At 35.8% G+C, this 288,358-nt stretch overlaps 3 protein-coding genes and 2 long non-coding RNA genes across 15 annotated transcripts; 2 read left to right on the forward strand and 3 right to left on the reverse strand.

Annotated features, from left to right (window-relative positions):
• The first annotated feature begins 48,106 nt into the window (after positions 1–48,106).
• Positions 48,107–50,154, forward strand: LOC147400351 (uncharacterized). Its single transcript, XR_015179019.1, has 2 exons — positions 48,107–48,350; positions 49,869–50,154. It is a non-coding gene; the product is annotated as an uncharacterized LOC147400351 (long non-coding RNA).
• A 53,549-nt stretch (positions 50,155–103,703) lies between these two features.
• Positions 103,704–104,048, forward strand: LOC147400352 (uncharacterized). Its single transcript, XM_086444570.1, has one exon. It carries the CDS (start codon positions 103,704–103,706, stop codon positions 104,046–104,048), a length of 345 nt encoding a protein of 114 aa, XP_086300696.1.
• A 13,419-nt stretch (positions 104,049–117,467) lies between these two features.
• LOC147400353 (uncharacterized) lies at positions 117,468–173,542 on the reverse strand. Of its 3 annotated transcripts, XR_015179313.1 has the most exons (6): positions 168,781–173,542; positions 167,593–167,693; positions 126,026–126,095; positions 119,302–119,389; positions 119,109–119,189; positions 117,468–117,930 (listed from the first exon to the last, which is right to left on the reverse strand). It is a non-coding gene; the product is annotated as an uncharacterized LOC147400353 (long non-coding RNA). The 3 variants fall into 3 exon arrangements; XR_015179312.1 differs by having other exon boundaries at positions 117,469–117,930; positions 167,593–173,542; XR_015179314.1 differs by lacking the exon at positions 126,026–126,095 and having other exon boundaries at positions 117,470–117,930; positions 167,593–173,542.
• A 12,268-nt stretch (positions 173,543–185,810) lies between these two features.
• On the reverse strand, positions 185,811–194,198 carry LOC147400354 (glucan endo-1,3-beta-glucosidase 4-like). 5 transcript variants are annotated; one of them, XM_086446004.1, is made up of 7 exons: positions 193,959–194,198; positions 193,726–193,769; positions 192,961–193,044; positions 190,250–190,358; positions 188,421–189,674; positions 186,279–186,306; positions 185,811–186,180 (listed from the first exon to the last, which is right to left on the reverse strand). In XM_086446004.1, the coding sequence occupies exons 4-7, from the start codon at positions 190,314–190,316 to the stop codon at positions 186,009–186,011; spliced, it is 1,521 nt and encodes a 506-aa protein (XP_086302130.1). In that variant the 5' UTR covers positions 190,317–190,358; positions 192,961–193,044; positions 193,726–193,769; positions 193,959–194,198; the 3' UTR covers positions 185,811–186,008. The 5 variants fall into 5 exon arrangements, with proteins under 5 accessions (XP_086302130.1, XP_086302132.1, XP_086302131.1 ...); XM_086446006.1 differs by lacking the exon at positions 192,961–193,044; XM_086446005.1 differs by lacking the exon at positions 193,959–194,198 and having other exon boundaries at positions 193,726–193,939.
• A 3,852-nt stretch (positions 194,199–198,050) lies between these two features.
• Positions 198,051–212,541, reverse strand: SCL33 (SC35-like splicing factor 33). Of its 5 annotated transcripts, none has more exons than XM_086446014.1 (7): positions 212,426–212,541; positions 211,635–211,661; positions 208,613–208,781; positions 200,070–200,147; positions 199,192–199,356; positions 198,706–198,834; positions 198,051–198,606 (listed from the first exon to the last, which is right to left on the reverse strand). In XM_086446014.1, exons 3-7 carry the CDS (start codon positions 208,759–208,761, stop codon positions 198,462–198,464), a joined length of 666 nt encoding a protein of 221 aa, XP_086302140.1. In that variant the 5' UTR covers positions 208,762–208,781; positions 211,635–211,661; positions 212,426–212,541; the 3' UTR covers positions 198,051–198,461. The 5 variants fall into 5 exon arrangements, with proteins under 5 accessions (XP_086302140.1, XP_086302139.1, XP_086302138.1 ...); XM_086446013.1 differs by having other exon boundaries at positions 211,635–211,673; positions 212,424–212,441; XM_086446012.1 differs by lacking the exon at positions 212,426–212,541 and having other exon boundaries at positions 211,635–211,806.
• Between the last annotated feature and the right edge of the window lie 75,817 nt (positions 212,542–288,358).

A 288,358-nucleotide genomic window follows, 5' to 3' on the forward strand; every position in this document is an offset into this window, starting at 1 on the left:
TATTGAAGCCATGCTTGTCGGTCTAAGGTTTGTAGGAACTTAAAAAATCCTCAGGTTAAGGTTGACAAGAACTTAAAAAATCCTACCAAAGTTGGAGTCTCGTTTCTCGGAGTCGAACTTACTGGAGCCAAGTTTCTCAGTCTAAGATTAGTCAAAAACTCGGTATTATCGAGCTCAAAAATTGGTAAATTGGGTCATTATTGGCTTATCATGCATCTGGATCCATATTTATCATTGGACTTCGTCGGACTTTTAGACTTTTAGTAAGATTTTCCTTTTTGATCATGTGATTAAGAATGAAAACCTTGGAATCACAAAAAATGCCCCTAGTTTGAAGGTTGGCTTTTAACTGGAACTTGACTATGAAACTGATGGAATAGATTGCACTTGAAAAATATAAACGAGCAATTATGGACTTTAATAGAAGAATCGACATTCTTTAAAATTTTCAAAACTCTTAAGAGTATCATATGTGCAATAAGGAACTGATCACTTTCTTTTGAATTTCCTTTGAAAAATGCTTGAGCTGGACTTAAAATCTTGATAATTATTGGAATAGAAGATCTCTCTCTTCAAAGTAGTCGATGGTTCTATATTTTCCTTTAGTAAATACTTGGACAAGTAAACACACTTAAAGATTTGATATGCTCAAGATGACTTCTGAGCTTTGTCGAAGTCAGCACTGTCTTTGTCGGATGTGATCTCTCGAATGTTATGACTTGAATAATCTTTTATATTTTTTAGTAAACTTCCTTCTGAATTTTTCTTCTCAATGGGATTTTTCCTTTTCTTTTTTTGATGTCCTAATTTTTGCCTATATCACCTTTTCAAGTTTTCAACCTAGCGGATTTTTTTTTTCTAAAAATGCATTGATTTTTGCCTAGGTCACCGTTTCAACCTAGCGGGTTTTGCTTTATTTTTATTTTTATTTTATTTTATTTTATTTTTTTCTAAAGATGCATTGATTTTTGCCTAGGTCACCTTTTCAGGTTTTCAACCTAGTAGACATTTTTTTTATGGTTATGTCCTAACTTTTGCCTAAGCTACCTTTTCAGATTTTTAACTTAACGGGCCACTCTTTTTCTCGATGATCTTGAATTACCAACACGACAACTTTCTTTTGAATTTTTCTTCTCAATGGGATTTTTTTTTGTACCCTAATTTTTGCCTTGGTTGCTTTTTCAGTTTTTTAACCTAGCGGGTTTTTATTTTCTTTTTCTGAGGATGCCTTGATTTTTGCCTAAGTTGCATTTTAAAATTTTCAATCTAGCAGGCCTTTTTTTTGCGGTTATATCATAACTTTTGCCTAAGTCATCCTTTCAGGTTTTCAACTTAGCAGGTTTCTCTTTTTTTCTTAATGATCTTGAATATTCAAATTGAGAACTTTTTTGTTCCTTCCACCTTAATCGAGTCAATTAGCATTCAAAAGGACTTTAGGTGGGCTTAGGACATGGTTTAGAAAGAAAAGGTATATAAGGCTTGATTTTTCAAAATGCCCCTAGTTTGATATTCTCTCTTTTTTGTTGATTCTTTTAATTCTATTTTTTTTCTAATGCCCCTAGTTTGGCATTCTTTTCTTTTCTGTAAATTCTTTTGATTTTTTTGTCTAATGCCCCTAGTTTGACATTATTTTCCTTTCTATCAATTCTATTGATTCTCTTTTCCTAATGCCCCTAGTTTGGCATTCTCTTTTTTCGAACCTTTCAATAGGGGATTTTTCTTTTGGATGACACTTTTATTAAGAGAATACATTTTTTTATGTGACCAGGCCTGAAGTAACTTCTCAGGTTGCCTATGTACCCCAAATCGTTATTTTCTATTTTGAGATCAGATCAAAACGTAGTTCATACAAAAATTTCTCTCCCAAGATTAGTTGGTGTGGTTTAGAAAGAAGAGGCTATTGATTTTTTAAAGACTGCAAGGGACTAAACAAGGTTATCTTTTCCTTGGTAAGATAAGAAAATGATTCGACCAAAGAAGACCTCATTTGGTGAAATATTACTTGATTTGGTCGAGGTTCTAGGAACTCGATGTTTTGATTGCTTTATCGAGTAAGGTCTTCTTTTGAGAATGAGTAATCTTTAGTCTTTTTTTACGAAATTGAGTGTGATGGCGTTCTTTTTATTTGACATTGACTCGTTCAACCTTTCTAAACTTCAAAAAAATTCTTATATTCTTTTACGAATGAAAACTCTTCTCTCGCGAGTGAAAAACATGATGGATCCTTTCTTACGAATCTTAACACCTTTGTCAATAATTTCAACTACATCATTCTTGACCGATAATCTTTGATTTTGAATTTTACCCTCGACTTTAAGCATTGATCTATTTTGGTAGAATCTATCAATATATCCTCATGAGGTCATGCAGGAACGTTATTGAATTTCTCAAGTAAGTTTATTATTCTCTCATATTCTCCTAAGGATAATGTAGTACCAATTTGCACTTCTTGAGCGTACTCTTTAATTTCAATATTTATCAAGTTCGATTAATGAGTTCTTAGACATTATTCATGTTTGATATTATTCTCAAATCGTTATTACATGCATGATAATCAGAAGCTTCTTTATTTTATTGGAATTAAAAAAATATAGACTAACAAAACTCGACCAAAACTCAAAAATTAAAGAAAGACTAGCGTAACTAAAATGACCAATTGAATTTCAAAATTAACGAAAACTGAACTGACACTAAAGAAAACTCAGGGACACTTATCTACAAAGCGGGAAGGTACTTTTAGGTAGATGGGCATAATACTATGGTGCTAGGCTAGATTACGTGGACTTGACATTGGTATTATGGCTTGACAACTCTTTTGACAGACCCAAAGTGCATAGTCGAGGGTTTAGAATGTCTAAGAGCAATCATTACCTGAGTGGAAGTACACCAAGATTAACCATTAATTTTGAAGGTTTGACTCTTAACCACATGATTAAAATTTTGTAATTAGCCTAAGTCCGATGGAAACATGGAATCCAAATGCACTATAAGTCTATAGTGACCAAGAAGGTGAGAAAGATTTGTCACGGGTCTACCCCTGATTAAGATAGAACCTTTGATCAAACAAATCAATTTGACCCTAAGATCAAATCTTCTTGGTGCGAATTAGGTCAAATCTTTGAACCTAAAATCAATTGGTCCAACCGGTTAGGTGTTGATCAGTTTGATCCATTTGTCGATTGGGCTAATTGGTTTAATTGGATCGGACCAATATTGTGGGTTTAGTTTGAATGGTCTGGACCGGTCCGCCTACTTACATGTTGATCAAATTAAATAAAACAACCTGGGAACACTCTAGTCGGTCGGGGTCATGACCTATAGAAAGGCTCCTAAACTCTAGGTTTACTACATGCAATACAATATATCTGGCTACCCTTGCCTAAGTGCACCTATATACCTTTTGAATGTACTCAATTAGACGGTACGTAGTGACTTGGTCTGATATACCGTATATGTATTCAAAGTGATAATCTGAGCCTCCACCCAAATCTCTAAATTTCGAAAGTAGCCAGTTTAATCCCTAGTTGAGAGGTGGCTCACAATACTAAGCAAAGGTACTTTTAAGTTACCTTTCGTCTAAAATAGACGTCGTCTATCTCCTTAGTACAATAGGTACAGTAGGGCAGGATCTCGCTTTGATACTGATTTCGACCAAGAAGTGCAATTGGTGCAACTTAGATTAGCTTTAATATACCGTATAGGTATAAGTCTAGGGTTGTAGCTTTCATAAATGGCTTAACATCTCACAAAGGGACCGACCACGTACTAGTACTATGTTGGCAATCGAGACATGTGACTTTGCAGCCTCCAATAGGACAAAGACTCAGGTTGCTCCAGCATGGGTATATCAATATACCTTTCAAGGTCACCTGATCGAACGGTACTGATGCCCCAATTTTATATACCATAAATGTACGTGATTGGAGTTGTGATTTTCATGAATGACATCGTGTTTCACGAGGATATTGAACCACGCACTAGTTCCACGTTGGCTATAAGGGACATGCAAGCATGCAATGCAAAGTAATTTAAACGTTCTATGGTGTATGCAAAATAGGGGGCTGTGTCTGGGGCGTGTGTTAGATGAATGGGCCAGATCAAATCATTAAAACATGGATATCACATAAATATTAATCAAAACAATACAAAACCCATCACATCAAAATTAAGATCAAAGCAACCACATCAAAAATATATCTGTAAAGATCATGGCAAATTAGGATGGGCAATCAATAATTATAACACAAAGAATAATCAATCTTATCCAACATTGAAACAGGCACAAAAACTTTTTTTTTTTAACAAAAACAAAAGGATTATTTTTTTTAATCTATGGTCCAACCAAAAATCACTTTGGATGACCCTAAACAAATCGAGATTTCAATGAATTTTGAATTGAAGATAGAATGAGAGTTGTAGAGATAAGGAGATTTCAACGATTTTTATTTTTATTTTTTAAACAAATTGATTTTTCAAAGAAAAGAAATTCTTATATATATATATATATATATATATATATATATATATATATATATATATATATACTAATTATTAAAGAAACCTAAAAAAAAGTTTATTAAAAAACTCTACTGCCACACCAACTCATACATTTGCAATCAAAACATAATTAGCAAACATCCAAATGTGGTGTGCCATAAGTAAAAGTTGGTGTGGTAACTATGAAAAATTATTCTTTCTTTTAACACCATTGGGGTTGCCAACAAGTTTTTTATTTATTTTTTATTTTTTATAAATCATATGTTGCTGCCAGAACAATACCCACAATACAAAAAAAAAAAAAAACCTTTTTTTTTATATATGTTGCTGCCAGCAACATACAACTCATCAGGAACACAATTTATTTTTATTTTTGAATTTTTTTTATGTTGTTGCCAGCAACACACTCTCTTTAAAGTAGGAAATAAATTCTTCATTGTGACTCTTTATTGGTTTGTATAGGATCCACATTTACTAATGCATGAGTTGTTACACTTTGTCACTGTACCGAATTACCAACGTAGAGGCATTGGAGAATAATCTTGAAATATCAAGCTGATGACGAACGTCATTAGAGAATTTTGAAATATCAAACTCATCTTCAAATTCTAGGTTGTCCTGAAATATTTGAAATATTCAATCGAAATAGTTTTCCAATTTTAGAACCACATTTGCAAAGTTGGTTCTGGGTATTGGGGAAATTTAGGGAGGTGAGGAAATTATAGATGATTGTGCATTGAGAAGGCTTAAAATTACCATACCAAATGAGATTAATGGTGATTTCGCCAGAGAGAAAAGGATCGTTGTGGTACTTTAAGAGTAGTGGTTGATCTTGCACCAACTCATCGAGTCTCCTTGATGCCAAGGAGAGATGGAAGAGAGAAAAGTCTTATAGAGAGTATAGATACAGAGGAAGCCATATCAAATAGACAGAGAGAGACTAAAGTTTTATGTGAAACTAATTTTTTTTCTTTTAGATTTTTCACTATGTTTCTCTTTTTTTTCTTTTAACGTGTGTGGCCGCTGTTCCAAGAAGAATTTTTTTTTTGAAAGTTTCCCTTTTCTTTTGAGAGCTTCACAGATTAACTATTCTCTTTTATTTTTTTAATTTTTTTTTTTGAGAGAGAGAAAGAAAGAGAAAGACAATCATTTTTTATTTTTTGATAACAAGCATAGCAAAAAAAATTTTAAATTTTTAAAAGTTTTTTCTTTAAATTTCATGACTCATTATCTCAACAACCATCATTCCATCCTCAATTCATTAACTTCTTGAAATCTTGAATTATTTAGGATAGTGACCCTCAATTGGATCATAAAACAAGAAAAATATATTAAAAAAATAAAAAATAAAAAATAAAATACTCAAAAATCAAACAAATGATCCACAATCAAATCAAAAGAATAAAATAAATAAACAAAATAAATAAAAATTAGGTTTATTTGGCAATGCACCAGTAGTTGGGAATTTTCAAGTTTGATCCTCAAACATTCCCTAATGGAGTCACCACTGAAGCATCCTCGATCTACAGGTGCGGATCCATTTTTTGATATTTTGGAAGTCACTACTTAGTTTTATGGTCTAGGAATCGAAACATTGACTCTAAATAGATAAAAATACTGATCTACGAAAAGAACGGGTCTAGGGATCACATTACGGGATTGGAAGGTGTTAGGCACCAATCCCGCCCAACAAACGCAAATCTTTACTCTTCCCAAAAGTTTTACATTGCAAAAATGACCTACAAATTAAAATAAAATAAAATAAAACCTTCTTTTTTACCTAGGTAATTGGTAGGGTTGATTCCCTCAGAATTGGTGGAGAGCGTTTCTCGTGTGAGTCTTTTTGCTTTTGTCTTCGTCACTAGATCCACTTTTGATCTTCGAGATGAGGTGTTCTCCATTTAGATCTGAATATTTTTTGGATTTTTCTTGGTATTTTGAGGGTTTCTAGGTTTTTTTGAGGATTTTTAGGTATTTTTTGAGCAAAAAATGAGGTTTTGGTGTTAGATAGGGACTTGGGATTTTAGATTTAGGGTTTTGGGAAGGTTATGGAGAGTTTTTGACCTCTCTTTCTTACGATTTTCATTGACTTACGAGTTTAGGTTGTGGATGCTCCTTTTTAAAAATAGTTTAGGAGTTTTTCAGTTTGACTAGGCTTCTACAAGATAAAGTTAAGTTGTTTAATTAAGGTTTTGAATTAGAATTTTAATTCTCACATACAATGAAGATTTTTAAGTTTTTTTGGAGAACCCCGTTAATTATATTTTTAATTCTTTGGGACCTCAGATGGAAGGGTCTTTAATAAATATTATGTGGGCCCCACTTAAATAGATGGGATACCACTTAAAATTTGATCCGTGAGCTTAATTAGGTGGTTTTATTTGTTTAAATTTTTAGTTCAATTTATTAAGATTTCACTGTTTTGGTTGAGTATACAACGAAAAAGTTGGAAAAGTTGTCAAAATTTGGCTAACTGTTCAAAAAAGTGATTTTTAAAAGTTGTTGTAGTTTAAAATGGATTTTTACACGTGAAAGCCCTTGACAATATGAGAAAAACAATAAAAAATTTATTACTTGATTCGAAGTAAAATTTAAGATATCGCATTTTCAAAATCGGATGAAAACGTCGAAATTTACGTTTTGTTCTTGAAATCAAAAATCGGATTTGATCCTTTGAGTTTTCGATCTTGAAACCATTCCCATTGTTCCGAAATGGGGGGTAAAATCGTAATTACATTAAAGAACTTAAAGTAAATGGAAATATTTATTTAAATGTTTTTAATGAAATGAAGGGTGAGAAATCATGTATAGGCAATGAGAAGGGCAACCTAAAAGATAGGAGCCAATTCTGATGGATTGTTTCTATCGGTGGGACCGACAGAATGGTTGTCGCTAGATGCTGGTGGGACCGACCGCATTGAACCACTCACGAATTCTCGACTTTTCGAATCTTTTGAGTTCCTCTTCCACTCTTCGAATACTTCGATCCACTCATGAAACTATGGTTAAAAATAGGTAAAAACATGATAAATCTCTATTCCTAACATGAATTTATCAACATTATATTCTATTGAGGATAACATACAACTTGAGGGTAGAAAGGAAGGCATCCTACCTGTATAGCTTTCCACGATTGATTTGGAGGCAAAGAGTGGTACGAAGGTCAAGGTTGGTGAGCTTGAATGCGAGATGCTTGGGTGATTGCACTATTCTTAGAGACAATACTCCTCTCCCAAAGTGAATGGACCCGAGTGGGATGAGTCGAAATCCACTTGTTGATTCTTGGTGAGAGACGAAGAGAACGAAAAAGAAGTTAGGTTCAAAGACCGTGAGCTTATAGAGCTCGACGTCGCCTTCAACTCTTTCTTTGTTGTCGAGGTCCAACGATCACTCAATGTCGAAGAATTTAGAAGGGAAAAGGGGTGAAAACCCTTGGTTCTTTAAGAGCTAGGGCTTGGGATTATTAAAGAGAAAGAAAAGTGAATAATGAAAAATCTGATTTTCTTTTATTTTAGACATGAGGGCAAAGTTGATAATTTCACATTGTTTCTATCTTCAATGATAACTTGACTTCCCGAACTCGGAATTTGGCGAATGAATACTTCATTATCTTTAATTTTTTACCACGGATTTAATGGTGTATTCAGATTCCTCAAATTCTCGTTCCATCACGAATCCACTATTTTTAGGTCCCCCTTAATACGAAATTCAATGATTTTCATGACTTTTTCGTCCGAACTCGAATTCGAGCAAACTCACAGGCTAATATATATTTTTCGACCCTTTTTAAGTTCAATGGCAAATTCAGATTTCATTAAAAATGAACTAAATAGAATATGGGTACTTTATCTTAATCTTCTATCAAAAGAATTTCTCGAGGTATGAATTAGGAACTCGCGGTATTACAAAAAAATACCTAGAAATCCTCAAAAACATCTAGAAATCCTCAAAACACCTAGAAACATCTAAAAAATATTTAGATTTTGGAGGAAAACACCTCATCTCGGAGATCGAAAGTAGATTTTGCGATGAAGATAAAAGTAAGAAGACTCACACGAGAAATGCTCTCCGCTAATTTTGAGGGAATCAACTATTGTAATCACCTAGGTAAAAAAGAAGATATTATTTTATCTTATTTTAATTTTTAGGTCATTTTTGCAATGTAAAACTTTCGGGAAGAGTAAAAACTGAAGTTTTGTAACGCCGCGCCAAACACTAACACTAATCCCAAGGCCAAATCCCAAGGTACTAGGTGACACCTCGAAATTTAGGCATGGCTCTCTCTGTTTATGTTAGTGTTCCACGGAACTCGAAAACATCGTAATCTAATATACTACAAATTCTGACATACAAGATTAAAGTGCAAAAGTTTAACAATATACAAGATTTCCAAAATACTCTTACTCTAATACAAACCTAACACTCACTCCAAAATTTACATACATCTTGGACGAAACTGACATCACTAAGGGGTGTAGCCCTAGTGCTCACCAAGCAATAGACTCTGATTGTCGTTCTGACTGACCAGATACTCCTCACTTAACGACTCTGCACCTGTCTCGGTAACTACAAGTGCTAAAACTAAAAAAAAATAGAAATGAAAGGGTGAATAACGATGGTTATCCAGTAAGTCCACAACCAATTCCTACTAATAACCTCCCCTAAACATGATCGAGTAAACATGCTGAACGATTTAACAAATGCAAAGTTTTAGAAGAGAAAATACGATTAACTAGTACATATAGCTAAGGATGAGCAACTAAACAGTTTTAAAGATTCACATGGCATCAATCATCAGTACTCATTATACATTTTTCATCTTATGCAAATATAGTTGACAACATTGAAATAGTAGACATGCTTATCAGTTTATACTTCGAAATATAACAACAGATACATAGTACAATTGGTGGAGTATTGGAATTAAAGAGTTGGGATTCACGACTGGATCGCTCCCAGTCGAGACATGATTTCCTCAATAACATCGTAGTTCCTGATTTTGTGACTGGTCGCTATTTACCACGCTTGCGGGACCATTTATCCGGCTCAGGCTGGCCATTTGACGTGACCGTAAGCAATAGGTCTCTTTCGATGTGTCAGAATGTTCGACTACTAGTAGATTGTTAATGATCACTGACCAATCATCTTCGTCTATGCCTATCAGGTGTGGTGCATGTGATTCCTAAAATAACACTCCACTCGTATACGACCACCTTTACAATATAAGTTCACTGGTAAAGATAAGAATGGAATGGACCCGGATTCCAGTTGTGACTCCACTCTCATACGCGTCCCATACCACGTATGAGCTTGGTAGTCCCTACCGTACATCCCAGGATAGTACATCCCTCCGGATGATGTGATGTACTATCCCTTCAGGCATTCACAGACGCTTTAACAGCTCACAAAATAGCTACATATATATATTGATTTTCATTTAAAACAAAAGAGAAATTAACAGAATAAGGTTGAGAATGGATATCCAGTTCCTACCATACAACTGTGGCCACCCGGCCTAAAATAAACAACAGTACTCGGAGCCTCTGTGCTAACATAAATTTAAATAAACATACAATCCTTTCATTAATAACCTGGATATCCTTTCACCAACCTACATACAACATACAACATAAAATGCAGACATCATTCTTCGGTATGATTCTGACATTTTACCGATTCATCCCTTTCCCATTCTACCGTGTTTTTACTTCTCGACTTTTCGCACAAAGTATTTCTTTTTTCAAACTTGCAAAATCACTTTTATCATTCAATCGAAAACTATCCAATTTTCGTTAAAACAGGGTCCCAATAAGTATACAAAGGCAAATTGCCAAAATTGAGAAAATCGATGAAATTTTGGCTAAGTGTCGGAAACTCGATTTTTTAAAGTTGTCGAAATTGAAAACGGATTTTTTTTTTGTAAATGAAGGCCCTCGATAATATAAGAAGAGCCATGTAATTTTTTTTATCATAATTCAAAGAAATGCAAAAGATATCACGTGAATATTTAAAACATTCCCATCGTGATGAAAATTTATTTATTTTTTTCCCGCTTCGTTTGAAGGAGTTACAGGGGCCATAAGTAGTCGATTTGGCATGTTAAAGCATGAGGAATCCAAAAAAAATATCAGAAATTTTTTTTGAGCACTTTTTAATTTTCACGGTGGCTCACGGTAGCACCGTGCCTGGAGCACGGCGGCTCACGGTGGCACCATGACTATTCACAGTGGAACCGACAGAAACTTCATTTTTGTGAATTTTCTGATTTTTCTTCTTCGTTTCTTTGAGTTTTTCACTCCTTTTCAATTCAACTAACCCACCCACGAATTAAACATTTAAATTATGATAAAACACATCAAACATAACTATTTCTAACATGAATTTGAAGTAAATTAAGCGACATTCTATAAATTTAAAACATACAAACGTTTCGAAAGATCCTTAAATGCAATTTTCCAAAATCTACGGTTATTAATAAGAATCGAGAGTCCCTTACTTGGTTGTGGTTGTTGGACATGATAAGCTAGCTTGGAAATGAAGGAGTAGCGGTCCGAAACATCAAATTTGGTGGAATTTGAATGCCAAACGAATCGGTTTGGTTGCAAAACCCTCGATGGAAGCGTTCTTCCCCTTTCTAACGACAAATAAGGACTCTCCTACGATTTGGATGCGGTTCCAAGTGGTTATAAACAAACCCACTTGCTGATTTTTGTGGGAGACCAAAAGAAGGAAAAGAAAGTGGAGGTTACAATGGATGAGCACGTGGAGCTCGACAACGCCGACGACTTTGCCTTCTTCGTCGAGGTTCAACTCGGACTCGCTTGCGATAGACCTTGATGGAAAGGGTTGAAACCCTAGGTTTGGAGAACGGGCTGATCTTTTGTGAGTTGGAGAGGAGTAAATGAATAAAAGAATAAGTTGGTTCTTTTTATAATAAAAGCTGAGGGCATTTTTGTATTTTTCCTTCGTTTACATTTTCGACAAAATCTTAACCATTCGAACTCAGAAATTAACATATGAGTACTCCATTTCGAATAACTTTTCATTGTGGACCTCATGATATGGTTAAATTTTTTTGATTCTTTCTCTATCAAAAATTCACTGTTTTGGATTCCACTTAACGTGAAATTCGAGGATTTTATAACTTTTTCATCCGAACTCGAATTCGAACTTGTTTACAGGCTAAAGTATATATGTAGACCTCTTTGAATCCAATGACGGAGTTGATTTTTATTAAAAATAATCGAAATAATATCTGAGTATTTTACTCTAATTCCCTCATTCGTTATTTTTCTCAAAATATCACCCTTTGACTTCTTCGAGATAAGAGTTGAAAATCCGGGGTGTTACAAGTTTACCGAGTGGGATTGGTGTCTAACACCTTCCAGTCCCATAATGTTGTAAACACCCCATTTTTGCATCCGCCTGATTAATCAACTTGTCAACCCGATCGCAATGATTCCCAATGATGGATGTTTATTCTATTGCTTTATTTTGTTATCAGATATATTTCAGAAATCCGATGAGGTATCTCGAACTGACAAAACCTTAGAAACCACGCTACACTAGGAAAATACGACCCCAAAAATATAGAAATCATCATCTTGCAAACAAACAGAAGTTTCACGATAAAAATCACTGAAAATTGACCAAAATACCAAAATACCCCTAACATCAAAACAACCCTAGAGCCAACGTTACGATTAGGAAAACTCTTTTGAACACATAAAACAACAAATCGAAACCAAATAAATCATTTCACTAATTTTAATAGAATTCGACAAAATTATGAAAATGCCCCTCATAAAGTTCAAGACCATTTCACACAAAAATTTTTATAAATAACACCAACTAATATTTCCATTGAATTCCTTACGAAAAATCGATTCTAAAACATCCTAGAACATTAAAAACCGACTTAAAACGTGAAAAGTCCTCTCTGGGGGCAAAATGGTAATTTCACAATTTTCATAATTAAAAATTTCGAAATTAATAAATAAAATATTAAATAATTAAAGTGAAATATTAATGAAATTAATTTAAAATTTTGAACTAAAATAATCGATCAATCGGGCTCTCATGGAAAATTGTTGAGGTTTCGTGAGATATTTCTTTAAAGACCCCTCCATTTGGGGGTCCAAAGAATTAAAGATATAATAGAGGAGGGTTCTCCAAAAAATTAAAGTCAATCAAGCAAGACTAAGGTCAAGGAATTAAAGTCAATCAAGTGAGACTAAAGTCAAAATTAAAATCAATTAAGCAAGACTGAAGTCAAGATATTAAAAGTCAATCAATTAAGACTAAAGTCAAAATATTTAAAGTCAAACAAATAAGATCAAAAGTCAAAATCATAATAGAGTTCTAATTAAATAATAACTCCATCTAATAGAGTTCTAATTAAAACACAACTCTACCTAAAACAATTCTAATTAAAACACAACTCTACCTAAAACAATTCTAACTAAAACACAACTCTAATTAAACACTAACTCTATCTAAATCAACCCCTAAAAAAATCTATAAATAGAGGTCCCCATACCCTATTTTCGTATCAAGTCATAAACCCTAAGAGAAATAGGTCTAAAAGTCCCCCTAGCCTCCCATAAACCCTAGTTTTGAAGTCCCAACTCCTTACCTAACATCCCTCCTTCGATTTTAGCCTAAAAAACACCTAAAAGCCCTCCAAAAACATTCTAAAATCCATAAAAAAACTCGAAGAGTCCAGATAAAAAAAAAGGAGATACCTTGCCTCGGAGATCAAAAATCAAATCCGGAGACAGAACGAAGCAAGGAGTACGGTACAAGGAGTAATTTTTGTCGGATCTGAGGGAACAAGGTCTTTGCTATCAGAAACGTATAATCTCTTACTTTTTTTATTATCTAAGTTTTTTTAGCAATGTAATTTATTTGGGAAGTTAGTAGAGACCGTCTTTGGCCGGCCGGGGTTGGTGCCTAAAACCTTCCAACCTCGTAACATGATCCCCAAATTCAGATTTTTTTTCGGTTCTAGATTAGTTCTTTATCCGTTTAGAGTCATTGATCGGTTCCTAGACCGTAATAACTAGGTGGCGACTCCCAAACCTCAAGGGTCAAAAGCGGATCCGCGCATCCCGCGGATCGAGGGCGCTTTCAGTGGCGACTCCATTGGGGACCATTGAGGATCAAACTTGAAAAACCCCAAGTATGGGAGCATTGCTAAAGCAACCTAGAATGTTTATTTTATTTATTTATTTTATTTATTTATTTATTATTATTTTTGGTTCGATTATTGATTATGTGTTTGGACTTTGAATATTTGCTTTGGCATACATGTTTTTATGGTTCAATCGAGAGTCACGTAGGGTGACTATAAATAATGCTAAATTTCAAAGGGATAATTTTATTGAGGATGGGATAGTAATAGTTGAACAATGAAATTTTTTTTTATTTTCTATTTTTTATGTTTTATTTCTTTACTTCAGATACGTGTGTAGATTTTTTTTTTATGTGTGTGCAATTTGTCTTTAGACAATATTCTTTTTCAAAAAAAAAAAAAAAAAGAGGAAATTTTTTAGGTATGTGTGCTTGAGCTATCGGTCAATAATGTTTTTCTAAAATTTTTTTTATTTAAACAAGTCATGTTGACATCAAGCAAAGAGCAAGCAAATATAAAAATAGAAATAAATTTTTTTTTATCAATGCTGTTAGCAAACAGCATATAAAATTAGGTTTAGGGGTGGTGTGCTCCTATTAAAAGTGTTTTTTCAGTTGTCGAACCCTTATTGAAAGGGTGGTGTGCCGCTAGTAAGAAGAGAAAATTTCTCTTCGTATCTTCTTCTCCAATGGAAACACCAAAACAGAGAGAGACATCTCTCTCTCCTTTGTCCCTCTCTCTCTCCCTAAAATCAACAATGGAAGCTCTGATATGTAAAAAAACTGGAGATCCAACGGTCCCAATCTCAGAAACCTTGCTAATATCCTTATTTACTTCTCATCTGATTCCCAAATTTAGCTCTCTTACCTCCATTACCGAAGCAGCAAGCCACCATTGATGAATCAAAACACCTATGAATCTCTCTTTTATTCCTATCTCTTCCAATCAAATCATAAGTCTTCCCATGTACAACTATGACACCAAATATCTTCAACGAAACCTGTTCAAACACCAAAAGCTCCATGAAAAGGCTTCATTGAAGCCCAAATGAACCAGCAAGAAAATCTGATCGCACTTCACTCTTTTAATCGATATGTGTTTGATTCACTTGGAAGGTGAAGGATTAATCGCAATCTATTCAGTTTTTTCTTGATTTCTAGCTTGAGTAAACGAATTTTTGGGAACGTTTGTGCTTATTTCGGTTTACTGGGTGTATTTATTTTCTACTGGGTTTCCTTGATAATTATTGTTTACACTTGAGGAAAGATGAAAACGTCAAGGATTTGGTATCAAAGTGGCTACCAATAAGAAAAAAAGAGGTTTTAGTTGAATTTTGCTGAAAATAATGGCGCTTAAAAGCTCCACCATTGAAGTTGCAGGGACTGCAACTAATCCGTGGATTCATCTAATCCATGTTCGATTGAGCCTGATGAAAGTCAAAGTTGAGATATTGTCCTTTCTGAAGGGATTTCAATCCCAAAAGTTTCAAAATTGATCAAATGTGATAAAGGGAATGTTTGAGGCTTGGATCATGAACATGTTGGTGGCTATGTATGGTGAAGAATAATAATAAAAAATTCTCTCTCTCTCACAGTTTCAATATCTTCTTTGCTGATTTTCTATTAATGGTGCCAAATTAATCTTTGAAGCTACATTTTTGGAACAAATTATAACTGCCAGACATTCCTCATCTTTACTTCCTCTCGTCTTCGATTCCTCAAACTCCCCAAAAATAGAACCAAATTATCATCCATCAAGGTTGCTACCCTGAGTGATAGTTATAGGTGTGTGGTCCATCCTTTGGCGGCAAAGTAAAAAAGATGCAGAAAGAAAACGATTATAAGTGGGTGGTTTTGCAAAAAAAAAAAAAAAAGTGTTCTTTTTAAGTTTTTGAAGAAAAAATTGTAAAAATAAAAAAATAAAAAATAAAAAAAATCCAATCTTTTATTGCTTGCTAAAGGTTGATTTGTTTTCTAAATTTTTTTTTTTCTCTTTCTCTTCTTCTTTCATTCAATTTGTTTAGAGATTATCATAATCTCTTATCCCAATGATTGTCATTCCATTCTTAATCTAATATCCTTTGAATATCAACATGTTTGTGGTCAACCCAAAATGACTTTGATTGAACCATATAAGAAAGGTATATTTTTGGTTTGGACTAAAAATTATGGGCTTATTTCAATGATTCGGACCATATTATTAGTTTCTGTTAATTGCCTATCTAACATGCCATAATCTTGTATGAGATACATATTTGATGTTGATCATAATGTTGATGTGATGGAATGTGATCGGATTGGTGTTTAATATTCATGTGATATCAAGGTTGTAATGGTTTGATTGGACCCATGGGCCCATTTGTTTGAAAAAGGCCCCGGGCACACCCCACCCTGTTTTGCACACACCACATGCACGTTTATTGTTTTACTCACTTACACGTCCCATATAGCCAACGTGGCACTAGTGCGTGGCCCGGTCTCCTCGGAGATGGGACGTCATTCATGAAAATCACAACTCCAGTCACGTGCCTTAGGGTATATCAAACTGGGGCATCAATACCGTCTGATCAGGTGATTCTGAGAGATATATTGATGCACCCAGGCTGGAGCGACCTGAGCCTTTGACCTATTGTAAGCCACACAGTCACATGTCCCGATTGCCAACGTAGTAGTAGTTTGTGGTCGGTCCCCTCGTGGGATGCCAAACCATTTACGAAAGCTACAACTCTTGACTTGTACACATAGGTATGTAAAAAATAATCTAAGTATATGAATTGCACTTTTTGGCCAAAAACGGTGCCTAAGCAAGATCTTGCCCCGCTGTACCCTACTATACGAGGGGGATAGAATACGTCTATTCTAGACGAGAGGTATTTAAGTGGGCCCTTGCTCAACATTGTGCGCCACCTCTCAACTGGAGATTAAACTGGTTGTTTTTGACTTCAGAGAAGTGAATTGAGGTTTTAGATTATCACCTATACGGTATATCAACCAAGTCACCACGTATCAAAAGGTATATAGGTGTGCTTGGGCAAGGGTGGCCAGATAAAAATGCATTGCACGTCGTAAGCCTAGAGTCTAGAAACCTTCCCAATAGGTCACGACTCGAACTTATCGTGGGTGTTTCCAGGTTGTTTATTGAATGGAACCTTTTGAAGAAATATTTTCCAAGAAAAAATATTTTTCGAAAAATGTTTTCTACAAGAACAGGATTTTCTGAAAGAAAAATATTAATATTTTACATGGACCTTGGAAGAGTACTAAAATACCCTTCTGTGTCAAACCAGGATGCTAGTCGCAAGCGATAACCCAATCGATCAGTTAGTCAAAACAACAATCGTAGGGATGCACCCTGTAGATTTTGGGAGATTCATGTTGAGGAGTGCTCTCTACTTCCATGAGTTTGAGATAGACTGGAACCTCTTATATGTTATGGCTAAGCGGTGGAACCCCTATCTTCACATATTCTATATGGGGTATATGCACTTGTGCCCCACTCACGAGGATTATTGTGGCATCATGAGGATATCCACTTCAGGACCTCTAGTCAGGCCCTCATTGAAGATCGGATATTCTGGCGAACTCGCCACAGGACTAAACATTTCCAAAGAAGAAGCCAAGGCTTTAGTTCATAACGGCAGATTAGACTTAGTACCTTTACTGGGCCCGTATCGCTCCCGCAGTCATCCTATCAATGTAAAACCCGAAGCCTGACAAGCCACTAGAGATTACCGACTATGCTTAGGAATCCTAGCCCAATACATACTGGCCTCTAATAGTGATGGCCAAACTATCCCTGAGTCCTTCATAGATATAGCCTCTCAACTCTCAAGGAAAGTCAACCCAGTACCCCTCATCCTAGCTGAAACTTTCTCAGGTCTAGATACCATAAAAAAGGGTGAACGGGAAAACTTCAAAGGAAGCCCCTACTTACTCTCTATGTGGCTTTGTGATCGTCTCAAAATCGTAGATGTTCCCTCAAACCTCGAGTATAGGCCAAAACACTTTTTCAAGATAAACCTGTTAGTGTGTCACAACTCAGTCAAAGCTTGGAGCAAATGGTTAGACTCTCACCTTGCCTGTCATATCAGTTTTAGGTGCCCTTGGTGGATGACTGATCCCTCTGTTCTAGGAACCAAAGGATCTTACTATGTCCGTCTGATGGTTTAGAAGAAACATCATTTTACCATCCTAATCTGATCTCAGAACAGTATGACGTACCTATAGAGTTATCTTTACCTCAGCACAAAGCTTCTTCCCCTCCGAGCCTTTGCCTGAAAAGTTAGTACACCTCATTGAGAAAGTTTGGAACAAACGCACCTTAGGATATCTAGACGGACCGGCAAAATTCAAAGAGCCAGTTACTAGAGCCAAGAGGGTCAAGCCTGACAACAATCCTGATGACCATCAAGACAAAGCCAAGCATCCATGTAAAAATAGTTCAAGTCAAATTTATTAAAAGATGTTTTTAATAAGAACATATTCTTTGTTAATCATTTTTAATAAAACTATCTTTTTTTTTGAATAAATATCTATTTTCTTTTCGAATATTCATTGTGCGAATGGATTAATTAATGGATTGGTGCACAAACCTCAATAAAATGATTTCTTAAAATGTTATCAAGGGGGTAATGCTGAAATTGACTAAATCTACCTTTGATGGGGTCAGAAAAGATTATCATTGCGCCCAAACTCAAGCGTCCACCTCCTAGTTGGAGTTGTAAGTCCAGTCGGTTAGAAAGAACCACAGTACCAAGTCAACAAGCAGAGATGGCTTCAGAATCTGAGCTCACAGAGATCCGTAAGATCTTGGCAGCCTTTGCCAATGATATCAACAATATAAAAGGCAAAGTGAAAATGTTAGAACATACCTCAGAATCGACGGGAATTCATCTAGATGACCTAAAGGGGAAAAAGGTTGAAGAGAAACGTCCACGTGAAGTCTTCGAGCTCGACGGAGATGAAGAATATGTTGATGAAAATCCGGCATTATCTAACAGAATGTCTCAATTGGAGTCAACTATGAAGAGTATAAAGGGTATTGATGAAATTGCAGCAGGCATTGAAGCTCTGAACCGCATCCCTAGAATCCACTTGCCAGAGACGTTTGTGATGCCTAAAATGGACAAGTTCAATGGGACAGGGTGTGCGAAAACACATCTTAAGGTGTATGTTACCAACATGCGCACTATGGGGCTCAGCGACAAATAGATAACATTATTGTTCCAAAGAACTTTATCAGGATCAGCACTACGTTGGCTAATGTCTCAAGATCCAGTTACTGTGGGTACATGGGAGAACATATCAAAGGCCTTCTAACATCAGTATAAGTACAGTACCGAGATTGAGACTTCAAGAAGGGATTTGGAAACAACTAAACAGAAGAATGGGGAGACATTCACTAATTTTATTGATCGCTGGAGGGCCAAGGCTACTCAAATGTGGGATAGACCTTCGGAGAAGGAACAAGTAGCGATTAACCTAAAGAACCTCTCTCAAGGATATGCTCAGCACCTAGTAGCCCAATACCTCCCTACTTTTGAATTCTTGCTACAAGCCGGAAGCCAACTCGAGGATGCATTTGCCTCTGGGATTCTTTCCAACCCCTCAGATAACAAGCCTAAGAAATCATATGTTCCCAAACCCAATATCAACAATACTTACATCGCCAATACCTCAGTTACCCCAGCTCAACCCCCGGCCCGGACTAATAACCAGGTTCACCCAAGTCAACCTCGAACTCTACGTCAATTTACCAATTTAGGGATGACCCTTACCGTAGCTTTGCAAAAACTATTGAAAAAAGGGTTGTTTACCCTGATTCAACCCCGACCTTTACCAAATCCCTTGCCAGCCGGACTCAACCCCAACTTATTCTATGAATTTCATCAAAATCTTGGCTATCACACGGATCGGTATATCACATTGCGCCATGCCATTCAAAACCTTATTGATAACAAAAAGATCACAATCCCTAGCCCACCAAATGTCACCACTAATCCACTACCTACCTATCAACCTCCACTAATCCTAAATATGGTTTCTCACACCTCATTGCCATTTGACCCACCTCTCTTATCCATCCAATCCAGGTCAAACCGCCAAGTTACCCCCTTGCCGGGATAGCTTTCACTGATGAGGTTTTCACTACGAACTATGAACCATTTGATCTAACCTCAGATGATACATATTGTTTATCCCCGCCTCGCTACAGTAGTCCCACATTCACTAGTTATCTGTTGGCCCAAATGAATCTAAAAAGCCCAGTACCTTTGATAGACGAAGATCCATACTTGTTGACTGAAGAAGATGAGCCTTTCTCCCTTTCTTGTGATGAAGTTAGACATATGACTCGAAGGGGAAGAGTTTTTAAGTCACAAGAACTCTGTGTTGATAATCTTGCAACCCTGACAAGAAAAGAAGGAGAAGATCCCACCAAGGAAAGCATCGAAGAAGATAACTCCATGATCAAACAGTTAAAAAAATCAGGGGCCAATATCTTAGCATGGGGTTTACTCATGGCTTCCACTGCTCATAGGGAGGCTGTTCTCAAAACACTAAACACAGCCCAAGTCTCCCTTGATACTTCTCCAGATCAGCTGACCAGTATAGTACGGGCAACTTACTTGGAGAATATCTTATCCTTCTAGGACTCAGATCTCCCAAAAGAAGGGGCAAGCCACCCTAAGCCGTTGCACATTACAGTCGACTGTAACGGGATGAGGGTACCTCTTATTTTGATCGATAACGGGAGTGCAATGAACGTTTGTCCGCTGAAAACAACTACTTGTCTTGGGTTTAAGGTTGAAGATCTCAAGCCACTAATCAAGGTGTTAGAGCCTATGATAACACTAAGAGGGATGTACTGGGAATTTTGCACCTTCGATTGTTCACAGGCATAGCTGAATTTCCTGTGGAATTTTAGGTTATTGACATCCAGTCTTCTTTCAATTTACTGTTAGGGAGACCATGGTTACACCAGAATAAAGCCATCCCTTCTACGCTACACCAGAAGGTCAAGTTTATCAAGGATGGACTAGTAATTACTCTCTATGGAGATGCTGAAATTGTAGGGATTATAAACAGTACTGAAGCTAAGGATGAGCCATTGCTTGAGATTCAGCCAGAACAACAGGGAGTAGAGCTCAGTGGGTTCGACTTTGAAAAGATATGCTCAGTCCAATGGGATCAAGCCATGAAAGAATATTTTCCAATGGAAAATAGCTCTAATTGTTACATGGCCAATATATTCAAGAAAATGAGATTGTTCCCTGGTAATGCTTAGGTCGCAAGCAGCAAGCTATTAAAGAGGCACCAGTGATTAAAGAGGTCATCGGCATATTCGGACTAGAATATAAGCCTACTAAGGAAGATTGGGCCCAATACTGGAAGATAAAACGAGACAAGGCCATTGCTAAAAGGCAAAGGCGCACCACGAATCTCATTAAAATGAAGCCCTATCGAAAGACCCTCAATGGTTATTTTGTTAAAGAAGGAGAAGACTTCCGTTACTGTGGGTTCCCAGAGCCGTTCATTGATCACATCACAAGTACTTGTCTATCGGGGTTTGAAATCTTCTTTGGCATGGAATGGCCTGAAAAGGAAGCAAGCACAGAAGTTAAAGAGAAGAAAGTTGAAGACTGGTAGCTCGATCTGGACTCCCTCAACATCGATCAACTATTCCTTGAAGATCATAGTGTCTTAGTGTTGTCAGTTGAGAAAGGGATCCCAAATCCTCAGTCTGTAATCAAACCCGCTGTTGGGTGTCTTTCAAATTATCATGTAATTAGTCCTATGTTGCATGTCAAGGCTGGGTCCATCGGTCCCATTAATCCTGTTCAGTCTGACATGCCAGTTGAATCCTTTACTTCTGTTGAGTCGAGTAAGTTAGTTGTTTCTGCTGAGTCTATTATTTCTAGTGAGTCTGTTTTTCCTGCTGAGTCAAGTGAGTCTGTCAAGTCTGCAATGAGTCCTGTTACCTCATCTCTTTTTAATGAAATGAAAGAAATTTTTGATTACCCCAAGCGCAATAATAATTTGACTAATAATCTAACTTCGGAGGGAGAATCTTCTGACGAAGAACCTCCCCCTGAAATAATCAAATTACTTGACCAAGAAGAGGAACGTCGGACTCAACCTCTAATAGAGGAAGTAGAGGTTATCAACCTCGGAACAAAACAAAGTCCTCAAGAAATTCGGATAGGGGCCACTTTATCTCCCGATGAATACAAAGGAATAGTAGACTTGCTCAGAAAGTTCAAAGACGTGTTCGCGTGGTCTTACGAGGATATGCCGGGGGTAAGCACAAATATTGTTCAACATCGGATTTCGTTATATCCTGATGCTCGATCAATCAAATAGAAACTTCGACGTATGAAGCTAGAATGGACTCTGAAAATTAAAGAAGAAGTTTCAAAGCAGATTAACGCTGGATTTTTAGAAGTAGTAGAATACCCTGAGTGGATTGCTAACGTCGTCCCAGTGCCGAAAAAGTATGGAAAAGTTAGAATGTGTGTGGATTTCAGAGACCTAAACAAAGCAAGCCCAAAGAATAGTTTCCTTTTACCACACATAGATGTCTTAGTAGACAGTACAACAGGACACACTTTATTGTCCTTCATGGATGGATTTTCAGGGTACAATCAGATAAAGATGGATCCTCGAGATATGCAAAAAACGTTGTTCATCACACAATAGGGGACCTTCTGCTACAAGGTCATGCCTTTCGGTTTGAAGAATTACTACATGACATGATACACAAGGAGGTCGAAGTCTATGTAGATGATATGATAGTCAAATCCAAAGAACGACTAGGGCATGTTACGGCATTAGAAAAGTTTCTCACAAGGATTCAAAAGTACCAACTCCGCCTCAACCCACAGAAATGTGTATTTGGAGTAACTTCTGGGAAACTATTGGGATTTGTCGTCAGTCAGAAAGGGATCGAAGTAGACCCTGTGAAGATTAAAGCTATCCAAGAGATGCCACTACTTGAGACTGAAAAACAGATTCGAGGTTTTCTAGGCAGAATCCAGTATGGTAGCAGGTTCATCGCTCAACTCACCAACGTTTGTGAACCTATTTTCAAGCTTCTCAAGAAGAATGAACCAACAGTTTGGAATGAGCAATGTCAAAACGTTTTCGACCAAGTCAAGGAGTATCTCTTAAACCCACCTATTTTGGTCCCACCTACACCGGGTGAACTACTTCTTCTTTATCTGTCAGTTACAGAAGAAGCTATGGGATGGATGCTTACACAATATGACAAAGATACTCGCAAAGAAAGGGTCATCTACTACATCAGTAAGAAGATGTTAGAGTATGAACGAAAATATTCATCCTTGGAGAAAACCTGCTTAGCACTGGTATGGGCTACTCAGAGACTCGGGCACTATATGCTATCTCATTCAATTATCCTGTTATCTCAGATGGATCCTCTTAAGTATCTTTTCGAAAAGTCGGTGTTGACAGGGAGAACCGCGCGATGGTTATTGTTGCTATCAGAGTTTGACATCACGCATGTTACACAGAAATCTATCAAGGGGAGAGCTGTAGCAGAATACTTGGCAGATCACCCTGTAGTAGAAGGAATAAAGCCTGTTGATCAATTTCCTGATGAGAACATCTTGCATGTTAAAGAAGAACCGCAAAACCAAACATTGCAGTTGTACTTTGATGGAGCTGCCAATCAAAATGGGTATGGAATAGGGGCAGTCCTTTTTTCTCCGGAAGGATTCCACATTCCTATTGCTATTAAATTAGCCTGTCGAACACTAATAACACGGCTGAGTATGAGGCATGCATTGCGGGGCACGAAGCTGCTTTGAACCTGGGCATTATAGAAATTGAAGTTTTTGGGGATTCAACCTTGGTCATACATCAGTCATTGGAAGAATGGAAGACTAGGGATGAAAAGTTGAAACCTTACCATGCGTATTTGTTAAATTTAGTCAGTAAATTTAAAGCTATCCTATTCCAACACTTGTTAAGGGAGGATAACAGATTTGCTGACTCCTTAGCAACTTTATCTTCAATGATCCATTTACCCCCTGGCATGAAATTGAGACCGATCACTGTTAAAGTTAAAGAAAAACCCGCATACTGCCATCAAATCAACATTGCTACTCGACTACCTGATGGAAAGCCATGGTACACAGATATAAAGAGAGTGTTGGAAAAACAAGAATTCCCAGAAGAAGCATCGAGGAAGGAACGACAAATCCTACTAAGATTAGCATCTCAATTCATCTTGTGCGCAGGAAGTTTATACAAAAGGTCTTATGATGGGATTCATCTGTCGTGTGTTGATGAAGATCAAGCTGAACAGATAATGGTTGAACTACATTCAGGAGAATGTGGCCCACACATGAGTGAGAAAATGTTAGCTAAGAAAATTGAGACAAGGTTAGTACTGGCCCACGATGAAAACAGATTGTCATCACATGGTCAAAACCTGTCATAAGTGCCAAATACATGCGAACCTTATACATGTGCCACCATCTCAATTAGTGGGTCTGACTTCACCATAGCCATTCTCAATCTGGGAAATTAACATTATTGGTAAAATATCGCCTAAGGCATCAAACGGGCACGAATACATTCTAGTTGCAATTGATTATTTTACCAAATGAGTTGAAGCTGCCTCTTATGCTGTCCTCATTGCATCTCGAGTTGTAAAATTCATTCAAACAAACATCATTAGTCGATACGGGGTACCTTCGGAGTTGATCTCTGATAACAGGTCACACTTCAAAGTTGAGGTTATCAAATTGTGTTCAAAGTTCAAAATCTCACACCATAAATCATCTCCTTACCGTCCTCAGACTAATGGAGCAGTCGAAGCAGCTAATAAGAATATCAAGACTATCATAAGGAAAATGTGTCAATCACATCGAGATTGGTTAGAAAAACTACCATTTGCATTATGGGCATATCGAACCTCAATTCGATCCTCCACTGGAGCTACTCCCTACTCCTTAGTGTATGGCATGGAAGCAATCTTGCCAGTTGAAATGGAGATTCCGTCTCTTAGGGTTTTGTTAGAAAGTCAGTTGTCAGAAGTAGATTGGGTTCGCCAACAGTATGAAGAATTGAATTTGATCGAAGAAAAATGACTAAGAGCATTGTACCACGTGCAAGCTTATCAAAGGAGAGTCGCCCGCTCATTTGACAAAAAGATTAAGGCCCGTTACTTACAAGTCGGGGACTTAGTACTCAAAGAGAATCGGGCACCTATTTTTGACCCTAGAGGAAAGTTCAAACCAAATTGGGGAGGTCTGTTCATCATCAAGGAAATATTACCAGAAAAAACTGTCAGACTTCAAGATCATGATGGAATCGAATTACCAGAACCAACCAACCTTGACCAAATCAAACGGTACTACATTTAAGGAGGCTATCTTTGGCCGAATCAATCCTCATATTACCCAGTTACCCAGTTCAACATATCCTTTCTCAACCCCTTTGCAGCCTTTTCAAAAAGAAAAATTATGCCTTTTTTCTTTTTCAGCCCGATCACCTAACCTAGGGAAGCGAAGCTTCGAACTACGTTTTGGTCTGATCCCAAAATTCTGGGGTACGTAGGCAACCTGAGAAGTTACTTCAAGCTCGACCCCATACAATAAAAAAAATCAAGAAAAAAATTCAAAAGAAAAGAAAAATATCTTCAAAATGGGGAAGAAAATTTAAGGCAAAATAAAAGAAATGCCACACAAGGGGCATTCGGGTTTTGAGCCTCAAAATCCCTTTCTTTTTATACCCAGTCCTAAGCTTACCTATAAAAATCCTCCTAAGTACCGTGCAAAAAGTCAAGGAAGATAGCAAAGCATGATCAGACAGCAACTCCAGAAGTTCAGACAGGAAGAAAAGAATAAGAAGAAAAAATACCTGCTAGGTTGAAAATCCCAAAAGGGCGACTTAGGCAAAAATTAAGGCACGCTCGTAAGCTTGAAAATCTGAAAGGACAACTTTGGCAACAATCAGAGCCAAGAAAAAAAAAAAAGCTCGCTAGATCGAAAACCTGAAAAGGTGATCTAGGCAAAAGCTAGAGCAAGCTCGATAGATTGAAAACCTGAAAAGGCGATCTAGGCAAAACTTAGAGCAAAAAAGAAAAACAGAAGAAAATCCCAAGCTGAGAGCGATCCGAGCTGAAACATCAGAAGTCCAAATAATCAAGTTCAATACTTCGCTTAAACCAGGCATAGACTCAGAAGCCACATGTGACGCCCCGCCAAACGCTAACACAAATCCCAAGGTGGCACCTCGAAATTTCGGTATGGTCTCCTCTGTTTATTTTAGCGTTTCACGGAACTCAAACCTGATAAACCAATTTATAACAAAACCTGTATATAAAAATATAGATACAGGAAAATAACAGCGGAAGACTAATTACATCTAACATGTAAGTAGATCAGAGTGCGGAAGATTTATCAATATACAGGCTTACCAAAACACTCTCACTCTAACATAGGCCTAAACTCTCAATCCAAAAATTACATACATCCTGGGTGAAACTGACAATACTAAGGGATGTGACCCTAGTGCTCACTAGGTAATAAACTTTGATCGTCGATCTGATCGACCAAATACTCCTCAATTACTGACTCTACGCCTGCCTCGGTAGCTGCAAATGCTGAAACTAAAAACAAAAAAAAAATAGGAAGGAAAGGGTGAGTAACGATGGTTACCCAGTAAATCCACAGTCATTTCCTACTAATAACCCTTCCTAAGCATGATCGAATAAAGCATATTGAATATTTTAATACATGCAAGGTTTTACAAGATAAAATACGATCAACTGGTACATATAGCCAGGGATGAGCAACTAAACAGTTTAAAAATTACACATAACATCAATCATCCATACTCATTATACATTTTCCATTTTATCCAAATAATGTTGACAACATTAAAATAATAGACATGCTTCTCAGTTTGTAATTCGAAATATAACAACAGATACATAATACAAGTGGTGGAGTATTGGAATTAAAGAGTTGGGATTCACGACTTGATCGCTCCCAGTCAGGACATGATATTCCCCAATAACATCGTAGTTCCTGATTTTGTAGCTGGTCGTGTCTACCACGCTTGCGGGACCATTTATCCAGCTCAGGCTGGCCGTTTGACGTGACCATAAGCAATGGGTCTCTTTTTGATGTGTCAGAACGTTCAACTACTACTAGATTGTTAGTGATCACTGACCAATCATCTTCGTCTATGCCTATCAGGCGTGCATATGATTCCCGAATGACACTCCACTCGTATACGACCACCTTTACAATACACGTTCACTGGTAAAGATAAGTAAGGAATGAACCCGGATTCCAGTTGTGACTCCACTCTCATACGCGTCCCATACCACGTATGAGTTTGGTAGTCCCTACCGTACATCCCAGGATAGTGCACCCCTCCGGATGATGTGACACACTATCCCTTCAGGCATTCACAAACCCTTTAACAGCTCACAAAATAGTTACGCATATATATAGTTTTTCATTTAAAACAAAAGAGAAATTAACAGAACAGGGTTGACAATGGATATCCAGTTCCTACCATGCAACTGTGGCCACCCGGCCTAAAATAAACAATAGTACTCAGCGCACGCGCTAACATAATCGGAAATAAACATGCAACCCTTTCATTAATAACCTGGATATCCTTTCACCAACCTACACACAACATACATTGTAAAATGTAGACATCACCCCTCGGGTGTGATTCTGACATTTTACCGTTCATTCCCTTTTCCCATTCTCTCGACATTCTCACTTTTCATCTTTTCACATCGACCATCTATTTTCAATATTTCAAAGTCATTCTTTTGGTCTTTCCATTAAAAACCATCAAAGGTTATAAAAATAAAGTCCCAGCGATGCTCGGGACCAAGGCTGTTAAAAAATAGAGAAAGCTGGTGAAATTTTGGCTAAGTGTCAGAAACTCAATTTTCCAAACTTTTCGAAATTGAAAACGGGTTTTTTGAAATGAAAGTCTCGATCATGAGATTCGACACCATATAGTTTTTGTAATCTAATTCAAAGAAACGCGAAAGTTATTTCATTTTGAAAACTTGCCGAAAACGTCGAAAATTACGTTTTGTTCTTTAAACCAAAATTTGGATTTTGATCATTTGAGATTTGGATCTTAAAACCATTCCCATTGTTCCGAAATGGGGGGTAAAACCTTAATTTCATTAAAGAACTTAAAGTAAATGGAAAGTAAAAATTAAAGAGGACATTTACTTACATGTTTTTAATGAAATAAAGGGTGACAAATAGTGTATAAGGTGTGAGGAGGTCAAGCCAAGAGTCAGAACACTGTTCTGAAGAAAAACTGTGTCTGTCGGTGGCTGTCGGTGGCAGAATCAATATGTTGTCGGTGGAACCGACAGAATACACATCGGCAGGTGTCGGTGGGACCGACGGTCCTGCCGACAGAACAAAGTTTTCGGTGGCTTCTTGATTTCGTCGGTGGCAGAAGCAACTTTCTGTCGGTGGGACTGACAGAATGCCTTCGGTAGGTGCCGGTGGCACCGACCTTTCCCACCTACAGCCTGAACCTTGCTCGAACCTTCGAGTTTTCGATCCATGTTTCGGATTCTTCTTCTATTCTTCGAATCATTCAACCCACCCACGATTTTGTTATCAAAATTCGATAAAACATAAACAAAACACCTACTTCTATCATGAATTTGAAATCAAACAACAACCGTCTATGATTCAAAAGCAAACAATAAGTTTTGTTAAAATAACCTAAATGCACATTTTGAGAAATCAAAAGTTACCAATAGGAATTGAAAGTCCCCTACTTGTTTGTGGACGTCAATGGTGATGAATCAACACTAAGGATCAATGTTAGGCGGCTCGAAGTTCCGAAAGTGGTTGAACTCGGGTGCCAACGGAGTGGTTGGTTGTGAAACCCTCTTTGAAGGTGTTATCCCCGCTTCCTAATGACCAACAACGACTCTCCTATGATTTGGATGAGGTTCCAAGTGATTATACAAAAACCCACTTGCTGATTCTTGTGGGAGACCAAGAGAAAAGAAGAGGAAATGGAGGTTGGATGGGGTGAGGACGTAGAGCTCGACAATGCCGACGACTTTGCCTTCTTCGTCGAGGTTCAACTCGGACTTGATTGGGATAGATCTTGATAGGAATGGGTTCAAACCCTAGGTCTAGAAAATGGTTGAGTTGAGTTCTTTGGAGAAGAGTGAAGAAGTGAAAGGAAATAAAAGAAAGTGAGTTTTCTTTTATAAGAGGGCTGAGGGTATACTTGTACTTTCCCCATCATTTCTAGTTTCGATCATAACTTAACTATTCGGGCTCGAAAAGCGACAAACGAATATACCATTTCAAATAATTTTTCGTTGTGGTTCTAGTGGTGTAGTCGAATTTTCTTGATTCTCCCTCTAACAAAAATTTTCTATTTTGGGTCCCACTTAACGCAAAATTCGAGGATTTTACAACTTTTTCCTCCGAACTCGAATTCAAACTTGCTTACAGGCTAATGTATATATTTCGATCCTTTTGAATATAATGGCGAAGTCGGTTTTCCTCAAAATTAATCATAGCAATATTCGAGTATTTTACTCTAAATCTTTCATTCGACATTTTCCTCCAAATCTCACCATTTAATTTCCTCGAGATATGAGTTGAAAATCCGGGGTGTTACACCACAAGTATCTTGTCTACGATCGATCTTAAAATTTTTACTTCCCCAAGTAAATCAATGGAGAGAAGGGTGAATTCTATGATGAGTCTCAAAAGGAAATATTTTGTTCTCTTGAGCCTGACTCAAAATCTTTATTAAAATTAATCAAAATTAAAAGTTGGATCTTTATTGCGCTTGTGGTAATCAAATATTTCAAACCTTCATACAAGGGGTATTTTCTTTCTTCTTTATTGTAACTTTTCCCCCTTATACTAGGGGCATTGTTTTTAATTTTTGCATGATGTTTTCAATTATCTTCAATGCCACGTACGTTGTCAAACTAGGGGCATTTTGTTTTGAGCAATGTTAATCCTAAAAGATAATGAGAACCTCAAATTTAAGGTTACCCTCTTGATAACAGTTTTTCGAAAAACCCTTGAAGTTCAAAAGAAATAAAAACTCAGGTTTTTAAATCATGAAACTTTTTGGATAAGACCTTGAGGTTCAAACAAAAGCACTTCGGATCTCACATTTGACTGTGTCCAGAGATCAACTAATAACTCATTAGGAAATATGGCATTCTTTCACTCCCAGTTTCTTTTTCAGATCCAATCATTATTGGATTCGATCATTTCTCTTCCAGATTCATTATCTTCCAGATTTATTCGTTCTCAGATTCATTCTAATCAGTTTTCTCTAAATTCATTCATTCTTTCAAAAAATTCCTTCATTCCTCTACCAGTTTTGCTCAGTTACCGTCAAGGGTTATCTTGGATTTTGCTCAGATGCCGCCAAGGGTTATCTTGGATTTTGCTCAGTTGCCGCCAAGGGTTATCTTGGATTATGCTTAGATGCCACCAAGGGTTATCTTGGATTTTGCTCAGTAGCCGTCAAGGATTATCTTGGATTTTGCTCAGCTGCCGCTAAGGGTTATATTGGATTTTGCTCAGTTGCCGCCAAGGGTTATCTTGGATTTTGCTCAGATGCTGCCGAGGGCTTTCTTGGAATTATGCTCAGTTACCATCGAGGGTTTTCTCAGAACTATGCTCAGATGCCGCCGAGGGTTTTCTCGGAATTATGCTCAGTTTATGTTCAAATTATGCTCAGTTCATGCTTAGTCTATGCTTAGTCTATTCTCAGTTCACTCTTAGTCTATACTCAAATTTATCTCAGATTTTAAGTCACACACTTGCACAGTTATTACATCAGTCAGGGAGAATTTTTTTTTTTAAATTCAAGGATCTAACATTGCCAGTGAGAGCTCGCGCTCAAGGATCTGACAATCTTTTAGTTCGGGGAGAGCTTTACCTTCAAGGATCCGAACACCCTAACGAATTGCTAAATCAGGCTGTAAAATGAACTGTCACTAGCTTTGGCATTCAGATATCGCACTATTTACCAAAATAGATTTGCTATCTAGTTTGCTTCAACCCTCAGCCAAAGAGGGGCATTTGTAGACATCCCATTTTTCCATCCGCCTGATTAATCAACTCGTCAACCTGATCGCAATGATTCCCAATTATGGATGTTTATTCTATTGCTTTATTTTGTTACCAGATATGTTTCAGAAATCTGGATGAGGTATCTCGAACTAACAAAACCTTAAAAACCACGCTACGCTAGGAAAATACGACTCAAAAAACATAGAAATCATCATCTTGCAAACAAAAAGAAGTTTCACGATAAAAATCACTGAAAATTGATCAAATTACCAAAATACCCCTAACATCAAAACAACCCTAGAGCCTACGTTACGAGTAGGAAAATCCTTTCGAACACATAAAACAACAAATCGGAACCAAATAAATCATTTCACCAATTTTAACAGAATTCAACAAAATTACGAAAATGCCCCTCATAAAGTTCACGACTATTTCACACAAAAAATTTCATAAATAACATCAACTAATATTTCCATTGAATTCCTTACGAAAAATCGATTCTAAAACATCCTAAAACATTAAAAATCGACTTAAAACATGAAAAGTCCTCTCCGGGGGTAACATGGTAATTTCACAATTTTCATAATTAAAATTTTCAAAATTAATAAATAAAACATTAAATAATTAAAGTGAAATATTAATGAAATTAATTTAAAATTTTGAACTAAAAAAATCGATCAATCGGACTCTCATGGAAAATTGTTGAGGGTTTGTGAGATATTTCTTTAAGGACCACTCCATTTGGGGGTCCAAAGAATTAAAGATATAATAGATGAGGGTTCTCCAAAAAATTAAAGTCAACCAAGCAAGACTAAGGTCAAGGTATTAAAATCAATCAAGTGAGACTAAAGTCAAAATTAAAGTCAATTAAGCAAGACTGAAATCAAGATATTAAAAGTCAATCAATTAAGACTAAAGTCAAAATATTAAAAGTAAAACAAATAAGACCAAAAGTCAAAATCATAATAGAGTTCTAATTAAATAATAACTCTATCTAATAGAGTTCTAATTAAAACACAACTCCACTTAAAACAATTCTAATTAAAACACAACTCTACCTAAAACAATTCTAACTAAAACACAACTCTAATTAAAAGAACTCTAATGAAACACTAACTCTATCTAAATCAACCCCTAAAAAAATCTATAAATAGAGGTCCCCACACCCTATTTTCATATCAAGTCATAAATCCTAAGAGAAGTAGGTCTAAAAGTCCCCCTAACCTCCCATAAACCCTAGTTTTGGAGTCCCAACTCCTTACCTAACATCCCTCCTTCGATTTTAGCCTAAAAAACACCTAAAAGCCCTCCAAAAACACTCCAAAATCCATAACAAATTCAAAGAGTATAAATAAAAAAAAGGAGATACCTTGCATCGGAGATCAGAAATTAAATCCGGAGACAGAACGAAGCAAGGAGTACGGTACAAGGAGCAATTTTTGTCGGATCTGAGGGAACAAGGTCTTTGCTATCAGAAAGGTATAATCTTACTTTTTTTATTATCTAGGTTTTTTTAGCAATGTAATTTATTTGGGAAGTTAGTAGAGACCGACTTTGGTCGGGCGGGGTTGTTGCCTAACATCTTCCAACCCCGTAACATTATCCTCGAATTCAGATTTTTTTTCGATTCTAGATTAGTTCTTTATCCGTTTAGAGTCATTGATCGGTTCCTAGACCGTAATAACTAGGTGGCGACTCCCAAACCTCAAGGGTCAAAAGCTGATCCTCGCATCCCGTGGATCGAGGGCGCTTTCAAATGTGATCCCCATTCTTTTTGTAGATCAGTATTTTTATCTATTTAGAGTCAATGTTTCAATTTCTAGACCATAAAACTAGGTTACGATTCCCAAAATACAAAAAAGTGGATCTGCACAAACGGATTGAGGGCGCTTTCAATGCCCAAGGTTGAAATTATCCTTTGTGTGGATGGTTTGCAATATAATCTCCTCAGCATATCTCAAATGTGTGATAGAGAACAATCGATGAGTTTCAATCACAAGGGGTGTGAGATCACAATATTAATAAGAAATTAATTGTTTGAGGTCTTCGCACATCCGATGACTGTTATGTTATCGAAAACACCAAAAAAACCACCATTATGTTTGTGAATAATATGACTCAAGTTAATGAAGTCCAGTTGTGATGTCAACAAATTAACCATAATCATTACAAGAACCTATCTCGATATACTTAAAAATGAATTAGTCAGAGAGTTGTCCAAGCAGGACAATAAAACTAGAAATGTCCATGAGGAAGTGCCATATTGGTAAACAAGTTCATAGTACCCACAAAAAGACAAATTCTCTAGCTACCTTAAATCCTCTAGCATTACTTCACATCACAAAAGTCAAAACTCTAAAAGGTAAGAAACATTTTCTAGTAGTAGTTGATGATCACTCCAGCTTTTTTGGGTTGTATTCTAGAAGGAAAAATTGGATACATTTGAGGAAATTAAGAAAGTTGTTAAGCAATTTCAAATAGAAATAGAGTATGTTATTGAACGAATCTAAAATAATCATGGTGGAGTGTTTGAAAATAGTCAATTCACTAAATTATGTGAAAATCACAAGATCCAACATAAATTCTCAACTCTAAAGATCTCTTATCATCATGGAGTTGCTGAGAAGATCAACTCTGTTTTACAGTAAATGGATAATTATGTCTCATAGTCAAATTTAAGTTATGATTGTAAACACTGCCTGATATCTTATTCATGTGTATATCTTAAAACAGGTCTCATCAACAATCTATAAACTATAAAATAATTTTCTCCCAGTGCTAAGTATTTCAAGGTCTTCAATAATAAATGTTATACTCTTCAAAGATCATAAAAAATTGGGATAGGTTGACTTGAGAAATGGTGGGGCTACATGTTGGTGTATTCATAGTTACCCTTATCGAGTCATCAATCAAAGAATTTACTCTATTCAAAGGACTATAAATGTTGTGGTTGACAATCAACCAATAAAGGACATAGGTTCAACTGATTTGACGATATTGAGGAGGAAGTATTTTCTACCCTTCCTCGTCGTCATCTCCGTCTATTGTGCCAGAAAATCGACCTGTAGTTAATCATCATACCCCAATCAAATCTTTGGAGATCCTCACATTGGTGTGTAAATGCACGGCAACTGGAGACGTTCACTCTAGAGTCCAAAAACTCACAAATTGATCTTAATTGGTAAATTTGAGTTTTCGACTCATTACCTTGTGCTTTTTAGTAAAATTTGAGGTTAAGACCTCATTTTTCATGAATTTTTCTTTTCGAAAATTTTCACATAGTTGGAGTCAGTGTGGTCATGTCATCCAGAAATTCGTCTTATTTCAAGAACATATTATTTATCGATAAATTTGAATACTTGTATTCTCACACTATTCTTAAAATGAGTCCACTTATGAATAATGGAACCTCACTACTTTTTGTCAACAATTGCCCAAGTAAACATACACACGTTGGAAAATTTTTGAATTTTAGATTTTGCATCAAATTTGTATATCTTGCGTGAAAACCGTCGTTATTATTTTTATTGAAATATTTGAGGAATTTAAAGCCTCTTTATTCCCAGTCACAAATCAACGAGATGCTCATGTACACCACGAAACTCTGTTGGTCCATCAAAGTTGAGCCAAAATTGGCAAATATTTGAGTTCTTAGACTCATTCTATATTTTTATAGTCAGACTTGAGGTTATAACCTCTTTTGATGAAAATTTCCTATAAGGAATTTTCACCGAAATTTGAACAACCATGGACTTGGATTTTATTGGTATATTTGGGTTCATAGACCCCATCTAAGTTCCATGGTAAGGTTCACTCAAATTTTCAGCTCATTTTTTACACATGTTTTCTCTCTTGAATTCTCAAATTTTTTGCAAATTGACATAATCTTTAAAATTCAGAAATTCTTGAGAAAGAGTTGGGGAAGAAAATATCATTTTGTGGATGTAAAAACCATGATAAACACAAAAAACATTTTCCCAAAAAATTGGCTCCAACTAGCGGCGCTGACAGTAACATATCCATGAACCAAAAAAATTTCATTTGTTCCCTGACGTGTTTTGTTCGTCCCTTGAGCTCCCAAACTTATTTTGTTTTATTACATTTATTTCTCCTATTTAAATCATTTGATGAGCATAATGATCAAACGTGGTCACGTGACACAATTCATGTGTTGTTAAGCTATCTTGCATGAGTATTCATATTGGTATATTTTATGACATCTCACACATCTATCATGCTAGAATTCCTATGATCGTATTTGTATATCTTTATTATTTTGTTAGCATGTTATGCCAATGTTTCAATAGTTAAATCATTTTGGCATTTATTTTTCATACAGTTGGTTCTTAATAATAAAATAGTTTACAACTATTTTATGAGCTTATATTCAATTATTTGCATATTTTTCATATTGTTTTGCACACGTTAGCATGTTTAATGTTGCTTCATTTAGTTATATTTGTTATGTGTCATGTATCATGTCATGCCTCTGCTTTATAGTTAAATTATTTGTGGCATGTCTCTGTTTGCTTTCGTTATGCATCATGTTCTGATAGTTATATTTATTGCTTGCATGCTTATTTTTTTCTCCAATGCTTATTAGTATATATCTTGTATTGACATTGGGTTGATTACACCTTTTCTCAAATACTGACAAGAAGGGGGATAATGTAGTTTTCACTCGTGTGTACTATCCCAATTGAATTCTACATGTAAGTCATTCATGGGGGGTAGTACTTAAGAAGGAGCGAAGTAGTTAGAATATTAGATTTTTATTTTTAAATATTTTTGTAAAATTCTAATCTAGTGTAAGTTGTGTTGGTCATTCTAAGAACGTTTTTCAGTCTATTTGGTCTAGTTTAGGTTTTGTCTCATAATTGACAATGGAGGAGATTGTAAGTTTCATATTTTGTCAATCCTTAGACTAATGTTGAGTGTCAGATCAATTTACTATTGAAGACATATGAAGAATCCGGAAAGAAGCTCAATTGAATACACATCGACAAAAAACTCCAACGTGTGAGCACAAAGCCTAAAAGATAATGAGACCACCTAGACCATTCCCGAACACTTAGATGATTGATAAATCTACTATATTGATTTGAAAAACTCTTTCCTCGATTTGCTCTTTTATCAGACTTTTCAGGAGTCATATCTGGTCAAAAAGATAATATTAAAAATTTTACCACCCTAATACCATCATCTTTCTTTGGTGATTTTTTGGGGAACTTATATAGGTAAAATCTACTACACCTCCAAACCATTTCATTACCGGACTTCATGAAAGCTTGTTTTGACCATAAATGGCAAAAAGGGTATTTTGGTCATTTTACCTACTTATTCCGTGAACCACCCCTTGGTGGAAGTTTGGGGATGTTCTACATAGTAATATCTATCATATCTTTAGACGACGTGTAAAACAGAGCTATAGTTTGAAAGTTATAGTCAAAATATGATAAGATTTACGGCGCCTATAGACACCCAATTTTGGTACTCGCTTGATTAATCAACTCGTCAACCTGATTGTAACGGTTCCCAATGATGAATGAATATTACAATATTTTTGTTTGTTACTAGATGTGTTTCCAAAGTTTGAATGAGATATTTTAAGTAAGCAAAACTTTAGAAACCACACTAAGCTTGGAAAATTTGACCCGAAACATAGAAATCATCATTTTCAGATAAAAATATGTTTTATGAGAAAAATCATAAAAAAAAATGATCAAATTAGCAAAATAACCCTAACATCAAAACATCTTTAGAACCTACATGACACTTAAGAAAACTCTTTCGAACACATAAAACAACAAATTAAAACCAAATAAATCATTTCGTCAATTTTCACAAAATCGACAAAATTACGAAAATGCCTTCATAGGGTCCACAATCATTTCACGTCAAAAATCCAGAAGTGAAACAAACCGATACTCTCATTGAATTTCTTATGAAAAACTATTCAAAACATCCCAAAACATCTTTGAAGGTGAAACGGTAATTTTTCAAATCCTAAAATTCAAATTTTGAAACTAATAATTAAAACATTAATTAACTTAAACTGAAATCTTAATAAATTAAATTAAAACTTTTGAACAAATAAAATCAATTAATCAAGTCCACAGGTCAAATTTTAAGTGGCGGCCAATTTATTTAAATGGAGCTCACATAATATTTAATAAAGAACCTTCCATTTGAGGGGGTTCTCCAAAATCTTAAAAAATCTTCATTCTTTATAAATCAAAATTCAAAACTCAAATAAAATCTAATTAAAACCTAATTGAAACAACTTAATCTTATCTCTAAGTGACTTAATCCCAAACCTAATCTCAAATCCTAATCTTCCAAAAGATCTTTAAAAATGGGCCTCCACCACCTAAATTTGTAGGTCAAGAAAATCCTAGGAAAGAGAGATCAAAACTCTCCAAAGTCCAAAGTCCCAAGTCTAACCTAAACTTTATTTTTTACCTAAAAAACACCCTAGAAATTCTTAGAACACCTAGAAAAGTTAGGAAATTTTCAAATATAAGAGAAGAAAACCTCATCTCAGATATCGAAAGTAGATCTAGCAATGGAGACAAAAGCAAGAAGATTCACACAAGAAACGCTTTACGCCAGTTTTTGAGGGAATCGAGCGATGCAATCATTCAGGTAAAGTAGAAACCAGTGTTCGTCGGATGGGATTGGTGCCTAACACCTTCTAATCTTGAAACGTGATCCCTGGACCCATTTTTTTGTAATTCAGTACCTTTTATCTGTTTAGAGTCATGTTTCGATTCCTAGACTATAAAACTAGGTGGCGACTCTTAAAAAATAAAAAGCGGATCTATACCCACGAATCAAGGGTGCTTTCAGTGGTGACTCCATTAGAAATAGTTTGAGGATCAAACATGAAAATTCTCAAATCTTGGTGCATTGCAAAATTTCTTAATATTTTTTGTTTATTTAATTTATTTAAATTTTTTTGGCATAGTTGTAAATTGTTTGGTTGCTTTTTTGTAGACATTTTCTTTTTTAGTAATTTTTTTAAGGTCTTAATCAAAGGTCATGTGGGTCACGTTTGGTGACCCATAATAATTTTAAATGTTCAAAAATAATAATGAATTGAGGATGGAATGATGGGGGTTGAAATGATAAGCCATGGATTTTTTTTTTTAAATTTCTTTTTCAAATTTTGGTGTGGCAGTAGAATTTATCTTTTTTTATTGAGCAATGTTTTTAGGTTTCTTTAAATAATTAGTCGTAGTTTTTAAACAAAAATATATGTATGTATACATATATATAAAGTAAAAAAAGTAAAAACTAAATTTCTTTTTTTAATTTTGGTGTGGCAAAATAATTTTTATTTTTTATTGGGCAATGTTTTTAGGTTTCTTTAAATAATTAGTAGTAGTTTTTAAATAAAAATATATGTGTATATATATATAAATAAAATTATTTGTTTAATTTTGGTGTGGTAGCATAATTTTTCCTTTTTTTATTGGGCAATGTTTTAAGGTTTCTTTAAATAATTAGTAGTAGTTTTTAAACAAAAATATATGTATACATACATATATATATATATATATATAAAAATAAAAAACAAGTTTTCTTCTTAATTTTGGTGTGGTAGTAGAATTTTTTTTTATTGGGCAGTGTTTTTAGGTTTCTTAAAATAATTAGTAGTAGTTTTAAATAAATAAATATATATATATATATATATATATATATATATATATATATATACAAATTCCGTGTACACACATATCTACTCATATCTCTACAAAATGTTGTAGCCATTGGATTAAAAGATGATCCAACAGTCATTATTTAAAACGTGAGAAAACAGAGCACGTGATTCTAATAAAAACACTTATAACTTTGATTATTTGTAACTACCTCCATACACTCATTTCATCCTCTTCACTGTGAGTAGTTCCATTGATGTCTTTCTTCACTGAACTCGTCCTTGCCATCTTCTTGAAATAGAACTCGTGCACAAATCGACGAAGATGTAGGCGAAGACGAAGAAAACTTCTTCCTCATCTTTTTCTCTCTCTAACCCACATTCCTGGATTCTCTCAGTGCCTCCTTTACCATCTCTTTACTCCGCAACAACTCCCTCGATTAAACCCAACACGCAGATTTCAACTTCCTTGCAAAAATTTGCCCAATATTTAGTTTTTTCGGTCAAAATTTTAAGGCAAAACAGTTCTTTTTCTCGGTTGATGCAAATATTTATGGGGATTTGATGAAGACTGGAGAGTATCTAGGCTAAGAACAACAGTGAGGGAAATCAGATTCCTAGTTGATACTGATTTTTCTTTCTAAATCTTTTAATTTCCCAATTGACCCGGTTTGAATCAAGTGGAGCAGAAACCATGGCAACAACAAAAACCCCAGACAAGACTAAGAGAGATGAGTGAAGCGAAGGTGGAGTCCTAAGTTTGCTAGATATTTATGAATCGAAATGGGTACTTAGGATTTGTGCCAAACTGAAAAGAATTGATTGGGAAGAAATTGCCCAAATGGTTTCTATTCGAAGCCCCTAAAATAAATTCGTTAAAACCCCTAGTCAATGCAAGAACAAGGTAGAATCCATGAAGAAACGATATCGGGTAGAATCGGCAAGTAGTACTCGCATCGCCCAAATTTGAAGAGAAACGAATAACGAAGAAGATGAAGTTGAAAGGAGCATAATTTTTTTTGCGGGGAGGTAAAAAAAATTTAGGAAATTTCATTTCTTTAGCATCTGTTGTAAACTTACATCAGATCTAAACCGCATATCTAAGTTTAATCCGACGGCCTACATGAGTTGTAGAGATATAAGTGAGAATGTTTGTATACGGAATGCCACCCATATATATATAATTCAATAAAAGAAGGGGTTTTTTGTTTTACTCGGTAAAACAAAAATCAATTTTCTTTTAATCCAAAAAAAAATAGTCTTTTTATTTTGTTCATGTAAAAAAATGAAAAATAAAAATAAAAAGAAAAATAAAAAGGGGGTTTTTGTGCCTATTTCAATGTTGGGTCTGATTGATTATTTTTTATGTACATGTTTTGATCTGAATTTTGATGCTATGGATTTTATATCAATGTTTATGTGATATCCATATGTTGTTAATTTGATCTTGCCCACGGGCCCATTCATATAAAAAAATGCCCTAAGCACACCTCACCTTATTTGCACACACCACTAGCACGTTTGATTTATGTTGCATTACACGATTGCATGTCCCTTATAGCCAATGTTGCACTAATGCATGGCTCGGTCTCCTCGTGAGACACGATGTCATTCATGAAAATCACAACTCCAATCACATACTTCTATAGTATATAAAACCGAGGCATCAGTACCATTTAATCAGGTGATCCTGAAAGGTATATCGATAAACCCATACTAGAGCGACCTGCGCCTTTGTCCTATTGTAAATCACAAAGTCATATGTCCCGATTGCCAACATAGTGCTAGTATGTGATCGATCCCCTTTGCGAGACACTAAATCATTTACAAAAACTACAACCCTAGACTTGTACCTATACGGTATATGAAACCAAGTCACCACGTATCGTCTGATTGAGTACGCTCGAGAGGTATATTGGTGTACTTGGGCAAGAGTGGCCAGATAAATTGCACTGCATGTAGTAAACCTAGAGTCTAGGAGCATTACTATAGGTCACGACCCGAATCGATTATGGGTGTTCCTAGGTTGCTCTATTTAATCCAACCAATAGGTAAGTGGGTGAACCGGTCCATACCGTTCAAATTGAACCCGCATTATCGTTCTGACCCAATTGGTAAAAATATAAAATGTAGTTCGTTGTGAACCAATTAAACTAGTTGGCCCAATTGGCAAATGAATCTACTTGGCCAATACTAGATCGATTGGACTAATTGGTTTTAAGTTTAAAGATTCGACCTAATTCTCGCCAAGAAGATTTGATCATGTGGTCAAATTAATTTATCTAACCAAAGGTTCAACTCTAACTAGGGGTAGGCCTACGACTAACTTTTCTTCCATTTGTGGTCACTATAGACTTATAGTGCATTTGTATTCGAAATTTCCTGTAACACCCCGAATTTTTAATTTGTATCTCGAAGAAAAAATAAATAGTGGAATTTTAAGAAAATCTTGAAAGTGGGATTTAGGGGTAAAATTTTAGGATATTTTTGATCATTTTTAATGGAATCTGACCTCACCATTAGATTCAAAATGATCGAAAAACATAGTTTAGCCTGTAAGCACGCTCAAATGCAAGTCCAAATATAAAAGTTGCAAAATCCTCGATTACCGGGTCGGACCAGGCTAAAACAGTGAATTTTTGTTAAAGGAATAATTTTTAAAATTCGATCATACCATCGGGTTCATAACGAAAAATTATTCAACATAGACTATTTATTTGTCATTTTTGGAGATCAGAAAGTCGAATTATCGCCAAAAACGAAAACGACATCAAGTTTAGGGGTCACCTCAGGCAAAAAATGTAAATTTTTGTTAGAGATAAAATTTGTAGAAATTGACTATACCATTAGATCCGGAACGAAAAATTAGGCGAAATAGAGTATTCATTCGTCAGTTTTGGAGTCTGGATGATCAAGTTATCATCGATCGAAACAATTTACAAAATACCGAATTCGTCCCACATTTTATTTAAATAATAATTTAAAAATTTTTTTATATGTCATCTTCCCCAACGCGTCCATACGGCCGAGACATATAAAAAAACGAATTTTTTTTTTCTTTTTGATCTTCAATCTCAGATCTCTCACAAACGGTTCGTCGTCGACGATCGACGCAGAAGGGAGAAATGTCCGCAGCTACGTTCTCTACAAAACCCACCCAACCTTTCTTTGTTTCACTTTCGATTTTATCCGATATCGTCAAAAATCAGCCGTATTTGGATACGGAAAATTCGAAACTTTGACCTCGGATTTCGTCCGTTTCCGGGTCAAACCGTCTTCCGACGCAGAAGGGAGAAACGTCCGCAGCCTCATTCTCTACATAACCCACCCAAATTCCTTTCGTTTTCTCACCTTTTTCACCCCGTATAGTAAAAAATCAGCCGTATTTTTATACGGATATTTCGTAACTTCAACCTCGATTTTCATCCGTTTCGGGGTCAAATCATCTTTCGCCGTAGAAGGGAGAATAGACGAGCACATCGAGATCTTCAAAACCACCGGGCCGATTTCGAAAATCAACCGCTTCGAAGTTCGGCCCGTCTCGATTTCCGAGCCGTTCGCCTCGATTTCCGCGTACGTGCTTCAATTCCGTCGCCTAGTGATTGTAAGGAACTCTCAATTTCTATTAGTAATCATAGATTGTGAAAATTGCATTTAGGATTTTATTGGAAAAATTTGGATGTATTTCCGAAATATAGAATTCTTTGTTTATTTCAAAATTCACGCCAACAATTGCATGTTTGATATGTTTAATTGTATTTTTAACAAATTATACGTGGGTAGAGTATTATAACGGGTTATTTCCATAAATTGGGTCTTGTGCACTGTTTGGACCCCGTTTTGATATAAAAATTGTATTCTTTTTCAATATTATTGATAGAAATAAATTCTATAGTTGGAAAATGTGATTTAATATTCAATGAACTCATTTTGAGTTGATGAATATCAGAAAATGGATATTTTATTGAAGAGATTGAAAACTGTAAAAAAAAAAAAAAAGGAAAAAGGGTATGAAACGGTAAAATGTCAGAGTCACACCCGAGGGGTGATGTCTGCATTTTACGTTGTTGTGTTGTGTGCAGGTTGGTGAACAGATATCCAGGGATAATATTATTGGTTGCATGTTTATTTCCTTTCTGTTAGCGCGAGGCGCTGTTTACGTTTCCGTTATGTTATTTATTTTAGGCCGGGTGGCCACACTTGCATGGTAGGAAACTGGATATCTATTCTCAACCTTGTATTGTTAATTTCTCTTTTGTTTTCAAATGAAAATAATATATATAAGTAGCTATTTTGTGAGCTGTTAAAGAGTTTGTGAATGCCTGAAGGGATAGTGCATCATATCATCCGGAGTGGTGTACTATCCTGGGATGTACGGTAGGGACCACCAAACTCATACGTGGTATAGGACGCGTATGAGAGTGGAGTCACAACTGGAATCTGGGTTTATTCCTCTCTATCTTTACCAGTGAACTTGTAATGTAAAGGTGGTCGTATACGAATGGTTTGTATATTTGGGAATCACATGTACGCCTGATAGGCATAGACGAAGATGATTAGTCAGTGATCACTAACAATCTATAGTAGTCGAACGTTCTGACACATCGAAAAGAGACCCATTGCTTACGGTCACGTCAAACGGCCAGCCTGAGCCGGATAAATGGTCAACCAAGCGTGGTAAACAACGACCAGCCACAAAATCAGGAACTAAAAGCCCGAGAAGAATTGTAACATCATGTCCCGACTGGGAGCGATCCAATCGTGAATCCCAACTATCTAATTCCAATACTCCACCATTGTGTATTATGTATCTGTTGCTTATTTTGATATATAAGATGAATTGCATGTTTATTGTTTCCATTTGATCAATTAGATTTGTATAAAAAGAGAATGTTATTGTGAATACTGCTGATCGATGTAATGTGAGTTTTAAAATGTTTAGTTGCTCATCCCTGGCTATATGTACCAGTTAATCGTAATTTTCTTTTGTAAAACTTTGTTTATTTTTAAATGATTCAGTATGTTTATTCGTTCATATTAGCAGAGGTTATTGGCAGAAATTGTTGCTTCCTTACTGGGTAACCATTGTTACTCACCCTTTCCTTCTCCATTTTTTTTTAGTTTCAGATCTGAAGCTTGGCGAAACAAGTGTAGAACAAGAGCGAGGATCATCTGGTTGGTCAGATAGACAACCAGAGTCCGTCACCTGGTAAGTATTAGGGCTATACCCTCTAGTGGGGTCAGTTTCTCCAGGTAGTCTTATGGATTCTGTCTTGAGTGTTAGGAATTATGTTAGAGTGAGGAATTTTGTATAATCCTGTATATAATTTTTCTTCTTCCGCACTCTGATCTATCGGACATTATTAGACGTATATAGGCTTCCGCTAGTATTATATTTTGTTTGTTATATGCAGGATTGTATGTCGTTTATCAGGTGCAGGTTGAATCGCCTTGGAATGCTAACATAAACAGAGGAGACCATGCCGAAATTTCGAGGTGCCACCTCGTACCTTGAAATCTGACATGGGGATTTGTGTTAGTATTCGGCGGGGCGCCACAGATGGTATCAGAGCATAGTATTAGATCCGTATGGGATACTGATCTGCTATGTTTTGAAGAATTGGCTGATACCACAGTTATTAGAGCAATAATCATAGAATGTCACTAGGAATTCGGTATCCGAGCTCACTAGTAGTTCCGTATTGGAATTACGAGTTCTTCCGTGTCTAGAAGTCTATAGAGCCTAGTAAGCATAAGATAAGATTTTAGATATGTTCTGTTAGTAATGGAAATGGAGTCCATTACTAAGTTTCAAGCTACGGTAGTAATTCATAGTTACGTAAGAATGGTTTTGACCTTATTCTAATAATTGCCTTAATACGGATGAACATAAGCAAGAGGAGTGGACGAGGTAGAGGCCAAAACGCAACAGAGACAAGATAGGTTTTGGATTAGACCACTGACCTAATAGCACAGCTAATGTCATTAATGAGACAGATGGCTAAGTCTCATATCAAGTTTAGAGAGGAAATATGAATAATACAACTATCACCACCTCGAAGCCAAATGGAAAGAAGGCAATTAGTATTTAATTAGAGACAAATAATTACGAAACTAGCAAATTCATAGGAAAAATAATCATACGTGAGGTGCGATATAATAGACATACCAACTCAATGGATGGAAGAATTTTATAAGAAACAACATATACTACTAAATCCATCGAAAGAAAAATGTTGTGGTATGTTATGAATGTAGCAAATCGGGACATAAATGAAAGCAATATTTGGGTCAACGTCAGTTGATTAAAGATGTGTGGCTTCGAAAGATGCTAGACAAACCAATGTATGAGATAATTACTAAAGTTGATAACGTATTCATGCCATCTCGAACATACAAGACTAGCGATCGGAAGTGAGAGATGGTACAAGACTTACCACAATTGTAAGGTGTACCATTAAATCCAAGAAATGAGGAATCGCTGGACTTATTCTCAAGAGAAATACTATTCAACCTTAGAGACCATTACCACAAGGTCGTGCCTTTGAAGAATGAGAGAATTCCCCAGCCCAAATGATAGGTAAATCCAATAATGTGGTTGTAGAATTTTCAACGATTACGTCCACTAAGATTTGGGGGTTTTTCTGATCCGATTGAGGTCAATGAGTGGATTTTGAAGACCTGAAAGATTTTGAGTACCATGTAATACTCAAGAAATCAATGGGTGAAGGTGATTACATTCCAGTTGAACGATGATGCCAATCATTAGTAACGTTTGAGAGGAATATATTGGGAGATGGATCGCTTGAGTGGGTAGAATTCGAGAGGATATTTGTTAATTGATTTATATTTGAGACTTCTCGAGAAGTCAAACACTAGGAGTTTTTGAGATTAATGCAAGGTAATCTATCAATTATAGAGACTAAGATATAATATTCATTAAGTTGTCACGATATGCGCCCGAGCTTATCCTGACAGATTTGCAGAAGGCTCGTAGATTTTTTGAAGATTATAACCCTACCTAAGGGCCAAGAGGTCAATGATTGAGATTACCAATTAGAGAGATACGATGAATCGAGCTTAAAGGATAAAATGAGAGAAGATAGAGTTACAGACTTCCAGGGGGCAAATTAGTCGACCTTAGACTTCTTTTCCTCCCAGATCAGATCCAGCCAAGAGACCGATGTATTCGAGGCCAATCTCCTCCGGATCAGTGTATCCATAATATAGAACTCCACTATTGAGATATAGAGTTTCCCATCAATGAGTTAAAGAGCAATTGGAACTCCAATGATGCCAACAGGGCCAAAGAAATCAATAAGTCAGGTTCAGAGCCTATAGACCCTAGTCTACCAACTGCCTACTCCACAGAAATCTACGAAGACAAAATCGTTAACATGTACGCGTGTAGGCAGGGGGACACATATTAATTACTCCAACAACTATAAAAGGCTAACTACAACTAATAGTTAATAGGCTAAAGTGGAGATAAGACAAAGAACATCTAAATAACTCATACAGCTACTAGAATAGAACAAGAACTACTGCTTCCTAAGAGACGAGAACCCATAACTCAGACTTATTAGCTTAGTTAGTGCATAGTATCAGTAGGAACCGTAAAGAAAAGTCATAGTAACACTAGTAGATAAGCAGGTGTTTCTTGTATATCCTTCATGTCGAGAGATAATTCCTCAAATATCAACATAGGGAGTCGCGTATCTTTCCTTTCGATTGAAAATGATTTAACTTTGGGAGGCCTAACGACTGAACTATTAGATGAAGCAGTTCTTGCTTTGCGACTTCTTGAATCGATTCTCTTCCTTTAAAAAGATAGATCATCTTTTCCCTTTCATCTTTCTATCATCGGTGTCGGCTCTAACTCTTCTTTTGCCTTCTCATTTCACGATCGCCTTCTAGTAGAGGAATTCATTATTATCGTTCTCGTTAAGTGATCAATTCTTTCTACAGACAAGCGCTCATTTCGAGACTTCGATCGTGGTTGATTTTCACTCCTCGAAACGAAAGCACTATAAGTAAAGATAATGATTCCATAGAAGCAGCGATTACCACCTGCCTGTGCCCACATCCATCATAAAGAGATTTAGTAGAGTATAAGTTAGGAGGTAGATCGATGTAAAATGTGAGAAAGAATAATCTTGTGACAATGTTGCATTAATGATGACTTAATGGAATTGTGAGAAAATAGATGTATGATTTATCCCCTCGAGTAAGATCTTAAATTATAAAGGTTATGACAGAGGTTTTGAGGAAATATCGCAATAAGTAGAAATGTAATATTGAATCGAATATAAAGACAGTGGTGTGTTGCAGTAAGACTATGCATTGGGGAGTAATATTCATAACAATTATGAGTAAAACATAATAGACGATGTAATTAATGAGAGAAGTAAAGATGAAGAATAGAGAAGATGTGAAAAGATTATTGTTGATAAATATTGGTGGGGAAGTGATACAAGGTAAATTGATTATTATCTTAGGATTATACAAATAATGGATTAGTTGGAGTATGGGTTTAAAATAGAGTAATTAATTAATGAATGTATTGGGCTGACAAAATATGGGAGACATAAGTCTACGAGTTATAAATGAGATTAGTTTGGGACTAAGAATAGATAGTAATCGAAAATAAGTAGTATTTATTATACATGTCATGTTAGTGGAATCGGGACAAAGTTTGATAAGTATGATTTCAATTTCGAGGACGAAATTTTTATTAAGGGGGGGAGAATGTAACACCCCGAATTTTTTATTTGTATCTCGAGGAAAAAATAAATAGTGGAATTTTAAGAAAATCTTGAAAGTGGGATTTAGGGGTAAAACTTTAGGATGTTTTTGATTATTTTTAATGGAATCTGACCTCACCATTAGATTCAAAATGATCGAAAAACATAGTTTAGCCTGTAAGCACGCTCAAATGCAAGTCCGAATATAAAAGTTACAAAATCCTCGATTATCGGGTCGGACCAGGCTAAAACAGTGAATTTTTGTTAGAGGAATAATTTTTAAAATTTTATTATACCATCGGATTCATAACGAAAAATTATTCAACATAGACTATTTATTTGTCATTTTTGGAGATCAGAAAGTCGAATTATCGCCAAAAACGAAAACGACATCAAGTTTAGGGGTCACCTCAGGCCAAAAATGTAAATTTTTGTTAGAGATAAAATTTGTAGAAATTGACTATACCATTAGATCCGGAACGAAAAATTAGGCGAAATAGAGTATTCATTCGTCAGTTTTGGAGTCCAGATGATCAAGTTATCATCGATCGAAACAATTTACAAAATACCGAATTCGTCCCACATTTTATTTAAATAATAATTTTAATTTTTTTTTATATGTCATCCTCCCCAACGCGTCCATACGGCCGAGACATATAAAAAAATGAATTTTTTTTTTTATCTTCGATCTTCAATCTCAGATCTCTCACAAACGGCTCGCCGTCGACGATCGACGCAGAAGGGAGAAATGTCCGCAGCTACGTTCTCTACAAAACCCACCCAACCTTTCTTTGTTTCACTTTCGATTTTACCCGATATCGTCAAAAATCAGTCGTATTTGGATACGGAAAATTCGAAACTTTGACCTCGGATTTCGTCCGTTTCCGGGTCAAACCGTCTTCCGATGCAGAAGGGAGAAACGTTCGTAGCCTCATTCTCTACATAACCCACCCAAATTCCTTTCGTTTTCTCACCTTTTTCACCCCGTATAGTCAAAAATTAGCCGTATTTTTATACGGATATTTCGTAACTTCAACCTCGGTTTTCATCCGTTTCGGGGTCAAATCATCTTTCGCCGTAGAAGGGAGAATAGACGAGCACATCGAGATCTTCAAAACCACCGGGCCGATTTCGAAAATCAGCCGCTTCGAAGTTCGGCCCGTCTCGATTTCTGGGCCGTTCGCCTCGATTTCCGCGCACGTGCTTCAATTCCGTCGCCTAGTGATTGTAAGGAACTCTCAATTTCTATTAGTAATCATAGATTGTGAAAATTGCATTTAGGATTTTATTGGAAAAATTTGGATGTATTTCCGAAATATAGAATTCTTTGTTTATTTCAAAATTCACGCCAGCAATTGCATGTTCGATATGTTTAATTGTATTTTTAACAAATTATACGTAGGTAGAGTATTATAACGGGTTATTTCCATAAATTGGGTCTTGTGCACTGTTCGGACCCCGTTTTGATATAAAAATTGTATTCTTTTTCAATATTATTGATAGAAATAAATTCTATAGTTGGAAAATGTGATTTAATATTCAATGAACTCATTTTGAGTTGATGAATATCAGAAAATGGATATTTTATTGAAGAGATTGAAAACTGTAAAAAAAAAAAAAAAAGGAAAAAGGGTATGAAACGGTAAAATGTCAGAGTCACACCCGAGGGGTGATGTCTGCATTTTACGTTGTTGTGTTGTGTACAGGTTGGTGAACAGATATCCAGGGATAATATTATTGGTTGCATGTTTATTTCCTTTCTGTTAGCGCGAGGCGCTGTTTACGTTTCCGTTATGTTATTTATTTTAGGCCGGGTGGCCACACTTGCATGGTAGGAAACTGGATATCTATTCTCAACCTTATATTGTTAATTTCTCTTTTGTTTTCAAATGAAAATAATATATATAAGTAGCTATTTTGTGAGCTGTTAAAGAGTTTGTGAATGCCTGAAGGGATAGTGCATCATATCATCCGGAGTGGTGTACTATCCTGGGATGTACGGTAGGAACCACCAAACTCATACGTGGTATGGGACGCGTATGAGAGTGGAGTCACAACTGGAATCCGGGTTTATTCCTCTCTATCTTTACCAGTGAACTTGTAATGTAAAGGTGGTCGTATACGAATGGTTTGTATATTTGGGAATCACATGTACGCCTGATAGGCATAGACGAAGATGATTAGTCAGTGATCACTAACAATCTATAGTAGTCGAACGTTCTGACACATCGAAAAGAGACCCATTGCTTACGGTCACGTCAAACGGCCAGCCTGAGCCGGATAAATGGTCAACCAAGCGTGGTAAACAACGACCAGCCACAAAATCAGGAACTAAAAGCCCGAGAAGAATTGTAACATCATGTCCCGACTGGGAGCGATCCAATCGTGAATCCCAACTATCTAATTCCAATACTCCACCATTGTGTATTATGTATCTGTTGCTTATTTTGATATATAAGATGAATTGCATGTTTATTGTTTCCATTTGATCAATTAGATTTGTATAAAAAGAGAATGTTATTGTGAATACTGCTGATCGATGTAATGTGAGTTTTAAAATGTTTAGTTGCTCATCCCTGGCTATATGTACCAGTTAATCGTAATTTTCTTTTGTAAAACTTTGTTTATTTTTAAATGATTCAGTATGTTTATTCGTTCATATTAGCAGAGGTTATTGGCAGAAATTGTTGCTTCCTTACTGGGTAACCATTGTTACTCACCCTTTCCTTCTCCATTTTTTTTTAGTTTCAGATCTGAAGCTTGGCGAAACAAGTGTAGAACAAGAGCGAGGATCATCTGGTTGGTCAGATAGACAACCAGAGTCCGTCACCTGGTAAGTATTAGGGCTATACCCCCTAGTGGGGTCAGTTTCTCCCGGTAGTCTTATGGATTCTGTCTTGAGTGTTAGGAATTATGTTAGAGTGAGGAATTTTGTATAATCCTGTATATAATTTTTCTTCTTCCGCACTCTGATCTATCGGACATTATTAGACGTATATAGGCTTCCGCTAGTATTATATTTTGTTTGTTATATGCAGGATTGTATGTCGTTTATCAGGTGCAGGTTGAATCGCCTTGGAATGCTAACATAAACAGAGGAGACCATGCCGAAATTTCGAGGTGCCACCTCGTACCTTGAAATCTGACATGGGGATTTGTGTTAGTGTTCGGCGGGACGCCACATTTCCCACTAGACTTGGGCTAATTTATATCACATTTTAATCATATGGTTAAGAGTCAAACCTTCCGAATTAATGGTTAATCTTGATTTACTTCCAATCAAGTAATAATTTCTCTTAGACGTTCTAAACCACCATTTGTGCCACTTTGGGTCTATCAAAAGAGTCGTCTAGCTAAAGTACCAATCTCAAGTTCAAGTAGTCTACTCTTGCATCACAATATTATGTCTATCCACCAAGAAGGACCTCACCACTTTATAGATAAGCGTCACTGAGTTTCCTTTTAATTTCAGTTCAGTTGCATTAGTGTTTGAGTTCAGTTAATCATTTCAGCTATGTTAAGTCTTTTTAATTTTCGAGTTTTAGCCAAGTTTGTCAGTTTATTTATTTTTTAATTCCAAATAAATAAATAAGTCTTTTGATTATCATGCGTGTAATAACGATTTGAGCATAATATCATACATGAAAAATGATTCAGAACTCACTAATCAAACTTGATAAATATTGAAATTAAATAGTACACTCAAAAAGTACAAATTGGTACTACATTATCATCAAAGGAATATGAGAAAATGATAAACTTACTAAAGAAATTCAGCAGTGTTCTCAAATGGATAGCATCTTGTTGCATTTCATCAGATCTGATTGCACCAAAATAGATCAAAACATAAAGTCAATGGTGATTTTCAAAGTCAAAGTTTACCGATCATGAATGATGCAGTTGAAACCATTAACAAAGATATTAAGACCCACAATAAAGATCCATCATACTGTTCGTTTAAAAGAGAAAGGTTGTCGTTTGTAAAAGAATAAGAGATTTTTTGAAGTTCTAAAAACGTTAAACGAGTCAATGTCAAATACAAATAACTCAATCACACTTACTTTTGTAGAAGATTGAAGCTTACTCCTTCTTAAAAGAAGATCTTACTCGACAGAACAATCAAGATATCGAATTCCTAGAACCTTGACCAAATCAAGTAGTATTTCACGGAAAGAGACCTTCTTTGGTTAAACAATTTTCCTATCTTACAAAGAAAAATATAATCTTCTTTAGCCCTTCGCAGCCTTTAAAATATCAATAGACTCTTCTTTCTAAACCACACTACTCATCCTCAGGAGTGAAATCTTAGTATGAACTATGTTTTGACCTGATCCCAAAAGATAAAAGAAAGATTTGAGGTATGTAGGCAACTTGATAAGTTACTTCATGCCCGATCATGCGAAAAAAATGTATTTTGAAGAAAAGTGTCATCCAAAAAGAAAATCCCCTAATGAAAGGTTTAAAAGAAAATAATGACAAACTAAGGGCATTAAAAAAATCAAAAAAATTAATAGAAAAGAAAAGAATGTCAAACTAGGGGCATTAGAAAAAAAGAGAATCAAAAGAATTGACAGAAAAAAGAGAATATTAGACTATGGGCATTCTAAGAAGTCGAGCCTTATATCTTTTCTTTCTAAACTATGTCCTAAGCCCACCTATTAAATCCTCCTAAATGCTAATTGACTCGGTTAAGGTGCACGGAATCAAGAAGTTGTCAAATTGAATATTCAAGATCATCAAGAAGAAAAGGAAGCCTAATAAGTTGAAAATTCGAAAGGGTGACTTAGGAAAAAGTTAGGGCATAACCATAAAAAAGAAGACTTGCTAGGTTGAAAACCTAAAAGGCGACCCAGGTAAAAATCAAGGCATCCTCAAAAAAAGATAAGCAAAACCTGTTAAGTTGAAAATCTAAAAATGTAACCTAGGTAAAAATTAGAACACGAAAAAAGAAGTGGAAAAATCTTACTAAAAAAAATTCATAAGGAAAATTTTGAGTTGAATATTCAAGATCATCAAGAAAAAGATAGGCCCACTAAATTGAAAATTTTAAAGAGCAATTTAGGCAAAAGTTGGGGCATATCCATAAATAATAAAAAGGACCTGCTAGGTTGAAAATCTGAAAAGGTGACCTAGGCAAAAATTGAGGCATCCTTAGAAAAGGAAAAGCAAAACCTGCTAGGTTAAAAATATAAAAAGGCAACCTAGGCAAAAATTAGGGCACCAAAAAAGGAAACAAAAAATCTCACTGAGAAGAAAAATTTATAAGGAAGTTTACTAAGAAGTATAAAAAATTATTCAAGCTACAATATTCATTTTTAGTCAAAAGCTTACATTCAAAGAAGACAATATTGAAGTTGATAAAACTCGAAAGTCATCTTGAGCATGTTAGATCTTTAAGAGTATGTTTACTTGTCCAAATGTTCGCTAAAGAAAAATGTAGAACCATCGATCGATTTGAAAAGAAAGATTTATTTTAATAATTATCAATATTTTAAGTCCAGCTCAAGCATTTCTCAAAAGAAATTTAAAAGAAAATGATCAAATTCCTTATTGTCACATATGATAATCTTAAGAATTTTGAAAATTTAAATAAATGTCGATTCTTCTATCTGTCATTTATCTGAGCTCATAGTATCGCATCTATATTTTTCAAGAGTAATCCATTCCATCAATTTTGTAGTCAAGTTCTAGTTAGAAGCCAACTTTGAAACTAGAAGCATTTTTGAAAGTCATTGTGATTCCAAAGTTTTGTTCTTAATCACATAATAAAAAATCTTACTCAAAAGTCTAAAAGTCTAGTAGAACCCAATGCTAGTATGAATCCAGATGCATGATAAGCCAATAAAGGTCTGATTTCTCAATCTTTGAACCCGACAATACCGAGGCTCTAATTAATCGAAGTCCAAGAAACGTGGCTATAGTAAGTTCAAGTCCGAAAAACGAAACTCCAACTTTTTGAATCATAGAATTTGAATTCAAGTAGGATTTTAATAAGTTCCTACAAATCCAAGCCCAATAAACATGGCTCCAATAAGTTTGAGTTTAAGAAATAAGACTCTAACTTTTTTAAAAAAGTAGGATTCTAATAAGTTCCTACAAACCCAAGCCCAAAAAGCATGGCTCCAGTAACTTCAAGTTTGACAAATGAGACTCCAACTTTTTTTTAAGTAGGAATTTAATAAGTTCCTACAAACCCAAGTCTGAGAAGCATGGCTCTAGTAAGTTTGAGTTCAAGAAACAAAACTTCAACTTTTTTAAAGTAGAATTCTAATAAATTCCTACAAACCCAAGCCCAAAAAGTGTGGCTCAAGTAAGTTCGAGTTCTAAAAACAAGATTCCAATTTTTAGAAGTAGGATTGTAATAAGTTCCTACAAACCCAAGTCCGAGAAGCATGGCTTAGTAAGTTCGTAGGGTGCCTCGCCAAATGCTAACACAAATCTCCATGTCAAATCTTGAAATTACAGGCTTTGACAATGTATAGACCTAGAAAGGGGTGAATAGGACTACTTAAAAATTCTTCTAAATGTGAACACTTACGTGTGACTGAATTTTTAATGAGTTCGTTCTATTGATACATTCACCAAATCATTCATGGAACAAAATATTTATGCAAGTGATAATCAATCATGATATACATTTAGATTTGCATGAAGATAAGGAAATTAGAGAGAAACACAAGACACGCAATTTATAGTGGTTCAGTAACTGTGCCTACGTCCACTCCCAAGAAAATCCCAATCGATGGTTCTTCGGTGTTTACTAAAACTGAGGTTTTTGATTCACCTTAAACCGCACATAGAATTTTTCGGGGTTAATTCTGCAATCCTAAGATTGAGTGAACCACATGCACTCAAAATGTCTGAGTTTTATACTTCGGGAACTCAGCAACCTTTATCACTCAACTTGAGTCCGCAACTCAATCAAGTGCTTGATTTTGAAGAAGAAAACAAGTAAACTATTACAAGAGTATTTTTGAAATTAAAACAAAATAATCAAACTCACAATTATGATGAATGAGGTGAGTTTGTTATTCTTTGGTTCTTCACTACTTCCTTCATCTTTGGCTCCTCGCCTAGTTCAATGTTAGAATGCAAATGCTTGAAGGATGAAGTAAGTGAAGCTTAATCAACTCAGATGAAGTAGCTTGATGTGCATGGTTTCGACTTCACCTAACGATGTTTTTTACTTTGTTAAGCCTTTTGAAATGTACTTATTTGCTTGGGCTTAACTTAAGAGTTGTTGATAAAAAAACAATGAAGCCTAGAGCTTCTATTTTATAGAAACTACTCTCAACGAATTCCTGTCGGTGGGACCTGAATCCCGTTGGTGGCCCCGACCAAAATTAACGATCGAAAATATTATCGTTGAACACTATCGGAAACACTGTCGGTGGAACCTCCCAGAGTCATCGGTGGAACCGATAAGCATTATAACGGTGGAACCGGCAGAACCATGCTTTTGCCACCGATAAATGATTTCTTTATTAGTTCTGACGGTGGGACCGACAAGTTATTCATCGATGGAACCGATGACTATTATGTCAGTGGAAACGATAAGTTAGAGCTTCTGCCACCAATAAGAGTTTTCCCATTTTGATTTGTCGATGGATGTCGGTGGGACCGATAGGTTGTTCATCGGTGGAACCGACAAGTTTAAGCTTCTGCCACCGATAAATGTTTTCTCATTTTGTTCTATCAGTGGTTGACGGCGGATCCTTCACTCCTGCCGACAGCTTCTGTTTCCCTTGAAATAGAGCTGGTTTTAGGACGACCTTTGAACACTCATAAGATGCGTTGATAATAACTTGTTCTGATGCTCCACGGGTGAAGATGTCCCTTGTCCTTGATTGCTTTTGATACACTACGGATTTGTCGTTGATGTAATGCATATGAACAAACAACATGACAACATACGACTAATCTTGGAATTGACAAAACATGGTACTAACAGATCTCGAGGTACTAAGTGGCACCTCAAAATTTTGGCATGGTCTCCTCTATTTATGTTAGCATTCGAAGGCGTTCATCCTATACCTGATAAAAGACATACAATACTGCATATATACATACAAAATAGAATACTAGCACAAGCCTATATACATCTAACAACGTACGATAGATCAAAGTGCAGAAAAAGAAATTTATACATGGGATTATACAAAAATTTATCACTCTAACAAAAATCCTAACGCTAAAAAAAAAGTCTATAATACTTTTGGTCTAATTGACACCACTAGGGATAATAACCCCAGTACTCACCAAGTGACGGACTCTGACTGTCTATCTGACCTACCAGATGATTCTCACTCGATTTTTACACCTGTCTTACCAAGCTTCGGATCTGAAACTAAAAAAATGGACAAGAAAATGGTGAATAACAATGATTACCCAGTAGGGAAGAAAATAATTTCTACTAATAACCTTTTCTAATATGAACGAATAAGCATATTAAATCATTTTAACATGTGTAAAGTTTTACATAATAAACTACGATTAACTGGTACATATAGCCAGGGATGAGCAATTAAACATTTTAAAACTCACATTACATCGATCAGCAATACTCACTAAAACATTTTCTTTTTATACAAATCTAATTGGTCAAATAAAAATATTAAACATGTATTTTATTTTATATATTAAAATAAGGTAACATGTACACAATACACAATGGTGGAGTAGTGGAATTAGAGAGTTGGGATTCACGACTGGATCGCTCCTAGTCGGGACATGATGTTTCATAATAAAGTATTAGTTCCTGATTTTGTGGTTAGTCGCTGTTTACCACACTTACCGAATCATTTATCCGGTTCAAGCTGGTAGTTTGACGTAACTGTAAGCAATGGGTCTCTTTTCGATGTGTCAAAACGTTCAACTACTATAGATTGTTAGTGATCACTGACTAATCATCTTTGTCTATGCTTATCAGGTATGCATGTGATTCATAAATATACAAATCATTCGTATACGACCACATTTACATTACAAGTTCATTGATAAAGATAGAGTGGAATAAACCCAAATTCTAGTTGTGACTCCACTCTCATACGCGTTCCATACCATGTATGAGTTTGGTGGTCCCTATCGTATATCCCAGGATAGTACACCACTCCGAATGATATGACGCTGAAAGCACCCTCGATCCGTAGGGTACGCAGATCCATTTTTGACTTTTGAAGGTTTGGGAGTCACCACCTAGTTATTACGGTTTACAAACCCAATTTTGACTCTAAAAGGCAAATAACACTAATCTACGAAAGAAAATATGGGTTCAGGGATCATGTTACAGGGTTGGAAGGTGTTAGGCACCATCCCCGCCCTACAAATGTCGATTTCTACTTTTTCCAAATAAAACTACATTGCTAAAAAGACCTAAATAATAAAAAAGATTTATCTTTACGAACGCAACGGTTTTATTCTCTTAGATCTGATAGAACAGCTCTTCGTGCAGCACTCCTCGCTATGTTCTGTCACCGAATTCACTTCAAATCTCCAAGACGAAGAACCTCCTTCTTAGATCTAAATTTTTCTGATTTGTTTATGGATTTTCGAGTATTTTTGAAGCGTTTGTAGGTGTTTTTTTAGCTAAGGTTGGGGTATGGATGTTAGGTAAGGAGTTAAGGTTCAACATTAGGGTTTTAGAAAGGTTGGAGAGGCTTTTTGACCTACTTTTTCTAGGATTTTCTCTTGAATATGAAAATAGGTTGTAGAGACCCCTATTTATAAATTTTTTTAAGTACTTTTTAGATAGAGTTAGTGTTTAAATATAATTATTTTAAATAGAGTTAGTATTTAATTCGAATTACATTAGATACTTTTATAGTTTAATGCGAATTCTTTTAGATAGTTTTAGAGTTTAATTAAGTTTCTTTTGACTATTTTTAGAGTTTAATTAGAATTCTTTCAGATAGTTTTAGAGTTTAATTAGAATTCTATTATGGTTTTGACTTTTGTATTATTAGATTGATTAGGATTTTCACTTAAGTCTCACTTGATTGACTAGAATTTAGGGTTTTGACTTAAGTCTTACTTGATTAACTTAATTTTAGGATTTTGACTTTAGTCTTACTTGATTGAATTGACATTAGGATTTTGACTTAAGTCTTACTTGATTGACTTGACTTTAGTCTTACTTGATTCACTTCACTTAAAAATATTTAATTTTAATTAGGATTTCAGTTTACATTAATTAATATTTTAATTTCAAAATTTTTAATTATTAAAATTATAAAATTACCGTTTTGCCCTCAAAGAGGATTTTTTGTATTTTAAGTTATTTTTTAATGTTCCAAGTTGTTTTGGAATTGATTTTTCGTAAAAAATTCAATGGGAATATTGGTTTGTGTCATTTATGAAATTTTTTGTCCGAAATAATTATGAACTTTATGAGGGGCATTGTCGTAATTTTGTTGAATTTTGTGAAAATTTACAAAATTATTTTATGTGTTTGAAAAGGGTTTTCCTAACCGTAACGTAAGCTCTAGGGATGTTTTCAAGTTAGCGGTATTTTAATAATTTGATCATTTTTTAGTGATTTTTATCGTGAAGCTTCTTTTTGTCTGAAAAATGATGATTTCTATGTTTTTAGGGTTATATTTTCCTAACGTAGCGTGATTTCTACAATTTTGTTAGTTTGAGATACCTCATCCAAATTTCTGAAATATATCTAGTAACAAAATATAGCAATAGAATAATCATCCATCATTAAGAACCATTGCAATTGGGTTGAAGAGTTGATTAATTCGGCGAGTGTAAAAATGGGGTGTCTACAGATGCCCCTTTTTGGTAGAGGGTTGAAGCAAACTAGATAGCAAATCTATTTTTGTAGATAATGCGATATCCGAATGCCAAAGCTAGTGACAGTTCATTTTGCAGCCTGATTTAGTAATTCGTCTGGATGTTCAGATCCTTGAGGGCAAGCTCTCCCCGAATTAAAAATTGTACAGTACTCGAGCACGAGCTCTTACTGACAGTGTCAAATCCTTGAATTTTTAGAAAATTCTCTTTGACTAACGAAACACATGTGCAAGTACGTGCACTTAAAATCTAAGATAAATTTCAAAGAGTTTAAGTGAGAACTGAGTAGAATCTGAGCATAAATCATAAACTGAGCATAATTCCGAGAAACCCTCGGCGGTGTCTGAGCATAATTCTAAGAAAACCCTCGGCAGCATCTGAGCATAATTCCGAGAAAAGTCTCAGCGGTATCTGAGCATAATTCTGAGAAACCCTCGGCGGCATTTGAGCATAATTCTGAGAAATCCTCAACAGTATCTGAGCATAATTCCGAGAAAACCCTTGGCAGTATCTGAGCATAATTTCAAGAAAACCCTTAACGATCTGAGCATAATTCCGAGAAAATACTCGGCGGCATCTGAGCATAATTCCAAGAAAACCCTCAACGGCATCTGGCTGAGTAAAACTGGGAAGAAAGGGATGAATCTGGGAAAGAATGATTGAAAATGAATCTGAGAATGAGTGATTGAATCTGGGAATGAATAGATCTGGGAAGGGATGATTGAATCTAGGAAAAAAAGAATGCCCTATCTCCTATTATAGGTGAAAGGGTAATGAATTAATCTCTTGGCACAACCAAATGTGAGATCAGAAACGCTTCTGTTTGAACCTCAAGGTTTTTCATTATTTTATGAATTTTAACTTCTTTTTAACCTCAAGGGTTTTCAAAAAAATGCTATCAAGAGGGTAACCTTAAATTTGGGGTTTCCATTATCTTTTAGGATTAACATTGATGAAGCTTGAAATAAAAAATGTGCCTAGTTTGATATTCTCTTTTTTCTGTCAATTATTTTGATTTTTTCTAAATGCCCCTAGTTTAGCAATCTTTTCTTTTTCTAAATTCTTTTGATTCTTTTTTCTAATGCCCCTAATTTGGCATTCTTTTCTTTTGAACCTTTCTATAGGGAATTTTCCTTTTAAATGATACATTTCTTAAGAGAATATACTTATTCTTTTCGTGACTAGGCCTGAAGTAACTTCTCAGGTTGCTTACATACCCTAAATATTTTTTTTTCTTTTGGGATCAGGTCAAAACGTAGTTCATACTTAGACTTCCCTCCCGTGGTTGGTTGGTGTGATTTAGAAAGAAACAGGCTATTTGATTTTTTAGAGGCTACGAGAGGCTACAGAAAGTTATCTTTTTTTTTTCGTAAAATAGGGAAATGGTTCCACCAAAGGAGGCCTCCTTTGGTGTATTGCTACTTGATTTGGTCCAAGTTTCAGGAACTCGGTATCTGGATTGCTCTGTCAAGTAAAGTCTTCTTTTGAAAATGAAAAATCTTCAGTCTTCTTCTATGAAATTGAGTGTGATTGAGTTCTTTGTATTTGACATTGACTCGTTCAACCCTTTCCAAACTTTGAAGAAAATCTCATATTCTTTTACGAATGAGAATTTTTCTCTCTCGCGTGAAAAACATGATGGATCCCTTCTTGCGGATCTTTACACCTTTGTCGATGGTTTCATCTACATCATTCTTAATTGATAAACTTTGACCTTGAAGTTCACCCTCGACTTTATCTCTTGATTTATTTTAGTGCAATCTATTCTGATGAGACCATGCAAGAACATTGTTGAATTTCTTAAGTAAATTTATTATTCTCTCATGTTCCCCTGAGAATAATGTATCACCAGTTTGCACTTCTTAAGTTTACTCTTTAATTCCAATATTTATTAAGTTAATTATAGTCCATTTGGAAAAGCCTTCGCACGGTTAAAATCATGCCGAACTCGTTCAGTTTGTATAACTTGAGTGTTTGGGATCGATAAGAACTCTTTTTATTTGCCGTTTCATTCAGAAAAATCTGTCGATTCGCTCGACTATCAACACTTAATCGAGCCTCCGTAAAATAACACGGTTCGACAAAAATAGAGTACAAACCGTAAAGGGGAAATGATGCGTTTCAGTTAGTTTGAGACTTGAATTTTTGTTGTTAACGTGCACGACGATGCAGGCTTCTGGTAGTAATGTGTATGAAAGCACTAGCCTTGTTTCTAACATGGCCAGTCCGAAACCCTAACAAAGACACAATGTGGCTTTGGGGATTGTCTGTAGTTTGCGAGATCTGGTTTGCCTTCTCATGGCTTCTCGATCAGCTCCCCAAACTTAGCCCCATCAATCACTCAGCCGATCTCTCTGCCCTTCAAGACAAATTCGAACTCCCCTCACCTTCAAACCCTCACGGAAGATCAAAGCTTCCAGGCATGGATGTCTTCGTCTCCATAGTCGATCCAGAGAAAGATCCCCCACTCGTGACAGCCAACACGATCCTCTCAATCCTAGCCATCCACTACCCAATAGAGAAGATGTATTGATACATATTTGATGATGGAGCAGCTATTCTAACATTCGAAGCCAGGGTTGAAGCTGTCGAAAATACAACATCGAACTTCGAAATCCAAATAGTTATTTCTCAATTAAGAGTGATCCAACGAAGAATAAGAAGAGAGCTGATTTTGTAAAGGATAGACGTTGGATTAAGAGAGAGTATGATGAGTTTAAGGTTAGGATTAATGATTTGCCTAAAGTGATAAGGAGAAGATGCGAGGCGTATAACACACCATTCTCCATTCAATTTCATTTTCAATTATATTGGTGTGTTATAAACAAAAGTTGATGTGCCAATAAAATCTCTCTTTTGCTAATGGTACTAATCACTTTGTGGTGCCTGCTGCAAAGCATGTGGTGGTTTGCCTGAAGTGATAAAGAGAAGATGCTAGGCGTATAACACACCATTCTCTGTTCAAACTGAATTGGTGTGTTATAAATAAAAGTTGATGTGCCAATAGAATCTCTCTTTTTCTAATGGTACTAATCACTTTTGTGGGGCCTGCTACTAAGCATGTGGTCCCCCCCCATGGAATCTCTTCTTCATTTGAATAAATTTCATTTGAATAAATAATTTCAACATTATTTAACAAGGAGAATAAATATTCTTTGAAAAATCAATTCCACATAAAAGTAATCATTAGAAAATGGATTTTCTTAGAATATGTTTCTTTATTATTCAATAAATAAATAGGAGGAAGGATACAATATGGAGGATTTTTCAGTCATCCATCTTATTATTACTCTAATCCAAACATGTTGAATGACGAGATTCTGATGGAATCCAATGCATTTAGTGTGGGTAAGAATGTGTATATTTTTATAATAAATATTTATGAAAATACTAATTCTGCATGAAAGTAATCATAAGAAAATAATTAGTGCGGGTAAGAGATATTCTATTGGCACCCTAATTTTTACTTGCTACACCCCAATTAATAAAGAAAATAAATGAATGAATTAGAATAAATAAAAGTTGGGGTGCCAATATAAATTCACTTTTTTTTTTGTTGTTGTTAGATTTCTATTTTTTAGGTTTAGGATTTTAAAAGCCTAATCATATTTGTAAACAACTATTCAACAAGTGTTATAATGTTTTTTAATGTTGAGAGTATAATTTGAACTGAACCTTTGTAATATTTGAAACGTGTGTATTAATCTTTAAGTGGGGTGTGATAAATAATTTAAGCAAGTGGATGTAATAAGTTAGGGGCTCTCTAATATAATCATAGTCATATTATTATCTACGACCCCTTTAATGGTTGTTTGGGTTTTCTTGAACAAGATATTATAAAATTATAATTCAATTTGATAGGTTTTTCTCTGATTTCTTGATTCATACTTTTTTGGGTGTAAATTTCCTCCTTTGTGTTTATTTTAATGTTTTTCTTTTTTCTTTTATAATTTTAACGGTGTTTTGAATTTTCTTGATTGAGATGATTAAAAAACCTAACTTAAGTTTTATTTCGTTTTTTATTTTTTTTATATTAAATCCTATGTTTATACTTATTATTAACATATTAGTACTTATATAAGATAAATAATTCATTTTTTAAATATTATTTTTAATTTCATCCAACAAATTCTAGACAGCAGGTTACCAAACAGTTCAACATCTTAACAGCACAGTTAGACAACATGTTACCAAACAATATACTCAATTCAGCAAGTTGCTTCAGCAACAGCAACAGCAACTTTCTCTCAGCTTCAGCAACTTAATTCAGCATCAGCAACTTTACATACAGCTTTTCCAAACGGAGCCTTTAGTGAACTCTAAGTCAATCCTCATGTTAGATATTATGCTCAAATCATTATTACACGTATGATAATCAAAAGTTTCTTTATTTATTAAAACAAAAAAGAACATAGACTGACAAACCTGACTAAAGCCCAAAATTAAAAATGACTAACTAAACTCAAAGATTGACACTACTAAAGCTAAAAAAAAACTAAGAAGACTTACAAAAACGACATCATTTTGAATGGATGAATACAATTCTAGGGTCTATTGCACTTCAGTTATCTTCGATGGATGACTTGAACTTGCCTGCTTTTACTATCTCTTCATATTCGGATTCAAGCCTGTCATATGTTGGACAACCCATTGTTTCAATAATCTCACTATTTTTTAGTTCTAGTACTGCCTTGGGGTAGATATGCTCATTTCGGCATGATAAAGGTACACTGTTAGGACCGACTGAATACATGAAGGAAATTGGATCAACCGACCCGGATTTGAATAGGGATATTAGGTTCAAAGTAGGGGAAGGTTGATTTTGAAAGGTAAGTAAAGGATTAGTTTTAACATTGGGTGCGATAGGAGCGGGTATGGTGACCTTTCCTTTTTCAATCAAGTCTTAGATAGTATGACGGAGAGTAATACACCTGGCAAGAATATGACCAGATATCTTATGGAATTCACTGAATTACCTATTATCCATGTTTGGAGGAAGAGGATTAGGCAAAGGCTTAGGTTGTAAAGGTGTCAGTGGTGAGACTATTGTTGTTTTTCTCAACGGAGTTAATAATAATCTTACATTTACCTTACTTGTGGGACAAGTAGCGGATTGAACCCAAGAGGAATAGAGTTAAGCTAAGAAAATAAAATTCAAATTAACTAAAAGGAATTAAAACTATTTTTTTTTGTATTTTTGAACTTATAAGAAGATGTAAAATTGCTAGAAAATAAACTAAAGTAAATAAAATTAAAAGTAAGTAAACTTATGAAATTAAAACACCATTGGAGGTGGATCTACCTAGAACATGTTGATGAGCAATTCCTAGTTTCTAGCCTTTTTATAACTCAATCGTAAGGGCTTGGTATTAGCTCCTTAGATCGGAAAGTTTTACAAATGAAATAAAAACAAGGGAACATAAATAAAGTAGAATTCTTTAAAAACTTCCTACTACCAATTATCTAGTTTAAGTATACTTTATTTTGATCTAATCTAAGAAGAAAGTATCTATATTAAGAATAAAAGATGCAAGAAACTTAAAGAGAATTGATAAGCATTTTAAATAAAAGAAAGACATGAAATTAAAAATTATACAAGAACTTGCTCTAGGCTTTTCCACTCTCCAATGGAGGGGAACTTATCCTAATGTCATTGCAATAGAGGAAAGATAAGAGATGAAATAACTTTTCTTCATTTCATGGAGAAACTTACAACTTCTTCTTCTTCTACTTCTTACAAGACTATTTAGCCAAAAGAAAATAACTAGAAAATGAAAATACAAAAAATAAAAGAATAGGCTAAGAGCATTAGATTAAAGGAGTCTTGGATAAGAGAACCAAGATGAGACCCTTTCTCTAGAGTTTGAGGCTATATTTATAGAAAAAAATGTGTGTAGAAGAGTCTAAAAGTAGCCTCCATTTTTCTTTGCACAAAAATACAAAAGAGGAGAATATGAGTTAAGGATTAGGACATTCTAAAGTGGGCCCAAATGCTTTTGCCTTGAGATTTTGATTCCAAATTGTTGATTTTCTGCACAAGAAATACACGTAATAAGATTTATCTAGTAAATAAATTTATTTATATATATTTAAGTCTAATTAACATCCAACATAGTGTTTTGATGCTTATCATGATTATTACCTTAATATGGAAAAATAGGTACAAAAATCAAGATAAATATCCAAAAAATGTGTGTATAATTGAGTGTTTGGAGACACTTATCACACCCCCAAACTTATCTTTTTCTAGTCCCTAGAAAATAAAATTACCACTTTCGTAAGCTCCTCGACTGCGTTTATCGAATGCAGCCTGCCCTTGAACCACTAGGTTACCCCTAATGGATGAGTTTGACTCGTGAAGATTTGTAGAATATATACCCACAAAATTTGAAAACAACTTTGAAGTAAAAATAGTCAAAATCAAAACTTATATTAAGAAGCACAAGTCTTTTTTTTTTGTCAATCAATTAGAAATACTGCTTGGTATAGAGTCCTAACCCTTATTTCTCTATGACAAAACTTAGACTTAAATTGACCTTTGAGCAATAGTGGTTCTAACTCAGAAATTTAAGAGATTCGATTTCCTAGAATGAGTTTCAACCTTCTAACTACTCAAGAATAGCTGGAGTAACTTAGGGTTTAATTCTAAACTTAGCATCCTGTCTGGGGTAGTGAAAAGTGTGGATATTCATTTTAATATCTCTAAGGGGATTTATCTGTGATATTCCAGTATACTCACATTTTTACACTTAATGGCTTTCACCCTATTAAAATTTTGCATAAACTTTTGGATCTTCGATTTTTTTTTGAAAGGTCTCTTTTTTTCTATTACTTCTTTACTCTTTTTCTAAGAAAAGTAGGCAGCCCTTTTCAAGGTACCCAGTCTAATTCAATGGTTGTTGTATAAGGTGTATACAACCCAGTTCTGTTTTTCTTCTAATCAGCCAACCAATTGAACAAGGAAGTCAAAGTTCATCAAATCCAGTTTTTCCTTAAACTATTGGTAGAAAAAAGGTAACAAACTCTCTTAATACAATCTAGACTCTTGGTAAACTTATTAGAAGTGACTATAAACCAAAAGATAACTTTGCTCTAACTTTTATCTAAAAGAAATACAAATGGGGACTCTAGATCATAGCTTCCAATGAAAGATTGATTAAGTATTTTTGACCAAGTGCTTAAATATACAAGTTACGATTTTAAGCAAAATACAACAAAGTCACCAACTATTTTTTTTTTTTTTTTTTTTTGAAATGAAGGAAGAAAATAATAAGTGGAAATCCAAGAAGAAAATAATAAGTGGAAATCCGACACATATATCCCCAAACTTAAACATTATATTGTCCTCAATATTTCAACATATACATGCAAAGGTAAAATTGAAATTGACAAAATGAAAGGAAGTAGGTTAGATAGCACCTGAGAAAGACCTTACAGTCCTGTTGATATTTAACACAATGTTCCCTGAAACATGTGGGTTGCCTCCCAGAGTGCTAAGTTTAACGTCTTTAATCAGACGAAAATAAAGTTAATTTTGATAGACGGGGTCATCGAGGAGAAGAACTTCCTCATGCGGAACATACTCAAGAAAAGGTTTGAGACATTGGCCATTCACTTTGAAAGTGGATTCATCCTTAGGATTAAGGACTTCAACAGCACCATGGGGGTAGACTGTTTGGATAATATATGGGCCAGTCCATCAGACTTAAGTTTTCCTGAAAAAAGGTGGAGTCTGTTATCATACAATAAAACTCTTTGATTAGGAATGAAATTCCTCCTAAGAATGTGCCTATCGTGAAAGAATTTGGTACGTTCTTTGTACCTTTTGGCACAATCATACGAGTCATTTCTAATCTCTTCTAACTCGTCTAGTTGTAACTTTCGCTTCTCACCGACTTTATCAAAATCAAAGTTGAGGCGCTTGATCACCCAATGTGCACGATGCTCTAGTTCTATAGGGAGATGACAGTTTTTACCAAAAACTAACCGGAAAGGAGACATCCCTATGGATGTCTTGAATGTAGTCCTATAGGCCTAGAGTGAATCACTCAATCTCAAAGACCAATCTTTCCTTGAAAGATTGACTGTTTTTTCTAAGATAGTCTTTATTTCCGTATTAGAAATCTCCACTTGCCCACTTGTTTGTGGGTGGTAAGGTGTGGCAACCTTATGCGTTATGAGGTATTTCTTCATCAACACAGCAAAGATCTTATTGCAAAAATGTGAGCCATCATCACTTATGATAGCTCACGAAGTACCGAATCTTGAAAAAAATCGTCTCCTTGATGAATTTTATCACAACCTTGTGATCGTTAGTTCTACATGCCACAACTTTATATCGGTAACCCTGGGAGATAGGAAATGGTCCCATGATGTCTATATCCCACACGTCAAAAATTTCGATGATCAGGATAGGATCTTGAGGCATTTCATTTCTCTTAGAGATTTTTCCTAATCTCTGACATCTATCACAAGATTTGCTAAACTCGTGGGTATCACGAAAAATACTAGGCCAAAAAAAACCGCATTGTAAGATTTTCATAGCGGTCTTCTTACCACTGAAGTGCCTTCCATAGGCATGATTATTGCAAAACTCTAGATATTGATTTGCTCACAGGTTGGAATACAACATCTAATGATTTGATCAGGACAATACTTAAATAAGTATGGCTCATCCTAGAAATATCATTTTTTTTTTACAAAAAACGAAGTTTTTCTTAACTAGATATTTTGACTGGGAATTGACCTGCAACTAGGAGGTTGACAATGTCCGCATACCATGGAGCGTTGGCTTGAGAGATTTTCATAAATTGTTCATCGGGAAAGGATTCAGATATGGGTAAGGACTCCTCAGATGGCTTGTTAACTACCCTAAACAAGTGATCAGCAACGACATTTTCTGTCACTTTTTTATCTTGGATCTCGAGATCAAACTCTTGTAAAAATAGAATCCAACGGATTAACCTTGCTTTAGCATCTTTCTTTGATAGAAGGTACTTCAATGCTGCGTGGTCTGTGTAGATCACGACTTTAGATCCTATGAAGTATGGGCGAAATTTTTCAACAGTATAGACCACTGCTAGCATTTCCTTATCTGTTGTAGAGTAGTTAAGCTGAACATCGTTAAGGGTTTTACTAACATATTGGATAACATGAGGTTGTTTTTCGATTCGCTAACCCAAAACAACGCCTAATCCGAAGCGTCGCACATAACTTCGAATGGAATGCTCCAGTTTGGAGGTTGAATAATAGGTGCAGAGGTTAACTCGGATTTGAGCTTATTGAACGCAGAGAGACATAACTCTGAAAAGTCAAAAAAAACATCCTTTCCCAATAGCTCACATAAAGGCTTTGAGATTTTCCTGAAATCTTTAATGAATCTACGATAGAAACCCGCATGGCCTAGGAATGTCCTAATTTCTTTAACCATTTTAGGAGGTGGTAATTTTTCGATTAGACCTACCTTCGCCTTATCTACCTAAATCCCCTTAGTAGAAATAATGTGCCCTAACACAATCCTCGATGTTACAATGAAATGGCATTTTTTCCAATTGAGGACTAGATTAACCTCTTTGCAACGTACAAGGACCAAAGTCAAGTGATGGTGATATTCCTCAAAACTTGGTCCGAAAATTGAAAAATCGTCCATGAACACTTCGAGATATCTTTCTAGCATGTCGGAGAATATACTCATCATACACCGTTAAAAAGTAGCGGGTGCATTGCATAATCCAAAAGGCATGCGACGATACGCAAAAGTTCCAAAGGGACAGGTGAAAGTTATTTTCTCTTGATCGATTGGAACAATAGGTATCTAGTTGTACTCGGAATAACCATCTAAGAAGCAATAGTAAGAATGTCCTGCTAGACGCTCTAACATTTGATCAATGAAAGGTAAGGGGAAATGATCCTTAGGAGTCATCAAGTTGAGTTTCCTATAATCAATACACTCTCTATCCATTTTGGACTCGAGTGGGGGTTAATTCGTTGTCTTGGTTCACTACCACAGTGTTACCAGATTTCTTAGGAACTATTTGTATAGGACTCACCCAACAACTCTCAGAAATAGGATAGATAATATCCGCATCTAGTAATTTCATTACTTCCATCTGAACCACGTCTTTCATGACAGGATTTAATCGTCTCTAAGGTTCTAAGGAAGGCTTAGCAAAATCCTCTAAACGAATATGGTGCATCACCATAGATGGACTGATTCCCTTGATGTCAGCTATACTCCAACCAATAGCTTCTTGATGTTCTCTTAATACTCCTAACAACTGTCCCTCTTGACCTTCATTGAGGTGAGAGGAAATGATCACGGGCAAGGTTTGATTCTTACCAAGAAATGCATATCTCAAGGTCTTTGGAAGTGATTTGAATTATAATTTTGGAGGCTCCACATGAGAAAGAACAAGATTGGATGTGCGCACAAGAAGACTTTCAGCTTTTGCGTGCCACAGTACGGAATCTAAGAGTGGAACGGATTCAAACAAAGTATAGACTCTTCTACGTCCAAGTCAAGGCCAAAGTGAGCCAAACATTTCGTTAGGGGATCAGAGTACCCTAACTCTTGATACGTTTGATTGACTAGCGTATCTATCATGTTCACTTCCTCCATACCATCATCTACATCAATTCCTTGAAAATTGTGGAAGACGTTCAGTTTCACTTTCATATCCCCAAATGCTAAAATCATAATCCCATTTCTACAATGAATGACTACGTCAAACGTGACTAAGAATAGACGTCCTAAGATGATAGGAATATGACTGTTCGAATTGATGACTAGCTCCGTATCTAAGACAACAAAGTCAACAGGAAAATAAAAATCTTTAACTTTAACTATCACGTCCTCAACTATACCCTTTAAAAATTTTATGGACCTATCGACTAGACTCAACATGATATCGATGGGTTTCAAAACCCCCAAACCTAATTGTTTATTAACCAATATGGTAAAAGGTTCACACTAGCCCCTAAGTCCAAGAGACATTTTTCTACCACTTGATTTTCAATATGAATGGAAATTGTCGGACATCTAAGATCCTTAAATTTTGGTGCAATCGTTTGTTGGATGAGCGACGAAGCTTGGGCTGTCATAATGACTTTCCGAGGAAACGGTGTTTTTCTTTTAGCTGTAGTCAAATCCTTTAGGAATTTCGCATAAGAAGGTATCTACTTAATGGCATCTTGGAATGGGATATTGATATGCACATTTTGGAAGACTTCTAAAACACCCTCAAATTGCTTATCTTTTTTAGAATCTCTAAGGCGATGGGGAAATGAAACTTTTGGAATTGGCAAAATGATGGGAGGATTCTTCAAACTTTCTCCTTCTCTTTTGGAGACTCTATGACTTCTTTTTGAACTTTGTCATTTTCTAAGACTTTTTCTTCCTTATCAATAGGTTGGACCTTGTTGTCCACCTTCTTTCCTGAACGCAAGGTGTGGATAGCCTGGACTGAGTCTTGTGGAGCTCTAGAATGGCTTCCTACTTCGTATTGACCTTTTGATCCGTTTGAAATCAAAGGTTGACCTCTAGGGTTAGGAATAGTCTGACTAGGAAATTGTCCTTTCTCTCTCCCATTCAATGAGAAAGCTAACTGTCCCAACTGAACTTCCATCTTAGCTATGGATTGCACAGTGACCTGGTTGATCTAAGTTTGATTTTGATGGGTTTGTTGTTGAGTTTGATGAACTGTTGTTGCTGCCTCATCAACTTGACAATCATAGATTCTAAGGACGACTATTGTTGGGCGGGCTGTTGGTAATTGGTCATGGGATCTAGTATGATGGCCCTGCAATCTGTAGATTGTTGGGACTGATAAGTGACTTGAGGAATAATGACTTGGTTTGTGAAAGAACCAAATTCCCTAGGAAAACTCCTATTGTAACCTGACGGACCACTAGATTGAATAGGTTCGTTTTGTCTGTACGAGAAATTACGATGGAACCTATTATCTAGGTGATACGTTTGGCTAAAATAGTTCGGAGTTGACTTCCTAAAAGCACATTAGTCATTAATCGCATTTGCTTGTTCAGCTTTGATTTGAGGCAAGGTGGGACAACACTCGACCAAATGGTCGTTACCGTCGCATATGACGCACAAAGAACTCGGTTCAACCTTCACTTGCAAAATTATACGAAGGTTTAGGTGAGGTTTGGATGTTGAGATGGTAAAGGCATGTAACTTCTTCGTGAGATTGTTCATCCCACTCACTGGACTAAACATAACATTTTTGAGATCAGAGTCTACCTTTATCTCATACATGCCTGTCTTCTTAACCGGATCATCTCTATCAAACTGTTCTTGGTTAGTGCTCCAATTTTGAGTTCTCTCGGTTAACTCTACGAGGAAATCGTACGCTTGGTTGGAAGCCTGGTTCATGAATTGACCTTTATGCATTGACTAAACTAAGGTACGTTGATTCATTGTTAATCTGCTATAAAAAATTTGCACCAACTGTGTTTTGTCAATGCCATGGTGTAGGCATTTGACTAATAAATCATTAAATATTTCCCAAGTTTGGAAAAATTCATCATCAGGACGGGCTTTAAAATTTCTAATAAAGTCCTTCATTTTCTCAGTTTTGGTCACGGGATAGAATTTGGCCATAAATTTCTTGGATAGAACATCCCAGGTAGATATAGAATTGGGTGTTAGGGAGTTCAACCACGCAACTACGTGGTCTTCCAGGGATAACGGGAACAGAATAAGCTTGATACTCTTCTCATCTACATTCTGATTTGTAAAAGTTTGACATATAGTCAAGAATCTATTAAGGTGGGTGTAAGGTTGTTCACACTCTAAACCGTGGAACTTAGGGAGCATATTGATGGTGGCAGCCCTAATTTCAAACTGAGGTGCATTGTTTAATGGTAACACAATGTATGTAAAAGATGCGGAAACTGGAGTGAAGAGCTCATTGAGAGTTCGCTCTCGATCATCCATCATAACTACTATGGTATCTTGCCTATCCTACTAATGGTACGTTCTATCTCAGGATCAAATGGTTCTAACACGATGTTTTATGAACATCTACCAAGCATGCAAATCACACAATCGATCAAACAATCACGAAAAGAAAAGACTGGACCTAGATAGGTTGCCTAAAAGCTAGACAACTCCTAACTGGGTAGAAATAGCACAACTAGCCTTCTAACTAGGGGATCGAACCCAAGAGAAAGGAGGAATAGAGTTAAGCTAAGAAGATTAAATTCAAATTAATTATAAGGAATTAAAACTGGTTTTCTTTGTATTTTTGAATTTATAAGATGTAAAATTGCTAGAAAATAAATTAAAGTAAATGAAATTAAAAGCAAGTAAACTTATGAAATTAAAACACCATTGGAGGTGGATCTACGTAGAACATGTTGATGAGCAATTCCTAGTTTCTAGCCTTTTTATAACTCAATCGTAAGGGCTTGGTGTTAGCTCCTTAGATCGAAAAGTTTTGCAAATGAAATGAAATAAGGGAACATAAACAAAGTAGAATTCTTTATAAACTTCCTACTACCAAATATTTAGTTTAAGCATACTTTATCTTAATCTAATCTAAGCATAAAGTATCTATATTAAGAATAAAATGTGCAAGAAACTTAAAGAGAACTCATAAGCATTTTAACTAAAAGAAAGACATAAAATTAGAAATAACACAAAAACTTGCTCTAGGCTTTTCCACTCTTCAATGGAGGGGAACTTAGCTTAATGTCATTGCAATAGAGGGAAGATAAGAGATGAAATAACTTTTCTTTATTTCATGGAGAAACTTACAACTTCTTCTTCTTCTACTTCTTACAAGACTATTTAGTCAAAAGAAAATAACTAGAAAATGAAAATACAAAAAATAAGAGAATAGGCTAAGAGCCTTAGATTAAAGGTGTCGTGGATAAAAGAACCAAGATGGGATCCTTTCTCTAGAGTTTGAGGCTCTATTTATAGAGAAAATTGTGTGTAGAAGAGTCTAAAAGTAGCCTCTACTTTTCTTTGCACAAAAAGACAAAAGAGGAGAATATGAGTTAAGGACTAGGGCATTCCAAAGTGGGCCCAAATACGTTTGCCTTGAGATTTTGATTTCAAATTATTGATTTTTTGCACAAGAAACACACGTAATTAGGTTTATCTAGTAAATAAATTTATTTATATATATTTAAGCCTAATTAACATGCAACATGGTGTTTTGAGGCTTATCATGATTATTACCTTAATATGGAAAAATAGGCACAAAAATCAAGATAAATATCCGAAAAATGTGTGTATAATTGAGTGTTTGGAGACACTCATCAATCAACAATCCCCTTTTCATCAATTTTTGATAAGCAACACTAAGGAACATTCCAAGATTGACAAATTGTCTCATAGGTTTGACTTGTGAGGGCTGAGTATCTTGTGAAAATAGTACGAAAGAGCTGTTGGCCACTTGTAAGGAATTGACATTAGGTTTGAAATGTTTAGGTTTTGACTCAGACGAGTTACTAAAAAGTCCCGAAGAGTAGGCATCATCAACTTGATTTCCAACCTCGAGGAGGGACTGGAAAGTGGAAAGGTATTGAGGCATCAAGTACTTAGCATAATTGGGAGTGAGATTCCTGAGGATGATCTTAACTTGTTCCTTCTCTTGAGGTCGGTCCCATAACTGAGCAGCTTTAGCTCTCCATCGAGCAATGAGTTCAGTGAAAGTTTCCCCGGACTTCTGTTTTGTAGTTTCTACGTCTCTTCTTGTGAGTTCAATATCTATGTTCAATGAATACCGACTAATAAACGCATTCATCAATACATGCCATGTTCTTACCCGAGATTTGTCCGATAATATTAACTAGTGTAGGGCAGGACCTATCTTTGAAAAAGTTGAGCCATCTGTTCTTCACTCAGGCCTGAGATTGCATTATGCTGACATATACTTTCAAGTGAGTCCTAGGGCATCCAATCCCATCAAAATTCTCCATGTCTAGCATTGTGAACTTTTCTTGCAGACGGACAGTGGGAAACAAAATCATTGCCACTAATCCAAGAGCAAGATCGTCGGGGTCTTTGATATTCTTCAAAGTAGTTTCAACCTGAGTTATTCGATGAGCTAAGATAGGGTCAACAGGTAAGTCATTATCTTCTTGGTTTTTGACGAGGTCAAACACATCCTAAGGTTCTTATTTTTTTCCTTTTCAGTCTTCAGGGCTTCAATTTGTGTCTGGACAGAAGTGATAATTTTTGCTTGAAAAGATTCCAAAATCTAATGGAGCATTGCTTCATCCATTGTTTTTATTTCTTTTTGTGGCGAGGGCTGACTACTTGGACTTGACAATGATACTCTGGAAAGACGACTTTTTTCACGGACCCAAAGTGGTACAGATGGTGGTTTAGAATATTTAGGAATAATTATTACATGATTGGAAGTAAACCAAGGTTAACCGTTGACTCTAAAGGTTTGACTCTTACCTACATCATCTTTATTCTCTATTGCATTACTTTGATTGATTGCCTATTTGATATGTCATGATCCTGATAGATATATATTTTTATGTGCATGCCTTAATCTTGATCTTGATGCTTTTGATATTTATGATGTATGATCATATTTTTTTAATATCCATATTTTAGTGATTTGATTTGGCTCATAGACCCGTTTATTTGAAGAATGCCCCGGGCACACCCCACCTTATTTGGCATACACTACTAGCATGTTTATTTTATTGCATTGCGCGCTTTCATGTCCCTTATAGTCAACGTGGCACTAGTGCATGGCCCGATCTCCTCGGAGATGCGACGTCATTCATGAAAACCACAACTCCAGTCACGTACCTTAGGGTATATAAAATTGGGACGTCAGTATCGCTTGATCAGGTGATTTTGAAAGGTATATCAATGCACCTATGCTGGAGCGACCTAAGCCTTTGTCCTATTGTAAGCTGCAAAGTCACATATCCCGATCATCAACCCTAGACTCGTACATATACGGTATATCAAAGTTAATCTAAATTCACCAACTGCATTTCTTGGTTAAAATCAGTGCCTAAGCGAGATCCTGCCCTGATGTACTACGGTACAAGGGGATAGACTACCTCTATTCTAGACGAGAGGTGACTTAAGAGTGCCATTACTTAGCATCGTGCGCCACCTTTCAACTAGGGAATAAACTGGCTACTTTTGACTTTAGAGATTTGGGTTGGAGTCTTAAATTATCACCTATACGGTATATCAAACCAAGTCACCACGTACCGTCTGATTGAGTATGCTCAAGAGATATATAGGTGCACTTGGGCATGGGTGGTCGGAAAAATTGCATTGTACGTAGTAAACCTAGAGTCTAAGAACCTTCCTGTAGGTCACGACCCGAACCGACTATGGGTGTTCCCGGGTTGCTCTATTAAATCCAATCGACAGGTAAGTGGGCAGACCGGTCCAGACTATTCAAACTAAACCCGCAATATCGGTCTGACCCAATGTGTGAAATGTAAATCAATTGTCCCAATTGACAAATAGATTAAACTGATCAACACCAAACCGGTTGGACCAATTGGTTTTACTTTCAAAGATTCAGACCTTTTTATACGAAAAAGATTCGATATTAAGGTCAAATTATTTTGTCTGATCGAAGGTTCTATCCCAACCAAGGGTAGACCCGTGACTAATCTGTTTCACCTTCTTAATCACTATAAACTTATAGTGCATTTAGATTCGATATTTTCTACCAGACTTGGGCTAATTTATATCAAATTTTTAATCATGTGATTAAGAGTCAAATCTTCAGAATCAATGATTAATCTTGGTTTTCTTCCAATCAGGTAATAATTGCTCCTAGATGTTCTGAACCCCCGTCTATGCAACTTAAGGTCTGTCAAAAGAGTTGTCAAGACAAAGTACCACTATCAAGTCCAGGTGGTCTAACCTTGCACCATAGTATCAAGTCCATCCACCCAAAAGGATCTCTTCGCTTTTTAGATAAGTGTCCATAAGTTTCCTTTTAGTTTTAGTTCAATTTCCGTCAGTCTTTTAATTTAGTTGGTCATTTCAGTTATACTAGTCTTTCTTTAATTCTCGAATCTTAATCGAGTTTGTCAGTTTTTGTTTTTTAATTCTAATAAAATAAAGAATCTTCTGATTATCGTGCGTGTAGTAACGATTTGAGCATAATATCAAACATGAAGAATAACTCAAAACTCACTAATCGAACTTGATAAATATTAAAATTAAAGAATACACTCAAGAAGTATAAATTGGTACTACATTATCCCCAGGGAAACATGAGATAATTATAAACTTACTTGAGAAATTCAACAACATTCTAGCTTGGTTTCATGATGATATATTGATAGATTGCACCAAAATAGATCAAGTCCTAAAGTTGAGGATAAACTTCAAAATCAAATATTATCAGTCAAGAATGATATAGTTGAAACCATCGATAAAGGTGCTAGACCCACAAGAAGGGATGTATCATGTTTTCTCATTAGCAAAAGAATGTGAGATTTCTTTCAAAGTTTGGAAAGGATTGAATGATTCAATGTCAAATACAAAGAATTCAATTAAACTCAATTTCATAGAAGAAGATTGAAGATTACTCCTTCTCAGAAGAAGACTGAAGATTACTCTTTCTTAAAAGAAGACCTTACTCAACAGAGCAATCAAGATATCGAGTTCCTAAAATCTTGACCAAATCAAGAAGTATTTCACCAAATGAGGCCTTCTTTGGTTGAACCATTTTCTTGTCTTATAAAGAAAAAAAAACCTTCTTTAGCCCCTCGCAGCCTCTAAAAACATGAATAACCTCTTCTTTCTAAATCACACCAATTAATATCGGGAGGGAATCTTTGTATGAACTACGTTTTCACCTGATCCCAAAAGAAAAAAAACTATTTGGGGTATGTAGGAAACCTGAGAACTTACTTCAAGCCCGGTCATATAAAAAAAAGTATTATCTTAAGAAAAATGTTATTCAAAAGGAAAATCTCTTATTAAAAGGTTCAAAAGAAGTAATGTTCAAACTAGGGACATTAAAAGAAAGAGTAAAAAGAATTGACAGAAAAGAAAAGAATGACAAACTAGGGACATTAAAAGATAAAGTCAAAATGATTGACAGAAAAGAAAAGAATGACAAACTAGGGGCATAAAAAAAATAGAAAAGACAAGAATGCCAAACTAGGGACATTAGAAAAAAAAAACAATATTATACTAGGGGCATTTAGGTAAAGTTGAGCCTTATACCTTTTCTTTCTAAATCATGTCCTAAGCCCATCTATTAAGTCCTCTTAAATGCTAATTGACTTGATTAAGGTGTAAGGAACCAAAAAGTTGTCGAGTTGAATATTCAAGATCATCAAGAAAAAAAGAAAAGCTTGCTAGGTTGAAAATCTGAAAAGACGACTTAAGCAAAAATTAGGATAAATAAAAAAAGAAAAATCCCATTGAGAAGAAAAATTCAAAAGGAAGTTATCGAGTTGGTTATTCAAGATCATCGAGAAAATAGAGAAGCCTGTTAAGTTAAAAACCCAAAAAGACTACTTAGGCAAAAGTTAGGGCATAATCATAAAAAAATATAAGGCCTACTAGGTTAAAAACCTGAAAAGAACCTAGGCAAAAATCAAGGCATCATTAGAAAAAGAAAAATAAAATCCGCTAGATTGAAAACCTAAATAGGCGATTTAGGCAAAAATTAGGACATTATCAAATAGGGAGAAATATCCCATCAAGAAAAAAAATTCAGAAGGAAGCTTGTGTAGAAACTAGGAAATATAGAACCATTCAATCCACAACATTTGATGAAAATAATGTTGAAATTAAAGAAACTCAGAAGCCATTTTGAACATTGTAAGATCTTTAAGAGTATGTTTGCTTGTCTAAGTATTCGCGAAAGGAAAGTGTAGAACCATCGACCTTTTTGAAGAGAAAGATCTTCTATTCCAATAATTATCAAGATTTTAAGTCCAGCTCAAGCATTTTTCAAAGGAAATTCAAAATGAAAATGATCAAATTCTTTATTACACATATGATAATCTTAAGAGTCTTGAAAATTTAAAGGAATGTCGATTCTTTTATCTGTCATATATCAGAGTCCATAGTTGCTCGTTCATATTTTTCAAGTGCAATCTATTCCATTAGTTTCGAAGTCAAATTCCAACTAAATTCAACCTTGAAACTAGGGGCATTTTTGAAAGTCATTGTGATTTCAAAGTTTTGTTCTTAATCACATGATAAAAAGGAAAATCTTGTTCAAAGCTTCAAAGTCCGACGAAGCCTAATGATAATCTAGATGCATGATAAGCCAATAAAGGCCCGATCTTTCAAAGTTTGAGCCCGATAATACCGAGTCTTTAACTAATTTTAGCTAGAGAAGCGTGGCTCTAATAAGTTCGAGTCCGAAAAATGAGACTCCAAATTTTTTAAATCATAGAATAAGTAGGTTTTTTGAAGTGTCTACAAACCTTAGCCCAAGAAGCGGGGCTCCAATAAGTTCGAGTCTGAGAAATGAGACTCTGATTTTTGTTGAATCATAGGATGAGTAGATTTTTTGAAGTGCCTACAAACCTTAGCTCGAGAAGCGTGGCTTCAATAAGTTCGAGTTTGAGAAACGAGACTCCGACTTTTTTGAAACATAGAATGAGTAGGTTGTTTGAAGTGTCTACAAACCTTAGCCCGAGAAGCATGGCTCCAATAAGTTCGAGTCTAAGAAATGAGACTCCGACTTTTGTTGAATCATAGAATGAGTAGATTTTTTGAAGTGCCTACAAACCTTAGCTCGAGAAGTGTGGCTTCAATAAGTTCGAGTCTGAGAAACGAGACTTTGACTTTTTTTAAATCATAGAATGAGTAGGTTTTTTAAGTGCCTACAAAACTTAGCTAGAGTCTGAGAAAGAAAATTTCAGCTTTGTTTGAATCATAGAATGAATTAATAGGATTGTTTAAGTTCCTGTAAACCTTAGCCAGAGTCCGAGAAATGAGACTCTGACTTTTTTGAATTATAGAATGAATTAACATGATTATTTAAATTCCTGTAAACCTTAGTTAGAGTCCGAAAAATGAGACTCCAGCTTTGTTTGAATCATAGAATGAATTAACAGGATTGTTTAAGTTTTTGTAAACCTTAGCTAGAGTCCGAGAAATGAGACTCCAGCTTTATTTGAATCATAGAATGAATTAACAAAATTGTTTAAGTTTCTATAAACCTTAGCTAGATTCGAGAAACAAGACTCCAGTTTTATTTGAATCATAGAATGAATTAACATGATTGTTGAAGTTCCTATAAACCTTAGCTAGAGTTCAAGAAATGAGACTCCAGCTTTGTTTGAATCATAGAATGAATTAACAGGATTATTTAAGTTCTTGTAAACCTTAGCTAGAGTCCAAGAAATAAGACTCTAGCTTTGTTTGAAACATAGAATGAACTAACAGGATTGTTTAAGTTCTTGTAAACCTTGACCAGAGTCCGAGAAACGAGACTCCAAGTTTGTTTGAATCATAGAATGAATTAACAAGATTATTTAAGTTCCTATAAACCTTAGCCAGTGTCCAATAAACGAGACTCCAACTTTGTTTGAATCATAGAATAAATTAACGGGATTGTTTAACTTCCTATAAGCATCAGCCAGAGTCCGAGAAACAAGACTCCAGCTTTGTTTGAATCATAGAATAAATTAACATGATTGTTTAAGCTCCTGTAACCTTAGCTAAAGTCCGAGAAATGAGACTCTAGCTTTGTTTGAATCATAGAATGAATTAACAGGATTGTTTAAGTTCCTGTAAACCTTAGCCAGAGTCCAAGAAACGAGACTCCAGCTTTGTTTTAATCATAAAATGAAATAACGGGATTGTTTAAGTTCTTGTAAACCTCAGTTCAAGTTCGAGAAACGAGACTCCAACTTGAATAGGGTTTTTTTAGTTCCTACAAACCCTGGCCCGAGAAGCATGGCTCCAATAAGCTCGAGTCCGATAAATGAGACTCAAACTCTGAAAAAGAATTTCGATAGGATTTAATGGAGGTTCTACATCACCTATCTCATTATTCAAACTTACCATAATTCGATATTGTGTGATTGTCTTCATTTCGTATGTGCATTTCAATTTAAATCATTATTATTAGCAAGAGAATATCTCTAGGATCTGACATTTGTGGTTATCGGGGAGAATTTATTCTCAATGATCCGATAAAATACTCAGTAGGCATCATCCATTGCACACACGTGCACTTTTGATTAGTCAGGGAAAAATATCCAAAATTCAAGGATCTGACATACCTTTAGATCGGGGAGAGTTTTACACTCAAAGATCAGAACGTCCCGACGAATTGTTAAATTATGCTACAAAATGAACTGTCACTAGCTTTGGCATTCGGATATCGCACTATCTACCGAAATAGATTTGCTATCTAGTTTGCTTCAACCCTCTGCCAAAGAGGGCCATCTGTAGACACCCCATTTTTGCACTTGCCTGATTAGTCAACTCGTCAACTTGATTGCGACGATTCCTAATTCTGGATGATTGTTCCAATGCTATATTTACTACTAGATATGTTTCAGAAATTTAGATGAGGTATCTCAAGCAAACAAAACTCTAGAAACCACGTTATGCTAGGAAAATATGAATCACAACATAGAAATCATCATTTTTTTGACAAAAAAAAGTTTTACGATAAAAATCACTAAAAAATGATCAAATTACCAAAATATCCCTAACATCAAAACATCCTTAAAACCCACGGTATGCTTAGAAAAATCCTTTCGAACATATAAAATAATAAATTGAAACAAAATAAATCGTTTCGTCAATTTTCACCAAATTTGACAAAATTACAAAAATACCCCTCATAAGGTTCACAATTATTTCATGCCAAAAAATTCATGAGTGACACAAACGGATAATTCCATCGAATTCCTTATGAAAAATTAATTCCAAAACATCCCAAAACATCGAATAACAACTTTTCAATACAAAAGTCCTCTTCGGGGGGCAAAATGGTAACTTTCCTATTTTAATAATTTAAAATTCTAAAATTAATAATTAAAATATTAATTAATGTAAAGTGAAATGCTAATTAAAATTAAAAAAATTTAAACCAATCAATCAAGCTCTCAAGCAAAATTGTTGATGGTTGTCCACTTATTTAAGTGGAGCCCCCTGATATTTATTAAAAGATCCCTCTATCTAGGGGCATAAAGAATTAAAATATAATTAAGGGGGATTCTTCAAAAATTAAAAATATATTCTTTCATTGTACTTAAGAATTAAAATCCTAATCTAAAGAAACATAGTCAATCAAATAAGACTTAAGTCAAACCCTAATTAAAACCCTAATCTAAAGAAACCTAATCAATCAAATAAGACTTAAGTCAAAACCCTAATTCACTTTATCTAAAAAAAACCTAATTAAACACTAACTCTTCCAAAAAATCTATAAATAGGAGTCTCGACAACCCAATCTCGCAGGTCAAAGATAAACCTTAGAAAAAATAGGTTAAAAAAGTCTCCCTAGTCTTCTCCATACCCTAATTTTGAAGCCCTAACTCCCTACCTATCATCCAAACCCCAGTTTTTACTAAAAAGGCACCCAGAAACCTTTCAAAAAAATACAGAAAATAATCAAATCTAGATACCTCAACTTGAAGATCAAAAGCAGATCCAATGACGGAAACAAAACAAGGAATCTCATACGAGGAGTCTCTCCACCAATTCTGAGGGAACAAATTATTGTGATCATCTAGGTATACTTTTTTTATATTGGCTTTAGGTCTTTTACCAATGTAATCTTTTTTGAAAAATAGTAGAGATTGGCGTTTGCCAGGCGAGGTTAGTGTCTAACACATTCCAACCCCGTAACGTGATCCCCGGACCCGTAGTTTCTTTTTCGTAAATTAGTGATATTCATTTGTTTAGAGTCATGATTAGGTTCCTAGACTATAATAACTAGGTGGCGACTCCCAAACCCCCAAAAATCAAAAGCGGATCCACACACCCTGCAGATTAAGGGTACTTTTAATACTTGAAGAGAGCAAGAAAACTTCAATGGGCTTCAAGTTTGGACCTAAGAGTAAGGTGGTCCTCGACACTAATGAACCATCGGCTCAACACTAAGTGGGAATGTGAAAACACACTTGATTTGGATTTAGACTCACCACAAGAAGCCAAAAGAATGGAAAAAAGTCAAGGTTCTGTTCTGGTCAATTGGGGTGAAGTTAAAGCTTGGCCAAACATTTATTTTGGCTGGGGGTGAGGGTAGATAATACCAAAAATCACTTTTGACTGTGGGGAAGGCCATTTTAGGCTAAAATATTGCCTGGCCAAGGGTTAGGTATGGCCAGGTAAAATATTTGCCCTAACCAAGGATAAGGTATAGCCAGGAAAAACTTTTGCCCTAGCCAAGGGTAAGGTACGACCATGCAAAAGCTTTTCCCTAGCCAAAGGTTAGTTGTGGACCTACAAAATTTATTTTGACCTACGGACTAAAACTTTTTTTATTGCAAAATTAATCCTTCCCAACATTTGTTTTCAACTTCTTTTGTTGGGTTTGTGCCCTCTTCAAGTTGAAAATTGACTTTGGAAAGTTTAGGTCAATCGGAAGTATCTTTTAAGGCTTAAAAAAGTGAAAAAATGAGAAAATCCCCCCTTATTAAAGGTGGGATATCCTATTCTATTACATGGATCATTGGAACAAAACCTTACAACTTGACCTTTGTGGGTCAACTTAAACTTACATTACTTTAAGGAGTTAGCACACAATTCATTGGGAGTTTTTTTTTTCAAAACGTGCCCTAAACCTCTAATCAAAGGCTATGCATGATTGTCGTTAGGTAAGTTGAAGGTTCTCAAATTTTCAAACATCCACACAAGCCGAAGCTAGTGTTTCATATGTTGGTGATTGAGTTGGATATTTTCATCTTTGTATCTTAAGGTGAGCTATGTCAAGGCGTAAGATTATTTGGATCCGGGGCTAGAGAGTTTTTATAGGACTAGTGATTTATGAATTAACTATGATCGAGAATGCACAAGTGCATTTAAAAACAAGTGTACCAACTTTGCAAGCAAAACTTCCCTACAAAAATAAGCAAAATCAATCCCAAATTATTACAAACATTCTCTGCTAAGAAAAAGAACACAAAGGAAGTAAGAAAATGTTAGGTACAAGAAAAGAACAGCAAGTTAGTTTTCTAAATCAACACCAATGGTCATTAAAATTTTGGTTTGAACCCTCGTTATCCATAATGGAGTCACCAAGCTGTAGATACGTGAGCTTCGAAAACTTTGGGGTTTGGACTCATCTACGCCGCCATTCAATAAAAGTGTGAATAGGCACCATAAAAAGATTGTTTTAAAATCTATATATTTTTTATTTCGTTTGTAGTGACTCTCATATCCAAAATATAAGGAAAAGGTCTTCCTAGAAATTCTATGATAAAAGAACTAGATTCAAGGATAAGGAATATGTTAGGCACCTTGTTTCTCCCATCCTAAGACTATTACCAATGATTCATCAAAGGTGAGATTATAAATTTTTTGTTTTAGGTTTTAAAGATAGAGGAAGTTATAGAAAATTTGAAGAGAATTGACTATAGGTTATTTCTATAAAAAAAAATAACAAATAAAAATAATGAGCAAGTTAAAAATGAAATAAGATGCTTGCTGAAACTTTTTATGAGCCTAGAATTTTTGTGAAAATCCACATGGATTTCACTTTCTTGGATCCCAAAACTCTTTTAGGGAGTTATGTGCTCACTTGGAAATATATTTTTGTTGGTTTAGCCTTTAAGAGGTGTCTGTGAGTTGGACACCACCATAGATAGACTAGGGACCTTATGCAAGAGTTGTGTCCTCGATGGGATTCTTTTTTAGCTTAGAGAGTTAGGTGTAGATCTAGATAGATCCCCACCTTTGACACTTAGTCATTTTAGAAAAGCTAGTGTGATGTGTGTGTACATAATGTATGCATATAATAGACTTAGAAATAGAAGATTACCTCTAAGAAAAGATTATTCTCTAGCTCTTAAGCCATTAAGAAAGAAAACAAGATTGTATCTATTCTACGAATTTAAATTTCCAAGGAATTTAAAGAAAATAAAGTACATTTACACTAAAAATTTAAAGATTACAAGGAAAATAAATAAACAAAGAACAATTACTCTAATGTTTTTAAGAGATTATTGAGGGCTTATAGGAGGAGATTACCTCTAGGAGGTTTTACTCTCTACCTCCAAGTCTCAAACAAAAGCAAACTAAAATCTACATTGTTAAAAACAAAGAAAGCTTAAAAATAAACTTGCTTAAATGTAAAAAGGGGAGTAAATAAAAAAGGAAGGTTTAGAAGGGGATTACATGAGAAGAATCGAAAAATTGCAACTACACCCGTCTTGGTCTCTCCTTCTTCTTTCTTTTTTTTTCGTGGTTAAGGCTTCTTGGGTGTTTGAAAAAGGAATTGGACAGAGTTTTGGTAGGCTATAGGCTTTTGAGGAGATACTTGGATAGAATATTTTGATCACTCAAGCTCTTCTTTTCATTTGCCTTGGATAGGAGTCCTATTTATAGGATTTTAGGGGACCCTTGGGAATAAACTTGTCATAAATCTTAGAGTTCTCTATATTTTCAATAGAATCTCAATGAAAGACAACAAACACCCCCATCAAAGAGTCCTTGATTTTCTTTTACAATCCTATGAGTCTAAGCAATCATGATGATCAAATGATAAGATTATAAAAGATAACATGTTCTAGAGAATACTATGGGAAGATTAAAACGGTCTTAAGGCATTAGCTTTGGTTAAATCCTAAAGAACTGAACTAGACTAGATGGCATGTAAATATAAATTTGGGTTTTGGACATTAAGGTCACTTAGCCTAGTTAGCTTTCTATCAACTTAGGATTAAGAATGTCTTTTCTCAGAAGTTCTAGAGAATTTTATATGTTGGGTAAAATTGTCACAAACCATGGAATTTGGTCAAATTACAAAGAACCTTCTAGGATTGAGGATAAGCTAGGAGAGCATAAGAGTAATCTACCTCCCTTTGTTTCTAAAAATATGGGGTTAGTGTATTAATTACGTTCATATGGGGACCAACATTTGACCTTGAAAGAATAAGAAAATTATAAAAAAAACCAAAGTAGTGGGATTATTGGACAGTTAGAGGAAGGGTAAAAGAGTATAAAAGGGAGAGATTTCTTGGGTGAAAAGTCATTAAAGAGGGGGTTCAAATGGTAATTATCCATTAAAATTTTTGAGCACACATAGACCCTTAACTGCCCAACAAAATTGGCTTTAAGTGAACCAAGGCCTAAACAAAAATAAACCTGGCCGTGGGTCACCCTTGGACCAAGCAAAAAGTGATCCTGACCATGGTCTCCCTTGGCCAGGCAAGTAAATAAGTTTGGACAAGGTTGAGGTACTTCTAGGCTTAAAATTAAGCTTGGCCAAGGGTGAGGTACAACCAAGCCTAAATTTAAGCTTGGCCAAGAATGAGGTACAACCAGGCCTAAGTCCAGAATTTGAAAATAGCCTTGAGACCTCGTGGTTACTTGAAAATTGGGTTTTTGAACCTTCCTGAATTACACCTTAGATCAAGTCCTTTCTCAGAAGGTTTTTTGTGTTCTTAAGCTTGGCCTAGGCAAAAAGGGGGTGTCTATAGTGATCTTGAGTTCTTCAAGTTCTTAAGCTCACAAGTGCATTTCAACGATTGGATCTTCTAATCAAGCTTTTGAGTTCGTCGGCTTCTTGTGACCACTCCTTCCATCTTCTCCTTTTGCTCTATACTCCATGAATGTACCAATGTGTTTGTAAGGTGAGATTTGATGGTGGGAATGGGATCAAATAAGAGGTCTAGGAAAGTTGAAAGGGGATTCACCTAAATTAGACTCTCATGTGTGTAGAGAATGCTCTCCAAGTATGATGAAGGGAGAGCAAAAGTCCTCTAGGTTTGATTCATCCACAAATGAACTCAATAGATGAGTTTTAAATACACTTGGAGATCAAGGGAGACCTATCGGTGGCGCTGTGATATTTATCGGTGACATTGGTGGCTCCAATGATCATATTTTTGACTTTCGGGATCAAGTCATTTGGTCTACTAGTTCTATCGGACCAAAATCCGTGTTACCGTGAGTGAAAAACAGTAGGGACATGGAAATGCATGCTTGCTACAGGTGGCTCTGGTAATTTTATTGGTAGCCCTGGTAATTTTAACAGTTGACATTAGTAAAATTGTCAAAATGCACTTTTGGGCCATTTTCAACTCTCAGGAAGTTTGGTGATCAAATGATTCAGAGATTTTGTAGATCTTACCAATCTAAGATCCCAAAAATCTCACCAAGGGATGGATGATGGCCCAAGGGGTGTAAAATTATCAAAATACCCTTTAAGCCATTTTGGATCCCAACAAACCATTTTTGGCTCCTAAAAGTTTTGATGAACGAATGGGTCGGGAAATAAGATGTACTTACTAATATTAGTCGACCTAACAATAATCTAACTGTTGGAGAATGGTTTAGGTGGTTTCATTTTCTTTTAGGCTTTGTGTACACAAATATAAAACGTTTTATCAAGGTGTCTGAGGTTAAGCGACTTTCTTGAAATCTTCAGCGTCTTCTCATACAAATTGGTCTGACACACAACTAAGTCTTACAATTAACAAAATATGGAACTAAAAATTTCCCACAGTCGGTGCCAATTTGTAGAGGTAGTTGTGAGCTTACCTTTAGCTACTTAACTCTATTACTCCGTCACGATGCTCCTTACTCCTCCATGATGGCAACAATATGGTACATGTTAATAATCCTCCAACGATCAAGTTAGAAATGTACAAAAAAATTTTTGATTATTAGCTCGGTTGGAAAAAGAGCCTAAAAACCCTCTCTTGTTTCTTCCTCCTTTATATATGATTTCCCAAAGAATCGGGTTTCCTCTATGATTTTTGGTAATCTAGGATCTGATCATAGGGATGTTAACCAAATTATAATTAAACTTCTTACGCCCCTGGGTTCTTGGGATTTTTCTTAGATCTTAGAGTCTAGCACAAATGGATCGAGATCTGTGCGGTTACATTGGTTCGCTCTACCCTCATCAGGGGAGACATCTATCTTTTTCTTGTCCTCCTATTAGGTAGGTTTGGACTACTAGGCTAATCTGAGTACCATTTCCCTTTGGCAATCTCTTTCCTACACTCTTGATCATTGTACTAATCAAGGAATGTGTAGGGTCCTGGTGAAATATCGATTTTACCCTCTACAACATATATATTGGGGAACGTTCGGCAAACAACTTTAGAGGGACAACGTTGGGAGACAAAATTTGTCATATATGGCTTAAAAGTTTTGGATTAGCTAATTTTTTGTGAGCATGATCAATATGGTAACGAAATCATCCTCACAAAAAATCAGCCCAATCTGAAACTTCCAACTCCATCAAAAGTGGTTTCTAAAGTTGAAGAATTGTGGATTGTTAATTTTTATCATTAATTTATAAATCATTTTTAATGGAGTTAGAAGTTCCAAATTGAGTAGATTTTTTGTGAGGATGATTTCCTCACCATAGAGATCATCCTCGCAAAAAATCAACCCAATTTGAATCTTTGAAGCCATATCGGACAAAAAAATTTCTCCCAACATTATCCCCATAAGATTATCTATCGAACGCTACCCATATATATATATATGGGTCCCATTCGGGTTCCAACTATTTGGCCAACACGTTTTGTCTTACATGGGTTAGAAGTTTCAGAATCGGTTGATTTTTGGTAAAGATGATCTATATGATGAGGAGATCATCCTCGCCAAAAATCAACCCATTCCAATACTTCTAACCCCATGTTTATGAGTTGAAGAATCATGGACCGCCCATTTTTAGTAAACCACTTTTGATGGGGTTAGGAATTTTGGAATGGACTGAGTTTTGGTTAGGATGACCTCCTCATCATAGAAATCATCCTCATAAAAAATCATCCCAGTCCAAAACTTCTAACCCATGTAAGCCAAAACGTGGTGGCTAAATAGTTGGCACACACACTCTCTCTCTCTCTCTCTCTCTCTCTCTCTCTCTATATATATATATATATATATATATATGGGAAATGTTCAACACCCTAAGCTTTACCCTACACTTTAACAAACGTGTTTTGTCTTACATGGGTTAGAAGTTTTGGAATGGGTTGATTTTTGGTGAGGATGATCTCTATGATTAGAAGATCATCCTCACCAAAACTCAGCCCATTCCAAAAAATTTAGCCCCATATTTACAAGTTGATAAATCGTGAACCGTCCATTTTTTGCAAACCATTTTTTATGGAGTTAGAAGTTTTGGAATGGGCTGATTTTTGGTGAGGATGATCTCCTCACCATAGAGAACATCCTCACCAAAAATTAGCTTATTCCAAAACTTCTAACCCATGTAGGACAAAACACGTTTGTTAAAGTGTAGGGTAAAGTTTAGGGTGGCGAACGGGGACCCTATATATATATAGGGTCCCCGTTCGCCACCCTACGCTTTACCAAACATGTTTTGTCCTACATGGGTTAGAAGTTTTGGAATAGGCTGATTTTTGGTGAGGATAATCTCTATGGTGAGGAGATCATCCTCACCAAAAATCAGCCCATTCCAAAACTTCTAACCTCATAAAAAATGGTTTACAAAAAATGGACGGTCCACGATTTTTTAACTTGTAAACATGGGGCTAGAAATTTCAGAATTGGCTGATTTTTGGTGAGGATCATCTTCTAATCGTAAAGATCATCCTCACCAAAAATCAGCCCATTCCAAAACTTCTAACCCATGTAGGACAAAACATGTTTGGTAAAGCATAGGGTAAAGTGTAGGGTGTTGAACAATTCCCATATATATATATATATATATATATATATATATATAGGGGGGCGTTCAATGGCCAACTTTTTAGCAAACTTTTTGGCAAAACATTTTTCAAAACATGAGTTAGAGGTTTTGGAATGGGCTGATTTTTGGTGAGGATGATCTCTATGGTGAGGAGATCATCCTCACCAAAAATCAGCCCATTCCAAAACTTCTAACCCATGTTTACAAGCTGAAAAATTGTGGACCGTCCATTTTTTGTAAGCTGTTTTTGATGGGGTTAGAATTTTTGGAATGGGCTGATTTTTGGTGATGATGATCTCCTCACCGTAGAGATCATCCTCACCAAAAATCAGCCAATTCCAAAACCTCTAACTCATGTTTTGAAAAATGTTTTGCCAAAAAGTTTGCCATTGAACGCTACTCTATATATATAGGGAAATGTTCAGCACCCTAAGTTTTACCACACATTTTAACAAACGTTTTTTGTCCTACATGGGTTAGAAGTTTTGGAATGAGCTGATTTTTGGTGAGGATGATCTCTATGATTAGAAGATCATCCTCCCCAAAAATCAGCCCATTCCGAAATGTTTAGCCCCATGTTTACACGTTGAAAAATCGTGGACCGTCCATTTTTTGTAAGTCAATTTTGATGGGGTTAGAAGTTTTGGAATGAGCTGATTTTTGGTGAGGATGATCTCCTCACCATAGAGATCATCCTCACCAAAAATCAGCTCATTCCGAAACTTCTAACCCATGTAAGACAAAACGTGTTTGTTAAAGTGTGTGGTAAAACTAAGGGTGGCGAACGGGACCCATATATATATATATATATATAGGGTCCCGTTCAGCACCCTAAGCTTTATCACACACTTTAACAAACGTGTTTTGTCTTACATGAGTTAGAAGTTTTGAAATGGGCTGATTTTTGGTGAGGATGATCTCTATGGTGAGGAGATCATCTTCACCAAAAATCAGTTCATTCCAAAACTTCTAACCCCATCAAAAATGGTTTACAAAAAGTGGACGGTCCACGATTTTTCAAAGTGTAAACATGGGGCTAAACATTTCGGAATGGGCTGATTTTTGGGGAGGATGATCTTCTAATCATAGAGATCATCCTCACCAAAAATCAGCCCATTCCAAAACTTCTAACCCATGTAGGACAAAAAACGTTTGTTAAAATGTGTGGTAAAACTTAGGGTGCTTAACATTTCCCATATATATATATATATATATATAGGGGGGCGTTCAAGGGCCAACTTTTTAGCAAACTTTTTGGCAAAACATTTTTCAAAACATGGGTTAGAGGTTTTGGAATGGGCTGATTTTTGGTGAGGATGATCTCTACGGTGAGGAGATCATCCTCACCAAAAATCAGCCCATTCCAAAACTTCTAACCCCATCAAAACCAGTTTATAAAAAATGGACGGTCCACGATTTTTCAACTTGTAAACATGGGTTAGAAGTTTTGGAATGGGCTGATTTTTTGTGAGGATGATCTCCTCACCGTAGAGATCATCTTCACCAAAAATCAGCCCATTCCAAAACCTATAACCCATGTTTTGAAAAATGTTTTGCCAAAAAGTTTGCTAAAAAGTTGGCCCTTGAACGCCACCCATATATATATATGGGGAGCATTTGGAGGCCCTAAAAGAGTCAAACATTGTGCCAAACATTTTTCAAAACAAAGGTTATAAGTATCAGAATGGGCTGATTTTTTGTGAGGATGATCTCTACAATGGAAAGATCATCCTCACCAAAAATCAGCTCATTCCGAAACTTTTAACCCTAGTTTACAAGTTGAAGAATCGTGGACCGTCCGATTTTTGTAAATCACTTTTGATGGGATTAGAAGTTTTGGAATGGGTTGATTTTTGGTGAGAATGATCTCCTCATCGTAGAGATCATCCTTAGAAAAAATCAGCCCATTCTGAAACTTCTAACCCATACATTAAAAAATTGTTGGCACAATGTTTGGCTCACTTTAGGGCCTCAGAATGCCACCCTATATATATATGATATGAAATAGTTAGAAAAAACAAATTCTTGATTTTATTCATTAAAATCATAACATTGTGGCAACCTCGTAAATGAAGTGCCAACCTTCATCCAAAGTTGTGACCCTTTTAGGTGCAAGGGACTGGTTGATTATATCCTCGTGTTAACCCTAAGCCAATCACATAATCAACCTACAATACATCCTATGGGCAATGATGTTTAGTCAAGTACTCATAATCATGATGAAATAATAAATGGTGTAAACACTGATGGGTTTGCTCAATGGGAATTTCAGACCGATAAGAGGTTAATACTCGTAGATTGTGAGCTCGATACCCAATATGAGCATTAATTCTTCAGGGCCATCCGTGAGGGCGCACCCTCACTTACCTGGCAGGTGTGATGTGCGGGCATTGCACGTGAGCCGGGACTAGAGCTTGGACAAGAACATGCTCTATGGATTGGGCAAAGCCCAGGTATGACCCTGGTCCCCTATCTATAAGAATACCCGATTATAAAAATAAAAATAATAATAATGATAATAATAATAAATGGTGTAATGTAAAAAAACTAGAATCGTATTCAAATTTATAATCTCCAAGAAGTGAAAGTCTATAAATATTAAAAAAAAAAAAAAACTTTTCTAAGGCACATTCCTAACAAAAATACTCTAGCAACATTACAAAGGCTTCGCTCAAATTATAATCTCACATTACAAAACATTATAACACTCATTCAAACATTTTTAGTGGCTGTTTACAGATGTGATTAGGCTCATATAAAATCTTAAACCCAAAAAATAGAAATCTAGCACACACACTATAAAAAAAAAGAAAAACGAAAGAGCTTCTATTGGCACCCTAACTTTACTTATTTTCACCCCTTCATTTATTATTAATTTTTTTTAATTGGGGTGTATGATGTAAAATTTGGGCTGCCAATAGCAGCTCTCGAATTTAATTGTATCACTTTGAAGAATCTTAAATTATTGGAAAGGGCTTTTGGTGAGAGAGATTTTTTATTTGATTAAAAATGTAAAATGGAACAAAGCTCTAGGCCGAGATGGCTTTAAATTACATATACAGAGAATTTAAATTTAAACCACCAAAAGGCATCACCAGCACCCCACTCCGAACACATAATTATGTATAGGAAAATAATATGAGAGACAAAATGCATAATAGGTGAAGCCTGATTAGATCCTACATCGTTAATTGAAGAACAGGCTTTTTCTGGGCCCACAGGCGAGGATCTCGCTTAATCTTGATCAAATGACTGAAGACTTTAAAATAACGATTCATCATCCTACCAAACTTGATACCCTCCACACTCCCTCCATGCTGCATTGTCACCAATTGGAGATTCTTCTCTTCTTCCATGAAGTTCTCGCCAAGTGAATCCCCGCCTTCGGTTTGCTGATCATGTTTCAACTCTCCAATGCCGTCCTTGGATTCTTTGAAAACATCTGTAGAAGAAGAAGATTGATCGGGCCCTTCAAGCATCATCAATGGTTTTTTGGTTCTCTTCGACATGCTAAGGTCATAACAGCGTTTGCTCGGATTGAATTCACTTGCCATTCTCATAAAACAACTTGTCAAATTGGAGAATGGTGAATCTGAGAGAAAACAAAGCAATTAAGGAAGAGGTACAACCAAAAGATTGCTTTGAAAGAAGGTTTGCTTAAAGGGAAGGTTTGAGCCCCTCCAGAGGGTGGAGTGTCTGTTTCAGCCCATTTTGTCAAACTTGAAAGATCACTCCTGATCTTTCTTACTTTAGAGTTGATTATAAGAGGAGATGTTTTTAGACTTCTATGAGCTACTAATTAAAAGTTGTACTTTGCCGCAGTGTTTCGAAGCTTTTAACTTTTTGCTGAAAAGCACTTTTCGGCTGAAAAAATGTTTTCCACACAATTGGCTTTCAAATTCTTGCAAAAGTTGGGATCCAAAATCATGACAGAAACCTACATTAGCCTAGACCTTGATTTTGTCTTTTGACTTTTTTGTGAATTTAGACAGAGCATAATAAAAAAAAATGTCCATAATTCATATTAATAATGAATTATTGATCAATATGTTCGTAAATGTATCATTTAATATAGACATAAAGCTTGTGGGCCTTTGTGAGTATCATAGAATTCTTATTCTAGAAACTTTGTGTCATATGTTGTTTCTCTTAGATGATTCCTAGATTACACTGGCATTCATATTACACTAGGTCTTCTCATTTATCAAAAACACTTAGAAGCTTAAATAATTAGTTCATTACAATGGTTTAATTTCTAAGACCATATCAAGAAACACTAAATACTTTTTAGATTCATAATGTTTAGACAACTTTGGTATTAAAATATATTTTGATGCATATTTTTTACTTCTCTCTCTATTTTCTTCTTGAGCATTTGTTAATATTCGTAGCTGATGTTTGGTCGATGTCTTCCATACTGATTTGTTATATTTATTTAAACTTGTTATTGTGCTTGTAGTCAGTGAGCATAAATGAGTTTCTAAAGTTTGTTGAAAGGAGAGGTATTACAGCCCAAGAAGACGTGGTCGGGGACGTGGCTCAAGAGGTGGTGGTGGGTTCATTGGAGGCGATATGAATGTGGCGGCGGCTCCATCCATTGAAGATCCTCGGCAGTTCCTAACCCTAAGTACCCAGTAAGATTATTATACATCTTACCTTTCTCACGCATACTGTGATTTTTCTATATTAGGGATTGACCTTTCTTTTTAATTTTGGATTTGATTAGTAGTAGAATATCAATAGGAAAAATGAATTTCCTATATAAAAAGATTCCTTGAATTTAAATGTTTTAAATTGCTGTTTTTTTTATGCATCTTAACAAAGTACTTTTGCTCATTTTTTATATTAAGTAGATGGAAGATTATTATACATCATAGCGAAGTACTTCTACTCATTTTTAATATAAAACATCTTATCATGATATTGAGCTCTCTTGACTTGTTCGAAATATGCAAGTGAGGATTGCGAGGCTTCCCGTGTTTATTTATTTCCTTTTGCATCTTGAATTTGAGAACTTTAACGGAATGCTTTCTGTAGACATCGCAATTTGAACAGGCCTCCACTCGAAAGGGCCTAAAAATAGTAGTTTTCCAATAAACTAAACTTGGCCAATGGGCCTCGAAGGCCCGAATCATTAGAATATGGTATTTTATCAAAACGAGGCCCCTAAGACTTCCTAATGGTCTAGTGATCCCACCAAAAGGGACTCGGCCTGCCCTATATTTTCCCAACCTTTACCGCTCCACTCTTGAAATTAAGAATACCTAATTTTCGATAAAATTCGCTAACGGGCCAAATAAGTCCAATTCGCCAACACATGGCACTTTGATCAATACAATGATTTGCAAAATCTCAAAAAAATTAATGAAAGTTGGGATGCTTACCATTTGTTCTACACCCACCATTCCGCCTCCCAATCCAAAATAACCTTAAGCCCGTTCAAAGCCAACGAACCGGTAATTCACATAAAATACATATTTCATCTTACCACCTAACCCAAATTCAATTCCATATCACCTAAAAACTAAAACCAACCTACACTCTCAAAACCATTTCCAAAATAACCCCCAACCAATTCCTAAAACCCTAAACCACTTCCAAAGCCCAAGCCCAACACTACAAAGCCCATAAACCCCTACCCATAACCCTAACCCACAAACCAACACCCACATCAACCAATCACTACTTTTATCATCACAAGGTGACACATGTCCCCTCATACCTCCCTCATCCAATCACCTGTCCCCATCACCTTTCTTTAAACAATTCATCTACTATCGCACCTTTCTCCAAAAATCACCTCAACCCATATCCTACCCTATCACTCTTCTCTTACTCAATCAACCACCCACATCACAACCCATATCCTCTACACCCTAATCCATCACCTTTCCTTAAAACACTCCACCAACTCACATCACAACCCACACCACCCTCATCATTCCGTACAAAATCATTCTCACAAAACCAACCCACACTCTTCCTCTCTAATCAAACAACCACCTTCACCAATCAATCAATCTCATCACCTTACTCTCCCATCTCCATTTGCCACATGTCATCATCTCCTCAAAATCCAACCAACTAACCAACCTCTTACACAACCCATTACCCTAATCTAAACACCCTACCTCCTCAACCAACCTAACACTCAGCCAAATACCTAACCCCTTACACCACTATTCTCTATCACTCATCTCACCAAAAACTCTACCCAAATGGTTTGGGTAAGATCAAAACCATTTGGATCAAGACACCACCCATTTCTTCCATTACATAATTACTCTCCTATCTATTCAAAATTACATACCCCTCACATTCAATCCCTAACCATTCTACTCTTTTTCAACCTTTCATCCCATTATACCCCCCAAAATATACTCCCAACACTTATAAATACCCCCCATCCCCTTCCAAAAAAGGTTACCAAGTCTCATAACAAAAAAATACTACACTCATTTTAATTCTCTCATCAACTCTTCTTTACTCTTTCAATTACACAAAACAAACAAACAAAAAAAGGGGGACATTTTTCTAAATCACTAAGGACTCAAGAAGACATAGAAAAAGAAGGAAAAAAGAAAAGAGAAGCTTCAATGTGGGTCAACAGAATCACATTCCCCCCCTCTTCTTCTCTATCCTCTCCATCTCATTTTTCTATTATTCCCCTCCTCTATTTATTTTGTTTTAAAAGGCCTCTAAGATGTAATACTTCTCTTCCTTATCTCTGGTAGATTGGACTTCGGTCCGGTTGAAAGTATAAAGATTGTAACCCCTTTCAAAAATAAAATCGATTTTAATCCTAAAAAACTATTTTGAGGCAAGTTGGAATTCGGATTCTTTTCAACCTATGAGAATGGATTCAAAACTTTAACCAACATTTTTTTTAATATCAACTACGTCTACGGCTAATGCTCTTTAGGATCATCTATTTCAATGAGATGATTCGTACAAGCTAAAGTAAAAAACAAGTCCTTACTTAGGGTACAAATGCACGACACGTGCAATTTGTTTTGCGTATTTTTTAATCAAAATGACCGAGTTAAGTTGAGATTACTGCCACTTGGCAGGGAGAAAAGGGGGCCTAACACCTTCCCTTTCCCCAATCGAGCAACCCCGATCTCGAGGTTGACCGGTATCTTATCCATCAAGAGTCACTAAACGACAAAAATGATATTTTTCTAAAAAGATACATCGGGTGACCATTCACACCATCTTACAACATGAATGGTGACGACTCCAAACCTTAGTAGATGTGGCTTTCATAATCGAGAACCATGTATCTATAGCTGGCGAATCCACTAGGGATCATGGTTCATTCCTCATGACAACTCAATCATTTTGAAAAAAATAATTTCTATTTACTAACATTGTTTGTTTGTTGTTTGTTTCTTATGTTTTTTTTTATTTTTTTATTTTTTTTTCACATGTCCAAGTTGTAATATTTATTTACTTTCGATGCTTTTCATTGCATGTGTTGTAAGGGGGTCGATGAAAAAAAAATAAAAAAATAAAAAATAAAAAATCTTGTTGCACGTGCACTTACGAGCATAGCCCCATTGCACAAACCACCCCACCCTCAATATATTTAGTCCCGGTGCCTAGTAGTTCTACGACTTAAGATCGTTATTTCAAGTATCAGGGATGAACATATCAAATCCTATCACCAACCAATGCCGTGTGTACTCCGGTATGCATTGACGTTTGAAGATCAAGTAACCGTAAAGCCACCTACTAACCGCATGCATGTGCCCGATTAGACAATGCTAGGACTCAAGTTTTCAAGTTTACAATCGACCCCCGAAGCAATGTGTATGTGTATTCGGACCTCAAAGCCCAAATTGTAAGCCTAAAAGAGGCAATTAGATCGTAGGTTTTATTTTGTTTCCTTTCCATCTTCCCTTAGGTAAAAAGGAGGAATGCACATTACATCATAATAATAATAAAAAAAAGTAAGTGAGTGATTAAAACAACAACTAGTGAGGGACGTTCAAAACATGAACCAGGGAACCAGTTTTTGTGAAGGTTCAGGAACTGGATTTCTTTCTGATCCGTGTCCCTGAAACGGATAGACATAAATGTGTCTCATCCGTTCTGGAAACACGGGTGAAACAGTGAGTGTTTCATCCATTCTGGAAACACAAATGGAACAATGGGCATTCTAACCGGGTTAAAAGCACGGATGGAACATCGCATGTCCCATCCGTTCTGGAAACACAGATGAAATAGTGAAGGTTTCAACCATGTTCAAAGTACAGATGAGACAATGATAGTTCCACCCGTGCCTTGGAAACGGACCTGTGCGAAACTTGACAACAGACCAAATGATAGAGTTCCCACTTGCTGTTTAAGCGTCAATACCACCCAAAAAAAATTCGTCAATAAGCGAAATTGAGATAGGTTAAGACTTGGGCCTCAATTAGGCTTGTTGCGCAATCTGGCCAACCAATCGATCTCGAAACTTGGGGACAAGCACCATCAAGTCTCCTCAAGCCTCCCACCAATCATTTTCGAAAAAAATAAGAAGAGAGATATGCGAATTTTCTCCAATCAAACCAATCCCGTGATTCGATCCATATCCAAGCAAGATTAGGTCCCCCCACCCACATCCATTTCAACCGAGTCTACTACCCAGATCCATTTCAACTAGGTCCACGACCCAAATCCACTACAAATCGGGACCACGACCCATATCGAACCAAGTCCATGATCCATCTATGATCTAACAAGACTAACAACCAATCAATCAACTCGAATGAATTCAATCTTTAAAAAAAAAAATTTTAAAAGCATCCGTTGTAGTCTTTGATCAAAGTCGGTGCCTAAAAACGATCTTACCCTGTTGATACGAGGGGATAGACTACGTCTATTCAAGGAAATGAGATGATTTAAGAATGCCCCTACGAAAGCATCGTGTGCCACCTATTCCCTTGGGATCTAATTGGCCAACCTTGATTTCATAGAACTCAATTGGAAGCTAACAAAAAACGTGTACTCTTCCCACTCGATTTGCTCACAAAAATCTAATTTTTCAAAGTGTTTTACCGACTCCGTGTCGATGCCAGCTCCGTACTGATGTAATTATTTTTTTCAAATATTTTACCAATGTCATGTCGATACTAGCTCCGTGCTGATGTAATTATTTTTTTAAAATGATTTACCGACTCCGTGTCGATACCAGCTCCGTATTGATGAAATTACTTTTTCAAAATATTTTATCGACTCCGTGTCGATGCCAGCTCCGTGTTGATGTAATTTTTTTTAAAATATTTTACCGACTCTGTCTCGATGCCAACTCCATGTTGATGAAATTACTTTTTCAAAATGTTTCACCGACTCCGTGTCGATGCTAGCTCCGTGCTGATGCCAATCCCGTGTTGATGCTAACTCCGTGATGATGCCAGCTCCATGTTGGTGTAATTATTTTTTTAAAATTATTTTACCGATGCCATGTCAATACCAGCTCCGCGCTGATACCAACTCCGTGTTGATGCCAACTCCGTATTGATACCAACTCCGTGTTGATGTAATTCTTTACTCAAAATATTTTTATCGGCTCCGGGTCGATGCCAGTTCCGTGCTTATGAAATTCCCTTTTTCAAAATATTCTACTGACTCCGTGTCGATACCAGCTCTATGCTGATGTAATTTTTTTTCAAAATATTTCACCAATTCCACGTTGATACTGGCTCCATGCCGAGAAACTACTTTTTCTTTAAAATTCATTTACCTTATAATAATAAATAACTTTACCCGACCTAATAAAACATCATGCATTTTCTTCTTATAAACAAAGATAGTAATGCTTGGTCTTCTGTACCTACAGGTGTCCAAACGAAAGAAATATAAGCAGTCAAAGGTACTTCCATATTTTCTCCGATCTTCCACCGTCACCATGAGTTCTTCTGAACCAGCACAACCCACAGCGGCCAAAACATCATATGTTGATGTAAGGATAGCGGCATTACTAAAAATGACTGAGAGGCAGGAAAAAATGTTAACTATTGTGTTAGCCAATGCCAGCATCATACAGGCCCAGATAATACAGTACCATGCATCGGGGTCAAATTAAAACTTACCTGAGCAACCTCCACAGGACCACAGACCACTATGCCTCCTACAGTTGCGGAGTACCAAAGGCCCCCACTCTATATTCCACATAATCGACCACCCCCTATGGTCATTTATGATGACGAATGCAAGTACAGGGCCACAGAGGCCAAAAGTGCAACAGATAAAAATTTGGCTCAACAAATCGAGCCTCTATAAAAAGAAATGAGGAGGATGAAATGCCTTAATACTATGAGTGGAACTCGATTCAAGGACCTCTGTTTCTATTCCAATGCTCAATTACTAGTCAAGTTCAAGTATCTGAAGTTCAAAAAGTATAATGGAGTGGGGTGCCCACTATCACACTTGAAATTATATTGCGGATCTATGTGCCAATATGACGAGGACGACAGGCCATTGGTGCCTTTGTTCCACAGAAGCTTAACGGGGCTGACACTCAAATGGTTCTCCGAGTTGGGTCATACTTTCATTAAAAATTGACAAGACCTGGCAGAAATGTTCTGGCACAATTACTGATTCAATATGGATGTTGGTCTACATCAGAACGACATGGCTAAGATGACAAGAAAATAGAGAGAAACAGTGAAAGAGAATGTACAGAGGTAGCGAGAGTCAGCCTCACAAGTAAGGCCTGCAATGACCGAGTAAGATATGAACACCATGTTTATTTCGACACTAGGGTACGCCTTTATACTCATCTGGTGGGGTACACCATAGGCACATTCTCGAATCTGGTACAAGTAGTAGATCGGGTCGAGGACGGGATCCGAACTGGTATGATTTTTAATTTTACAAATCTAGAGGCAATAGTAAGAATCTCTTCTCAGAGAAAGTCGTGCCTATGGGGAAGAAGAGGGAAGAAACACAAGTCAACAACGTACAGCCAAACCGACCCCTCTTCATCCCTTCACCGACACCAAGACCACAAGCGCCGTCAACTTCATGGGCTCTGACACTACCACCAGCTTGGAACCTTGCACCTCAAAATCAATTTAGGGAAAATCTTCCACCAATCGCACAGCAGGCACCACTATACAGGTAAAACCAGCAGGCACGACCCAACAGGGTAAACAGAGTGTTTACCAGGTTATCTATGACACTATCAGAATTACTGCCAATCTTACCGAGAGGAGAATATCTTACAAAACGTCCACCAAATCTCGATGCTGTTAAAGGACCAGGGTATAACCCCAACTTGTTCTATGAATTTCATATGGGTGCACTAGGGCACTCTACATATCAATGCTAGCAATTCAAGCACCAGGTGTAGAATTTGATAGACAAGAAAGTACTCATATTGGATGGGCCGGCAAATCTCACTCATCAATAAAACATCAATCAAAACCCTCTACACACTACAATGGAGGGGGAGATGGGCACAGGGTGCATGTCATTTACGAGGAACTCGACTTCAATCCATCAAATTTGATAGCCTCTATCGAGGTAAAAATCAGGGTCCACTTAACAAAAAAAGTAGAAATGTCTACGGTTAACACAGTCAACCATTACAGGACAAATCTACCTTGAAACACACAATTACCTCTTAGAATGGTTGATCTCACCATCCATCCCACTCATCAAAATACTGCTACCCGTTCACCTCTCATCATACCTTACTCATTGCCAAGTCAAAAAAATATGACTCGACCCCCCTTCATATATCATACACCTCATCCTCACGTCCACTACTCGTCATTCCATACACTTCATCAACTCCTCACGTAACTCCTTCTATCACATCGTATCTAAATCATCACCACCACCCCTCATTCTCAATGTAAAACCTGACCCACCTCTAATGACCATACGCTCACTTACCAATCCCCTATAGTTCCAACCAACAATTCCTTGGAGCTACGAGACCCACCATAACCATGATTGCAAGGGTTGAGACCATGAAAAAGGCCATGGTGGTTGACATTGGCCATATGACAAAAGTAGGGAGGTGTTAGAGGGTACTAGTAAAAGGGGTAAGCATCAGAGAAAAGGCAAAAAAAATAGCAAAGGGGACAAAGAACAAGGAGAGAAGAAAAGAAAAGGGGAAGGGCAAGATGAATGAGGACGACAAAGAAAATAGGAGGCGAAGGTATCGGATAAAGAGGCTACAGACTTCACTAAGCTCATTCATAAGAGTGAGCATAATATAGTGGACCAGCTGAACAAACAATCGGCTCAAATCAGTATTTTGGATCTTTTACAGAAATCAGAAGAGCACCAAGAAGTATTGCTAAAAATTCTGGGGAAATGGCATATACCTACAACCACTTCGCCCGCACAACTAGAACAAACGGTTGGTCAAATCATGGCTCCCAATCCCATCATCTTTACAGAAAACGAATTCGTGCCAGAGGGACGGGGGCACGTGAAACTGCTAAATAAGGTCATGTGCAAGGGCATGATGGTAGCTAGGATATTAATTGATAGTGGCTTGGCCCTCAATGTCTATCCTCTTGAAACATTTCTCAAGCTCAATGCCAACTGGTCGCATGTCAAACCCAACAACAAGGTTGATCGAGGTTTCGACAATTCAAGAAGGGATTCTCTTGGGGAAGTAGACCTACCAATCACAATAGGCTCATATACATTTGAAATAACGTTTGAGGTCATGAAAATACCGACAACCTTCAACTTACTATTGGACAGTCTGTGAATCCATATTGCTGGGACAGTGCCTTCCTCTTAGCACCAAATATTCAAATTTATCATGGGGCAGATGATGATATCTGTCTTAGCAGAGAATCTTATCCTGGCTGAGAGCGCTCCAGACGTTCCCTTTATCAACATAGAGATGACGAAGGATAAAACGTTGTACCGCTCCTATCAGTTTGCTGTTGTTAATCATGTTGCAAATGGGAAAGAAAGGGAGAAAGTAGAGTTATCAATGGCAAATCTGATGATCGAACGGGTTTTGAAAAAAGTAGGTTATCGACCCAAACAAAGGTTGAGACCGGGAGGAAAAGGGAAAGTTACGCTAGTTGAAGCAAAGAAGCACACTCCTTATTTTGGTTTGGGGTTCAGGCCCACGAAAAAGGACATATCAGATATGTACGACAAAAAAGAAGTAACTTCGATTAGCCAGAAAATAAAACTGTGAACCAAATGTCTGGAATCTGGGCAGAGTTTCTCATATTAGTGTCAGCTTCCCAAAATCTCAACCCAAACCCGACAGTCTACCAGAAAAACTGTTGACAAAGCAAATTAGAAAGTCGAGAGTAGTAAGTTTCAAACCCCAGCACATTCAAGAAGAATATGTTGTGGTGTCCCAACCCTCCTTCATGGAAGGCATTGATGTCTTATTCAATGGGGATTCCAACGAAAGTCTATCAAAGACTACCCAAGAGCCTATAAAAATGGAAATCACCGCGAACCAAGAGAAAGAATCACCCTTCCCCATTGGCCTCGACTGGGTATCAGTCATCATCCCACCAAACTTGGGAAGGACTATGCCCCAACTTAACAAAGATCAATTGGAGATAATGGTCCTCTTTAAACCACTGACCAAACCATCAAACAAATCGATTTCTCATCTCATCCGTCCCCTCAGAGAAGGGGAAGTCTTGAACAATTGGGAAGAATTCCCGTTAGCCTTGAGGCTGTCTAGGCCTAAAAAAATGCCATTAGACAAATCTAATTTGCCCAATGATCATAACGAGCCCTCATCCTTAGGGAAAGACTGTTTTGAGGGCTCCCTATCTTTACTAACAAATTTGCATGATTGTTCTTCTTATTTTAGGTATCCAAAAAGAAAAAAATCAAATATTTTTCAAAAAACCAAAAAATCAAAAATTTATCAAAAATCAAAAAAATAAAAAACCTTTCAAAATTACAAAAAAATAGATATTTTTCAAAAATAAAAAAAAGAGTTTTCAAGGGATCTGTTTCAATCAAATGAGTACCTGGATAAAACGGAATTTGAAAAGGAAGAGTACGATTTTGATCTTAAACTCGACTTTGACCTTATGAGGATTGAAGAAGAGTTTGAGGACGAAATGGTGTACCCCCCCAAAGAATTCAAAGACTTGGTAGAACGTCATGAGAAAGGTGTTCAGCCAAACATTGAGGATATAGATTCAATCAATCTTGGTACCGAAGAAGACTCACGAATCGTCAAGATCGGAGCTTTATTAACACCGTAGCAAAAGGAAGAAATGATCGACCTCTTACAAAAATATTAAGACGTCTTTGCATGGTCATACAGAGATATGCCTAGGCTAGACACTAATCTTGTGGTCCACAAACTGCCAATCACTCCGGGAAGTAAGCTAATTAAATAAAAACTGAGAAGACTAAAGTCAGAATGGACCCTCAAGGTCAAGGATAAGGTCATGAAACAGTTCAAAGTCGGATTCTTCGCAGTCTCTACTTATCCTGAATGGTTGGCTAATGTTGTCCTAGTACCCAAAAAAATAAGAAGGTACGAATGTATGTTGACTACCGAGACTTGAAAAGGGGTCAGTCCTAAGGGTGATTTTTCACTACCACACATTGACACTCTAGTCGATAGTACAGTAGGGCACGACATGTTCTCGGTCATAGATGGCTTGTTAGGCTATAATCAGATAAAAATGACAGAAGAAGACTAGGAAAAGACTATATTCATCACGTCATGGGGTACTTTCCACTACAAAGTAATGTCATTTAGGTTAAAGAACACATAGGCGACTTACCAATGGGCAATGACCGTTTTATTCCATGACATGATTCATAAGGAAATGAAAGTTTATGTAGACGACATGATTGCTAAATCCGATATTAAAGAAGAACATCTGTTGAATCTAAAGAAGTTGTTCGATTGGCTGAGGAAGTATAGTTTAAGGCTCAACCTAGTAAAATGTCTATTCAGGACAACATCGGGCAAGCTACTAAGGTTCATTGTCAGCAAAAGAGGCATAGAGATAGATCTGGCAAAAACCAAGTATATCCTCGAGATGAAATCACCCATTTTAGAGAGATGTTCCGATATTCTTGGGGAGAATACAGTATATTAGTAGATTTATTGCTTAGATCACGCCTATATGTGAGCCAATTTTCAAGCTACTCATGAAGGACACGCCAAAGAAGTGGAACAAGGACTGTCAGGAAGCATTCGACAAAATCAAACAATATCTACTCAATCCACCAGTCTTTATCCCTCCTACACTAAGGCGACCTCTACTTATGTACATCTTAGTGCAAGAGACATCATTGGGGTGTGTACTAAGACAACATGATGAATCAGGATGGAATGAACAGACCATCTACTATCTTAGCAACAAATTTACTAAGTACAAACCAAAATACTCAACTCTTGAGAAGACTTACTACTCATTAGTCTGGGCATCTCAATGACTGCATCACTATTTGCTCAGTTACTCGACTATGCTTATCACCAGGATGGACTCCCTATAGTTCCTTTCGAGAAACCCACGCTAACAGGTCGCACTGCAAAATGGCAACTACTGTTATCTGAGTTTAACATCACCTATGTCACTAAAAAAGTCATCAAAGGGCAGGCCATCGCCGACCCCCTAGCCGAGCATACGAGCCGTTGAAGACAAACTTTCCTAATGAAGGCATACTATTTATCGAGATTGAGGATGATGATGAAGAACTTGATTCGAAAATGTATTTCAACGGAGCAACTAATCAGAAAGAGAATGGAATAGAGGCAGTTTTGATCAAGCCAGATGGGTCCCATGTACCAATTACCATTAGATTGAAGTTTCACTGTTCTAACAACGATGCTGAATATGAAGCGTGCATAACAGGGCTGAAAGCAGCATTGGATCTTGAGATGGATGAAATCGACGTTTTCAGATAATCAATCTTAGTAGTCTATCAGACGACTGGGGAATAGAAGACCCGAGAATAGAGATTGATCCCTTACTATGAGTATCTCAAAGGGTTAAGTTCAAGCTTTAATAGGATTTCATTCACATACATGCCGAAAGCTGATAATCAATTTATTGATGCACTAGCAACACTTGCTTCCATGATTAGTATTTTAGAAAATCTAGTTATCGACCCCATTGAGATAGGAATTCAAGATGAGCCAACTTACTGTCTACCTGTCAAAGTAGAAGAACCTGAAAAAAAGTCATGGTACTCGGATATCAAGGCATACCTCAAAGATCGAATCCTCCCATCTGATGCAACCCCAAATGATCGTAGGACCATTCAGAAATTAGAAGGCCAATTCTTCTTGAGCAATAGTATTCTATACAAAAAATCACATCATGAAGTCCTAATCCAGTGTAGCAGAAACAGAAGTAAAACGACTAATTGAAACTGTACATGGGGGAGTCTGTGGACCCCACATGAATGGTCTCATGCTAACCAAGAAGATCATAAAGATGGGATACTATTGGTCAACGATGGAGAATGACTGCTATCAGCACATCTGCAAATGCCACCTATGTCAGATTTATGCCAACAAGATCAATATTCCACCTTCAGAACTGTATAACATGACCACCCCTCGGCCCTTCTCACTTTGGGGCATGGACGTTATCAGGTAAATCTCGTCAAAAGCTGTAAATAGGCATCGCTTCATCCTCGTTGCTATCGACTACTTTATTAAATGGGTAGATGTAGCTTCATATGCCAATGTCCCGAAAAACAACGTCCTAAAGTTTGTCAAGAACAACATTATTTACAGATATGGGCTTCCCAGCGGATTAGTAACAAATAATGTCAAGAACTTTAGGAAAAAGGATATGATCAAGATGTGCGAAGACTTCCAGATCACTCATTACAATTCTATACCTTATAGACCTAAAATGAACGGAGTTGTTGAGGTAGCCAACAAGAACATTAAGAGAATTATCAAGAAAATGGTTGTTACATACAAGGATTGGCACGACATGTTGTCTTTTGCACTTCATGCCTTTCGAACCTCATTCAGGACTTCAACTGGGACAACTCCATATTCATTGGTGTACGGAATGGAAGCAGTCTTACCCGTCGAGGTTGAGATTCCCTCCCTCCGGATCTTAAAAGAAGCAGAGTTAAATGAAACTGAATGGATTCAAGATCGATTTGATTAACTGAATCTGATTGAAGAGAAGTGCCTTGCAGCCATTTGCCATGGACAGATCAATCAATGATGAATAGCTCGTACCTACAATAAGAAAGTCAAGTCTAGAGATTTTTCACCAGGTGACCTTGTTTTGAAGAAAATTTTGCCAATCCAAGAAGATGCCAGGGAAAAGTTTTGATCAAACTATGAGGGACCATTTATTATGAAAAAGGTAATCACAGGAGGAACTCTGAACCTTATAGTAATAGATGGACAAGTCTTTCCTCAACCGTTCAATGTTGACACTGTCAAAATATATTACGCCTGAGACTTGACTCTGAGATGAGGAAAGGCCATCTTTGATATCCTAAACTAACTATCACACCCTAGTAAGCCCTTTTGAGCCATCACGTTCATTTCTTAAGCTAAGACTGGGACAAGTCAACAATCACAAAACAAAGAAGAAAACAAAAAGAAACAAAAAGAAAAAAAAATCAGAAAATCAAGAACAAATCATCAAAGTACTCCTGGCCCGCATGAGGATAAACTGTGAACGGCTAAAAATACAAAAAAATCAAAACAGTCAAAAGCTTAGATACTTGATTTGAGCTCGACCCAAATCTCCAACATAAACAAGTTTTAGAGACATTGGGAGGAGACATAGATCACCTTTTCAAAATAAAAATAGATGAACCCCATGTCTTACCCACTTCAGATAAACTAGGACCTTAATTTTAACCCTTTTGTATCTTTTCACTACCATTAGCCGAAGCCAACATTTCGTCCCAACAAAAGTTCTTTCTAATTAGGGAATGTTCTAAGGCAACACAATTATAATGGCAGCACCAATGATCTTGTGACTTGATCCGAATCTCAAAGTCTTGTTAGTTGTTGGAAGACTCGAGAGGGGAATCCAGGTCGGATATTCGAAAAAAAAGAGTACTCGAAGTGTAGAGTAACCTATCTCGTAACTCAACTTGAGTTGTCGAACCACGAATATTTATCAACAAACTCAAGAGGGGAATCTAGATCTATTACCCAAGAAAGAGTGTCACTACAAGAGTAGAGTCGCTGATCTCGCAGTTCAACTTGAGTCACCAAGCCACAAAAACACAAAGACTTCGAGCAAGAACTGTAATGTAAAAATCCAAAAAATACAAGCATAGTCTGGAAAGGCATAATGAAAATCTGAAAGGCGCTATGAGTAAAAGAATCAGATTATGACAATATCAAAGCCACCGACATGATGAAAATCCCAAAAAGGACATCGATACGCAAAATTATGGAAATCAGATTTGATGAAAATTGTAATTGGCACAAGGGGCACTAAGGGTAAACAAAAGTTAAAAAAATACCTGGCTCGCAAGAGTATAAACTATGAATGGCAAAATCTTCCTAAAAGTCCTAAGACCCAAGCAGATAACAGTCTTCCAATACCAGGGCACTAGGGATGACTCTAAAGGAATCAAAAGAACAATTGACATTTATATCCTCCATGATTGGCAAAAATACCAAAACCATCACAACCAATGATTTTATAAACTCTGAATTTATCATACTCATCTAATAAAGACATTTCATAAGATTTTAAAATGAAAATTACTATTTTGACCAATGACCACAAATCTAGGACTCATTCAAACAAAACTTCGTGTTTTCAAGAACAATAGATATACCTGAGGCCAAGTAAGTACAAAACCTATTTTCTTTGTATTAATCTTTCAATATTTTGCATACATCCAAATAATGACAAGAAAATACAAAAGGTGGGAATACAATGCAACCAGTTAAACATCATGGTAAGAAATGAAAAAAGAGTCAAGGCGTTCCTCTAAAGTACGGATCCGGACAGCCTAGCTCATCATCACTCTTTCAACATCTGAAGCATCACAACTCACCAAATATGCTATAAAATCATCAAAATGAGGACACTGGGCAAGCTTGTCCCTCAACTTAGCAACTTCAGATGGAAGCCTAGCAACTTCACCACCATTACTGGATCTTGACAGGACAAATTCGGATGTCAGTCGAGCGATCTCTTTTTGTATTTTCTTCTCAGATTTGAACCAGATAGTTAAATGTGACGATGATCAATCTGAGACTCCTCCAGTCGATCTCGATAATCAAAGAAAGATGAAGCACTAGGACGTATTTGGGGAACTATTGACACCGATGGCCTCCTAGAGATGAGTTCTCGAATCCACTGTAAGTAGGCCGGAAACAGGTATGTTGCAAAAATGGGTCGACTTAGAACCTCAACTCGACTCCATTCTTTTACGAGTCGACTCAGAAGTATAGTCGACAAAGGACCAACCAACTCACTAAAGTCCTCACGAATAAGCACACCCTGATCATAGCCAAACTGCCTAAGAATTCGAAGTGGTATATAGTGGGTTGCTCCTCTAAGACCAATCAAAACAAAGAAACGAGCCCCGTCAAATGCACCAACCCATCGCACTCCTTGTCACCACGGTTGCAAATAAAAGCAAACCACTCTTCTTAACCACCCGATGTCAAGGGAGTAACTCGTCTTGACATCATGAGCATGAGATTGACATTAACACAAAACGAACGGTTAATGGCTTTAATAGAAGCCACGTGATCCATAAACCAAAGCTACAAAGACAGGAGCATTCTAAACTTTTGGAAACTAGTAAACTTAAATTTAAATCTATACTAAGTTTGAAATGTACCTACATGAATGGAGCACATCCACAGAAAGTTCGATCACGACCGGACGAGCAAGCCCTGAGGGATTGGAACATCTCACTCAAAAGCATAGGGGCCAACCGACGACCCTCCCGGACTTGCTAAATCACATAATGAGGAAAAGGTCCATAATGTCTCTACCACCCAGAAACAAGAGTGGACTCACCACCATTAAAGTAAGGGCATTAAAATAAACCAACGGCTTCGTAAGATCCGTAAGACGCTCGACTAAAAAAGACCTTGACATCGTCTTCAAAATCGACCCGCCATCCGGGATCTTCAAAAACTTGCGGTTTATCCCCAAGAAGTCGGAAGCCTTGCCTCGATAACCATCACACAAAGGTGGAACAACGACCACATGCGACATTTCAAAGCCCAACAATACTTCAATCTCCTCAATAGTAGGAGTCATTTCATACTTCCCAAATCGAAAGAGGTAGAGTTCGGGAACCTAACACGCCAACATTGCCTCGATCAAACTCCATTGCAATGAAATCTTTGGCAAGGAAAGTGTGAATCCCAATTTATTCAAATCTCATTGAGCTTTTTCAATACTATCCATGCTATCTATCCAACTACTCAAGAAAGGGTCAACAATGCCATACCTTTTCAAGGTGGGAAAAGTGGGGAGCACCTCTATGGATCTTGGGAAGAAGTCTTGAAGAAGAAAGAGAGCAAAAATCTACCCAAAATATACAAAAGGGAAGTAAAATCGTGAAAAGTGAAAAAATGTTAGGTCAAAACCCCCAGTGTTGAACAGACTTTAAGGAGAAAGAATTAGTACTGGTCTGTGGTCCTGACATGGATAAAACCCAAGATCATGAATCCGTGTTTGAAGTACGGATGGAAACCAAAGTAGACCCATCCGTGTCTAAGCATGGACGAAGTCAAAGTTGGTCTATTCGTGTCAAAAGCACGGATGAAATCCTAGATGACCCATCTGTATTGGGAGTACGGATAAAAGTTTAACGAAGCTTATCCGTGTCAAAAACACGGACCAGAATATTTTTACCCTTGGGGCCTTGAATTATTGGAGTTCTTGAAAACTCTGGACCGGATAACAGTCATCTCATGTCTCGAAACCTTAATATCACGTGAAAAATAATCGAGACTCTCACATGCTCGATAAACGCCATCAAAACTCTCAAAAGTTTTCAAAGTGTATACCGAGCATGTGGGAGCTCACCATGATCATATCAGATCGGTTTAGGCCTTCAAAAACCAGATGCCTATCCGTACCACTCACCAACTGGCCCATGGGTCCCCAAATGGCTCACACCACTCGAGAACACCCTCAAGGGTACTTGGGACCGTAATCGCCTTTACCCACTCCTGTAAGATCACAAACAATCATGAGGCCTTGGAGGCCTCGATGATCGATATCACTCCCCAGAGACCCGTTAGGGTCCAAGTCAATTACACGCACAATTATAATGATACAGTAAATACATGAAAAGATAAACATAAGTGCATATATATACAAAATTTCAATATGGTTAAACAATATGTCTGAGTCTAAAACAAGAATATCTACATGTTTGCAAGGAACAAAATCAAATTGAAGGGGAGGGAGTATCGTCCCGAGCACTCGGAGTCTCCGGAACCGCTCCAGAAGAAGACCCAGCTACAGCACCAGAACCCAACACCCCGGAAGAAGGTAAACCATGCATCCGCAGTCATCCCTCAGAATCCGTGAAGAATAGCTCTACATCCAGGGTGGCATCTTGCTCTGTGGTCCCCTCGAGATAAACACCCAGAATAGAGGGACCAATGGAGGGGGAGGCCTGAAAAGAAAGAAATAAAGCAGATTAAAATACAGGCAGATATATACAGAATATGTATGGAAATGAACAACTGAAATACAAATGCTTACCCTAGGAGGTGTAGGAGGACGCGCAGAGGTACTCACTCCATCTCGGCATTGATAATAATCCTGAAAAGACCATAAGAAAAACAATCAAAATAAGATATAAATGAACTACGACCTACAAACAGAAAAGAAAATAAACAAAAAGTGACATACCATCTCAGCCTGCTCCTTAAAACCAAGCCACTTACTCATCCACCTCGGTCCTAGTGGCCCTCCACCTGTTCTCCATGTCCATAGCCCTCACTGTCTGGGCCTCGATAACATCGTAGCCTTCTCGGAGACAACGAAGATCATCGGTCTGAAAGTAAAATCATCGACCAAGTGAAAATGATAAGAAGTAGAGAGTTCTAGAGAAAAATGAGAGAAGGATGGAATGCATACCGTAACAGCATACTCCTAAAGCAAAACCCCTCCAATCTTAGTAATCCCGGTTCTGGCATGACCGCAGGCATGATTCATCCAATGGACGCCTCTTGGAACCAAACCTGATAGTCCCCAACCCTCACCAGTCTAGCAGTATCAACGCCCCTCAATTTGGCGAGATACTCATCTACCGTCATAGCCCCCAAGATAGGCTTAGGTGGAGCGACATGAATGCAAAGACTCCTGTCGTTCTAGAAAAATAGGCACTCCCTAGATAAAATGTATACCTCTGCTCTCCAATGAAATAGGGGTAGCGCTGTCACCTGATGTTATGCCTGTAGGCGTTTCTCACTTCCTTCCTCTAGTTGATAGGGCGGGGGAGACTTCGAAGAGTGATAGAAAAGATATATAAAAGAGAAAATCGGATAGTAAGCACAAATAATTTCAAGTCTAGAAGAACAGAACAAGGGTTAGAATACTCACGTCTCAGAGACGACATCGATCAATGTGGGTCAGGGCACTCCTAGGGTTGCTTCTTATAGCCCTGACACTCTAGTGGGCTAGAAGGTGCCCAATGGATAACCCTCATCGGGATGACGATGGGTATGCAAGTAAAAAGGAAAATATACATGGACAAAAATCTAGAAGAAATAGTACAAAATGTGAAACAATGAACAAGATATGATGAAGAATAACTGAAAAATAAAGTTAGGATCTATTTTACCTCAATGAAATGCTAGAAAAATCGAGTGGAGATCCCAGCTTCACGGGGTGTAGTGATCCTTTCTACTACACGGTCCAGCTTGGCAAGAATGTTCCTATAAATCAAACTCCCCCAATCAAAATTGCTAATGTGGTCGATATCGCGCATGATTGAGAGAAATGTGGTGGAAACCAAAGATTCATCCTCTAAGAAGAAACAATTTCCAATGAGAAAGAGAAAGAAAATACAGAAAATCATGTCGAAATCCATGTCTCCAAACTAGGCCACTCTCTCTCTATAAGTATGGGGAGTCCCATCCTCTTCCTCAAACAACAGTAAGCCCATCAAGACTTTTGTGTTGATACGCCACATCTTCCCCACCATAGAGGTAGGGACCCTAGCGATACCCAATAACGCGCCTACCTCTTGAACAATCAGCATAGTTAGGGGTAGGGACTCTCTATCCATTACGATGCCGGTAATGCTATGAAATCTGAAAGCCTGATGCCTATTTCTACCTCTGGCATGTGGAAAGAGTGAGTTGCTGGAAACTACCTCTCTATTATGGCTAGAAATAAAAGTTGATCTGCTCTAAGCGCGGGTATCTACAAGAAGGCGCTAAAGCCCACTGTCGAAAACTGTGTAAGGATATCATCAGAGAATAACGCAGTAGTCGAAAAAAATGCGCTCCACCTACACCAGCTAACAGAAGGATAAGGGGTAGGGACATCCAATTGAACGAGCATCGAGACATGCCTCCCTAGCCCAAGAAAAAAAGAGGTATCTGGAACCCTCTCACTCTTCTCCTTAGGGATCTCTACCTTAGGAACCTCTCTACTCACTCTGCCCGTGCCTACGGCCCTATTTGCCTGACCTCGGCCACCACGTCTACCTCTCCCACCTCTACTACCGGGAAGGTCCTCAGTCGGATCACCCTGAGAAGTACTGGCCTCATCTGCTCGACTACCTAAAGAACAACCAGCTGCCGAAGATGAATCATGCTTCCACAAAGGCCATATCAGCCGGCCATACTCTGTTGCTACACCAGACCCCAAAGCAAAATGGGTCCGAGTCCTAGGTCTAGCCTCCTCCTCCTCGTCAGATGACTGAGGCGCCACTCTGGTCCTCCGCTCTCTACCCATCTGCAAGATAATAAGTTGTTAAGTCGATAGAGAAAAATGTCCTATTTGTTTATCTCGAGGTAACCCAGTCAAAACCTAACAAACCCAGTCAAACCTAGTGAAAATCCAATCAAAACCTAGTCAAACCTAGCCAAACCCAGTCAAATCCAATCAAAACCTAGTCAAACCCAGCCAAACCCAGTCAAAACCCAATAAAAACCTAATCAAACCCAGCCAAACCCAGTCAAACCTAGTCAAAACCTAATCAAAACCTAGACAAACCTAGCCAAACCCAATCAAATCTAGTCAAAACCCAGTTCAAACCTACTCCAACCCACCTAAAAAGCTCGTGAATTTCAGTTCCAATCCCAAGCTTCACTTATACGAGCTTATCCCATGTAACACTCATCGTCTTCCACCTATACCTATCAAATCACAAAACCAGGCCACCTCACTCATTCGATCTCGCTAAAACTATCAATCATCCGCTAAGCTAGAATGCCCTTCCTACTTGACCAAACACTTATCCATGCCGAATTACTCAATCATCTACTTCAACCATGTTAAGGCGCTATTTGAAGAAAAGAAAATGTGTGAGTGCCCAAAGCAAGTCAAAATTACAATAAAAAATATGAAAAGAAAACGAGCAGGACAAGCAATATTTTCACAATCAAAGGCATGATAGGCAACAAACAAAGAAAGGAGAATGAGAAGTCGATTTATCAAAACATTCCTTAAAACAGTCCAAACCCAATTTTAATTCAGTCCCTAAAATTACCTCTATTTCCCACCTAAAACAATTCCCCTAACAACTCAATAACCAATCGATATCCTACTTTTAAAACCATCCTATCACTTATCCGAACAAACCCAAAACCATACCTTAAATCACCTGATCTTTCGTGCCCAAATAGTCCTAAAACCCATCCCAAAAGAAATCCCCTAAAATACCCTTAATCCATGCCCGAACCGGTCCCCAAACAGTCCATAGTTGCCACTTAAGCAATCCTTAAAACAATCCCAAACTGCCCATTATTATCCCTACTCCAACCCTTAACAGTCCTAAACTCAGCCCAAATTCCAACCCCAAACAGTCCATAAAAGTCTAAATGCAGTCCAATCTCTCGCGTCCAAACAGTCCTTAAACCAGTCCCAAAACATCATCCCTCGACCACCCTATCTCATTACCCATCCAACGGTCCTAAACAGTCCACTAAATAATCCCAAGTTAGTCCTTAAAACACTCCCATCTTGCAAAATCCAGTCCCTAAAACAAGACCACTGATTCCTACCTAAAACAGTCCCAAACAATTCCTAAAGCCACCATAATACCCTCTCCAAACAGTCCCCAATCCACAGTCTAAAATCAGCCCCTTCAAAAACCCCTAATCCCTACCCAAAATAGTCCCTAAAACTCAGCCCGAATTCTCATCGAAACAACCCACAAATCATCATCAAGTCACCTAACTCCAGCCTCGAGCCTCAAAAGCATTTTAAACCTCAAAACAATCCTTAAATAACTCCATCTTACCCCATTCACCCCAAGAAGTGCAACCCTCCACTCAATCGAAAGACCAAGTCCTTTAACCCCTTCTATGATTCGCTATCACGATACCCTAATGACACCTCTAAGGTCAACCCAAGCAGACCAATTCTTGTCAGTCCCATCTCGTCGAAACCCTAGCCCTAACAAACAGCCATACCTATCCAATTAACCACCATCAACACCTTTACCATATTCCCAAATTTCCAAACATCCTGGAAAATTCTCACCCAAATCCACAACCCATCAATTCCATAAATCGACAAATCATACAAGAAAATCAATAATAATCAATGAGAGGGGAAAGGCAGTTCACATAATTTTCAATCATAAATCAAATACGCTCGAAATGTTTAAAGAATAGTAAATACATCACACATAAAGGATGTAAATAAAACAAAGTGAAAATCCGAAAAAAATAAATAAATAATAATGATGTTTGTACCCAAGACAAATTCAAAAGGAGTGTTCTCACGTCATAAGGCAAAACGGACAAGAAAGAGAAAGAAAAGTGAAATGGAGACTCACCTCAAACACGTAAAATCGTTATCACTAGAAATTCTCAAGGCTTTAGGTCGCTTCCACAAGAGTCCAAACGCTCGCAATATGTTCCAAACCGAGCCCACCAAGTGCCAAATCAACATAATCGAAGAGAGGATAAAGGAGAAGAAGAGAAATCACCGGAGAGAGGAGGAGAAATTGAAGAAAATCGAAAATAAAAACAAAAGAATGAGAGAAGGAAGATGCGCGAGGCTTAAATCGTTTGACATTTGTACTGGTCCGTCGCACCAGTACGGATAGGGCGAAATTTATTCTATCCGCGCCCCAGGCATGGATGAAGTAGGAAAAAGTGAAATCCATGCTCAAAAAATGGATAAAGTGAAACCAAATGATATCCGTATTCAAAATACGGATCAACATTAGTTCAGAATTAACCATGCTGAAGACAAGGATCAGTCAAATTTTAAAATCAAATACAAATCACTAAATCAAAAATCAAATAAAAATCAAAAAGATCAAAAACTAAAAATTAAAAAAAAAATCATTTCGAGTTGTACTCAACTCCAATTTGCTAAAACACGACCGAAGAAATACCCGAATTTCAAAACTCATCAAATTTTCATCAAATCCAAGATCTCACACGAGCTCCGCGCCATTGAGATTAAGGAATTATTAAGGTAAAACTCTGTCAGACCCTGTGCTAGAGTAACCATTTCCTACAAAAGTCATCAATTCAACTGCTAATTTGAAGTCGTGTTTTGCAAAAAATTTCTAACCCGTACAAATAGGAGTTAAGTCTATTCTTTGTAGTTCTTTACACACAATTCCTTCAAAAAAGGCAACTGTAAACACTCCAATTTGAACGAGCCCCCACTCGAAAGGGCCAAAAAGTATTAGCCCCTAAGACCTCCTAATGGTCTAGTGGGCCCACCAAAAAGGACTTGGCCTACCTTACATTTTCCCAACCTTCACCGCTCCACTCTCAAAATCAAGAATACCTAATTTTCGATAAAATTCACTAATGGACCTAACAAGTCCAATTCGCCAACACGTGACATTTTGATCAATATAATGATTTGCAAAATCTCAAAAAAATTAATGAGGCTTGGGATGCCTACCACTTCTTTTACCCCCACCATTCCGCCTCCCAATCCAAAATAACTTTAAGCCAGTTCAAAGCCCACGAACCCGCAATTCACTTAAAATACATATTTCATCTTACCCCCTAACCCATATTCAATCCCACATCACCTAAATCTAAAACCAACCTACACTCTCAGAACCATTTCCAAAATAACCCCCAACCAATTCCTAAAACCCTAAACCACTTCTAAAACCCAAGCCCAGCACTAAAAAGCCCATAAACCCCTACCCATATCCAATTCACATACAACCCACAAACCAACACCCACATTAACCAATCACCACTTTAATCATCACATGGTGACACATGTCTTCATCCCCTCACACCTCCCTCATCCAATCACCTACTCCCATCACCTTTCTTTAAATAATTCATCTACCATCTCACCTCTTTATAAAAATCACCTCAACCAATACCTTACCCTAACCTAAGCTATCACTCTCCTCTAACTCAATCAACCACCCACATCACAACCTATATCCTCTACACCCTAACCCATCACCTTTCCCTAAAACACTCCACCAACTCACATCACAACCCATACCTCCCTCATCATTCCTTACAAAATCATTCTCACACTCCTTCTCTCTAATCAAACAACCACCATTACCAATCAACCAATCTCATCACCTCACTCTCCCATCTCCATTTGCCACATGTCATCATCTCTCAATTCTTCCAAAATCCAACCAACCAACCACTTACACAACCCATTATCCTAATCTAAAAACCCTACCTCTTCAACCAACCTAACACTCAATCAAATACCTAACTCCTTACACCACCATTTTCTATCACTCATCTCATCTCACCAAAAACTCTATCCAAATGATTTGGGTAAGATCAAAACACCACCCATTTTTTCCATTACATAATTACCCTCCTATCCACTCAAAATTAGATACCCCTCACACTCAATCCCTAACCATTCTACTCTTTTTCAACCTTTCATCCCATTATACCTCCCAAAATATCCTCCCAACACTTATAAATACCCCCATCTCCTTCCAAAAAAGGTTACCAAGTCTCACAACAAAAAAATACTACACTCATCTCAATTCTCTTATCAACTCTTACTTACTCTTTCAATTACACAAAACAAACAAACAAAAAAATGGGGACATTTCCTAAATCACTAAGGACTCAAGAAGACATAGAAAAAGAAGGAAAAAAGAAAAGAAAAGCTCCAAGGTGGGTCAAAAGAATCACATTCCCCCCATCTTCTTCGCTATCCTCTCTATCTCCCTCTTCTACTATTCCCCTCTATTTATTTTTGTTTTAGAAGGCCTCTAAGATGTACTACTCCTCACCCTTATCTCCGGTAGATTGGACTTCAGTTCGGTTGAAAGTATAAGGGTTGTAATCCTTTTCAAAAATAAAATCGATTTTAATTTTAAAAACTATTTTGAGGCAAGTTGGAATTTTGATTCTTCTCAACCCATGAGAATGGATCTGAAACCTTAGCCAACATTTTATTTTTTTAATACCAACTACGTCTAAGGCTAATGCCTTTTTAGGATCATCTCTTTCAATGAGATGATCCTTACAAGCTAAAGCCAAAAATAAATCCCTACTTAGGGAACAAATGCACGACATGTGGCACTTATTTTACGTATTTTTAATTGAAATGACTGAGTTAAGTTGAGGTTACCGCCACTTGGCTGCGAGAAAAGGGTGTCTAACTCGTTCCCTTTTCTCCAATCGAGCTGTTTACCCCGATCTCGAGGTTGATCGGTATCTTATCCATCGAGAGTCACTAAACGACAAAAATGACATTTTTCTAAAACGAAACATCGAGTTACCATTCACACCCTCTTACAACATGAATGGTGGCGACTCCAAACCTTAGTAAATGTGGCCCTTATAATCGAGAACCACGTATCTACACTTTCATATGTTTCCCTTCAAACTCATGATTTTATAATTTCCATGCAGCCCATCTCCAATCAAAAAATTCATTGGCAATCTCTTGAAGGTCGTCCTAATAGGTACAAAAAAGTATAATAGATATGCTTTACAAACTAAAAAGTTGATTTTCTTAATTGTAAACAAATTGACAATATTTCATTATTGTCTCTGACAGGTTAATAATGATTCTTGTACTCTCCCTTTTAGATTCCTCTTTTATTACTCTCTACTGACTAGCTACGTGACACATAAAGTTTTGATATAGGTCAACCAAGTGATGGCATTCTATGAAAATCAACATATTCAAAATTGCATCAATGTATTTGGGACAATCAGATAAATTGCATCATGTAATCATGTTTGTATATTGGATGATGAGGATTAAGTAATTAACTAATCATTGAAATCTTCTATTATCTTAATATGTCCAATGGCACAGATTGTATTATACAAGTGATCACTACAACAAAATTGGACATTAGGAACGGTTTATAACTGTTCCTAAGACGATTTGAAATGGTTGATGGACTGTCTCTAATCGAGGCGTTGTTGATGAAATTAAACAACTGTAAGCCGTTCTAGATCTCAGCATTTGGAACAGCTTAAAATCGTTCCAAATCTGTAAGCACTAGCACTCACAAAAACTCCTTAGACATCACTTTAAAATCCTATGTCTATAAGACTGATGTCCTATAAGACTTTAGACATCAGATACAAATTGATATCTAAAGTGATCAAAAACCGATATCTAAACTTCAAAAAAATTAATTTTAAATTTTTTAATTTTTTAATTTTTTCAACGCACCTATTGCCCTCGGTCAAAATAGACCCAAATAGAGAACATTGAGGTTTTCTATCACATTCATTTATACACAAAAAGAATTACAATGAGTCATAATTTATAAAATTATCAAGTACTTCACCATCACATAATATTACAAACAAACCGTAATTGTCCCTCATTTGGAGATCCACTGCCACCAGGGCTGCCATTCCCAGCATTCCTATGTATAAAATCATCCAGAAAGTTTAATATCATGAAACCTTGAGTAAAATCCAAACTATGAACCACACATGTATACATATTCGATGAGATATCTTCAAGCACAACAAAGAACTTGAGCTTATTTTGCGGGAGAGGACCAACAGTAAATAAGCTTTTTTCTCCATCATACGCAAAGTTCTTTTCAGCAAGCTTAGTATCATATGTTTCATAAACTCTATCAATCACTCTTCTCCTGATACCTTTCCCATCAATGGGTTGACCATCATCGTAAAATAAAGAAACCTGCTCCAATGAAGATGAAAGAACAAGTCTATCATTAGGTGAGGGAATTATCAACTTTAGCATCAAAACAATCAAGAATAGAAGACATTGAGAAAAACAGATACATACACTGTAGTGGAAAAATATAACCATCTCCATTAGTAGTATTAACTCTAAAATGATTGGTTAGCATTTTGATGGGGTGTGCTCTTAGTAAAAATTGGCGTGGCAATAAAATATCAAGCAACTTTCTTTTCTATCTTCTATGGTGTGTGCATGGAGTTGTGAAATTTAAAAGAAATCAACTCACCCCTGCTGCTTGATATTTCAGTACGATTAATAAATGGCAAAGCTCGACTTGTCGAAAGAGCACCAAAGCCTTAGCCACTGACATACTCTCCACAACTATGTATGGTGTGGTGTTAGTGAGATGATGCAAATCTACATACATTTCCATTTCATTCTTTTTCACATCCACCTCTTCAATCTTTATCCCCTTCTCAGCAAGATCAATAGACGTAAATTTCTGCCACACTTCCCAATCCTATGTTCTCCTCTTGTCTTTCAAGAACCATTTCTTTCTAAGCACGACGACAAGAAGTGCTCTTAAAATAATTCTATGAAGTTTTGTTGCCCCAATGTGTACTGTCCCTTGTTCAACAATAGGGAAGGCATTGTGTGCAGTGTTTTGAAAGACTTCCACGATAGGGGCTACTTCTTGATGCCAGATGGTGTGACTATGGATGGTTTGGTATCGGTGAGCTCACCAACCGTGATGTTTCTCATCCACTAGTTTGGATTAGCTTCCAAGAAAGGCAAGTTTTTGAGGTCAAGAATAATCTCATAAATGATTGGGTTGAAGCTATCTCCGACTGTTTTTAGCGATTAGTAAGGCAAGCATCGTTATGGGTAGTACTCGACAAAATAACAAAAGGCATTTTAAACAGTAGGAACTGAAACAGTAACTTCAAACTGTTTAAGATAGCTTCAAAACTAAGAGCAAACCAAATAAATCAAACCCAGAAAACTCGAACTTTATAAAATACCTTTATCTAAGTAATAAATCAGATTATAAGTTAGAAAACCATAAATAATTAAAAAACTCTAGACTTAAACTACAGACTATGCAACAAAGGTAAATAACCCAAAACTAAAGCCATATCCGATGTTGTCGACAGATTAAATGGAATCAAACCTACATTGTGACTTCACCGTTAGGATGACTTTTTCTCCCTTTTTCATCGTTTTTACAGCTTTTGACAGTGCGGGGCAGAAATGTCCTGGATGACACAAAACACTCTCAATCAGAATTGTTCATACAAACAATTAGAGAACTTCCATTAGGCGAGAGATTGGGTATTAAAAACAAATCATCTGTTATGGCTAGGCTACCGGTTCATCAAAGACCAGTGCAGAAACTACCAATTCTCCAATAACCCTTTGCCCTGCAGTTTGAAAATGAACTTACGAATGACATCTCCTGTACAAATCATGAAATGGTCAGTATGGTGTGCAAGCAGTTTAAAGTCTTAACATTTGAAGATAGGCAGTTGTATATCCTAAAAGAACAAATAAGAAAACTTTACTTATATGAACAAGGAGTAAATATTATTGCCACACCAAGCATGGAGTAACACAAAGCTTAGACACCTCCCAACATTTCACTCCATAAATCATCATCAGTCTTATTGGCATCTTCATAAAATTTTCCTTTTAATTTAATTGTGATGTATCGCTCACATAGCATTCCAGAAGAAAACCTCCAACTTTACCATCCAATCTGTGTTAAAGATGCAGTATATTTGGATCTAGGCTTCCATCTATAGCCATAACTATCCTTTATGCATAAAACTTGAGTTTATCGTAAAGTTATTGATTAATAAACCTAGGTATGCCTTTTTGGCTCCGTCTATAAGATCATATTCGTTAGATGGATGTATGTAAATAATGACAGGAATAGGAATGTAAGGTTGGGAATTCAAGGTTTTAGATTCCTTTGAAGTTTGGTGTCAGGTGCAAAATTAGGACTATAAAGTTGACTCATGTAATCATTTTCAGGTGTCGAAGAAAGAACCCCTTGAGTTCTTTCAAAAAGTGGATTTTAGACATACATTTAATTTTTATCTCCACTATCAAACATAAGTTTAAAATGAAGGAGACTAATCATCAAAATCTTTACATTGTGAGTACAAGTACCATGAAGAATCAGTGAGACAATATATCGGTTATCCCTTAAGCATCCAGGATCTCCTATCAATTCTTCTTATATCTCATTTATTCACTTTTCTAAATTTGGTGTCAAGTATTGTAATCTGAAATTTGATCTTAACTCTAACATAGGATTCTATTAATTTAAAATGTTGTAATATTCGACCCATTCGTCCGTTTTCTTCAACATCATTTTTTTCTTTCATTTGCCACTAGTTCTTCATGGTGCAAGCTAGGTAGAATCATACAGGATCATGATTTATAAATACTTGAATAAAGTAGGCATCAGCTTAGTGGCTAGAGTGCACATATTATGCATCCAACTCCAAATCAGTTGCAAGGCAAGGCATGTGATGTTCAGCCTATGCTGAGAGAATCTGAAAAGATACATTATTAATGCCACCAAACAAAGTTACCACACAAAAAAAAATCTGAAAGTGAAAAAGTTAGGCAATCCTAACCAGAATTCCGATCCTTGGCAATCTCTTCCTTCGCATCAGTGTGGTAGGTCCCAAACACAGAAAAAATAATAATAACTAATAAGATAATTGTTTTATCTTAGGGTAAGAAACGTACCACAATTGGAATGTAACTACTTGCCTAGCTTAACAAAAGCATTGGCTACTTAAATAAGCAAACCCACGTACATATTGCCAAAATAAAATAGTCCTATCAACTAGTAACGGAAAGCATAAACACACATACTAAAAACATAAATAAATGCAACGTGATTTATTCCACTACTGCACGTTAGGCCACAATCCATGCCACTGCCGTATGCAACTCACGTCCCCAGCTCATCCAAAATATTTGGGATTTGGTTTAAGGCCCCTCTCAGAACGACGTGGCCTAACAATACCCTTGTCCTCAAGGTCCATATTCGAAAATTGCTAAAGCAACGATTGACGTGTCTCCCACGTGGCCTCTTCTACTGGTAGACATTTCCACTGAACTAAGGGCTTTTCTTCAAATTTATTTTTTTGACCCAATAAGTGTCCAAAATCTATTGAGGTTCCAATATAATTATGTTGTCATCGATCACTAGTGGTAGTTCCGTAAAAGGCACTACCAGATCTCCCACGAATTTTTTTAACAGTGACACGTGGAAGATCAGGTGAATTCGAGCTCCTACCATCAGCTGAAGCTTGTAAGCGACCACTCCGATTTTTTGCATGATTGGATATGGCCTATAAAATCGACTAGCAAGCTTCTGGTGGACACGTTTGAAAATCAATTGTTGACGGTAGGGATGCAATTTGAAAAACACCATATCACCTACTTCGAAAGTCACATCCCGCCACCTTTGATCCATTGTCTGCTTCATACGATGAATGAAAGTCTCCAAATTTGCCTTTAGTTGATGCAGCAACTCATCTCTGGACACGAAAGTCTAGTCTACCGCATGTACTAAAGAATTACCACTATGGTAATTGGGAAGGAAAGGAGGCAAACAACCATACAATGCTTGGAATGGAGTCATTCCAGTAGATGAATGGTATGTCGTATTATACCATAGTTTAGCCCAGGGAATGTAGGTGCTCCACTTACGTGGCCATTGATGAACAAAGCAACGAAGATATTGTTCAAGACATCAATTGACCACTTCTGTCGGTCTGTCGGTTTGCAGATGATAGGCGATTAATTGAGTTCCTGACATTTGAAAGAATTCCTGTCAAAATCAACTAATAAAAATTGGATCCCGATTGCTAACGATCAATTTAGGAAGGCCATGCAACTTGATAACCCCTTCCACAAATTTTTCAGCCATGCTTTTAGCAATAAATGGATGGGTTAAAGTTAAGAAATGTGCAAATTTACTTAACCTGTCTACGACTACTAAGATTGTATCCTTGTGGTGGGATGTTGGCAATCTTTCAACGAAGTTGAGAGTAATATCATCCCAAACTTGGCATGGAATGGGCAAAGGTTGTAGGGATCCAGCAGGGGAAAGTGTCTCAGACTTCATATTTTGGCATACCTCACAATACTTAACATACTCTTGGATGGTTTAGTGCATTTTAGGCCAATAAAATTGTTGAGCTAGCCATTTGAATGTCCGTAAGACGCCTGAGTGTCCTCCAATTTTGGTGTTGTGTGCCTCATACTGCAGCTTAGTGTGTAGTATTCCACACAAAGGGACAACCACCCTTCCTTTAAATAACCAAAGTCCTTAGCGTAGTGAAGATGGTCCTTCGGGTTGAGCCTTGGCCACCCGATCTACAGACTGAATATAAGAATCCCCTGCGTAAGCATTTTTAATCTCACCCCACAAAGTTACAGCGACTACGTGTAGATGATGAAGTATTGGGTTGTTTGTTAAGCACGCGGTAGTCCGTGCAAAATTGCCAACTACCATCTTTTTTTTTTTACATGTAGTACCGGCGAAGAAAAAAGATTGGTGCTAGCACGAATATACCCGAAATCCAACATCCCCTGAACCTGCCTTTCGATTTCTTCTTTCTGGAAATGAGCATATTTATAGGGGCGAACATTAATTGGTTCAGTGTTCTCTTAAGTGTAAAGCAGTGATCTACCTCGCGCATAGGTGGTACATAGGAGGGGTCCTGGAACACGTCCTCATACTCCTGTATTACCTGTTGCATGTCTTGATGTTTAACGTCATAAACTACACCCTGAATGATGTCCTCCAAGGTTTAAGGAAAGCATACCACAAACAACGTATGGCCCCGTCAGCAATCCTTTGAGATTTCTTTTAACATAGCCTCCTGAATAGTTTGCTCGCCCAACCTTCGGGCTTGATTATTTCAGATGAAGTCCATGGTTAATTGCTTCCAATTACAAATCACAGAACCCAACATTTCCAACAATTGGATACCCAGTACTAGATCAATACCTGATAAGGGTAGAGAGAATAGGGTAAGGTAAAACTCAGTGTATTGTAAATTCACCAATACCTTATCAAATCGCCCTTGACATTTTAGCCGCTTGCCATTACCAACTCGAACAACGAATGGTTCTGTTGGTACTACGGGTAAACGCAGCATGCTTGCCAAGCGCTAACTAATGAAATTGTGCGTGAATCCACTATCAATCAACACTGTCACTTCGTGAGAGCCCATTGTTGCTGTCATACGCAAGGTTCTTGGAGCAGTCCATCCCATCAATGCGTTTAGTGTGATTTCAAGCTCCAGTTCTAGTTCTTGTACCTCTCCCGTATTTCCCCCTTGGTCAAATCCACCATTAGTTGATCAGTGATGTCCTCACAAAGCATATTACCAACACCTGCGTAGTCCTCCGAGAGTAGTAGCTGATATTTTTGGCATTTATGCCTAGTTGTAAATCTTTCATTGCAGTTAAAATAGAGGCCCTGCACTTTTCTCTTCTGCATCTCCTCCCATGACAAGTGCCTGACTGGAGTAGCCGGGGTAGTAGAAGCTACACGAGTGGATTGTAGAAGAGCTAGAGGAACTCTTATAGGTGATGGTCACATGAACTGCCGCTATCGTGCAAATTGCTCATCTCTCGTCTGTGCTAAATTAATGGCCTCCTTGAGGGATTGCGATTTAAACATCAAAATCCCATTAGAAATCTCATCCTTCAAGCCGCTCATGAACATCCCCACCAAGGCCTTCTGCATCCATCCACGCACTTTGTTGCCGAGCTTCTCAAACTCACGTTTATAGTCTCTCAACATTCCTAGCTGTTTGATCCTTGAAAGAGCTTCATCAAAGTCTTCACAGCCTGATGGTCCGAAACGAGCCCACAATTCCTCTTCGAAATTTTCCCATGAAATCACAAGTCCTTCTTTCCGTAACGTCTTGTGAAGCCATTGCCACCACTGGTTGGCCTCCCCTTCAAGGTGGTAAGCAACCATGGAACCTTTTGGTTTTCTACAGTGCCCTAGTATTCAAAGAATTGTTCCACCCGATTGAACCACTCTATTGGATCATCTCCAGAGAATCACAAAAATTCCAACTTTGCCATTTTTGGAAAAAATGATCGTCGTCCTCTGTCTTGATTATCATGAGTGTGATTGCCATGGTTTGGAGACTCTTGACCTGCAAGCAACACATTTGAGAGGCGGTTAATGGTTTCCTCCAAATGGTAATGTTTGTCAGTCATGCCAAGCTCCATTCTGTGCAACCCACCTGTATCATGCCTGGCCCGGACTCCAAATGTTCGATGTGGTCTTTCTTGGTTCCCATGAATAACAAAGCTCTGATACCAATGATAGGTCCCAAACACAAACAAAAAAATAACTGAAAAGATAATTGTTTTCTCTTAGGGTGAGAAACGTACCAAATTGGAATGTAACTACTTGCCTACCTTAACAAAAACATTGGCTACTTAAATAAGCAAACCCGTGTACATATTGCCAAAATAAAAGAGTCCTATCAACTAGTATCAGAAAACATAAACACACGTACTAAAAATAGAAAAAAATGCAACGTGACCCATTCCACTACTGCACGTTAGGCCACGATCCATGCCACTGCCATATGCAACTCACGTCACTAGCTCATCCTAAATATTTGGGATTTGGTTTAAGGCCCCTCTCAGAACGACGTGGCCTAACACAGTGCTCATCACATGAACTACATATAGTGGTGTATTCACAAAACTTGCCAAACAAATAGCTCTGGCAACTAGCCTCTTTTTCCAGCTGCATTAGCATGAACTTTTTTTTATTATCAAATTGGCCTCACAGTAGCAAAACAAATGGCACTTGAACATGGGTCCAAGTATTGAAATGTCTGCATTGAGCATAGCATTGCTCTCTGAAGAATGCAATAGGAAATTAAAAACTAGATCAAAAATGAAAACGATTACAATTTGATATTAAGAAGTGCCTAAATCAAAAAAGGATTTAAGTTTGTTTTAGTCTTCCTAAAGTTTAGATTCCTAGTTTCTTAGATTTGTAAATGTATGATTGATTCTAAACAAAGTAACTAAGAAATAATAGATTTGAACACCACCATCCAAACAAGTACTAAGGTAAAAAGGCACAAAATAGGAAACAAAAAGGGTTACTAATGAACAAACTTTGATTCTATTTTGTTAAAACAGATTTTGTATTTCCTTCTAATGAGGATAGAGTGTGATTTTTTGCAACAACTATGTAAATAAAATTAAATGTAGGAAATCAAGTTTTGCTATCAATGAAGACAACCATTTAGAATATATGCATTTCGATCAAGAATTTTGAGGCCTGTTTGGACGACCATTTGCTGAATAAATAAGACCGAAGATTTCATTTCGCAAGAGTATATCGTGAGAAAAGTAAAGCTGAAGCAATCACATGCAAAAATTAACAACTACAGTGTCTTTAACCTCTAAGAACATAACTAGCCCATCCACCCAATCAACAACGAATTTCAGTAACACACAAACAACTGTAGACTAAACAACAGAGGTTAGGATCAGTATAGACCAATGAACCCTTTGGCCATACAGTAGAATAATATAAACAACAATGTGAGATCTAAAGGTTTCTCTTGAAGTTGCTGATCTAAAATCGATACTAAGAAACGGTCTTCAATAGAGAAAGGGCTTTAAACCGTTTTCGATTTGAAACAGCTACAAGTCGTTTCAAAGTTTTGTTCCTAATTCGCCATTTTCTTGTAGTGAAATATTTTAAGTATTTATGGACATAAGAATTATCTCAAGTGGTTTCAACTCGATCCTCAGTGAAAGAGACATGAATCGGAATGGAGGACCATGAAAGAGTTAGACCTTGAGAAATAAGCAATACGTGAGTTTGCAAACCCATGGCATAAATGCACAAATATGAAAGTATGATTGGATTTATTACCATATTGCATAAATGCCTCTTAAGAGGTTCTCTTGCAAATCCATCAGAATAAAAATAAATATTAAATATAATATCCAAACATAGTCAATGCTTCAATAGAAAATGGAGAGAACAAATCAATGCAAAAGAACTCACAATTCCCTCATCTTGGAATCATATTGACAAGCATCAAAATGTGATCCTTCTGGTGCCAATCCAGCCACGACTACACAAAGTGGGTGAAGTTTAGACAAAATTTAGCTTATACAAACATATTATCCTAGTAGTTATGATGACTCAAAAATTATAAATGAGCCATGTAAATTCATTATCCAATGTCCAAAACCAAGAATGATAGCAACGATTTAAAGCAATCAAACGATAGACTAGAATCAAGGGATTAGAAAGGCTAAAACAATATTTTCGTTTTTTTTTTTTTTTTTTCTTTCTAACGTGAATTAACATTAAGAATGTGGATAATGTACGTAGTAATTTCGGTAGCTATCCAATTCAAAGTTTTCTTCATGTACCGCAAATTATTAAATTACGAGCTAAAAGATTTGTTATAACACAAGTTAATATTTGTATAACTCGATACAAGATTTCCAAACTGCTAATATCTTGTCCAATCCCTTTATAAACATATCCAAAATTTGGTTGATTCGATAATCATCCCGAAAATGCATTCCAAGATAATAATTTGGGAATGAATAAAAAAATAAGCAACTAACAATAAGAAACATTGATCTCGTTAATTTGAAATACACACAAATTTATAGTGGAAAAACACATCAATCTTCCTGTAGACACCCCAATTTGAATGGGCCCATACTCGAAAGGGGTCCAAAAACAATAGATTTTCAACAAAAGGTGCCAATAGGCCTCAAAGCCCCGAATCACAAAATTTTTGACATTTTGATCGAATCAAGGCCCCTAAGAGCCCCTAAAGGTCTAACAGGTCCATCCCGAAAGGCTCAGCATAATCCCATCTAACCCGCTCTACTCAAAATATTGATTGTTCAAACAAAATTAGCCAACGGACCTCAAAAGCCCAAATCATTAAAAAAAATGGCAGTTTGACCAAACTAAGGCCCCTAAGACCTCCCAATGGTCTAGGGGACCCACCAAAAGGGTTTGAACTTCCCTACACCCTCCCAACCTTCACCGCTCCACTCTTGTACCAAGAAATATCCGTTTTTTAATAAAATTCTCCAACGGACCAAAAAAACCCAATTTGCCAACACGTTGCATTTTTTATCAAATCAATGATTTCAAAAACTTCAAAAAAAAAAAGTTAATAAATTAAAAAAGTGAGACTTGGGATGCCTACCACTTCCTCAATGCCCACCATCCCACTTCCAAAAATTTACAAATACCCTAAACCCGTTTAAAGCTCATAAACCCTTAATTCTCCAAAAACCAATTTCCTACCTTACACCTAACCTAAAATTAATCCCATATCACCTAAACCCTAAAACAATCCCACCCTCAAAAATCCGATCCCAAACAAATCCTACCCAATCCAAAACAACCTACAACCCTCCTAAAACCTAAGCCCAATGCATTAAAAGCCCACAAGCCATTATCCATATCTAATTCATTATCTAACCCATAACCCTAACCCATAAATCATCATCCACATCAAACCAATCACCAATTTATCATCAAAAGATGACACATGTCATCATCCTCTCCCACCTCCCTCATATAATCACCTACCCCCATCACCTTTCTTTAAACAATTCATCTAACCTATCATTTCTCTCCAAAAATCACCTTAAACCATACCCTACCCTAACCTATCACCCTTCCCTAACACCATCAACCACCCACATCACAACCCATATCCTCAACTTATCCCTATTTTCTAACACCATCAACCACCCACATCACAACCCATATCTCCTATACCTCAACCCATCACATTCATTTAAAACACTCCAACAAAATCACCTTAACCCATACCTCCCACCATCATCACCAAACTAACCCATACCCTTCTCTCTAATCAAACAATCACTATCACCAATCAACCAATCTCATCACCTCCTTTATTTACCACATGTCATCATCCCCTCAATTCCCTCGAAATCCAACCAACCCCTTACACTACCCATCCCCCGAATCTAAACACCTTACCTTTTTCATCAACCCAACACTCAATCAAACACCTAACACCTTGCACCCCTATTATCTCCATCAATCATCACTTATTTCATCTCACTAAACACTCTACCCAAATAGACTTGGGTAAGATCCAAATCATTTAGGTCAAAATACAACCCATTTCCATTCATTACACAATTACCCTCCCTTTAACTCCAAATTTCATATCCTCCACCCCTAAAATCAATGTCATTATCCTTTATCCTAATTCTTTATCCCATTATACCCCCAAGGTATTCTCCAAACATTATAAATACCCCCTTTTCTTCCCAAAAATACTTACCAATTCTCCCTTACTAATTCCCACTTACCAAATCTTACTAATTCCCCACCAAGTCTCACTAAAAAAACAAACTTCTACTTTCTTATCATCTCATCTCCATTACTCTCTCATATTATCTTCTAAAAAAGGAATTTCACTCTCATAAATCATTAAGGACCTTAGAAGACATTGAAGAAGAAGAAGAGAAAAAGCAAGAAAAGAAAAGGTGAAGCATCAAGGTGGGTTCAAAGCACACCTTCTCCCCCTTCTCCTTCTCTACCTTCTACGCTCCCTCTTCTATTATCCCCTTCCTCTTTTTATTTTTATTTTTAGAAGGCCTTTAAGAGGTGATACTACCCTCCCTTATCTCCGGTAGATTGGACTTCGGTCCTATTGAAAGTATAAGGGTTGTAACCCTTTTTAAAAAGTGAAACCAATTTTATCCTAAAACAGTTTTAAGGCATTTGGAAATTAGATCCTTCTCAACCTATGAGAATGGATCCATGTCCTTAGCCCATACTTTTCAAATATGAATTATATCCAAGGCTCATGTCTATTAGGATTATTTTCTTGGATAAGATGATCCTATGATCGAGCCGAAAGTAAACCCCTACTTAGGGTACAAATGCGCGACACGTGGCACTTTGCTTTATCACTTGTTTTTAATCCAAATGACCGAGTTCTTTGAGATTACCACCACTTGGTGGGGAGGAAAGGATGCCTAACACCTTCCCTTTTCTCCAATCGAGTCGCTTGACTATTACTTTATCCATTGAGAGTCACTACGTGCCAAAAATGTCACTTTTTTCAAAAATGTACATTGGGTGACCATTCACACCCACTTATAATATGAATGGTGGCGACTCCAAACCTTAGTAGATGAGGCCATCATAATAACGAAATCTCGTATCTACAACTGGCGACTCCGCTGGGGCCTTATGGTTCATCCCTCGTGATAACTTGGTCTTCTTGAAAGAAAGAAACAAAAATTGTTTACTAACATTGTTTGTTTGTTGTTTGTTTATTATTTTCTATTTTTCACATGTCCAAATTATAATATTTATTTACTTTTATTGCTTTCATTACATATTTGTAAGGGGGTCGATGAAAAAAAAATGGAAATGAAAAATCTTGTTGCACGTGCACTTGCTAGCATAGCCTACTTCACAAGCTACCTCACCCTCAATATATTTAGTCCCGATGCTTAGTAGTTCTACGACTTAAGATCGTTATTTCAAGTGTCGGGGACGAACACATCAAATCCGATCACCAACCAACGACGTGCGTATTTCGGTATGTATCGAGGTTTGAAGATCGGGTAGCCGTGAAACCACCTATTAGCTACATGCATGTGCCCAATTAGACAACACTAAGACACAAGTCTTCACTTTTACATTGACCCCCAAAGCAATGTTGTATGTGTTTGGTATGTTCGGGCCTTGAAACCCAAGTTGTAAGCCCAAAGAGGCAATTAGATCGTAGGTTTATTTTGTTATCTTTCCATCTCCCCTTAGGTAAAAGGGGAGAAAAGTGTTGCATCATATTAATGAAAAAAAAAAGTACAGTGAGGGAGTAGCTAAAAAGCATAGTAGTAGACCAAAGAACCAGTTCTGTGAAAGTCCAAAAACTAGAATTCTTTCTAGTCTGTGTCTACGATGCGGATAGACAAAAATGTGCCTTATCCGTGTTGGTAGCACGATTGAAGCAGTGTATGCCTCATCCGTGTTGGGAGCACGGTTGGAACAATATATGCCTCATCCGTGTTTTGAGCACAGTTTAAACAGTGAATGTCTCATTTGTGCCCAAAACACGGATCCCAGAACGATAATTGCATCCGTGCCACTAATACGGAACAGTAAGAATCTGATAACGGGACTCCCACTCGCTGTTTACACATCAATGCCACTTTTCAAAAACAAAAAAACAAATGTGTCCCCAACTTTTAGAAAATCAGGTAAAAATGGGTATTCTAAACAAGGATTTCAAAACAAAGAAAAAAAAAACAAAACAAAAAAAAATGTTCATGAAATCTCTCAAAATCAAACCAATCTTGTACTCCATCCATACCCACTTTGATCTAGGTCCACAACCCAGATCCATGAAAACTGGGTCCACAATCCAGACCTAGATCTATTTCGACTAGGTCCACGACCCAGATCCAATTCAAATGGGTCCACAATCCAGACCTAGATCCATTTCAATTGGTCTACGACCTAGATCCACTACAACTGGGTCCACGATCCAGATCAGTTTCAACTTGGTCCACAATTCAGATCCCAGATCCATTTCAACTAGGTCCATGACCCAGATCCACTACAACTGGTTCCAATATCGAAACCCAAATCTATTTTAACTGGGTCCATGACCAGGATCCACCACAACTGGGTCTAGACCCAGATCCATTTCAATTGAGTCCACGACCTAGATACACTACAACTGGGTCCACGACCCAAATCAATTTCAACTGGGTCCACGACCCAGATCCATTTCAACTGGGTCCATGACCCAAAACCATTCCAATTGGGTCCACGACCCATATCAGTTTCAACTAGGTCCACGACCCAGATCTATTACTATTGGCTCCACGACCTAGATCCACTTCAACTGGTCCCATGAACCAGATCCACCTTAACCGGATTCACAACCCAGGTCCACTACAACCGGGTCCACGACCCATACCGAACCAAGTCCATGATCCATTTATGATCTAACAAAGCTGACAACTAATCAATCAACTTAAATTAATTCAATACTTTTCAACCAAAAAAAAAATAAAGAATTTTAAAAGAACCAATTGCAGTCCTTGATCAAAATTGGTGCCTAGAAATATCTTGCCCCGTTGATACAAGGGGGATAGACTACATCTATTCAAGGAAATGAGGTGATTTAAGAGTGTCATTGTGCGCTGCCTCTTCCTTGGAGATCTGACTGGTCAACGTTGATTTTAGAGAACTGAATTGGAGGCTAACAAAAACATGGGTTATTCCAACTCGATTGGTTTCAAAAATTATTTTTTCAAAGTACTTTACTGACTCCGTGTCGATGCCAACTCCGTGCTTATGTTGTCACCTTTTCAAAATATTTTACCGACTCCGTGTCGATGCCAACTCCGTGCTGATAAAATTCTCTTTTTCAAAATATTTTACCGACTCCGTGTCGATGCCAGCTCCGTGTGATGAAACTACTTTTCCAAAATGTGTTCCCGACTCCGTGTCGATGCCAGCTTCGTGCTGATGCCAACTCCGTGTTGATACCAAGTCCGTGTCTATGCCAGCTTCGTGCTGAGATAATTCTTTTTTTCAAAGTACTTCACCGACTCTGTGTCAATGCCAGCTCCGAGCTGACGAACTTATTTTTTCAAAATATTTCTACCAACTCTGTGTTGATACCGACTCCGTGTCGATACCAGCGCCATGCTGAAATAATTCTATTTTCAAAAATGTTTTACTGACTCCGTGTCGATGCCAACTCCGAGCTAAGATAATTCTATTTTTAAAAATATTTTACCGACTCCATGTCAATGCCAGCTCTATGCTGAGATAATTCCGTTTTCAAAATATTTTACCGACTCTGTGTAGATGCCAACTCCGTACTGATGTAATTACGTTTTCAAAATATTTCGCCGACTCCATATCAATGTCAGCTCCGCGCTGATGCCAACTCCATGTTAATGCCGACTCCGTGTTTATGCCAGTTCCGTGCTGATGTAATTCTTTTCTAAAACGTTTCACCAACTCCTTGTTGATGCCAGCTCCGCACCGAGAAATTACCTTTTTGTTAAAACTCAAAATAAACAAGCTTATCCGACCCAATAAAATATCATGCATTTTTATTCTTGTAATCAAAATAATAACGCTTGGTCTTCTGTACCCATAGGTAGCCAAACGAAAGAAATATAAGCAGCCAAAGGTACCTCCATACTTTCTAAGATCTTCTACTATCACCATGAGTTCCTCTAAACTAGCACAGCCCACAGCAGCTGAAACGTCAGACGCTGATCCCAGAATAGCAACACTATTGAAAATGGTTGAGAGGCAAGAAAAGATGCTGAGTGTCGTGTTAGCCAATGCCAGACATTGCAACACCCGGCATCAGGGTCGAACCAGGATTTACTCGAGCAACCCCTGGAAAGACCACAAACCATTATGCATCCCGTAGTGCTAGAATATCAAGGGCCCCCACTCTATATTCCACATAATCGACCACCCCCTATGGTCATTCCTGATGACGATGCGAGTATAGGGCCACAGAGGCCAAAAGCATGACTGATGAAAAATTGGCTCAACAAATCGAGTCTCTGCAGGAAGAGGTGAGAAGAATGAAAGGCTTCAACACGATGAACGTGACTCAATTTAAAGACCTCTGCTTTTACCCTAATGCACAGCTGCCGACCAAGTTTAAGTGTTCGAAATTTGAAAAATATAATGGAGTAAGGTGTCCTCTATCGCATCTAAAGTTATATTGTGGGTCTATGTGTCAATATGGTGAGGATGACAGATTGCTAGTACAGTTGTTTCAGAGGAGTTAAACGGGGTCGACACTCAAATGGTTCTCCGGGTTAGATCACACACTCATAAAAAATTGGCAAGACCTAACTGAGATTTTCTGGCAAAATTACCGGTTCAATACAGATGTTGGTCTTAATCGGAACGACATGGCCAAGATGACAAGAAAAAAAAGAGAAATGGTAAAGGAGTATGCACAGAGGTGGCGAGAGTCAGCCTTACAAGTAAGGCATACAATGACCGAGCAAGAGATGAACACCACATTTATCTCAACACTAAGGCATGCCTTCTATACTCATCTGGTAGGGCACACCACAGGCACATTCTTAGATCTAGTACAAGTAGCAGACCAGGTCGAGGACGGGATCCAAACTGGTCTAATCTTTGATTTCATAAGCCTAGGGACAATAATAGGAATCCCTTCTCAGAGAAAACTAGTGCCTATAGGAAAGAAGAGGGAAGAACCACAAGTCAACAACAACAGCCAAAATGACCCCTCTTCATCCCTTCACTAGCACCAAGACCATAAGCACCGTCAACTTCATGGACTCCAACATCTCCACCAGCGTGGGACCCTGCACCCCAAAACCAATTCAGGGAAAATCCTCCACCAGTTGCATAACAGGCACCAAGCACCACTATATGGGTAGAACCAGCAGGCACGACCCAACAGGATAAATAGAGTGTTTACTAGGTTACCTATGATACTATCGAAATTACTACCAATCTTGCTCAGGGGCCAATATCTTGCAAAACGTCCACCAAATCCTGAGATTGCCAAAGGGCTAGGGTACAACCCCAATTTGTTCTACGAATTTCATATGGGTGCACCAGGGAACTCTACAGATCAATGCTGGCAACTCAAACATCAGGTACATAATTTGATCGATAAGAAGGCTCTCATCCTAGATGGACCTGCCAACCCGCTCCAACAATAGAATATCAATCAAAACCCCTTACCTACTCACAATGGAGAAGGGAATGGGCACAGGGTAAATGTTGTTTGCGAAGAACTCAACTTCAATCCATCAGATTTGATAACGCATATAGGGGTAAAAATCAGGATCTACTTAACAAAGAAAGCAGGAACGCCCACGGTTAACACAGTCAACCACTACACAACAAATTCATCTCAAAATTCACAATTACCTCTCAGAATGGTCGACCTCACCATCCATCCCACTTATCAAAATACTACTACCCGACCACCTTTAGAAACCTTACGGATCACCAAACCATCAAAATTCGACCCGACCTCCTCTGGTTATACCTTACATACTACCAAATTCTCAAGGATCAACCCGACCCCCCTTCACATACCTTACACTTCATCCTCACGTCCACCACTCGTCACCCGATACAATTCATCAACTCCTCTTATCACCACCACATCCAAATCATCACCCCCCCTTATTCTCAGTATAAAACCTAATCCACCTCTAATGACCGTCCGCTCACCTAAACCATTCCCCTATAGCTCCAATCAAGTCGTCCCCTAGAGCTATAAGGCAACTATCACCACATCCATAGGGGTTGAGACCATGAAAAAAGCAATGGTGGCTGATATTGGCCATATGACAAAGGCAGGAAGGTGTCAGAAGGCACCGGTAAAAGGGGTGAGCATCAGGGAGGAGGAAAAATAAATAACAAAATGGATGGAGGACGAGAAGAGAAGAAAGGAAAAGGGGAAGGGCAAGGTAGACAAAGACGACAAGGAAAGGGAAGAGGCGAAGGTGACAGATAAAGAGGTCGCAGACTACATTAGCTCATTCACAAGAGTGAGCACAATATAGTGGACCGATTGAAAAAATAACCAGCTCAGATCAGCATTCTAGGTTTGGTACAGAAGTCAAAGGAGTACCAAGAAGTATTGCTGAAATTTTGGGAAAATCACATGTACCTGCCACCACTTCGCCCGCATAATGGCTCCAAATCCCATCATCTTTACAGAAAGTGAATTTGTGCCAGAGGGATGGGGACACGTTGAACCATTGAATATCATGGTTATGTACAGGGGCATGATGATAGCCAAAGTATTGATGACAATGGTTCTGTCCTCAATGTCTGTCCTCTCGAGACCTTACGTAAGCTCAACGCCGACTGGTCACATGTCAAACCCAACAACAAGGTTGTCCGAGGTTTCGACAGTTCAAGAAGGGATTCTCTAGGAGAAGTGGATTTATCAATCACAATAGGCCCATGTACATTCGAAGTAAAATTTGAGGCCATGGAAATACTAACAACCTTCAACTTACTACTGGGTAGGCCATGGATCCACATAGTAGGAGTTGTACCTTCCTCTTTGCACTAAAGAGTCAAATTCATCATGGGGAAGAAGATGATATCAGTATTAGCAGATAATCTTATTCCAACTGGGAGAGCTCCGGATGTGTCATTCATTGACATTGAAATGATAAAGGACAAAGCACTCTACCATTCATATCAATTCGCTGCTGTCAATCATGTGGAGAAAGGGAATGAGAAGGTAAAGATAGAGCTATCAAGGGTAAATCTGATGATTGGCCAGGTTTTGAAAAGAGTAGGTTACGGACCCAAACAAGGGTTAGGATTGGGAGGAAAAGGGTAAGCTACGCTGGTCGAAGCAAAAAAACATACTCCTTATTTCGATCTAGGGTTTAGGCCCACGAAAAAAGATATAGTAGAAATGAACGACAAAAAAAAAGAACTTCGACTAGCAAGAAAGCAAAATCGTGAGCCAAACGTCTGGAATCTGGGTAGAGTTCCTCATATCAGCATCAGCTTTCCGAAGTCCCAAACTAGACCTAACAGCTTATTAGAATCACCACCAATAAAGCCAATAAGAAAGTCAAAAGCGATAAATTTCGAATCCAAGATTGCTCAAGAAGGCGTAGTTGTTGAGTCCTAATCATCCTTCATAGAAGGCATTGATGTCTTATTCAATGGAGATTCCAACGAAAGTCTATCAGAGACCACTCCAGAAATTACCAAAGCGGAAATCACCACTAGCCAAGGAAAAGAATCACCCTTTCCCACCGGCATCGACTGGGCATCAGTCATCATAACACCAAACTTAAGAGGGACTATGCCCCAACCCGACAACAATCCATTGGAGATAATGGTTATCTCTGAACCACCGACCAAACCACCCAGCAAATCACTTTCTCATCTCATCCATCCCCTCAGAGAAGGGGAAATCTTGAACAATAGGGAAGAATTTCCATTAACCCTCGAGGTTGCTGAGGCCTAAAAAAACGTCGTTAAACGAATCTAGTTTGCCCGAGGATCATAACGAGCCCTCATCTTTGGGTAAAGACTATTTTGAGGGCTCCCTATCTTTATTAATGAATTTGTATGATTGTTCCTCTTATTTTAGATATCTAGAAAATCACAAAAAAATAAATATTACTCAAAAACCAAAAAAATCAAAAATTTCTCAAAAGATAAAAAAATCAAAACCTTTAAAAATTGCAAAAAAATATATATATTTTCTAAAAACCAAAAAAAGAGTTTTCAAGGGATTTGTCTAGATCAAATGAGTACCTAGATAAGACAGAATTTGAAAGGGACGAGTATGATTTCGATCTTGAACTCGACTTCGATCTCATGGGGATCAAAGAAGAATCTGAGGACGAAATAGAATACCCACCCAAAGAAATCAAAGACTTGATAGAGCGTTACAAAAAAGGTGTTCAATTAAACATTGAGGATACAAACTCAATCAATCTTGGTACCGAAGAGGACCCACGAATCGTCAAAATTGGAGCCTTACTGACTGGACAACAAAGGAAAGAAATGATCAAACTTTTATAAGATTATCAAGACGTCTTCGCATGGTCGTACAGGGATATGCCTGGGTTAGACACAAATCTTGTTGTACACAAGCTGTCGATTACTCCCGGAAAGAAGCCGATCAAGCAGAAACTGATAAAATTAAAACCAGAATAGACCCTCAAGGTCAAAGATGAGGTTATGAAGCAGTTCGAAGCCGAATTTCTGATAGTTTCTACATACCCTGAGTGGTTGGCTAATGTCGTTCCAGTACCTAAGAAAGATGGAAAGGTACGCATGTGTGTTGACTATCGAGACTTGAATAAGGCTAGTCCTAAGGATGATTTTTCACTTCCACACATCGACACTCTAGTCGATAGTATAGCAGGGCACGACATGTTCTCTTTCATGGACGATTTCTCAGGCTATAATCAGATAAAAATGACAGAAGAAGATCAGGAAAAGACTGCATTCATCACACCATGGGGTACTTTCCACTACAAAGTCATGCCATTCGGGCTGAAGAACGCAAGGACGACTTACCAATGGGCAATGACCACATTATTCCACGATATGATCTACAAAGAAATGGAGGTCTATGTAGACGACATGATTGCTAAATCCACCATTGAAGAAGACCATTTGGTGAATCTAAAGAAATTGTTTGACAAGCTCAGGAAGTATATTTTGAGGCTCAACCTAGCAAAATGTATATTTGGGGCAACATCGGGCAAACTTCTGGGTTTCATCGTCAGCAGAATGGGCATCGAAATAGATCCGATAAAGACTAAATATATCCTTGAGATAAAGGCACCCATTTCAGAGAGAGATGTTCGGGTATTTTTGGGGAGAATACAGTATATCAGTCGTTTCATTACTCAACTCACACTTTTCTATGAGCCAGTCTTCAAGTTACTGATGAAAGATACGCCAAAGAAGTCGAACAAGGACTATCAGAAAGCATTTGATAAGATCAAACATTACTTACTCAATCCACCAGTCCTAGTCCCTCCTACTTCAATACATCTCAGTACAAGAAACATCAATGAGATGTGTGTTAGGAAAACATGATGAATCAGGATGGAAGGAACAGGCTATCTATTATCTCAGCAAGAAGTTTACTGAGTACAAGGCAAAATATTCGACACTTGAGAAGACTTGTTATGCATTAGTCTGGGCATCTCAACAACTACGTCACTATTTCCTCTGTTACTCGACTATGCTTATAGTCAGGATGGATCCCCTGAAGTACCTATTCGAAAAACCGACATTAACAGGTCGTACAACGAAATTGTGAGTTTGACATCACCTATGTCACTCAAAAAGCCATCAAAGGGCAAGCCATTGTCGACCACCTTGTCGAGCACCCGTTGCTTGACTATGAGCCACTAAAGACGAACTTTCCAAATGAAGCCATACTACTCACTGAGGTCGAGGACGATAATGAAGAACAAGGTTGGAAAATGTACATCGACGGAGCAGCTAATCAGAAAGGAAAAGGAATAGGGGCAATCTTGATCAAATCGGACGGTCTCACATGCCAATTGTAGTCAGACTGAAGTTCTAATGTTCTAACAACGAGGCTGAATATGAAGCATGCATAGCAGGGTTGAAAGCAGCACTAGATCTCGAGGTAGATGAAATCGATGTTTTCAGAGATTTAAGCTTAGTAGTCTATCAGACGACTGGAGAATGGAAGACCCGAGAGTAGAGACTGGTCCCTTACCACCAGTATCTGGAGGAACTAAGCTCGTGCTTTGACAGGATTTCATTCACATATATGTCGAGAGCCAAGAATCAGTTTGCAGATGCACTAGCTACATTTGCTTGTATGATCAATATCTCAGAAGACCTAGTCATCGACCCCATTGAGATTGGAATTCAAGATGAACCGACTTATTGCTTACCCATTGAAGTAGAAGAATCCGAAGAAAAGCCTTGGTACTCAGAAGTCAAAGCATATCTCGAAGATCGAACCATCCCCTTAAATGCAACACCAAATGATCGGAGGACCATTTAGAAGTTAGCAGGGCAATTCTTTTTTAGCAATGGTATTCTATACAAGAAATCGTATCACGAGGTCTTACTCCAATGTGTGGCAAAAGCAGAATAAAACGATTAATCGAGACTGTACATGGTGGAGTCTGTGGACCTCACATGAATGGTTATATGCTAGCAAAGAAAATTATGCGGATGGGATATTACTGGACAACAATGGAAAGTGACTGCTATCAGCATGTCCGCAAATGTCATCTATGTCAGATTTATGCCAACAAGATCAACGCTTCACCTTTAGAACTACATAACATGACCACTCCTTGGCCTTTCTCATTGGACAAATCTCACCTAAAGCTGCAAACAGGCATCGCTTCATCCTTGTTGCTATCGACTACTTTACCAAGTGGGTAGAAGTTACTTTATATGACAATGTCACCAATAGCAACGTCTTGAAGTTTGTCAAGAATAACATCATCTGTCGATATGGACTTCCCAGCAGATTAGTAACTGATAATGCCAAGAACTTCAAGAACAAGGATATGGTAAAGATGTGCAAAGAACTCCAGATCACTCATTACAACTCTGTACCTTACATACCTAAGAAAAACGGAGCACTCGAGGCAGCCAACAAGAATATCAAGAAAATTATCGAGAAGATGGCAGTTACGTATAAAGATTGGCACGGCATATTGTCTTTTGCACTTCACGCCTATCGAACCTCGATCAGAACTTCAACTGGGGCAATTCCGTATTCATTGGTCTATGAAATGGAAGCAGTTTTGCCTGTAGAGGTCAAGATCCCTTCCCTCTTAATCTCAAAAGGAAGCAGAGTTAGATGAAACTGAATGGATTCAAGTTCGGTATGATCAACTAAATCTGATCGAAGAGAAACGTCTTGCAGCTATGTGTCACAGACAAATCTATCAACAACGAATAGCTCGACCCTACAACAAAAAAGTCAAGCCTAGAGATTTCTCACCAGGAGACCTTATTTTGAAGAAAATTTTGTCAATCTAAGAAGACGCTAGAGGAAAGTTTCGACCAAACTATGAAGGACCATTCATTGTACAAAAGGTGATGACAGGAGGAGCTCTGATCCTCACAGAAATGGACGGACAAGTCTCAACCAATCAATGCTGACACCGTTAAAAAGTACTACGCCTGAGATCTGATCCTGAGATGATGAAAGGCTATCTTTGCTATCCCAAACTAACTATCACACCCTAGTCAACCCTTTTGAACCATCACAGTCATTTCTTAACCTAAGACTGGGGCAAGTCAACAATTACAAAATGATACAAAAAAAAAAAAAAGACAAAAGAAAAGAAAAATAGGAAAAATCAAGAAAGTCAAAAACTCGGACACTTGATCTGAGCTCGACCCAAATCTCCAGTCTAAACAAGTTCGAGAGATGTTGAGAGGAGACATAGATCACATTTTCGAAGTAAAAATAGACGAACCCCAAATCTAAATCACTCTAGACAAAGCTACCTTAATCCTTTTTGTATCTTTCCATCGCCATAAGCCTAAGCCAACGTTTCGTCCTACTAAAAATCATTTCTAATCAAGGAATGTTCTAGGGCAAAACAATGATAATGGCAGCACCAATGATCTTGCGACTTGGTCTAGACCTCAAGCCTTATTAATCGTTGGAAGACTCGAGAGAATAATCCAGGTCGGATATTCCAAAAAAAAAGTACTTGAAGTGTAGAGTAGCCGATCTCGCGGCTCAACTTGAGTTGCCGAACCACGACTAGTGGTCCGCAAGCTCGAAAGGGGAATCTAGATCTGTTACTGAAGAAAAAGAGTCACTACAAGACTAGAGTCGTAGATTTCGCAGCTCAACTTGAGTCACTACAAGACTAGAGTCGTAGATTTCGCAGCTCAACTTGAGTCACCAAACCACAAAGACACAGAGTCTTCGAGCAAAATTGTAATTAAAAATCAAAAAATACAAACATAGTCTGAAAGCGCGCTATAGGTAAAAGAATCAGATTATGGCAAGATCAAAGTCACCGGCACGATGAAAATCCCAAAAAGGACGTCAATACGCAAAAATGTGGAAACTGGATTTGGTGAAAACCGTAATTGGCACCAAGGGCAATAAGGGCAAACAAAAACAAACAAAAAAATAAAAAACAAAATAAAAAATAAAAATAAAAAATAAAAACAAAAACAAAAAAGAGAACTCCTGGCCCGTCAGAGTATAAACTATGAACGGTGAAATCTTTTCAAAAAAAACCCGTGGCCCAAATAGAAAATAATCTTCCAATACCAGAGCAATGGGGATGACTCTAAAGGAACTAAAATGATAATTGATACTTGTAGCCCTTGTGTTTGAAAAAAGCACCAAAACCGTCACAACCAAAGATTTTACAAACTCTGAATTTATCATACTCATTTGAAAAAGACATTTCATTAGATTTCAAAAAATTACTATTTTAGCCAATGATGACAAATCTATGACTTATTCAACAAAATTTCGTGTTTTCAAGAACAATAGATATACCTGAGGCCAAGTAAGTACAAAACCTATTTTCTTTGCATTAATTTTTCAACATTTTGTATACATTCAAATAATGACAAGAAAATACAAAAAGTGAGAATATAACGCTGTCGATCAAATATCATGGTAAGAAATGAAAAATGAGTCAAACCGTTCCTCCAAAGCATGAATCCGAGCAGCCTGACTCATCATCACTCTTTCGGCATCTGAAGCATCACGACTCACCAAATAAGTTGCAAAGTCATCAACATGAGGACACTGGGCAAATCGGTCCCTCAACTCAGCAACTTCAGCTTGAAGCCTAGCCACTTCACCACTATCATTAGATCTCGACTGAGCAGGTCCGGATGTTAACCAAACGACTCTTTCTGCATTTTCTTCTCGGATTGGAACCAGATAGTCTAAATTCGACGATGATCAGTCTGAGACTCCACAACTTGATCTCAGTAATCAAAGAAGGATGAAGCACCAGGGCGCGTTCGAGGAACTATCAACACCGATGGCCTCCCAGAGACAAGTTCTCGGATCTAATGAAAGTATGCCGGGAACAGGTGTACTGCGAAGATGGGTCAACTCAAAACCACAACTCGACAGCATTCTTTGACTAGTCGACTCAGAAGTGCAGTCGATAAAGGACCAATCAACTCATTGAAATTCTAGGGGATGAGCACACCCTAATCATAACCAAATTGTCGAAGAACTAAAAGTGGAATATAATGAGTTGCCCCGTGAAGACCAATCAAAATGAGAAAACGGGCATTATCAAATGCAATCACGGGAAACCCCCGAGGTTGGAACGCACCTACCCATCTCACTTCTTCATCATCAAGGTTGCCAAAAAAGGAATACCACTCTTCTTGGCCACCCGAGACAAAGGGAGCATCTCGTCTCACATCATAAGTACGAGATCGGCATTAACACAAAATGGGCGATTAACAACTTCAGTTGAAGCCATATGATCCATAAACCAAAACTATAATAACAGGAGCATTCTAAACTTTGGAAACTAGTAAATTTCAGTTTAAATTTTAAATCTAAGCTAAAGTTTGGAATTTACCTGCAGGAGTGGAGCACATCCTCGAAAAATTCGATCACGACCAGACGAACAAGCCGTGAGAGATTGGAACATCTCGTTCAAAAGCATGGGTGCCAACTAGCATCCCTCCTGGACTTGTTGAATCACGTAAATAAGATAAAAGTCCATGATGTCTCCGCCACCCGGAAACAAGAGTTGACTCACCACCATCAAAGTGAGGCATTAAAGTGAATCAACGGCTTCGAAAGATCCACGAGGCATTCAACCAAAAAGGATTTAGACATTGGTCTTTAAAACTGATCTACCATCCAGAATCTTCAAAAATTTGCAGTTTATCCCCAAGAAGTCGGAAGCCTCGCCTAGGTAACGATCGCGCAAAGGCGGAACAACAACCATACCTGATATCTCGAGACCTAACAATACTTCAAACTCCTCAATGGTGGGAGTCATTTCGTGCTCTCTAAATCGAAAGAGGTTGAGCTCGGGAACTCAACACCCTAACATAGCCTCGATCAAACTCCATTGCAATGGGACCTTAGGCAAGGAGAGTGTGCAAACCAACTTGTTCAAACCCGATTGAACCTTCTCACAAAAAATAATCAAAATAATCAAAATAAATTTTTTTTTAAAATCAAAAATCAAAAATCAAAAAAATCAAAATCAAAAAAATCAAAAAAAATCAAATAAAAATAAAAAATCAAATAGAATTTTTTTTTAAAAAAAAAAACCTTTTCGAGTTGCACTCAACTCTAATTTGTCAAAACGCGATTAAAAATAACCGATTTTCAAAATTCATCAAACTTTCACCAAATCCGAGATCTCACACGAGCTCCGTGCCATCAAGATCAAGGAATTAATAAGGTAACTCTGTCAGACCCGTGCTTGAGTAACCATTTTCTACAAAAGTCACCAATTCAATCAGTAATTCGAAGTCGTGTTTTGCAAAATTTCGTCTAGCCTGTACAAATATGGGTTTAGTCTATTCTTTGCAGTTCTTTGCACGCAATTCCTACAAAGAAAGGTAGCTATAGACACCTCAATTTGAACGGGCCCATACTCAAAAGGGGCCCAAAAATAATAGATTTTCAACAAAAGGTGCGAACAGGCCCGAATCACAAAAAAATTTGACATTTTGATCGAATCAAGGCCCCTAAGACCCACTAAAGATCTAACAGGCCCATCCTAAAAGGCTCGGTATAATCCCATCTAACCCGCTCTACTCAAAATATCTATTGTTCAACCAAAATTGGCCAACGGGCCTCAAAAGCCCAAATTATTAAAAAATGGCATTTTGACCAAACCGAGGCCCCTAAGACCTCTCAAAGGTCTAAGGGACCCACCAAAGGGGTTCGAACTACCCTACACCCTCCCAACCTTCACCGCTCCACTCTTGTACCCAGAAATATCCGTTTTTTAATAAAATTCTCCAATGGGCCAAAAAAACCAGAATTGCCAACATGTGGCATTTTTTATCAAATCAATGATTTTAAAAACTTCAAAACAAATTAATAAATTAAAAAAGTGAGACTTCGGATGCCTACCACTTCCTCAACCCCCACCATCCCACTTCATAATCCATAAATACCCTAAACCGGTTTAAAGCCCAAAAACCCTTAATTCTCCAAAAATCAATTTCCCACCTTACACCTAACCTAAAATTAATCCCATATCACCTAAACCCTAAAACAAACCCACCCTCAAAAATCCGATCCAAAACAAATCCTACTCAATCCAAAACAACCTACAACCCTCCTAAAACATAAGCCCAATGCACTAAAAGCCCACAAGCCATTATTAATATCCAATTCATTATCCAACCCACAACCCTAACCCATAAACCATCATCCACATCAAACCAATCACTAATTTATCATCAAAAGATGACACATGTCATCATTCTCTCCTACCTCACTCATCTAATCACCTACCCCCATCACCTTTCTTTAAAAAATTCATCTAACCTATCACTTCTCTCCAAAAATCACCTCAAACCATGCCCTACCCTAACCTAACCTATCACCCTTCCCTAACACCATCAACCACCCATATCCTCAACCTATCCCTATTCTCTAACACCATCAATCACCCACATCACAACCCATATCTCCTACACCTCAACCCATCACTTTTCCTTAAAATACTCCAACAAAATCACCTCAACCCATACCTCACACCATCATCACCAAACTAACCTATACCCTTCTCTCTAATCACATAACCACCATCACCAATCAATCAATCTCATCACCTCCTCATTTGTCACATATCATCATCCCCTCAATTCTCCCAAAATCAATCCAACCAACCAACCCCTTATACTACCCATCCTCTAAATCTAAATACCTTACCTCTTCCCTCAATCCAACACTCAATCAAATACCTAACACCTACACCCTCATTCTCTCCATCAACCATCACTCATCTCATATTACCAAACACTCTACCCAACTGGATTTGGGTAAGATTCAAACCATTTGGGTCAAAATACAATCAATTTCCATTCATTACACAATTACCCTCCTTTTAACTCCAAATTTCATATCCTCCACCCCTAAAACCCATGCCATTATCCATTCTCCCAATTCTTCATCCCATTATACCCCCAAGGTATTCTCCAAACATTATAAATACCCCCTCCTCTTCCCAAAAAATGCTTACCAATTCTCTCTTACCAAATGTTACTAATTTCCCACCAAGTCTCACTAAAAAAAAAAAATCTTCTACTTTCTAATCATCTCATCTCCATTACTCTCTCATATTATCTTCTAAAAAATGAATTTCACTCTCATAAATCATGAAGGACCTTAGAAGACATTGAAGAAGAAGAAGAGAAAAAACAAGGAAAGAAAAGGTGAAGCATCCAGGTGGGTTCAAAGCATACCTTCCCCCTTTCTCCTTTTCTACCCTCCACGTTCCCCTCTTCTATTATCCCTTCCTCTTTTTTTTTTGCTTTTAGAAGGCCTTTAATAGGTGATACTACCCTCCCTTATCTCCGGTAGATTGGATTTCGGTCTGATTGAAAGTATAAGGGTTGTAACCCTTTTTAAAAAGCAAAACCAATTTTATCCTAAAATGATTTTATGGCATTTGGAAATTGGATCCTTCTCAATTCATGAGAATCGATCCATGACCTTAGCCCACACTTTTCAAATATGAATTATGTCTAAGGCACATGTCTATTAGGATCATCTTCTTCGATAAGATGATACTATGATCGGACCGAAAGTAAACCCCTACTTAGGGCACAAATGCACGACACGTGGCACTTTGCTTTTTTACTTTTTTTTTAATTCAAATGATCGAGTTGTCTGAGGTTACTGCCACTTGGTGGGAAGAAAAGGGTGCCTAACACCTTCCATTTTCTTCAATCGAGCCGCTTACCCCGATCTCGAGGTTTGACTATTATTTTATCCATTAAGAGTCATTACGTGCCAAAAATGTTACTTTTTCCAAAAATTTACATTGAGTGACCATTCACACCCACTTATAATATGAATGGTGGCGACTCCAAACCTTAGTAGATGTAGCCATCGTAATAACGAAATCACGTATCTATACTTCCCTTCTCCAATCGCATCAAAGGTGGCAATCAATGACGCACCTCTGATTATACATATCACAAGCTTCAAAACTGCCCATTGACAAATTTGAGACTAGTATAAGATAGATTAGATAAATAGACTAGGCTAGGCAATAAAAATGATAAGGAAGAAAATAAACTACTGTGAAATGCAGTAACATATCCAGATAAAATGTACCAACCAAAAGCCCAAAATACCTTCAGAGTTCCAATTGTAACGATAAGATATATCGATGAGTAGAAAAAAGTACTTACAAAAGACACTAACTCAAATCAACAAATGAGATCAAAATTTAGCATAACAGGTGAATGGAAACCACCACTAATACAATAAAGCTAATGAATTTTTCAGGTCTAGTAACTTTGGCACTAGATATGCCACGCATTATCATCGTGAAGACTTTATGAATGAGTCCCTACAGGTGATGAGTGTCTCGAAACACTCAATTATACGCACATTATTCGAACATTTATCTTGATTGTTATCCCTATTTTTTCGTTATAGGTATTAATTATGATAAGCCTCGAAACACTATGTTGCAGGTTAATTATACATAAATAAATTTATTTACTAGATAAATCTAATTACGTGTGTTTCTTGTGCAGAAAATCAATATTTTAAAATCAAAATCTCAAGGTAAAAGCATTTGAGCCCACTTTGGAATATTCTAATCATTTGAATGCTCTAATTCTTAACTCATGTTTCCTCTTTTGGATTTTTGTGCAAAGAAAAGTGAAGGCTACTTTTAGACTCTCCTACATACATTTTTCTCTATAAATAGAGCCTCAATCTCTAGAGAAAGGGTCCCTCTTGGTTTTCTTATCCAAGAATCCTTTAATCTAATGCTCTTAGCCTATTCTTTTATTTTTTTATATTTTTAACTTCTACTTATTTTCTTTTTGACTAAATAGTCTTGTAAGAAGTAGAAGAAAAAGAATTTATAAATTTCTCATGAAATGAAGAAAAGTTTTTTCATCTCTTATCTTCCCTCTCTGGCAATGACATTAGGCTAAGCTCCCCTCCATTAGAGAGTGGAAAAGCCTAGAGCAAGTTTTTGTATTATTTCTAATTTCATACATTTCTTTTATCTACAATGCTTATGAGTTCTCTTTAAGATTTCTTTCACCTTTTATTCTTAATATAGATACTTTATGCTTAGATTAAATCAAGATAAAGTATGCTTAAACTAGATAATTGGTAGTAGAAATTTTTGAAGAAATTCTACTTTGTTTATGTTCTCTCATTTGATTTCATTTGCTAAACTTTTTGATCTAAGGAGTTAATACCAAGCCCTTACGATTGAGTTATAAAAAGGCTAGAGATTAGGAACTGCTCATCAACATATATTAGATAGATCTACCTCCAATAGTGCTTTAATTTTATAGGTTTACTTACTTTTAACATCATTTACTTTGATTAATTTTCTAACAACTTTAAATCTTCTTGATAAGTTCAAAAATACAAAGAAAAACAGTTTTAATTCCTTTTGGTTAATTTGAATTTTATCTTCTTAGTTTAACTCTACTCTCCCTTTCTTTTGGATTCGATCCCCTACTTACCCCACAAGTAAAATAAAAGTAAGATTAATATTAATTCTGGTAGGAAGAACAACGATAGTCTAATCAGAATTTTGACGCTGTTGCCGGGGAAAGGTAAAGGTTGTAGTGGTAAGTTTTAATTTAAAATTTTTTTCTTTCATTTTTATTTTATTTTATTTTATTTTTTCTTTTGATTTCTTTATGTAAGTTCAAGTGTTCTTAAGGTTTTAAGAGAGAAGAAAGAAGAAAAAATATTTTTTAAAAAAATTAAAGTCATTCCCGTGTTCTTTTTCACCCTAGACAGCAAAATTTAAACTGACTGTAACTTTCTGCTCCGATCTCCGATTAACTATTATAGTATATCTATTTGGGATAAAACAAAATTTTCTATAAAATGTGACAAGTCAGCAAGATTTTGGTAAGTCAGATTCTATTTTTGAATCCGTTTACTATCATTTCTGCTAACATTTCTACTTTGCTCCTTGTAGGTGAACATTTTTTTTCTTCTTTTCTTTCAATTTCCTTTAATCTTTAGTTAGGTTTATTTTTATGTTTTAGAACTTCTTGTATAGGATTTTTTATAAATTTTTTTTAATTATTCAAGAAGGTTTGGATTGTAATAAACTAAGGAAGGACGACGGGTGGACAATACCGTCACGATTCCTTAGGTTCGTACACCAAAATTGAAATTGGTGGCCTAAGTCAACTCAAACTATCTTCACCCCATCTAGCACGGGAGGTAATCTCGAAAAACCCATGCCTCTTTATGCTAGTGGATTACTCTTACCTTTGTGTTTTATTTTTCTAATTTGCACAAACGTGGAATAGTTAATTAAGTAGTAAAAAGCACCCCTCTCCTAGGGATAGCATGATAAGATAAGGATTGAAAGTTATTACCAATTCCTTGCTCTAATTAGGATAAACAACTCACTAGTTATCCAATCAAATTAAATAAAATCAATTAGACTTGACTATAGGGCCCATGAGCTCAATAGGAGAAATTCCGCTTCAAGTTGTGCCAATTGCGCTTCTTGGTCATCTTTTGTATCTAGTAAGATCTTACCCTTTGAGGGGGTAGACTCAGTCTATTCAGGAAAGGAAGATGATTTAAGAGTGCTCTTGCCTATGCATTGTGCGACACCTCCTATCTAGAGATCTGAATGATTCAAAATTGACTTCATAAAATCGAGTTGGAAGACTAGTTGCGCTATTTCTACCCAGTTAGGAGCTGTCTAGCTTTAGGAAATCTATCTAGGTATAGTCTTTTCTTTTCGTGATTGTTTGATCGATTGTGTGACTTGCATGCTTGGTAGACGTTTACAAAACAACGTGTTAGAATAATTGATCATAAGATCGAACGTACCCTTAGTAGAATGCGCAACACCATTAGTATTTATGATGGATGATTGAGAGCGAACTCTCAATGAGCACTTCACTCCAGCTTCCACATCTCTTCCTACATGCATTGTGTTACCATTGAACAATGCACCTCAATTTGAAATTAGGGTTACCACTATCAATATGCTTCCTAAGTTCCACGGTTTAGAGCGTGAACAGCCTTACACCCACCTTAAACGATTCTTAACTATATATCAAACTTTTAGAAATCAGAATCTAGATGAGGAGAGTATCAAGCTTATTTTGTTCCCGTTATCCCTGGAAGACCACGTAGCTACGTGGTTGAACTCCCTAGCACCCAATTCCATATCCACCTGGGATGTTTTATCTAAGAAATTTATGGTCAAATTCTACCTCGTGGCCAAATCTGAGAAAATAAATGACTCCATTAGAAATTTTAGAGCCCATCCTGATGATGAATTTTCCCAAACTTGAGAAGGATTCAACGATTTATTGGTCAAATGCCTACACCATGGCATTGACAAAACACAGTTAGTGCAAAAATTTTATAGAGGATTAACAATGAATCAACGTACCTTAGCTAAGTTTATGTATAAGGGTCAGTTCATGAACCAGACTCACAATCAAGCGTACGATTTCCTCATAGAGTTAGTCGAGAGTGCTCAAAATTGGAGCACTAATCAGGAAGAATTTGATAGAGACGATCTAGTTAAGAAGACATGCATGTATGAGATAAAGGTAGACCCTAATCTCAAAAATGTCATATCTAATCTAGTGAGTGGGATGAACAATCTCACGAAGAAGTTAGATGCCTTTACCATCTCAACATCCAAACCTCACCTAGATCCTCGTACACTATCGCAAGTGACCGTCGAACCAAGTTCTTTGTGCATCATATGCGACGGCAACGACCATTTGGTCGAGTGTTGTCCCAATTTGCCTCAAATCAAAGCTGAACAAGCAAATGCGATTAATGGCTATAGTACTTTTAGGAAGCCAACTCTGAATCCTTTTAGCCAAATGTATCACCCAGATAATAGGTTTCATCCTAATTTCTTGTACAGACAGAACGAACCTATTCAATCTAGTGGTCTGTCAGGTTACAATAGGAGTTTTCCTAGGCAATCTAGTTTTTCCACAAACCAATTCATTATTCCTCAAGTCCCTTATCAATCCCAACAGTCTACAGATTGTAGAGTCATCATACTAGATCCCATGACCAATTACTATCAGCCTGTCCAACAACAGTCATCCTTAGATTCTATGAATGCCGAGTTGATGAGGCAGCAACAACAGCTCATCTAAACTTAACAGCAAACCCATCAAATCAAACTCAGATTAATCAGGTTACTACGCAATTCATAGCTAAGATGGAAGTTCAATTGGGGCAGTTAGATTTCTTATTAAGTAGGAGAGAGAAAGGTCAATTTCCTAGTCAGACTATCCCTAACCCTAGAGGTCAACTTTCGATTCTAAACTGATCGAAAGGTGAATACGAAGTAAGAAGCCATTCTGGAGCTCCATAAGACTCAATCCAGGCTATCCACACCTTGCACTCAGGAAAGAAGGTGGACAACAAAGTCCAACCTATTGACAAGGGAGAAAAAGTCTTAGAGAAGGGCAAAGTTCAGAAAGAAGTCATAGAGTCTCCAAAAGAGAAGGAGAAAAATTTGGAAAATCTTTCCATCATTTTGCCAATTCTAAAAGATCCATTTCTCCATCGCCTTAGAGATTTTAAAAAAGATAAGCAGTTTGAGGGTGTCTTAGAAGTCTTCCAAAATGTGCATATCAATATTCCATTCCTAGATGTCATTAAGTAGATACCTTCTTATGCGAAATTCTTAAAGGATTTGACCACAACTAAAAGGAAAGCACCATTTTCTCGAAAAGCCATCATGGCAGTCCAAGCTTCGTCACTCATCCAACAAACGATTGCACCAAAATTTAAGGATCCTAGATGTCTGATAATTTTCATTCACATTGGAAATCAAGTGGTCGAAAAATGTCTCTTAGACTTAGGGGCTAGTGTGAACCTTTTACCATATTCGATTTATAAACAATTGGGTTTGGAGGTTTTGAAACCCACCGATATCACGTTGAGTCTAGCCGATAGGTCCATAAAAATTCCAAAGGGTATAGTTGAGGACGTGATAGTTAAAGTCAAAGATTTCTATTTTCCTATTGACTTTGTTATCTTAGACACAGAGCCAATCATTAATTCAAATAGTCATATTCCTATCATCTTAGGACGTCCATTCTTAGTCACATCAGACGTAGTCATTCATTGTAGAAACAGGATTATGACTTTAGCATTTGGGAATATGAAAGTGAAACTGAACGTCTTCCATAATTTTTAAGGAATTGATGTAGATGATGATATAGAGGAAGTGAACATGATAGATACGATAGTCAATCAAACATATCAAGAGTTAGGGTACTCTGATTCCCTAACGAAATGTTTGGCTCACTTTGGCCTTGACTTGGACGTAGAAGAGTCTATAAGCAAAGTCAATGCTTTGCTTAAATCCGTTCTACTCTTAGATTTTGTGCGGTGGCACGCAAAAGCTGAAAGTCTTTTTGTGCGCACATCCAATCTTGTTCATTCCCATGTCGAGCCTCCAAAATTAGAACTCAAGTTACTTCCAGAGACCTTGAGATATACATTTCTTGGCAAGAATCAAACCTTGCCCATGATTATTTCTTCTCACCTCAATGAAGTTTAAGAGAGAAACTTGTTAGGAGTATTAAAAGAACATCAAGAAGTCATTGGTTGGAGCATAGTTGACATCAAGGGAATTAGTCCATCTGTGGTGATGCACCATATTCGTTTAGAAGATATCGTTAAACCTTCCTTAGAACCTCAGAAACGGCTAAATCCTATTATGAAAGACGTGGTTCGGATGGAAGTAATGAAATTACCAGATGCGGGTATTATCTATCCTACCTCTGACAGTCGTTAGGTGAGTTCTATACGAGTAGTTCCTAAGAAGTCTGGTATCACTGTGATAGTAAATCAAGACAACGAATTAATCCCCACTCGAGTCCAAAATGGATGGAGAGTGTGCATTGACTATCGGAAACTCAACTCGATGACTCCTAATGATCATTTTCTCTTACCTTTCATTGATGAAATGTTAGAGTGTCTAGGAAGACAATCTTACTATTGCTTCTTAGATGGTTATTTCGGGTACTCCAGATAATCGTTGCTCCAGTCGATCAAGAGAAAACAACTTTCACCTACCCTTTCAGAACTTTCACGTATCGTCATATGCCTTTTGGATTGTGCAATGCACCCGCTACTTTTCAACGGTGCATGATGAGTATATTTTTTAGCATATTAAAAAAATATCTTGAAGTCTTCATGGATAATTTTTCAATTTTTGGATCAAATTTTGAGGAATGTCTCCTTCACTTGACTTTGGTCATTGTACGTTGCAAAGATGTCAATCTAGTCCTTAATTGGGAAAAATACCATTTCATGGTAACATCAGGGATTATGCTAGGGCACATTGTTTCTACTAAGGGGACTGAGGTAGATAAGACGAAGGTAGGTATAAATTACCACCTCTTAGAACGGTCAAAGAAATTAGGTCATGCCTAGGCCATGCGGGTTTCTATCGTAGATTCATTAAAGATTTTGGAAAAATCTCGAAATCTTTATGTGAGCTATTAGGAAAGGATGTTTCTTTTGACTTTTCAGAGTCATGTCTCTCTGCGCTCAACAAACTCAAGTCCGAATTAACCTTGGCACCCATTATTCAACCTCCAAATTGGAATATTCCTTTCGAAGTTAAGTGCGACGCTTCATATTATGCAATAGGCGTTGTTTTAGGTCAACGAATCGGAAAACAACCACATGTTATCCAATATGCTAATAAAATCCTTAATGATGCTCAGCTTAACTACTCTACAACACAGAAGGAAATGCTAGCAGTGGTCTATGCCGTTGAGAAATTTCGGCCCTACCTCATAAGATCTAAAGTCGTGATCTACACAGACCACGCAATATTGATGTACCTTCTATCAAAAAAAGATGCTAAAGTAAGGTTAATCCATTAGATTCTACTTATACAAGAATTTGATCTCAAGATCTAAGACAAAAAAAAGATAGAAAATGTTGTAGCTGATCACTTGTCTAGGATAATTAATAAGTCATCCGATGAGTCCTTACCCATCTCTGAATCCTTTTCCAATGAGCAACTTATGCAAATCTCTCAAGTCAACACTCAATGGTATGCGGACATTGTCAACTACCTAGTTATAAGTCAATTCCCAGTCGAAATGAATAGTCAAGAGAAACTTCATCTTTTGTCGAAAATAAAATGATATTTCTAGGATGAGCCATACTTATTTAAGTATTATCCCGATCAAATCATTAGACGTTGTATTCCAACCTGTGAGCAAGTTAATATCCTAGAGTTTTGCCATAATCATGCCTGCGGAGGGCACTTCAGTGGTAAGAAAACCACTATGAAAATTTTACAATGCGATTTTTTCTGATCTAGTATTTTTCATGATGCCCACGAGTTTAGCAAATCTTGTGATAGATGTCAGAGATTAGGAAAAATCTCTAAGAGAAACGAAATACCTTAAAATCCTATCCTTATCATCGAAATTTTTGACGTGTGATGTATAGACTTCATGGAACCCTTTCCTATCTCTTAGGGTTACCAATACATCCTAGTTGCAGTTGACTATGTGTCAAAATAGGTCGAAGCTGTGGCATGTAAAACTAACAATTGTGAAAAAATTCATCAAGGAGACGATTTTTTCAAGATTCGGTACTCCACGAGCTATCATAAGTGATGGTGATTCACATTTTTGCAACATGATCTTTGCTGCATTGATGAAGAAATACCTCATAATGCATAAGGTTGTTATACCTTACCACCCACAAGTAAGTGGGCAAGTGGAGATTTCTAACAGGGAAATAAAGATTATCTTAAAAAAAATAGTCAATCCTTCAACGAAAGATTGGTCTTTAAGATTGAGTGATTCATTCTGAGCCTATAGAACCACATTCAAGACACCCATAGGGATGTTTCCCTACTGGTTAGTTTTTGGTAAGGCCTATCATCTCCCTATAGAACTCGAGCATCGTGCATATTGGGCGATCAAGCACCTTAACTTTGATTTTGATAAAGTCGATAAGAAGCGAAAGTTAGACAAGTTAAAAGAGATTAAAAATGACTCGTATGATTGTGCCAAAAGGTACAAAGAGCATACCAAATTCTTTCATGAGAGGCACATTCTTAGGAGGAATTTCATTCTTAATCAAAGAGTTTTGTTGTATGATAATAGACTTCACCTTTTTTCAGGAAAACTTAAGTCTTGATGGACTGGCCCATATATTATCCAAACAGTTTACCCCTATGGTACTGTTGAAGTCCTTAATCCTAAGGACGAATCCACTTTCAAAGTAAAAGGCCAACGTCTCAAACATTTTCTTGAATATTTTCCGTAGGAGGAAGTTCTTCTCCTCGATGACCCTATCTATCAAAATTAACTAAGTTTTCGTCTGGCTAAAGACATTAAACTTGGCACTTCTGGGAGGCAACCCACATGTTTCAGGGGACATTGTGTTAAATATCAACAGGACTGTAGGGTCTTTCTCAGGTACTGTCTAACCCACTTCATTTTATTTTTTCAATTTCAATTATACATTTGCATGTATATCTTGAAATATTGAGGACAATATAATGTTTAAGTTTAGGGTTGTATGGGTCGGATTTCCACTTATTATTTTCTTTTTTTATTTCAAAAAAAAAAATTGGTTGACAACTTTGTTATATTTTGCTCAAAATCTTAGCTTGTATCTTTAAGTACTTAGTTAAAAATATTTAATCAGTCTTTCATTGGAAGTTATGATCTGGAGTCCCCATTTGTATTTCTCTTAGGAAAAAGTTAGAACAAAGTTATCTTTTGGTTTATAGTCGCTTCTAATAAGGTTATCAAGAGTATAGATTGTATTAAGAGAGCTTGTTACCTTCTTTCTACCTAGAGTTTAAGGAAAAATTGGGTTTCATGAATTTTGACTTCCTTGTTCAATTAGTTAGCTGATTAGAAGAAAAACAGAACTGGGTTGTATACACTTTGTACAACAACCATTGAATTAAACTGGGTACCTTGAAAATGACTTCCTACTTTTCTTAGAAAAAGAGTGAAGAAGTAATAAAAATAAAAATAAATTTTTTCCAAAAAAAAAAATAAAGATCTAAAAGTTTATGTAAAGTTTCACTAGGATGAAAGTCATCAACTGTAAAAATGTGAGTATACTGGAATATCACAGATAAAGCCCCTTAGAGGTATTAAAGTGAATGTTCATACTTCTCACTACCTTAGACAGGATGCTTAATTTATAATTAAATCCTAAGTTACTCCAGTTATTCTTGAGTAGTTAGAAGATTGAAACTTATTCTAAGAAATTGAATCTCTTAAATTTCTGAGTTAGAATCACAATCACTCAAAGGTCAGTTTAAGTCTAAGTTTTGTCGTAGAGAAATAAGAGTTGGGACTCTATACCAAACATTACTTACAATTGATTGACAAAACCAAAAAAAACTTGTGCTTTTCAATATAAGTTTTGATTTTGACTATTTTTACTTCAAAGTTATTTTCAATTTTGTGGGTATATTTTCTACAAACCCTCACGAGTCAAACTCGTCCACTAGGTGTAACCTAGTGGTTCAAAGGCCTGTTGCATTCGTTAAATGCAGTTGAGGTGCCTGCGAAAGTGGCAGTTTTATTTTCTAATGACTAGAAAAAGGTAAGTTTGGGGGTGTGATGAGTGTCTCGAAACACTCAATTATACGCATATTTTTCGGACATTTATCTTGATTCCATATTTCTCCGTATTAACGTAATAATCATGATAAACCTCGAAACACCATGTTGCATGTTAATTTGACTTATTTATATATAAATAAATTAATTTACTAGATAAATCTAATTACGTGTGTTTCTTGTGCAAAAAATCAACATTTTGGAATCAAAATCTCAAGGCAAAAGCATTTGAGCTCATGATGAGTGTCTCCAAACACTCAATTATACGCACATTTTCCGATTATTTATCTTGATTTTTGTACCTAATTCTCCATACTAAGGTAATAATCATGTTAAGCCTCAAAACACCATGTTACATGTTAATTAGACTTAATTATATATAAATAAATTCATTTACTAGATAAATCTAATTACGTGTGTTTCTTGTGCAGAAAATCAATAATTTGAAATCAAAATCTCATGGTAAAAGAATTTGGGCCCACTTTTGAATGTCCTAATCCTTAACTCATATTCACCTCTTTAGTCTTTTTGTGCAAAGAAAAGTTGAGGCTACTTTTAAACTCTTCTATACACATTTTTCTCTATAAATAGAGCCTCCATTTCTAGAAAAAGGGTCTCATCTTGGTTCTCTTATCGAAAACTCCTTTAATCTAAGGCTCTTAGCCTATTATCTTATTTTTTGTATTTTCATTTTCTAGTTATTTTCTTTTAGCTAAATAGTCTTGTAAAAAGTAGAAGAAGAAGAAGTTGTAAGTTTCTCCATGAAATGAAGAAAAGTTATTTCATCTCTTATCTTCCCTCTCTTGCAATGACATTAGGCTAAGTTCCCCTCCATTGGAGAGTGAAAAAGTCTAGAGCAAGTTTTTGTGTTATTTCTAATTTCATGCCTTTCTTTTATTTAAAATGCTTATGAGTTTTCTTTAAGTTTCTTGCACCTTTTACTCTTAATATAGATACTTTATGCTTAGATTAGATCAAGATAAAGTATGCTTAAACTAGATAATTAGTAGTAGGAAGTTTTCAAAGAATTCTACTTTGTTTATGTTCCCTTATTTCATTTCATTTGCAAAACTTTTCGATCTAAGGAGCTAACACCTTACGATTGAGTTATAAAAAGGCTAGAAACTAGGAATTACTCATCAACATGTTCTAGGTAGATCCACCTCCAATGGTGTTTTAATTTTATAAATTTACTTTCTTTAATTTCATTTACTTTAGTTTATTTTCTAGCAATTTTATATTTTCTTATAAGTTCAAAAATACAAAGAAAAATAGTTTTAATTCCTTTTAGTTAATTTGAATTTTATCTTCTTAGCTTAACTCTATTCCTCTTTTCTCTTGGGTTCGATCCCCTACTTGCCCCACAAGTAAGGTAAAAGTAAGATTTTATTAACTCAGGTAAGAAGAACAACGATAGTCTCATCAGAATTTTGGCGTCGCTGCCGGGGAGAGGTAAAGGTAGTAGTGGTAAGTTTTGATTTAAAATTCATTTCTTTCATTTTTATTTTATTTTATTTTTTCTTTTGGTTTTTTTCTATAAGTTCAAATGTTCTTGAGGTTTTAAGAGAAAAGAAAAAAGAAAAAAACATTGAAAAAAAAAAGTCATTCCCGTTTATTTTTTTACCTTAGACAGCAGAACTTAAACTGACTGTAACTTTCTGCTCCGATCTCCGATTATCTATTATAATATATCGATTTGGGGTATAACAAAATTTTCTATAAAATGTGACTAAGTCAGCAAGATTGTGATAAGTCAAATTCTATTTTTGAGTCCGTTTACTATCATTTCTGCTAACATTTATGTTTTGCTTCTTGTAGGTAAATATTTTTTTTCTTCTTTTCTTTCAATTTCCTTGAATCTTTAGTTAGGTTTATTTTTCTGTTTTAGAAACACTTGTATAAGATTCTTTGTATTTTTTTTTAATTATCCAAGAAGGCTTGGATTGTAATAGACTAAGGAAGGACAACGAGTGGACAATACCGTCACGGCTCCTTAGGTTTGCACACCAAAATTGGAGTTGGTGGCCTAAGTCGACTCAAACTGTCTTCACCCCGTCTAGCACGGGAGGTAATTGCGAAACACCCACGCCTCTCTTTGCTAGTGGGTTACTCCTTGCCTTTGTATGTTATTTTTCAAATTTGCACACACTTGGAATAGTTGATTAAGTAGTAAAGAGCACCCCTCTCCTAAGGATGACATGATAAGATAAGGATTGGAAGTCATTACCAATTCCTTGCTTTAATTAGGATAATCAACTCACTAGTCATCCAATCAAATTAATTAAAATAAATTAGACTTGACTATAGGGCCCACGAGCTCAATAGGAGAAATTTCGCTTCAAGTTGTGCCAATTGTGCTTCTTGGTCATTTTTGTATCTAGTAAGATCTTGCCCTTTGAGGGGATAGACTCAGTCTATTCAAGAAAGGAAGGTGACTTAAGAGTGCCTTTGCTTATGCATTGTGCGCCACCTCCGATCTGGATATTCGAATGACTCAAAATTGACCTCATAGAATCGAGTTGGAAGGTTAGTTGTGCTATTTCTACCCAGGTATGAGCTGTCTAGCTTTAAGCAACCTATCTAGGTCCAGTCTTTTCTTTTCGTGATTGTTTAATCAACTGTGCGATTTGCATGGTTGGTAGACGTTCATAAAATAACGTGTTAGAACCATTTGATCTTGAGATCGAACGTACCATCAGTAGGATACGCAAGACACCATCAGTAGTTATGATGGGTGATCGAGAGCGAACTCTCAATGAGCTCTTCACTCTAGCATCGGCATCTCCTCTTACATGCATTGTTTTACCATTGATCAATACACCTCAGTTTGAAATTAGGGCTACCACCATCAATATGCTCCCTAAGTTTCACGGTTTAGAGCGTGAACCACCTTACACCTACCTTAATCATTTCTTGACTATATGTCAAACTTTTAGAAATCAGAATCTAGATGAGGAAAGTATCAAGCTTATTCTGTTCTCGTTATCCCTGGAAGACCACGCAGCTGCTTAGTTGAACTCCTTAACACCCAATTCCATATCTACCTGGGATGTTCTATCCAAGAAATTTATGGCCAAATTCTACCCCATGGCCAAAACTGAGAAAATGAATGACTCCATTAGAAATTTTAGAGCCCGTCCTGATGATGAATTTTTTCAAACTTGGGAAAGATTCAATGATTTATTGGTCAAGTGCTCACACCATGGCATTGACAAAGCATAGTTGGTGCAAAGTTTTTATAGAAGATTAACAATGAATCAACGTACCTTAGTCGAATAAATGCATAAAGGTCAATTCATGAACCAGACTCCCAACCAAATGTATGATTTTCTCGTAGAGTTAGTCGAGAATGCTCAAAATTGGAGCACTAACCAAGAAGAGTTTGATAGAGATGATCCACTTAGGAAGACAGGCATGTATGAGATGAAGGCAGACCCTGATCTTAAATATGTTATGTCTAATCTAGTAAGTGGTATGACCAATCTCACGAAGAAGTTAGATGCATTTACCATCTCAGCATCCAAACCTCACCTAGACCCTCGTACAATTTCACAAGTGACTGTTGAACCGAGTTCTTTGGGCGTCGTATGCGACGGCAACGACTATTTGGTCGAGTGTTGTCCCACCTTGCCTCAAATCAAAGCTGAACAAACAAATGCGATTAATGGCTATAGTACTTTTAAAAAGTCAACTCCAAACTCTTTTAGTCAAACGTATCACCCAGATAATAGGTTACATCCTAATTTCTCACACAGACAGAACGAACCTATTCAATCTAGTGGTCCGTCAGGTTACAATAGGAGTTTTCCTAAGCAATCTGGTTCTTCCACAAACCAAGCCAATTTTCCTCAAGTCCCTTATCAAACCTAACAATCTACAGATTACAGAGCCATCATACCAGATCCCATGACCAATTCCCAATAACCTGCCCAATAACAGTCGTCCTTAGAATCTATGATTGTCGAGTTGATGAGGCAGCAACAACAGTTCATCCAAACTCAACAGCAAACCCATCAAAATCAAACTCAGATCAACCAGATCACTGAGTAATCCATAGCTAAGATGGAAGTTCAGTTGGGCAGTTAGCTCTCTCCTTGAGTGGGAGAGAGAAAGGTCAATTTCTTAGTCAGACTATCCCTAACCTTAGAGGTCAACCTTTGATTCCACACGGTTCAGAAGGTCAATACGAAGTAGGAAGCCATTCTAGAGCTCCACAAGACTTAGTCCAGGCTATCCACACCTTGCGTTCAGGAAAAAAAGGAGGACAACAAAGTCCAACCTATTGACAAGGGAGAAAAAGTCCTAGAGAAGGACAAAGTTCAAAAAAAAGTCATAATCTCCAAAAGAGAAAGAAAAAGATTTGGAGAATCCTCCCATCATTTTGCCAATTTTAAAAGCTTCATTTCCCCATCGCCTTAGAGATTCTAAAAAAGGTAAGCAATTTGAGGGTGTCTTGGAAGTCTTCCAAAATATGCATATCAATATCCCATTCTTAGATGCCATTAAGCAGATACCTTCTTATGCGAAATTCCTAAAGGATTTGACCACAGCTAAAAGAAAAACACTGTTTCCTCGGGAAGCCATCATGGCAACCCAAGCTTCGTCGCTCATCCAACAAACGATTGCACCAAAATTTAAGGATCCTGGATGTCCGACAATTGCCATTCATATTGGAAATCAAGTGGTCGAAAAATGTCTCTTAGACTTAGGGGCCAGTGTGAACCTTTTACCATATTCGGTTTACAAACAATTAGGTTTGGGAGTTTTGAAATCCATCGATATCACGTTGAGTCTAGCCGATAGGTCCATAAAAATTCCAAAGGGTATAGTTGAGGATGTGATAGTTAAAGTCAAATATTTCTATTTCCCTGTTGACTTTGTTGTCTTAGACACAGAGCCAGTCATCAATTCGAACAGTCATATTCCTTTCATCTTAGGATATCCATTCTTAGTCACGTCTAACGCAGTCATTTATTGTAGAAATGAGATTATGACTTTAGCATTTGGGGATATGAAAATGAAACTGAACGTCTTCCATAATTTTAAAGGAATTGATGTAGATGATGGTATGGAGGAAGTGAACATGATAGATACGCTAATCAATCAAACGTATCAAAAGTTAGGGTACTCTGATCCCCTAGCGAACTGTTTGGCTCACTTTGGCTTTGACTTGGATGTAGAAGAGTCTATAAGCGAAGTCAATGCTTTGCTTGAATTCGTTCCTCTTAGATTCTGTGAGGTGGCATGCAAAAGCTGAAAGTCTTCCTATGCGCACATCCAATCTTGTTCCTTCTCATGTCGAGCCTCCAAAATTTGAACTCAAGTCGCTTCCAGAGACCTTGAGATATGTATTTCTTGGCATGAATCAAAACTTGCCCGGATCATTTCCTCTCACCTCAATGAAGTTCAAGAGGGACAGTTGTTAGGAGTATTAAGAGAAAATCAATAAGCTATTGGTTGGAGTATAGCTGACATCAAGGGAATTAATCCATCTGTGGTGATGCACACATTCGTTGAGAGGATTTCATTAAGCCTTCCTTAGAACCTTAGAGACGGCTAAATCCAGTCATGAAAGACGTGATTCGGATGGAAGTGATGAAATTGCTAGATGCGGGTATTATCTATCCTATCTCTGACAGTCGTTGGGTGAGTCTTATACAAGTAGTTCCTAAGAAATCTGGTATCACTGTGGTAGTGAACCAGGACAACGAATTAATCCCCACTCGAATCCAAAATAGATGGAGAGTGTGTATCGATTATAGGAAACTCAACTCAATGACTCCTAAGGATCATTTTCCCTTACCTTTCATTGATCAAATGTTAGAGCGTCTAGCAGGACATTCTTACTATTGCTTCTTAAATGGTTATTTCAGGTACAACCTGATACATGTTGCTCCAATCGATCAAGAGAAAATAACTTTCACCTGTCCCTTTGGAACTTTTGCATATCGTCGCATGCCTTTTGGATTGTGCAATGCACCCTCTACTTTTCAACGGTGTATGATGAGTATATTCTCTGACATGCTAGAAAGATATTTTGAAGTGTTCATAGATGATTTTTCAGTTTTCGGACCAAGTTTTGAGGAATTTCTCCATCACTTAACTTTGGTCCTTGTAAGTTGCAACGAGATCAATCTAGTCCTCAATTGGGAAAAATTACCATTTCATGGTAACATCGGGGATTGTGCTAGGGCACATTATTTCTGCTAAAGGGATTGAGGTAGAACGGTCAAAGAAATTAAGTCATTCCTAGGCCATGCGGGTTTCTATCGTAGATTCATTAAAGTTTTCGAGAAAATCTCGAAGCCTTTATGTGAGCTATTGGAAAAGGATGTTCCTTTCGACTTTTCCTAATCATGTCTCTCTGCATTCAACAAACTCAAGTTCGAGTTAACCTCGACACCCATTATTCAACCTCTAAACTGGAACATTCCATTCGAAGTTATGTGCGACGCTTCAGATTATGCAATAGGAGCTGTTTTGGGTCAGCGAATCGAAAAACAACCTCATATTATCCAATATGCTAGTAAAACCCTTAACGATGCTCAGCTTAACTACTCTACAATAGAGATGGAAATGCTAGCAGTGGTATATGCCGTTAGAAAATTTTGTCCCTACCTCATAGGATCTAAAGTTGTGATCTACACAGACCACGCAGCATTGAAGTACCTTCTATCAAAGAAAGATGCTAAAGCAAGGTTTATCCGTTGGATTCTACTTCTACAAAAGTTTGATCTCGAGATCCGAGACAAAAAGGGGGCAGAAAATATCGTAACTGATCACTTGTCTAAGATAGTTAACAAGTCATTTGAGGAGTCCTTACCCATCTCTGACTCATTTCCCAATAAGCAACTTATGCAAATTTCTCAAGCCAACGCTCCATGATATGTGGACATTGTCAACTACTTAGTTACAGGTCAATTCCCAATTGAAATGACTAGTCAAGAGAAATTCCGTCTTCTATAAAAAAAATGGTATTTCTGGGATGAGCCATACTTATTTAAGTATTGTCCCGATCAAATCATTAGACGTTGTATTCCAACCTGTGAGCAAGTCAATATCCTAGAGTTTTGTCATAATCATACCTACGGAGGGCACTTCAGTGGTAAGAAGACCGCTATGAAAATCTTACAATGCAGTTTTTTCTGGTCTAGTATTTTTTGTGATACCCACGAGTTTAGTAAATCTTGTGATAGATGTCAGAGATTAGGAAAAATCTCTAAGAGAAATGAAATGCCTCAAAATCATATCTTGATCATTGAAATTTTTGACGTGTGGGGTATAGACTTCATGGGACCATTTCCTATCTCCTAGGGTTACCAATACATCCTAGTTGCCATGGACTATGTGTCAAAATGGGTCGAAGCTGTGGCATGTAGAACTAATGATCACAAGGTTGTAATAAAATTCATTAAGGAGACGATTTTTTCAAGATTCAGTACTCCGCGAGCTATCATAAGTGATGGTGGCTTGCATTTTCGTAACAAAATCTTTGCTGTGTTGATGAAGAACCTCATAACGCATAAGGTTGCTACACCTTACCACCCACAAACAACTGGGCAAGTGAAGATTTCTAACAGGGAAATAAAGACTATCTTAGAAAAGACAATCAATCCTTCAAGGAAAGATTGGTCTTTAAGATTGAGTGATTCACTCTGGGCCTATAGGACCGCATTCAAGACATCCATAGGGATGTCTCCTTACCGGTTAGTTTTTGGTAAGGCATGCCATCTCCCTGTAGAACTCAAGCATTGTGCATATAGGGCGATCAAGCGCCTCAACTTTGATTTTGATAAAGCCGGTGAGAAGCAAAAATTACAACTAGATGAGTTAGAAGATATTAGAAATGACTCGTATGATTGTGTCAAAAGGTACAAAGAGCGTACTAAATTCTTTCACGATAAGCACATTCTTAGGAGGAATTTCATTCTTAATCAAAGAATTTTGTTGTATGATAACAGACTCCACCTTTTTCCAGGAAAACTTAAGTCTCGATGGACTAGCCCATATATTATCCAAACAATCTACCCCCATGGTGTTGTTGAAGTCCTTAATCCTAAGGACGGATCCACTTTCAAAGTGAATGGCCAACGTCTCAAACCTTTTCTCGAGTATGTTCCGCAGGAGGAAGTTCTTCTCCTTGATAACCCCGTCTATCAAAATTAACTTTGTTTTCGTCTGGCTAAAGACGTTAAACTTCGCACTTCTGGGAGGCAACCCACACGTTTCAGGGGACATTGCAAGGTCTTTCTCAGGTGCTATCTAACCCACCTCATTTCATTTTGTCAATTTCAATTTTACCTTTGCATGTATTTGTTGAAATATTGAGGACAATATAATGTTTAACTTTTGGGGGTGTATAGGTCGGATTTCCACTTATTATTTTCTTTTTTTATTTCAAAAAAAAAAAAGTTGGTGACTTTGTTGTATTTGGCTCAAAATCGTAGCTTGTATCTTTAAGCACTTGGTCAAAAATATTTAATCAGTCTTTCATTGGAAGTTATGATCTGGAGTCCCCATTTGTGTTTCTCTTAGGAAAAAGTTAGAGCAAAGTTATCTTTTGGTTTATAGTCACTTCTAATAAGGTTACCAAGAGTCTAGATTGTATTAAGAGAGCTCTTACCTTCTTTCTACCTAGAGTTTAAGGAAAAACTGGGTTTGATGAACTTTAACTTCCTTATTCAATTGCTTGGCTGATTAGAAGAAAAATAGAACTGGGTTGTATACACCTTATACAGCAACCATTGAATTAGACTGGATACCTTGAAAAGGGCTGCCTACTTTTCTTAGAAAAAGAGTGAAGAAGTAATAGAAAAAAAAGAGACCTTCCAAAAATATATATATATATATATATATATATATATATATATATTCAAAGATCCAAAAGTTTATGTAAAGTTTTAATAGGGTGAAAGTCATCAAGTGTAAAAATGTGAGTATACTGGAATATCACAGATAAAGCCCTTTAGAGGTATTAAAGTGAATATCCACACTTCTCACTACCCCAGACAGGATGCTAAGTTTAGAATTAAATCCTAAGTTACTCCAACCACTCTTGAGTAGTTAGAAGATTGAAACTCATTCTAGGAAATCGAATCTCTTAAATTTCTAAGTTAAAACCACTATCGCTCAAAGGTCAATTTAAGTCTAAGTTTTGTCATAGAGAAAAAAGGATTGGGACTCTATACCATGCAGTACTTCTAATTAATTGACAAAACCAAAAAAAAAAAAAAAAACAAGACTTGTGCTTTTCAATATAAGTTTTGATTTTTACTATTTTTACTTCAAAGTTGTTTTCAAATTTTGTGGGTATATTTTCTGCAAACCCTCACGAGTTAAACTCGTCCACTAGGGGTAACCTAGCGGTTCAAGGGCTTGCTGCATTCGGTAGATGCAGTCGAGGTGCCTGCGAAAGTGGCAATTTTATTTTCTAAGGACTAGAAAAAGGTAAGTTTGGGGGTGTGATGAGTGTCTCCAAACACTCAATTATACGCACATTTTCTGATTATTTATCTTGATTTTTGTACCTAATTCTCCATATTAAGGTAATAATCATGTTAAGCCTCAAAACACCATGTTGCATGTTAATTAGGCTTAATTATATATAAATAAATTAATTTACTAGATAAATCTAATTACGTGTGTTTCTTGTGCAAAAAATCAACAATTTGGAATCAAATCTCAAGGCAAAAGTATTTGGACCCACTTTGGAATGTCCTAATCCTTTGAAATGCCTTAATCCTTAACTCATATTCTCATCTTTTATCTTTTTATGTAAAGAAACGTGGAGGCTACTTTTAGACTCTTCTACACACATTTTTCTCTATAAATAGAGCCTCCATTTCTAAAGAAAGGGTCCCATCTTGGTTCTCTTATCCAAGACTCCTTTAATCTAAGGCTCTTAGCCTATTGTCTTATTTTTTGTATTTTCATTTTCTAGTTATTTTCTTTTGGCTAAATAGTCTTGTAAGAAGTAGAAGAAGAAGAAGTTGTAAGTTTCTCCATGAAATGAAGAAAAGTTATTTCATCTCTTATCTTCCCTCTCTTGCAATGACATTAGGCTAAGTTCCCCTCCATTAGAGAGTGGAAAAGTCTAGAGCAAGTTCTTGTGTTATTTCTAATTTCATGCCTTTCTTTTATTTAAAATGCTTAAGAGTTCTCTTTAAGTTTCTTGCACCTTTTATTCTTAATATAAATACTTTATGCTTAGATTAGATCAAGATAAAGTATGCTTAAACTAGATAATTAGTAGTAGGAAGTTTTCAAAGAATTCTATTTTGTTTATGTTCCCTTATTTTATTTCATTTGCAAAACTTTCCGATCTAAGGAGATAACACCAAGCCCTTACGATTGAGTTATAAAAAGGCTAGAAACTAGGAATTGCTCATCAACATGTTCTAGGTAGATTCACCTCCAATGGTGTTCTAATTTCATAAGTTTACTTGCTTTTAATTTCATTTACTTTAGTTTATTTTCTAGCAATTTTACATTTTCTTATAAGTTCAAAAATACAAAGAAAAACAGTTTTAATTCCTTTTAGTTAATTTAAATTTTATCTTCTTAGCTTAACTATATTCCTCCTTTCTCTTGGGTTCGATCCCCTACTTGCACAAGTAAGGTAAAAGTAAGATTATTATTAACTCCGGTAAGAAGAACAACGATAATCTCATCAGCCCACTTTGAAATGCCCTAATCTTTTGGAATGTCCTAATCCTTAACTCATGTTCTCCTCTTTTGTCTTTTTGTGCAAAGAAAAGTGGAGGCTACTTTTAAACTCTTCTACACACATTTTTCTCTATAAATAGAGCCTCAATATCTAGAAAAAGGGTCCCTCTTGGTTCTCTTATCCAAGACTCCTTTAATCTAAGGCTCTTAGTCTATTATCTTATTTTTTATATTTTTATCTTCTAGTTTTTTTTTTTTTTGCTAAATAGTCTTGTAAGAAGTATAAGAAGAAGAATTTATAAGTTTCTTTATGAAATGAAAAAAAGTTATTTCATCTTTTATCTTCCCTCTCTTGCAATGACATTAGGCTAAGCTCCCCTCCATTGGAGAGTGAAAAAGCCTAGAGCAAATTTTTGTGTTATTTCTAGTTTCATGCCTTTCTTTTATCTAAAATACTTATGAGTTTTCTTTAAAATTTCTTTCATCTTTTATTTTTAATATAGATACTTTATACTTAAATTAGATCAAGATAAAGTATGCTTAAACTAGATAATTGGTAGTAGAAAGTTTTGAAGGAATTTTACTTTGTTTATGTTCTTTCATTTGATTTTATTTGCTAAACTTTTCGATCTAAGGAGCTAACACCAAGCCCTTACAATTGAGTTATAAAAAGACTAGAGATTAGGAATTGCTCATCAACAATTTTCTAGGTAGATCCACCTCCAATGGTGCTTTAATTTCATAAGAGTACTTGCTTTTAACATCATTTACTTTGGTTAATTTTCTAGTAATTTTAAATCTTCTTGATTAGTTCAAAAATATAAAGAAAAATAATTTTTATTCCTTTTGGTTAATTCAAATTTTATCCTATTAGTTTAACTCTACTCCCCCTTTCTCTTGGGTTCAATCCCTTACTTGCCCCACAAGTAAGGTAAAAGTAAGATTAATATTAATTCCGATGAGAAGAACAACGATAGTCTCATCCAATAGGATTATTGAAAATCCAATAAAACTAGTGCAACTAGTATTAGTTTTAGACCACAATAGCGAATCCTGTCAAAATATAATTCATAGTATCATACTTGAGAGATTTTTGGGGAAAAAATCCCTCTAGACATGCAACCCCCAATGAGAGTCAACAGCTTAACCGATACTAGAAATGAGTGTGGATTGGAAACTAAAATCCCATATTGAACAGTTTGTGAGAAAGAATAAATATAAAAAAAGGATACATACATACATATAATATATGACAGACTTGTTTGAGTGCCTTAAATATTTTTCGTGTGCATTTTGGTAAATGCTTTCTTGCATCCACAATGATCTAAAATTTATTCAGATGTGCACTAAGACATAGAAACCCACTGGGGTTGCCAAAATGGTTGGAGATCACTAAAGTGTGTCAATAATCAGAAGCTCCCAACTTGGCTCAACACATTATACGGCACTAAATGTAAAAAACTCAAAATTTTATCCCCAATCACAGCTAAAATGTGAAATGTTTGTATAAACTTTAATAAACAGAATTATATGCTACATATCAAACCTTACTTATTCTGGATGATAGAGCATACCTCATCATTAACGTTTAATTGCCACTTAAGTTGCTGAATCTGCCAACATTCTTGCTGCCACCGTTGCCCAAAAATTACAAGGCTCATCAAAGCTGCAACAACTAAAATAGTCCAAAATCCATTAGCTTCCTTTGCCTGAGCAAACAAGGAAACTACATGTCTTTTCCACCATGCTTTGCAAGAAGGCCAGATCCATTAAATTCATTTCCTTTTGTAGAATTTGGAGACACCAAGGAACCTAAACGAGAATCCACATTTAAGTGGACAGGATCACTAGGTCCAAGATTAACTATGTTTTCACTATACTCAATTGATTTATTCATGTTAGGTTCATTATGAAAAGAACTAAATTTAACACTTGAAAAGCTTTTCCTGCTTCAAATTCTGCATCATGAACAAATAACCTATCATGATCTGAAAATCTTTTTAAGTATCCTTCTCTAAATAGCAAACCATCCCTTCATATGAAAATCTTTTACGGATAGAAACAATGGGTATAGCGAAAGTCTGATTGAATGGGCATATTAGAAATAATGGATAATTGATTCTGAAATACAAAACATATCCAGATGACAGAGTTTCCCACTGAATTGAACAACTTCTAACATAAATTAATTCAAGAAAGTTCATGTATAGTAAATGTAATAAAACAAGTCCGCAACATTCAATTCGACATGAATTACAAACATCAGAACATTACATTTGAAACATGAAAACTCATCTAGACGGAGAAGCAAAAGAAATATTTATAATTTTAACTCCAAGAACAGTTATGTGAGAGTTTACTGTATCAAGCCAAATAAACAAAACATAAATTAAACTTCCTGGATGTTCCATAATTTTGGATTAAAAGGATCAAAAACCAAAAGTTCACTCCAAGAATCAAATCAGATAATCTGAAACATAAAGGATATAGCAAATCAGTACATCCAAGTAATAGTGAGTTATCAATCCAGCTATTATCCTAAATAAATTATTAAAAGAAATTAGATTTGACCAAAAATATTAGAAATTACAGGATGTAATTTACGATAATTAACAAAAATACTAAATTTCAATCCACTCTGAGAATTCTAGAATTGCAAATATCATCAGTCACAAATCATGAGGAAAAATAAAAAATAAAATCCCAAAACGAGAAGACTGCGATAGAAAAAAAAAAAAAAAAAACTTTGATTAAGATCTTACATGTTCGTTTGCTAACTTCCTTCTCAAAATTGAAGACGAATAGGGTTGAAACGAGCTTCACCTTCTCAAAATCGAAAATAACAAGGTTGAAACAACCTTCACCATTTCGAAATGAACTTCACCTTCTCGAAATCAAAGATGAATATGATTGAAATCGACTTGAATGGAAACAAGCTTTGAAATCGTGGGAGAAACCGATGGGAGAAAAGAAGATGGGACATTCGTTCCTGTTAGAATGAAAAACCTAAAAGGTTTCTCCCAATTTTTTCGATATAAACCAGCAACTAGAAACGGGTTTTTAAGGGTGAAAGGGCGTAAAATGGTCTTTCACCATTTTTAATAAGAAACGGTCTTTCACCATTTTACCACTCTGTCCTTGATTCACTGTTTTCTTGTAGTGGATAGTTGCTAAACACCACCTAGCTAAACAAGTCTACAACCAAAGAAGCCTTCAGACTATTGAGATTTTCCTAGTTATATACTTTTTAAATTTTTTTTTAATATATGATTATTTAATACACATCAAGTCTTACATATGGAAAATGCAACATATTCGGTCTGTTTTGTAGAACATGTTATGTTCTCTCCTTTTTACTAAACAGTGAAAATTCATTATTGTTGCTTGATGAAAAATGAATTCCGAAAAAAATAAACTCAACCTTAATAAGTCCAAATCCAACAAACTAATGATCTTTGACATGCCATATCCATAATGGACTCATCGAGATTGCAATTAGCAATACATGTATCAAACTGTCGTTACCTATCAAAAAGAAATTGTTTTTTTTTTAACTTATAAATCCAGAAAAATGAGAGTCATAGACCGTCATTTTTTCCAACTGTCCAATACAATTGTCATTTTCCTACAGACTTAGACTATCACAAATGAAAAACGACCCCTTTTTAAACAACTGCTCTTACAATGGTTTGGGCAATCATTTTTTTTTTAAACAACTATCTTGAGCACTCAATTTTTGCACATTATGACGTAGTGCACTAAGTATTGAAAAGTGTGCAATGTGACAAGGTGGACACTCTCTATTCATGGAGAAGTTCCCTCCAAACCAATGAAAATTAAACTCCATTTGGGCACTTGTCTTTGGAAGTGTATCATCATCACTCATAATTCTAGAGTCCAAATAACACTTCTCTTAATGAGATGTTACTCCCCATTCTAAGCAAACATTAAAATTCCAATTATTGGAACACTTAGCTCATTCCATCACTTTCGACACACCAACATTAGATTCCATACACTCTTGCTTTAGAAAATCTTACATGCACTCACATATCATCGCATCATGCATGCAAGGAATTTAGCCAAGATGGCTCAAATTCATTAAGTTAATATAAGTTAAAAAAAATTCATAATATTGAGATTCCATACTTGGAAACCTTACTTTGTTCAAAAATAAAAATGATTTTTAAAATAATTTAGAATCTGAACATTTGACGAAGACTAGATAACCACCACCTTGGTGGGTAGGATGGAGTGGCTAATACCTACCCCATTTTTCAACTGAATTTCCTTACCCAAAACTAATGGTTAAGACAAGTTACTAGTGTAACTGTTGTAGACACCTCAATTTGATCGAATAAATCCAAGAGCTCATTCGCATCCAATGGTTAAGACCAAATCAAGGACTCTCAATCAATCAAGTGGGACCCACTTAATCAATTCAAGACCAATCAATCAATGATATAAAAAAAAGTTTTTCTTGGCCATTTGGGACAAACGGCCAAGTACAGCCTTGCTTGGCCATTTGTCATAAAGTGGCCAGGCCACTTTTGCTTTGAACTTTTCTTGTGTAGTGCACAGGTGTGAGTTACACAGACCTTTGATCACCAACATCCAAGGTAAGATTTGGTTTGCCCGTTTCATCTCTCGTAAATTTGGATCTCTTAAACTTCTTAAATGTCACTCTAGATTGTAGTTCAGATCTCTTAAAGATCCCCGACCTCTTAAAAGTCACCCTAGATCAAGTGTTTTAATATTAGAAGGTCCGAGTAGGGACTTGTCTTCATTTTGGGTAGTTTTAAATCTCTTAAAGATTCCCGACCTCTTAAAGGTCAATTTAGATTGACTCCCAAATTCTAAAAGATTCAGGCAGGGACCTTTTCCTCCCAGTCTCCCATATTTGAGATACTCAAATGCTTGAAGGTTCGGGTAGGACCTTTCTTCGTCTAAAGATCATTTCAAGTCAAGCATTAAATTGTTAGAAAGTTCAGGCGTGGTCCTTTCTTCTTTTCTCGTAAATCTAGATCTCTTAAGGATTCTCGATTTCTTAAAGGTCACTTTAGATAGTAGTTGCGGATCTCTTAAAGATATCTAGACCTCTTAAAGGTCAATTTAGATAGTCTTCATTTAGTATTTTCTAAACTTTTAAAAATCTTTGGGCATCTTAAAGGTCAATTTAATGCATTTTCATTTCATAGATCGGATCTCTTAAAGATAGCTGGACCTCTTAAAGGTCGATTTAGAATACTTTTGCTTCATAATTTCGGATCTCTTAAAAGATCTCTAAACCTCTTAAAGGTCAATTTATTTCATTGTCATTTCCCTTTTTCATTCCTTAAAGATCTATAGTCGAACGTCTTAGATTCCTCTAGGTTAGTTCTTTTGCATTTCTTCAAGTACCCAAAATCACAATAGAGGGTCGCAATTAGGATCATCATTCTTTTTCCTAAGCTTTCTAGGATCTCTTCCAATTCCACCATGAGAGGGACTTGTTTTTTACCCAAAAAATGTAATAATATAATAAAGTCCTCATTTCATGCATGGTGCTTCGTCCAGCAATTCAAGACAGAAAAAACAGGTAATCAAACATCACTCCAATTACCCTTGAGGCCACCTTGGCCTCCAAAAAAAATTCTTGTTAGTTTCTTTTTCTTTCCTCAAGGATCTTAATGGACCTTCGTCCTCGGAAGGTATTTGTTTAGAAGATCCACACTTATTAATAAAATCTCAAAAAAATCAAAAAACTTACAAAACTGTTTGAGCGGGAATCGAATTAATACAATGTCAAACCCAACTTCGATTTCATGGAGATTGAAGAAAAGTTTGATACACAATAGTCGATGTACCCAAAGAACTAAAATAACTTGTGGAACATCATGAGAAATACCACCAGGAAAATGTCAAAGAGATAGACTCAATGAATCTTGGATCCAAAGAGGACCCAAAAATAGTCAAGATTTGATCCCTTTTACCCCAGCCCAAAAGACAAATATGATTGAATTCCTTCAACAGTACCAATATGTATTCGCATGGTCTTATCAGGATATGTCAGGGCTTGAAACAAATCGTGTTAAACATTGTTTACCCATTATTCCTAATACAAGGCCTATTAAACAGAAACTTAGAATATTAAAATTAGAATGGACTCTCAAAGTCAAAGATGAGATTGCAAAGCAGTACATACAGGATTTTTAGTGGTATCAACTTATCTAGAATGGCTTGTGAACATAGCGCCGATGCTAAAGAAAGATGAAAAAGTGAGGATGTGTGGATTATTGAGACCTGAAAAGGGCTAGTCCAAAGGATAATTTTCTACTCCCACATATCGACAAGCTTGTCAAAAACACAGTCGGACATGGCATGTTCTCATTCATAGACATCTTCTCATCTAACTCGATTTGGAAAAAAATGTTAATCAAATTTTATATCAAAATTCCACCCAAAAATAATCTAAAATCCAATTTCGTCAAAATCAAACCCAAAATCATCCATCCAATCCACATAAATCCACCAGCCAACCCCAATTCACCAAGTCATCTCAAAATCCATTCCAATTTCGACACAAAATCATCTTAAAATTATCGAAATGCTAGGAAAATGAGACCTTGAGACTTAGAAACAATCACATTGGGATTAAAAGAAATCTCATGCCAAAATTCGTAAAAATTGACAAAAATTAATAAAATGACGAAAATACCCCGCATAAATTTCGGACCTCCGAAAAATCTCAAAAATACCTTCATTCCCTTTAGAATATGATTTCGAGTCTAACGGGACCCAAATCGTCTAAAACAGATAAATTTATGAAAAAACATAAAATGACCGAAACTACCCTCGAGATCCGACCTTTACATAGAGATCTTGCCTCTTAGAAAAATTGAAATCAAAAATTTTAACTTCAATGGAACGATCAACTTGAAAATTCTACATCAAAATTAAAATTAAAAAAAATATATCCAACCAACCAATCAAAATTAAAATTGAAATTCAATCAATCAATTCAAATAAAAAAAAATTCAATCGACTAATCAAAACAAAAATTAAAATCGACCAACCAAATTAAAATTGAAATTAAATCAATTAATAAAATTGAAATTAAAATCCAATCGATCAAACCGAATTGAAATTAAAATTCAAACAACTAATCATTTTGAAAATTTAAAAATTGAATTGAATTCAAAATGGAAATAAAATCCAATCAAACCAATTGTGAGTCGACCAATATATGAAAATAAAAATAATAATAAGAAAAATCAAATAAACAAATTCGGACGGTTAAATATCTTACCAATCTCAATCAAATAATTGGCCAAAAATCATTTAAATGAACCACCAACCATAGCAATTTATCCCACGAGAAGTACCTAATCTTTGCAACCCATGCATGTCCCCTTCATCGATTCGATAGAGAAGAAAATATAGGAGAGAGTAGACCTTTAATTATTATTAAAAAAAGAATGAAAAGGGTAAGTGAAAAAAAAAAAAAAGGAAGAGAAAAAAATATAAAATGGTAGGGCCTTCTCACGTTAGGGGGAGGGGGGCTGACGACTTTAGGCTGGTTTTTTCTTGGCAATTGCTCTCTAAAAAAGGGAAAGAAAAGCATAAGAAGAAGAGAGAAGAAAAGAAAAGGAAAAGGAAACAATAACCATCACCCCGTTCTCACTCCCACTCTGGACTGGTTCTCTATGTCTCTCATTCTCTCCCTCTTTCTTTAACTCTCCACTACACAGCCACCTTCTTCAACTCTCAGCCACGTCATCCACTGCACAGCCACCTTCCTCAACTCTCAACCACGTCCTCTACAACACAGCCACCTTCCTCAATTCTCAGCCACATCCACCACAACATAGCCACGTCCTCCATAGCACAGCCACCTTCCTCAACTCTCAGCCACGTCGTCCACAACACAGCCACGTCTACTACATAGCCATCTTCTTCAACTCTCAACCATGTCCTCCACTTTACAGCAATTATTCCAACTCTCTTCTTCTTGTTAACGTCGCATTGCAACTATTACAGTAGCCACTTTAGCTCTATGCTTCTCTTTAATGTCTCACTATAGCCGTTAACGTGACATGCACACATTCCCTCCTCTCTCTAACTCCATTAAAGCAGCCATTCCTTCATCCTAGACCACCCTTCTTCATTCTTCTTTACCCTCACAACAGCCTCAATCAGCTACCCGCATCACCATCATCTTCAACCTTCTCCTACTTCGTTATTTCTATTACAGTAGTGACGCGTCCCCAACTGGAGTCTCTCTCATCAGAAAATCTACTCTCGCTTTCAAAGTTGTGCCTGAAGAGATCATGTTCAGCCATCATCCTGTTACAAAGGTATATTAGATTTTTTTATTAAATATTTTTTTTCATTCATTTCTTCTCATCGTGTTTTTCTTATCATGTTTGCTTTCTTTAATATCCTCTCTTATTCTCGAGGCATGTCCATAAAAGAAAATGTTGACTTGTTTTATTTTATTTTTTCTCATTATTTTCCTCATTAGAAAATACATTTTTTTTTTGCTATGTTCAAACTGGTTTCACTTTTTCAAAAAAGGTTTATTTTCGATTAGTGCGATCTGAGTTATGTTAACAACTTTCATGTTTAGGAAAGTGATGATTCAAAATTGATAGATGTAACATTTTTTCACTGTTTTGAAATTATATCATAATTCACTTGTTAAGTCGAAGAATATTCAAAGTGAATGTTTTGAAAATTCAGAAATTGGCATACATCGCTTGTTAATTTCAGGATTTTATCCACGTGAGTAACTTATTGTAGACACCCCATTTTTGCACTCACCTGATTAATCAAATCATCAATCCGATTGCGACGGTCCTAATGATGGATGAATATTTCAATGTTTATTTGTTTGTTACTAGATATGTTTCAGAAATTCAGATGAGGTATCTCAAGTGAACAAAACTTTAGAAACTACGTTACGCTAAGAAAATATGATCAAAAAAGATAAAAATTATCATTTTGAGACAAAAAGAAACTTTACGAGAAAAATCAGTAAAAAATGACCAAATTATTAAAATACCCCTGACATCAAAACATCCCTAAAGCCTACATCACACTTAGAAAAATCATTTTAAACACATAAAACAACAAATTAAAATCAAATAAACTGTTTTGCCAACTCTTACCAAACTCAACAAAATTACAAAAATACCCCTCATAGGGTCCACGACCATTTCACGTCAAAAACCCATAAATGACAGAAATCGATACTCCCATTGAATTTCTTACAAAAAACTGATTTTAAAACATCTCAAAACATCGAAAAATGACTTCAAAACGCAAAAGCCCTCTTTGAGGGTAAAACGATAATTTTTCAACCCTAAAAATTTAAATTTTTTAAATTAATAATTAAAATATTAATGAACGTAAAATGAAACCTTAATAAATTAAATTTTAAATTTTAAACAAATAAAATCAATTAATTAAGCCCATGGGCCAAATTTTAGGTGGTGGCCCACTTATTCAAGTGGGGCCTACCTGATATTTATTAGAAGGCCCCTACATTTGGAGTTCTAAAGATTTAAAATATAATCAGGGGGGTTCTCAAAAAAAAAAAAACTAAAAAATATTCTTTTATTGTATGTAAAAATGGAAATCCTAATTCAAAATCTTAATTAAACCCTAAGTAACCTTATCTTAAATAGACGTAGTCAAACTAAAAAACTTTCAAAAAATTCTATAAAAATGAGCCTCACAACCTAATCTCACAAGTCAAGAGAAACCCTAGGAAAGAGAGGTCAGAAACACCCCTCATCCTTCCCAAAACCCTAAATCTGAAGCCCCAACTCCCTATTTAACATCCAAACCCCAGGTTTTGCTTAAAAAATACCTAAAAACCCTTCAAAAACACCCATAAACCCTCTAAAAAATATCAAAAAAAATAGAAAATACTTAGATCTAGGAGGAGGATACCTCATCTTGGAGACCAAAAGCGAATTTAGTAAGGAATAAAAAATAGAAAAACTCACACGAGGACGCTCTCCGCCAGCTCTGAGAGAACCAATTGTTACAATCAACCAGGTATTTTATTTATTTATTTATTTTTAGGTCTATTCAGCAATGTAAATTTTTTTTAAAAAAAGTAGAGACCAGCATTTACCGGGTGGGGTTAATGCCTAACACCTTCAAACCCCGTAATATCTTAGGAAAAAAAAATTGAGGCTACTTTTAGACTCTTCTACATTTTTTTTCTCTATAAATAGAGTCTCAATCTCTTGAGAAAGGGTCCCTCTTATTTTCTCTTATCCATTTTCTTCTTCCAATTTCTTTGTAATTTTCTAGTTTTCTTTTGAGAAAAAGAATTCTTGTAAAAGTGAGATCGAAAGAGTGTTTTCCTTTCATTTTTGTTATTTAAATTTCTTTGTAACTCTATTGGAGGATCATCAAGAAGGAATCAAATTGCAACAAAGACTTACCTTATTTTCTTCTCCACCATGTTCTCTACATTTTACTTTTGTTGTAATTTTGTTCTCACGATGATTGGCTAGACTCTCCATAGAGAGGTCGATGATGCCGGAGTGAGTTTATCTTGATTTGTTTAAACAATTCCTTCTAACTATTTTAATTATGCTTGTGAGAAGTTATTAAGTTCGGATTATCAGATTTATATCAATTGTACTCATTTTGATGATCCATGCTTAGATAAGATCAAGCTTAATCATGCTCAATGACACTTGAGATATGAATCTTAGAATACCATCTTAATTCACTAATCACCTCTACCATTAGATTTATTTTCAAGAACATTAAGCGATTTATATTCCGATCCACGAACAATGATTTGTTGCGTGGATTGAGATCGAATTAGGATTGTTTAGACTATTAAGTGGGCTTGCGAAGGTTAAATTGATCTCTCTACTCTTTTATATTGCTTTAATTTTAATTTTTATTTCAGTTCTATTCTACACTTAGCTGCATATTTTCAAATCTATTTTTAAATTCTGTTTTGGTTTCAAATCGAAGGAAACATTGAATCACGATTGTCCCTATGGAACGAATCTTACTCACCAAGTTTATTTTAAATATTTGTTCAATTTTATACCTACAAAGCATCGATCAATTTTGAGCTTCAAAAGTATGTCCAAATCCCTTCTTTAAGCCTTCCAATCCTTCCCAAAATTTTGTTCAAATAATCTCTCAAACCCAAGAAGCAGATGAATGAGAAAAAAGAATGAAAGAAGAAGAAAATCAAGATGAGGCTAAGCAACAATCTCCCTCTCTAATCCCCTATTCTCAAATCCTCTTTATTTATTTTTAATGCTTTTACTTCAAGTTTAGTTTCAATTCTTGTTATAATGTACATCTTTAATTTCTAATATCAAGACATGGGAGTAGAAGGTAATTGTGGTAACTCGCTCCTAGATGTAGCACGACACAAGGTGAGAGGTTTAATCGGTAACTCGTCCAAGAGTGCGGTGCTTGAAGTATTTATAAGGGGCAAACCAACCCTACATAATATTGAAGCCTTTTGGGTGTAAAAGCCCAAAAACAAAACCTTGGGCCCATGGATGGTTAATTCAGGGACAATATTGATATTGTTGTGGGTTAGAGCGTGACAAATGGTATTAGAACCTATTGCATGCGTAGTGGGAGGATAGCCTCGTGCATATGTGGGCGTGTGCCTTGCTAGGGGGTGAATGTGATAACCCACTCCTAGAGGTAGCACGATACGGGGTGAGAGGTTTAGTCTCACATCACCCAAGAGTGTAGTGTTTGAAGTATTCATAAGGGGCAAACTAACCCTATATAGTATCGAGGCCTTTTGGGTGTAAAAGCCCAAAAAAAAAAATCATGAATCCATGGGCGGTTAACTCAAGGACAATATTGGTACTATTGTGGGTCGGGGCATGACAGTAATCCCTCTTAGTAAGGCAATCTCCCCCTATAAGTCCTTAATAAGCTCTACAAAATTCTTAGCATAGATGTTTTTGTTTATTTACTTTCATGCAATTTAAATTTCTAGAATAATTGTTCTTTATTTTGTTTTCTTGATGACAATAAAGCTAGAGAGAAAATCCTCTTTTGAGGTAATCTTCTCTTACTAAGTCTATTACATGCATACACCCCCCCCCCCCCCCATGCACACAATCACATCCAAAAGAACTATTGAACTAAGGTGTAGGCTCCTATGGACTTATGTCTAACTCTAAAACCAATAAAAAGATTATCCCAAGTGGTTAACATCTCATGCATAAGATTTTGATCCCTTCGTGGTCTTGTTCAATTCATGAACATTACCAATGGATCAAATCGATAAATAAAAACTCTTAAGGAAGAACATAGATAGGAATTGAAGCTTGAGGACCCCAAATGATGAAATCCAAGTAAATTTTCATCAAAGTTCCAAACTCATAAAAAATCCAACAAGCATATGTTTTGGTGTAGGGCTTACTTATTGTTTTATTTCACTAGTTTGTAAACCAAACTATAGCTCTTTAATCTCCTAACTTCTCTTATCTTCTCTACTATCTAAAAATAAAAAAATAAATAGTTTTAAAAGCTTTAACTTATGATCATTTTGGTAACCATCAATGGATGGGAGGGACAAGGTAACCTAACACCTTCTTTGTCCCCTCAACCAAACCTCCTTACCTAACTCTCTAGGTAAACTTATACCCTTACCATTGAAATGAAGTCACTACAAGTCCAAAAATGAATTTCAAAACCTATTTTAGTGGTGTTCATTCATATCTAAACTCTTTGAATAATGAGGACTCCAAAACCCAAGTAAATGAGCTCAAAACCCCCCAAAGTCTTGAGTCCTTACTTATTTACAATTGTTTCAGTGAAATTTATCAAGATTTGCCTCATAATGGTCTTCTCAACTAAACCCCATCCATATTGAGAATAAGCAAGATTAAGCAAATATGTTCATGGCCTATTATTGGTTCAATACAGAAGTAGATATGGATACAAGGGGTGGTTAAAGATGATGAGAAAGACAAATGAAAGGCATGAGGCAATATACTCAACACTGGAGAGATGCAATTGTTCAAGTAAAACCCCCTATGATCAAGTTAAAGATGAAGACTATTTTCATCTTAACACTGGTGCAACACTATTACACACATCACATCAAAACATACTATGGCTAGTTTAAATCATCATTGTAGATCACATGCAAGATAGAGGATTTGTTGAAATCAAGATTAATTATCAACTTTTCATTTCAATACTGGGGCAACACTATTACACACATCTCATCAGACATACTATGGCTAGTTTTTATCACCATTGCAGATCACGGACAAGATACAGGATGTGTTGAAATCAAGATTAATTACCAACCTTTCAGCAGTAGGTTGACAAACAACCTCATCTCCAGGTCCAAGGTATAGCAAGCCAATAAATGGGTTAAGGAAGAAGGAAGAGATCAAGTCAACATCCAACCAAATCGTTAATTATTTTCCCCTATGGCAGCAGTTCCAAGGCCTCCTACCCCACAAGTCTCCTTCCAAGCACCACCCATGATTCGACATTTTCAAGCACAACCACTGACGCAGTTAGTTCAAGCACAATCTGATGACATGCCCCCTTTGAACACCCCCCCCCCTTCAAAATTTTAGGTGATTTAGACACCCCTCTATCAAATTGAAGATACCTCTATCTGCAATTTGATGACATACCCCTTCAATCTTTTTCTTATTTACTAAACCAACGAAAAACAACTAAAGTACTTTCATTTCAACTTATAATGAAACATTCTAGATTTTATTCCTAAAACCAGTCATCTTCGAGCTTTTCAACATCTATAATAAATTATTTTAATTTTTTTAACCTCATCTTCCTATCTTGTTTGTTAGAGTTGAAGGTCAAAGTAGATTAATCTTAATAATGGAATTTAAGCTAAAAAAAATTATTCAAGAGGTTGAAGATGAAAATTTTGAGTAAAAGAAATCTATGGGTTTTTGGTTTCAAGTTAAAGAAAAAGGCAATGAGGTCATTCTGCATTAGTCTATTAAAGAAAAAAACTGCATATAGGCATTTTGGAAAATATTTGGTATACCCTATTGTAGAAGCTTTTTGAGCTTCCACTTGTCAAGATAAGAATTGTCTTATGAGTGTATGTTTGATATAAAGGTCTTCCTCTTTTGTTGGTTTTGACTTGGTTGACCTCTTGGGATGGTTGCTTTGATCTTGACCTAACCATCTTCCTTTTTTGTTGATGATGGTTGATCTTCGCTCTTTCTCCACTTCTTGGTCGATAGAAGGCAAGAAGAAGAGAATGATGAGGCCCAATGTTGTGCCTACCAAGAATGCTCTGATGGTCAAGTTAGTACTTAGATAGAAAAAAGATGAATGAAGAAGAAGATGAATAGTGTACATATATGGAGATCAGAACTCAACCAACCCACTTTTTAGTTTTGAGAATGTATACTTATAGTAAAGTCTTAGAAATAGGTGTCACCACATTACTTTTCCAGGTGCATGATGAAATGGGTATTGAGATGCACTTGAGTGCTTTGGAAGATGGGTCTATCACTTAGCAAACACTTGAGTATGATGTGTAAGTATTGCAAATCATTAATACAAAGTAGAGAAATGAAGAATTCTGACATGTGATGCCCCATCAATTTAATATGTGATGTCTTATCAATCTAATAAGATCTTGTAGGCATTTTAAAGGAAAAGATATGCTTGAATTAGGATACTTAATAAGGATTATTTATGTGCTAGGGACTAGGTCAGATATGAGCTCAGGATTAGATCATATATGAGCTCAAGATTAAGTCAGGTATGAGCTCGAGATTAGATTATATACAAACTAGGGATCAAATATGAACTCAGGATTATGTCAGGTATGAGCGATGGATCAGATTAGATACGAGCGAGGGATCAGATCAAATATGAGCTCGGGATTAGGTTCCTATGTGATCTCTCTGATGTAAATTACTTTAACATATTGATTTAAATAAGCTCGACAGCTCGGTCTCCGCCTTTTTTTAGAAGATAATTTCATATTTTAGGGGTACGTGTCACAATCTTAACGTGGTTACCACACCTATCTTTTAAAACTATTCTTCAACCTTACCATTTTATCCCAACCATTGGAATATGTATATAAGTATACATATTAGGATTTTGTGTTTCTTTATGAATTCTTTTTCTAGAGTGTTGTGTATATACATTCATATATTTCCGCAACCTATCACATGAAAATGTTCCTGAGAAAATAGATATCTTTGTAGAATGTTGTTGGTGTTTTGATTGCATAAAAGAAAATGTTAGGAACATGATTCCTACTAATTATATATAGAGTTTGTTGCTTATTTGAATTCTAGAGTTTGTTGCTTATTTGAATTCTATTTAGTTAGAAGTATTATTCCTATTCTTAGTATGAGTCTGATTTTAGGAGTCTTTGTTTATTTAAAGCAGGTCTGTAATAGATTTTCCAGCACAATTTTTCAATAAAAAATTAGTTTATTATACAATGAACGATTCTCCTTCTAAGTGAATTGACTCTAAGTATTTAGGCCTTGTCATTTGGTATCATAGACAGGTTTTAAATCTCTACCATGGTGACAATGAAGGAATTACATGATCGTTTTGAGCAATTTCTTCCCCAGTACAAACAACATCAGGATCGTATGCACTCGGAGAGTCAAAAAATCCTGTCTTCCATCCATGATCTCACTTTGGCTGTCCAATCTATCAAACAACAGTCGAAGGAGTGAGTTGCACCGCCACAACGTGAAGTTCCTGACCCTCCTCCACCAACACCACGCCTAGCCTCCCAAATTATAAATGCCTCGCTCTTGTAGAACAAAAGAAACGATGAGAGAAAGGCTTATGCTTCAATTGTGATGACAATTCAAGCCCGGACATCAATGTAAAACACCACAACTCCTACTTCTGGATGCAACTGAGCCATACGAGGAACATTCAAGTGGGGATCTTGATTCTGCTCTTGGCCACCCAACCAATCCAGAAATTTCCATCCATGCTACTATTGCCACAATTCGATCAGTTACTATGAGGATTATGGGCTACTTGAAGAAACGAATGGTTACAGTGCTAATCAATTCTGGTTCAACCCATAATTTTCTACCTCTTTCATTGGCAAAACATTGTGGGTGTACGGTACAACACACAAATCCACTACAAGTCATGCTTGCCGATAGTGGATTTCTTCAAAGTCTCGGCAAGTGCAAAGAAGTTCACATATGTTTACAGGGATTTAATTTCACATCCGAATCTTTTCTTCTTCCTGTAAATGGATGCGACATTGTTTTGGGTGCTCAGTGGCTACGTTCCTTGGGTCTCATTGCATGGAACTTTGCTAACTTAACGATGCATTTCAAGGTGAATGAGACTACATACACATTAGTTAGTGAGGGGTCTCCATCCGCTTTGGTTACCAGTCAAAGTTCCATCCAAATGCCTTCTCCTCCAAGAGCATCAATGGTATTATTTTGCAATTGGAAACGACATCAGTGGAGAATAGTGTAAGCCTCATTCCTCCACCAATTATCATCACATTGAGTAATTTGTCAGATGCGTTCGGCGACCCCTTCGGTTGTACGCAGGTTAATGTTTGACCATACCGGTATCTGCACTTTCAGAAAAATGAGATCAAACGCTTGGTAAAAGAATTGCTTGACCTTGGTCTCATCCATCCTAGCTCGAGAGCCCTTTCTCATCGCCTGTGTTACTTGTTCGTAAAAAGGATGGATCTTGGTGGATGTGTGGCCTATCATTCCCTCAACTTTGTGTTGGTAAAAGATCGCTACCCTATTCCTATTATTGATGAATTACTTGATCAACTGCATGGTGCCACAATTTTCTCAAAGTTGGATCTTCAATCGGGTTATCACCAAATTAGGGTCAATGATTAAGATATTTCCAAAATCACTTTTTGAACCCACAACAGCCATTATGAATTTTTAGTCATGCCCTTCGGTCTTTCCAAAGCACCAACAACTTTCCAAAGCTTTATGAACGATGGTTATGTAAGGTAGATATTCTTTTAGCACATTTACGTAAGTCTGTGCTTGTTTTTTTCCACAATATACTTATTCATAGCACTTCTTTGGAGGAAACATGTGCAACATCTATCGCCGGTCCTTGGTTCTCTTATTCAACACAAATTATATGCCAAAACATCCAAATGCTTATTTGGTCAAAATTTTGGTGATTACTTGGGCCACATTATTTCAGCTGATGGTGTAGCAGTTGATATGAAAAAAATTCGAAGTATGGTTGATTGGCCAACCCCTCAAACGCTAAAAGGACTAAGGGGCTTCTTGGGATTAATTGGTTATTATCGTAAATTTTTCAAGGATTATGGTAAGATTAGTGCTCCAATAAATAATCTTCTAAAAAGGGACTCCTTTCTTTGGAATGATGAGGTCGATCATGCCTTTTTGAAACTGAAACTTGCTATGACTACTACCCCGATTCTTGCCTCAACAGATTTTTCTAAGCCACTTAGGCTTGAATGTGATGCTTCAGGTGAGGGAATTGGGGTTGTTTTAATGCAAGAAGGTCAACCCTTGCTTTTCTTAGTAAAGCCCTTTCAGGTAAAAATTTGAATTTGTCTATCTATGATAAGGAGATGCTGGTTATTGTCGTTGTGGTCAATAAATGGCAACATTATTTGTTGGGTCGACACTTCAAAATAATGATCGACCATCATAATTTGAAATATTTTTTGGAGCAACACATTACTTCTCTTGAGCGACAAAAATGGGTGACTAAACTACTTGGCTATGACTATGAGACCATTTATCACAAAGGTTTTGAAAATTCAGAGTTCATTATTCATGTTATTTCTTCGCAGATTTTCTCTGGTATCGATGCCATTGTACATGAGCGCCATAATGATCCCAATTTGGCTTCCATTATTCAATGCATCCAGCATAATTCAACTCCCAAGGCTTTTTATTCATATGACAATGGTGTATCACGTCATAAAGGTCAGATCGTGGTCTCCCCTTCCTCTTCTAAGATATTACATGAGCTCCAAGCAACCCCTCAAGGAGGCCATTCAGGTTTTCAACGAACTTACAAGCGTGTTTCTCAAAAAATTTATTGGCTCGGATTAAAAGAGGCAGTTAAATCATTTGTTGCTGCTTGTGATGTGTGCCAAAGAAGCAAAGCTGAAGCAATTGCTCCACCCGGCCTTCTTCAACCTTTAACTGATTCCTGATGATGTTTGGATGGACTTATCCATGGATTTTATTGCACACTTCAGTGCACTTTCCCATCCATATTCAACGGCCACTGTTGCCAATATTTTTGCTCGGGATATTGTTCTTCTTCATGGTATGCCATGTTCTATCGTTAGTGATCGTGTCCCCATTTTTCTCTGTAATTTGTTTACTTTGCAAGAAACTCAATTATGTTGTAGTTCTGCTTATCATCCACAATTGATGGTCAAACCCAGGTCACAAATTATACCCTTGAAACTTATCTTTGTTGCTTCGTTGGAGATCAACCATACCATTGGGTTAATTGGCTTCCTTGGACAGAATGGTGGTACAACACCTCTTATCACTCCGCTATGAAGATGACATTGTTTCAAGCCCTTCATAGTAGGCCACCACCTTCCATTTCTTCTTATTTATCGGGCACTACTGTTGTTCAAGCCATTGGTAGTACTTTTTGCGGAATCGGGATCACATTTAAAAAAATCTCAAGGAAAGATTGCAATCTACATAGGCCCACATGAAATTCTATGTAGACCGCAACCAACGATTCTTTCCAGATAGACGATTGGGTTTTCCTCCAACTTGAGCCTTATAGGAAACTATCCTTGGCTCCCCCAGGCAACACAAAACTCTCTCCACAATTCTATGGACATTTTCATATCATCCAAAAATCTGATCAGTTTCTTATAAATTGGATCTTCGTCCCGGTTGTCACATTCATCCGATTTTCCATGTGTCACATTTGAAGAAGAAAATAAGCGACCAAATCACTCCAGTTGCTCATCTTCCACCTATTTCAGATACTGGTTCTTTCTCATGGCGTCCTGCAAAGATTCTTGATCGTGACATTTTAAAGAAACATAACTGTGTTGTCACTCGTTTGTTAATACAATGGGAAGATCACTCCCCGAAGGAAGTAACTTAAGAAGACTATTATGAGTTCCACACCCGTTTTCCAAAATTTCCAACTTGAGGACAAGTCAGTTTTCATGGGCAGAGGGATGTTAGGGACCGGATTCCTACTAATTATCTATAGAGTTTGTTGCTTATTTGGATTTTATTTAGTTAGAAGTATTATTTCTGTTCTTAGTATGAGTCTATTTTTAGGAGTCTGTTTATTTCCAGAGTATATTAGTAGTAGGAGTCTTTGCTTATTTAAAGAGGTCTGTAATAGATTTTCCAGTAGAATTTTTCAATAAAAAATTAGTTTAATATACGAGGAACGATTCCCCTTCTAAGTGAATCGACTCTATAGGGTTTAGGCCCCCTATCAGACAATGTTAAAAAGAGAATAGCTTTTGAGTTTTGGTTGTCTTCTATGGGGCTAGATTAGAGAGTATCTTCCCAACAAGAAGTGAAAGCCATTTCCAAATGTTAAAAAAGAATGATTTTCCCATGAAATCCCTAATCAATAAATCATACACCAACAAATCATATTTTTCTATCAAAAACCTTTTCCCGTGTAATCATAATAGACATTGAGTGTCCCCATTTAAAGGATTTCCCAAGAGGAAGGTGGTTTGTGTTTGTTGTGTGCTACTTATCTTTCTGATTCCATTTTGTGCCTCCGTTTTCGTTTTTCTTAAATAAACTTTTATATCTATAAAAAAACATTGAAGTGTACAAGAACAGCATAGAGGTCTTACAGTTTCTCGAAGTGTATACAAGTGAACCCAAGAGACAAAGATTCAACATGATAAACTGAAAATAAACAACAAGCAAATGAACATTCAACCATTGTTGAGTGTCATCGAGCTCGCTTCCCTCTATAAGCTTTATACAAGACTTCAATCTCCACATTATCGATTTCAAACTGATCAAACCAATGCAAAATCATACAGATATAGTCTCCAAAGTTGGATAAGTGTAAGTATTGCTGGGATCAGAAATGCTATCTCAGAGACCCGCAGTTGTGAACCCTTTCCACTCGGACTAACAGGTCCGAAAGCAGAGGAAGGCATTATAACCGCACTTGTATTCGAACTCGAACTGTTTCAAAAGAATAGATATTTTAGAACAAACACCTAAAAGCCATTAGAATTTTAAAGGAGTGGATCAACTAGAGAGAAATTCAAAGAAATTCTTACCTTCCTGCGAAAACACATGATTTGTGGCCTGCAAAGAGGGGGACCCCATAAGAAAAATAAGAAGCATGTTGATATAAAACTTGAGTTTTAAAGAAGGACAACAAATAGAAATTCAGACATAGAAAAAGGCAGATATATTCTTAGAAAAAACTAGTTGAGTGGGAACATGATGTACGACCAATGCAAATGCTATATTTTGAATAAGAGAGCTTACATTGCCACACCAACATTTTTTTTCAGAACAACAAATGGCTAAACCAAAATATATGTCTGGGGTGCAGATAACCATTCTATTTTGCTGTGACTGCACCCATCTCCATTTCTTCTTCAAAAAATGTTTTCGATTTGCCTCTACTGAGGTGAGAAAAGCTCTTCAAGCTATAAATGGACTGGTTATGAAGTGGGAGTGATCAAGGAAGAAATCGAAGGTTTGCTACTGTCAATTTTCATCACAGCCTTCTTGTTTCAGAATCTTTTTCTTTTCTTTTCGTTTTTTTTCTTGTTTTGCATGTCTACATCCTTACTTGGTTTGTTGTATAATTTCACTAATTTTTGTTTTATTAAAAAAGAGACTGACGATGCAAGTGCTATACAATAATCATGTAATATTGTAAAATACAGTAGCCAGGAGATCAAGTCTTCCCACCCATAACTGTTTAACCCGATACACTTCTTTGTGGTGGCAGCGCATATCCACAGGGATTAGTCCCACTTTAAAAGTGGTGGGGACACCCTATTGCATCAAATATACACATACACTAAAGGGGGTAAAAGTGGAAAAAAAATAAAGTTAAGGGGTATTATTAAAAATTCTCGAGGTTAAAGGGTAAAATATGAAAAATAATAAAGTGAGTTAAAAGAGTAAAAGATGAAATATAGTAGAGTTAGAGGGGCTAAAGAGGAAAATTAATAAAGTGGGCCCCGCAAAAGCTTTTGTTGGATGGGATGTTTATCCCAACTGGATAGAAGTTCGTCCCCCACAAAAGTGGGCCCTACAGTTGTGTGTATATATATGGGGGATGCTAACATCCCATACCTCATGAGGATATTAGCATTCTCCACCACATTTTTTTTTCAATAATTCCCCTACCCATTTTGTCTTTTAGGGAAAAAGACAAGGGTATATTGGTCTTTTCATAATAAATGCTTGTCTTTTATACAATAAATGCTACTTAGTCTTTGGATTTAAATGTCTTATTTGTATTAAATACTTTGACTATCAATGAAAACAAACATTTATTATGTAAAAGACAAACATACCACAATCTTTTTCACTAAAAGACAAAATGGGTAGGGGTATTATTGGGAAAAAAATATGGTCAAGAATGCTAATGTCCCTATGAGGTCATGAACGTTAGCATTGCCATATATCTATCTATCTATCTATCTATATTGCAAAATACAGCAAAGCCAATGTTTTTAAATGCATTGGAAGCTTATTCCTTGAAACGAGACTCTCATAAAACATCTCAAGGCTTTGGGGAAAGGCTCTTCTCCCCCAAGGCTTACACCTCTGCCTCACTCAAAGTGAACATGCCTCTTTACTAAGGTGTAAGTCCTATGGGAATGTGATGTATTCTATTTTTTTGTTCTCTATTTTTTGCAGTAGCATATTACATAACAGTGTTAATAACTACAAAGTTGTCTCTGTTATAACGTTCAATTTACATACAATATCTGGCCTTTCTTCCACTAGTTTTTGTTTTTCCCTATCTATTTTTCTCTCTATATTGGACCTATACCTTAACTTTTTCATCTAGTATCAGGATGGTGTTATGTTTTTTAGTTAAATTGGTTGTAACACTTAAAAGTGTTTCTTTTTCGTTTGATGGATTAAAACTTGGAGTATGGAAGATGGGTAAAATTTTATTTAATTGATGAGTTTTAAATTTGGTGCATATTAAACTTTGAAATGTGAAGTTGTGACTTGTCATTCTATTTTTTGAGATTTTTCTCTTTTATTAAAATTTGTACTATTTATTTGTTTGTAAATTTACTAGTCATCTATTCCAAAAATGCATGCTCTAGACGATTATGCCTCAAGCCTCAAGGCTTTGGCGAAGTGGAAGCACCTTAAATTTTAACTCTTTTAACATTTGAAAAAAAAATTAATTAATTAAATAATAAGGCATCGTGGCTTACTGGGATCAATAGTAGTTGTCGTGGCTGTACCACCAAAGTCACATGTCGCACCAGCACTCTTCATTTTTTGGTAATAATCATTGTAAGCATAGGAAGCATGGCTCAGGAGGGTGTCAGGCTCATAACAAGGCTGTCCCTCTTGAATGGCATTGCAATTTGCCTGCCCAGGCCCACAAGCCCAGTCCAGACCAGCTTCCAACGCAGTAGGATCAGCGTCTTCTTTTGCCATGCAGAACACCCCAGCCCCTGATGAGTTCCCATTAATCTTATCCGAAGCACTCAAACTCAAAGAATATACTTGAGTCCCATTCATATAGAACACACCCCAATTCTTCTCAGATATGGGCCCTGGCCTCTTATTCTCATTGAATAGCTCATATATGTATGTGCTGACAGGGATAGATGGCTGACTAGGTGGGCCCGAATTATTGAGCACTCTCCGTATCAAGTTGTTGTTGTAGGTCTCCGCGTTCTCTACCGTTGCATCAGGTTCATTGGCTCCACCAAGCCAAGGCCATCCTGATTCTGTCACAATGACGGGAATCCCAGAAAAATTGAATGCCTCCATGGAATAATAAGCCGCATCAACCATCGCATCAAACATGTTGGTGTAACGAAAAACCGTATTGGGGTCAACAATTTGTTTGGTCTTAGGGAGTGGACGAAAAAGGGCATAATCAATCGGGAAAATGCCATCTCCATCAACGTAACCATAGTAAGGGTGGGCATTCAACATGTAAAACGATCCCGTGTTTTTCAAAAATCGGAGGAATTGGTACATAGTAGTGTTCCACGAGGAATCAAAGTTAGCAGTAGAGGGAGGGAAAGGTTTAGGGATCAAGTCCATTGATTGGGGACTCGAGACTTTGACTTGGAAATTTAAGTTTGAAGCTACCAGAGCACGGTGAAGGTAGCTCATTGCGAGAACCAAGAGGGAACCAGAGTTGGGTATAGTAGTTAGGACCTCACTACCTACAGAAATGGCTGTGATATTGGTTGCTGGAAGGTATGCAGCGACGTTCTTATTGATCCAAGCTGCAGCAGCTGATGCGGATTTTCCAAGGCCTAGCAACTCGTCATTGGTGACCCCCACGATGACTTCAATCCCAGTGTTTGCTAGGGCATTTAACATGTGATGGTCAGCATCGAAGAGCCGGATGTGAGTGATCTGATGAACTTTAAGGATTGATACTATATCCGTTGCTGGAGGCAAGTTTGATATATCAGTGCCAATGTTTATTCCAACGAATGCACCTGGAAATTTCAAAAAATCTCAAATCAGCAATATGAGGGAAATATAAAACCATGAAAAAGGAAAGAAAAACAATAAAGATAACTGGAGAGAGCGGCCACTGGAACATAAATGGGGCTTAGGAAGAAATCACGTAATAGCTTCTAAGTGAAAGGAATAAAAGTGGTGAAATCTATATGTTTCGAGTTGAAAAAGGAAAGAAAAAAAAAATTGAAAATATATACATATAAATAATTTGTCAAAGAGAATCATGTTCTAATTCCCAAGGGGCCCATTCAGAACAAGAAAGTAGAAGAAATCCTGCAAAACACTCATCCATCTAAATGGAAACTAACAAATCAGTCAAACAATCAAGGAAAGGTATCAGCGAACTTCTTTGTGATAAGTAAAGTTTCAAGAAACTTAAAGCTGAATGAATCAATTACTCACAGATCTAGCTAAAAGGAAATTATTGAACAAGTGCAAAGTAAAGAAGTAGGCGCGTCTGAACCTCTAATCTAACCTTGTTTAAGGAGAAAGCTCAACTCTATTAATAAAAAGCTGTAGAATAAAAGCTTCCAATAAAACGCCAAAATACCTGATGCATCTGTGGACATAAACATTAGAAGCAGAAAAATTATCTTTCTCCATTTTTCAAGGAACATCGAGCCCAGAAACGTTACTAGATACCTTCACCTCTTCTGTACCTTTAAAAATACACAGAAACATTTGAATTTTCAGAACTCCAAAATTCAGAGAAACACAAGCAAATAAGTAAGCTACTGAAAAACTAGGATTTTTCCTCGATGAGAACCATGGTTTAAAATCACATTTCGTTCGGTTAGAGAAAACCAAACTATTCTCATCCGAAACATTCAATGTTTCGGGCCGGTTTTGGCCTAAATCGGAATGTCAGAGATATGGAAGGGACCCACACAATTTGTCAATTTTCAAAGGACTTCAAACTTAGACTGGGAGCTACTCATAACCAGAATAAATATCTGAATCATACAAAGCAAATCACAAATGGCAATCAAATTTACTTTGACAAATAATGGTTAGGTTTCAAGAAAGGGGAAAAAACGACAAATTGTTTTTATTGACTTGTAAAGGCATATGATAAAGTCCCCACAGAGTTAATTTAGTGGGTTTTAAGACAAAGGAGGCCCAATTCGAATGAGTATATTGGTAGTATTTAGGACAAGTATGATGGTTAGTAGTGAGATTAGGAAGTTTCCAGTTACAGTGGTTTTGCACCAGGGATCAAAACCAAGTCCATACATTTTTGCACTATTTTTTTTTTTTGAAAGGTCAACAGGGTTAAGGCAGACCCAGACCAGCTACAACCGCAGAAAGAGCAGACCTCTAGAATCCTGGGAAAGAAGAGAAACTAGGGAGGGTATGGAGCCACAAACGATCTCCATCCATCCTACATTAGAAAGGGAGGAAGCAAGGACGTCAGCAAACTTGTTAGCCTCCCTAAAAACATGCAAATACTTGACTTTGTGGAAGTTGGCTGTAAGCCTCTCAATCAACAAAACAAGGTGAAGCACGCACCAAGGGGCACTCCATTTATCTTTCAAGACATTGATAGCCAGGTTCGAGTCAGATTGAACCTGAATTCTAGAGTAACCTCTCGAGCAAGCAAGCCAAAGACCATGAATGATACCTTGTAACTCGTGGTGGATTACAGATTTCAGGTCCCCTAGTTATTAATGGATCAATTGCTCATATTCAAGGAATAATCTAATGTTATATATTATTTGTTGATGATGTGGTTTTAATTGATGAAACTAGGGAAAGAATGTATTCAAAACTAGAACTATAGCAGGAAAGGTTAGAAGTTAGAATCCTAAGTTTTTAACATAATTGCAAAAAATGGTAATCCTAAGAAAGACAAAATCATAATGAGACCATTTGAGAATAAATATATGAAAATCCACCCCCCTGACTAAAGCTTTGACCTAAGATAAGAGTGTAATAGAAAAATAAAACTTGTGTGGCTGACCCCAACATTTGGGTTAAGCCTTAGTTGGTGTATCTCGGTTAGGTAATTCATAAAGAGGAGAGAATGGGGAAGATTTTTCCCATAGAACTAGAACCAGATTGCTAAAGTGGAGATGCTTCTCATTGTTATTTGACTGGTGCATAGCATATTAGCAATCATATGCACTAGAAACTTTATTAAATGGTAATAAGCCCAACTCTATTTTACAGAATGTTGAGAAATCAAGAATCAACATGACATGTTCATTGAATGAGCACAGCCGAGATGGTAATGTTGAGATGGAAAAATCAAAAAAGTAGGAAAGGGAACTTAAAAATGAATGTACCTAAGAGAACCCAGCACGCATAGTAAAATTAAGAGAATCAATTACCAATCAAAAAACAAGTAAATCAAGAAGTCAATTGAGATGTGATGGTAGTGTACAATGAAGACCAATGATCCCAACACTAAGAACATTCAAGTTAAAAGGCTCTAGAAGAATGAACCCAAAAAAGGGAATAATTTGAGGTAATGAGAAAGAGGATTGAAACACATACTTTGATAAAAGACGGGCGGAGCTAGTAAGGAGCCAGTGGGGGCAATTAATTTTAGATACCCTTGTATTTTTAACTGATGACATTGCCCCTACTTACTCACCTCTCTCCAATTTTTGCCCCCTCCCTTAATTTTTTGAAGATGACATTGCCCCTTGACTTGAGCCTTCTCTCATAGACTAATTGGAAATGACCTAAATACCTTTTTCTTCAACGTCTAACAAAAAATCTATGAATTTTCTCCCCAAAACCATTTGACTTCAAGCACTACAACCTTAGCATTGACTATACATTGCCCCCACTGCAAGAAAATCCTGGCTCCACCTCTGAAAAAAGATATGGCACTTGAAAGATCTAAATGAAAGAGTATAATTTATTTTGCCAATCCAACTATAAATAGTTGGGATTTCATTTTTCTTTTTTTGTGACTATTGTCAAAACAAAGAATCAATACATTTTCTCTGGAAACCCTAACTTAGACAAATGGATTTAGAAGTAGAAATGGCCAAAGTTAACCAACAGAGACAGACACACAACAGCATGAACAAGATAACAGTAAAATGCGACATTTCATGAATGGCCAGATTAAAAATTAAATAAAAATAAGAATTCAGAAGTATTTTGTAATGAATATAAATATAAGAATTAACTCATAGTGAAGCAAATGGAGAAGGTCAATTCAAAAGAACTGAAAGAGTTAAAAAGTCCAGCATACAGAACAATATGAAGAACAGAAGCAAAAGACAGATAACTTGGCTCGCTCATCACCTGAGTTGTTTCTGTGGAGAAGGCAAAGCTTTTTTTGGATCGGTTTTTTTAATTTTTTTTTCCGATGGGTAAGAGCAGACCAAGCTGACCAAGGAGATCAAGATTTCAAAAGTTAACAAATGAATAACAATAAATGCCCAGTAAAGACCTAATTTGTCGACGGAGGTGATTTTACAGCTTAGATATTAACACATTTTGATATAGGCAAACAGATCTCAGCTTTTAGTGTGAAAAAGATACCGAGGACACACTTCACAGTTGAAGAGTTTTTTTGGGTCTCCCTTTCACAAAAACTTGTGGAACTTACACAGCAAGCAAATAAGGTGTAGTAAAGAGTTTAAAGGAGACAATGTGCGATTCAACCAAGATTTTCAGTAATCTCGCATAAAACTGCTACAAAATGCAATAATTTTAGTTCAACATGAAACCTCTCTTGTTCACCCATCCTGACAACAAAAAATTACAGTATGATTTCTAGAGAAAATAGATGTCAAAGTTTTCCATATTTCTAAAACAGGACCACATATCTGAAAATGGACATAAATCTGAGTTAATTGACCTATTTATTTTCATCTAAAATCAAAAATAAATAAATAAATAAATACAGGACTTCCAAGTCATTACAGGAACAAAGAAAAAATAAACAAAAAAAAATACTGAAACCCAATGCAGGAAGAACCTTAACTCATACAACCCAAAATCTAAAACCCATCAAAATTCAAACTACCCAAATGTAGATAACAAGAAAAAATGAGCAAAAAGTACCTGATCTAACTTCCCCAATTCAGAAAAGGCAGCTGTCCACCAGCCTTCAAAAATCATTCCAAATTCTCAAAATACATTACAACAGGGATACAAGTAAAGGAACAAATATCTATATAGAATCCAGAAAGAGTTTAAAATCTACCAAACTAAAGCTGCACTGTGGAACCTGAACGGTTGAAGAAACTTAAAAAAGAGTAGTGGAATAACAAGTATACAAATAAATAAATAAATACCTCTAATATTATTAACCTCTTCTACTAATCCAATCTCAGCTCTTGTTTAACAAGACAAACCTTTTAAGTTTCTTGTTTTTATTTTATTTTTTTATGCAAATCCATAACATGTAAGAATATCTCTCTCTCTCTCTCTCTCTCTCTCTCTACAAAAGTATCATTTGTTTGTAGAATCTTCATTTTCTTCTCGGGTTCATTTTCATCTCAAAACCTCAAAAGACATGAAAAGCAGTGGGAAAGGCTCACCCTCAGCCACAAGTCCACAATCATGCCAATAGTGAAGGAATATGAAAAGATTTTTAAATTTGATTAGTGATGAATTCTCTAGATTTACTTAATTGGTTTGGAAACCAAATGGGTTCACAAGGCCCATACTTTGGACATAAATGATTTTTGTTGGACCAAAAAACATGCCCAGTAGGCCCATCCATGGTTTCAAAATTCGGCCAATCCAATCCTGGTCTGATTTGAGTGAGTTACAACAAGATCGTCTGCATCCAAGAGATTTTCAACTTTGAATCAAAACCTTTTTGATTCGACTAATATCAATCCAAATGGACCAATTCTCAAAAAAACTGGGATGCTTTTTGATATTTTGATCTATTTTAAGCTGCATTTGAAAACAGATAATTCATTTTGAGAGTTGGACTTCCATGAGTGCAACTCTTAAATGTTGAAAGTGATAGTTAATTATAACTATAGTATTTAGGTGGTTATCAGAGTTGTAAAAATCTCAAACTTCATAAGACCTTTATTTTTGAAAATTGATATTATCTTCACAAAAAAAATTTAACAATATTAGATTTGATAAAATCATTGTCATTCATTTATATCTCTTTTCAAACACAGAGTTAGTGCTTTTTCACATATATAAATAATTTTAGAAAATAAAATATATGTTATTGATCTAAAAGGAAAATTTAAGAGTAGGTTTATAGCAAGAAAAGAAAAAAAAAATGCCAAAAAGGGGTCCAAGTCGATCAATTTTTTTGAGAAAACTAGGTGGCAAGTAAACCTATTTAGATCAATTTTTAACATCTATTAACGATTTTGAAGAAGGAAACTATATTTTATTTGTATAGAAATAGAATGAGATTTTGATTGTAACATCTATTAATCTAATTTACAGAAAGAAAGAAAGAAACCATTAATTAGCCCATGTCCTGTTAACTCACATGGATAAGATGAGGAAAATGAGTCAATAAGAGACCATTATAAATTTTCCCATTAATGCTGCAACAAAATTCAACTAGGGTGTGTGGGCATTATTCATAACTTGGTTCTTGGACACATGCATGACTTGGCTCCAACCCAACCCAACCCAACCCAACCCAATTAATCTATCTTTTTTAACAAGCAAATTATTAGCGTGGGACCTACAATTCCCCATTTTAAGAAAGAAGAAAAGAAAAAGAAACTAACAAAGGGCAAAGGGCATGTGGTTTGGTGCCCACCAACTCATTCATGCTTTTCCCACTTTTTGGTGGATTAGATGAAATATTCTTAGATTCTAGCCATGTGTAACATGATGAAAAATTGATCAAATCCAACTGTTCGTCTTAATGAAAGTAAGAGATGGATATAAATGGGGCACAATTGATGTGCCAAGTGGCAGCTTTGTTTGTGGGATCTTTGAATCGTTAAATATCTAGGGATGCGAGCCTTGATTCATTATGAAGTTTTGAAATGGCCACAGAGAAAAACAACACCTTAGCTGGAAAAAGTAAGCCATAGTGAAAGCCAAATGTCAAAAAGTTTTTCTACTTTTGTGTCTCGATTCTCGTAACAAAGATTTCATGTCGTAGCAGATTCTCTGATGTCATAATTCATAAGCGAAGCAAGGCGAGTCCAAGTTTTGGATGGAGCACCGAAAGACAGACTAGTGTTATCAATCAGGTCAGGGTCCCACACACACAAGAAAAATAAGAGGTTAGATTTGAGAATTTATACCTACCGGGCGTTTTCAAGCCATTATTATATGGGCAAGGCAATTTTTTGCTACCTAAGACAAATTACCAGAGAAAGGAGCTCATTTTCTAAAACATAAAGAGCAAAAATTATAGGTCCCACGGAGTTTCCGTATAGCCAATCTAATTGGTTGTTAAATCATATACTTGATTAGTCCAGATCTAAAGTTATCAGATGTGATCCGGTCAACTGATATCCCTAAATCAATCTAATCTAATCTTTTTTGTATAATCTCAATTATAAGGAAAGTTTCATAATATCCTCTTAAGGAGGAGGGAGTGGGTATTAACGTTTAAGGTACGGAAATTTGTCATGGTTTGAGAACACCTTGATAGCCTTTCAAAACCCAGTTTAAATCCTACCAACTGTTTTAAAATTAGATTTTATATAACCAAACACATTGATTATCCAAAATATTATTCAGGACACTTGGTTTCGAAGCATTCATCTTCATATCCTTTCTCAGTATCTCATTGATATTTTCATGAGTTTTCAATTAATAACAAACTCGTTAGTTTTAAAAAAAATCTTTTAACATATTATAATATACATTTAGTCTTTACATGATGATCTCCTCCTTAACCCACTCATCCCATCCATCTCTTTGCTCGCATTCTATGAACCATGGACCAAAATGAGTCTGTGAGAGGAGCTCTGGTTTAGCGTCTCAATCCCCAAAATATGAGAGCAATTCTTTCTTTGCTTGGCACTAATAATAATTAATGATCATTAAGGAAATTGGCATAATAATATCATAACAATTAAACTGAACACTGGTGCATATGAGTTGAAGACTTAAAAGGGTAAAAAATGACACTTTGAAGTGTTGTGAAAGATATCAACATGAAACGAATTCACCATAAAACTTATAAGGCAAAGAAGAAGACCATGGAGCATGCCCAATTGGATTCCTGCTACCCAACTTTAGGAACCCACATCAACAGCAAATGAGGCCTCCTCCGAACTGGCGTATTCCACTCTGTCCAAAACCCAAGTCTATATGCTAAGAGTAATATCACCCTCTCTCCCTCTCTTCCAATTAGGATTGCAATTGGCCTTGGTTCAACCCCCCCCCCCCCCCCCATATATATATATATATATATATATATATATATATATATATATGGGTCCCATTCAGCAACAAACATTTTGGCAAAACATTTTTCAAAACATGGGTTAGAGGTTTTGGAATGGGCTGATTTTTTGTGAGGATGATCTCTACGGTGAGGAGATCATCCTCACCAAAAATCAGCTCATTCCAAAACTTTTAGCCCCAGTTTACAAGTTGAAAAATTGTGGACCGTCCATTTTTTGTAAACCATTTTTGATGGAGTTAGAAGTTTTGGAATGGGCTGATTTTTGGTGAGGATGATCTCCTCACCGTAGAGATCATCCCATTCCAAAACCTCGAATCCATGTTTTGAAAAATGTTTTGCCAAAATGTTTGTTGCTGAACATTTCCCTATATATATATAGGGAAATGTTCAGCACCCTAAGTTTTACCACACTTTAACAAACGTTTTTTGTCCTACATGGGTTAGAAGTTTTGGAATGGGCTGATTTTTGGTGAGGATGATCTCTATGATTAGAAGATCATCCTCCCCAAAAATCAGCCCATTCCGAAATGTTTAACCCCATGTTTACACGTTGAAAAATCGTGGACCGTCCATTTTTTGTAAATCATTTTTGATGGGGTTAGAAGTTTTGGAATGAGCTGATTTTTGGTGAGGATGATCTCCTCACCATAGAGATCATCCTCACCAAAAATCAGCCAATTCCAAAACTTCTAACCCATGTAAGACAAAACACGTTTGTTAAAGTGTGTGGTAAAGCTTAGGGTGCTGAACGGGACCCATATATATATATATATATATATATATATATATATATATATATACACACACAGTAAAACAAGCCTACACAAACAAATCCATCTATCTACATGCCAAGGAAAATAGGAGCACTAACCCACTACGCATATCTTCCAATCTAGATTTCAAACCAAAACACAAGCAGTCATGGATTAATATATTTGTGCACGGGTTAGTTCTTTTTTCTGTTGTATCACCCCCCAAAGGGCGATAGTCCAAAACAGCCCTGAGAGGACTTATGGTCAAATAAAAATCTGAGAATTGAAGCCATATATATTTGGTTGAATATCATATACCAAGTCCCAATCATTAAAATAAACTTACTTCTTTTGTAATCACCATCTACAGTAAACTTACCTAAACAACCTCTAATTCAACTATTCTATTAAAGATCTGCCCAATTTCGACTGTTAAAGTTGAGTAGCAGCCCACTTCACTGTGTGCCATATTGATGAGTACAAGATTGGTACACAAACAGGAAAAAAAAGTACCAGTTTAACATGATAGAAACAGTTTTATAGTGATTGAGCACTACTGCCACAGCACAAATAAACCTAACATGCCCAGAGAGGAAAAAAAATTTGAAACCCACCTTGAGCCAACAATCTAATTGTTAAAGCAAGCACTGAAAATAACAGCACAGCATGTACCTTTCCAGCTACCTCTACTGGCTCAAGGACAAGGACCCTTCTCTATGTTCTCTAGTGTAGTCTTCAGGGCTTTGGCTCCGGCTCCTTGAACCATTATATGGGGGAGAGCGGGAGTACGACTGCTCTCGACGGCCTCTTCTATCTTGAGGTGAAACCGACCTGTTGGGATTGGTATAATAGACATCAAGTATATATATAAATAAAAATTAAAAAAAAAAAAATTATAAAACATTGAACCAAATAAATAGAATTGCTTACCTTGAATAATGCCTTCGCGCAGGGGAAGGGGAGTAGTAACTGGGGCTGCGAGAATGAGATCTTGCATAACGAGGTGAACGAGAATATCGAGGAGGAGATCGCCTTCGATCATATACTCGACCCCTACCACTGAGAAGATCACCAAATCAGAAATCTTTACTTCAACTGAGGCTTGCTTTCCCAGAAATAAGCCTTTTTTAAGTTATATTATTTTAAGAAGAAAAAAAGAACTTAATTTGCCACATCAACTCTTTCTTTTCTTTTCTTTTTTTTGATAACCAAAATTTTATTAGAGCATTAACTCTTATTTATAACACACCAATTAATGAAATGTTGTATAACATATATATATATTTTTTTTTTTAAATGATTGATGATGTATACCATATCAAATAATAATATAGACCCACCAATCCAAACAGTATCATAAATAATAACTATTAACCGGAATGCGAATCAAGATCCAAACAATAATGCCAAGTTTACCTCGATCGTTCACGGGCCCTCATATCAGATGGCTTCTTTCTATTCTCCTCTGCGAATACAACAGTCAGCTCCCGACCATGAAGAATCTGCCCATCCATTTGATATTTGGCTTCTGCAGCATCTGCAGGATCTACATACTGGACAAAACCAAAGCCACGTGGGTCCCTGAAACATACATAGGTTTTTAGTAACAAAAAAGGAGGATGCATAAACACCCGGACAGTATCACCAAGATAATTTTGTCTGTTAAAATCACCAAAATAATCCCGGGAAACATGGGAGGTCATGATGAGCATGAAAATGCTATTTGGTACTTTCGTACAATTCAAGTAAAAGCAAGCACTCGGCTGCTGACCTTGCAAATGTCAGAGTTTAAAGATGACTTCAAGTTCTTCAAGACTTGAATATCTTCACAGTCTATTCAAACCCAACTTCCTTCTCATCTTCATATACATTAACATCATCTTCAACAGAACTCTTATTACTTGAGACTGACGTCTTCAGAACTTTATTTTTCACTGTTAAATCTCAACAAATTTAATAAAACAAAAGATCCAACGTGCAATAAAAGAATAGTAGATCATAAAGAACAAGCTCCAACAATTCAAAATAAAAAGATACATGTATAATAAAAGAAAGTACAAAAGCAAGTGCCACCAACAAAACAGTAGTTTAGGAAAACAGAATAAGAGAAGCAAAAAAAAGTAGATGGGCAGCCTAAAGTCATTCACTACAACTCACACATATATTCAATACATAGGATCGTTATCTCTACATAGGTCAACCAAAAATGATGGAAAAAGAAAATTTAAAACTATGCTGAAATACAGACATCATCAGCTAATTTAGATAATAATAGTAAGCAGGAATAGATTTACCGAGTATAGTAGTCTCGTGGTAAGTAAATATCCTTAAGAGGACCGAATTGCCCAAAAGGCCTCCGTAAGTCTTCTGGCCTGAAATAACATAAAATCGAAAATAAACTAGGTGCCCCAAGCAGACGTAAACCTAAAAGCTTCTCCTGAAGAAATATAACAGCTAAAAACAAATGCACTTGTTCTTTTTGCTTAGGGCATTGGCATGCCTATGATCCATCATCCACGTACAATAATTAAGAATATAACTTCAAAAGATGCACACAAGCACACACAAAAAAAACTAAAGGATATAAATACAGATATGACCATCTAATTAGTTTTAAAATATATAATTGAGTGCATTGAGATGTACATAAATGGTAGGGCCATTGATGGAAAGTCCCTCAAAGTAATATCATTAAAGTGACTTGGCATCCCTAACTCAACGTCATAGTTTGCACATCTATTAGGGCATTATCTTTGAATTTTAATACAAATGTCTACCTCATCATGTGTGTAGCCTACAAAAGTTTGTATCATCCTTCTCAAAAAGATGAAGAAATTGGAGAAGACGCTGGAATATGTAATGGCGTGAAGTATGTGAGACTGTAAGGAACACTGGGGAGAGTTTGACCATAACTCATATGATAATAATTGTAAATGAGCACATTAAAAGATGGAAGAGCAGGGTGACAGTGAGAATATAGAAAAGAATAAGCAGGTGGAATCTAACAGGAGAAAATATGTTACTCTTTTGTAAATAAATGATAAAAGAAATATATGAAGCAATTAAAGGCAGAGACTACAGTAGTGTAGCGTAGTATGTGAGCTGGGATCGCAACTAAATAGCATCACAACTAAAGAAGGGGTCAAAGATTCAAGCACATCCTGCGAACTAAAATGGAAGTGTTTTTTAAAACATATTACACATGGGAACTCCAAAAATGCCTCGAAAGGCAACCTATTACATTAATTGTTGAAAGCAGATCGACAATGTAGTTTACAAGGTCACAGGTGTGATAAAAATCAGATACATATAATATCTATATAATAAATTTTATATAATTATTATTTATAAGGAGGGTGGTTGTCTGTTTGGTTCAATTCTATACCAACCCTGAATAGAGAACCATACCAAACTGGTTGGTTCTGTATTTTCCTACCCCTGATCTGAATCAAAACTTGTTCCAAACCAACCCAAAACTATCAGTTTGGTTTGATTCTCAGTTTGAACCAGACCAAGTTGCACCCCTAATAGATGGGATGTCAGTGTCAATCCTTATCAAAATTTTAGATATTGTGTATGATATCATTCTTGCACAGTTGAGAAGCCAGATAATAGTGGCAGTATCAGCCAAGGCATGTTTTTTTTTCTTTGGATGAATATGGCACGTTATTTAATGATACATGGCACAGAAGTACACAAATGTCATCCTTTTGTGCCACTCACAATTGTTATTGATCATCCCCTTCATGATGATCCAAAAAATCTCTTTCACTGGCTCAGGTCCTCAATCATAGTAGTTAAGGATCTCTCAAATGAAGCGATCCAAGGGAAAACACAAACTAACCTGATGTAGATAGGCTTGTTGACCCTTATCTCAATACCTATGATTAAGTTAAGATGCATCGAAGAAAGAAATCAGCAGCATTGACCGAGTCAATTCTATTTGACCGAGTGACCGAGTCTACTCGGGTTGACCAAGTTAGCTTGACCCAAGTTTTGACCGGTCCACAAGACCTAATCCAACTTCTCTTAAAACTCTTTCTTTTTATTGAGTTTCTATTTTTTAAGTTGCTTAAGTAGTCCTAATTAGTTTCTATTTCAATTTTAGAAAATTTCTTTTCCTAGTTAGTTTCTAATTTGTTTTATGTTTAAAATTCGTTTTTATTCTTTAGGTTATAATTAGAAGTCCTTTCAGATGTCCAAATTGAGTGCTAATAGGATTAGAAAGTTCGTAATATGTTATACATAGATTAGGAAATTACTTTTTATTATTTTAAAAAGTTTCTAAGTTGTTATAAAGTTATTTTTATAAGGAGCTCCAATAAACAAATTCAGTGAGTTAGCTTTTTTGAAGATTGATTAATAAAAGAAAAAGAAAAAGCCTCTTCCCTTTCTTTGTTTTTTTTATATTTTTAACATCAGAACCTGATATTGGTTATTAATTTTAGCATTTGTGATTGATTTCCATCAATCTTAAACCTAGATTGAAGTTTCTAGTCTGTTTCGCTCAACATAACGATTCTTCATTAATTTTAGTTCTTGGGATCTCACTCTAGAACCTGATTTTTAACAAACTCTAGGTTTGTGTGTCCTACCCTACATCACAACCTTGAGCTGACCCACGATGACATGGATTGTGCCATGACCCTTGAACAAATACCCCAAGCTCTTCAGCATGTCCCTTAATCGAACGTAATTTGTAATGGCATTAATGGGTTGAATGTCCAAATCTAGTAGATTCTTGAACGAATTATGAAAATTCAAGAGAAAATATAAATAAATAAATAAATAAGAACAACGGAAGAAGGTAAGCAATACATAAAGAACTTTGATCAGATGAAGTTCACCTCTTATCCCATTCTTTTCCTTTTCTCCATTATCGCTCTCATTTAAAGTTACTTGGAAGGTTTGAAATGTTTAAATCCCACATAAAATGGAGTTTACATAGGACCCATACAATCCTCAAGGATACAATGTTATGATTTCATCAGTAGGCATGCACCTAGTTGAGGCCATTAGGCAACGAGCAAGAATTTGATTGACAATATGGAGAATATTACCGTTGGGGCATCGGAAAGGTGACAAACGTATAGTACTGAACTATCTTTTCTAAAACCTGGGTTGATATCCCCCAACTCATAATTTGTTTTTGATAATTTACAATGTATCTAAATGTAAAAATCGAGTAGCTCAATGGCTTAAATATGAATCTAAATGAAATAAAAAAAAAACCCCAAAATAATAGAAAGATGGTTAAAGATCACGGTCACCAAATCGGGTTCTGGAATAAGTCGAGAGGGGAAAAACATAAAAAAGAGAAAACGGAAAGATCGGGAAAAACTCGAAATAGTGTTAGAACAATGTAATTTTGCCTACTAAGTAATGTTATCATTTATATCATCAAATCTTATTTATCTCTGTAAGAATAAATCTTAAAATTTTAAACTGATGTCATTCATAAATCCATAAAAAAGTAATATCCACCTACTTAAAATAGTTCAAACTTCAAAATACAAAAGCATTACAATCATAAATCTATATTAAGATTCATCAACTTATCAAAATCATCCTCCATTCCATCCTCATTCTCTGATGCTCCATCACTATTATCGTCATCATCTTCATCAACATTATCTTATCCTACTTCATCATTTGGGATATCTGAGGATGCTGAAATTTTGTCTAAGATGATTGGTTCTGAATTTTTTTGTTCTTTTTTTCACAAGTCTTCTTAAAATGCATGTTCATCTTTACAAACACCAAGTCATATAACTTCTTCAACTCTAATCTATTTTTCTTCTTAGTATGTTGCAGCCTTAAAAGCACTCCAATTTCTTTCACATCATGAAGAGACGACTTTTTTCAAAATGAATTTCATTCCTTCATCAGTTATTACAATGAGTGTGAAAAAGGTCTAGGACAAATAGTTTCAAAAATATAATGAAACCCACGTCTCTATTGCCAATCACGGCCTAATCACCTTCAAGAGCGAAAAAAAATTATATCCAAAACACTAGAGAACATCGGAAAAAAAATTAATCCAATTTTTTTGTTCTCTTCGGTTTTGTTATCTAGTTATGATTTCAACCCATTTAGGACTCTGAATTTATGGGTCTCAATGCATCCTTTCAAAGTACCTTCACGCTATCACAATGGCTACCTGGATTATGTCCGTTTGCACAACGGAACATTGAATCTGAATTATTACACTTGTACCTGTCCCAATCGCACGATGAACAAATGAGATCAAACCAATCCCCTCTTCATAAACAAGGACTAAATAGGATAGACCAATGAATTTGTAGGAATTTACTTTAATTTGAAATTTCCAAAAAATCCCACAAAAAAGTATCCAGTTGGCTATAGGTTCAAGTATCTTCCAAAAAATTAAAAAATTCAAATAAATTAACAAATCCAACACAGGCAAACACATATACACTCCCTATAGTTCAACTTACATAGTAGTGAATCTTTCTTAGACAAGTGGGTATTACGATTGTCTACATTTTAACTCCTTGGAGAGCCAGTTGAGTTTTATAAAACCACGCCAATCACCACACAAGCAAACACATATACACTCCGCAATGAGACCTGACTTACAGAATTATAGCCGTGAACAACGCTCATCGCTGTTGAAGTCTCCCTCCAGCAGAGAAACGAAGAAGGGGAAGAAAAGAAGCTAATTCAATTATGGGGAGGTAAAAGTAATTTTTAAAATTTTATTTGATAAGAAATAATTGTAAGTTTATAATCGATCTCGACCGTGGATGTTCTTTTAATCTGATGGACCATACGCGTTGTAGAGATATAAGTGGATATAAGTGTACACGAAACGCAACCCTATATATATATTTAAGTATATATATACTTAAATATATATTGATTTTTGAAATACATTGAAAAAATAAACCTTATGTTTTTATATTTCTAATATACAAATACAGCCTATAGAGAGTATTTAAAAAATACAAACACAATTGACATCAATTTAAATTCAACAACATTAACATTAAAAAAATAAAATTGCAGCCAAAAATAATAAATTCAATAACATACAAACATAAAGAGTATTTAAAAATAAAGAGAATCGACAGTAATTAAAATTCAACAACTGTATTATTAAATAAAACTACAGCAAGCCAGCAACAAACACAATAAATTCAGCAACAGTAACATTAAAAAAATGCAGCAACAAATAACACAGAATAAATATATTGTAGCAGCCAACAACAAAAAAATCATCCATATGTCGACCAACATGACTACTCTCTCTCTCATGAAAGAATAAAAAATGCATTAAAGAAGCTAACTAACAAAACAAGTGTGGCTTTAGCATTTTATCAAACATCAGTTATGCGTTTTTTTTTTTGAAAAGTAAACATCAGTTATGCTTTCAAGATGTATAATCTAAAAGAAGATAACCTGTCGAGTTATATCGACAAGGAATCAAATCCATTTGGCTCTCTTACCTACTCAAGCCCATCAAACCTCCTCTAAGGTTAAAAAAATCCCTAAGAGAGAGAGAGAGAGAGATTCATTCTATGGAGACTGGAGAGAGAGGCATGTACTTGTTCAACAAAAATGGGGCTTCCTGTCTCGAGTTCCAAATGTATGACAAATGGTGGACAGTCTTGGGACTTTGGGCTTCGCACTGGTTTAATGATTGGGAATTAGAAACAGTCGGAAGATTAATCCACTTTGTGAGCTCTTTCTCCCTCGTTGTCGAGAAAGAGGATTTACGAGTTTGGAGGGCGAGTGACGATGGTTTCTTCTCAGTAAGTTCTTTTTATCATTCATTGAACATTGATGGTCCTGCATCGTTCCCAAAGGTGGCCTATTTGGGGGCCTAAAGTGTCGTGTAAGGTGGCGTTTTTTAGTTGGATAGCAGTGTTGGAAAGGATTCAAACAATGGATTTCCTTATGCACAGAGGCCTCTATGGGCCTAATTGTTGTGTTTTGTGCTTTCGAGACAGGAAATCGACATATCATGTGTTACTTCACTGTAAGGTTGCTTCTAAGGTTTGGGCCCATTTTTCTTCCTTGTTTGGTGTGTGTTCGTGTCTCCCTAGGTCGATGTTAACACTATTTGAATCATGGGCATACCTTGGTAATTCCTTCTCCGAAGGAAAGAGATTACTTTGGAGCATCACTCATATCACTCACTTTGCAGTCTGTTGCAGCATTTGAAGAGAACATAACAATCAAACAATTTAGGGCAAAGAGCGTGATTTGCATTCTATTATTTTTTCTGTTTTAGGTCTTGTATTTTTGTGGTCTAAAGTCTTTATAGAATTAAGGGGTGTTTTCTTTTAAGAGTTTATGATCAATTGGGAGGAAGATTGGGGTATTGCAAGAGAGTAGATTTTTGTATTTGCCTTCGCTTGGTTCGTCTTCTCGACCGACCTTGCTTTTTTTTATCAATGAAATTTAACTTATCAAAAAAATATGTACTTGTTCGACTGGTTGATCTTCTTCTTCTTCTTCTTCTTCTTCTTCAAAGTAAAGACCAAGAAGCAATGGTGGTCGAGTTTAACGAAGAGGCTGAGAAGATAACAGAGAGAGTCGTCGAGATAAGGAGTTGCAGCTACAATCGCACAGAGTTAATTTTTAGGACTTCGATTTGATTCTCCTTACCTCTTAACAAAGACAAAAAAGAATGTGTTTTGGATTTTAAGTTTAGAGAGGATTTTCTTAATTGAAAGTTAACCTTTTATTTTTTATCAAATATTTAGGACACCCCTCAAGTTTAATAAATTATGACAAAACATCTCTTTTTTAATTTCTTACCAAAAAACTAAACGATTTAATCACGAATTTCATGATTTAATTGCGATTTTTCAAAACATCATGATTTAATCACAAGTTGAAAAAACAACGATTTAATCGTGATTTATTCAAAAAGTCGACGACTTCGGTGACTATGGTAAAGATCACACACCCTAAATAGGATTAAAATTACTTCTACCAGAGGAATCCAGAGACATCCCCAATGCTGGATTGAATCTATATGCAGATATTAGTAACAATTGGAATTGGGTAGGGACTACTACCGACTTATTGTGGTATTTGAGTTGTATATGGTATAACGATGTTTATCCTAATGATGCAGACATACAAAGGTGATCGATACACTCGAGAAATGCATTCACTAGGGCTTTATTTTCAAGGACAAAGCCATGGATACCAAAGACATAATTCTCTCGATCTAGGGTTTTATTTTCTTTTGGTCAAAAGTGTTTAGAGAATTTAGGGGAGTGCTTTTTGAGAATTTTGTAGGTAACTGGGAAAGGGCTTGTAACATTGCAACAGACTAGCCTCTTGCATTGATTTTCACTTGGTTGGTCATCTCGGCCAACCTCCCTAGCTTTTGAATGAAAATCTGCTTATTAAAAAAAAATGTGATATTTCTACAAAACTTGACTTGATGGCATAGTAATGAGTTGTAAGGGATCTACCACCATGGAATCACGAGAATTACACGCCGATAATCTAGAAGCCACATGCTCAATATAGTATATACTATATAGTACTCCTAAGCTTGGAATGGACCTGAGAAAGTGCACAAATAAGGAAAAAACTGCAATGGTAAGGCATGGAATAAAAGCCAAGTTTGAATTGGAAAAACTTTGCTTAGTCTAAATCTCTTACTCAATTGTCGAAGTGTCTTTGTAAATGCCCCTCTAATCTCCCATCAAAGAAGACGTGAAATCTATACAAGGGATAGGTCGATCAAGGAGTTAAGGGTCATTAGTCCTATTTTTTCTATTAACATAATCCAATTTCAAAGATGATGAAAGGTCATAAATTCCATCATCTCACGTTCTTGACCAAAAAATAAAACACCTATCCCACAAGTCCCAATGCTCCATTTGGAAAAGGTGAGATGTCGATCTGTCCCAACTCAAAATTGGATAAGGAACAAATCGTAAGGGCAAGTTTTTGACTTAACAGATGTTGATCTTTCAAAGATGAGAGAGGGACATAATCTTGATGTGCCTCCCATGTTCTTGACCAAAACACCCTACCCATTATAGACATACTTCGATCAAGCCGCAATGGATGCAAAACGTATGGGTACTTCCCTTATGTCTCCCAAAGGGAAAAACTCAGTTCATAACAAACCATATTTATATTTATAACATAAAATGCAAGTATTTATTCTCATACATTTTTATTCATAGATAACCTTCAAATATTATTATGCTATAAGATCTCGATACTAATAAAAGTAAATTATATGAATATTGGGTAACAAGTGATGAGGACGCATAAACACAGAGAGTCAAGAAAAAAATAGGATAATAAATGTGACTAACAAAATAAGAAAAAATAAAATACAACAGAACTAAAAAAAATCAAACTAATTAAAAATGACATTGTGACAGTGACCAAGAGCATAAAACCGTGGTGTAAAATCAGAATCTTATGATGGTCTCAACCAACTGAAACACCAACAGGTCTCGACCAGGGAGATCTGAGCTTAAAATAAGGCAACGATGGGAAAAGTCAAGCCATACCAAGGCATGAAGCCATCATCCATTCCAACCACCCATGAGACCTAGGTGTCTCGACCAAGACCTACCAAGCTGAATTGAACCACAAAACCAACCAAAAGAAGATCAACTCCTAAATACTTGACCGAACAGCAACAGGAACAATATTACAAGTGGATTTCACTTTGGTGTGACCATCACGTGGCACAAGTAGAAGTGACCAACAACTCAGTTACCTCTAAATATAAAGATGATGATAATTTGGAAAAAAACACATAAAAATAACAAGAATCAAACTTGACATATTGTGGAAACAAATAGCAGATAAGTTGATGAGAACAAACCTACAATCACGACGCAGGTTGCGAACTAAAAGACTAGTTGGAAGATCTCTATCACGACCTCCATATCGTCCCCTGGAAACGGGGCTGTGACCTCTTCTTCCATGCCCTCTTGGTGGTGAAGGACTGTAACTGTAACTTCTACCCCTCATTTGTCTACAATAACCCCAACCTACATCCAGTTCAAAGAAGCAAGAAACTAACTGTTGAAGATCAAATAAATCATACAGGTAAGCATCAATAATAGCTTATGAATGATGAATGATCAAACGGGTATCGAATAAGAGGGGAAAAACACACTTGGTCTAAATATTATTTGTTCACATAAGCATTTTTACATTTGAAATAAGCAGAGATATCACTATGTTACCAGAAGCATCTTCGTTGAACAAACTCTAAAAGCCTCATTCTTTTTTCTTTATTTTAACAGCTCTTGTATGGTGTATAACCCATACAAAGGAAAATGCCCATACTATAATAGAAATAACATATGAGCCTCACCATATACCCTAAAGTCTAAATGTTTTGAAACACTTCATGATAGTCTATCCATTTCTCTTTGATGGGTTATTTGGAGGGCGACGAACACTGATTTTTTTGGGCAAGGGTCGACGCATAAAGCTCCATTATAATCTTGTACACCTCCTTTCATGTTGATTTTAGGAGTTCAATGTTGATGATTTTTTCTATAATAAGACAGCATGAAAGAAGATTGTGATTTTTTTTTTTTTGATAGGCAATTGTGATGTTTTTTTAGTTTCTTGTTTCTTGGTTTGTGCCATCCTCAATCACAAGTCCATCAATTCAGCTCCCAAGAGTTTGTTTTTAAGTTTGGAGACCCTTTGCTCCCGTAAGTTTTTGTTTGTCTCTTTTTCTTTGTTTCTTTTTGTTCTTGTATCCTTGTTTTTGTGGTTGGTCACCTCGACCACCTTTTTAATAAATTTCTGGTTTACCTATCCAACAAACAGGCCATCAATTCATTTTGTTTTTAAATAAATCATCCTCCTACCAATCACAAAAACAATGACGACGACAAAAGTTATTAAGATTTTTTGCTTGTACTAAACATTGTTAATTAACTTGACTATTAATTTACTTTCTATGTCTATCTAAGAACCAAATTTCAACACCCAATCTAGATAAGAACAAAACATCCTATGACGGGGTCTTTTGAGAGCAAGCAAACCATCTTTTCACTACAAAACTAGGGAGAAAAAAGATGGGAGCTAAGGAAAGCACAAGGATAAGCATGTTATTAGTCATGCCAATGTATCTTTCACACCACGCCCATGAACTAGGAGAGAATTAAAGTTATAGGCCATCTCAAATGTTGAAGCCACCATATTATCTCCATGTAATGATTTAAGGGTATGTTTGATTGCATGGAAAGTGACTTTCCATGGAATTTGAAATCCATGGAAAAATAGTGGTGGAAAATAGGTAGGGTTGGAAAATCAAATTTCATTGTTTAATTTTACTTTGATAAAATCATGACAAAAATATGAGAAAAAAGAAGAGAAGATGAAGAGAAAGAGAGAGGGGGGAGGATGTGGCGGCGGCGACAGCGACGGAGACGGTGGTGGTGGTGGCGGCGGCGGCGGTGATGGCGATGGCGATGGTGATGGTGGAGGTAAGTGAGGAAGAAGGAAGAACGTGATAGTGATGGTGGCGGCGGCGGAGGCGGAGGTAAGTGAGGAAGAAGATGGGGGGAAAACGTGGTGGTGGTGGTGGCGGAGGAGGTGAGGAATGGAGAAGAAGGAGAAGAAGAGAGAGAGAGAGAAGGTGGTCGGAGATGGTGATGATAGAGACGGAGACGGCGACGGCGACGGTGATGACGATGACAACGAGGTTAGTGTAATGGTGGTGGTGGTGGTAGGAAAGAAGAAGATATGAGTGGGGAAGAATTGGGGATAGAAAATATGGGTGGATGGAAAATGAATTTCCATTTCCATGTGCAATCAAACACTTGAAAAATGTCATTTTCCATGGAAATTGATTTTCCACCCTATTTTCCATGTGCAATCAAACATACCCTAAATGGATTCTTAACCATCACCCCAATATTGCTAAAACAACTTGGTGAATCCAAGCATTGGACATTGTTGAAGTGCCTTTACACATAGATAGACATATAATAACTATACGAGTAATTTGCTAATTTATCAAGTTTACTAGTTTGATTTAATAACAGTGCTTAAATAAAAAGGTCCAGAAGCTTGATTTTTTTTTATAAGTAGTCCAGAAGTTTGATTCAAATTATAAAAAAGAAAATTTAACAAATAGCTCATTTTTAGTGTGCTCAAATAAAACCACATGGACTAGGTATAACTTCTATCAAAAAGCAATTATCTTTGCACACACACTTACACACACAAACAAAATTCAAGTGCATTCGATTAGATCAACAACAAAGATGATTACTCATCGAATGAATTCTTCAGAGTTGTTCTCTTAGAAAGGAAGTGTAAAGCAAAAGGTAGATTTCAGAAAACTACCAAGTGTTGGGCGATTTAATAACAAAGCAAGAACCCTATAACCAAACCTTCAAAAATCACATGGCTGTCGACTTGAGCGATTTGAACAACACCCCTTTCTTTCATATAGATTGTCCCCCATAACAGCAAATTGAACATAGGAGTTATAACCACAAATGCTAAAACTTATCCACAAAACCTTCTCAATCAACATACATAAATATGTTTATTGACTTCCAAGGAATTATGAAGTCCTCTTAAACCTAACTTTGGAAACCATTTCTAGCCCCCCACTTGTGATCTGTAATGCCATGAAACGTGAAGAAATCAAACAAATGGAGCTTAAGAGCTCCTTAATTTTGAGATAAAACTGTTTCAAGAAACCTAAGATCAAATAAAATATAAAAAAATTCTATAGATTCCAATACGAATCTGTATCAAACAAAGATCAGATCAATAAATTCCCGACAACAAAAAAATCTCAAAACCCTAACAGAGAGAACGCATAGAAACAATGACATATTAACAGAGATATTAAAGGTGAGAAATACCTGAGATGCAAAGAGAACTCTCTCTCTCTCTCTCTCTCTCTCTCTCTCTCTCTCTCACACAATCTCTATGCCCTCGAAGCTGTTTTCCACACCCAAGTCTTGAACCCTTTTGACCTTTCGAGAAGCTTCCTCATGTCCGAGAGAATATTTGCTCCACCCAAACGAGAGCGAAGCTAGATCTATCCTTTTCCTCAAAATACCACGTGGTATACTTGTTTGGTTAAAATATATCTGATCAATGATTGGTAGTCCATGACATATTATTTTTTTGTCACAAGCTATGAGATCGACACGTGGCACATTATTAAAATAGACCGGCTCTCCTACACTCGTTTGTGGGAGAGAACCACACAAATGAGTTTTAGAGCCACACGATCTCAATCACAGATCTCAAGATCTACTTACCACATCAGCAAGTTACCACGTCAGATCTCCTCTCTCCCATGCATCTAAATTCTAAACCACTTCAGAAAAAAAAAAAAAAATCTAAATTATTTTAGGTTTCTATGTATCAAAACCAGCCCTTCTTCTTCAATATTAAAAAAAAAAAATTAGAAATTATTTTAAGTTTCTATGTGCCAAAATCAGTCCTTCTTCTCCAACATTGAAAAAAAAATCTAAATTGTTTTAGGTTTTTATCTACCAAAACGAATCCTTCTCCAACATTGATCAAGCTTCGATGAATGGAAAATAAGATCCAACAACTCCGACGATCGTCAGGTTAGCTATATTCTCCTCTCTCTCTCTCTCTCTCTCTCTCTCTCTCTCTCTCTCTCACACACACACACACACACACACACAATCTCTATGCCCTCAAAACTATTTTCCACACCCAAGTCTTGAACCCTTTTGACCTTTCGAGAAACTTCCTCATGTCCGAGAGAATATTTGCTCCACCCAAACAAGAGCGAAGCTAGATCTATCATTTTCCTCAAAATGCCACGTGGTATACTTGTTTGGTCAAAATATATCTGATCAATGATTGGTAGTCCATGACATATTGTTTTTTTGTCACAGGGTATGAGATCGACACGTGGCACATCATTAAAAGAAACCAGCTCTCCTACACTCGTGGCACATCATTAAAAGAGGTCGGCTCTCCTACACTCATTTGTGGGAGAGAACCACACGAATGAGTTTTAGAGCCACACGATCTCAATCACAGATCTCAAGATCTACTTGTCACATCAGCAAGTTACCACGTCAGATATCCTCTCTCCCATGCATCTGAATTCTAAACCACTTCAGCAACAAAAAAAAAAAATCAAAATTGTTTTAGGTTTCTATGTACCAAAACCAACCCTTCTTCTTTAATATTAAAAAAAAATTCTAAATTATTTTAGGTTTCTATGTACCAAAACCAATCCTTCTTCTCCAACATTAAAAAAAAAAATCTAAATTGTTTTAGGATTTTATCTCCCAAAACCAATCTTTCTCCAACATTGATCAAGTTTCAATGAATGGAAAATAAGATCCAACAACTCTGACCAAACTCCGACGATCGTCACGTTAGCTATATTCTCCCCTCTCTCTCTCTCTCTCTCTCTCTCTCTCTCTCTCTCTCTCTCTCTCTCTCTCGTGAAACCCTAGCAGAAAATTACCTTGGTGAGCAATTGGTAGGTTTCTCCAAAGTGATATATGTGTTTCCCTCTCATGAAACCCTAGAAGAAGAACAGCCCCTTTCCTCCCTCTGTGTAGCGATAGAGGTTAATCAAATTTCGTCAAACGGAATATCAAACGCCCCAATTCCAAGCTTGAAAGATAGCCCAAGTTTCTTTTTCTCCTCTCCTAGCATCTCTCTTCTTATATGAGATTGTACCTCCAAAATTTATTCTTCTTCTATGTTAATTTGTAATTTCTACCTCCTGTATTATTTTACTCTATTTAGATCTTTCTTTACAGAAATAATTATTTGATATTCAAATTCTAAGCATCTCGATTTCTTTCTTTTTTAGGGAAAATATGTTGAATTTTGATTTCAATCATCTATATTAACGCATTTGATTGAAAAACCCATAAAATGGATCGATTAAAATGTTGAAAATACATTAACTTTGACATAAGGGAAGAAATATTGACCAATGTATGACCTTGTTGTCAATTTATTCTATTAGTTAGATGAGATTTTGAATATCATGCCAAACTCAATTGAGGTGAACTTTGAATTTGAATATCATTCCAATCTAAAAATTTTAAATTAATCTCATTGGAAAAAATTCAGATTGTGAAGTTGTAGATTTTAAAGAGATTCAACTGGGAATTGAACTTTTAGTTCTTTGATCGCATCATTTTGATTATTAGTTGATTATTAGAACTGTGTATTTTTTTTTTCCAAATACCCTATAGTGAAAGTTAACAGTTAAAAGTTAAAAGTTAAAGGATGAAGGCAATGAACGTTCAACGTTCTGTTTCATCTTATTTTTCTGTAACTTAGAAACAATATGAAACTCAGTTTTCAACAAATCTCCCACCTTACAAGTTTGCGGCCCTTAACACCAAAGTTCAGATTTACCTATATTTCTTCTCATTCCTTAAATCTACATTGAAGGAAATTCATCAAACTATCAATATGCGAATAATGTGTGTGTATACATGTAAATAAACAAACATTTACTCTATTTATAATTCCCCTCATTGATGTAGATATTATATAATGTGAATAACTCATGGGCAAAAAATTGTATTGAAACATTATAAAGACATTTTGTTCTGTTTAATGGATATCTTTTTTTTTTTAAATATTGCTAGTTATATGACATTTACAAAATATCTCAAGTTTGTCTCAAAGTGTGAAGAAGAAGGGTAGACTCCATATATTAATATTCATGTTGCACATTTTAAGACTTTTTAAATATAAAGCTTATTTAATATTTGTGATTTTCTTTATATCATAGGCTCTAGTACAATTCCAATGTTGAACTCAAGGAAAGGAGGTTTCACAAAACTTCCAATATCTAGTCTCTATATGACTATGTTGATTCTTTGAATTGCTTGGATGTTAAGAAATATTGTTTGGTCTCCAATTTCCTATCGGGTTGTCTATGGCTCATACAAGTATTGTGTCATTGAAAGATATTCTCAGGTCAATTTTTTTATTGAGGTGGAGTCATGAAAAAAAATGCTCATTTGTATCTGAGGGACATTAACTTGAGGTGAGACCTAAAGTGAAAATTTTCATTCTTTAGTTTCTTTATGACTTTAATTTAGAATGAAAATGTTTTTTGGATGGTATGTATTTCCTTTCAAAGTTGATTGAATCAAACAAATGGCCCACAATGATTGATAAGTTTAATATTATAGTTTCAATTGTACAAATTCGTTTTAATCTAAAAGAAATTGTGAACTTGCTTTCAATTAATGATCTATGCACTTAATCTTAGAGTCCAGAACTCTAGATTATTGAGTTGATTGGATGTAGTTAGTACTTTCTATTGTACGGCTAAATTAAACGTGAAGAAATCCTCTTTTGTTGTTTATCCTCATTTTTAACACCATAGGGTAAAGTTAATTACACTACATTCTAAATATCAAACAACTTACAAGCTTGAAATAAGTTGCATCATTGGCATTATTGAGAGTCAATTTACGTTAGAAAAGTGACTCTATCAAGTCTAAGCCAATTGAAACCTACATGATTTAGCCTTCAATATTTTTTTCATAAATTGTCGATACATCAATTCATTAAAAAACTAGACCATTGGAGATATTTGTTTGATTAAGAACATCATTTATCACCACCACCACCTCTTGGAGATGTTAGTTTCAATATGAGGGATAACATTTTATATAAACTCACTTTTAATGAGAGTAACTGCTAATGGATGAACCCACTCCAAACTTTTGAGATAAGACTATTAAGAGTATAAAGACTACTCAAATCCTTCTCTTTTTCTTGTTCTTTATACCAAAATAAGAAAAATTGAATTAAAAAAATGAGCCCATTGGATTACTAAACAAATGCATGAGTTTGGAGTAAAATATCATGTACAAAACTTAGGTGAATTTTGAATCTTTCCAATTAAGAATCACATGCTCTCTCAAAACACTATAATCACATGTTAAAATATACTGCATTTATTTAAGATCTACATGACTACAATAAAATAAAATTGCATGAGAACAAGAAATAAAAAAATTGAGTATCAAACATATCAAATTACGTAAAACTTTTAATGAATAACAAAAAATATTCCCCTAACACTTGATTTACAGTTGTAATAAAAATTAAAATTTATATGTAGTACATATGACTTAAAATATTTACTTTTGATCGATAACGAAATTTATTGATAAAGTGGTCGAGAAGATCAACTAGAGTTATAAATTACATAAATAGATTTATGCGAAAGAAATAAAATAGACTCAATCCCATCTTGCCACTAAATCATCGAAAACACTCCCCTAAATTCATTAAACACCTCAATTGTGTTTTGCCATCAACTATAATGAAAATTATAGGAGCCCCCAATATCCCACTAGAGAAACCTGCACTAAGTGGAGTTAGAGCATTTAAGTGACTTGTGAATGATAGTAGTGACCACTATTAGATCATAACAACACCAAGCCATAATCTCACATTAATTAACATGGTCGATCTTATTAAAAAAAATCCTAAGTAATATCAATAAAAATAAATAAAAATACCTCAAGTAATTCCAAATAAGTTAATAAAATGATATTATAATCATTTTCAAAATTAGAAAAACTAAACGAATGATTGAATGCCTTCCTCGATTTCTTTGTACATCCAATAAATTTTTGTGATTCTCCAACTATACATTTATAGAGATCCACTATTACTTTATTATTAAGCATTACTTTACCAAACACTTTTTACTTCCCAACTTCTAATAGCCTACAAATCTTATGTAACTCTTCTGAATTAACTCTCATGTATGTCTACAATCTACACCATCAAAATACATCAATTTAAAAGAAAATTTTGTGCGTTATAAGACAATCAATATCTGATATTTAATACATACCAACAAAAGAGATGATTAATTCCTTAGTTATTAAGATCAATGAACACATTATCACGAGATTGATGTGGATTCACTGCATGATTTGGATTAGTGGATGTCTTATTATGTCGTGTTTTACAAACATTATTGCCAACTACGGAGGATTCTTATATGACTATTCATTCTCAGTATATTTTTTAAATTAATAATATGATTTAAAATGTCAATAATTAAAGAAAATTTTGGTACTTGACTTAAATAAGGAAGTCAAGAAAATTGGGTGCATCTGATGATGGTTGGATAATATCCACGTAACAGTCCTATAAAATTAATTTATCAAAAGGTCAAATTAAACATAATAATGAATGAAATCAAATGAAGAGGATCACTTATTTAAAGTAAAAAATTTACTTACTTGGCTTAAATTATATAATTCTATATCATTATTTCCCAAAGGATATGGATTTGATATATGAATGGAGCCTTCAATTGAACTTTTTGAGGTTTGTGAACTACATAGACCAACAATATAAATGATTAAAATATATTTTATCTTTACTATGTATATATAATTATTCATGAAGTAATAAATAATGTTAAAGAGTACCTGACTATATGGTTTGACTTTTTTCATATTTTTTATTGGCATTCGTCTTTCTCTTTGATAATTTATCAACCCATGATAGCATTCTCATAGGCCGCCTTTTATGCTTCACAACAGGTAGATCAAGTAATGGCTTTTGATTTTAAATGAGTTTTTAAACTTATTAGACTTATTTCACCAATATGTTCTCTTTCAATGCTTTTATTGGGTTCCTTAAGGTTGATTGTTATATTTTTCAATACAATTTTAATGTCTCTTAATATATTATGTAGGCCATGCATTGTCACCTTATACACTTCAGTAGATATAGAAGTTTTAGGTACCGTTTGTTAAAACTGAACAAATAAGTACTGAATTATTATAATTGCTAAAATTGTATAAGTGTTGAATTTAAGTGCTGAAAATGTTGTATGTTCACCAATCTAAATTGTGCTGAACTGATTTAAATTAAGTATTGTAATCACATAAGAGTGTTTGTTACTTAATGTTGAAAACTGGTAAATTGACTATATTACATTTTTTAACCGTTGTAATCACATAATATAGTCTGTTCGACTATTTTAACTACTACTTTACGTCACACATTATAAAAAAAATATACATGTAAAAGATAATCTGATTTGGTATTTTAAATTACAAACACAATTCAATATACCAAAATGTTAAATAACATACAATTCTATTCATATTTTTTAGATCTAATTTTTCTTTCAAATTCTTTCATAAGTGTACAATGTTAGTCCAAATTTTTTCAATCTCTCTATTTTTGCACTCAATTTTTATTTCATTTTCCTTCACGTTTGTTGTTGAAACAATATTCGGCTCCTCATACCACGTGAATAAGTCACAACCATTGTGTACTGACTATAGTAAAAATACATAAAAATTAAATACATTAATCAATAAATGTATTAATCTATAATATGACATTGAATTATATCATTTTGTGTTATACTACATTTAACTAATATCTTACCGTTAATTTAGGACAACAATAAAATATTTGTCCTTTATTACCATTTTTATTGGATGTACTTGTTAATAACTTGCATGGTCCACAACCACATTTGCACCATCTCAATTCATCAAACCATATCCAAAATCTACATCCTTTATTATTTCTAATCTAAAATAGACAAACAAATAAAGATTGTATTTTAGATAATGACATATGATTTCAAATGAAATGTCCTAAAAAAAATTATAAAGTTATCGTATTTTGATATTTTATATACAAATGATCTGGATTTCTTGAAGTTTCTAATATACAAACTTGGCAATGGCCTTCACCATATGCACATGAGATTTTTATATCCATCTAAATAGACAATACAATATTATAAATAAAATGAGTAATAAGGATAGAACAAACATAAAAATAAACATACATCAACATAAATTCAAATGTTTGCAAGGACTTACATTCATGTATTCTAATAACAAACAAATGAGAAAATAAAAATGTATTCACATCATACAAAATGTCTAAATATAAATTCAAGTAAAATAGTTCATTTAAAATATAAATTCAAATAACATAGTTCACATAAGTTTAAGGATTTGCATTGATAAGTTGATTTGCAATTTGGTCACGTAAACCAATCATGAACGCTTGTTCATTTTGCCTATATAAATGATTGATCTTGTGAAGGTCATCTCCATCGTTAGTCATATTTAGAAGAACGCCATCATTTTAAAATTGTTCAAATAGCTTATCCATCATTGAAATCCTATGAAGGAAATTGTGGATGATCATGGATGCAATCATGATATTCCGTTATGTTGAAAAGTAAATGGCGCCATCCTTTTTAAAATTGGGAAACACGCTTTTAGAACTCCCAAAGACCTCTCTATTATATTTCTCAACCTAACATGTAATTGATTAAATATCTTTTCTTTATCCCTAACTCTCCCACAATGAAAATCAGGCAACCAATATCGAACGTTATGATATTGTGCCATGAACCCACGTGTGTGCGTATAGGCAGCATCAACAAGATAATATTTATTTACATCAAAACAAAAATAACATCACATCAAGCTTATAAAATGTAATGACTAATCACTAATATAAAATAAATAAATATTATTTTTATCAAGTGGAGGTATTGAAAATCTATTTGCAGGATCATAAATAGTCTCCATTAAGATCCGTGAATCATGTGCCACTCCTTTCCAATCGGCTTGGACGCACGTAAAAATAATATCAAAATTACAAATGACCATAACATTTTGATAGCAATCAGATTTTCTTCTTTTTCTATAAGGTATTTGTTTGTCTATTAGAATACATACGTGGATGAATGTTCCATCTAATAACCAATTGCCTCCTTCACAATTTAATAACGCTAATGTTAGTTAGTTAATGACATGTATATAATTATTATGTAACCCTTAATATAAAATGTACCTTGAATATTTGTCTAAGACGTTTGTGACTTCTAATTTCCTCCATGAATCCATCAAGAGATAGAACAGTAATCATTTCCTTTGAAAAGTGTAACATTGCAATAAACATTTTATGAAAGTATTTGTGGATGATTTTTAATAAATGTTGGAATTGATTTTTAACCAATCGATACCTACAATTATGACCTATTACAATAAGAAACATTGCAATCATCTTTGATATTCTAACATGTTGACTATCTTGAAGCCATCCTCGATCTTGAAATAAATGATAAAGGCTAATGTAGACACTCCATTTTTGCATCCCCCTGATTAATCAACTCGTCAATCCGATCGCAATGGTTCCCAATGATGGATGTTTATTCCAATGCTTTATTTTGTTATTAGATATGTTTCAGAAATCCGAATGAGGTATCTCGAACTGACAAAACTGTAGAAACCACGCTACGCTAGGAAAATATGACCCCAAAAGCTTAGAAATCATCATCTTGCAGACAAAAAGAAGCTTTACGATAAAAATCACTAAAAAATTATCAAATTACCAAAATACCCCTAACTTTAAAATATCCCTAGAGCCTACATTACGCTTAGGAAAATCCTTCTGAACACATAAAACAACAAATCAAAACCAAATAAATCATTTCACCAATTTTCATAGAATTTGACAAAATTACGAAAATGCCCCTCATAAAGTTTACGATCATTTCATATAAAAATTTTATAAATGACACAAACCAATATTTTCATTGAATTCCTTTCGAAAAATCGATTTTAAAACATCCTAGAACATAAAAAATCGACTTAAAACGCGAAAAGTCCTCTTCAAGGGCAAAACGGTAATTTCACAATTTTTATAATTAAAAATTTTAAAATTAATAAATAAAATATTAAATAATTAAAGTGAAACATTAATTAAATTAATTTAAAATTTTAAACTAAAAAAATCGATCAATCAGGCTCTCAGGCAAAACTGTTGAGGGTTGCCAAGATATTTCTTCAAGGACCCCTCCATTTGGGGGTTCAAAGAATTAAAGATATAATAGAGGGGGTTCTCCAAAAAATTAAAGTCAATCAAGTAAGACTAAAGTCAAGGTATTAAATTCAATCAAGTAAGACAAAAATCAAAATTAAAGTCAATCAAGTAAGACAAAAATCAAAATTAAAGTCAATTAAGTAAGACCAAAGTCAAGATATTAAAGTCAATCAAGACTAAAGTCAAAATCTTAAAGTCAATCAAATAAGACCAAAAGTCAAAACCCTAATAGAATTCTAATTAAATAATAACTCTATTTAATAGAATTCTAATTAAAATATAACTCTACCCAAAATAATTCTAATTAAAATACAACTCTACTTAAAATAATTCTAATTAAAATATAACTCTAACTAAAAAAATTATAATTAAACACTAATTTTATCTAAACAAATCCTTAAAAAAATATATAAATAGGAGCCTCCACACCCTATTTTCGTATCAAATAATAAATCATAAGAGAAGTAGGTCAAAAAGCTTCCCTAGCCTCCCATAAACCCTAATTTTGAAGTCCTAACTCCTTACTTAACACCCATGCTTCGATTTTAACTTGAAAAACACCTTGAAACCCTTCAAAAACACCTCAAAATCCATAAAAAAATTCTAAGAATCAAGATCTAAGAAAGAGATACCTTACCTCAGAAATCAGAAATCAGATCCGGTGACAAAACGAAGCGAGGAATACTGTACAAGGAGCTGCTCTATCAGATCTGAGGAAACAAGACCGTTGTGGCGCCCCGCCGGACGCTAACACAAATCCCCATGTCAGATTTCAAGGTACGAGGTGGCACCTCGAAATTTCGGCATGGTCTCCTCTGTTTATGTTAGCATTCCAAGGCGTATAACCTGCACCTGATAAACGACATACAATCTGCATGTATACATTCAAAATAGAATACGAGCGGAAGCCTATATACATCCAATAATATACAGTAGATCAGAGTGCGGAAGAAGAAATTTTCGGGATTATACAAAGATTCCTCACTCTAACAAGAGTCCTAACGCTCAGTACAAATCTATAATACTCTTAGACAAATGGAGTATAACCCCAATACTTACCAGGTGACAGACTCTGGTTGTCTATCTGACCCACTAGATAGTCCTCACTCGTGTCCTATACTTGCTTCACCAAGCTCCGGATCTGAAACTAAAAAATGGAGAAAGAAAGGGTGAGTAACAATGGTTACCCAATAAGGAATAACACAATTTCTGCCAATAATCTCTTCTAACATGAACGAATAAGCATACTAAATCATTTTAAAATATACAAAATTTTACAGAAAAACTACGATTAACTGGTACATATAGCCAGGGATGAACAACTAAACATTTTAAAACTCACATTACATCGATCAGCAGTACTCACTATAACATTCTCTTTTTATACAAATCTAATTGATCAAATGGAAACATTAAACATGGATTTCATTTTATATATCAAAATAAGCAACAGATACATAATACACAATGGTGGAGTATTGGAATTAGAGAGTTGGGATTCACGACTGGATCGCTCCCAGTCGGGACATGATGTTACAATTCTTCTCTGACTTTTAGTTCCTGATTTTGTGGTTGGTCGCTGTTTACCACGCTTGGTTAACCATTTATCCAGCTCAGGCTGGCCGTTTGATGTGACCGTAAGCAATGGGTCTCTTTTTGATGTGTCAGAACGTTCGACTACTATAGATTGTTAGTGATCACTGACCAATCATCTTCGTCTATGCCTATCAGGCGTACATGTGCTTCCCAAATATATAAACCATTCGTATACGACCACCTTTATATTACAAGTTCACTGGTAAAGATAGAGAGGAATAAACCCGGATTCCAGTTGTGACTCCACTCTCATACGCGTCCCATACCACGTATGAGCTTGGTGGTCCCTACCGTACATCCCAGGATAGTACACCACTCCGGATGATATGACGCACTATCCCTTCAAGCATTCACAGACTCTTTAACAGCTCACAAAATAGCTACATATATATTATTTTCATTTGAAAACAAAAGAGAAATTAACAATACAAGGTTGAGAATAGATATCCAGTTTCCTACCATGCAAGTGTGGCCACCCGGCCTAAAATAAATAACATAACGGAGCGCCTCGCGCTAACAGAAATTTAAATAAACATGCAACCAACAATATTATCCCTGGATATCTGTTCACCAACCTACACACAACACAACAACGTAAAATGCAGACATCACCCCTCGGGTGTGACTCTGACATTTTACCGTTTCATACCCTTTTTTTTTTTTTTTTTCGATTTTTACAGTTTTCAATCTCTTCAATAAAATATCCATTTTCTGATATTCATCAACTCAAAATGAGTTCATTGAATATTAAATCACATTTTCCAACTATAGAATTTATTTCTATCAATAATATTGAAAAAGAATACAATTTTTATATCAAAACGGGGTCCGAGTAGTGCACAAGACCCAATTTATTGAAATAACCCGTTAAAATACCCTACCCACGTATAATTTGTTAAAAATACAATTAAACATATCAAACATGCAATTTCTGGCGTGAATTTTTGAAATAACAAAATAATTCTATATTTTAGAAATACATCCAAATTTTTTCGATAAAATCCTAAATGCAATTTTCACAATCTACGATTACTAATAGAAATTGAGAGTTCCTTACAATGACTAGGCAAAAGGATCAAAGCGTGTGCACGGAAATCGAGACGATCGGCACAGAAATTGAGATGGACCAAACTTTAAAGCAGCTAATTTTTGAAATCGGTCCGGTGGTTTCGAAGATCTCGATGTGCTTGTCTCTTCTCCCTTCTATGGTGAAAGACAGTTTGACCTCGAAATCGATGAAAATCGAGGTCGAAGTTACGAAAATCTCCGTATAAAAATACGACTGATTTTTGACTATACGGGGTGAAAAAGACGAGAAAACGGAAGGAATTTAATTGGGTTGTGTAGAGAATGAGGTTGCGGACGTTTCTCCCTTCTGCGTCGGAAGACGGTTTGACCCCGAAACAGACAAAATTCGAGGTCAAAGTTTCGAAATTTCCGTATCCAAATACGGCTGATTTTTGACGATATCGGGTGAAATAGAAAGTGAAACAAAAAAAGGTTGGGTGGGTTTTGTAGAGAACGTAGCTGCGGACATTTTTCCCTTCTACGTCAATCGTCGACGGCGAGCCGTTTGTAAGAGATCTGAGATGGAAGATCGAAGAGAAAAAAAAATTTGTTTTTTTATATGTCTCGGCCGTATGGACGCGTTGGGGAAGATGACATATAAAAAAATTAAAAATATTATTTAAATAAAATGTGGGACGAATTCGGTATTTTGTCAATTGTTTCGATCGATGATAACTTGATCATCCGGACTCCAAAACTGACAAATGAATACTCTATTTCACCTAATTTCTCGTTCCGGATCTAATGGTATAGTCAATTTCTACAAATTATGTCTCCATAAAAAATTTACATTTTTGGCCTGATGTGACCCCTAAACTTGATGTCGTTTTCGTTTTTGGCGATAATTCGACTTCCTGATCTCCAAAAATGACAAATAAATAGTCTATGTTGAATAATTTTTCGTTATGAACCCAATGGTATGATCGAATTTTAAAAATTATTACTCTAACAAAAAATCATTGTTTTAGCCTAGTCCGACCCGATAATCGAGGATTTTGCAACTTTTATATTTAGACTCGCATTTGAGCTTGTTTACAGGCTAAACTATGTTTTTCGATCATTTTGAATCTAATGGTGAGGTCAGATTCCATTAAAATGATCAGAAACATCCTAAAGTTTTACCCCTAAATCCCACTTTCAAGATTTTCTTAAAATTTCACTATTTATTTTTTTCTCGAGATACGAATTAAAAATTCGGGGTGTTACAACCGTTGTCTTCGAAAAGGTATAAATTTCTTAATTTTTCTTATTACTTAGGTGTTTTAGCAATGTAGTTTATTTGGGAACTAGTAGAGATCGGCGTTTGCGGGCGGGATTGGTGCCTAACACCTTCCAACTCCGTAACGTGATCCCCGTACTAGGCGACGACTCCCAAACCTCAAAGGTTAAAAGTGGATCCGCACACCCCACGGATCGAGGGCGCTTTCAGTGGCGACTCCGCTGGGGACTATTGATGATCAGACTTGAAAAACCCCAAGTATGGGAGCATTGTCAGGATGACCTAGTTTTTCGTTTTAGTTAGTTCCATTTATTTTATTTATTTATTTTTGTGGCTTGATTGTGGATGATTTTATTGTATTTTTGTCCAATTAATGGTCACTTTTTGATGACCCCTAAATAATGAGATATTCAAATTGACATATGAAAAGGATGGAATGATGAAGGTTGGGACAACAATGTTAAAATATTTTTATAGAATATTCTAGTGAGAATTAAGTCTAGGAACCTTTAATAAAATGTAGATCCCATCGAGTAGATTAATTTAGAACCTGAATTCACTCGATTTCGTTATCGGGAGCCTTGGATATCATCGATGCAAGTTCAATATGTAAATCTGGAATTGTTGCTGAATGAAGGTTGGGACAACAACGTTAAAACGTTTTTACAGAACATTCTAGTCAGAATTAGAGCTGTATTTTTATCCCATTAATAAAGATTGGATACATAGCTATTTTCAAATAAGAATACAAACCATAAGAAGAACATAACCACCAACAAAAATTTTGTGATGAAAATATATTCATCCATCAATAAAATATTTTCATCAATCAACAAAATATTATATAAGTAAAAAGCATCTATTACAAAGTTTAGTACATAACTCATACTCATAAAAATATTGTACCACATAATAATGTTCATACAAAATTCATTTATAAAAGTAACATAATTTACTTAAACAAAACTCTTTAACCAAAACAACCGCTCATCTTCATCATCCAATACCATTCCTGTTTCATGATACTCTTTCAATTTGACAAATATGTTGAGTGTAAGATTATAAAGATGACTCTCCTTCTCCAAATTAGTTATTTGTTTCAATAAATTAATATAATTACAAATAGATGAGTCATTATCAGGTTCTTTTCCAAGTATAGTGATAAGGAGTCGTACAGTACTTTGAAGCTCAGAAACATCATTATTTTTTCGACACTTACGGTTGAAAAACTACGAACAAATTCTTGACGATCTTGACTTACATCTTGGGTTATTTGGAGCGGTGCGTATGGTCATTTCCTTTTCCTCATTAAATGTATCCAAACTTAGTGCACTATCATCATCCAAATTTGTGGATACAGTAAAATTTATAGGAAAACCTGTTCGATGTGGACCCCATTCACTATTTTTCTTTGCCAAGGTGCACTCAAACAAAATAATCAATTTATTTATATCCTTCAATGAATTCGTACATAATTGTTTCGCAATAGGGTATTTCTATAACATGAAATGTATTTAGCCTAATTAGAATGTTTTATCCACATTTTGAAAAAATAATAGAAAAAAATAGTTTTGAAATTTACCTTAATAAAGTCTTCCTATTTATCATTCGGCCAATCGAAGATATCCGTCTCAGCGTTGTATCCATGACCGGTGGTGGTCATAAGTTTCACCTAAATATTGTAGAGCCTTTTTAGATAATCTCATTCATTCTTTAGTTATCATTGAGTCAATTCTTTTTTAGTAATATTCTTTATTTTAGTAATTATCTTTATCCAACAATGGAATTTCAAGCTCCCTCATGACCTCCCACATTAATTGACTTCTTCAATACATAGGTTGATAAACAAATTCTTAAGTTCTATTATCTAATTTGCTCTTTTTTCTTTAGAAGGCATATCTAACCAATAACAAACATTTCAAATGTTTGATTAAAAATAAAATTATCACCCTAGTAACTAAGGCACAAATAATTAAAGAACAGTAAATATTCAATCATTATTTCTTAACATTATATACCGGAAACAAATATAAAAGGCATAGAAGATATGAAACAAATATACCCTAATAAAGAACACTACATATCCAATCATTATAAAAGGCATGACTATTGATATAGAAGGTCTAAAACAAAATCAGTTTAGCATGTAAGAAGTTTTATTTTACATATAAAATATGTAAAATTGTTATTTGGCATAACAACCTAACTACAAATTGTGCACGTGACTAACAATTCAATCCAAAATACTATGACAAAAAAGTGAGCTATATGGGAAAAGAAGCTTGAAAACCATAGCTTCCATTATATTGGCAAGATATTTGATTTATTCAACACCCATGGGACATTTTAATCAAGTTTTATTAAGAATCAAACAAAAGATATATAGCTAGGGATGATCACATTCATCGAGTGAAGATGAAGGAATGATAGTAAAAATAAGATAAAATATGATTATAATCAAATTTAAAAAATAACTTTAAAAAATAAGTCTTCTGAATAATACCTCAACTTTCCTAATGAAGCGAAGGCCCATTAAAGTAAAATCAACACAAAACAATTATTAAAAATAGAATTTTGATATGCACGAGTGAGAGAGAAGTGATACCAATTTCCAATTTCCAGTTTCATGAGAAAAACTTAGTAAATTGAACACCTTCAAGCTTTCCAATCACATGGATTACTGACCTTCTAATATATATAAGGATATATCAAAACGATATTAAAATAATGATGTCAAGCTCAAGCATGTGATTTCTGTGTGATCATTAGTGAAGGCATTTCAACAAATTTAAGGTTAGAAGCAATAAAACCTTGTAACTTGTCCACATTTTTAAGGTCATCTTTGAAGAAAGCGTTATAGTGTTTTGTTGAGGAAGCAAGGTTTATATGTGCGGTGCTTTTGACCATCATTATGTAAATTTCAAGTTTTGCCAACTAACAGAAGAATTAGTGGAAAAACCTATATTGACAGCTCTAGTTGTCAGAGGAGGTGTGGAGTATTGAATGCAGATTGTAGCCAAGGAACATGGATTCAACTCCTCATTTCTTAAAATCCAAGATAAGTACATGTACACAAGTATCATAACTAATATCTTAGTACCATGATTTATTTTTTAGATCTCCTAGGCTAAGTATCATTTTATCTACTTTATCAATTTTTTTTTGTATTACAGTAATGAAACTTCTAACATTACAAAGATTATTATACTAAGACTTGATATAATACACTATAGTTAAACAAGCAAATTATAATGAGTTGATAAAAAAACTAATGGCACTAAAGAAAATGAGAGAATTATAAAGAAAAATAGGGCAAAAACCATCACTGTAACGATGCAAACAAGCTAGAATATTGTAATACCCCAAGTTTTTAACTATATCTCAAGGAAAATCAAATAGTATAATTTTAAGAAAAATTTAAAAGTAGGACTTAGGATAAAACTTTTAGAGTATTTTTCTATTTACTTCTAATGAAATCTGACTTCTCTGTTGGATTCAAAATGGTTGAAAAACATATTTTATCATGTAAGCACGCTCAAATTCGAGTTCGAACGAAAAAGTTGTAAATCCTCGATTTTCAGGTCGGATGAGACTAAAAAAGTCAAATTTTGTTAGAATGAGAATTGGAGGAATCTGATAACACCATTACGTCAACAACAAAAAATTATGAAAAGTGGAGTATTCACTTGTCAATTTCCGACCTTGGAAAGTAGAATTATCATAAAAAAAATAAAAATAAGTTTAAAAATACCGATTTCATCCCGATATGTCTTTATATAAAAGAATTAGATTTTTTTTATATTCATTGTCTTCTCCAATGTGTCATAAACTAGCAACAAAATGACTAAAAAATCATAGGATTTTCAACTACTTTGTATCGAAGTTCCATTGCGATTGGGACTCCGTCGACCGTTGATGAAGAAGGAAAATTTGTCCGCGTCATTGAACACTACAAATTCACCTCGTCACTTTCTCTCTCTATTTTCCTTCTCTATTTTTCATCAAAAATTAGTTGAATCAAATAGGGGGTTTCAACCCAAGATTTCATCGATTTATAGTCAAAATCGCCCACTATCGAAGAAAGAAAAAATGATGCTATCGTCGAGATCTTTGAAACCACTAGATTCATTTCAAAATTCAGCTACATCCAAGTCTGATTTTTTTTTATTTTCGTGCATATTATTTATTTCTAAAGATCAACGATAGATAGGGAGCTTATGACTCTTATTGATAATCATAGATTTCGAAAATGCATTTAGAATTTTTATCAATCTTTCGATTTGTTTCAAAACATAAGACTTTCTTCATTTATTTCTAATTTATGAGAAATATATGTGTTTGAAGTGTTTAACTGCATTTTATAACAACTTAGATGTGGGTGAGACATTTTATCAAAGAATCTTGTGGGTTTCACCAGTTTGGTCCTTTGCCACTGCTCGAACCCCGTTTTGATCCAAATTTTGTAATTTTTCAATTTAAATAATAAAAATAAATTTTAAAATTTAGCAATGATTTGATATTAAATGAATTGATATTGATTTGATAAATATTGAAAAAGAAATTATATTTTCCAAAAAGTTCAAAAAGTGTGGATATTGGAAAAAGGGAAAAAATGGATGAAACTATAAAATGTCAGAATCACACCCGATGGGTGATATCTATATTTTATATTATTATGATATGCGTGGGTTGATGAACGGATATCCAGGGTTAATTGGCTTTCTGTTGTAATGAGGTGATTTTCATTTTTATTTACTTTTTATTACTGCGAGACACTGTTTAAATTTGTGCAAGAGTGCACTATACTGTATTGTGATGTATATATATTACGTATTTATTTTGTGAGCTGTTAAAGAGTTTGCAAATACTTGAAGGGATTGTCTGTCATATCATCCGGAATGATATACTATCCTAGGATGTATAGTAGGGACAACCAAACTCATACGTGGTATGAGAATGACGTTGAAATTAGAATTCAGGTTTATTCATTTTTTATTTTTTTTAGTAAATATGTAATGTAAAAGTGGTCATACACGAATGATGATGTATAATGGGAATCATATGTACGTCTGATAGGCATAGACAAAGATGACTAGTCAGTGATCATTAATAGTCTAAAGTAGTCGAACGTCTTAACACATCAAGAAGAGACTTATCTATTATGGTCATGTCAAATAGCCAACCTGAGTCGGATAACTGGTTACCCAAGTGTGATAAGTTGCAGCGACTAACTACAAAATCAAGAACTAACGGTGGAATTTTACATTAATGAAGTACTAGAACACGATGTCCCGACTGGGAGCTATCCAGTCGTAGAATCCCAATACTCTAATTCCACTACTATACTATTGTGTATTATGTATCTGTTATATTATTTTGAATTATAATATGAAAATCATGTTTACTATTTCGAGTTTCTCAATTAGAATTGTATAAAAAGAAAATGGTATAGTATGAATATTGTTGATTAATGAAATGTGGATTTTAATTATTTAGTTGCTTATCTCTAACCATATGTACCAGTTAATTGTAGTTTATTTTATAAAGCTTTGTATGTATTGAAATGATTTAGAATGCTTATTCACTCATGCTAGAAGAGGTTATTAGTCAGAATTATTTACTTACCTACTAGATAACTTGTGTTACTCGCCATTTCTTTATCATTTTTTTAGTTTTAGATCTGACATTTGATGAGGAGGTATAGAGCAAGCTAGTGATGATCATCTGTTTATATTATTTACTTATTCTGCACTCTGATTTACCTTACGTTAGTATATGTATATAAAATTCTACTATTTTTTAATTTATGTACATATAGAGGGATTATTTATATCATTTATTAGGTGAAGTAGGTATTTGTGTGCCTTGAAATGCTAAAATAAATAGAGGAAACCATGCCAAAATTTAAGGGAGCCACTTAGTTCCTCGAGATTTGACATGGGGTCTTGTGTTAGTATTTCAAGGGTGTCACAAATATCACAAATAAAGCCCATGAAGTATTAAGGTAAATATCCAAATCACTTGTGATCATTGACAGATCAATGAGGTTTTGAATTAATGTCTTTGGTGAATCTAATCCTTTTTTGTGATTATTAGTTTAACATTGCTTTAGAAAACTAAAACCTTATTTGTGTAAGCCCAGACTTCACTATGCACTCAAATACAAAAAGTTTTCTAATGTTCTAACAATGGAATAGTGAATTGAATTATTAACTGTGAAAATGTAAATTTTAGGTTGATATTAATGTTGAACCTTTTGCCTTTAAAACTCAGATGTTTAGATGATAAAAATGTCATGTTTAGCATTTTGAATATTTTTCAAGATTTCTTGATTTATGGTGATTTCTAAATTTTTATGTATAATGGATAAAAATCATGGATTACACATTCCTTTTACAATGGTTGTTATTCCACACTTCAATTTATTTAGAAGCTAACTTATGGTTAGCAAGGAGCTTTAGATTACACTCTCACATGAAAAATATGGTTGAATGAATTTTGTGGGTGTGAACACCCCAATTTGCACAGGTCCAACTTCAGAAATGTCCACAAATGTGCGTTTTAGCCAAAGTGTCGACAAAAGGACCAAAGGCTTAAGTTTTCAAAAACCTATTCTTTTGTTCTAAATAACAATTTGAAGGCCTTCAATTGCCTTATGGGCCCATAATAAAATATCTTTTTTTGTTATTCTCATTGCATTGCATCCATGCATTATCTAAGCCATCCATTTTTAAACACATTCATTCTCTAGGCCCATTATCACTCTGATCAGTATCTCAAAACACTAATTTATATAAACATTTCCCTGTCTGTTTAGACCTAGTTTTACCTTTGTTAACAAATAATCATATTTATGCCTCATATCATCTCATTACATACTTTATCATATTAATTAGGTGTAATTGCATGAATAATTAAATAACTGAAGAAATCTGAAGATCGTGTGGTTAATTGTGGAGGCTTTATATTAGAAGGATAAAAATGAACAAAATGAAGCAATTCAAGCATATTAAAGCAATTCAGACTTAATTGTAGGCCACTAGACAAAAAATGATCCATTTTTGTTCAACCCAACCGCACTATGGTAAAAGGGTGATTAATCAAGCTAATTTTGCATGGTCATGCACCATATGTAAAGGCGACCTGATCTTTGGTCATGCTCCACATGTAAGATCTTTCTAGAATAAGAGAATTTTCTATAAATAGGACCCTAGGATAATTGTAATTTGTCTTTCCTTTGGCCAATTTTTCCCTTAGTTTTACGTCTCTTCCATTTTAGTTTAGGTTTTATTTTCTTTGCAAATTTCCTTATAAATTATGAGAAAAGGAGAAGAGGGTGCAACTTTGATCTATTAATGAATGAGTTCATTTTACTTTTTCCCTTCCTTTTGCAATGATCATGGGATAATTTTCCCCTCTATTGGAAAAGTGGAGAAGCCTTGAGAAAGTTTAATTTTGCACTTTAATTTCTTTCCTCTATTATCTATGCTTTATGATTTTTAGGTTATATTCGAGATCTGACCATGTCCTATGGATCAAGATCCTTAGTTGAATACCTTGCACCTTTTATGTTTAATCTAGATAGGCCGTACTTAGATAAGATCATGATGGTTTATGCTTAACTTAGATATTGGGTAGTTGAAATTCATACTTTTGAGTGAAGGAATCCTCGCTTTTGTGATATAATTGAGTTTTCAAAGTTAAATCTTCCAACCTAATATGCATTAGCATGCTTTTAGGTTGAGTTTCTAGAGGATTGAATTTGAATTGTGTAGTGGATTTACTCGTGGTGGATCCTAAGCTTCAATTGGTTTTTTTAATTCAATTTATCTTTGTCTTTAATTCTTTAATTTCTATTTTCTTCTTCAACAACATTCAAATATGTTTTTAATCTTGTTTTGACTCTTTCAATTTCGAATTGTTAAGTCCCAATCTTATCCTTGTAGTTCGACCCATATTTGCCCTTTTGAGTAAGGTAAATTTTATTTGTTTGAATGAGCCTTGCTTCACCTACAAATCTGTAGCAATTAGTCATCAGTCATATTAGTAACATCAAACAAATTGGCTCCGTTGCGGGGGATAAGTATATGGTTTTAATTCAAAAAAGGAAGTTTTAGTTCATTTCTTGCATTTTTTCCATTTTGTTCTGGTCCAGAAAAAATTCAAGGTTCTGTTTACAATCAGTGATATATTGTAAGACTTTTGGAAAAACTCCAACGACCAACTCTCTAGTTTCACCACGCTACGGTTGAAGCCTAACTGTGCCACGATTAAACCAGTGAGTTGACTCTTTTGGTTTCTCTAGAAGCTTTCTTGAAATCAGAGGATCACAATGATCAATTCAGTTAATTTTCTATTATCATCATTTGATATAGTTCTGATATTTTGTTTTCTTTTGTAAGTTTGTCAATTTTGAAGGAGAAATTCAAAAAGGAGACCAAGACAACCTTAACAACTTTTCAATTTTTTTTTAATAGACTTTTAATTATGCTTAGACCACTTTGTACTAGACACTTTTGTAAACTTTAATTTCTTTAATTTTCCTAGAAGGCTTGGATTGTAATATCTTAGGGACGTAGGATGATTGGACTATATCGTCTCGACTCCTTGAGTTCGTATACCAAAATCAGAGTTGATGGTCCAAGTTTACTCAATTTGACATCCCCTTTCTAGAATGTGAGGTATTGCTCTTCTCACCCATGACCCAATTGGTAAATAGATCAAACCGATCAATGCTTAAATCAGTTGCACTAATTGGTTCTAGATTCAAAGTTTCACATCAATTAAAATAAAAGATTCAGTTTTATGATTTAATCAATTGATCTGACCAAAGGGTTTTGTGACGCCCCGCCAAACGCTAACACAAATCCCAAGGCCACCTCGAAATTCAGACATGGCTTCCCCCTATTTATGTTAGAGTTCCACGGAACTTGAAAACATCGTAATTTAATATACCACAAATTCTGACTACATAAAAAGGCAACATAGAAATAACAGCGGAAGACTGAAAATATTTAACACATGAGTATATTAGAGCGCGAAAGTTTACAATATACAGGATTACAATAAGAAACTTTCACTCTTACGTGAATTTAATTACTCAACCCCAAAACTATATTCATCTCCTAGGACGAACAGACTCCTAGTGGATGTCGTCTCAATGCTCACCGGATAACGGATCCTGATTGTCGGTATGACCCACCAGATGATCCTTACTCGACAGCTCTACGACTACTTCTCTGACTGCAAGCTCTGAAATTAAAAAAAATGGAAGTAAAGGGTGAGTAACGATGGTTACCCAGTAAGTCCACAACCAATTCCTACTAATAACCTCCCCTAAACATGATCAAGTAAGCATGTTGAATAGTTTAACATATGCAAAGTTTTACAAGAGAAAATACGATTAACTGGTACATATAGCAGGGGATGAGTAGCTAAAGAGTTTAAAAGTTTACATCACATCAATCATCAGTACTCATTATACATTTTCATTTTTATACAAATCTAAATAACAACATTGGAACAGTAGACATGCTTTTCAGTTTATAACTCAAAATAAAGCAACAGATACATAATACATAATAGTGGAGCAGTAGAATTAAAGAGTTGGGATTCACAATTGGATCGCTCCCAGTCAGGACATAATATTCCTCAATAAATCGTAGTTCCCGATTTTGTGGCTGGTCACTGTTTACCATGCTTGCGAAACCATTTATCCAGCTCAGGCTGGCCGTTTGACGTGATCGTAAGCCATGCTCTCTTTTCGATGTATCAGAACGTTCGACTACTACTAGATTGTTAGTGATCACTGACTAATCATCTTCGTCTATGCCTATCAGGCGTGTATGTGATTCCCAAAGTAAACACTCCATTCGTATACGACCACATTTACAAAACACGTTCACTGGTAAAGATAGAAGGGAATGGACCCGGATTCCAGTTGTGACTCTACTCTCATACGCGTTCCATACCACGTATAAGTTTGGTAGTCCCTACCGTACATCCCCGGATAGTACAGCACTCTGGATGATATGATACACTATCCCTTCAGGCATTGACATACTCTTTAACAGCTCACAAAATAACTATGTATATATATCATTTTTATTTAAAAACAAAAGATAAATTAACAGAACAGGGTTGGAAGTGGATATCCAGTTTCCTACCATGCAACTGTGGCCACCCGGCCTAAAATAAACAATAGTACTCGGAGCCTCTGCGCCAATATAAATTTAAATAAATATGCAACCCTTTCATTTATCCCTAGATATCCCTTCACCAACCTACATACAACATACAACGTAAAATGCAGACATCACCCCTCGGTGTGATTATGACATTTTACCGATTCATCGCTTTCCCATTCTACCGTATTTTTACTTATCGACTTTTCAAATCAAATATTTTTTTTTCAAGCTTGCAAATACATTTTGATCATTCAATCGAAAAACTATCTAATTTTCATAAAAATGGTGTCCAATAGGTATGTGAAGGCAAACTGCCAAAACTGGAAAAGTTGATGAAAATTTGACTAATTATTGGAAACTCGATTTTTCAAAGTTGTTTAAATTGAAAATGAATTTTTGTAAATGAAGGCCCTTAACAACATTAGAAGGGTCATGTAATTTTGTAACATAATTCAAAGTAATGCAAAAGATATCACGTGAATACTTAAAACATTCCCGTCATGACTTAATTTTATTTATTTCTTTTTCCGTTTCATTTGAAGGAGTTACGTGGGCAATAAGTAGTCGTTTTGGCATGCTAAAATCATGAGGAATCTAAAAAAAATATTAGAAAATTTTTTTCGGACAACTTTTGATTTTCACGATGGCACCGTGATTGGAGCACGGCTGCTTATTGTGGCACCATGGACAAGGTACGGTGGCACTGTAACTGTTCATGATGGAACCGTTAGAACGCTGAAAACTTCAAATTTTTTCATTTTTTTCTTCGTTTCTTCGAGTTTTTCACTCGTTTTTTATTCTAATAACCCACCCACGGATCCAATAATTAAATCATGATAAAATATATCAAATACATTAGTTCTAGCATGAATTTGAAGCAATTACAACAATGTTCTACCATTTTTAAAACAAAAAATAAGTTTTGAAATATCCATAAATGCAATTTTCTGAAATCTATGGTTATTAATAAGAATCGAGAGTATCTTACTCTAGTGGTTGTTGGACACGATAAGCTAGCTTGGAAATCAAGGGTTGGTGGTCCGAACTTTTGAATTTGGTTGAACTTGATTGCTAAACGAATCGGGTTGATTGCGAAACCCTCGATGGAAGTGTTCTTTCTCCACTTACAACGATGGACGACCCTCCTTCTAAATGAGTGAGTCTCTAAGTGGGCAGACTCAAAATCCCTTTGCTGATTTTTGATGAGAACCCAAGAGAACGAAAAGGAAATAGAGGTTGAATGGGGTTAGCACGTGGAGCACGACAATGCCAACGATTTTGCCTTCTTTGTCGAGGTTCAACTCGGACTCGCTTGCGATATATTTTGATGGGAAGGGTTGAAATCCTAGGTTTGGAAGAATTGCTGAGTTGAGTTCTTTAGAAAAGAGTTAAGAAGTGAAATGAAATAAAAGACAGTAAGCTTTTTTTTATAAGAGGGCTGAGGGCATTTTTGATATTTTCTACTTATATGTATTTTTGACGAAATCCTGACCATTTGAACTCCAAAAATGACATGTGAGTATTCCATTTCGAATAATTTTTCATTGCGGATCTAACGGTGAAGTTAAATTTTCTTGATTCTCACTCTAACAAAATTTCACTATTTTGGGTCCTACTTAATGCCAAATTCGAGGATTTTATAATGTTTTCAACTGAACTCGAATTTGAACTTACTTACAGGCTAAAATATATATTTCGACATCTTTAAATCCAATGGTGGAGTCAGTTTTTGTTAAAAATGATCGGAATAATATCCGATTGTTTTACTCTGATTTCTTTCTTCGGTATTTTCCTCAAAATATCACCATTTGACTTTTTCGATATACGAGTTTAAAATCCGAGGTATTACATTCTCCCCCCTTAATAAAAATTTCGTCATCGAAATTGAAATTGTACCTTATCAACGTTGTTGTCATTCCACTTATAGGACATGTATAACAAATGATACTTATCCTCAATTATCATCTACCCTTGGTTCTAAGCTTATCTCATTTTAAATTCCTAACCCTTATGTAGACACCCCATTTTTGCATCCGCTTGATTAATCAACTTGTCAACCCGATCGCAATGATTCCCAATGATGAATGTTTATTCAATTGCTTTATTTTGTTACCAGATGTGTTTCAGAAATCCGGATGAGGTATCTCGAACTAACAAACTGTAGAAACCACGCTATGCTAGGAAAATACGACCCCAGAAACATAGAAATCATCATCTTGCAGACAAAAAGAAGTTTTACGATAAAAATCACTGAAGAATTACCAAATTACCAAAATACCGCTAACCTTAAAATATTCCTGAAGCCTACGTTACGCTTAGGAAAACGCATTCAAACACATAAAACAACAAATCGAAATCAAATAAATCATTTTGCCAATTTTAACAGAATTTGAAAAAATTACAAAAATGCCCCTCATAAAGTTCACGATCATTTAACACAAAATATTTCATAAATGATAAAAACTAACATTCCCATTGAATTCCTTAGGAAAAATCATTTCTAAAACATCCTAGAATATCAAAAATTGACTTAAAATGCGAAAAGTCCTTTCTGGGGGTAAAACGATAATTTCACAATTTTCATAATTAAAAATTTTGAAATTAATAAATAAAATATTAAATAATTAAAGTGAAACATTAATGAAATTAATTTAGAAATTTAAACTAAAAAAATATATCAATCAGGCTCTCAGGCAAAATTGTTGAGGGTTCGCAAGATATTTCTTTAAGGACCCCTCCATTTGGGGGTCCAAAGAATTAAAGATATAATAGAGGGGGGGTTCTCCAAAAAATAAAAGTCAACCAAGCAAGACTAGAGTCAAGGTATTAAAAGTCAATCAAGTAAGACTAAAGTCAAGATATTAAAGACAATCAATTAAGACTAAAAATCTTAAAGTCAATCAAATAAGACCAAAAATCAAAACCCTAATAGAGTTCTAATTAAATAATAACTCTATTTAATAGAATTCTAATTAAAATATATATACCTAAAACAATTATATGTAAAATACAACTCTGACTAAAAGAATTATAATCAAACACTAATTCTATCTAAACCAACCCTTAAAAAATCTATAAATAGGGGTCCTCACACCCTATTTTCATATCAAATCATAAACCCTAAGAGAAGTAGGTCTAAGAGCCCCCTAGCCTCCCATAAATCATAGTTTTAGAGTCCCAACTCCTTACCTAACATCCCTTCTTCGATTTTAGCCTAAAAAACACCTAAAAGCCCTTAAAAAATATCTCAAATCCATAACAAACTCGAAGAATCCATATCGAAAAAAAGGAGATACCTTGCCTCGGAGATCAGAAATCGAATCCGGAGACAGAACAAAGCAATGAGTACGGTACAAGGAGCAATTTTTGTCGGACCTGAGGGAACAAGGTCTTTGCTATCGGAAAGGTATAATTTCTTATTTTTTTATTATCTAGGTTTTTTTAGCAATGTAACTTATTTGAGAAATTAGTAGAGACCGACTTTGACCGGACGGGGTTGGTACCTAACACCTTCCAACCCCGTAAAATGATCCACGAATTCAGTTTTTTTTTTTTTCTGTTATAGATTAGTTCTTTATCCGTTTAGAGTCATTGATCGGTTCCTAAACCGTAATAACTAGGTGGTAACTCCCAAACCTCAAGGGTCAAAAGCGCATCCGCGCACCCCGCGGATCGAGGGCGCTTTTAGTGGCGACTCCACTATGGACTTTTGAGGATCAGACTTGAAAAACCCCAAGTATGGGAGCATTGTTAAAATGACTTGGACTGTTTTTATTTCTAGTTATTAATTTGCCTATTTATTTTGTTTTTTTTTTATCCTTCTTTTTTTTTTCATTCAATTATTGATTGTGTTTTTGGATTATGGATATTCTGCTTTTGCATATTATCATATTTTTTTTATGGTTCAATCGAAAGTCATTCGGAATGACCCTAAATAATGTGAGATTTCAAAGGAATAGTCTTATTGAGGATGGGATAATGATTTTTGGACCATGATTTTTTTTACACATGTAAGTATATTTCGATTAAAAATTTAGGTGTGTGCTTGATTTGGTATTTGACCATTTTTCTTAAAAAAATAAAAAATAAAAAATTCATAAAATAATTGCTGTTAGGAACAGCAACGTTTTTTTTATTTGATGGCCGATGTGCGATGTATTCCTCGACAACATTTTATATTTGTTTTTTTTTTTTATCTTTAAAAAAAAAAATTGCTGTTAACAACAACAATAGGCTGTTAGAGCTGGTTTGTAACACATAAAAACCGAGCCTTTAAAGATCTAGAATTTAAAATAAAAAAAAATAAAAATTTTTTTTTTGTTTATTTTTAAGTTCTGTTCACAGTAACATTGGGCTGGTGAATAACAAGCAAAAAAAATCATTTTTTTATAGCACACCATCTTCTCAAATTGGTTCCTGCCCAACTGCATCTTCTCCAAACAGAGACTGATCGGTCTGAGCTCCCATTTAATCCCATCGATTTTTCTTGAAGCCTGTTCGATCTTAAAGAAAATTACTAGAGATCGATCGGTCCGATCTCCCAAGTAATCCCATCGATTTCTCTTAAAACCAATCGAAGCAAATTTTAGAATTGTTGGTTAAGTGCAGTCGAAAACTCTTAATTCTTAAAGACATCAGGTTGTTAAGATGAGATCAAAGTCAAAGAAGATCTGAATTCAGATCTACTCATTCAAGGTCCTTGAGGAACGTTAAGCGACGTTGGTTGTTTTTCTTTTCTCATCTGTTGAAGCAAAGAACTTGCTGGGTTTTGAAAACTCTAAATGCTTAAGGAGCAATCGGGATTTTAAAGATCAAAGGAGACCCAATCTTTGATCAGTCCAGGTCTCCGATGAGACTTGTTTGTATAACGACAAGGATCTATGGTTGAGATCGTGAATAATTCCTTTGTTGTTAAAATCAGTAAGTTTTTGTATAAAAAAATCTGGTGTTTTTTTTCTTGATCTGAGCCAACGGTTTGGAACCCATTACTTCGGATGGCCTTTTGACGATGAACTTTACAAATATTTGCCGTTTACTTCTCTTCTCGATTTTATCTATTTAAAAAAAAAAAAAGAATCCAACATCAAATTGGGTGCTTTAATGGCAGCACAAGATGAACGACAATCCACCTCATAAATCGTTGCTAATTCGAAAATCGACTTCTTTGTTAGAAATCTTAACAAGAAGATGAGCATCTTCTCTGATCATGACGATGCTGTTATTTTCTCTTTGAAGCTTTTCCTCCATTTTTTTTCTTCGAGGGAAGTAACGATCTTAAACACAAATGAGTCATGAATTAGTTAATTTCAGTGGATGGGTGGATCAGATGAGAACAAGATTAATCCGTGGGTAATTAAAATCGAAAAATAGAACACAGGTTAACATTTTTTTTTTAATTTGTTAATTTTTTTTTCGAAGAGGGTATATCGATTGGTTGAATGATAGCTATGAAATTTTTTAGAGAATTTGTTGGATATAGGTAAGATCATGGTTTTTTTTTATATACATGTTCTTTCTTAAAAAAAAAACATTTAGAGATTTTTTTAAGCAAAAAAATAAACAAAAAGACTAACTAATGATTATGGATTCTTTGTGAGTTGTTATCGACACACCAATTGTTCTAATGTCATCTTAATTATGGTAATTAGTTATTGATTTACATGGAAATTGGGGTGACATTAGTAAAAGATGATATGTCAATAATGATCCACTTATGGGTTAAATTTTCATTAAGACTTTGTTTTCTTTAAAAAAAAAAATGGTTATTTGATTTTAAAATCTCCATCCTAACGATTATCCATTTATCTTCAATTTGATGCGCTTTGAAATTCTAAATTATTTTGGACCATCCAAAATGACCCTTGATTGAAACACATAAAGAAATATTTCAGATTAAATGCTTGATCCTAACATTGATATTTGTTTGATATGCTTATCTTTAATTATATTTTGGAATGGTGTTTGTTTTGATTAATATTGATGTGGTATTGATTATGATGATATGATCAGGGCCATAGGCCAATTTGTTTGAAAAAGGCCCCGGGCACACCCTACCCTGTTTTGCACACACCACATGCACGTTTACTGTTTTGCACACTTACACGTCCTATATAGCCAACGTGGCACTAGTGCGTGGCCCGGTTTCTTCGGAGATGCGACGTCATTCATGAAAATCACAACTCCAGTCACGTACCTTAGGGTATATCAAAATGGGGCGTCATTACCGTCTGATCAGGTAATTCTGAGAAGTATATTGATGCACCCAGGCTGGAGCGACCTGAGCCTTTGACCTATTGTGAGCCACACAGTCACATGTCCCGATTGCCAACGTAGTACTAGCACGTGGTCGGTCCCCTCGTGGGATGCCAAACCATTTATGAAAGCTACAACTCTTGACTCGTACCCATAGGTATGTAAAAGACAATCTAAGTATATCAATTGCACTTCATGATCAAAATCGGTGCCTAAGCGAGATTTTGCCCCGTTGTACCCTACTGTACGAGGGGGATAGACTACATCTATTCTAGACGAGAGGTATTTAAGTGAGCCCTTGCTCAGTATCGTGCGCCACCTCTCAACTGGAGATCAAACTGACTATTTTTGACTTCAGAGAAGTGAATTGAGGTTTTAGATTATCACCTATATGGTATATCAAACCAAGTCATCACGTATCGAGAGGTATATGGGTGTATTTGGGCAAGGGTGGCCAGATAAAATGCATTGCATATAGTAAGCTTAGAGTCTAGAAACCTCCCTTGTAAGCCACGACTCGAACTTATCGTGGGTGTTCCCGGGTTGCTCTATTTAATCCAACCAAAAGGTAAGTGGGTGGACCGGTCCACACCGCTCCAATCAAACCCGTAATATCGGTTCAACCCAATAAATTTAATGGATGAGACATACTGGTCAATATCAAGATAAACCAATTAGCCCCATTGGCAAATGGATCTTATGGATCAACATATGGACCGATTGAATTAATTGGCTTAAAAATATTGGATGAAATGATGCAAATGGAATATTCAGATCTATTGGGTCGAACCGACCCAAACTCAAATGGGTACATAGTCCCAATCACCTTGCATCGGCCAGTTTAATTCAATGGACTGAATATTTCATACTTAACAAGATCAATAAATCATATTCATATAATATTTCTTGATCGAAATATTTCATTGGTTAAAGATTTTGAATCTAGGGGTTAACTTAACCCATGCTATCAAGAGAAACCTCTATTTATTAAAAGTTTACTCTAAGGTCCGTAACTAGTAATCCACCTTTGATGGGATTTTCAGGGTTATCATTGCACCCAAACTCAAACGTCCACCTCCTAGTTGGAGTCGTAAGTCCAGTCGGTTAGAACGAACGTTGGTACCAAGTCAACAGGCAGAAATGACTTCAGAGTGTGAGCTTATAGAAATCCGTAAGATTTTGGCAGCCTTTGCCAATGATATCAACAGTATAAAGGACAAAGTGGAAGTCTTAGAACAGATTTCAGAATCAACTGGCAATCCCATTGATGATTCTAAAGAAAAAATGGTAGAAGAAAATACAGCGAGACGTGCCCATGAAGTCTTCGAACTCGATGGAGACGAAGAGTATGTTGATGAGAATCCAGAGTTAGCCAACAGAATGTCTCAACTGGAATCAGCTATGAAGAGTATAAAAGGTATTGATGAAATTACAGCGGGCATTGAAGCCCTGAATCGTATCCCTAGAATTCATCTGCCAGAGAAGTTTGTGATGCCTGAAATGGACAAGTTCAGTGGGGTAGGTTGTGCAAAAATGCATCTTAAAGTGTATGTTACTAACATGCGCACTATGGGGCTTAGCGACGAACATATGACATTACTGTTTCAACGAACTCTGTCAGGATCAGCTCTACGATGGCTGATGTCTCAAGATCCAGCTATAGTAGGTACATGGGAGAATATGTCAAAGGCTTTCTGGCATCAGTACAAATACAGTACCGAAATTGAAACTTCAAAAAGGGACTTGGAGTCAACTAAACAAAAGAATGAGGAAACATTTACTGACTTCATCGGTCGTTGGAGGGCCAAGGCTGCACAAATGTGGGATAGACCTTCAAAGAAAGAACAAGTGGCTATTATCTTAAAAGACCTCTCGCAAGGGTATGCCCAACATCTAGTCTCCCAATACCTTCTTACATTCAAGTCTCTATTGCAAGCTGGTAGCCAATTGGAAGATGCTTTCGCTTCCAAAATCCTTTCCAAACCTTCGGACAACAAATTCAAAAAGCCTTTCACCAATTCCAAGTCTAGCGCTGATCACGCCTATGTAGCCCATACGTCTACTACACCCGTCTAATCTACTATCTTGCATAGTAACCAAGTTAACCCTAATCAACCTCGACCACGTAGGAAATTCACCAATCTTGGTATGCCTTTGAGTATTGTCTTTCAGAAACTATTAAGTAAAGGGCTCATTGCACCTTTCCAACCTCGACCTTTACTAAATCCACTTCCCACTTCTCACAATCCCAACCTATTTTGTGAGTTTCAGCAAAATTCCGGTCATCTTATTGATCGTTGTATTGCTTTTCATCATACAGTTCAAGACCTCATTGATGCCAAAAAGTTACTATCCCTGCCCCTGAGCAGCCAAATGTTACTACCAACCTTCTACCCATTTACCAACCTCCTCAGACTTTGAACATGGTATCCAATACTCAACTCTCGTTTGACCCAATCTTTCTCATCCGATCAGTCAATCATAAACCTCCTAGCACCCCTCTTACCAGAGTGATGGTCCCTAATGAGATTTTCACCACCATATGCAGTCTTGGCCAAGAGAGAAGAAGTAAGTCTGAAGAATGCAAAGAATCTCAAGAAGAAGACTCAGTCCAATCGCTTGGAAATAGTTTCTCGAGTCTTCAGTTTGTAATCAAACCCGTTGTGGGTAATTATCTTTAGTTGTTTATGAGTCTTGAGTCCAGTTCTTTCTATCAATTCAATAATTAAGTCTGTCTTTTTATTTCTTATTTTGTTCTAGTCAAGTTAGTTTGTCGAGTTTGCAATGGTGTCAGTCGCCCCATCTAACTTTAATTGAGTAAAGGAAATTTTTGAATACCTTGAGCGCATTAACGAGTTAACTAATAACTGGTTTCAAAGAGAAATTCCTCTAATAAGGAACCCCCTCTTGAATGAGAAGATAAATGTCTTGCTCGAAGAATTAAAGGTCATTGACCTTGGAACAAAAATAATTCCCAAGAAATTCAGATTGGAACTAACTTATCCCCATAGGAGCACAAAGAGATAATGAATTTATTCAGAAAATTCAAAAGACTTGCTTACATGGTCATATGAGGATATGTCGGTTAAATTTGGAGTGTTGTTCAACATGAAATATATACCCATCTTGTGAGAACACCACATATACAAACCAAAATAGACTGACATAGTTAGAGGAGGGATTATAAAATGTATCAGTGCTGGAATTTTAAAATCGATGGAATAGTTGAAGCAGCCAGTAAAAATCTCAAGACAATCATCGTGAAAATGTGTCAATCACACATCACACCGGGATTGGCTAGAGAAGTTACCATTCGCATTATGGACATATTACACTTCAATACAGTCTTCTACTAGAGTCACTCTAGTATGATATGGAAATAATCTTACCGGTTAAAAGGGAAAATCATGTATCTCAAGGTCTTGATAGAAGTTAATTGTTAGAAACAGATTGGGTCTGTCAATGGAGAGGAGTCACTCGCATGTTTGACAAGAAAGTCAAAGTTCATCACTTATAAGTCAAGGATCTAAGCATCAGACTACCCAAAAAATTTTGAGTACTCTTCCTCGATCATAGAAAGTTTGAACTCAATTGGAGAGATTCAATCATTAAGGAAATATTATCTGAAAAAACTGTTAGACTTTAAGATCATGATGGAATCGAATTACCAGAGTCAACCAACCTTGACCGGATCAAACAGTACTACATTTAAGGAGGCCATCTTTGACCGAATCAATTATCCTGCTACCTAGTTCATTATCTCATTTCTCAGCCTTTTGCAGCCTTTAAAAAAAAATGATGCCTTTTTCTTTCTCAACCCGATCACCTAACCTAGGAGAGGGAAAATTCGAACTACGTTTTGGTCTGATCCCAAAAATTTGGGGTATGTAGGCAACCTGAGAAGTTACTTCAGGCCCGACCACATCAAAAAAAAAAAAAAGATTCTCTGACAAAGAAAAAATCTAAAAAGAAAAAATTGTCAAAGTGGGGAAGAAAATTCAAGGAAAAAAAAAATAATTTAAAAGGAAATGCCACACAAGGGGGGCATTTGGGTTTTTGAGCCTCAAGATTCCTTTCTTTTTATGCCCAGTCTTAAGCCTACATATAAAAGTCCTCCTAAGTATCATGTGAAAAAGTCAAGGAAGGTAGTAAAACATGATCAGATAGTAACTCCAGAAGTTCAGAAGGGAAGAAGAAGGAGAAAAAAGTCTGTTAAGTTGAAAATCCGAAAAGGGTGGCTTAGGCAAAAATTAATGCAAGCTCGCAAGGTTGAAAATCTGAAAGGACGACCTTGGCAACAATCAGAGCAAAGAAAAGAGAAAAAATTGAAGCTCGCTAGATCGAAAACCTAAAAAGGCGATCTAGGCAAAAGCTAGAGCATGCTTGCTAGATTGAAAACTTGAAAAGGCAATCTAGGCAAAACTTAAAACAATCAAAAAAATAAAAAAAAATCTCAGTTGAGTTGAGAAGCTGAAAAGACAGTCTGAGCAAAAACATCAGAAGTCCAAATGATCAAGTTTCAGTTTGAGCCAAATATAAACTCAGGGGATACAAGTATCTTGTCTATGATTGATCTGAAGAGTTTCATGTCCCTAAGTGAACCGACAGGGAGAAAGAACAAATTCTATAATGAATTTCAGAAAGAAATATTTTGTTCCAATTTCTTTGAGCCTGACTCAAAATCTTCAATATAAAAAGTCAAAATTAAAAGTTAAACCTTTATTGCGTTTGCGGTAATCAAGGATTTCAAATTTTCATAACAAGGGCACTTCCTTTTTCTAAAGAATATAGTTTTCCCCTTATACTAGGGACATTCGTTTTCAAATTATGTTCAATTATCTCCAGTGCAATGTTCCTTGTCAAATTAGGGGCATTTTTATTCTGATGCCTGGTCAATTTCAACCCCAAAGGATAAGGTTAACTTTGAATTAAAGGTTACCTTCTTGATAGCAATTTTGAAAACTTCTCAGGTTCAAAAAGAGTTAAAATGTTTACCAGACCTTCATAAAATTCAATTTTTTATTTAGAAAAAAAAATCAAATGCTGTGTAAATCCCCCATTTATCCCCAAAAAGCTTAGTTCATTACTCTTTCACTCCGAGTAGGTAGAGTAGAACTTCCCAAAAAAATTAGTTCATTACTCTTTCACCCTGGGCAGGTAGAGTAGGACTCCCAAAAAATTAGTTCATTACTCTTTCACTCCGAGTAGGTAGAGTAGAACTTTCCAAAAAAAAAAAAAAAAAATAGTTCATTACTCTTTCACCCTGGGCAGGTAGAGTAGGACTCCCAAAAAAATTAGTTCATTACTCTTTCACTCCGAGTAGGTAGAGTAGAACTTCTCAAAAAAATTAGTTCATTACTCTTTCACTCCGAGTAGGTAGAGTAGAACTTCCAAAAAAAAAATAGTTCATTACTCTTTCACCCTGGGTAGGTAGAGTAGGACTCCCAAAAAATTAGTTCATTACTCTTTCACTCCTAGTCGGTGGAGTAGAACTTCCAAAAAAAAAAATTAATTAGTTCATTACTCTTTCACTCTGGGCAGGTAGAGTAGGACTCCCAAAATAATAGTTCATTACTCTTTCACTCCGAGTAGGTAGAGTAGAACTTCAAAAAAAAAAAATTAGTTTATTACTCTTTCACCCTAGGCAGGTAGAGTAGGACTCCCAAAAAATTAGTTCATTACTCTTTCACTTCGAGTAGGTAGAGTAGAACTTCCCAAAAAAATTAGTTCATTACTCTTTCACTTCGAGTAGGTATAATAGAACTTCCCAAAAAAATATTAGTTCATTACTTTTTCACCCTGGGCAGGTAGAGTAGGACTCCCAAAAAATTAGTTCATTACTCTTTCACTCCGAGTAGGTAGAGTAGAACTTTCAAAAAAAAAAAATTAGTTCATTACTCTTTCACCCTGGGCAGGTAGAGTAGGACTCCCAAAAAAATTAGTTCATTACTCTTTCACTCAGAGTAGGTAGAGTAGAACTTTCCCAAAAAAAAAATTAGTTCATTACTCTTTCACCCTAGGCAGGTAGAGTAGGACTCCCAAAAAAATTAGTTCATTACTCTTTCACTCTGAGTAGGTAGAGTAGGACTTCCAAAAAATTAGTTTATTACTCGTTCACCTAGGGTAGGTAGAGGAAGACATTCAAATTTTGCTCAGATTATGCTCACTTTGCTTAGATTATGCTCAGTTTATGCTCAGATTTTACTCAGATTATGCTTAGTTTTTTTTTTCTCAATCTTTGCTCAGTTTCACACAATACATACACTCACACTTGTACTTTTTAGTCAGGGAGAATTCTCTAAAATTCAAGGATCTGACACTGTTAGTGAGAGCTCACGCTCAAGGACTTGACAACTTTTTAGTTCGGGGAGAGTTTTACGCTCTAGGATCCGAACATCCTGACGAATTGCTAAATCAGGCTGCAAAATGAACTGTCACTAGCTTTGGCATTCGGATATCGCACTATCTACCAAAATAGATTTGCTATCTAGTTTGCTTCAACCCTCTGCTAAAGAGGGGCATCTGTAGACACCCTATTTTTGCATCCGCCTGATTAATCAACTCATCAACCTGATCGCAATGATTCCCAATGATGGATGTTTATTCCATTACTTTATTTTGTTACCAGATGTGTTTCAAAAATCCGGATGAGATATCTCGAACTAACAAACTGTAGAAACCACGCTACGCTAGGAAAATACGACCCTAGAAACATAGAAATCATCATCTTGCAAACAAAAAAAAATTTTACGATAAAAATCACTAAAGAATTATCAACTTACCAAAATACCCCTAACCTTAAAATATCCCTAAAACATACGTTACGCTTAGGAAAACGCATTCAAATACATAAAACAACAAATCGAAACCAAATAAATCATTTCGCCAATTTTAACAGAGTTTGAAAAAATTACAAAAATGCCCCTCATAAAGTTCACGATCATTTCACACAAAAAATTTCATAAATGATAAAAACCAACATTCCCATTGAATTCCTTATGAAAAATCATTTCTAAAACATCCTAAAACATCAAAAATCGACTTAAAATGTGAAAAGTCCTTTCTGGGGGTAAAACGGTAATTTCACAAATTTTATAATTAAAAATTTCGAAATTAATAAATAAAACATTAAATAATTAAAGTGAAACATTAATGAAATTAATTTAGAAATTTGAACTAAAAAAATCGATCAATCAGGCTCTCAGGCAAAATTGTTGAGGGTTCGCAAGATATTTCTTTAAGGACCCTTCCATTTGGGGGTTCAAAGAATTAAAGATATAATAGAGGGGGGGTTCACCAAAAAATCAAAGTCAACTAAGCAAGACTAGAGTCAATGCATTAAAAGTCAATCAAGTAAGACTAAAGTCAAAATTAAAGTCAATTAAATAAGACTAAAGTCAAGATATTAAAGTCAATCAATTAAGACTAAAAATCTTAAAGTCAATCAAATAAGACCAAAAGTCAAAACCCTAATAGAGTTCTAATTAAATAATAACTCTATTTAATAGAATTCTAATTAAAATATAATTATACCTAAAACAATTATAACTAAAATACAATTCTAATTAAAAGAATTATAATCAAAAACTAATTCTATCTAAACCAACCCTTAAAAAATCTATAAATAGGGGTCCTCACACCCTATTTTCGTATCAAATCATAAACCCTAAGAGAAGTAGGTCTAAGAGTCCCCTTACCTCCCATAAACCCTAGTTTTGGAGCCCCAACTCCTTACCTAACATCCCTTCTTCGATTTTAGCTTAAAAAACACTTAAAAGTCCTTCAAAAACACCTAAAAATCCATAACAAACTCGAAGAATCCAGATCAGAAAAAAGGAGATACCTTGCCTCGGAGATCAAAAATCGAATCCGGAGACAGAACGAAGTAAGGAGTACGGTACAATGAGCAATTTTTGTCGGATCTGAGGGAACAAGGTCTTTGCTATCGGAAAGGTATAATTTCTTTTTTTTATATTATTATCTAGGTTTTTTTAGCAATATAACTTATTTGGGAAATTAGTAGAGACCGGCTTTGGCCGGGCGGGATTGATGCCTAACACCTTCCAACCCCGTAACATGATCCCTGAGTTCAGTTTTTTTTTCTGTTCTAGATTAATTCTTTATCCGTTTAGAGTCATTGATCGGTTCCTAGACCATAATAACTAGGTGGCGACTCCCAAACCTCAAGGGTCAAAAGTGGATCCGCGCACCCCGCGGATCGAGGGCGCTTTCACCTTAAGTCACCTATTTTTCATCAACCCAATATATCCATCAATTAATCACTCCAATTCAAGCTTATACTCAAATTAATCCATCATTTGTATAATTATAAGGTAAAAATCAAATCACATTATACTAATTCCTTACCAACCCCTATCAATAATCCTTTCACATCTTTTCTATCATTTATCTTCGTTTTCCCCCGCCAACTAAATCATCTATTATGCGTACTTGTACTTACAATAAAAATTAATCCTCAATACGTAGTCTTACTACAAACACACCACTACTATAATACAAGTATTTACCAACACTAACTTTACAATTCGTATCAAAACCTTTATTCCTAATAAATCAATACATCTAAATTCGATTCAATATTCCATGTTCTGCTTACCGTGATATCTCCTCAAGGCCTTTGTCAATATCTTTATGGTTTAAAACCTTATTCAAAGGGGTAAATCCTGTATCAAATAATTTTTTTCACAAACTGACCACGTGTGGAGGTTTTGGCAAAGACTTCTTCAACATGGACACGTGGAACACGCGGTGAACCTGCTCAAGATCTGCTCACCTACTTCAAACAGTCCCATAAGCTGCAAGTCATACGCTTTCTTTCTTTACTCCCAAATTCACAGTATCGACTAGTTACTGTTTAAATATCATTGTAATATCAAATGATACTTATTCATGAAATTTTATTTTGCGTAAATCTTACATAATTTCACTTATCATCTAGTATTGCAATTACCATAATTAGCATTTACAAATCTCACAACTATCTTTCATGATTTTTGATTCACAAGCAATATTGCTATCTTACCTTCTTCATCTATTTCCTCCCAATTCCATTAAGTCACCATCAATCCAACTTTGTCACAAAAACATTCTTTTTTGCATCTTACATTGACCCACGTCCTAACTTATACTCTATTAAGTTTCTCTTCTTTTGCATACTACATGCCCTTTCGAAATCGTATGCTACATTTTCCAAATTTCATCAACTGTTCCACTTAGATCATATATAATATCAATTGTTGCACGTACAAAGTCGCATTACTAGTTTTGCAAATAGTCCTCATCTTCTCACACTCTTCAACCCTCCTAACACCTAAAACATACTCATTAATTAACAAAACACACGTTACGAACCACCCCTTATTATATCCGCCTTGTTCTGAAAACTACATTTTCTATCTAACTCTTACCTACTAGAATTTTATCTTTTTAGCAATATTTTTTTTTACCTTATACTATCTTCAAATCCAACACGCTTCCCCATTCATAAATTTATTTCTTACATCCCTTAATGAAACGCATCTTTCACACATCAACTTTACCTCCAAATACTTGTTCATTTGTTTCACATACAAAATTTCAATTTTTAATTGAACACTTTTATTCTGTAGGTTCCTAGTTAATCTATCAAAAACCTCATTCTTTCTTCACAAGGTATCATTCTAAACATCACTTACCCACACATACTTTTAGCATTTACTCACACAACCTCAACCATATTATTTCCATGTTATAATTACATTTATCCCCACAACATACATTTCCACTCATGATACTCCTTTCCTACCCTACTCTACTACGCCTATCTCATCAATATTCTTTGCCCCAAAGTACTCAACAACTTTTTGATAATCATAATCTTCTAGTGGCGTAGATATTTTAATCACTCGACCTGTCTCAGTAATTTCTAACTCTAGTAAGGGTGTAAAATCTTAGCAGAAGTATTTAATCTAAAGGAATCAATATTGAATAGAAATCCGATTTCTAACATTATAATTGGAAATTGTACCTTCCAAAATTTCATCAGAGATAAGTGTTTTCTCCTGGGTTACAACCTTTGCTTGTGACTGTGATAGATGGCACTCTCTCCTGATATGTCCAACCAGACCACACTCGCAACATGTCAACACTTTTGTCTTCATAGATTTCTGTGGAGCGAGCAGTTGGAAAGTTGGAGCCGGTGATCTATGGACTTGCCTCGTTGGTTCTCTTAGCCTCGCTAGCCTAGTTGGAATTCCAACCGCTCTATGACTCAGTGATGAGGGAATCTTACAACACGGTGGTGGAGTAGCTCTATACTGTGGGTAAACTGATCGCGGGACGATTGGCCTCAGCTGTATCGACCTCTTGGCCGGGTCTAATCTGGAAGGAAGAGAGGTCAGGGGTTGACTGGCTTGTCTTTAGAACATCTGTAATTCCATCCCCTCTCGTTTTTGACCACTAATTCGGTCCGCTTGTGGAGGTATAAGTATGTCATCAACCACGTTAAAATCTGATGACCTCATGGTTTCTTGAATTGGTCTATCTAACATATTTCTGAGCCATGCATCTTTAATTGGTTGACGTCAACCCGAACATTGTACCCCTTTGTGTCCTAACTTATCACATTCGTAACATGCCACTACTTTTTCCTTCGACTGATTAAATATTACACGTCGTTTTTTTCTTACAAAATTCCTTTATTTCTTGAACTGGTATTTCTATAGTCTCGCTTCTTATGTATGGTCGTTTTCCCCATGACTCTGCTAGTTTCGTAATTGTTTGCCTCTTATTGGGTCCTAGTTGCATTTCTTCTACTAGGTTTTGAGGCGGTGATTGTATTATCCCTTTATCTTCTCGTAGTTCTCCCCGTGTTGGGATATTTACTCTTAGATCCTTTTGGAATTTATCCTTAAGACGGTGGTCGAGCTTTTCTTGTATCCTCTCTAGTCTTTTTGTTAATTGACCCATCACGATCATTTGAGTCTCAAACATCTCCAATTGTCTCCTTTCCATGCGTGTCTAACTCTGGGATAACCCCGAGACTCTTCTATCAAATGTTCTACCATGGTAAGTTGACTCGACCCAGGTAGGCCTTCCCCACCAGTTTGACTCCTTGTCATGGGTCTCGTCATAACTTTGTTTTCTTGCCTCTTTTCCTAGCCAGCAAGTTCAGAAAATTTCTATTTATCATAAGCAAGATACTTCTCTGAACTATGCCAACATCATTTTTAGGGAAACATGAGCCATTATTGTAATAAGGAATCTAGGAATGAATACCATTTTCATTACTATAGAATGAACCTAGAGTCTTATCTTAGACTTACTAGGCTCTACGGACCTCTAGACATATAAGAGCTCGTAATCCCAATATGGAACTTCTGGTGAACTAAGATATCGGATTCCTAATGACGCTCTATGATTATCTCTAATGTCTGTGGTATCAGCCTATTCTTCAAAACATTACAGATCTGTATCCCATACGGATCTAATGCTATGCTTTGATACCATCTGTGACGCCCTGCCAAACGCTAACACAAATCCCAAGGCCACCTCAAAATTCAGACATGGCTTCCCCCTATTTATGTTAGCGTTCCACGAAACTCGAAAACATCGTAATCTAATATATCAAAATTTTTGACTATATAAAAAGACAACATAGAAATAAGAGCGGAAGATTGAAAATATCTAACACATGAGTATATCAGAGTGCGAAAGTTTACCATATACACGATTACAAAAAGAAACTTTCATTCTAACGTGAATCTAATTACTCAACCCCAAAACTATATACATCTCATAGGACGAACAGACTCCTAGTGGATGTCGTCTCAATGCTTACCAGATAACGGATTCTGATCGTCGGTATGACCCACCAGATGATCCTCACTCGACGGTTCTACGATTACTTCTCAGGATACAAGCTCTGAAACTAAAAAAAATGGAATGGAAGGGTGAGTAACGATGGTTACCCAGTAAGTCCACAACCAATTCCTATAAATAACCTCCCCTAAACATAATCGAGTAAGCATGCTGAACAATTTAACATATGCAAAGTTTTATAAGAAAAAATATGATTAACTGGTACATAGAGCCAGGGATGAGCAGTTAAACAGTTTAAAAGTTTACATCACATCAATCATCAGTACTTATTAGACATTTTCATTTTTATACAAATCTAAATAACAACATTGGAACAATAGACATGCTTTTCGGTTTATAACTCAAAATAAAGCAACAGGTATATAATACATAATAGTAGAACAGTAGAATTTGAGAGTTGGGATTCACAACTGGATCGCTCCCAGCCGGGACATAATATTCCTCAATAAATCGTAGTTCTTGATTTTGTGGTTGGTCGCTATTTACCATACTTACGAGACCATTTTTCCGGCTCAGGCAGGCCGTTTGACGTGATCGTAAGCCACACTCTCTATTTGATGTGTCAGAACGTTCGACTACTACTAGATTGTTAGTGATCACTGACTAATCATCTTCGTCTATGCCTATCAGGCGTGCATGTGATTCCCAAAGTAAACACTCCATTCATATACAACCACCTTTACAAAACACGTTCACTAGTAAAGATAAAAGGGAATGGACTCGGATTCTAATTGTGACTCCACTCTCATATGCGTCCCATACCACGTATGAACTTGGTGGTCCCTATCGTGCATCCCAAGATAGTACACCACTCCGGATGATTTGATGCATTATCCCTTCAAGCATTGACAGACTCTTTAACAGCTCACAAAATAACTATGTATATATATCATTTTTATTTAAAAACAAAAGAGAAATTAACAGAACAGGGTTGGGAGTGGATGTCCAGTTTCCTACCATGCAACTGTGGCCACCCCGCCTAAAATAAACAATAGTACGCGGAGCCTTTGCGCCAACATAAATTTAAATAAATATGTAATCCTTTCATTTATCCTTGGATATCCCTTCACCAACCTACATACAACATACAACGTAAAATGTAGACATCACCCCTCGGTGTGATTCTAGCATTTTACTCATTCATCTCTTTCCTATTTTATCATATTTTTACTTCTCGACTTTTCAAATCAAATATTTCTTTTTCAAGCTTGTAAATAAATTTTGATCATTTGATTGAAAATCTATCCAATTTTTATTAAAACGGGGTCCCAATAGGTATGCGAAGGCAAACTATCAAAACTGGAAAAGTTGATGAAAATTTGGCTGAGTGTCAGAAACTCGATTTTTCAAAGTTATCGAAATTGAAAACAGGTTTTTGTAAATGAAGGCCCTTGAAAACATGAGAAGGGTCATGTAATTTTGTAACATAATTCAAATTAATGCAAAGGATATCACGTGAATACTTGAAACATTCCCATCGTGATGGAATTTTGTTTATTTTTTCTCGCTTCTTTTGAAGGAGTTACGTGGGCCATAAGTAGTCGTTTTGGCATGTTAAAAGCATGAGGAATCCAAAATAAATATCAGAAAAAAAAATCGGGCAACATTTGATTTTCACGGTGACACCGTGATTGGAGCACGACGGCTCACGGTGGCGCCATGACTGTTCATGGCGGAACCGTCAAAACGGTGACAACTTCGAATTTTTTCATTTTATTCTTCATTTCTTTGTGTTATTCACTTTTTTTTCGATTCTATTAACCCACCCACGGATTCAATAATTAAATCACGATAAAATACATCAAATACATTCATTCTAGCATGAATTTGAAGCAATTACAACAATGTTCTACCAATTTTAAAACACAAAATAAGTTTTGAAATATCCCTAAATGCAATTTTCTAAAATTTACGATTATTAATAAGAATCGAGAGTCACTTACTCTAGTGGTTGTTGAACACGATAAGCTAGCTTGAAAATCAAGGGTTGGTGGTCCGGAACTTTGAATTTGGTTGAACTTGAGTGCCGAACGAATCGGGTTGATTGTTAAACCCTTGATGGAAGTGTTCTTCCCCCACATAAAACGATGGACGACCCTCCTTCTAAATGATTGAGTCTCTAAGTGGGTATAATCAAAACCCCTTTGCTGATTTTGGTGACAACCCAAGAGAACGAAAATGAAATGGAAGTTGACTGGGGTTAGCACGTGGAGCTCGACAATGCCGACGACTTTACCTTCTTCGTCGAGGTTCAACTCGGACTCGCTTGCGATAGATCTTGTTGGGAAGGGTTGAAATCCTAGGTTTGAAAGAATGGCTGAGTTGAGTTCTTTAGAAAAGAGTGAAGAAGTGAAATGAAATAAAAGAAAATAAGCTTTCTTTTATAAGAGGGCTGATGGCATTTTTGACATTTTTTACTTATTTGTATTTTTGACGAAATCCTGACCATTTGAATTCGAAAAATGACATGTGAGTATTCCATTTCAAATAATTTTTCATGGTGGACCTAACGGTGAAGTCAAATCTTCTTGATTCTCCCTCTAACAAAATTTTACTGTTTTGGGTCTCACTTAACGCGAAATTCGAGTATTTTATAACTTTTTCATCCGAACTCGAATTTAAACTTTTTTACAGGCAAAAGTATATATTTCGACCTCTTTAAATCTAATGGTGGAGTCAGTTTTTGTTAAAAATGATCGGAACAATATCCGAGTGTTTTACTCTAATTTCGTTCTTCGACATTTTCCTCAAAATATCACCATTTGACTTCTTCGAGATACGAGTTAAAAATCCTAGATATTACATTCTCCCCCCTTAATAAAAATTTCATCATCGAAATTGAAATTATACCTTATCAACGTTGTTGTCATTCCACTAATATGACATGTATAACAAACGATACTTATCTTCAATTATTGTCTATCCTTGGTTCTAAGCTTATCTCATTTTAAATTCTTAAACCTTAAGTCACCTATTTTCCCTCAACCCAATATACCCATCAATTAATCTTTCTAATTCAAGCTCATACTCCAATTAATCCATCATTTATATAATCATAAGGTAACAATCAATTCACATTATACCAAGTCCTTACCAACCTCTATCAATAATCCTTTCACATCTTTTCTATCATTTATCTTCGTTTTCCCTACCAACTAAGTCATCTATTATGCGTACTTGTACTTACAATGAAAATTAATCCTCAATACGTAGTCTTACTACAAACACACCACTACTATAATGCAAGTATTTACCAACACTAACTTCAAAATTCATATCAAAACCTTTATTCCTAATAAATCAATACATCTACGTTCGACTCAATATTCCATGTTTTGCTTGCCGTGATATCTCCTCAAGGCCTTTGTCAAGATCTTTATGGTTTAAAACCTTAATCAAGGGGGTAAATCCTGCATCAAATAATTTATTTCGCAAACTAACCACGTGTGGAGGGTATGGCAAATACTACTTCAACATGGACACGTGGAACACGCGGTGAACCTGCTCAAGATCTACTCACCTACTTCAAATAGTCCTATAAGCTACAAGTCATACGCTTTTTTTCTCTACTCCCAAATTCACAATATCGACTAGTTAATGTTTAAATATCATTGTAATGTCAAATAATCCTTATTTATGAAATTTTATTTTGCTTAAATTATACATAATTTCACTTATCATCTAATATTGCTATTACAATAATTAGCCTTTATAAATCTCACAACAATTTCTCATGATTTTCGATTCACAAACAATATTTCTATCTTACCTTCTTCATTTATTTCCTCACAATTCAATTAAGTCACCATTAATGCAACTTTATCACAAAAACATTCTTTTTCGCATCTTACATTGACCCACGTCCTAACTTATACTCTATTAAGTCTCTTTTCTTTTGCATACTACATGCCCTTTCGAAATCGTATGCTACCTTTTTCAAATTTCATCAATTGTTCCAGTTAGATTATATATAATATCAATTGTTGCACGCACACAGTTACATTATTAGTTTTACAAATAGTCCTCATTTTCTCACACTCTTCAACCCTCCTAACACCTAAAACATACTCATTAATTAACAAAACACACGTTACGATCCACCCCTTATTATATCCGCCTTGTTCTGAAAACTACATTTTCTATCTAACTCTTACTTACTGAAATTTTATCTTTTTAGCAATATTTTTTTGAACTTATACTATCTTCAAATCCAACACGCTTTCCCCTTCATAAATTTATTTCTTACATCTCTTAATGAAACGCATCTTTCACACATCAACTTTACCTCCAAATACTTGTACATTTGTTTCACATACAAAATTTCAATTTTTGATTAAACACCTTTAGTATGTAGGTTCCTAGTTAATCTATCAAAAACCTCATTCTTTCTTCACAAGGTATCATTCTAAACATCACTTACCCACACATACTTTTAGCCTTTACTCACACAACATACAACCTCAACCATATTATTTCCATATTATAATTACATTTATCCCCACAACATACATTTCTACGCATGATACTCCTTTCCTACCCTACTCTACTGTGCCTATCTCATTAACATTATTTGCCCCAAAGTACTTGATAACTTTTTGACAATCATAATCTTCTAGTGGCGTAGATATTTTTGTCACTCAGCCTGTCTCGGTAATTTCTAACTCTAGTAATGGTGTAAAATCTTAGCAGAAGTATTTAATCTAAAGGAATCAATATTGAATAGAAATCCGATTTCTAACATTATAATTAGAAATTGTACCTTCCAAAATTTCGTCAGAGATAGGTGTTTTCTCTTAGGTCACAACCCTTGCTTGTGACTGTGATAGATGGCACTCTCTCTTGATATGTCCCACCTGACCACACTCGTAACATGTCAACACTTTTGTCTTTATAGATTTCTGTGGATCGAGCAGTTGGAAAGTTGGAGCCAGTGATCTCTGGACCTGCCTCGTTGGTTCTTTTGGCCTTGTTAGCCTTGTTGGAATTCCAGCCGCTCTATGACTCAGTGATGAGGGAACCCTACAACTCGGTGGTGAAGTAGCTCCATATTGTGGGTAAACTGATCCCGGGACGATTAGCCTCAATTGCATCGGCTTCTTGGCCGGGTCTAATCTGGAAGGAAGAGAGGTCAGGGGTTGACTGGCTTGTCTTCGGCACATCTGTAATTCCATCCCCTCTCATTTTTGACCACTAGTTTGGTCCGCTTGCGGAGGTATAAGTGTGTCATCGACCATGTTAAAATCCAGTGACCCCATGGTTTCTTGAATTGGTCTATCTAACATATTTTTAAGCCACGCATCTTTAATTGGTTGACGTCAACTCGAACATTGTACCCCTTTGTGTCCTAACTTATCATATTCGTAACATGCCACTACTTTTTTCTTCGACTGATTAAATATTACACGTTATTGTTTCTTACAAAATTCATCTATTTCTTGAACTGGTATTTCTATAGTCTCGCTTCTTATGTATGGTCATTTTCCCCATGACTATGTTAGTTTCGTAATTGTTTGCCTCTTATTTGGTCTAAGTTGCATTTCTTCTACTAGGTTTTGAGGCGGTGATTGTACTATCCCTTTATCTTCTCGTAGTTCTCCCCATGTTGGGATATTTACTCTTAGATCCTTTTGGAATTTATCCTTAAGACGGTGGTCGAGCTTTTCTTGTATCCTCTCTAGCCTTTTTGTTAATTGATTCATCACGATCATTTGAGTCTCAAACATCTCCAATTGTCTCCTTTCCATGCGTGTCTAACTCTGGGATAACCCCGAGACTGCTTCTATCAACTGTTCTACCTTGGTAAGTTGACTCGACCCAGGTAGACCTTCCCCACCAGTTTGACTCCTTGTCATGGGTCTCGTCGTAACTTTGTTTTCTTGCCTCTTTTCCTAGCCAGCAAGTTCAAAAAATTTCTATTTATCATAAGCAAGATACTTCTCCTAACTACGCCAACATCATTTTTAGGGAAACATGAGCTACTATTGTAATAAGGAATCTAGTAATGAATACCATTTTCATTACTATGGAATGAACCTAGAGTTTTATCTTAGACTTACTAGGCTCTACGGACCTCTAGACATAGAAGAGCTCGTAATCCCAATATGGAACTACGGTGAGCTCGGATATCGGATTCCTAATGACGCTCTATGATTATCTCTAATGTCTGTGGTATCAGCCTATTCTTCAAAACATTACAGATCTGTATCCCATACGGATGTAAAGCTATTCTTTGATACCATCTGTGACGCCCTGCCAAACGCTAACACAAATCCCAAGGCCATCTCGAAATTCAGACATGGCTTCCCCCTATTTATGTTAGTGTTCCACGAAATTTGAAAATATCGTAATCTAATATATAACAAATTTTGACTATATAAAAAGACAACGTAGAAATAACAACGGAAGATTGAAAATATCTAACACATGAGTATATTAGAGCGCGAAAGTTTACAATATACACGATTACAAAAAGAAACTTTCACTATAACGTGAATTTAATTACTCAACCCTAAAACTATATATATCTCCTAGGACGAACAGACTCCTAGTGGATGTTGTCTCAATGCTCACCAGATAACGGATCCTGGTCGTCGGTATGACCCACCAGATGATCTTCACTCGACGGTTCTACGACTACTTCTCAGGATACAAGCTTTAAAACTAAAAAAAATGGAAGTAAAGGGTGAGTAACGATGGTTACCCAGTAAGTCCACAACCAATTCCTACTAATAACCTCCCCTAAACATGATCCAGAAAGCATGTTGAACAGTTTAACATATGCAAAGTTTTACAAGAGAAAATATGATTAATTGGTACATATAGCCAGGGATGAGTAGCTAAACAGTTTAAAAGTTTACATCACATCAATCATCAGTACTCATTAGACATTTTTCATTTTTTTTATAAATCTAAATAACAACATTGGAACAATAGACATGCTTTTCAGTTTATAACTCAAAATAAAGCAACAGGTACATAATACATAATGGTAGAGCAGTAGAATTAGAGAGTTGGGATTCACAACTGGATCACTCCCAACCGGGACATAATATTCCTCAATAAATCGTAGTTCTTGATTTTGTGATTGGTCGCTGTTTACTACACTTACGAGACCATTTATCCGGCTCAGGCTGGCTGTTTGACGTGATCGTAAGCCAGGCTCTTTTTTCTATGTGTCAGAACGTTCGACTACTACTATATTGTTAGTGATCATTGACTAATCATCTTCGTCTATGCCTATCAGGCGTACATGTGATTCCCAAAGTAAACATTCCATTTGTATACGACCACCTTTACATAATACGTTCACTGGTAAAGATAGAAGGGAATGGACTCAGATTCTAAATGTGACTCCACCCTCATACGCGTCCCATACCACGTATGAGCTTGGTGGTCCCTATCGTATATCTCAGGATAGTACACCACTCCAGATGATATGATGCATTATCCCTTCAAGCATTGACAGACTCTTTAACAGCTCACAAAATAACTATGTATATATATCATTTTTATTTAAAAACAAAAGAGAAATTAACAAAACAGGGTTGGGAGTGGATGTCCAGTTTCCTACCATGCAACTGTGACCACCCCGCCTAAAATAAACAATAGTACTCGGAGCCTTTGCGCCAACATAAATTTAAATAAATATGCAATCCTTTCATTTATCCTTGGATATCCCTTCACCAACCTATATACAACATACAACGTAAAATGTAGACATCACCCCTCGGTGTGATTCTAGCATTTTACTCATTCATCTCTTTCCTATTTTATCATGTTTTTACTTCTCAACTTTTCAAATCAAATATTTCCTTTTCAAGCTTGTAAATAAATTTTGATCATTTGATTTAAAAACTATTCAATTTTCATTAAAACGGGGTCCCAATAGGTATGCGAAGGCAAACTACTAAAACTGAAAAAGTTGATGAAAATTTGGCTGAGTGTCAGAAACTCAATTTTTCAAAGTTATCGAAATTGAAAACAAGTTTTTATAAATGAAGGCCCTTGAAAACATGAGAAGGGTCATGTAATTTTGTAACATAATTCAAAGTAATGCAAAGGATATCACGTGAATACTTGAAACATTCCCATCGTGAAGAAATTTTGTTTATTTGTTTTTCGCTTCTTTTGAAGGAGTTATGTGGGCCATAAATAGTCGGTTTGGCATGTTAAAAGCATGAGGAATCCAAAAAAAATATCAGAAAAAAATTACGAACAACGTTTGACTTTCAAGGTGGTACCGTGATTGGAGGATGACGGCTCACGGTGGCACCATGACTATTCACGGTGGAATCGTCAGAACGGTGACAACTTCAAAATTTTTCATTTGTTTCTTCGTTTCTTTGCGTTTTTCACTTTTTTTTCAATTCTAATAACCCACCCACGGATCCAATAATTAAATCATGATAAAATACATCAAATACATTAGTTCTAGCATGAATTTGAAGCAATTACAATAATGTTCTACCAATTTTAAAATACAAAATAAGTTTTGAAATATCCCTAAATGTAATTTTTTGAAATCTACGGTTATTAATAAGAATCGAGAGTCTCTTACTCTAGTGATTGTTCGACATAATAAGCTAGCTTGAAAATCAAGGGTTGGTGGTCCGGAACTTTGAATTTGGTTGAACTTGAGTGCCAAACGAATCGGGTTGATTGTGAAACCCTTGATGGAAGTGTTCTTCCTCCACTTACAACGATGGACGACCCTCCTTCTAAATGAATGAGTCTCTAAGTGGGTAGAATCAAAACCCCTTTACTGATTTTTGGTGAGAACCCAAGAGAACGAAAAAGAAATGGAGGTTGAATGGGGTTAGCACGTGGAGCTCGACAACGCCGACGATTTTGTCTTCTTCGTCGAGGTTCAACTCGGACTCGCTTGCGATAGATCTTTATGGGAAGGGTTGAAATCGTAGGTTTGGAAGAATGGCTGAGTTGAGTTTTTTAGAAAAGAGTGAAGAAGTGAAATGAAATAAAAGCAAGTAAGCTTTCTTTTATAAGAGGGCTGATGGCATTTTTGACATTTTCTACTTATTTGTATTTTTGACGAAATCTTGACCATTTAAACTCGGAAAATGACATGTGAGTATTCCATTTTGAATAATTTTTCATTGTGAACCAAACGGTGAAGTCAAATTTTCCTGATTCTCGCTTTAACAAAATTTTACTGTTTTGGATTCCACTTAACGCGAAATTCGAGGATTTTATAATTTTTTCATCTGAACTCGAATTTGAACTTGCTTACAGGCTAAAGTATATATCTCGACCTATTTAAATCCAATGGTGGAATCGATTTTCGTTAAAAATGATCGGAACAATATCCGAGTGCTTTTCTCTAATTTTCTTCTTTGGTATTTTCCTTAAAATATCACCATTTGGCTTCTTCGAGATATGATTTAAAAATTCGGGGTCTTACTGGTTCATCCCAATTAGTGTTAGACCTCAACCAATCTTTATTACTCTTATGATTACTATAGGATTATAATGTATTTAGACTCAATGATTGCCACTAGATTTGAGCTAATTCATGGTAAATCTCTAATCATGTGGTAAGAGTTATTCTTTCAAAACCAATCAGTTTTATGATTTAATTAATCGAATTCTGGGTGGGCTTCCTAAAAAACTGTAGTCATTAACACCATTGGCCTGTTCGGCCTTAATATATGGCAAGTTGGGACATCATTCAACTAAATGGTCGTTGCCATCACATAAGACACATAAAGATGTTTGTTCGACTAAAACTTGTGAAATTGAGTGAGAATCATAGTGAGGAGTAGATGTTGAGATACTAAAAGTATCTAATTTCTTTGTAAGACTATGCATACCACTCCCTAGATTAGAGATAACTTTTTTGAGATTAGGATTTACCCTCATCTCTTACATTCCTAGCTTCATAACGGGATATCAAATTCTTCGTTATTAGTACTCAAATTTTGAGCATTATCGGCTAGCTCAACTAGAAAATCGTACACTTGGTTGGGACTCTAGTTCATAAATTGACCTTTATGCATAGACTCAACTAAGGTATGTTGATTTATTTTTAATCTTTGATAGAAGTATTGCTCCAATTGTACTTTGTTAATGCCATGTTATGGGCATTTGACTAACAAATCATTGAATATTTTCCAAGTTCGGGAGAATTTTTCATTCAGATGCCTTTTAAAATTCTAAATTATGTCCTTTATTCTCTCGATTTTGGCAACGGGATAAAATTTGGTCATGAATTTCTTGGATAAAACATCCCATGAATTTATGGAATTGGGAGGTAGGGTGTTCAACCACGTTGTTACGTGATCTTCCAAGGATAATGAAAATAACATGAGCTTAATACTCTTTTCATCTAAATTCTAGTTTCTAAAAATTTGACATATGGTTAAAAATTGATTAAGGTAGGTATAAGGATGTTAACGCTCTAAATCGTGAAATTTAGGGAGCATGTTTATGGTAATTGCCCTAATTTCATATTGAAGTGCATTGTTTAGTAGTAACATAATGTATATAGGTGTGGCAGCAGAAGTAGGAGTGAAAAGCTCATTGAGAGCTTGTTCTCGATCACCCATCATATTTAATAATGGTCTCTTATGGAGTCTACTGATAATGCACTTGATCTTAGGATCCAATGGTTCTAATGTATTACTCCTAAATCGTCTACCAAACATGTAATTCACAAAATATTTCAAACAATCACGAAAAAAAAGACTAGACCTAGATAGGTTGCCTAACTTTAGACAGCTCTTAACTGGTTAGAAATTACGCAACTATCCTTTCAACTTGGTTCTTTAAAATCAAATTCAAATCATTTGGATCTCCAAATCGGATGCGGCACATAGTGCATAAGCAAGGCCACTCTTAAATCACATTCTTTTCTTAAATAAACTGAGTCTATCTCCTTACAAGGGTAAGATCTTGCTAGATGCCAAATATGATTTAGAAGCGCAATTGGCACAACTTGAAGTAGATTTCTCCTATTGAGTTCATGGACCCGGTAGTCAAGTCCAATTAATTTTAATTATTTTAATTAGATATCTAGTAAGTGGATTTTCCTAATTATAGCAAAGAATTGGTAATGACTTCCAATCCTTATCTTATGTTGCCATCCCTAGAAGAGGGGTGCTATTTACTAAACTTAATTAACTAATCCAAGTATGTGTAAAGTGAAAAATAACAAACAAAGACAAGAAGTAACATACTAGCAATGAGTGACGTGGGTATTTCAAATTTACCTCTCGTGCTAGATGAAGTCAAGATAGGTTGAGTTGATTTAGGCCACCAACTCCAATTTTGGTGTACGAACCTAAGGAGTCGTGACGACATCGTCCAATCATCATCTTTTCTTAGTCTATTACAATCCAAGCCTTCTTCGATAATTAATGAACTAATGAAATTTTTACAACGTTCCTAATCCAAATGAATCAAAAATAGAAAAGACATCTAACTAAAAAAGATAAAAACAAATAAAAATCCAACAAGATGAAACGCATTTTGGATCTAATGGACTACACTTGGTCTTTTTGTCAAAAGATTTCTCCAACCTACAAAAGAAAGAGAATGTTAAAAAATGTGCAAAATAGAAACTAAACGAGAAATGGCTTTATGAACCGTTCCGTTCGCCAGCACCGGCCCCATTCACTTGCTTATCGTAGAGGCTGTAAGTACACAGTGCCCCACAACTATTCATAGTATAGTGAGTGGGGTTGAAACACGAGAGTGCCCGCCCTTTCTTTCAAGTAGGCCACTTTTTCGAAATACAGTCCGGGATAATCCTGATCGTGTAAACATGAGAACGCAAGTGCCGGAATCGAACAAAACATCCGAACGTCCGAGGACGAAAAATGCTCCGCGGGGAACTCGTTTCATGTCGGCGTATTCGTGCCGGTTAGACGTCGGCCATGAAATCCATCACTATACCGAGCAGATCACGGGCATTCACATCTCGGTCAAACGGAACTGTGCGCGATTCTCTCGTGAATCGCCTTCAGCAAGGTATGGCATTCAGGGTCTGAACTGAACCCGGGGAGAAATCTTTCTTCATAGATACAAGACATTCGTTGCTGATCTAAAAAAGATCTTATCCCGTGGGCGTTAGCGGACGTTTTTCATTCTTCACCCGGTCCTTGACGGAACGGAACCCATATAGAATAGAAGATTCCAAAGGTAAGCAATACTTGTTGCATATTATTTTATTCTTCCTCCACTCACCTCCATGGGCGAATGGAGTCTACTATACTCTTTCTTGGCTCGTGTAGTATATTTAACTATAGGTCATTTGGAAGGGCTTCGTATAGTTCTAATTATTGCAATCCAAAAGATAATTAAAAAGATGTGTCAAAAATTGAGAAATTAATTCTCTTGAATCAATGTGGCGCAGTTAAAGTTTATTGTGTCACATTGAAACCTTGAGATTTGTGTCTGAATTTTTCGACAAATTTTGGAATTTCTTCCTGGTTGCAATGAGCACAATTTTTTTTTTTTGATTTTTTAAAATATTTTGAATAGCCAAAAAATATAACAGAAATGAAATAAAGAAAACAACAAAAATAACATCAACCAACTTATAACAACTACACCTTTCCCCGGTAACGACGCCAAAATTCTAATATTGTCATTCTCATCTCATTAAAAATTATATTTTTATACTCACTTTAGCTTGTGGGCAAGTAAGGGATTGAAGCTAAGAGAAATGGAGGATGTTACCAAGTTATCAAGAATGAAGTTAACCTAAGTTACAATTTAAAACCTGTTTTTATAGTTTTGTTAAACAAAATGGAGAATAAATGTTGCTGAAAAATAAAATAATATAAGGGAAAATTATAGTAAGAAAACAAAAGAGATAAAAACCCATTAGTGATTAGAGAGACATATGATTAACAAATAAAATTGTATTTGAGTTTATCCTTCTTTATACTCAACTTCAATGGCTTGATATGAGCTCCTTGGGTTGAAAGATATGGCATGAAGCTTTTTGAAAAAACACTATAGTTAGAACTCCTTCACTTACTAATGTGTGAAGGCCTTATCACCAAATATCTATTTCAAGTATGTTTTATCTTGATCTTATCTAAGTCTAAAACATCTAAGTTAAACATATGAGATGTAGAGATAAAACCTTGAAGTGAATGCTATAAATATTACAAAGAACATGGAACGATAAAGAAATAATACAAAATTAAAAGAAACAAGAAGAAGTAAAAGAAACAACACTTGTATTCATGGTAACCAAGATAAACTATCTCCTTGAAAAATTATAGAAGTTGCTAAAATAAAAACTAACTACAAAATAAAAATTATAGAGTAAATGTCAAGGACATTGGGAGAGAAGAAGAGAAGGGAGAAGAGCCCAAAGACTATTTTCTAATTGGGAAAATGATCTATTTCTAGACTTGAGGTGTTCTCAAAGGATCCAAAAATAGTCACCATTACTCTTGTATATAATCTCATGTACTAAGCAAACTAGAGCAATTCTAGGGAGATCTAACCAAGGTGGACTACGCCACATTCATATTTGACTGCGCCACATTGATCCGAAAACATCTAGACCTTAATCTATGAATGATTGCTTGATTTGACTTCCTGATTGTAATGCATTCTTGCTTAAGTGATTTTGTGTTCTTCTGGATGAGTTGATCATTGACCTATATAGTGAACACACGCGATCAATTTTTTTTATATTTATAATTATTTTGTGCAATTAAGCCTAATTAACATGGTATAACATGAAATATTATAAATTGAGGTTTAACATACTTATTCATCTAATCTAATGAAATAAGGACGAAAATTGAGATAAATGCCTGGGAAAAATGCAGATAAATTAGTATTTTGAGACACTGATCACTTTCAGGTATTGAAATAAATCCAGCTAAAATAAAAGTAATCATTGAAATGCCAACACCAGAGACAGAAGTAGAAATACGAGATATTTTGGGAAAGATTCGATACGTCAATAGATTTATCACACAACTCACGTCAATCTGTAAACCTGTTTTCAAACTCTTAAGGAAAAATGAATCTTTAAAATAAAATAGTGATTGCTAGGAGACATTCGAAAAAATTAAGAAATATCTATTAAATCCTCCAGTCTTAATTCCCCCTACCCTAGGGAGACCTCTATTAATGTACATGTTAGTACTTGATCCATGGGGTGTGTATTGACGCAGCATGACAAAATAGGTCACAAGGAAAGGATAATATACTACCTCAGCAAAAGATTTACAGATTACGAGGCAATATATTCTTTGCTTCAGAAGACATGTTGCACCATGGTATCTCAAAGGTTGTGCCATTATTTGCTAAGCTATAAAATACAATTTATTACTAAGATGGATCTATAAAAATACTTGTTTGAGAAACCTGCACTCACTAGTCGCATCGCTAAGTGACAACTATTATTATCAGAGTTCGATATCGAGTATGTCATGTTGAAAGTAACTAATCGACAGGCTATCGCAGACCATCTAGTAGAATACCCTCTTCTAGATTACGAACCGTTGAAGGCCAACTTTCCAAATGAAGTCATTCTTTTTATAGAAACAGATGAAGAAGAACAAGGTTGAAAATTATACTTCAATTGTGTAGTTAATCAAAAGGGTAATGGGATCAAAGTTAATCGCATGTGCCCATAGCAATCAAATTACATTTTTAGTGCATAAATAATCAAACAGAATATGAGTCATGCATAGTTGGTCTCAAGGCAGCAGTAAAGATGGAAGTTGACGAGAACGATGTATTTAAGGACTCTAGTCTAGTTGTACCAAATTACTAGTAAATGGCAGACACAAGAATAGAGATTTGTACCGTACCACGAGTATATAGAAGAACTAAGTACTAACTTTTCTCGAATCGCTTTCAATTATAAGTCAAGGGCCAAAAACTAGTTTGCAGACGTACTTGCAACCTTGGCCTATATGATCAGAGTCATTAAAGAAATAACTATCAATCCCTTAGAGATAGAGATTCAAGATGAGCCAACTTACTATTTACCAATTGAGATGGAGAATGCAGAGATAGAAACTCCATGGATCTTCGGCATCAAAGCTTATTTAGCAAATAGACCTACCCTCCAAAGGCTATAAAAGTTGAAAAGAAAATAATTCATTGATTAACATGACAATTCTTCTTAAAAAATGGGACACTCGATAAGGGATCACTAATTAGTGTCTCAAAACACTGATTTACCCACATTTTTCCTCGGCATTTATCTCGATTTTTGTCCTTATTTCATTATCTTAGGTAAAAAAGTATGTTAAGCCTCAATTGATCATATTTTATGATATACCATGCTAATTAGACTTAATTGGGCAAAATAAATATAATTATCGAAAAACTGATTGCCTATGTTTATTGTGTAGGTCAATGATCAACTCGTCAAATTCAACACCAAGTCAAATAATCAAGTATTCACTGTAATCTAGACGACCAATCAAGCTTCTATACAAAATTAGAGATCCAAATGTCTCCATATCAATGTGGCGTAGTCCAAATCCACTCTGGCACAATCCACCTCGATTGGAGCGCCTTAATTTTGCTCCAATGTGCTCCGCAAATGAGATTATATGCAATAGTGATAGTAACTATTTTTGGATACTTATAGATCACCTTGAGTTTGTAAATAGATCATTTTCTCAATTTAGAAAGGGTATTTGGGTACGCTAGTCCTTCGACCCTTTTCCCTTCTCTTTTTCTCCCCCAATGCCCTTGGCATTTTCTCTATAATTTTCATTTTTTTAGTTAGGATTAATTCAGCAACCTCTGTAATTTCTTAAAAAGATAATGTATTTTGGTTATCATGAATATAAGTGTTGTTTCCTTTACTTTTTCTTGTATCCTTACCATAATCGTAGGCTAGATTCCCTCCATTAGTGAGAGGATGAAGTCTATGAGTAAACTTTAATTTTGTGTTATTTATTTATCCTTCTATACTCTTTATAATGTTTATAGGATTCACTTCAAGGTTTTATCCAACTCTAATGAATCAAAGCTTTAATTGAATCTCTATACCTTATATGCTTAACTTAGATGTTTTATGCTTAGGTAAGATCAAGATAGAACACGCTTAAATTAGATATTTGGTGGTAGGGACTTCACATATTAGTGAGTGAAAGAGTCCTAATTACTGTGTTTTCTCAAAAACTTTATGACATATTTTCCAACTCAAGGAGCTCACACCAAGCCTTTGTGATTGAGTGCAAATAAGGATAATCTCAAATACAATTTTATGTGTTAATCCCAAATTACTCTAGTCACTAATGGATGTTTTATCTTTTGTTTACTTAGTATAATTTTCTATTCTATTATTTTAATTTCCAACTACATTTTACTCTCCATTTTGTTTCACAAAAATATCAAAACAGGTTTGTACTATAACTTAGATTAACTTTATTTCTTACTAACTTGGTAACACCCCCCTTTCTCTTGGGTTCGATCCCTCACTTTTTCACAAACTAAGGAGAGTATAAATATTAATTTTTGATGTGATGATAACGACGACATTAGAATTTTGACGCTATTACTAGGGTAAGGTGTAGTTGTTCTAAGTTGGTTGAAGTTAATTTTTATTTTTCTTTTCATTTTTGTTGTTTTTCTATCAATCCAAATTTTTTTCAGCAAATAAAAAAAATTGTGTTAATTGCAATCAGGGAAACAAACTAAGATCTTTGTGAAAATTTCAGACATGAATCCCTAACCTTCAATGTAATGGAGTGCACTGTTGTAGACACCCCATTTTTGCATTCGCCTGATTAATCAACTCATCAACCCGATCGCAACGGTTCCCAATGATGGATATTTATTTCAATGCTTTATTTTGTTACCAGAAATATTTCAGAAATCCGAATGAGGTATCTCGAACTGATAAAACTGTAGAAACCACGTTACACTAGGAAAATATGATCCAAGAAACTTAGAAATCATTATCTTTCAAACAAAAAGAAGTTTCACGATAAAAATCACTAAAAAATGACCAAATTACCAAAATACCCCTAACATCAAAAGATCCCTAGAGCCTACGTTACGCTTAGGAAAACCCATTCAAACATATAAAATAAAAAATTGAAATCAAATAAATTATTTCGCCAATTTTCACGGAATTCGACAAAATTATGAAAATACCCCTCATAAAGTTCACGATCATTTCACACAAAAAACTTCATAAATAACACAAACCAATATTTCCATTGAATTCCTTACGAAAAATCGATTCTAAAACATCTTGGAACATAAAAAACCGACTTAAAACGTGAAAAGTCCTCTCCGGGGTAAAACGGTAATTTCGCAATTTTCATAATTAAAATTTTTAAAATTAATTAATAAAATATTAAATAATTAAAGTGAAATATTAATGAAATTAATTTAAAATTTTGAATTAAAAAAATCGATCAATCAAGCTCTCAGGCAAAATTGTTGAAGGTTCGCAAGATATTTCTTTGAGGACCCCTCCATTTGGGGGTCCAAAGAATTAAAAATATAATAGAGGGGGGTTCTCCAAAAAATAAAAGTCAACAAAGCAAGACTAAAGTCAAGGTATTAAAAGTCAATCAAGTAAGACTAAATTCAAAATTAAAGTCAATTAAGTAAGACTAAAGTCAAAATCTTAAAATCAATCAAGTAAGACTAAGGTCAAGGTATTAAAGTCAATCAAATAAGACCAAAAGTCAAAATCCTAATAGAGTTCTAATTAAATAATAACTCTATTTAATAGAGTTCTAACTAAAATATAACTCTACCTAAAGTAATTTTAATTAAAATACAACTCTATCGAAAAACAATTCTAACTAAAATACAACTCTAACTAAAAGAATTCTAATTAAACACTAATTCTATCTAAATCAACCCTTAAAAAAATCTATAAATAGGGGTCCTCACACCCTATTTTCGTATCAAATTATAAACCCTAAGAGAAGTAGGTCAAAAAGTCCCCCTAGCCTCCCATAAACCCTAGTTTTGAAGTCCCAACTCCTTACCTAACACCCATACTTCAATTTTAGCTTGAAAAAACCTAGAAGTCCTTCAAAAACACCCCAAAATCCATAAACAAATCCGAAGAATCTAGATCTAAGGAAGGGGTACCTTACCTCGGAGATCAAAAATCAGATCCGGAGACAGACTGAAGCAAGGAATTCTGTACAAGGAGTTACTCTATCAGATCTGAGGGAACGAGAACATTGTCTTCGGAAAGATATATATTTCTCAACTTTTTTATTATTACTTAGGTCTTTTTAAGGATGTAAGCTATTTGGGAATTAGTAGAGACCGGCGTTTGCCGGGCGGGATTGGTGCCTAACACCTTCCAATCCCGTAACGTGATCCCCAGACCCTTTTTTCTTTCGTAGACTAGTAATATTTGCCTTTTTTAGAGTCAGTTTGGTTCCTAGACCGTAATAACTAGGTGGAGACTCCCAAGCCTCAAGGGTCAAAAGCGGATCCGCGCACCCCGCGGATCGAGGACGCTTTCAACTGTTCATTACGTCACATTGAGTCTGAAGAGTTGAATTTTCATATTTTAACACTGACCTTATTTTGTCATCTGGATTGTAGTGGTAGGTTCAATTATTACTTTTTTGTTTCTATTTTGTTTAGTTTTAACACTTTGTTTCTTTTGTATATTGGAGAATATTTGGACAAAAAGATCATGTTCAATCCATTAGATCCAAGATTCATTCCATCTTATTGAGTTTTTCTTTTATTTTAATTAGGTATCTTTTCTATTTTAGATTCATTTGTATTAGGAACGTTATCAAATTTTCATTATTTTATTAATTATCCAAGAAGACTTGGATTGTAATAGACTAGGAAAAGGACCACGATTGGACGATACCGTCCCATCTTCACCTCGTCTAGCATAAGAGGTAAATTCGAAACACCCACGCCTTTCATTACTAGTGGGTTACTACTTGTCTTTATTTATTATTTTCTAATTTGCACACTTGGATTAGTTAATTAGGTTTAGTAAAGAATACTCCTCTTATTGGGATGGCGCTTAAGATAAGGATTGGAGGTCATTACCAATTCCTTGCTCTAATTAACAAAATTAGCTCATTAGTCATCTAATAAAACCAATTAAAATCAAAGCTCAACAGGAAAAATCCACTTCAAGTTCTATCGATTGTATTTCTTAATCATATTTGACATCTAGTAAGATCTTGCCTTTTAAGGGGATAGACTCAATCTATTGTAGAAAGAAGGTAACTTAAGAGTGTCCTTGATTATGCATTGTGTGCCACATCGATCTGGAGATCCAAATTTGATTTCATAGAATCGAGTCGGAAGGCTAGTTGTGCAATTTCTAACTAATAGGAGCTGTATAGAGTTTAACAACCTATCTAAGTCTAATCGTTTCTTTCTTTTGATTTTTTGACCGACTATGTGTTTTGAGTACTTAATAGACATTTGAAGAGTGTAGTAGTTCAATCTATTGATCTTCGACGGAGAATAATTATGAGTATGTCATGTCAAACATATTGACTGAGGTAAATAGTTTAAATGATAGAATCAATACTTTTCAAAACCCATCAATTCACAACCCACTCTGTAAGTCTGAGAATGTCATAGGAGTAGATAGGGGAACATGATCCTTATTTGTCTTGTGCGATAGTTATGATCACATAACCGAATGTTGTCGAAATTTATCCATTATGAGGAATAGGTAGTCATAAATCTTTCATAAGTACACTTGCTATTTAATGCTGACAACTAACCCGTTCAGTCACCCATATCATTAAGAAAGTTGGTCACCTCCAACTTTCTCATATAGGTAGAATGTGTTTACTCATGATAGTTTTTTCGGCAACCATACGCATGACAACTCAATGATTCTTCCATAATCTCACTCAAACTTTCAACCATTCATAAAGTCTCAACCGATGTACAATTGCCCTACTTCAACTTTTCAACCACTAATCGCATTTTCATCCATGTTGGCAGAGTTGTTAAATCAGCAACAACAACTCATTCAACAACATCAATAAGAGAATGTTCAAGCCCTAGCCTATATGGATACCCAATTATAGAACCTAAAACTATCCTTAGAAAAAGAAGGGAAGTTTGATAAATTTGAAAATGAGGATATCCCAATCCTGAAAAATCCCCCACTCTTCTAAGATACTTTTATTGAACCATTTCAATTTTTCGAGGAACTCCATAATTGTCTATTCATAGTTGACAACTCATTTCCCTTTGAAGACAAAATATATATCAATCAGGTTACAACATAAACCATAGGGAAGATAGAATTACAATTAGAGCAATAAGTAATCTATTTAGAAAAGGGTGATTCGTTCCTAGAAGAAACAATCTCACAAAAGCAATCTTTGGAACAACCTCTCAAGGAAGAAGAAATTTACATAGAGATGTCTATCAATCCATTCTCAAAAGACAATCTTGTCTTAGAGGAAATGGGGACCAAGTTTGATCCTCTATTTACACTAGCTCCTATGAATCTAATCACCACCTATAGTAAAACCTCTTTAGAAATCGATCAAAACCAGTGCTCCTTCCAACCTATAATTTCACAAAATTACAAGGACCCTATCGGTCCTATAATCTTTATCATCACAGGAAATATGGTAGTTGATTAATTTCTCAAAGAGGTAAATTCTTTAAAAGACATAAGTAGAGTATTGGGTATTTTGCTACATAATTTTCATACCGTTCGAGCCATAGAAATTTGTTTAAGTTACACACAGGATGGAAAATCAATTAAGCTATCAATCAAATTTAATGACAGGAAAATTCATTTCAATAACACATTTTCATAGGTCCGACTGAAGACGTTAAACTTAGCGCTTCTTGGGAGGCAACCCATTCTCTTTATTTTATTTTCTTTTTTTTAGTAATTTAGGATTTTAGATTTTCTTAAGGATATTTTAAGATTTTTCTCATCATCTTTCTCCAAGGGAACCCTATCTCTTCTCATAACCTATCATTTAGATCCCTAAAACCTTGAAAACCAAAGAAACCTTAATATTAAATCACTTTTTCTCCACCTCCCAATTAGTCCAAAATCGTAGTTGCCAAGGAGATAATTTTCAGATCTCCCTTCTCAGTTATTTCTGTGCAAATCAAGGGCAAGAAATATATTTAGCACCAAATTAAGACAAGCACACCATCATTATGTCATAGTCTTCTGATTGTAGTATTACTCATGGTTTTGTCAAAACAAATAATTTTTTAAGACTCTATTTTTAGCCATCATTTTCATTGCATCAATTGATCATAGTTTTGTAAGATCATCGCCATGCTAGGATGGAGCAATTTGCTTTGAATCAGGTCTAAAACCTATTACAAGGAGTTAGTAAGAGAGTTTTATGTATTTGTCATTTCTAGCAATCTCGCCATTCCTTCCCTCACCCTCGAGTTTTGAGACATCACGTTCATTGTTGGTTTCGAGGATATCACCGCAATCTTAGGTATTCCAAAAATCGAGAAGGGAACTTGCCGTACTTGTTAACCATTTGAGTGCTTCATTACTCTATTAGGTTTCATTTTCAATAGATTAACAAGTAGAATGGAGGATTACTATTCAAAAGGTTTAGTGCCAATCAGTACCTTTGTTGGCATGGGTGGTGTCGAATATCCTGGGAACGTCGAACAACAATTTGCTCTATGCAAAGCACATGCACATCATGCATATGATCCAGACTAAGGATCCCACCTTTTGCATGTCCCATCTCATTTTAGAGACTTTGATCGAGGCCTGTGTCCAGCCCAAGAAGGGGAGCCCATTGATTTTTCCCACACCTAGTATGTTAGATTCTTGAGAGGTGGATGGATATGTCGATGGTGATTCTGGCACCTCATAGAGAGATGATCAAGTATCCTTCGCAAAGTGTATTATGAGTTTGTGGCAACCGACACCTAAATATTTTAAGGAACATGAAAGGCCTCATGACTGTGCATTTTGAAAGTACCCTCGATCCGAGTGTACGGATCTAATTTTCTATTTTTGGGAGTCACCACCTAATTTTATGGTCTAAGAACTAAAAAATGACTCTAAACAGACAATGACCATAGAACCACAAAAATATTATGGGTATGAGGATCAGGTTATAGGATTGGAATGTGTTAGTTACCAATCCCACCCAGAGAAAATTGGTTTCTACTTTTTCAAATATTTACATTGCAAAATAGCATAAATCCAGAATAATAAAAAATACCTACCATTTTCCTTAAGTGATTACAATGATCGGGTCCCTAAGAAATTGACAATAAACGTTCTTCGTGTGAATCTTCCCACTTTAATTTTGTTGCTAGATCTGTTTTCGATATTTGAGATGAGACTTTCTTTTTTAAGATCTGAATGTTTGTATGAATTTTTAAAAGTATTTGTAGAGTCTTTTTAGGTTGAAAATTAGGGTTTTGGGGTTAAGTATTGACTTCGGACTCTTGATTTAGGGTTTTGGAGAGGTTTTGACCTTGATTTTCTATGATTTCTCTTGAGCTCTAAAATTAGGTTTTGGAAGTTCATTTTTAAAGAACTTTATGATAAGATCAAGGTTTCATTAGGTTTCTTAGAGATAAGGTCTTTCTCTAACTAATCTATTATTAAATGCTTTAGATATGATTTTAATTAGGTTTTATTTTAATTTTGAATTTTGAATTTTTTAACTTATGTAGAATGAGAATTTTTTAAATTTTGTAGAACCCCCACAATGGAGGGTTCTTTATTAAATTATTCTGAATTCTTTGGGATCCCTCGTAGAGGGTTGTTGATTAAATATTAGGTGGGCCCCACTTGAATAAATTGACCATCACTTAAAATTTAGCCTGCTTAATTAATTGAATTTATTTATTCAAAAAAATTTAATTTAATTTATTAAGATTTCACTTTACGTTAATTAATATTTTAATTATTAGTTTTAGATTTTTAAATTTTAGGGTTGAAAAATTATTGTTTTGCCCTTAAAGATGATTTTTACGTTGAGAGACTAGTTTTTCATAAAGAATTTAATGAGAGTATTGGTTTTTGTTACTTATGTGTTTTTGGCATAAAATAATTGTGGACCAGATGAAGGGTATTTTCGTAATTTTTTAAATTTTATGAAAATTGGTGAAATAGTTTATTTGATTTGATTTTATTATTTTATATGTTCGAAAAGATTTTCATAAGCGTGATGTAGCCTCTAGGGATGTTTTGGCATTAGAGGTATTTTAGTAATTAGATCATTTTTTAGTGATTTTTCTCGTAAAACTTCTTTTTATGTTAAGATGATGATTTCTATGTTTTGGGTCATATTTTCCTAGTGTAGTGTGGTTTCTAAGGTTTGATTGCTTGAATTATCTCATCTGAATTTTGGAAACATATCTAGTAACAAATAAAAAACTTTAGAATATTCATCCATCATTAAGAATTATTGCAATCAAGTTGACGAGATGATTAATTAGGAGAGTTTAAAAATGAGGTGTCTACAGATGCCTATATTTGATAGAGAGTTGAAGTAAACTAGATAGCAAATCTACTTTGGTGGATAGTACGATATCTGAATGCCAAAGCTAGTGACAATTCATTTTACAAACTGATTTAGCAATTGGTCTATACGTTCGGATCTTTGAAGAAAAAACTATCCTTAAACTAAAAGGTTGTCCAGTCCTCGAACGTAAACTCTCATTCGTGGATGGTGTCAGATTCTTGAATTTTGAGAATTCTCCTTAGCCAAATGCAATGAGAGTGCACGTATGTGCAATGGTATGATGCTAATGTAGTATTCTATCGAATGATTGAGAATAAATTCTCATCAATTAAAGAAATGTTAGGTCCCAGAGATCTTCTCTCACTGACAATAATGAATCAAATTGAAATGTACTTACGCAATAAAAGCAATCATATGATAGCAAGGTTGAGCAATGAGGTAATTAAAGTCATAGCATTATTGACATCAAGTGATGTAGGAACTTTATTAAACCCTATTTGAAATTAAATTTTAGAATTCGAAAAATTTTAGTCTTGTTTATCTGACTCGAGCTTATCGAAGCCATGCTTCTCGAACTGGGATTTGTAAGAACTTATTAAAACCCTCTTTGAATTCATATCTTATTGTTCACAAAGTTGGAATCTCGTTTTTCAGACTTGAACTTACTAGAGCCACGCTTTATGGGCTTGGATTTGTAGAAATTTATTAAAATCCTACTTTAACTCGTACTCAAAATTATTGGAGTCACGCTTCTCGGGCTTAGGTTTGTAGGAACTCATTAAAATCCTACTTTATCTTGCATTCTATGATTCAAAAAGTTGGAGTCTTGTTTTTCGGACTCAAACTTACTACAACCACGCTTTTTAGATTATAATTTATAGGAACTTATTAAAATTCTACTTTAACTCACATTCTATGATTTAAAAAATTAGAGTCTTATTTCTCAGACTCAAACCTACTAGAACCACGCTTCTCAGGCTAAGGTTTGTAGGAACTTATTAAAATCTTATTTTAACTCACATTCTATGGCTTATAAGTTGAAGTCTTGTTTCTCGGACTCGAACTTACAAAAGCCACACTTCTCGAGTTAAGGTTTGTAGGAACATATTAAAATCATGTGGTTCATAAGTTGGAGTTTTGTTTCTCGGACTCGAACTTATTGGAGCCATGCTTCCCTTACTAAGGTTTGTAGGAACTTATTATAATCTGAAAGTGCCCTCGATCCGCGGGGTGCGGGGATCCACTTTTGACTCTTGAGGTTTGGGAGTCGCCACCTAGTTATTGTGGTCTAGGAACCAAACTGACTCTAACATGGATAAAAAGAACTAATCTACCACAAAAAATCTGAATTCGGGGATCATGTTACGGGGTTGGAAGGTGTTAGGCACCAACCCCGCCCGGCCAAAGCCGGTCTCTACTAACTTCCCAAATATATCACATTGCTAAAAACCTAGATAAAAATAAAAAAATTACATACCTTTCTGATAGCAAGGATTTTGTTCCCTCAGATCTGACAAAAAGAGCTCCTTGTACTGTACTCCCTTGCTTCGTTCTGTCTCCGGATTTGACTTCGGATCCCCTAAATCAAGGTATCTCCTTGTTTTTGGATCTGAACTCTTCAAGTTTGTTGCGGATTTGGGGGTGTTTTTGGAGGGATTTTAGGTGTTTTCTAGACTAAAATTGAATAAGGGATGTTAGGTAAGGAGTTGGGGCTCCAAAACTAGGGTTTATGGGGGGCTAGGAGAGTTTCTAGACCTACTTCTCTTAGGGTTTATGATTTTTTTCGAAAATAGGGTGTGAGCACCTCTATTTATAGAATTTTTTTAAGGTTGATTTGGATAGAGTTAGTGTTTAATTAGAGATCTTTTAATTAGAGTTGTGTTTTAGTTAAAATTGTTTTAGGTAGAATTGTGTTTTAATTAGAAATTGTTTTTAAGTTAGAACTCTATTAGATAGAGTTATTATTTAATTAGAATTCTATTATGACTTTTGGTCTTATTTGATTGACTTTTAATGTTTTGACTTTAGTCTTAATTGATTGACTTTTAATATTTTGACTTCAGTCTTGCTTAATTGACTTTAATTTTGACTTTAGTCTCACTTGATTGACTTTAATACTTTGACTACAGTCTTGCTTGATTGACTTTAAATTTTGGAGAACCCCCTTCCATTATTTCTTTAATTCTTTGGACCCCCAAATGGAGGGGTCCTTAAAGAAATATCCCACGAACCCTCAACAATTTTACCCGAAAGTCCGATTGATCGATTTTTTAGGTTCAAAATTTTAAATTAATTTCATCAATGTTTCACTTTAATTATTTAATATTTTATTTATTAATTTTAAATTTTTTAATTATGAAAATTGTGAAATTACCGTTTTGCCCCCGGAGAGGACTTTTCACGTTTCAAGTCGGTTTTTAATGTTCTAGGATGTTTTAGAATCGGTTTTTCGTAAGGAATTCAATGAGAATGTTGGTTTGTGTCATTTATGAAAATTTTTATGTGAAATGATTGTGAACTTTATGAGGGGCATTTTCGTAATTTTGTCAAATTCTGTTAAAATTGGTGAAATGATTTATTTGGTTCCGATTTGTTATTTTATGTGTTCGAGAGAGTTTTCCTAAGCGTAACGTAGGCTCTAGGGTTGTTTTGAGGTTAGGGGTATTTTGGTAATTTGGTAATTTTTTAGTGATTTTTATCGTGAAGTTTCTTTTTGGTCTGCAAGATGATGATTTCTATGTTTCTGGGGTCGTATTTTCCTAGCGTAGCGTGGTTTCTAAGGTTTTGTCAATTCGAGATACCTCATCCGGATTTCTGAAACACATCTGGTAACAAAATAAAGCAATGGAATACACATCCATCATTGGGAATCATTGCAATCGGATTGACGAGTTGATTAATCAGGCGAGTGCAAAAATGGGGTGTCTACAGATGCCCCTCTTTGGCAGAGGGTTGAAGCAAACTAGATAGCAAATCTATTTTGGTAGATAGTGCGATATCTGAATGCCAAAGCTAGTGACAGTTCATTTTGCAGCCTGATTTAGCAATTCGTCGGGGTGTTCGGATCCTTGAGGGTAAAGCTCTCCCCGAATTAAAAGATTGTCAGGTCCTTGAGCGAGAGCTCTCACTGACAGTGTCAGATCCTTGAATTTTAGAGAATTCTCCCTGACTAAAAAGTGCAAGTGTGTGCACTGTGTGAAATTGAGTAAAATCTGAGTAAAACAAAACTCGAGAAAATTTGAATGATATTTGAGACAAATCTGAGCAAAAGTTGGGAGAAAGTTAAATGTCCTACTCTACCTACTCTAGGTGAAAGAGTAATAAATTTATATTTTTTTGAGAGTCTTATTCTACCTACTCAGAGTGAAAGAGTAATGCACTAAATTTTTTTTGGGAAGTTCTACTCTACCTACCTGGAGTGAAAGAGTAATGAACTATTTTTTTTTTTTTTTTGGAAGTTCTACTCTACCTACTCGGAGTGAAAGAGTAATGAACTAAGCTTTATAGAAGTCCTACTCTACCTGCCCAGGGTGAAAGAGTAATGAACTAATTTTTTAGGAGTCCTACTCTACCTGCCTAGGGTGAAAGAGTAATGAACTAAATTTTTTTTGGAAAGTTCTACTCTTCCTACCCGGAGTGAAAGAGTAATGAACTAAGCTTTTTAAAAGTCCTACTCTACTTGCCCAGGGTGAAAGAGTAATGAACTAATTTTTTAGGAGTCCTACTCTACCTGCCCAGGGTGAAAGAGTAATGAACTAATATTTTTTTGGAAAGTTCTACTCTACCTACTCGGAGTGAAAGAGTAATGAACCAAGATTTTTGAGAGTCCTACTCTACCTGCCCAGGGTGAAAGAGTAATGAACTAATTATTTTGGGAAGTTCTACTCTACCTACTCGGAGTGAAAGAGTAATGAACTAATTGTTTTGGGAATCCTAATCTACCTGCCCAGGGTAAAAGAGTAATGAATTAATTATTTTGGGAAGTTCTACTCTACCTACTCGGAGTGAAAGAATAATGAACTAATTATTTTGGGAGTCCTACTCTACCTGCCCAGGGTGAAAGAGTAATGAACTAATTTTTTTTTGGAAGTTCTACTCTACCTACTCGGAGTGAAAAAGTAATGAACTAAAATTTTTTTTTGGAAGTTCTACTCTACCTACTCGAAGTGAAAGAGTAATGAACTAATTTTTTCTGGGAAGTTCTACTCTACCTACTCGGAGTGAAAGAGTAATGAACTAATTTTTTTCTTTTTTAAGAAGTTCTATTCTACCTGCCCAGGGTGCAAGAATAATGAACTAAGCTTTGAGGGAACAAACGGGGGATTAACCTCGCATTTGACTTTTTTTTTTTAATAAAAAGTTGGATTTTATGAAGGTCTGGTAAATATTTTAACTCTCTTTGAATCTGAGGAGTTTTCAAAATTGCTATCAAGAGGGTAACCTTTAATGCAAAGTTAACCTTATCCTTTGGGGTTGAAATTGACCAGGCATCAGAACAAAAATGCCCCTAGTTTGACAAGGAACATTGCACTAGGGATAATTGAATATAATTTGAAAATAAATGCCCCTAGTGTAAGGGGGGAAACTGTACTCTTTAGAAAAAAGGAAGTGCCCTTGTTATGAAAGTTTGAAATCCTTGATTACCGCAAGCGCAATAAAGGTTTAACTTTTAATTTTGACTTTTTATATTGAAGATTTTGAGTCAGGCTCAAAGACATTGGAACAAAATATTTCTTTCTGAAATTCATCATAGAATTTGTTCTTTCTCCCTGTCGTCGGTTCGCTTAGGGACATGAAACTCTTCAGATCAATCATAGACGAGATACTTGTATCCACTGAGTCTATATTTGGTTCAAACTGGGTATTGAAACTTGATCATTCGGACTTCTGATATTTCGGCTCGGGCTACCTTTTCAGCTTCTCAACTCAACGGAGATTTTCTTTTATTTTTTGATAGCTCTAAGTTTTGCCTAGATTGCCTATCCAGGTTTTCAATCTAGCGAGCATGCTCTAGCTTTTGCCTAGATCACCTTTTTAGGTTTTCGATCTAGCGAGCTTACAATTTTTTCTTTTTTCCTTGCTTTGATTGTTGCCAAGGTCATCCTTTCAGATCTTCAACCTTGCGAGCTTACCTTAATTTTTGCCTAAGCCGCCCTTTTTGGGTTTTCAACTTAGCAGATTTTTTTCTTCTTCTTCCCTTCTGAACTTCTGGAGTTGCTGTCTGATCATGCTTTGCTATCTTCCTTGACTTCTCGCACGGTACTTAGGAGGACTTTCATTGGTAAGCTTAGGACTAGGTATAAAAAGAAAGGGATTTTGAGGCTCAAAAACCCAAATGCCCCTTGTGTGACATTTTCTTTTAAATTATTTTCTTTTTCCTTGAATTTTCTTCCCCACTTTGACAATTTTTTTCTTTTGAATTTTTTTTTTTTTTTAGATTTTTTCTTTCTCGGGGAATCTATTTTTATTTTTTTGATATGGTCGGGCCTGAAGTAACTTCTCAGGTTGCCTACGTACCCCAGAATTTTGGGATCAGACCAAAACGTAGTTCGAATATTTTTCCCTCCCTTAGGTTAGGTGATCGGGCTAAGAAAGAAGACATAATTTTTTTCTTTTTGAAAAGGTTGCGAAAGGGTTGAGAAAGGATATATTGAACTGGGTAATAAGAGAATTGATTCGGCCAAAGATGGCCTCCTTAAATGTAGTACCGTTTGATTTGGTCAAGGTTGGTTGATTCTGGTAATTCGATTCCATCATGATCTTGAAGTCTAACAGTTTTTTCAGATAATATTTCCTTGATGATTGAATCTCTCCAATTGAGTTCAAACTTTCTATGATCGAGAAGAATACTCAAAAAAAATTTTGGGTAGTGTGATGCTTAGATCTTTGACTTATAAGTGATGAACTTTGACTTTCTTTATCAAACATGCAAGTGACTCCTCTCCATTGACAGACCCAATCTGTTTCTAACAATTAACTTCTATCAAGACCTTGAGATACATGATTTTCCCTTTTAATCGGTAAGATTGCTTCCATATCATACTAGAGTGACTCTAGTAGAAGACTGTATTGAAGTGTAATATGTCCATAATGCGAATGGTAACTTTTCTGGCCAATCCCGGTGTGATATGTGATTGACACATTTTCACGATGATTGTCTTGAGATTTTTACTGGCTGCTTCAACTATTCCATCGATTTTAAAATTCCAGCACTGATACATTTTATAATCCCTACTCTGACTATGTTAGTCAATTCTGGTTTGTATTTGTGGTGTTCTCATAGGATGGGTATATGTTTCATGTTGAACAATACTCCAATTTTAACTGACATATCCTCATAGGACCATGTAAGCAAGTCTTTTGAATTTTCTGAATAAATTCATCATCTCTTTGTGATCCTCTGGGGATAAGTTAGTTCCAATATGAATTTCTTGGGAATTATTTTTGTTCCGAGGTCAATGACCTTTAGTTCCTCGAGCAAGACATTTATCTTCTCATTCAAGAGGGGGTTCCTTATTAGAGGAATTTCTCTTTGAAGCCAGTTATTAGTTAACTCGTTAATGCGCTCAAGGTATTCAAAAATTTTCTTTATTCAATTAAATTTAGATGGGACGACTGACACCATTGCAGACTCAACAAACTAACTTGACTAGAACAAAATAAGAAATAAAAAGACAGATTTGATTACTAACTTGATAGAAAGAACCGGACTCAAGACTCATAAACAACTAAAGACAATTACCCACAACGGGCTTGATTACAGACTGAGAATTCGAGAAACTATTTCCAAGCGGTTAGACTGAGTTTTCTTCTTCAGATTCTTTGCATTCTTCAGACTTACTTCTTCTCTCTTGGCCAAGACTGCATTTGGTGGTGAAAACCTCATTAGGGACCGTCACTTTGGTAAAAGGAGGGCTAGGAGGTTTATGATTGACTGATCGGATGAGAAGGATTGGGTCAAACAAGAGTTGAGTATTGGATACCATGTTCAAAGTCTGAGGAGGTTGGTAACTGGGTAGAGGGTTGGTAGTAACATTCGGTTGCTCAGGGGCAGGGACAGTAATTTTTTTGGCGTCGATGAGGTCTTGAACTGTATGACGAAGAGCGACACAACGATCAGTAAGATGACCGGGATTTTGGTGAAACTCACAAAATAGGTTGGGATTGTGAGAAGTGGGGAGTGGATTTGGTAAAGGTCGAGGTTGGAGAGGTGCAATGAGCCCTTTACTTAATAGTTTTTGAAGGACAATGCTCAAAGGCATCCCAAGATTGGTGAATTTCCTACGCGGTCGAGGTTGATTAGGGTTAACTTGGTTACTAGGCAAGATAGTAGATTGGACAGGTGTAGTAGACGTATTGGCTACATAGGCGTGATCAGTACTAGACTTAGAATTGGTAAAAGGCTTTTTGAACTTGTTGTCAGAAGGATTGGAAAGGATTCCGGAAGCGAAAGCATCTTCCAATTGGCTACCAGCTTGCAATAGAGACTCGAATGTAGGAAGGTATTGGGAAAATAGATGTCGGGCATACCCTTGCGAGAGGTTTTTTAAGATAATAGCCACTTCTTCTTTCTCTGAAGGTCTATCCCACATTTGTGCAGCCTTGGCCCTCCAACGACCAATAAAATCAGTGAATGTCTCCCCATTTTTCTGTTTAGTTGCCTCCAGATCCCTTCTTGAAGTCTCAATCTCGGTACTGTACTTATATTGATGCCAGAAGGCCTTTGACATGTTTTCCCATGTACCCACAGTAACTGGATCTTGAGACATTAACCAACGTAGTGCTGATCCCGATAGAGTTCTTTGGAATAACAATGTCATCTGTTCGTCGCTGAGCCCCATAGTGCGCATGTTGGTAACATACACCTTAAGATGTGTTTTTGCACACCCTGTCCCACTGAACTTGTCCATTTCAGGCATCACAAACTTCTCTGGCAAATGGATTCTAAGGATGTGATTTAAAGCTTCAATGCCTGCTGCAATTTCATCAATACCCTTTATACTTTTCATCGCTGACTCCAATTGAGACATTCTATTAGATAATGTCGGATTCTCATCAACATACTCTTCATCTCCGTCAATCTCGAAGACTTCACGTGGACGTTTCTCTTCAACCTTTTTCCCCTTTAGGTCATCTAGGGGAATTCCCGTTGATTCCGAGGTCTGTTCTAATATTTCCACTTTGCCTTTTATATTGCTGATATCATTGGCAAAGGCTGCCAAGATCTTACGGATCTCTGTGAGCTCAGATTCTGAAGCCATCTCTACTTGTTGACTTGGTACTGTGGTTCTTTCTAACCGACTGGACTTACGACTCCAACTAGGAGGTGGACGCTTGAGTTTGGGCGCAATGATAATCCTATATGACCCCATCAAAGGTAGATTTAGTCAATTTCGGTATTAACCCATTGATAACATTTTTAAGAATCCTGAGATTTTATTGAATATATCATTTGTAAATCATTTTTCCTTCATTCTCTTTTCTTCTAGAAAATATTTTTTTTTGAAAAATCTTATTCTTATGGAAAACACTTTTTCTGGAAAATATATATATATTTTTTAGAGAACATTTCTTCTAGAAAATACTTTCCTTTTGTAAACCATTTCTCTTCTTTAAAAATGGGTTGAAACCCGAATTTAGAAAAGAATTTGATTTCCATTTTGATCTAAATGGCCCGACCCATCATGATTATTGGATCGAGATGGACTGGGTCATTATAAATTATTGCAAAAAATAGATTCTTTATTGGGTCGGTGCACCCATTTTAATTTTCAAAAAGAAAATTTTTTATCCTTGAGGACAACCATACATTCTTGATCTCATCATTCACATCACTCGCATACATTCATCAATCACATGCATTCATTCAATAAACAACCCGGGAACACCCACGATAAGTTCGAGTCGTGACCTACTGGGAAGGTTTCTAGGCTCTAAGCTTACTACGTGCAATGCATTTTTATCTGGCCACCCTTGCCCAAGCACACTTATATACCTTTCGATACGTGGTGACTTGGTTTGATATACCGTATAGGTGATAATCTAAAACCTCAATTCACTTCTCTGAAGCCAAAAACAGCCAGTTTGATCTCAAGTTGAGAGGTGGCGCACAATGCTGAGCAAGGGCCCACTTAAATACCTCTCGTCTAGAATAGACGTAGTCTATCCCCCTCGTACAGTAGGGTACAGCGGGGCAAGATCTTGCTTAGGCATCGGTTTTAACCAAGAAGTGCAATTGATATACTTAGACTATCTTTTATACCTACGGGTACGAGTCAAGAGTTGTAGCTTTCATAAATGGTTTGGCATCCCACGAGGGGACCGACCATGTACTAGTACTACATTGTCAATCGGGACATGTGACTGTGTGGCTTACAATAGGTCAAAGGCTTAGGTCGCTCCAGCCTGGGTGCATCAACATACTTCTCAGAATCACCTGATCAGATGGTATTGATGCCCCCAGTTTGATATACCATAAGGTACGTGACTGGAGTTGTGGGTTTCATGAATGACGTCGCATCTCCGAAGAGATCGGGCCACGCACTAGTGCCACGTTGGCTAAATGGGACGTGTAAGTGAGTAAAACAGTAAACGTGCATGTGGTGTGTGCAAAACAGGGTGGGGTGTGCCCGGGACCTTTTTCAAACAAATGGGCCCATGGATCCAATCAAACCAATCATACATTTAATCAAAATCAAAATCATTCAAATTATATGAATATTCAATTAAGATCACATTATTCCCATCACATAAGCACATTAACATTACGATTAACATCAATCATGTATTTCAAGTAAGATCATGGTAAATTAATCAATAAATATGGCATATGATAATGATCAAACAAACATTGCAATAGGCATAATTTTTATAATTTTTAAGCTCCAATCAATGATCACTTTTGGGTGATCCAAAATAAATCGAGATTCCAATAGGTGTTACATTGATGATAGAATGACAATGGTTGAGATGAGCTCACTCTCAAGAACATTAATTGTGCCAACATTAGATAAATTCAGATTTTCTGTGAATTAGGAAAATACAATCTGAACTTGCATCGATGATATCTAAGGCTCCCGATAACGAAATCGAGTGAACTCAAGTTCAAAATTAATCTACTCGATGAGATCTACATTTTATTAATAGGTTTCCAGACTTAGTTCTCACCAGAATGTTCTGTAAAAACGTTTTAACGTTGCTGTCCCAACTTTCATTCAAAAATAATTCCAGATTTACAGATTGAACTTGCATCGATGATATCTAAGGCTCCCGATAATGAAATCGAGTGAACTCAAGTTCTAAATTAATCTACTCGATGAGATCTACATTTTATTAACAGGTGTCCAGACTTAGTTCTCACTAGAATGTTCTGTAAAAACGTTTTAACGTTGCTGTCCCAACTTTCATTCAGAAATAATTCCAGATTTACAGATTGAACTTGCATCGATGATATCTAAGGCTTCCGATAACGAAATTGAGTGAACTCAGAGTCTAAATTAATCTACTCGACGAGATCTATGTTTTATTAATAGGCTCCCAGACTTAATTCTCACTAGAATATTCTCTAAAAAAGTTTTAACATTGCTGTCCCAACTTTCATTCAGAAATAATTCCAGATTTACAGATTGAACTTGCATCGATGATATCTAAGGCTTCCGATAACGAAATTGAGTGAACTCAGATTCTAAATTAATCTACTCGACGAGATCTATGTTTTATTAATAGGCTCCCAGACTTAATTCTCACTAGAATATTCTCTAAAAAAGTTTTAACATTACTGTCCCAACTTTCATTCAGAACTAATTCCAGATTTACAGATTGAACTTGCATCGATGATATCTAAGGCTTCCGATAACGAAATTGAGTGAACTCAGATTCTAAATTAATCTACTCGACGAGATCTATGTTCAGACTTAATTTTCACTAGAATATTCTCTAAAAACGTTTTAATATTTTTGTCCAACCTTCATCATTCCATCATTTTCATAGGTCAATTTGAATCTTTCATTATTTAGGGGTCATCAAAAAGTGATCCTTAAATGGAAAAAAAAATACAATACCCAAAATCATCTACAATCAAGACAAAAAATAAATAAACAAAAAAAATAAATAAAATAAATCCAACTAAATAATAAAAAAATCTAAGTCATCTTGGCAATGCTCCCATACTTGGGGTTCTTCAAGTTTGATCCTCAATAGTCCCCAGTGGAGTCGCCACTGAAAGTGCCCTCGATCCGCGGGGTGCGCGGATCCGCTTTTGACTCTTGAGGTTTGGGAGTCGCCACCTAGTTATTGTGGTCTAGGAACCAAACTGACTCTAACATGGATAAAAAGAACTAATCTACCACAAAAAATCTGAATTCGGGGATCATGTTACGGGGTTGGAAGGTGTTAGGCACCAACCCCGCCCGGCCAAAGCCGGTCTCTACTAACTTCCCAAATATATCACATTGCTAAAAACCTAGATAAAAATAAAAAAATTACATACCTTTCCGATAGCAAGGATTTTGTTCCCTTAGATCTGACAAAAAGAGCTCCTTGTACTGTACTCCCTTGCTTCGTTCTGTCTCCGGATTTGACTTCAGATCCCCTAAATCAAGGTATCTCATTATTTTTGGATCTGAACTCTTCAAGTTTGTTGCAGATTTGGGGGTGTTTTTGGAGGGATTTTAGGTGTTTTCTAGACTAAAATTGAATAAGGGATGTTAGGTAAGGAGTTGGGACTCCAAAACTAGGGTTTATGGGGGGCTAGGAGAGCTTCTAGACCTACTTCTCTTAGGGTTTATGATTTTTTTTGAAAATAGGGTGTGAGCACCTCTATTTATAGAATTTTTTTAAGGTTGATTTGGATAGAGTTAGTGTTTAATTAGAGATCTTTTAATTAGAGTTGTGTTTTAGTTAAAATTGTTTTAGGTAAAATTGTGTTTTAATTAGAATTATTTTAGGTAGAATTGTTTTTAAGTTAGAACTCTACTAGATAGAGTTATTATTTAATTAGAATTCTATTATGACTTTTGGTCTTATTTGATTGACTTTTAATGTTTTGACTTTAGTCTTAATTGATTGACTTTTAATATTTTGACTTCAGTCTTGCTTAATTGACTTTA

The sequence above is a fragment of the Akebia trifoliata genome, chromosome 6 (assembly GCF_017979445.1).
Source record: "Akebia trifoliata isolate Shusen 1 chromosome 6, ASM1797944v1, whole genome shotgun sequence".
Lineage (NCBI taxonomy): Eukaryota > Viridiplantae > Streptophyta > Magnoliopsida > Ranunculales > Lardizabalaceae > Akebia > Akebia trifoliata.

Excerpts from the sequence above, each read along its gene's own strand:
- LOC147400352 (XM_086444570.1), top strand. The coding sequence starts at position 103,704 with ATGCCGAAAGCTGATAATCAATTTATTGATGCACTAGCAACACTTGCT.
- LOC147400354 (XM_086446008.1), bottom strand. The coding sequence starts at position 190,316 with ATGTTCCTTGAAAAATGGAGAAAGATAATTTTTCTGCTTCTAATGTTT. Across the intron at positions 189,675-190,249 it reads TATGTCCACAGATGCATCAG|GTGCATTCGTTGGAATAAAC; the intron begins GTATTTTGGCGT and ends TGAAATTTCCAG. Across the intron at positions 186,307-188,420 it reads GACAACTACTATTGATCCCA|GCCACAAATCATGTGTTTTC; the intron begins GTAAGCCACGAT and ends CCCTCTTTGCAG.
- SCL33 (XM_086446010.1), bottom strand. The coding sequence starts at position 211,242 with ATGTTCAATTTGCTGTTATGGGGGACAATCTATATGAAAGAAAGGGGT. Across the intron at positions 199,357-200,069 it reads CCACGAGACTACTATACTCG|GGACCCACGTGGCTTTGGTT; the intron begins GTAAATCTATTC and ends TGTATGTTTCAG. Across the intron at positions 198,835-199,191 it reads AGGGCCCGTGAACGATCGAG|TGGTAGGGGTCGAGTATATG; the intron begins GTAAACTTGGCA and ends TGATCTTCTCAG.